Here is a 246089-nt window from a genome sequence, read left to right as displayed (position 1 = left end):
TTCAGGCCCAGAAACGTAAAGATTATGACAGTAAATCTGTGTTTTGATTTGTTGTAGTTTTTTTTTTTTTTTTACTTTTTGATGGACTAAGGAAGCCATTTGAACACAAATGAGCAGTTTTAAAAATGTTTTAGCATTTTATAGACAAAATTATTCGTCAAGTAAATAATGAGCAGATACCTCAATGATTAAAATAATTCGTCTCAGCAGGCCTTTTTCAAAATTCAACAAATTTTTAGGATTTTTTTTCTTTTGGAAAAGAATACTAATTGATAATCGTAAACAAAAAAAACAGGCAAATGTACATTATGTTCTCTGTGGCATTTCAGAATATCGGTTAATGCTTCTATGTTTTTTTTTTATGTATACATGATGTCTGTATTTTCTCCCGTTGGCGTTATGATCTGTCTCTGCAACGTTCATGTCACTGATGAGCGAAGAGGACAGAAGTGAGCTGACAATTTACTTTATCAAGGGCTTAAAATACAGGTGGCTCTTCAATAGACTTTTAGTTTTTTAGAGTTATGTTCAAGTCAAGTTCACTGCAGTGTAGTACGTTTTGTCAGATGTAGTGAGAATAATCTCCACAAGGTGGCACAAGAGCTGTAATTTCACAAACTGATCGTTCATTTTCCGTTACTTTTCATTCAGAAGCAACACATCAGACCTTTACAGAGTGCAATAGAAAATACATTTGGAAGAAGTTAGAACAAGAGCTCTCTCTACCAGGGCAGTGTTTTGATGAAATGTAACCTAAAATGTAGGCGCAACAGCTGGATGTCGGTCAAAGGTGATCACAGTTGGACATCTGGAGCACTTTGATCAGGATGTCAGGTACGTCCTACGTCATGTTCATGCCTCAATATACTCCCCCTGCCCCCCCCCCCCCCCAAAAAAAAAACCTACAAAAGTGGCAGCTTGCTGGGATTCAGGGTTTTGAAGGCTGGAAGTAGACCTGCATAGATGATACTTGAAAATTGATCATTTCAACTGTATAGGATGTAGAATATGTAATGTTTAATTTAAGCCTAAAGAACATTGTATGTCATACAAGCACCAAAAAAAACAAAACAAAAAAAAACTGGTTCTGGTTCGCTAAAGTTTTTACAGTTACAGGAGGACCTGGAAGGAACTGAATCTAAATTAATTAATATTTCAATGTTATTTATGAAGGGATTTATACTCTAAAACATCCTTGCAGGGTCTGTTATGACAGGACGTAACTTGTAAAGGTTATATTTATATAGCCTGCAGATTTCAGCTGCCAACTTGAAGAACATAAGTTTTAGTTTCAATTCTCATGTCCTCCATTCATGTATTTGGCTTGGCATGCATATAAATAAGTAGATTTAAAATAAATATGTATGATGTATAAATAAACTCGAGGAACGCGAAAGCTGCATAGTAACACCATGATAAAGCAATACGAGAGAATTCGAGAGATCCTGGTCGAAGTGTAATGAATGGACTGACCAGATCATGACAAATCTTACATGTCTTCAAAATAGGAACAAATGAGCCTATGAATGTTGAAAACCTCGTTCTGGGCTGCAAAGTCACAATTACAGGGATACAAATTAAAAGCTTCTCTCATCTCAGCGTACCACCATTGCATCATAATTACTGTCAGCATTTTTTTACAAAGACGTACAGCCAAAGAACATGACATTCCTTGGCTCAGTGTATTGTGCCTGATGTCCAAAAACACTTTGTGGTTTTGATAGTAAGAATTTACTGCAAATGTCTTGAAAATGCAGTGCACAAATGCAACGGGTATGTATTTATTGCTTTGTAAAGTGTTCTTGGGTTTCTTGAAAAGCGCTATATAACACCGAGCTATTACTATTATTATGATCAAAGACAACGGACATAAGAAAACTGTCACATGCAGCACAGACGTGTAATTATACTACAGTAATTCCGATGTGTCTTATCACTCAGACGAGCTATGAGCGTCTCTATGACACCATGAACAACTGCTGAGGTCATTAGGAAGCTGCAGATGTTTTTTCTTTTCCATTTACATGAGGCATGAAGCAAAATCTATTTTCATAATTTTATTGAAAAAGTTTGTTTTTTTTAATCCCCCCGTCAAAGCAATGTCAAAATTAAACCACGTCTGACACACAGAACATTTATATTCCCAGTTTTTTTGTCAGATTCTTCCAGGCCTCGCTGACATGACACAAACTTTGATGCCATGTGTTTACTGACATTTCTAAGTGTGCTGATTTTTGATGTGATTGCGTAAAGTCCAAAATTCCCGTTTTGTTGGTTGTTGTCAGTTGCTATTGGAGATTCTTTTACAACATTCAACTGCGCCGGATATATGCCCACGATATTTTTCTCAGGTCTTAGGTTACAGCTATAATTTTATTCCGATGGACACAAAAAAAATCAATATTCAGTTTTACAATGTAAACTAAAGAAGGGGGTCCATAAAGAATCCCCATTTCTAGTACTGTGTGAAATTTAGAATTTTCTGGGGAAGACTGACTGCAGCAAGAGACAGAAATATCACTGATTTATTTTTTTTAAAAGGATATCAGAAGTTACCAAATACAGACAAACATCAATTTAAGTGTCACTGGTTTCCAAAGCAAACCAATTATGACAAGAATAAACAGACACCTGCGATTACAGGTAAACCTGATCAGTGAAAGACATTTTGGGGATGGTGATTTTTTCCCAAGTGTTCAAAAAAGGTCCACTGATTTCACATCTGCTCTGTTTTTAACAGGTTATTATGAAAACAAGTCTTTCAGTTCAAGTTATCTGTCCTGTTATGTAATCTGGAAAAGGCCAGTCAGTCCTTCATTTACATGTCCTGACTCAATTTTATAAAGTTGAGATGTGTTGAAATAGTGGAATAGAAGCAAATAACTTGCAGACATTATTGGGAAATTGACTGGTTTAATTTACATAAACATATATATATATAGTTGCAACAATGTTGGTGCTCCTTCTCAAGCAACTACATGTCTTCTCGGCTACATACAGGTTGGTGCTGCTGATGTTTCCAGAGTCATACATCCTATTGTCATTGTAGAGCTCACATTCACAAAATGAGAAAAATGGGATTTGTACTTTTTTGTTGTTGTTTTTTTTTGTGGTTGTGCTTCCATTCTCTGCTTTATTGCTGCCTCACTATGATCAGGACGTGAGGTGGAGCTACTTGTGCATTAGTAGTTGATGAGGGAGTGGAAGGGAGGTTATTACAGACCGTTCATACAACTTGGAACAAGAAAGACCGAGAAAAGACCTGCTTTTTTTTTTTGCTGTTGTCTACTATTACAGTACAAGGTCAACAGTTTCATGTTGTCTTGTTCAAAAAAAGGGCGATAATCAAAAATAAACCTATTATACGGACTCATTGGTAAATATCATTTCTTTTTCTTCTTTTCTCAACAAAAACTCCTGATGAAGTTAATGATAAATGGCATCAGCTGACCTTTGGCATCTTCAGAATAAGAAGTCCTTAACTGTGTATCATCTTCACTGGAGGTCTGTTTATGGGAGTCTCCTCTATGAGAAAGTGGAGTAGTTTTTTTTAGATTTTTTTTTCCAGGTTTGTGCATTTTTTGTTTGTAAAAACGTCTCCATATGCTCAGCAAGCTGCTCCCGCTCTTTAATGGTAGCCCCCAAGCACAACTTTTCCCACCCTCGCTCTCTCCCTTCCTCACTCCCTCCCTTCCCACTTTGAATTGACTCTCCTCCCCTACTCTGCGCCTCAAAAGCGCGATCCATGGTGCGAGTGCTTCCCTTTCTAGGCTTTCCTTTAGGATGGCATTTCTCAAATATCTCCGCTCTGTAAGGAGCGAGCTCATCCTCTTCTCAACTCCGTTCCTTCTTCTTCCACTACCGTTGGTGATCGGGACACCGGTATGTAACGGATTTGGATGAAACTAAAGATAACTGCGGATTAGTCTAGTTTTGGTGACTCTGGCATGTGTAATTGATTTTTTTGTTTTGTTTTGTTTTGTTTTTTGTAGCACGATATCCCAGAATTACTGTAATTGTAATTAAACTGACTTAAATACGAATTGGTAACGACATTGACAGACTCTGGTAGATACGTTTTGCCCGAAAATGCTGCTTCTTAATGATTCTCTGAGTTTTTCTCTTGCACCTGTTGATGCGGATCACAAGTGCACTGCGCACTTTGGGGCAAAATGCATGAGAACTGTCCAGTGTTGCCTGAGGCCGGTGCGTTTCTGTTGTTTTAACTCCTTGCTGTTAGCATGAAGGGTCGTGTCCAGCGTGGGAACACGGAGAGAACGTTGCTACAACTACATGTGACATAGAGACGTGTTATTATAGCCTGCACATGGAAAAAACTACATGGCATGCCCCAGTCTACTATGAACAAAGGTGCTCCCTGAGGAGATGGAGACTCAGAACGATAGCAGATTAAATTCAGGATTATTTGCTCACCTGCAGACAAAAGATTTAAAATCAACAAAGGGACTCAATATGATCTTGGAGAAGTCTTTACACAGGCAATAAATCATGCAAATGTCAGTTTGACAGTGTTTTTGAGAGGTTGGATTAAGAGGTCTTGCAAATGTACAACCAGGTGACCACAGACAATACAACAAGAACCCTTATCTTTACCCTTTGAACCATCATGACATCCTATTAAAATTATGTAAGAGTTATTGATCACAGAAGCTGTTGCATTGTTTTGACCATCACGCGGCACCTTTCCAGAGGAAATGCTGAGCACTAAACTTATTATATGTGTGAAAATGTCCAATGTTTTTACATGTTTTCATGCAGGAGGCAGAATGCGCCTACGTGATAATCCTGATGGCAGTGTACTGGTGCACAGAGGTCCTACCACTGGCTGTAACCGCTCTGCTACCAGCCCTTCTTTTCCCCTTGTTTGGCATCATGGAGTCCAAAGACGTGAGTACAATTTCTGCACTGATGTTTTAAATCCTCTCGGCAGGGAGTCTCACTGATCTCGCTGTCTTTCTCAGGTGTGTATGCAGTACCTGAAGGACACAAACCTTTTGTTTGTGGGGGGACTGATGGTGGCAGTCGCTGTGGAGCACTGGAATCTGCACAAGCGCATCGCCTTGAGGGTGCTGTTGTTTGTTGGTGTGCGTCCCGCTCTGTGAGTGTTGCATGTCACCACAGCTGATAATCTGTTTGGCACATCATCTGTTCTTAGATCTCCTCTTCTGAATGATATCTTATCAGCAGCGACATCAATATAGATAAGGAAATGTTCACTGCTGTCAGACATGTAGCCAGCATTTTGTTGTGGATGGCTGTAAAACATTCATGTTCACGTTTCCCTTCTGAAGGTCACTAATCGGTTCATGTTTATTTGTAATCGCTCTGGCAGTTTGATGCTTGGTTTCATGGGTGTGACGGCCTTCCTGTCCATGTGGATCAGTAACACGGCGACCACAGCCATGATGGTGCCTATCGTCCAAGCAGTGCTGGAACAGCTCAACAACAGCGAGGTGGAGATACCTCAGATCCTCAGTTCTGAGGAGCAGGTCCAGACATCAGAGACGGACAGCAAACAGCCTCCACAGACAGAGAAACAGAGCGACGGACAAGGTTAGCTGACGTGAAAAATCTGTTTGGCTGAATTTTAGGGTGTTGCTCCTCTGATTTCTTGGTTTCTGTTTGAAGGCCCAGTGGTGGTGACTTTCTTAGATGCCGCCGTAGAGGCTGCCAGGCACAAGGAAACAGCTGAGAGACTGAGAATGTGTAAAGGGATGACCTTGTGTGTCTGCTACGCTGCCAGCATCGGCGGCACCGCCACATTGACTGGGACCGGTCCCAATCTGGTACTGAAGGGCCAAATGAGCCAGTGAGTGTTATTTTCTGTAGCACCATTTCATCGTTTTAAACCTTTTTGATTGGAATGTTTTACTCCCTTTTTGTTCTTTTCCTCAGACTCTTTCCTCAAAACGATGATGTGATTAACTTTGCCTCCTGGTTTGGATTTGCCTTCCCCAACATGATCCTCATGCTCACACTGGCCTGGCTTTGGCTGCAGTTCGTCTTCATGGGATTCAAGTGAGTTTTTGGGGGGATGGTTAAAGCCTAATTGTACTGACAAATACTTGAATCAACATCCAGAGAATTTAAACCGCATCAGGAGTGTGATTGAATGTAGAGGTGACACGGCAATTCTTTTCTCATGTGATGTCTCTAGCTTTAAGAAGACATGGGGTTGTGGGGCTGTGAAGACAGAGAAGGAGATTGCTGCCTATAACGTGATCCGGGAACAGCATCGCCTGCTGGGGCCCATGTCCTTTGGAGAGATCAACGTCTTGGGTCTCTTCATTTTGCTGGTGGTGTTGTGGTTCTCAAGAGACCCAGGTTTTGTATACGGCTGGGCAACCAATATCTTCAACTCCAAAGCAGAGTACGTATTTCCTGTTGTTGTTGTTTTTTTCCACCCTAGATCTATTAATTTACTGCGAAGAATGTTTCATAGCTCATTTCTTCTTCAGGTACGTGACAGACGCCACTGTGGCTCTCTTCATCGCCATCCTTCTCTTTGTTCTGCCATCCAAACCCCCACGTTTGTGCTCTTGGAGGACTCAGAGTTTTGACACAGGTTTGCCAGCATCCTTGAAGAGCATACAGTAGATTCAAGTAATACTTCATTCAAAAAGTGTTTTCTGCCTAAGTACTCAAAAAATAGGTGTCTTGAGCTCCTACCTGCATGCGACTTGACGCAGAAAGAGCAAGCCAGGTAGATTTAGCTAGAAACTAATGGCAACGTACATCTAACGAGAGGCACAGCACCAAAACAACAGCAAAAATGCCCACAAATATCAATTTAGAAACCCTAAACCACATCATGCAGTATAATCCAAGTACTTCTTTATCCAGCTGTATGCTCAGTAATCCACAAACACTTTGATTTGAGCTAAAAACAAACTGACACTTCCAGTTAGCTCTACCATGAACATGCACCGACGAGAGCGAACGAGTTGGCTCAACTGTATGCACCAGCTGGTCAAGCTTGGTGCTACCATGAACGATTGCTGAACCACAAGGGCTATAATTTGTTTGGTTTTAGCTCAAATCAAAGTGTTTGTGGGTTACTGAGCATACGGCTGGATAGAGAAAACTTGGATTACACTGGACGATACTTCAGAGTTTTAAAAGTCACATTTTTGGGCGTTTTTTTCTGTTGTTGAGTTGCCGTAGCTGTTGTTAGCGACCGGTTGCAATTAGCTTCAAATGAAATATACGTTGCTGACTCTTTCTGCATTCTGAAGTCACAAAGAATTGATGGGGGTTGGGTGGTTTGGGTGTCTGTGAATTCAAAAAGCATCTTTGTGACTTCTTGAAGATCAAAATACGCATGTAGATTGAAGTATCGCTCTAAAGGTCACACAGTGGTTCTGCAGAGCCAGTGTTTTAACTACTTTGTCAAATTCATTGGCTCTGTAGCACCCCATCAAACTGCTGGCTCAACGCCACCTCTACTCACCTGGAAAGTCGTCCAAAAGAAGTTACCATGGGGCATCGTCCTACTTCTTGGAGGAGGTTTTGCCCTGGCGAAGGGCAGTGAAGTAAGTGGCAATGACAGTCATGATGTTAATAGGACATTACATCTGGGCTAAGAGCTTAGAATGATAATGTCTCAGGAGATGGGGAGGGTTGGTTTGGCTGGCTGTTGCCTAAAGTTAGTATCTTTTCTTTTTCAAACCCTGTTTTTTATGTTACTTATGGTCAACATTTTTTCAGCCATTCTATGTATTTAGGTTCCGTAATTACCTCCCATATGTAGTAGTTTGTATTGTTAGTTGCAGTTTCCTACACTGGATGTCTTCGTAGGAGGGATTCCCAGGGATAGATCCAGTGGTAGTACACAGCCTACATAGCATCTGTGTAATCCAGAGTGAATTTTATTTAAATAATATATTCAGGTTTCTGCTTTGCCTGCTAATGCTATCATGTGGCTGTATAAAATAAATGTTATAATGGATTTTTTTGAACTTGAACATCCCTACTAAGTGATACTTCCACCATGTTACAATGTTTATATTGTGTTATATCTCCTTAGGTATCAGGACTCTCCAAGTGGATGGGAGATCAAATGACTCCCCTGCAAAGCATCCCTCCATGGGCCATTGCTATCATCTTATGCTTACTTATTGCTACATTCACAGAGTGTACTAGTAATGTAGCCACAGCAACACTCTTCCTACCTGTCTTAGCTTCAATGGTAAGAGTTCATTTATAGTATTTGAGACATGTATCATGAAAAAAATAATAGAGGCAGCATTGTTCAGGGAGATCAAGTTTTTCTTAGTGCAGTTTCTTTTGAACTGAGTTATCCAATTGGAGCCTTCTGTTGAAACCACTCCCAATGGGAGTTGCCCTATTTTCCCTTGTTTGGTCACACATCTAGTTGGTCATCCAGGCTGAATATGTTTGGGCCCCTTCCCTGGGCCCCTCCCCCCCATTAGCAACTTGCCAAACATGCAAATTCAACCCCAGTGCCTTGTCATTCGGTCCACGCCACTGCAGCTGAATAATGGCTGCACTGTGGGCTTTAGTCTTGCACTCGGGTTTGTGAAAGTCAGTGTCAAGCAGGGGTATTCAAACAGATTTTTATTTAGAGTGAAGCCAAGATGGCACCCATCTCTTGTGTGAAAAGAGGTTGAAGAGAAGAGGGAGACGAGAGAGAGTTTTCAATCAGTTCCATGCAACTGAAAGGGAGAAGATCACACTTTTGGGGGAGTTGTGGCTTGTAGCATTTCACTACATTTTAGCTTTGATTAAAAAAGTGCATCACCCTGTTTCACTCTTAAAACCCACCGTAACCTGATATGCTGCTTACAGTTTCGGTACGACTAACTATACAGTTCCCGTCTTTTTTGCTGGTTGTTTATTTTGAGATCCAGAAATTACTGTGCACTTGTAAGCTACTGTGCAGCGGGATGTGTAATTCAGAAGCAAATTCCACGGAGTAATGTTTTCAGGATCTCAGTAGTCTGCCATTATCATTACATATCTAGTGCTTTTCTATTTTAAATACCATGACTCAGTCCCCAGCCTGCAGGAATGACATCTTAATTACACCCACCTAATGAGTCGTCCATCTCCTGCCAGACTTGTACACGTTTTACCCTGAGTCAGTGATAATGCTTGCAGACGTAGAACTTCATCCACATCTCAGACTGTTGATTCTCTCTGTGTGATTCCTCAGTCCCAGTCTATTGGAATCAATCCGCTGTTCGTCATGGTGCCTTGTACTCTTAGTGCCTCATTTGCCTTCATGCTGCCTGTTGCTACGCCCCCAAATGCCATAGTCTTCTCTTATGGATACCTCAGGGTTGCTGACATGGTGAGTATAGTACTGGCTTACTGTGTTTATATAGTAAATTATATGCTGAGTATGCAAAGTGTCACTTAAGGGCCCCTATTACACAAGTGTGGGACTGCTGAATTTATGTCTTCATAGGAGCAGAGTCAGGCCAAATGTCTTCTTTCCAGATGACACGCTGAAAGATAACCAGCTGGTGGTTGTATCTTGAATAACTGAAAACTCTTCTTGTCCATCAGGCCAAGACGGGAATAGTCATGAACATTATTGGAATCCTTTGCATCACAGTGGCTATCAACAGTTGGGGTAGGGCCATGTTTCACCTGGACTCCTTCCCCACCTGGGCTAACGTTACCGGGATATGATCCTGGTGCTGCCCTGAAAGATGATCTACACACATCCTGCCCTCCTTAACCACAGGTACCAGAAAAAGACCTCTGGTAGAGGTGACAGCACAGAATGACTCGTTGGGCCGTCTGGATGCCGTTAGGACTCAAGTCTGCCAGGAGATGCATGAGTTTGTTTCATGAGTGAAAGTGGTGAGTAATATCACTAGGAAAGGAGGAAGTTATTTTTTTTCTATTTACAATGTACCATAATAAAGTTGCACTTTGAAAATTCTCTTCTTTCGGTAAAGCAGTATGACGGTTGGTGTTAATGTAATTGGATAAAATGAGACTGGAATGCACCTGAGCAGCTAAATCACATTTTTTTATCACAGGAAAGACAGCTGATAAGGTCAAATGTGTTGGAATTGTTTTCTGCAGACACATGGAGCCACATTTGATAGCAATAAGCCATACTGGAAGATAACGCACTCCCTCCGAAGAACATTTTTAGGTACCTCTGCTTGGCTTTAGTAATTTAACTTTTTAAAACTTGTACTCAATTACATCTCAGAGGATAATGTACTTTTTACCTCACTAGATTTATTTGGCAACAATAGATTTATCTGAAGAGTAAGATTTTACATATATGATGAGTTGTAGAGTATGATACACTGTTATAGGATCAAACTACCCCCCCATCTCACCCAGACCCAAGTTCAAATGTTTCTTAAATGTTTATACTGATACTGACCTGTGCACACCTGCTGCCTGAACTGTGCTTTTGATAAGTTTTATGTCAGTACTTCTATCATTGAATAAATGCAATGGAATATTTGTGGTTTTACTACAACTACTACAATAAAGGGTAATGCTTTATAAAAAACAAAAAAACAAAGGTATATTAATATATTAGTTAATACAGTTCGTTAAATGTTTTATTTTTTTTTTATCATTACGTACGGCTTTTTTCAGCAAAGTTTCCATGACAGACATTTGTTAACAATTTGTGCCTCTCATTTAATTAATTGTATAATATCTACGAGTGTATTCCCTGAAGTTAATAGTGTCTTCATTAACCGTTAGGTAATGTGTTACTAACAGGAACACCATCAGCAAATGTTTACTGGACACTGCATTTATCTGTTTATTAACCGTTAGGTAATGCTTATTAACACCTGAACTCACGATGGCTATTGTACCCTTATTGTAAAGTGTTACCAAATACGGATATAGATATTTGATTCTTTATTGTTTGTAAATACTGGAGATTTAATGTGCAAAATCATAACTACAAATAAGCACGTATCCCTGCTGACCCCTGTTATGGCCTATTTATGAGGAAATATGCTGTTCCAGCATCAGTTGAACTTTGAAATTTATCACCACAACAAAAAAAAACCCTGCACAACCACGCTGGTTTATTGAACTGTAAACACACTGTTAAATGTCTAAATCAACACAACATACACTGTGTTTCAATGCAATAAATAAGTACCTCCGGCAAGGAGGTTGTGTTTTCACCCATGTCTGTCTATCGGTCCAGATATTAGCAGGAGTACCATAAAAACACTATCATGGTTTCAATGAAGCACGGAGGGAGGGTTGAACATGAGCCAAGGGAGGAAACTTTAATTCTCTTCTGAATCAAGGGGACAACCATTTTTTGTGTTTATGCTGATATTGTAAGATAGGTTTTTCAACTGAATTGTTGAGAAGCAATTAGTGGAGGGAGACATTTTCCAAAGCCAAGTTAACTTGTTCTCACTCTGCAAATACCATCTTATTGCGTTGTTTTTCTCTCACACATTTCAACTTTATGAGCATCTCACACATGACAATCCATGTGAGACGGGTAGCCTAATGGCCCAAAATTAAACAATACCAGGATTTTCAGGAGGGAAGCTAAAAAATGGGACAGAGTTAAGATTTTTGGAGTAATAATCTAGAGTTTAAGGAGTGAAGTTTTGTCTTACTCAGTAGAGACTTAGTGCTTATCACTGCCTCAGCTGACTCAGATCAGCTGATTAGGCTGCTTCTCGAACATCTGTGGAGTTTACCAAACACTTGACCAGCATTTGTATCAAGCTAACCTCTATGTGAACTTAACTAACTTCTGGGAAAACATTGTTTCATCATGTACTCCATTACAGTGTCATGAAGTGTTACTTCCCATGAAACAATGAACTGTCATGACTCTGGCTTCTGGACATCTGTAGAGATTTTACCATGTAAGTTTAGGTTATGATGTAAAAAGATAATGGTATGTCTTGTATGTTTTAAAAGTTTGAATCATGCACATAATATTTCAACTTTGGCAAAACACTTGGATTAAAATCTAGACTCCTGATTCCTTAGTCAGATTTCAACTGTCGGCCTCCAGGTTTTAAAAGGCTTTAATGAGGTTGATCAATCCGTGAAAACAGCATCGTCATACCCTTCCATCATCCAAAATAAAATGATCCCACTTTAATCACCAGTTAGCTCTTTCTCAACTTCATATGATTATTGCCTGCATTTGAACGTGTTGCCTCTCTGCTTCCAGTGACCTCTTGTCTTCTTCTTAGAGCTGGTATAATCCGGTAAACACAGCATGGAAAGCCACACTAATCCTCCACTGAAAGCCACACCTAATACATGTAGGAAAGACCCGTGTGTCACTGTCCACTTGTCGAGACGTTGTCTCGCGTCATGGTTAGCTAAAATGTGACCTCTTACATGAATGTCCCCATGATTATCAACTTCACTTTTCTGCAGGCAGCATATGGGTTTCCAAGATACTTCAAAAAGTTCATTGCGGGACACAAAAGGCAGTAAAGGGCACCGAAGTAAGCCGGTGGCACCATGCAACAGAGGAAAATGTTAACACGGCAGCGAAGGTAGAGAAATGACATGAGAGGACTGCATCAAAGGTCTGACCACAGTTTTGCTGGACAATTAAAATGTTAGACTGTTTAAAAGTGTTTAACAAGCGGTTAGGTGCAGAGAGCAGTTGGAATCACCATGATCTCTGCTCCCACAGGGGAAAAAAACCTCATGTAATTACAGTGCCTTTCTCTCCCTTTGGTGCCTGTCAGCCACCCACTCATTATCCAATTGGAACACATCTTCATGTATCATAGCCTCCATCATTGGCTATATATATATAATATATATATATGAAACTTAACCTGCAAACTACTCTGTCTTTACAAACACACGAAATCCCCAAAACACATCAATATTAACTTATTATAAACCTGGCCTTTTTCCTTGCTAAGTCAGCAACTAGCAAGCTTAATGAGTGACTTTGGAATGACATTTGTTGTTGTTTGTGATTCTAGAGAACCCAGGGGGGGAGACCAGGAGGTCAGAAAGCACATTATGTGTCTTATCCACCTGTTGCGGGAGATAGTGAACGTGAAGGCCTTTCAGCCCTCTAATGACCTTCCGCCTCTTCTGTATCACTTACACATGAGGACAAGATGGGGCTTGTCTGATACAATCAATCCCTCCTTTCACAAAAAAGACTTCTGTGTTTCAGTTGGCAACTTGAGTATCAATTAAGCTGTGGACAAGAGTTAGGCCAACGTCTTAGAGACTCAGAAGAGGAGAGAGGACCTTTCTTAGTATCCATAAGGTCAAGTAACATTTACACTGACCAGTGCAAGCTAACTTTAGCTTTATAAGTGACTTCTTTGATGCAATCACACTTAGGCCAGCGCTTTCATTAACTAAAAGTCACTACTAAAACTGGCTTCAGTTTCGCAAATCAAAAATGTCCTGCGCTTTGTAGGATGGGAACCCAGCAGTAGTTGGAGAAAGTGACACGTGCAAGTTGAAAGCCTGAACCTTGACCAAGCCATGTCAGATTCTGATAATCTGCTAATAAAGTGGATTTGTATATCAATCCAGTGTTACAAAGTGCATTACACAAAAAAAAAAAATGTAACACAGAAATAATTAAACATTGATACGTAATTAAAGAGGAATAGCAACTTTAGCAATTAATTTTCAAACCATAATTAAACACCAAAAACTTAGACAAATAGACAGCCGGTGTAATTTAATTAAAATGTGTTTCATTCAGAGGCTTTTGTTTTATACCTTCTAAGAAGTGCAACAACAGTGTAGTCTTAAGGAAATAAAAGAGATCAGGCTTCAGGTGTAGATCACGTGACTGCGAGGTAGAAGCTCAAAAACCTCTTTGTGTGTCATGAGAGGAGAGTGAAAACATGCAAGTCTGTCCATGTTGTTGAGGTCTTACACGTCACGGGCTTTCAAGTCATGAACAGCAAGTCCAAGTTAAGTGGAGTCTTGCCCTCACCTCTGAAGTCCAGCCATCTGTGTCTGATACTGGGACTGTGTCATCACCTCCCACAGTGACTACCAGACGGTTCCATCCCAGGATAGATGCTCAATAACAGAATCATTTGCAGCCGCCTCATGTTTTTTGTCGTTGGCGTGTCCTGCATACACCGTTTCTTGTCATGAAATGTACCCAGATTCCTTCACCTTAAGGGACGTTTCCCTCTCAGACACTTGTGTTGCGTGTACCACACACGTATTCAAAAACAGGGAAGAGGATGACGCATCCACCCGGATGACCACAGTTCATGTGTCTGTTGTACCACTTTGCCTGCAAAAAGGGCATTTTTTTCAGTGTAATAAGAGGCTGAGGCACTGCAACCCTACCATTGTGTCCCTGCCTCTGAAGTTCCCACTACACTGTTTTGATGAACCCGCCTGGTCAATAGAGTCGTGACATTTACCGTCAGCTGATTGTCTGTTTTTATCCTGCATGCCAAAACCAAGCACGTATATTTTGGTGGTCATGCACCTTCATCCCAAACTGCACGTGATGATGCTCAGGTTGTTCTACGGAATACACATACTGGACAGTTTCTGCTCTGCACGGCCGCTGCGAAAAGAGAACTTTGATTGTTTTTATGAAGCTGGTCGCCAGAGTAAATGACAGCTGAGTCTAGACAGCACATGAGCTTGTGGTGAAGTCACAGCGCTCTATGGAGGGACCAAACCAGTACAAAACCATCTAAAGTGTTTGTTCAAGTCTAAGCTGATCTTACCTGGACTTCAAATCCCACATTCACCTTTAAGACCTTTCAAAATCTGTTCAGGGATTGATTATCAGAATAATTACATCTAAATTACACCGAAAAAATTACAAGCCGCCTTTGACAATAAAGCCAAAAAGAAAGTACTTGATTATCTGACACTTTGCAAATGTAACTTGAGTGCAGCTGTGAATTTAAGAATCAAGTGATTACTGGTCTTTTATAACATTCACACAATAGTCATGCCAATGATGAAGAACATGCATTCAATCACTTCATCACTGGAGCCTCATAATCCATTCAGCAATCCCCTAAAATCATAGCACAAACAAAGGTTTTTAAGACAACATCATATTCTATTGGGGGGGGGGGGGGATTATATGATTAATTGTGATTAAATCGTAAAATAAAGGTCATCTAATTTCTCACTGCTAAGATTCACGATTTTAATTTGTGATGAGCTGCAGAAACTAGCTCAGGATATGTGAACAACGCAATAGCTCCCTCTATTGGTGGCATGCAGCATGAAAACTTTGTTAAATGGACTGTTCACACTCCTTGACTCATTTTTCTCTATTGAATTTCATTTGTGAACGAAATAAAAACAATCCAACAGGTAACACTGTCCGATCAAATACTAAATCTATGCAATAAATCGTTCAAGGCGTCTGTTTAGTGATTGTTTCTCCCGATTTCGTCATCATTTATGTTCCCTCTCAAGAGCAGGTGTGGCCTCACCTGCTCAAGAACTCATTTTAATGGTGACCGGGCTCGATTTACACGTGTGAGCTTTGATCAATAAAACACTTTTCAATTTGCCTTTGGCCACTCGCCGCTGCAACTTGACGTCACCACCGGCTGACACATACTGTAACTCACTGACGTCACATGTTCTACAGGCATTACAACAGCTTTCGTCAACTCGATATACTTCAAGTGATCTTGGTCTTAATTTCAACATACGGCGGAGGACAGAGCAACTTTCTGATCATGGAGAGCTGGACAGAGAGCTCACCTTCGTCTTCTTCTTCATGGACGGAACGTTTTGTGCCCGAGCGGGTCCGCAGGTTGATCCCCGTTGGCTTCAAGACAGAAATCAGAGAGCAGTGTAAACTGGCCATACCAGTGGTGAGTAGCCTCAACCAGTGAAATGATCAATGATGGACCCTTCCATTTAAGATAAACAGTCTTTGATTTCAGGGGAAAGCACTGAGTTAACACCCTTCATTATCATTATTATTATTATTATTATTATTATTATTATTATTATTATTATTATTATTATTGAATTGGTCATCCATCCTGATTCTTTCATTTCATTCGTTGATTGTGGCAGATCATGTCTCAGCTCATGATCTTCGCTGTGAGTTTTGTCAGCACCGTCTTCTGCGGCCATCTGGGAAAGACAGAGCTGGCAGGCGTGACTCTGGCGGTGGCGGTGAGTAAACTTGTCCTTTTACCAGAATAGAGTGGAATTCATCAGATTGAACAAGCACCCATGTTTGTGCCATCCGCAGGTGATCAATGTCACAGGTGTATCTATTGGCTCCGGTTTGTCATCAGCGTGTGATACCCTCATTTCTCAGGTAGAGCACCTTCTCTTGAGGTATTTGAGGACATTGGGTCAAGTTATTGAGAATATCTGTCGATCTTTTCTTTGAGACCTTTGGAGGCCGCAATCTCTTGAGAGTCGGGGTCATTGTGCAACGAGGGATCCTCATTTTGTTTCTGGCGTGTTTCCCCTGCTGGGCGATCCTAATCAACACAGAGCCCATTCTCTTAGCTGTTGGACAGAATCCAGAGGTTGCCAGGTCAGCTGTCTCCAAATCTATTTGTTCTCTCCTGGTCTGGTTTATTCTGTGTCCTTCATCTTTTCCTTGTGTGTTTAATTATTGCTGACTGGTAGTGAATGTGCCTCTAGGTTGTCTCAGATGTACGTGAAGATCTTCATGCCGGCGCTTCCTGTGAGTAGAAACTCATCCCCTCTGTCCGTGTGAAGTTCCCATGATTTCTCTGCAGCTAACACACACACACACACACACACACACACACACACACACACACACACACACACACACACACACACAGATCACATCAAATGAGTCTAAACTGTCCCTATAACCCATCTCAATTCACAATGGTCCCGTGTTTCCACCCCCTTTTTTTCCCCTCCTCTGTCTTACAGGCTACATTCATGTACTCATTAGAAACAAGATATCTGCAAAACCAGGTAAAGTCCCAAATGGAACTCTCTTGTTCAGGACGGATTCGCATGACTGAGAAATGTATCTGATTTAATCCCCTTTTTTGACAGCAAACATCGAACAGGGGTTCCAGCCTGTTTCTTTCATATTTTTTTAAGTAATTTCTTTGCAGGTGGCATTGAAATCAAATCTCTTCAGTTTTTTGATTCTTGCTCTGTTGATGTTGCATAGAACAGTAAAACTACCTGAAACATCCCTTCCAGGGCATCATATGGCCACAGGTGTTCACAGGTTTTGTGGTCAATCTCCTGAACGGCCTCATCAACTACATCGTTCTCTTCGCATTCAATTTAGGAGTAGCGTGAGTGTAGAAAACTGCAAATGGCTCCTTCAGCATTGTTATGACTGTGACAATAGATAATAAATGACTTTTTGCAGTGGTTCAGCTGTGGCCAACACCATTTCCCAGTTCTCCTTGGCTGGAATTCTCTTTGCTTATATCTTGTGGAGAGGTCTGCACAAGGCCACCTGGGGAGGTGAGAACTAATTTCTCAAGAGAGAGAAAAATATAAACAGATGTCATTAATGAGGAAAGTTTGAAACATTCAGGTATCCCGCAGTAGCTAGCTGGCTACAGAGGAGACGGATCAGCTTTGACATCTCAGAGAAAAGCATTAGTAATATTTCTACCTCCGAGTAAAGATACTTGAGGAATATCAACATATTTAAATAAACTCCTGAAGCTGAGGATTATTTTGTTTATTTTATTTGGTAAAATGTTGATTCACTGATTACAGGCTGGTCTAAAGATTGCCTGCATGACTGGGGCTCATTTATCCACCTGGCATTTCCCAGCATGGTCATGCTGTGTGTTGAGTGGTGGACGTATGAGATTGGAGGTTTTCTGGCAGGTAAGACTGGGGTTTTTTGGCATTTTTGTCTGCCTATAATTGGTCAGAAAAATAAATATCTGTTTTTCATTGACAGGTCTAATAAGTGAGGTGGAACTCGGAGCTCAAGCAATTGTATATGAACTTTCAAACGTTGCATTTATGGTGATTCCATTCCTCTAAAGCAGCCTTTCTTTACCAAATACTGAGAATTATTTCTTATTATGTGAAATATATCACATATTAATGCAGCAGGTTAACACTGTGTTTTTGTTTTCCAGTTTCCTTTAGGTTTCAGTGTGGCCGGCAGTGTCAGAGTGGGAAATGCCTTGGGAGCTGGAGACACAGAGCAGGCCAAGCTGTCTGCTAAACTAGCCATGTTCTGTGCAGGTTAGCTAGCTCCTAAGCCCCATTTGTTTACTTTATTTTTAAAATCTTATCATGTAGTTTTAGTAGTAGGGGATTGCGGTTGTCCTTGGTGTGAATTTTAGTCAGGCGCTCGGAAATCAGTTCAAATCAGTTGACTCAACTGTGCTGTGTTTCACCGCAGGCTCAGTGTCGATGTGTCTGGCAGTTCTCATCGGAAGCCTGAAGGACCACATTTCTTATGTTTTTACATATGACAAGTGAGTGCATCATAAAGATCCAGAGTTTGCATTTGTTAGGATAACATTTGTAAATGCAGCGCCTTCTGTATGTTGGATTTTATGAGGGAGTGTGATGAGTCATCGTTGGGTCTCTTAAATGACCTTTCACCATTTCCTGAGTTAATGCTCACCCTGAAAACAGTAACCTTTGCTTGGATATCCTTTTACATATTAACCTAAGGGGAGCGTTCTTGACAGCTCTGCTCGCTTATGTAGTTCCCTCACTGAGATTAATTTACAATTTACAAAAAAATACTACATATTTCAGTCATAAACACAGAATTTAGGTACTTCTGTTTCAGAGTAATAGAGAAACTGCTGACTTTGACTACTTCTCTTTTTATCAACAGACAAATTCGAGAGAAGGTTGCTGATGTCATGGATTTTTACGCACCATTCCTCCTCCTCGATGCCGTATCAGTGAGCATGTCTGCAATCATGCATCCACAAAACACACCAAATACACCATTCTGCAGTCTAACCACATCTTCAATCTGTTTGCATGACCAGGTTGCTACTGGGGGTATTATTAGAGGAGCAGGTAAACAGAAAGTTGGAGCTGTTTGCAACATTTTGGGTTACTATGGAATCGGTTTTCCCATTGGAGTGTCACTGATGTTTGCAGCCAAATTAGGAATCAAGGGTAAGATTCACTGCTGAGATGTTTCCAACCCTCAGTTCAGCTGTTGTTGTTGTTGCCTGGATGGTTATTTATGTCCTTTAAATATCCTTTTTATTTCCATCCACATCAGCCGTGTTTACATGTGTGAGGCTTTTGTTTCAGGTCTGTGGGTAGGCTTGGTTACCTGTGTGGCCCTGCAGTGCTCATTCCTGAATGTCTATTTGGTAAGAATGAACTGGAACAAAGCTACTGCTGAGGTAAGAATTCTGAGGTTAAGCTTCCCACTGCTGCTCGAGGTTTTAGGAATTAAATGCTCGCATATTGTTTTTGTTTTTTTTTTCCAGGCCCAGAATAGAGCTGGAGTGTGTGGGAGCTCTACACACACAGGTAAGGGAGATTATCTTGTCTGCTCAAACATTCATTTTAACGTTCAGTTTGAATTTCAATGAAGGTAAAAGAACACCGATGTTAAGGCGCTATATTTTGACCGATCTTAGTTCCTAATGCTGTAAATGCTGACAAACATCATGAGAAAAAGATGTTAACAAGCAAGCCAGTGTTTTTTTAATGGTTTACGCAGCTTTTCACTCATGTCCAAACAAGAATTGTCCAAAAACATTTCAGATTTTGGACTGTCAATCACGTAGGAGCTTGAAAAAGTCTGGCCTTGATCGGTCCACTGCACCTTATGTGACATTCATTATAACCAAATTGATGTATAAGCAAATTAAAAAAAAAAAAAAAAAGTATTGAAACGTGACACATTTCTAACAAAACTGTCTGTTCCCCAGCAGACGATCACACCTCACAGGTCCAAATGGACACTGTTGGCATTGTTGTCGCTGAGGAGGAACCAGCAGTGGGAGCAGCGATGCTTCCTCATCGGACCGTGGTTCTGCGCAGAGGTCTGGCTCTGGCTGTCATGCTGTTCATTCTGGCTGCTGGAATCATTATTAACTTACTAATCACAAACCTGGTCACATGAACGCTCGCCAAGTCGATAACATTCAGTGGAAATGCTGGAGACACCTGTTCAGGGCTCGATGCAGAGCTTTGCATCGCCGGATGTCAAAGCAGGGACACACACAGCCGACAGGCACGAGTGCACATGAGCAGAGGAATAGAGAGAGGGGAATGATCAACAAATGAGTATCGTGAAGAAGAAAAATATCACTATTAAACATTAATCGGTAAGCTTTTCAAGTGTAGTTGACACTGTTAAATCAGTACACAACCACATTATCTCATGATTAAATCAAGTGAAGTGGGTTTTTACTTTAGGCCGGTGTCGTGGTTATCCTAGAATTTCAAAGATTTAGAACAAGAGCAATAGAGATGTGGTGAGGTTGGCCTGTGGCAAGGGCACAAACAAAAACACACAAGTTCTTACGGCCATAAGAGCAACAATGTAACAACAGTCTATGAAAAGAAATATTGATCCTTGAGACAAAGTGAAGGCCACTTAGGCGTCCATCAGTTGCCATCGGGTTCGCTGTGTTGTTCCCTGCAGCATCTGACAAGGCATCTTTGCTCAAAGGAAAAATTATATTTGTTTAACGTATAAAAAGGATAGCGAGAACAAGAACACTAGTGACAGAAACAAACACTTTTCTTGTGCAGTCAAGATTTATCTGCAACTTTGTGCTGTTAATTACCTGACAACTTCAGTCCTTGCCCAGGTAGAGAGGGATGACCTAAAGCTCAGACCCCAGTGGAATGACGCTACCTGGCTGTAGAAACATTTTACCTAGACGGCCACTCTACCTCTGAGTCATGCTGCCCCGGACACAAATATATTACACGCTAGTCCAAGACTGTATCCTGCTGCTGCTGCCAAGGTGATGTTATGGCCTGAAATGACACAACTGAATGAGTGCTGAGTGCAGTTGAGGACTCTCGACAGTACACGTAAGAGTAAAGGTTATATAGAACAGGTAGGATTATACAGCAATCTGATGTGTCATTTCTCATTGGAATTATGTCTCCACTTCCATTTCCTCTATTTAGCCTCCACAACCTTGACCACTCTGAGCTAATGCAGAGCCAGCAATCACTTCAATTCCCAAACACCCACTGAAAATTGTAAGTGGCTGGAGGCAGCTGAGGACTTGAGAGAACTAGAAGGAAATATATACTTGTTTTTGACATCGATAAAGTTATCCCATGACAGGCAGTTGATATTAAATGCAGTTTTGCAGTTTATTATCACTCATGACCCTCAGCCTCTTGCTGTGATGAGACAGTGCTGACCACTGCACCACCGTGCCGCCCCTGCACACTCTTTTGTCAATGAATCTTCTCACTCTGACAGGCTACAGCCACTGTTATGTCACTCTTTCATGAAAATCGTAACCTTTTCTTTGGCAGATACACACTGATCAATCTTGTGTAGAACTCATCTTTTCAGCAAGAACCACCTTTATCCATACCGTTAATTACTTAGAGTAAAGGGCATACAAAGAGTATCAGTCTTGACCACCGTCCTGGTGGTACGGTTTTTCCTCTGTGGATCAAGGGAATCTTGTAGTTTAACCAAAAAAGCTTGTCAGTGGAATCCTGTGTCTCTGAGATTGCAACGCAGGTCTTTCTGTAAAGGTTTGTTGTTTTTTTTTGTTTTTTTTTCATGTACTTGTCAAAGCAGCAGTCCATTATGTTGGAAAGAAGTGAAATCATACTGCAATCATACCCGCCCTGGGAATGAGCCAGGATTAGGTGAAACAACTCACACTGCGAGAGAAAAGTACACAACAGTCATAGCAAAGACTGTAGAGGACCTCAGAAGACTTTTTTCATCTTGAGCACCTTAACATTTCAACTTCCTGTCTATAGCCTTTAGTTCTGGTCAGATGAGAGAAAAATGATAAGAACAGTTTTTCATCAATAACAATAACATGACAATAAACAAAAAATCAGTACGAAATTGCTTTAAAAAAAAGGATGTACGTTGTTTCATTGTCCCATCCTCTTTGAAGCTTGCTGCATTCAGCCCTACTTTGCATGCGATCTCTTCACATCTTGAAAGTGAGCTGTATCTCAGGTAATCGTGCATGCCAGTGAAGAACAGACATTCAACCAAAGAGTGCAACAGCAGAGCAGTGGTCGGCCCACAGACCCACATTCAATTTACTTTTTTTATTCAATACAATGGAAAATATATTCACATTCATACAAACAATGCTATGTATTTTAGCAAAAGACTGACGATCACTTTTCAATAGATCAGGATTTGTTGCTACCAAAGTTATACCTCTGAAGTTAAAGTGCTAACAAATAACAAACACAGCTGCATTTCAGGTCACCGCAGTGCTGGCATGACACCGTGATTTACTGACTGAACGTTAAGTTGGTGATGATACAAAGAATTCATCTCTAACAGGAAAATCTTCAAACCAGTCATTTGTTGTTTTTCTTTTTTGGCAAATTAACACTGAGCTTCCATAGATAATTGACATAAAAGGGTTCATGAGAGTGTTGCATTTTAGTGTTTTCACGTTATTGTACACACATAGTGATGAGTGATCAAGAGTCAGAAGGTCAGCCTGTCTTCAGGAGTCCAGTTCAGTGGGGAGGATTTGATGGGGACTATATGTAGTATTGACCCAGTTCATCGTTAAGTTGAACCCTGATGGGAGGTTCTCTGGCAAAGGCACTAGGAAGTGCACACACACTCCCACAGCCAAAAGAGCAACTGCTGCAAACACGGTGAGGCCTCGCCGGAGGATGAGCTGGGTGATGGTGAGATGACCAGCCTTTAGCTGATGGGCCGCATGTCCATGTTGAGTCTCCGTCTTCCCATCGTGGCGCTCAGTCCTCACAGACACGTAGCCATCCACTGACTTTGAGAAGAAGTGTTTGATACCATTTTACTTTATCTTTTTAAATCATGAGAGAGAGCAAGCGCTAGCAGGGGTCAACTGATAAAAATGCTGAACACGCAATGAAAAGCTATTAAGTTGCAGATCACTTACATTCCCATTACTTGCTGCCTGGTCAACATCGTTATCACCCGTGGCGTCTAAAGAGGCAGCCGTGCCTAGTAACATCACATTTGTCTTCTTCTGAGCTCGTCTCACAGCCTGCAAACAAACAGACGAGCAGCCAATGCCTCCTTTTTCTTTGCACGAAACACGAAACATATTAAAAGTTTAGGGCGGTAAATGGTGCCGTAAAACATAAAGCCGTAACCAAACCTCCTCTGTTATTCTTTTCCAGTTCAGTCTAAAGATGACGATGATGTAGAAGGCGGATTGTAAAATGACACAAATAAGAAGTCCCAGCCAAAAACCTGGGAGGAAAAAGAGTGATTATACTGTCAGGAGCTCAGTAGAATTCACTTGCAATAAAACTGCTCTCTCTATGAAGCTATAATTCATTCTGAAAAGCCAGGAGAAGACGTAATTTCACTAATTACCTAAAACTCTCAGTTTTGCCACAAACATTAAAGTAACACTGAGAGAAAGTCCTATGCAGTAGTATCCGATGAAATTAGCCACAGCTGGTATCTTCTGTTTTCCTGTTCCCAAGAAGATACCGGTGCAAACACACTATAAATATAAATAACAAATTAATAGATGTTCCCGTTTAATTTTGTGTTTAATCCACAATTTGATATTTGTATATTTTAATCACTACATATGAACAACACTCACCACAAGTCCATCAAAAAACTGCAGGAAAATGTAAGCGTCCATCAAGTGTGACACACGACTTATGATCTTCCTGAAAAAGAGTTTTGGAATTTCGATTTTCCACGTTTCAGCAGCACCAATGACACGATCAGATGTGTGTGCAGCAGTAGGGACTCACTCATCAGATGTGAAGATGTAGCCAATCACTGTTTTAGAAGAGCCCAGCACAATACCTTCAATAACTGCAAAGGCACCTGGAAAAGAGGAAAACAAGATACTAAATTCCCTGCAAATGTCTCAAGCACTTGAGTGGCCAGAGAGGAGAAAAAAATGTGACAACAGACAGAAAAAATAACTTGTTCCAACAATTTAAATTCATTTGTGGCCACAAAATGTAACATTGAAAAATCAATAAGGGCTTTGTAATAACTGATGACCTGTGGATGCAATTCTCTCTCTCTCTCCTGCTCTCCATCATATAAGTACATATACAGTATACAGTACATATATTCTTACTGACCTGCAAGACTAAAGGACATTTTGCAGGTAAGGATCGCCCTGGCGGTGTCTCCTGCACCGAGAGCGTTACCCACTCGGGCACAAGCAGCAGCTTGAATACCAAGAGGAAACTATGGATTCATCATTTTGGAGTAAAAAAGGGTAAAATACAAACAGGAATTATGTAGTTGTCCACACACAGCCTGAATCTTTTGAAAGGAGACTGGGATGTGGTAGTGCAGAGCTCTGACCTCACTTAATAATTATACAATACCATGTAGACGATGAATGCCACCATAATCACTGCATGTTGGGCTGCCAGCTCATCTTCACTCAACATTCCTAATCATCAGAGGCAAAACAGGTATCACAGACATGGCATACACGTTATGGATTTAATTTCGATGAAATGAGCTCAATATAATTATTGATTACCTGCAAAAAATCCCCCAAACTCATAAACCCACCACTCAAAACATGTCATCAGTGTACTAGGAATTGCCAGTTTCATGTAGGAGCCCCACTCCTGCAACGATTCTACCGACCAACCTGTAGGGGGAGAGAGAAACACATTTATATATTGGAAAAAGATGGAGGATGAAAAGAATGCAGCTGCCTTACCTCCCCATGTTGTTGCATGGAGCTTTTTCCACCGGATGAAGGCAAACAGAAAAACACAGATGTATATCTGAGACAGGGTGTTGGCTGCCGCTGATCCACTGTGAGGCAGACATTTACTTCCGTGTCATTGTGAGCAATAAATTGTCAATTTTTCAACATGCACATGTGTGTGTTTTCTTACCTAACCCCCAGATCCAACCAGTACAGAAAGATGTAGTTGGTCACTACGTTCGCTATATTTGCCACGGCTGCAGTGTACATTTGTGGCAGTATTATACCCTAAATTCATAAACCACAGAAGAGGCAGTGAGGCCCACTTATGCCCATCCCCTCGGAAATGCAATTACGTTAATTAGGACAACATTCTCGTCGAGCAGCAACTGTGTGGAGCTGTAATCACACCTGGTTCTGCAGATACGACACCTGCAGCTGATGAAGAAACATTGCCTGAAAGACAAAAAAATAGACTCAAACTCTGAAGAGTTGCAGTTTCTCTACAGGTAGAGCAGCTGATGCTGTTACATTTGCACATCCAGTGAAAGTAAAGTTTTAACTTACTGGCACTGCTGGAAGGAAGGCTGTAATATACAGCTGAGCTATCCTGAAAGCAAGTAAGTGAATTCAGTTCATGTTCAACAAAAAGATGCTGTTGATTGAGGGTAGTTTTTTACAAATGTGAACAGTTATATACATTATATCATCAACAACTACCGGGCAAACTCACGCTTCCACCAAGACAACCCAAACCAGAGAGACCAAAATGCCCAAACTGTCAAAACAAGCAGTGATGAGCACACAGACCTCACAGTCCTGCTCGCATCGCAGTTTGCTGCCGTTCGGTACAGCAAGAAGATCGTGAAACCTGACATTTCGATTTTGCATGAAGGAGCAGCTTCATGCGTGTACTGTGGCATAAGTCAACAAACCAACCAATGGGCGGCGCTAGACATCACATGAAAACAGCACAGAGGTTTGATTTAAATCAGATGGTTTGTTGCTTCTTGTTTACTTCCTATAACCACTATGTGACTGTATGACTGTTATTAATTTCAGCTTGAAGATCTTTTCAGGCCCGGGCTCAAAACCTGTGAAATTTGCAAAATATCCTTCCATTTGGAGTCCAGGCACAACCATATTATTTTGTTCTATGGCAAAATATTAAAATTGACCACGTCACCATGGTAACACATTTTAACCCATCACCAAGTTCCTTGAGTTTTCCTGACAAAAAAATGAAATGGATCTGGTTGTCCGAGTATATAAAAGGTAACTGATACCAAAGTAAACCAAAGCACAACAAGAGCAAAAAAACCAACAAAAAAAACAACCCAAAAACCATGTAATTTCCTTTCGCCATCAGGTGGCGCTATGATTAATCTTCCTTGAACCATGCTTGCTTGGCCAATTAAACACACCATGTTTGGTGAAAATCATAGTTTTTGCATAATCCCGGAGACTAATAAACACCATTGATCACATAACACCATCAACAGCAGTAATGATGAAATATTAGTAGTAGTAGTAAGAGTGTGCCTTGGGATACAGATGTTACACAAAAGTAATACTTGTCATTAAGTCATAATTTAATTCTATTTCAACTAATAAGGAGTCAGTCATTTCGCATTATCCTGACTGAAAGGCAAATTACAGAGGTTACAGACTGAGCTTCAGTCACCTGGTCACGTCGGGGTCCTGGGACAGACATAAGAGGATGGCCTCCGCGTTAATGAGCAGACCCCAGCAGGGCAGACAGAACAAGAGCAGGATGACGATGCCTCGCTGAAGGATCACACCCACCCGCCGCAGGTTCTTACCACCAAAGGTCTGCACAACAGCACACAGACAACAGTAAGGATTTTAGAGAAGGGAGGAGGGGGGTGAAGAGGTGGGTTTCATTGTCATGTATGATCAGACCAGACCTGAGACACCAGCGTATCGCATGCTAGCCCCAAACCACATCCGGTCGCTGCAGTGGTGACATTAATAGTCTGAAAGGAAAATGAAAAAGAATTTTCTGAGCCTGATGTACACTTGAGGACACTGACGTAAGTAATATTTGCATGAGTCATAACAGTGAATGCACCATATTGATTAAATCATCTTTGTGAGAGAAGCTTTAACTAGGAGAGTTGTAATATTTCCTATTTCAGTCCAATGACGACTATGAAATGATGTGTGCAGCGCCACAACTCTGCGCAGCATACAGATGACCACTCACAGCGGAAGCTAATCCGTAGCCAGCCATCACTTCATTTCCCAGGCGCCCACAGAACATTGTAACCACAAACGGTAGCAGGTAATTGAGGATTCTGGAGAGCAGCTAAAAAGACAAACATCATCAGTGGTCTGTAGGATTCAGGTTTCAGCTTACAGTTGATACACTGGCAGTTACGTTAAACACAGTCTGCTCTCAGTTTCCATTCACGGCCTTCTTGGCGAACGCGCCTCCCTACTTCCGTGGCTTTGGCAGGGTGCCACTGGGTGACACCTGTTCAGCTCAAAACTCATAAAAATCCTATTTTCTTGTTGACATTAAAAAAAAAAAAGTCTCTTAGAAAAATCAACTCATTAGCAATGTAATGCTGATTTATCCAATTACTGACACACATAAAAAGAAGATGTAAACGTGTCAGTGCTTACCAGAGGCCCTGTCATTCTCAGGATGTGGTACAGCTCATTTCTGTGGGTCAGCGGGAGCCTGCGGCGCACCCAGCTGCAGCAGAACAACCTGTCACTGGGCTCCTCCATGTCGGCAGGTCTTTCCTCTGAAGTGTCTGTCATGTATCTCGACTGATCTCCTGGGTCAAATTCTCCGCTGTGGTGTTAAGTATTCTTACACCTGAAAGGTTACTAATTAATCCCCTAAAGTTACTTACCACTGGAGGAAAGCTTGTGGATTTCATCTGAATGTAAACCTACGTATTACTTGTAAAAGGATGGATTCATCTCATAAGATACTACTGCTAAGATGCTACCAAAGCCCACGTTGGTGACAAGCCGATTTCAATGAATAATTCCATAACCAATTGCCACTGTGGAGAGCTTACAAAATAACCTAAACATTCCCTTAGTCAACCTCTGTCTTGTCACCTATGATATGTGAGGAGACAGAGGCTTTGAAGCCATGATTATTCATGAACATCCATTGCATGTTAATGACTGCACAGGTTTCCTTTGAATAAGTGAAATCAGTCTCCATCACTTCAGGCAGATGTGTTCATTTTAAGTGTTTGGGAGTATAAAACATTAACATGTCGTATGCTTCAGAGTCCGACTGGAGAGCAGTAAAGGTTAACCAGCCAGCACCCTGGGAGCATTGAAAATGAGATGCAGCCCTCTGCTGCTATCAGGCAGAGGATTCATTCAGCTCGCCATCTGCAGCAGAGTGATAGCATATATCAGTGCGGATAAACTTGCTGTTTCGTAGATAGAAAACATATTTCTACAAAAGACCTGCGGTGCCTCGAAGGCTCTAATCATTTTCCTCATGAGTAAATGCACACAGTGGGGGTTCCCGCTGATTTTTTTTTGGTCGGGCTTTCAAGAAGACAGCTGCCTGAAACATGATCTCAGCTCTGAGCTTTAAGTGAATACTGTTGTGTCATGATTTTCCCTGGTAGGGAACAACAGTGAGGTAAAGAAATTTATGAATTACTTCCATCCATCCATCATCATCTTCCGCTTATTCCTTACTAGTAAGGGTCGCGGGGGGGGGGGGGGTGGAGCCTATCCCAGCATCAACGGGCGAGAGGCGGGTTTCACCCTGGACAGGTCACCAGTCCATCGCAGGGCCAACATACAGAGACGAACAACCATTCACACTCACAGTCACACCTACGGTCAATTTAGAGTATCAATCAGCCTCGTCCCCTCTTGATGTCTTTGGACTGTGGGAGGAAGCTGGAGTACCAGAGAGAACCCACACAGGAACAGGGAGAACATGGAGACTCCACACAGAAAGATCCCGCGCCCGAGCCAGGACTCAAACCCGGAGCCTTCTTGCTGTGAGGCCACAGTGCTGACCACTGCACCACCGTGCAGCCCTGAATTACTTCCATGAAATCAAATGTCTCCCCAGCTGAGTCGGTCTCTTATTAAAAGCTGGCCCCAACTGAAAAAAAAAAAAAAAAATCCAATTTACAACAGTTTTACTCTGCGAGATGGAAAGAACAAACAATTCCCACAATCAGCTTTAGAGTCTTTGAAAAGTGATGAGTGAGGTAACATTTAGGTGAGACTACAGTCCATCACATTTGAACAAAATGGTGTTGAGGTTTCATAGAATAGGATGAAGTAGAACGCACACACTCCACCACGGAAGCATGTAGATACAGAAACTAGTACATCATCAGCGTTTCTTGATTAATTTCTTCCAAACAACCAAAAATAGGTTTTTCCAGATCATTATCCATACCAACCCCAGGAGCACACTTATCCCATCCATCCATTTTCCACTTATCCTGTAAAGGGTCGCGGGGGGTGGAGCCTATCCCAGCAGCCTTCAGGTGAGAGGCGGGGTTCACCCTGGACAGGTCACCAGTCCATCACAGGGCCAACACATAGAGAGACAACCATTCACACTCACAGTCACACCTACAGTCAATTTAGAGTATCAATCAGCCTCGTCCCCTCTTGATGTCTTTGGACTGTGGGAGGAAGCTGGAGTACCAGAGAGAACCCACGCAGGAGCAGGGAGAACATGCAGACTCCACACAGAAAGACCCGTGCTGGAGCCGGGGCTCGAACCAGGAACCTTCTTGTTGTGAGGCGACAGTGCTAACCACTGCACCACCGTGCTGCCAGAATCAAATCAAATCAAACTGAAATAATAATAATAATAAATGTATAGATGCAAAATAAGATCAATAGGATTCCTGGAAATGTTCCTCTTTCAACATTTCACATGGGTTCAAGGAATTTGGTCTCATGACGTGTTCAGATTAAATACCACCAATGGCTTACAACAGTCTTCAGGATCCAGGATTTACTGTTGATCCAGATCACTTTCAGGGGTTAATCACTTGTTCATTTCAACCATATTTCATCAGTTTGAGATATCCTGCTCATCATCCGCCAGACACGCACCGTGGACTACGTTAGCTCCTTCTTCTCTTGGTGATAACAAGAGAGGGGAAATGTCACCTTTTTTTGTTGTTTATTCTGTTCGTGCCCATCTGTGGACTTTGACTTGCTATTTGAGAGGCAAAGAGATGTCGTGAGTGTGACACCACAAAGGCCTCTAGGCTTTTGATCAATCAGCTTGTTGAGGTAAATGTCACAGATAGCATGTGCCGAAGTCTCAGAGATTTGTATCACTCACTTGATATTTTCTCTTACGCTGCTCCGTTTTTTTTTTGTGTGTGTGTGAAGTCAATCAGATGGCACTTCCTGGAGATGCTGTCTTTATTTCCCTATCTGGTCTGGATCTTCCTCCCATCCAGTGCCTCTCTCTCTCTCTCCCTCTCTCTCTATCTCTCTCTCTCTGTCTGCGTGATAAAAGCACGCTCACTTTATCTGGATCAGATGTACATTGTCGTGGGTGGACTTTGGCAGAGGCTCTGCCCCCTAAGAGTCCACTTCTAGGTTACAGATGTAATGGCATCCTCTGTGGCTCATTCTGACAGCACTGCAACTTTTCTCTGTTGTTAATTTATTTCAGTAATTTTTCCCACGATGGAATCAGCCTCACGGTTGTAAGGATACAGTGTGCTGTGCCTTTCACGGGTTGAGATGTCCCCCGAGACAAACTCTGACGTGATTTGGAGCTATGTGAATGAAATTTGACTTCACTTAATCGTCACCAAGGTGTGGGTGTTGTTCAGAGTTTCATTTTTGTTATTTTTTAAATAAAGATACCACACATTAGTAGAGAGTTTTTGCTGCCCAGAAAAGCAGTGGTTGGGTTTCTCTGCCCCCCCCCCCCCCCACAAAAAAAGCAGTTTAACTCAAGAACAAAATAATAGAATAACAAAAATCTGTGTTTTGTGCAGGAAGAAAGTGTCCTTCTTGTCTTTCGGTGGATGATATTATTAATAATAATTTCAGTTAATTGTTTATGTATTACTTTGTGTTTACACCCCCCACATTGTGAATCCTTCTTTTTAGCTACCAGGAAAGAGGACAGCTAAATAAGTCCAAATCCTGTTTTTGATTGACATCTTTTTTGACTTTAGTGTTTTCCATTTCGTTACGGTGAGAAGGAAACAAATGTTGGTGGAGTTGCACTTGCTGACCTGAATGGAACTTTCTAAACTCTGCTACTATTTTCATTATATCGCAAGTATTTATCTCTGTAACAGCAAAGGCGGCTCCTTATCACACACAGTTACAGTCCAAAACAAAAGCCGCTTTGAAAACTCAACCAGCCCATTTCAAAGTTCCCATCACGGCTCCGATGAACTATGTGAGCAACAGCATCTGATCTTCTTCCTTGAGCCAAAAAAAATAATAAAAAATTACACTGCCTGTGGTGCCGGATAAAAAATGTATACTTTTTTTTTTTTTTTTTCAATTTATGCCCTTATACATATTGAACATTGTAGATGTTTATTATGCAGGAGGCTCCTTCTGTTCATTCATTTCACACTCCTGTAATTATTCACAGGCACTTCTCCATTTCATCATAGCTAAAAAGATCTTGTTAATGGCCGACCAAGTTGGCTGCTCTGGGAAAGAAAAGACGAAGAAAAGAATAAATAAATTCAGCCTGAGCAAATAATAATGTCTTTTGTATTTCTGAGGGTTCTGCTGACGTCTCCTGTTCTCTGAAACAGATGGAAGTTCTAATTAAAGTTATATAAAAGGTCCTGCACACAAGGAGGCTCTAAACAGCCGTTTCCCAGAGCAGTTACACTATTACGGTCAGTTAAATATTGATGACCTAAGTTCGTGACAGCAGTCAGAGATGGGAGCTCTGCTACGAAGGGACACAGACCGTCACATCTGATAGGCAGCTCAGGCGTCTGACCTTATATTAGAAATATTGGAAAAGTCCATTTTCGCAAAATTACACTCTAAAATATAATCAGCAGATTTTTCTTAGTCCCGCAAAGTGGCCAAGGACAGTTGATTTTTAATGTTCTTTGTGATTTTCTTTTGTGAGCCAGGACTGAATGAAAAGTATGGGTGGAAGTTCTAATCAAAGATTTTTTTTATTTTTTAAAAAAAATTTTTTTACACACCCAAGCAATCATGACATCCACTCGAGGAGAATAATTTCAAGACCTCTTAATCTAGCTGGAGTGCATTCTTGAGGTAATTTCCTTGAAATTAAGCAGGCAGCTAAATGATACCTCCAGTAATTCTGGTTTTTAATGTTCTGGATGCTTGAGCCTGGTTTATTAAGAAATCGTGCCAAAATACAGCCTCATTAAAGAGTCTAAAAGTAGAATGACTCGAAAGCAACATGCTAACTCTTAATTATGCAGCACCAGACAGTCCGATTCACTCTTTCCTCCTTTCTCTTTATGCATTATGGAGCTCCAGACTGCTGACTGCTAGTTAGCTCCACTGCAATGAATGCTAAATGTGAGCAAACTGTCTCAAAAATCAAATTGTAACCCTCCAGAATGTTCTATATCAGCATTAAAAGAACAACTGTAGGCTTTAGATTAACATTTGCTGTGAGAAAAAAAAACCTGTAATTGCACTAAAAATGATACACAATTGAGTGCATTTCCTAAAAAGTTGGTGTGTTCCTTTAAGATATCATTCATCTGAAATGAGGAGGAAAAATGCAGCACTTGAAGAAAAAAGAAAAGTGTCTTTTTAACATTGGACTCTCCCGCACAATTTACTGTAACAACAGCAAGAATAGACATGCTAATTCAAGGGACTTTGAACCAGAACGGTTTGCGGTTCGGGTGAAGTCATGAATCTCGCAGAGGGCAGAGAAGAAGCCAGCAGTCTTTCCGTTCATAATTTCTCACCTGTTGTCCCAGACCATAGATCACTAAAGATGTTTGACCATGGCTTAAAGAACGACAGCTCCAGCTCATTATACCGGGTGCCTGAGGTAGATTAAAACACTTCATAAAGATCCGAGACGGAGGTCATTTTCTTCGTCACCTTTGCAGCCATCAAAAGCGATTCATCATTTTGATAAAATGCATTTTACTTTCCGCTCTAGTTTCAAGACTTTTCCAGGAACCAGGAGGGGAACCACACCTGTGGTGGGTTTCCACTTTTCTGAAGTACTGCTGTATTTTGTGTATTTTGTTTGCCTTGTACAACAATCCTAAATAAGTATTTTTCCGCCCACGGATTGGGATTATAAAATGTCAGGCTCTTTTCATGAATTAAATTACATTGAATTCTCGACTGTCATTCGTGGTTTCCAGAGAATGACTGACATTGACTTTTATTGATTCCCTGACTTTGAGATGACATTTTGAATGGAAATTTCTCAACTGGCAGATGGAGGATTCAATCACAGGATGAATTCTATTAACTATGGTGATGCATTAAATTGGTATTTCACGGTAAGAAATATAGTCTTTCATAAAACTGGGGATTTATCTCAAGTAGAAAACTGTGAATGTTCTTGAAGTCAGTTCTTAATGACCAGAGCGAAATGGTGTTTACTTTTGGAGGAGAAAACCTACATTTACCAGGGTGCAGTGGGATTGTTGCCTTCCAGGGTCATTCCCAGGCTGCTGCTGGAAGAAAGATTCTGTCCAAAGATTTGGATGCTGAAAGGAAACTAGGAAATTCTTTGGCCAAACCTCCAAGAGCAGAATGCCATCTTCTACTGGTCGTCACGGGAACTTGGGCAGCAGGGATGATTACTGACCACACTGATAAGATCAGAAGTTTTTCAAGTCAGTAATTTTGATGATGACCACATATTTCAGCTGGACATTGAATCTAGTGAATAGTATTTAGCATGCTGGTGCATTTTAACAGTATGCCAACCCTAACAGCCAGCAGTACGGCTGTAGACTCCCTCTCCAAATCCATGCCTGCTTGCTGAATCTGTATTTTGTGGTTTTCGTGGCTGGTTAGCAATCAGTCGATCGAGTTCCTGGCTCCAGAAATGCAGGTGAAAGTTTTGGACATCAGCTAAATTGTTGGAAATGTTGGAACCAGACAAATCTGTGTGCGCCTACGTCATTTGTTCTGGCAGATGTGATTTGGTGATGTTAGGTGAAACTGTTGACTGACTCACGAGTGAATTATAATATTAGAAGTAGTAAACCAGATGGTGTACTTACAGAAATATTTCTAAATATCTTCAAAATAATTCCCAATCATAATAATTTGAGTAGTTAATTTGTTATTTCCAATCCCGCTGAGAATTTTACGAACTTTTTGTCCAACGCAATTTGACAATTCCCTCTTCAGTTCGTAAACAGCAGCTGACAAAACAATCTCGCCATAATGAAATTAACTTTACAGTGCGATGAGATTATTTTGCCCAACAGGGAATTTCAAACTCTGTTTTACAGCAACCTGGACCTGCGGATGCCTGAAAAGGAAGCTTCTCCTTGGGATTCCTTCAGTGCCACAGTGGCGCGCTGTAGCTCCGAGCAGTGAATCGATGAAGAGCTGTTGTGATGTTTGTCAGAGGAAGAATAAGGTCAGAACAGCTGCGGCTGCTGCTGGAACAGCCAGTCTGCTGTCTGCGATCGGTGTGAAGTAAAAAACAGCTGATTTACAGGTCAGCGGGTTTGAGGCCTCCAAAACTAAATGAAAAGATATTGCAGTCTTGGGGCCCACAGTAAAACTCCTGACCTTGAAGTTAAAAAAAAAGGAGAAAAGAAGCATGTGCAGAATCACAAGAAGCCTTAAGAGCAAAACCACATCCTTCAGTTGAGAAATATCTTTACTTATGCAAGAATGAAACATGGACTGAGTCCAGTCAACACAATTACATGTTGGTAATCACACACATCTGTACAAAATCTTTTTCTTTTCTCAGTTGGTCAAGAGGCCAGTGTCAAATACTCATAAGGTAAAAAAACAAAAAAAACAAAAAAGGACTCAACAAAAAGGAAAAAAAACATAATTTCAAAACAAAAGTTGCTGTCACTCCATAAGTAACTTACATATTTAACATTACTAGTCATAAAATGTGTTGATAAATGGCAAATTAATCATACCTAATGGTTAAGTCAAGATTTGGTTAATTAACCAAATCCAAATAAATGCGTACTTAGTGAGTGTGGTTAATCATATTTATTTAAAGACAATCACTGCGTAACATATTAATCTTTCATTAAATACAGCATTAAACACTATATCCACCAGACTGCTCTGTATTTATTGATTTTTTTAAATTTTGCATCTAAATTACAGCACTGACTCTACTCAACATGCAGTCATTGACTTTACGTCAAATAATTATTCACCACTTATTTACACATAATTATTGACAACTGAATATCAAATAACACGCCTCATCACCATTTAACCAATCCTTATCATTTGCCATTTACCAACTCTGTAAACCTGAAAATCTTCTCCGTGTAAATAGTTCCGCTTTCAATTGGCATACAAAGAGCACAAAGTGTTACACAGACATCGTCTGATTATTGGGTGTACCTTGGATAACATCAACAGGTCACGCTAAGTATTTTTCAACATTATTATACAATAAATGAGTAATACTAACCGGCGCACTGCAATTAGAGGGGCAGCACCACAGGGAGTTCTCTGTAATCAAACAGCTAATTATTAGAACATTTATGATGTACAGGAAGTGAAGGTAAAAATAAATAAAAGGATAGCTCCCTGCTGGCTTGCTTCAAGTTTTCAGTAAAACCAAGACACCCTAAAATCCCATGAGCCCCTTTTTCTTTCAGAGCAGTTATAAAAACCTCGACGAAGTAATCCCTCAACTTTCTACTTCAATCTGAACCTATAAAAATACACATTCAGTTCTGAAACGCCGGCAGTCGTGAGAACGTGCAGGTATGTTAACACTGGCCTCACTTATCATAGCTGTCTTCATGTCCACAGAAAATACAACTTCACCACAAGTAACTGGACACACACAGACGCACACACACACACACGCACGCACGCACGCACGCACGCACGCACACACGCACACTCACGCACACTAAAACCAAGCAAAAATACCAACTATAAAATGCACTTTGTTATGAAGGAACAGTAAAACGCTTTGGTCAAACAACTCAAATCAATTTGTACCTCTCCACACAACATCGAATACAATTTAAGGCAAAAAAATCAACCATTCAGTGAGTTGGAACAACAAAAGGTTCAAAAACATACATTGAAAATATTTCTATTTACAGTATTTCCTCATAGAAAAATATGTTTGGCCACAGTAAGACTCAAGTGCACAAGACAGGATCAGAATTTCTTCATAAATCTATTGGTTCGATTGTAGCCAGATTTAAAGGCTGCAGGTGGATCCTGCAAGCTACTGACACTACCAAGCTACTAAGCTACCACTGGCAAGAATACGGAAACTGATTACGTAGCACAACTCCGTCCGTCAGTCTGTAAACATTCAGCAGGAAAAACAATACCTACAACAGAAGGCCAACACACCTCTTTGCGTCTGAGTAGCACAGCTGAATCGAGAACCACTGCACTGTACTTGAATAGTGCAAATGTGACCTCAGGGGCCGCAAACCCAATCTGAGGCGGCTGTCGACAAGCATGTTCCGCCTAAAAAGCTGCGGGAAGAGTGTGTGCGTGTGTGTGTGAGCCACAATGCACTGGAGACAGCGAGCAATGGAGGCTGGCGATGGGGATGGCTGGGCAGGTTGGACGCCAATAACTGAACCGAAATGTCACAGTGCTTCTGCGTCCAGGAGTTCACACTGGGACTACGTGTGATGAGTATTTACATCGGCGCTCAGGAAGTCAGTCATGCTGACAGCCTGTCAACGCAGCAGTCGTAATGGAACCAGAGCATGAACGCTGCATCTGGCAACCTGTCATGAACGAATTGGGATAAAGTCTCCAGAGGATCTGTTTGAAGCTTTTGAGTGTGTGTGTGTGTGTGTGTATGTAATTACTATCTCAAATACATTCTCCTGATTTTACAATTAAACACAATTTTGCAATTGACAGAGACATTTGCAAATAATCATCACTGCACGCAGCAACTGCTTAAGATTTCAGGCACAAAGACTAAGGGACAGAATCCTCCGGGCGGGGTCATGAGAAAAGGCCCAACATGTGGCAAAGTGTCGAGGGCCAAGCAGGAGGTAAAGTCGAGCTGTGAGTGGCTCCAGCTGAGGCTCCGATATACATGTACAGTAGATAGGGGTGACACTGCAGAGAGGAGACAGGAAAGATAATGAGGTCTGTCACATTCACGGCACCACAACGATTAAGAGTTTTGTGAGTTCAGCATATTTATTCCTACAGGCTCACAGAATGACACAGCTCTTCTTCATAATTGCACGGAAAACATCTCCAGATCTGGAAATGAGTGGATTTGAAGCATCACTTATTTAATGATGAGCAAATTTACCATCGGCTCATCCTGGTGAACTCCCGCTAATGTCCTCGCTTCCACACAGGGGTATTTACTTACTACATTCATTATTCCTTTCTGTTTTTATTTCATCTTCAATTTGTGCTCTGAGACATACGCTTATTTATAATAAAAAAATAATAACGCCTCTGTGACTGAAAGTGCTGAGACGATCATGCATCAGCTGCAGAACAGCGGTGGACTTTGCAGGAACTCGACAGCAGAAAGCAGAAATCAATCAATGTTTGTGTCAACGCTCTGTGGCGCCTCGAGCTCTTAAAGGCTTAACAGCGCAGCGTACAGAAAGGTGAAAGGCTGCATTACTTAAGAGGGATGTTTGCTGCTGCACCGGTGATTGGAAACAATATGCTAGCAGCAAACTACAGGGGTGACAAACACTTTAATTCTTCGCTCAAATATGTCACATATCAGTTGATATTTGCTCCTTTCATCACTACTTGGGTGGATATCTTTCCTGTTATGGAGTTTTCCAAAAAAAAAAAAAAAGCAAATTTGCCTGCAGGTGCATGTGTTGATGTTCTGTGTGTACATAATGAACACCATCTGGCAAACCACCCATCAGAGTTACACAAAACAGAATAATTTGCTTGACTGGGTATTTGAAACAGCATATTTGATTAGTTTCGTGCTGGTATCTCATATCAAAAGGATCAAGTCCGACAGTTCCTTAAATTACAACCATGACATCAAGTAGGATACACAGATTTAGATGAATAAAGCTAAAAGATTGATTGTATTACAAACTGAATATTATATTTGTAGTTTTCTCTCAGCTATAATAACACTGGACTCGCCAAAGTCATGATTGAGATCTGGGAACAAGATGGCACAGATTCAGCTAAAGTCTCCTCAGACAATCAGACCAAATGCCGGCATGCAAATTCTTCATGCCAGATTAAGCAGCAGGATTTGGAGGTAAAATCAACTGTAATAATGACTCAACCTCCTTGTTGCTGCTGCTCCTCTATTCATTCTTTCTTCCCGTGGCTCCTGCCATTTTCCACCTGTCCGTCAGATAACCTCAGATGGTCTCACCAGTCCAAGTCTCCCGACTCCGACCGTAAATGCACCTGTTCAGCTGCCCTCATTCCCAAATCATCCATACCTTCCTCTTATCTTATCAGACATTTCCCTTGTGCCGTGTCATGTCTAGTGCCTGAAACCTGATCCGGATCCTGTATCTGTTCCAGATGATCAGTTTTCTGCATGTTCTGACCGGCTGCCAGTTTCTTAGCCTTGCTCCCATGTGGTGATTTGGATTGCCTTCCTGTTGCCAGAGTACGAGCATCATTTTATCCCCGGTGAATTCAGTAATACTATTTAATGTTCTGCATAAAGCTTCAGTTGAGATCTCCCACAAGTAGCCTCGACACATCCGGGAGACCAATTATCGAACACCACCGAGGAAACTGTTGCCCACAACCATAACAACAACGGTATGTTACAGTTAAACCAATTATGTATAATTTGGGTAGCAAATTCACCACTTACCCCAATCTGGGGAATTTATGGTCTCAAGTATTTCCATTTCTGTTTTCTAATTTTCGTGGCAATGTTGCTGCATTCCCATGTCTCGGCAATTAAAACTGGTGAGTACAAATATATCAAGGCTGCTAACAATGACCTCACTTGCTTGACTACCTCCCATATTTTAAAAAAGGAACTTCCATAATCATTTAAAGTCCTCATGAAACAGCTAGCGTGCTGTATACCTACACTATAAACAGTGGCTGAAACCCCTCTGAGGGTTGGATTTATGTAGCAGAAATAGTTTTATCACCTCACAGAACATTTTCCTAATGGTTTCAATCACTAGTTTAAGTCTTCCTGATGCAGCATAATGTTCATTTTGTAAATGACAGTGGCATTTAGAGTAAAGTAGATCCTAATGCAGGTTATGCTTGGATGCATGGCTTCCTCGTGGGATGAATCAGTATGTTTGCCTCCTCCTCGTCCACATAAATTCTTCTCTGTTTGCAAAATGCAATAAAAGGTTGCCGAAATTTCAAACTTGAGGCTTCAGAAAAAGAGTCAACAAACCAATGGGTGATGCCAATGTCGACAGCACTTAAGAAAAGAAGCTTGAGTCACTTTTAATTTTCAATACTACACAGAAAGCATAGAGTTTTTGTCATTCACCTCGAAATGCTGGCAGGCAGTTCACATTCAAATTACTATTTCATTAGTCACGCCACAACGACCTCGAGACATTTTATTTCTTCTTATCCAAGAGTTGGAACAGAAGGAGTGAAGATTGTTGGTGTGAGCACGAGCTTCCTAGCATCAGTGCACTGCCATCAGTGAGACCCAGGAGGAAAAAAACAAACAAACATCTATTATGATTTCACAACTGGTCTCAGGGAGGAAGAACTGACCTTGGCCCTGGACACTACGATGATTTCATCATCCTCTTCTTTCCTCCTGTAATCCATCCGTCTCTGTGCTGAACGTCAGGGAGTGGTGTCTCCACGATGTATGGAGGCCCGTCCCCAAACGCCTTGTCCACTGCCGCTACCCCCGCTGCCTCCTCCTCCTCCCCCTCCCCCTCCGTGATCCTTGTCTGACTCTGGCTGGCTCTGGGCTCGCTCAGGCTTGGGATTGGGTGTGCAAGGCGGGTCAGGTTGTTGGACCGACATGGTCCTCCGCAGGTGGGTACGCTTACACAGGAAGTCAGGCTTTGCTGAGAGGCCAAACGAACCTTTCCGTAGGACCATACGAACAGATGGGGATTTCTTGGGTCTGGCTCTGTGCCCGAACTGAAGGGTGGAGAGGTGTGTTGCGTAGCCCTCGCACAGGAACTGCACATGCCAAGCAGAACAGGTAGAGGAATGCGGTAAATAAGAACAACCAAGAGGAACAGTAAAGCCCTTCAACTGGACAGAGGCAGACGGACACATCGTGAACATCTAAAAGTAGAAAAAACTCATATGAACTACCTGGCATTGGTTCTGGTATTTCTTCGAAGGTCTACCAACGATATAAATCTGAGTGGGGCTGAGACCAAGCATGTTGTAAACAGAGATATCCTTCATGGAGCCATAAGCAGAGTTGATCTTAATGTGGCACTGTTGAGGGAAAACGATCGATCAGAGAGGTGGCATGAATTTCAGTGCAAGGACACATTGTGAACTTGAAGATGAAACAAAGTGTTTCACATGTTTTGTAAAACAGATTATCTGCCTAGTTAAAATCAGAACGGACGCTTTATCTGGGCCCACAGGTCTACCTCCTGCACGAGGTTCCTGAGGAAGATGGTCTTCTGTCGTAGGGGATCGTGGACGAGACCCTCAGAAAAGAAGATCATCCCATGAGGAAAATTATGCTGCGACAACCAGGACACCACACGTTGTTTTTGCATATCGGGACGACCTGTGATGTAGATTATCAGATATCCCAGGTCCTGCCAGTGCCTGCATGGAAGCACACGTACAAAAATTATTCACAGAAAAGATGTTTAAAACTCTCTCTGCCCAGGACAATAATTCAGAGGCTGACCTGACGACATCCACAGCTCCGGGGCGAACCTTCGGGTCGCTACCCATGATTGACACACTGGCGGCAAAAGAGCCATCGATGCTGAAAACTACACACTCCATGCCCCGTGGCAGCACAGTCAGGTAGGCCTCAGCACTTGTTTGATCCCCCCTTGGGATAAATGGAGTGAGGGAAGAAAGAGAGAGTTGGTATGAGATCATGCTGTTGCCTCACATGGTTGTTATTCTGTTCAAGGTCGATCTTTTTGCTGCAGCAGAAGCAATGAATGGACGTAGGATTTAATGCAGTAATTCTCTTCCTTTTCGATGCATTGCTACATTTTATTTGATTATGCAGCACTCTATACAGGTCATGCTACATGGATGCGTACTTGACCACCATTTTAATTGGATACACTCCCAGGCTGAGCTTCTTGCTCTTGGGTATGGTGTATGTGACTCTGCCGCTGCTGTTGGTCACCTCCGTGTCAAAGTGCACCCAGCGCCCAGACGGCGGTTGTGTCATTAGCAGGATGTCCACCTAAGAGGGTCAACAGAGAGAGATAAATTACTTGGAAGTCTCTGAAGCACAAATGTAAGATAAAAAGCTATCATGCTGTTACCTTTTCTCCAGTTAGAGTGACCATGTCCAAGGGGCCGTACATGAAGCGACCCACCAGCATCTGTGGTCCATCCTCGGTAGCAATGACATCATTCACCCTGTGGTTGGCAGTGACGTTCTACGAGATGCAGGAAGCTTACGTCAGGCCACTGTGAGGTTTTATCCTTGTGACTGAAATTCTGAGCACAGCCGTAAAGCTACAAAAGATTGTATCCCATCGTCATCACCTCTGAAACCTGGGTTTAACGATGATGCCAGTCTAACTCCCAGAATCACTTTACCTCGATCACAGAGACAGTTTTTGTTTCACTTAAGAAAAAAATATTCAGGAGGCTTCCGCCCTGGTCATTTCCTGCATATTACATGAGTGTGATGCTTTGTTTGCAGGATTTATAGGACCATTTATAGGATTCAACTCATACAATATGCAGCCTGAGTGCTAACACAAAAGAGAACAGACAGAGAATCAACAACATTTCCCCTTGTCGAAACACTTCACTGACAGATGCTTAAAGCAGCAGGATTTGTTGAAAAGGACGTTTGTATGCAACGCTGGGATTGGCGATACAAAATCAGATGATGTCATGAGTTGACTTGCTTGGTTATCAAGGAAAATACACACAAATAAGTGATTATTATGAATGTGTATTTCCTAACTTTCATATACACACTTAGAATTGTTTTCCACGTTTTTTTTTTTTGTGGCTATTTAATTGTCCATTTTTGTAATGCTGCTAACAGTCCAAAATTGATTCCTGACCTAAAATAAAGTGCCTCCTCAATATTTTTTCTGAATTGTTCACTGGCTGCAGTCCAAACAATTCCCTCAGATCATCATACATGAGGCAGGAGTCTCCTAAATCCCCAGAATTAAATCTAAATCCAGTGAAGAGGCATTTAGTCATGACTGTTCTTCTCTGTACCAAACTGCCCGATAACTTAAAAAATCGGCCGCTTTTAATACATTGCTTTTCTCACGGTATCTTGGCAGTTGGTGAGCACTTTTGTGTGAGAGAGGGAGCAGGGGGAAAATGGGGTTATAAAAACAGTATAAAACTCCCCCCAAAAATGAATCCAATGTAAGTGTGTCAGCACGTCACTGTTAGCTACAAGTCTTTCCTTTGGTTTTCGGTTTTCCTTGTTTTTCTGTAACACACATCAGGCTATAACTGCATAAAATGTGCAACACAAATGTAGTTAATTTGCATTTTGCTGTTGCTCATCCAGCACCCTGCGGCTCAGTACCAATTGATGAAGACCACTGAACATGTTAGAAAGCCGGATCCATGTTTGGACCTCAGTATGTTGAAAAAGAAAATCCACACAGCTTGCACAAGCGATGTAACACACACACACACACACACACACACACACACACACACACACACACACACACACACACACACTGAAATAGGCCTTCATCAACATTAATAATGGATTTAATGAATGCAAAACTACAGCTGATTGTTGCACTTCTGCTGTTCCAACGGGCTGTTCTTTGTTATAATGGAAAAACTCCACATCACACCTGCGTATGCCTCTTCACCTTCAGTATAATACAAGCTACCCCGCCCTCTAAATGCAGGATTCATGGAGATGCATTGTTGGCGACATTTGTACATTTTAGACAAACAAATACTAAAATCATACCACTGACGCCATTTCCAAAGCAAACAATTTCAAGCTGAGCAACAACAAACGTAGCTGTTCCATGTGTTCATAACCGACTACATCAGGAGTGCGAGGCTGCGGAGACATTTGGTTGCTCTGCTGTTTATTTATAGCGCTCACTAAAAATAAAAGAGTGTCAGCACTTGACACACATTGCTAACAGGAGAAACGAGAAACGCTTATGATGACTGATGTAGAGGATGTGACAGATAACATTTCCAGCTGTTGGCCTGCATTAGCTTTGTAAGGAATTAATTGTGCGTCGACATGCAGGCTTAAAAAAACCCTTATTGATCTGGTGACGGTAAACAAGCAGATGAAGAGTGAGAAAACACACAAACATAGAAATACCCAAGTCGGTTTGAGAAGGCCTGAGAGATTTCACTTAGAATTCCCTGTGCAGTCATGTGAAACCAGGAAGCAGCATGTCCCCCCCCCCCCCCCCCACACACACACAATAAAAATGGGTGGAAGAAGAGGTAAGACGGAGACAAAAACTGGCTGTAAAGGAGTGGTATGTACAAGAAACAATAACCACTCTAGTGGGCCCTCTCCAGCTGAGACAAGCACCTCTTGCTAAGCAGAGAAAGCTCAGACCTAGACGCTGAGACTCTCTCAATAGTATCACAAGTGCTGGCAGTGGCAAAATTGAGTCAGCGGCAGCTCCACATTGAATGGTTTTCAGTGAGTAACTTTTCAGAGCCGTTTTCCTTTCAGCACTCACATCAGAAATGCATCACATTGTCAACAAGGTGAGGCCTGAACAAGATGGTCATGAAACAGTAAATATAGCTCTACGTCCGTGTCACTCTGGTTACACAGTTCTATTTATAGAGGACGGAGGAAAACGAATCAGTCGCTACAGTCGTGTCTTTAGAAACTGGACAATATATGGAAGCCTTCAACGCAACCTTGAATGTTCTGCCCAGGTAAACATGTCGGAGTATGTTAAGGGGTTGAGGCCACAGTCTGTTCAGACAGGCTGCAACCACAGCAGTTAATAATGGATGTATTTTTAGTCTGAATGAATGGCATGAAGGCTGTTTCTACAGAAGTGTTCTAAAAACCTACTTTTGTGTGTTGGCGAGTTTGTGTGTGTGGTTCAGAGAATGAGAAGCAGTTTAGGGACAACATTGAGTTTTCTGTGACCAGTTTGGGTGTTTGCTGGAAGGTTTGAATATGAGCATCTATGAATTAATCTGAGCACATTTGTGCTGCACATTTACCCTGCCGAAGACAAAAGCAGCAGGATTTATTACCCTTAGTTTCACGTGTGTCCTCCTTCTGAGCCACTTTTCTCGTGGGCTGGAAGGAGAGAAGGGAGCAGAGTCCAAATTATCTGCTTCCTGGGTCTTCACGTAGTCACATCGCATGAGCTGCAAACAAATACAAATGGAGGAAAATGCATTTATGCCAGCAAAAACGCAGCTAAGAAAGTTGGTCCATCAGTAATGACTCATCTTCTGCACATCAACAGCAAAAACAAGGACGGTTTTATTATGCGGAGTCTTTCGAATTACAGCTGCTTCATGGCTGGGGATCATGAATCACATTTCTAATAGAAAGCTTTTGTGACAAGAGCAGCTCTGCAACAGATTAAGGGCCACCACGAGAGCTGAATATACAGAAGGAGAACTGGTGAATGACTACTTGAAAGAAGCCACGCCTCCCTCGACGTCCATCCATGAGGACATCCTAACCCAAGCCCTAATCCTAATCTTAATCCTAACTTGACCTCAACTCACACTTCAACTCAAACCTTAACAAGGAACTCAGAAACAATGTTATACCTCATTAGCTCGAGTCTTCGGTCCTCAGGAGGACCAGGGGCGCTGATAAGGTTAGAGTTTAAATTTGTGATTTTTACAGGGCCGCTGTCTTTTACAAAAAAAAATCCTTTTCTGTATCTCAGTGTGTTGTTTTTGAACTAAACTGAACTGTTTTAAAATTATTTCGGTTGAGGCTTCGAATCAGCCACCTGGACTCTCTGCCTCTTCCTGTATAGCATATCATCCATCTCTGTTGCTTGTGTTTGACACTGAGTAAATATACCTCAAGAAGCTGAATCGGTGCCTGCTCGACTCAAGTGTCTGCGGATGTGTACTTCTGCCGCCTCTGGATGGTGTTTGGAGCTCAAAGCTTAATTCATGCTTAGTGTCACGAAAAATTTAAGCTCACATGATCGACAGTGTTTTCTTCTTCTGGCTTAAAAACCAGAGGTGTGAAAAAAGGAAATGACCGCAGACACGAGTTGAGGGCAACTGCACTTACCCGAACGTTATAATCCAAGCCTATTTACTTTTCCAGCGTAAGAGTCGTGTTTTTTTTTTACATTTACTCACAAACTGGATAAAACTAGAGAGTCCTGGCTCCACCGGGAGAAGTAAGATGAAACGAAAACATCTCACACAGGAAGACATCTGCCCACAGCTGACAATCACCTTGACAAGCGCAAACCGCCACACAATGATGATGAAAATCTGGTCATTCTGGGTTCCTCAGCTGTATATTCACATGTGATGAATCAGCACTAAAGGTCTCAAGTATATCTATATATTAATATCTATACATTCACTCCAGTGTTTTGCTGTTGGCAGTGACTCCGCACAGTTAGAAGCCATCACGGAGTCATGATGACGCCACTGGCTCGCTGCCCGACTCCTGGTTATTACATATTGAGGATGTCAGATATGCAGAGAGAGCTGTGCGTCTGCCAAGATGCATCTATCTTCTTCGCTGAGATGTTTGTAAAGCAAGAAGACATCATTAAATGGTAACAGCTGTTCTACAACTAATAGCATTAGGCGATGAAATGCCAAAAGTATAACTAGAATATGACAAGTCACTTCCTCAAATGACAGGATGAGTCCCAAATGAAAATCAGCCACCATCAAAACATGTCATATGAACGCTTTCAACTTTTCCTCCATGTGACAAGAGAATTTGCAGGAAATTCACAGTAAAATCGGTGAAATCTGCATCTTTCACACATGACTTGTACTCATTTGCAATTATGTCTCAAAATGGACTAAATTATAAACCGCACTCAAGAGTTTTCATCGTCCGTCACGGTGAACTTCGGTTCTGCTGCCCTAAGAAATTTCGTGTTTGAGCCATAAGCACAAGGCGCAAGCAGCATTGTGCTTCCTGTGTCCACTAGGTGGTGCCTGACAGCCCATATAATATTTCTGAATGCAACCTGAACTCAGTGAATTTGTATAGTAAATCATAGCATGTTTTACTACACCAGGCTTGCTTCTTGTAACCCCTGTATGACGCGATGAACATGTTTTCAGTTTTGCTACAGAATCTCACCAGAAAGATGTGACATTCAGCTCGTCAGATAGTTCCTTAATGATGTGCCAAATAACGGACAGTCCCATGTGTGCACGACCAAGACACGAGTCGTCATCTCTGCCATACGCTGATGGTGGAGGCTACCAGGGGAGGTGACAGCCAGCGCATCAGGAGCAAATCAGAGCTCAGTATGTTGCTCAAAGACGCTTCGACGGAGTCTTTAAGAAACCAGAGGACTGACACTGAAATTCTGAATGGCAGCTCTTCCTCCTGAGTCATGCTAAACAAGTTAAACACTTGAGTAAGTTAGCTGATGATAAAACGATATAGATTTTCTTTACTTTAACCCAAATAAAAACCTAACCGTATGCCAAGAAGAATTTAGATCAATGATGTACAATTGGACTGTGATTCTGACAACACTGACAGCGAAACGTCTGAGGCAGCACCCCGGATGCACTGTTTCCTCTCTCCCAACTTCTTACTCCTTCTTATTGGTATTCCTCTTTTGCAGTTTCATAGTAAAATATGCAAGATAAAAATCTCATAACGAGAAAATAGATGCATTACAAACACTTGACTTCCCGCTGCTCTGTTTTGGTTACAACAACCGGTCAAAGATGCAAATCCTTTGACATTTTGCATCATGTATTCAAAGGGCATCTTGCTTACAGAGCCACTCTAACTTTGATTTGTTTAGTCTTTTTAGATGTGAGCCGGCGGCATCATCATACTAATTCATTTTGGTCTAACATTTCTCTGCAAACAGTTTGTTCTGTTGCTGTCAGATGAGTCTCTCTGCCTGCGGTTGCTCAGATTGAACTAATCATACAAATGCAACAATCCATGAACTCATATACAGTATCTACTTCAGCAAAGAAATCCTTTCAAAATGTTAATTTGGAAAAGCTGTACATTCATTATTTAGATAGTGAGTGTGTGTGGAGGTGGAAGGCTGTCAACGAGGCTGGCCTACCTGCCGGAGAACAAAAGCTGCTACATCAGTGGACTCCCAGTATGAGGCATGAAAAAGATGCGGCAGAGCCACCGTTGGGAATGCAGTCAGCACATCAGGGCAGTACAAAGCATAATCCAGCCTCTTGGAGCCCCACCAGCTACTGGAAACTGTAACACACACACACACACACACACACACACACACACACACACACACACACACACATACACGTTACAAGATCATCTTTGAGTGGTGAGACCTCAAGAAACAGACTCAATCTTCAGAAGATAATTGAATAAAGAGACAGGAGAGTGCACTGACTGTTGGTGATGGTGTTACCCAGCTGACCGATGGAGCAAATGGACATTTCACTCTCTACACTGGTCACGCTGGCCCTGCGACCTCCCTCTTGACCTCCTTCGGTCTTAGCGTCAGTGGAAGGGTGCAAAGCTTGACCCCCAGGAGTTTGCTCACCCTCCAAAAAAACCTTTGCATGCCCTTGAATACTCTCAGCTAGGGAAAGGAGATGAGGACAAACAAAAGAGAGGGGAAGGGAAACACTTTGATGACACAGAAAAATGAATAATTTGGCAGCGATCTTTAGATCGATGCCGTGATGCTGCCAAAACACTTGCTCTTGCTGTGTATTGACTTATATGAATTCAAAGACAAGCGGCCTTACTGCTTCTCCTCCTGGTGTTTTATCATATTGTACTGTCATTGAAAGAACCCAAAAACACATTACTGCTGCTGGCAAGAAGAATAATTTATCTCATTGGGTTCCTCTCTGCCTCCCTTTCATATTTGCTTTGCGATAGTACTGAAAGAAAATGAGAATTTTTACCTGGATGAGACTTCATGTATTTATAGTGGCAGTATCAGCTCAAAAGTGTATTCAGTGCTTCAATACATCCCCAGAACAAAAGGACACGAACGATAAAAAAAGGTGTATTTCACTGGGACGGAGCTCATGTATTGACACCTGAGTTAGCTGAGAGGCTGCTTCTTCTTTCTAGTCCCTGGACTAAAGTTACAAAATCACCCTAACAGAGAAATCTATCAAACACAAGTGGTATTTGCTGTTTAATTAAATAATTTCAGCACCGCCAACGATGCGCTACCGATGAAACTCAGCAGCGACCTATAAACCAGCGACTACACATGAATCTATCATCTTTATATTCGTATGCGTGTCACAAAACGAGCCATGCACCGATCTGTGGATGTCATCGCTTCTTTATCATGACATTTACTCTAATATGTGTCAGCCCAGTGGGATTCCTTTCAATATGATGTGGAGTAGAGTGGATCTAAGGTACTGGGAGCTGGAACAGAAAGCAACTGATAGAACATTAATATTCCTTTTTGCCCGCAATGTTACCAGAACACATAGTGTCTGGGTTGAGGAGAGCGTCATGCTGCACCTCCAGATACTCTGAGCCGACTTACCCTCAGACTGAACAAACACATTTGGATTACAGGTGTTCATGGACGGTGTATATGCCTGTCTGCATTCAATAATGGATAATTAGGGATTCGTTTGTGTGCGCATGTGTCAAATTAAAAAGAGAATAGTTTGCTTTGCCTCATGGAGCAACTGGTTATTGGCACATCCAAATTTCTGCCTGCTGGAACGGTTATAAATAACCATGTCAGATGCAGCAACATGTTGCGTGCTCGCGCTGTTAAGGATCGGCATGCACAGCAGAATACAGATTTCTCAGACGTGAGGGAGAATCAGGTGTGCTTCATAAATCCCCACAGTCAAGGCCAATCCCAATTACCTGTAATAATGAAGACAGGTATTAGGCAGATTAGCTGTCAATGCACAATCCTTGCTGCTGCTCCGATTCCTTGAGAGCTCCTTTAAAAAGCCTTTGACAAATCTATACCTGACAGAAGGTGTGCGCACACACAAATATACATGTCTACTGATACACTGCCTTATTATTAATGAGCCACGCCACACTCCTCTCACAGGAGCCTTCTTCCCCTTCGCAACATTAGCATTTCTTTCACAGCACAGCGAACTGAGAGAGATTATTCTGTGCGCGAGTGGTGAGAAGAAGGCCACTGACTCTGACACATTCGCTGACAGTAAACAAAGATGCAGAACAATGAGCATAAAATAGAAAACAGGCTTGCAGGAAAAGTGGGGCTACACTGTAAAAGTTAAAAAGGGGAGAGGAGGTGCTTGTATTTGGGAGAGAAAAGGGACTGAAACATTTAACAACCATTAAAGTAACAAGGCAATTTCTTTTTGGGGGCAAGCCACAAAGACTGCTATTTAGCTTAGCACAACGAACGGTGGTGGATGGAAAGGTTAGCCTGCCTCTTAAAAAAGTCAAATACACTTTTCTTCAAAACAATTTGTGTGAATGAATATGAAATACTTCTTTGTTGTGCATAACATTCATTATAAATTATTATGAGACACTGCAGATTTTGAATCTGAGGCATGTCGTGGGGGACTGCTTTTCTTGGCTGGGTGCAGTGACAGCCCTCCTTCGTAACTTCGACTAACAAAACAACTTGATAAGCCAACGCTCTGACTAAACACAGCTGACTTTGTTAGACAGAACGAGGATGATTACTCATAGACAAACCAAGATCCTGAGCTTGATGTATTAGATGACACTGGACAGAGATATGCTAACAACCCCCTACCGTTCATGGCGCTAAGCTAACTAGCATTAAGCTGGTCTGTGTGATGACAGCTCGCTACTGCACACACACAGAAGTGTCCATCTTATTTGGCTCTCAGAAAGCTGAAAATTGACCAAACTTCCTAAAAAGTTATTTCCTTTAAATGACGTGTGAGAACAGAAATACAGGCAGAAGTCTGAGGGGGAATGGTAGCATCGTGGCCTTGAAGCATCCTTCCAGCAAGAAGAGACTTAACTCAGCAGCCTCCCCCTCAGTCCTCACCATGCTCGCCACTTCCACACACAGACAAAGAGAAAATAACTGCAAAGCAAAAAAAAAAACAAACAAAAAAAGATCTTTACATTACAGCACCATTAGCTATTTGATCAATATGTATAAAAAACGATTGGATGTGCTCTCCTGGATGATCATATTTCCCATCGGACCATAGCTGAAATCAATAGGGAGAGGGCTTGTTTTCTCTATATTAGCAGCATTCATCATAATAAAAGCTCCACTGTTGATGACTCTTGATGTCAAAATCATACCCACCGGAGCCTGATTTGACTGGCTCTCAATGCCTTCATAACATCTAATTATTATATTACAAACTCAGAAATGGGTGGTGGCTGTTCTTGTTTCCTGTGTGTGAAAGTGTGTGTTTGTACAACTGTCCTGTGTGCTAATGTTTTTTTTTTTTTTTTATTTAAATGATAATTTGACAGCACCAAGCTGGAACAGGGACATAGCCTTATAATTAAAAGCCAGTAAAGCTGCAAGTCCTGTGCTGCGTGTCTGCTTTTTACCCTCCATCCTCTTCATCAGCGCGACTGGCTCTAAGAGGCGGCCTGCACCCTGCTCTGTACCTGCAGAACGTGATTAAGTTCATAAATCGCAGCGTCGGTATACAGTACACAAGAGCAGAGACAATGCTTGTTCATATCACGCATCATATGAGTTTGTATACAGCCAACATACGAGCAGAGGGATGATTCACTCTTCAGGCGTGTTCACACCAAACACACCTTTAGAATATCAAGCAATGAGATGATGAAAGCTCCTTTACACAACAACCAGTGTTTCCTTCATGTATGTCAATCATCAACTAGAAAAACGGAACCCGCTTCTCTTTCCATCTTCCAATCTTCCCCAATGCATCCGGATGACATTCTAATATTGCCAATATTACTTGGAAAGGATTTACAATGAGTCATTAGAATGTTTCAAAATCAGTTTCTACTCCTATCATACTGTGTGCATCTGTGGTAAAAAAGAAAAAGGCTCATTTTCTCATCAGTGAGATTGCACAGCTGATGAAGCTGCTGAGTGTTATAAGTAGCTCTAATAATTGAACGATGGATGTATTCATATTTTTTAAAGCCAGCATCAAACCACAAAGCTTTATCTTCTCATCTATGTTTGCAGGCTGTTAGCACAAGTGAGCCGTCCTACTTTCTCTCGTGGTTGTGGGTGGAGAGAGAACCAGGGGAAACGGGCGTTGCGTCATAACGGCTGTTTAGAGTGAGTCCCAAAAGTGAGCTAAACCGTGCCTCAAATAAATGAGAGGCTCATGAAGGACTCAGTTTCATCCACCAAACCCTGCAGGGGGATTGCAGTGCCATGTTCTATGTCTGGCAGACTTAAATCTCACATACTGTTCTGGATCCTCAGAGAGTAGCAGCAGGTCAAAGGTACAACACAAGAAAAAAATTCAGGCTTCAGGGTGATTGACTCTGCCCCTGCAGGACAAGCTCAGACAGACAGAGTTGAGGCTTTATGCGTGTTTCTGACTGTGTACATGTGCACCACCACTAAAACTAAATTACTGAGTCAATCCCTCTGCCACAGTAATCTAGTGGTTATAAAACTAACCATGAAAACCAGTAATGAGCTGAAATATTACTCCCTGAAGGGCACTTAACATTTTAGGTAAGAAATAAATGTCTGTATAATGAGGTAGAATACAGTGCTGCACCAAAAATGTCTGCTTTATTCAAAAATAACCTGAAAAAGCTGGAGTGTAAATTAATATTGAGAATACATCAGTAAATTTGGTCAAAAATCACTTTTTTTTGTCATTACTCAATAACAATAAATCTGCACTGTCCTTGACGAATTCAACTTTGATCTTTAATGAAACAAAACGACAGCAGCTGGAGGTAAAATCTACTTTACTCTCGTAGCGCCACCGAGCTCCTCAAGAGGCAACACTGGAGCGTTTACGACAACGCGGATCTCTCTGGAGCTGGTCGGCGCTGCAGTGATGATATACGAGCAGTGCTGTGTTCCATAATGTTGAGATAGTAGAACGCAGTGCAGGGAGGCAGAGGTCCAGACCAGATGACTTATAGAAGGAACTCAGCAATCTTATTCTTTAAGCTTGAGACGAACGGAGAGTGTTAGAATGTAAGATTGACTGTTAAACCGGGAGCTTCGCCCTCAGACTCCTTGGTCCTAGTCATCTTAATAGGGGAATACATTTTTCCCAGAAAACAGATTAACCAATGAAATAGTTCACAGCTACTCTTGCATGTCATCTTCTCTTACCTATTAGCATGGAGCGCCCATCACCCAGAGGGTAACGCTGGTAACGCGGCACAGCAAATGGTGGAAGCTTATGGAAGAGGGGCTGCAGCAGCGGCTCCAGCCTGGAGGCTGAGGGGTCCGACGGGTAGAACAGGTTGAAAATCTGAGAGCAGGCTGGATGAAGCATGCTCACTGAGGGTCAGAATACAGTGGACAGGAAAATTGGACCATAAGATGATGGATTTTAATGTGCAGAGTAGCAGTAATACAGAGAGAGTGATTTCTACTGGAGTGGGATTTAAAAATAACAGAGTAAGGCTTTTGAATGAATGAAAGAAAAATACCTGCAAATCCAAGAAGAAATATGATTTTAGAATATCATTTGTTCACCAAACTCATTTGTTTAACAATTGTTTCCCTCTGAGGGTCTCCTGCAGCCAACATGAGCTGCTGGTTCATTTCAGATTTCGCCTCATTCGATTAGTAGAAGGATTTTTGTTTGTAATGAACTATCCGTCTGAACTGTCAAGCTTGAAGAAAAACATTCTCTCTCTTTTTTTTTTTTTATAAAAGATTAGCTAAGAGCCGTTCAAACCAATGCTTTTAAAACCAGATGGGGAGAATTTGCACAGAAATAAACAGTTAAAATGATTCATGCATCAACGACATATTTCACTGCGATTTCAATCCATCAAACCTTTTGCACTTATGACTGATGAGCTGGTATTAGAACACACACACACACACACACACACACACACACACACACACACACACACACACAGATCTCTGGAGTCTTACCCTGGACGGCGGGCAGCACAGTGCGCCTCATGGCCAGCACCAACCCCAGCGGACAGCCCAGGAGGAAGCAATCTGACACCTCAAAGTCAAATCGACCAGGATTCAACAGCAGACTGGTGCTGCTGCCGCCGCGCACCTCAACCTCTTTCATCAAACTGAGGAGAGGCCAACAAATCTGGGATTAATCCTAACTGCGATATCATGTTTGAGCTCTAATTGTGGGTCTTCTGCTCTGACACACACCAGCTGGTCAATAAACTGAGAACATATCGAAGTGGATGAAATGAAACGTGCGAGTCCACAACACTGGACAGTTTTCATTCAAAAAGAAATCTGACACTAATTTTCACTAATGAGCATGCTGAATCTGAATGTGTGCATCTTGACACAGATGAGTCAGAGATGCTCTGTCCTGCCTCAACCGTACACCGACTTGTTTGAACACTCTGGGGGGGGGGGTTTTGTCGGCGCTGAGCCTTTATGACTCAGCCAAAGCAGGTCTTCGCTCAGCCTCAACGGCCTGCTTCATGCTCCAAGCTGTTTGAACAGCTGAGCTGGTCTCAGCCATGACCTGCTGCTGACAGGACAGCGCCTCGTTCTAGAGAGCTACCATTTCCCCATTAGCTCCCTTATGGGGAAGAGGGATTAGCCAACAGTCTGCAGCCATCTTTACAAGCCAAATCAATAGAGCTTTGTTTGCCTTCCCCTTCCATTTGGGTTGTTTTTTTTTCTTCTCATACTGTCATTACAAATTCAGTTCTTTATTCTATATCACTGCAGGAAAACCTCATAATTAAAACAACACTTTGAAGAAAATTTGGGCAGATTATCTACTTTAGTCGTGTAAATGATAATCAACATGAAAACAGGAAGACAGGCATGAAAGTGGCTCATGAATGCAGTAAATTACCAGCTGCTTCTCCAAAAGTGTTATTTAATGTATATTCACTACTTTAATGAGCTTTTGTATATTTCCGTTAATTTCTCCAATGTGGGGAAATGAAAACTCGTGATATGATCCTGGTCATTCATTTTCTTAATTAACACATACTGTAGGAGGACTCGTGTTTGCTTTGGCTGGTCTGCTTTGCTCAGATACTCAGAGTTAAAACACTGAGGTGGTGGGTAACATTACACATGGCGGATTTGATTAGCACTTGAGTGTGAAACATTGATATGCATTTGCAAAGATGCAAATGAAGGGGAATGTCAAGTTGATGAAGGTGTTTGAGATGCTTTTATTGTTCCTCTATGTTATAAGCAGCTCCATTACAATCTACTTAAACACCAGTGAGTTTATCCAAAAGCGGAGAAAACAAGTATTAAAACAGGAGCCCCCGCTGCTAGTGAGCGTGCACTCTCCTGGGATTCACGAGAGCAATGTGATGACTGTGGTCTCCCAGGTCCATCTGGAGACATCCAAAAGAACCACATGTAGACAGCTACCTAACTCAAGAGGGAAAGAGTAGGAAGTGGAGATGTAATGACCCTCTTGCTGACTGGGAAGGTCCACTGGGATGGTCAGGGGTCACCCAGTAGCAGAGATGACACCATCACATCAATCAGATACACAATGTGGCCTGGCTGTGAACTGACGGGATTCTATTTCCAGTCTTACTTGCATATGCATGTGTATGTGTGTGTGTGTGTGTGTGTGTGTGTGTGTGTGTGTGTGTGTGTGTGTGTGTGTGTGTGTGTGTGTGTCTGTGATGGTGTGAGACGAATGGGGCATTTGATTTTGAATGGCAACCCTGGCTGCTTGAAGTCAGTCAACATTGCAGCCCTCCAGAGAGCCCGACTAAATTCACCTGCAGTGTTCAGTCTCTCACATAAACTGGCTGACATTGGCAAAAACAGGCTATTTATAGCCCAGCAGAGGAAGGCGGGCAGGCAGGGAAGCCGAGCTACGGATATTGATAAAGAGCGGGAGCGAGACAGGGTGACAGATTGCAGGAGATGGCAGCTGGTGTGTAACACCTGGGTCATCCTATGAACACATTCATCAATTGATACATTTGGGGTGATAGAGAAGCCTTCTATGATCCACTGTTGCAATGTCACATGATAAAAATCAAGATGGATCTTCTGTTTCTGTGAATAGTCGACCGACGGAAATAAAAACCCAAATTGAAAACATTTAGTGAAAAGGTGAAACACAAACTGAAACTTCAAGAATAGGGAAAGAAAAAGCTGATTTATTCTAAAAAGTGTGACGTTTCGAGCACTAATGCGCCTCAGACTGACTAATTTATGGCCATGCATTTTTAAAGAAATGAAAAATCATTCAAATGTAGTTCTTTTTTTTTTTTTTTACTATTTATAGCCAGCAGAACTCTGCGAAGATTTGCAATAACAAAGTGATATTGGCATCATTTTGACAGATATTCAGTTTGCATTTATATTTGTGATTTTAATGGCAATGTTTTTGTATTTGTTTTTTCTTCATTTGATAAAAAAAGCTTTTAAAAAATATATGCCTGTTTCTTGGGTCCGCGCTAAAAAAGACAAGGCTCCTGATGCCTGAAGAATATAAACTGATATAAGGCTGGGGCATTTCTGTTGCACTGCACAGTCTCACGCAATATCCAGTAGAAGACAGTTTGAAATTCTGCAGATTTTCCTTTGCTGTGCACTCAGTGTCATCTAATACAAGATTATGCTTTTGCTCTGATGGAATTCCATGTTATATGCTGTAAATATACAATATTGACAGATGAGGAACAATCACTCACTTGCAGCATTGGACGTGATCTCAGGAGTCAAAAAGTTAAAATCTCAAATCCAAAACAAGTGTATTGTTGTACTGTATGATGTACGGTACAACATGTTATTGGCCAGCAAGATGTGTGTGTGTGTGTGTGTGTGTGGTGCACGCTACTTCACCTGGAAAAGAAACTGTGCTGGCCCGTGGATGAGGTGTCTCCGTCATAGGAGTCACTCTGCTTCCGGCTGAGCGGGGGCCCATCCTGGCTGTGCCCCTCGTTTGGGGCAGAGATATCGATGTTGCTCTTACTCAACCTTTTACTCGAACTCAGACCCGGACTGGACTCTTGGAGGAGGCCAGAGTTATCCTGAGAAGGAGGAGGAGAAGAAACGTTACAGAATTAAACACAATCAGATGGGAGTTGATAGATTTTCCCAAGTGAGAAGTGAAATGTAGAAGGGACAGCCGGTGCAATTATACGGGAATTTGAATAACAAAGTGGTGAGGTGAGGAGGAATTACACACACACCAATATGAGCATCCTGTTTTCGACTTAAAACACAGATGTTGAACAAATCTATCTCAGGCACACCACAGTAGCTCTGGATAATCCGATCCCAATGAAATATTTCTCATTCATGGACTGTGCGCTCCATTATTTACAGTATTTCTATGCAGCTTTTAGAACAGGGGTCTCAAACCCTCCACTTCCCACACAACCCTCCATGTGATGGCAACATATAGTTAAATTTCTCTTATTATTACTGTTAGTATTCAGAGTTATTCAGGGTTGTAGGCAGTTTCCACATACAAATACAGAAAAACTTCATGAACAAATATCCCTTCAGAAGGCATATCCTCCTGGTTACATTTCCCTTGTGGATAAGCATGAGTAGAACACAACAGTGGAAAGAAAACTAGAAAATATCGAGGGCTCAGCAACACACCAATATGTCTTTGACTTCAAGTGGCCCACTTGCTACAAACAGCAGCCCCCCAGGTATTTTGAGATGGAGACCTCTGCTTTAGAAAGACATATTTCCACTAGTGAAGCCTCAGCAGAGTTGAAAAATGAACAAGATTTTTTATTTTACTTTTTGCTGGTGTTGGAGAGGGGATGAGGAATTTAGCCGGGGACAAGTGCTTGCTTTAACTAATTAACTCCACTAATGAAGACACAGTATCACACACAGGTATCCAATCTTGATCTTTTGCAGTAATCTCTTAATAAAGCACCATTTTCTTTCACCAGTCATTAATAGTGTCTCTCTCCGTACAGTCAGCCAGCTCCCACCTTCAGACTCTCCGTGCTATTGTTCCTGCTGCTGTAGTTGGGGCTGCCGGGCCTTTGGTGGTTGCTGAAGCACAGAGCATCAAAGCAGAGAACACCTCCCACGCAGTCGCCCATCAGGCATACCTGCTCAAAAAAATATACATATCACTTCAGAACCCTCCACATCGATGAGAAACACTGGAGATGCATGAATGAACAGCAAAAGAAATACAAATAATACCAGTTTTTGCATTCACTTGGTTATGACGCAACGTGACAAAAATAGCTCTTCGTGTCAAGTGTGTGTAACTAGCACTTCTTCCAGATCTGCTGACACTGTGGGAACTTTCTTGTCACCAGCTTTGTTGAGCACGCTTGAGTTTGTTTTTTTCAAGCAGTGCCCGCACGCTACATCCTCAAAACTGGCTATGAAACAGATAGTACTCCTGGGAGGTGACAGGAAAGTAATGAAAAAGAAAAAGGAAAAAAAGAAGAGCAGTCTGCAGATCAAATATTGAAGAGTACACGACAGATTTCATTCCATCATCTTCGTAACCAAACACATGTATAAATAAAGCAAGAGGACGAAACACATGTCTGATTACACACAAGTCTCTAAAGTCCTCGTCAGGGGACGGAAATGATCAAAGTAGCACAACCTTCACTGTCTCTCCGCAAAGGCAGAACTAATCAGAAATGATGGACATCAGTGTGGTTGCAATTACCTTTACTGTAATCACTTGTGGGACCTGTACCTCTTTTTGTTTTAGCTGTTTCTGATTGAGTAATCAAGATGGTATTGACCCGTGTTTCATCATCGCACGCCATCAAGGCCTGACAAGCTGAAGGTTTACAAATCAACCGCAGCTTAACTTAAATAAACCCAAAGTCAATTATGCATGCATATATATATATATATATATATATATATATATATATATATATATATATATATATATATATATGTATGTATGTATGTATTTTTTTGCTACACTGGCTTTTTAATTCCTCCTGTCACATAGAGTTTATGATTTAAGAGAAGTTATCTCAGACCTTGAACTGAACATATTTTAAACAACAAACATGGACCATTTCTTGGTTGGAAAAAGTGGTTGTTAAAATCTTAGTTCTTGTAATCTAGAGCCCTCCAAGAGTTTACCAAGCCCACTCAAAAGTAGTCTTTACTTCCTTTGACGACCGTTGACTTCTGCTAAACTGCCTCATTACTCAGCGAGAGGGAGTTTGGAGTGTAGGGAGTCTCCAATCACCACAAGGCGACACAGACCTGACCCGTGAATCCCTGGCCATCCTCTGATTGCAGGAAGCTGTGGTAGACCTGGTTGGCCCGCGCGATGACGGTGGCAACGGCGTCCTGGTAGCGCGGGGAGACAATAGCAAGGAGGGGGAGGGCAGCGAGGGGCAGGTGGTCCACACTACTGGATACACAACTCTCATCGTAGCTGTACGGGTTCAAGCTGAAGCAGGAGGAAGGGGGGAAGAAAGACAAAAGTATCAGAAGCAATTGACTGCATAATCGCTTTGTTGGTGACTCAGATTTTCATAAACTTCCAAGTCATTTTTCTAATGCTCAGTGACGTTAAAAGGAGGTCAGAGAAAGTTGATGATGTCTTAAAGTTTCTCTTGCGATAACCTTCCCCTGAACTATCGCATTCTTACTCTTCTCCGATATGGGGATGACTCACTTTATCTGATTTGAGACTTTTCTGCAACAGCATGATCTGTGTGTGTGTGTGTGTGTGTGTGTGTGTGTGTGTGTGTGTGTGTGTGTATGAATACACAATCACATAAACCTGCACCAGTAACACTTTGTGTCTTCTCCGGTGTGTAGACTTTATTGAATGTGTCTGTTGAAATGACAGTGAACATGCAGAACAAGCGAAAGCCTTCATGTGACAGCATGAGGAAACAGTAAAAGATGGCATTGCCCAGCACTCTCTCCTTGAGCAGCAATTCCAACCCTGTCACCATCCATCACACACTGGGATGACACGGAGAAGCACACCAAGGCTGAAATACATCAGAAACCACAGAGGAACACGGCCTCTCCGTGAGCACGTTCCATTGTAACATTACTACAAAGCTGTGAACACTCCATGTGATGTGACCACGTTCTCTGTTTCTTCTTCTTCATCTATGACCTTCACGTGAAGCACAGTTAGATTTTCTGCACTGCTTTTTATCAGCGTTACGGACGAATATTCATCTTTCAGCGGGTGACAAGACACAATAATTATCTCTAACAACTTTATCTAGGAGAGAGGAACCTTCTCCAAATTCAGCAGGACATCACGCCTGGTCGGATAACACATGACCTTTTGGGCATGGGTAACTAAACAATGATGGTAGTGCGTCATCTCTACAAGAGTTTAACGGGTATCCACTCGCACACGGCGGTATTGCACCATCTGAGCACTCAGGAGGGCGCAGGTTCAAATGTATGAAGATGTTGTCACTGGTCTCCTTTCTAACAACGGGTGGTGATGTTAGTTTCTATTAAAATATCAAATACGTACTAACTCTTGACTCTAAAACCTTTCGTTAATTTCCCAGTAGAGTACCAGTCGAGGTGTGTGCTCGCTGCGTGTATCTGCGAGAAAATCTTAACAAGGATTCCAGTGCTTTTACAGTAACTGCTCTGCATTACAAGCTTGTTTTACTGCGTTTTCTTTTATAGAGACGATACTTTATGGAGTTTCATCCGTACAAGAAGCTTTACTCGGAGGAATCTTCCTGTGGATTCGTCACAAGTATCGCACAGCAATGAGGCGAGACACACCCCAGGATGTGGCTCTGATAGGTAGCTCTGCAGTACCACCTCTGTTTTACGTAGTACTGGAGCTGTTCTCTCAAGCGTGGCGCTTTTGAGACAGATTGTACACTTTGAGCAACTTCTGTGCAGATTTGTAAGAAAACAGGAAAGGAAGAAAACCTTTGTAATGTATTCTGTGCCCCTGGAAAGAACTGCACAGCTATTTGCATAACAGCAGTGTGACTCATTTTATAGAAACTACTGTGCAGAAGATTAAGCTCAGGCAATTCAAGTGCAGAAAACACTGTGCATCATATGTCAGTAGGAAAAATGCCTAAAACTAAATTCCATCTAATAATTTCATATCCAAATCATGATTATTTGTTTATCAGGTGGCTGCTTATTAAGTTTACTGTGAGAGGGAAATCCCAACATCCCAGCTAAGTGCCAGTGAGGGTTTGGTTTAAACTTTGTAGTCGAATCTCCTTGATCTTATTAGAGTCTAGTTAATACTGCTGCTCTTGTGCTCTTCAGAAAACATACACACACTCCCAGTGAGAACACAAGGAAGCTCCAATTAATATTCCAAACACACGACTCCGCTTCTGGCGGGTTCACAAGCCACAGGACAGAAACAGAGGTTCAACACCTGCTGCACAGATCAACAACCGTCAGGTGAGACACTCATTATTTGCATTGGATAATTAGTTGATCATACAAGTGCGTGTTAGTATTAGTGCCACGCAGAAGCCACTGTTTTGCATTCAAAAGACATAAATGATCGGTTTGTTTGTGCAGCTACACGAGACAAGCTGTTTATTTGTTGAGACAGTTTGAATAAAGGATGGCTAGCTGGTTATTCTCTGTTTAGAATCAATGGTCCTAATTAATTTGAGGCGATCATTAAGACCTTTGTCCGTACAAACAAAGCTGCTCTTCCAAACAATCCCAATTCCCTTTGGATTTAATTGATCTATTAGATTGTAGGGATCCTAATTAAAGGGGCGGCATGGCTCCCAAGTAGTTTAGCTACCAAGGAGTTGCAGGTTTGTTTCTCACATTCCGTGATGATGGTGTCAAAGTGTCCTTGAGCAAGCGACTGTGTGAGGGTATGAGGCCAGGCTTTGAAGCGCATTGTCTACAGCCACAGGAATTTAATCATCAAATAAATATGAAAATAAGCCCGTTTAACTGTGATTCCCCACAAAATGCTGGTTATGATGGTTAGCCATGATGGTGGCTAAGCTAAACAAAAGCAGTGAAATTGATGGCCACAAACAGATGCAGCTCTGCCCGTCGCCAACATCCTTACATCGGCAACTGGTAATTTAAACACACGACACGGCTACATCTGCTCCCTGAAAGAAGAACATCAACAGAGCTCTGAATGGCAGGGGAGCGCGCTCCATGTCTGCCTTTGTCATTGAAAAAATAGGAGTCATTCACTGACAGCATTTTGCCTATTTACATCTGTCTGATTCAGGAGTAAATGCAAGCGATATGAAAAGAGAATACGCTGATTGAGAAGTTGCTACAGTGCAACTCTTTCAACATGCATTTTAGAGAAAAAGCTGCTGTGTCGCAGGCTGAAGCTGAACGCAGATCAGTTGAAGTTTGATCTGGGGAACAAGTGAGCTTCACAGTTTAGCACTGTACCATTGATGATGAAGCTATAATGCATCATATCATATTTATACTTAAGTAAACAATTACATTTGTTTTTTCTGACCTTTTGCATTTTTTTCCTCCACCGTTTTACAGCTGAAACTGTACCAACGGCGTAAACTGGCAGGGAGCATAAGCGCATCCCCACAGCTCTTACTGACAGAAAATGGAGACAAAAGTGACAAATTTGTTTTGATTATTCAAAAAAAGAGTTAAGAACTCAGTCAACAACGCCAATGAGATGACAGGACAACGTCTCTACTCATGTACAAAGAGAAAAGTTCAGGTGTTTCTCACTGTGCCATGATTACATAATGATGGGGGGATCTATTAACAACAGTGAGGAAGAAGATAAGGCTGAGTGAGTTAATTAAACGTGAAATCAGCTTCATCTTATGCAGCATAACCTTGAGATAGATTCTGCTAGGCTTCCTTGCCACCCTCTTGCCTTCTCCACATAATGTCAAACAGAAAACCCTGAAGTCTGTCAGATTCCAGCTTAATTGCTCTCTGCTCTGGCTTAGCACTGTGCAATAACAGCGATGGCCCTCTGCAGTCTCTTAATTAGAGAGAGGGCCAGGAAATAGTCGCGGCTGCAGCTGATGATTGCCAGAATAATGAGTTGCTCTCTCTCTGCCTACCTCACTGAACGGCTCACTGGCTGTGCATCCGGACGAGTGGACTTCCTTCTCTTCTTCCTCATACGATAAAGTATTAATCCATGTCTAACCCTAAATCTACTGACTTAGGAATCAATGGTATTTTTCTCACCAGGTACCCAGGTGAGGTTTTTAGTCGTTGAAATGTTTCTATTCCTTCGAACTGTGACAGACGCGCTGTGTTGGCTGCCAGAAGAAATCGATTTGGAAACCTTTTTCACTGTTGCTGTTAATTGGACACACTATGTTAGGGATTCAGACTTTTTCCAGCGAGTTTTGAGTGGGATGCGTTCATGCGTGGGTGTTTGAGGATTGCGTGTTTGTGTTGTCGTGACATCCAGTTCGTAGCCAGGTACCTTCATTAGCAGACACAGCTAATGATGAGCTCTAAGAGACTCTCGTGGAACAACCGAATGTCTGCGCGCACGCATGCATGCGCACACACACGCACACACACACGCGCACACACACGCACGCACACACACACACACACACACACACACACAGCAATACCAGCTGAGATGTGAATTCTCTAGGGACACATCCTACAGTACATAATAATAATAATAATAATAATAATAATAATAATACTCAATCAAGCTGTCTGAAGTGTTTGTTTATGTGAAAGTTTGCCTCTGAGGTGCTAAGAGCTTTTGCCACCTCCATGTGTCGTGTGATTTTCAGCCAAGCTGTTTCCCTGAATGAGAGGAAATTAGCCACACAGCGGCAATTCCTTCATGCATGGCTGCCTGTTCCTTGAATGTTTATGTTGTCACACAAATAAACGAGGCCATACACACCCACGCATCCAACACTCTCATTAGCGTAAACACGGACAAGAAATGTAGTGGAATAAGTATTCGTCCGTGTGTGTGTTTGTGTGTGTGTGTTTGTGTGTGTGTGTGTGAATGCTTCGTGGTTGTACATATTGTGAAAGTATGTATTGTAGAGTGCAACATGGTCACTGCCCATTGCAGTCAGGAGACATGACCACAACAGGCAGTCAACGACATGCTGCTAACAGGAGGAATAAAAACACAGCACAGCACAGTTGGGCTACCAGCTGTGTAGAAGCCTCAATTCAAGATTAGATGCACAAATTTGATGAGAAAATGCAAAAAACAACCGACAAAAAAAAAAAAAACTTGGTGCAAAATAAATGTAAGAGCATGAACGATGTGTCAAATGCAACGTTTTTAGTATTGCGCTTTCTATTTTGGGCTGGTTTTGCACTGGGTATCTCAAGAGAATTGTAGCATTGTTTCGACTCAATATACTCAACACAAATTGGAACGCAACACTTAGATTTTGTGAAAGTATGGGTAAAACAAGAATAGCCCGATAATTTAGGTACATTCAGTCAAATATATGCAACGGACACATTCACCAAAAAAAATGTACCCTGGGAGGCCAGCAGCAGTCAGAGAACAGAATTGTTTTCATCTTCCTTAAACTGTGTACACAACCTAGCGGCACAACAATGAGATTTAGCACCTGACCCTGCGAGCAGACATGTTCCCTTGGATGATCTGAAGCTCTGTCTAACATCCATGACTTACATCATCCCAGGCCATACCTCGTAAGGACCTCACGAACTGTACACACAACTGTTTGCTGACAGTGAGTCCATCAAATATGTGGGTTTCACCACTGATTGTTTCTGTTCCTCAGCTGTAAGTATAACTGCTCAAATACCCTGAACCCCAAACAATGTTGTGACAAATCATTCTATCAATATGCATGAAAACCTGCACCCTGCAACGAGAATACGCTGACTGCAGGATGTCAAAACACCACATCTAAAGGGGACTGTCCTTTGATCAGCCAGCTAATTCTATTTGCATGTAGAAATAAATGACAGAAACAAATACATTTTTCTCTGTGCCCCATTTTATTCTTGGTGCCCTGTTTAAGGGATCTATGGTGTCAGGCGACGGGCAGATGGCGCTGTGTGTGTGTGTGTGTGTGTGTGTGTGTGTGCGTGCGTGCGTCAGGGGTGTGTTCAGCTTCATTTTGTTTTTAGAGGGCACATAATCAGAGAGTAAACCATGGCACACAGAGGGAGTCGCTAGACAACTATTTATTTATAGGTGTGTTTAGGGAGTGACATCACTCAAACCAATCAAGAGAGCCTTGTGTCTTTGCCTTTGAAGCCCAGGTTGCTCCAGGACTTGGCGTGTTGCTGTTACTGATGCACACATTTCAACTTGGGAGACGCACCTGAAGAAGCGAACCTCTGTGTCCACCAGGTGAAGGTGCACAAGCACATCCTATGTTTATACATGGAGCAGCAGGAATCCACTTAAACCATCGGAGGTTATGCAGGCCTGGGAGGAGGTGGCGGCAAGCGTTTCCCCATTTTTGGGTGCCAGCAGAACCACGGCATTTTGTTTGGAAACTCAAAGTGTGACTAATAGCTGTAAGTACCTCCATGACTTCACTGTCAGTACCTGAAACTAAATGCTATTGACATTCCTACATTTGCATTACTTTTGTAACAAAATAAGAATTTGCAAAAAAGAATAAATGCATTTGCTTCACAGAATAAAAAACACAGTAAGCCTCTGTGTGCAACCGTATGATGGCAGTGAGTCATGTATTTGAACCTTTGTCCTCGCAAGCTGCCTGCAGGACATAACGAAAGAATTTGCAATTAAAAGAACCAAAGCAATTACAAAGGTTACTAGTTTAATATTCCACATATGCCACATGCTTGCAGAGGCTGAGAAATGTCATCAACATACAAAACAACGCTGCACTTTCTGGGTCTTCGGTCAATCTCAATTAACCTTTACTACCTTAGCTAAGCAGGCATTTGTGTCTCGATGCTAATTTCCGCATGCATTCAAAGTGCGCACATTCTTCACGTTCTGCCTTAAACAGTACAACGCTAATTAATTTAAAAAAGGACTGTCAATCAAACGAGTGAGCATGCTGGTTAAATACACCCGAGACACTTCAGCAAATTGTTTGAGATGCATGTGCTGCTAATAACCACTGACTGTATATTGAGTGGACATATCTTCCTCGTCAGATAATTCCTCAGTGTTCTTTCTCATGGCCAGCAGGGGGCGACAGCTGTGGTAGCAAAAAGCAGCCAGATTATAGAGAAGTCCATCAGAAAATAACCCAATTTGTCACTTCATTTATGAACCCAGTAAATGTTTTCTGGCATGTATGGTATCACCAGATGTTGTCATTGTGTTTTCCAAATATCTTGGGGAAAAGAGAAATTTACTTTTTAAAATTCACAATGTTTACACGTGTTTTTCTGTGTGTATGAAATGTGAATACTGGCAAATATCAGATATTAATCATAACCGGCCCAAACGCTCTGCATCTCATTGGTCCCTCCCACACACAAGTGCACAGGCAGAAATTTCTTTATTATGATTATGTTCCCATGTGCTTTTCTGTGTACTAAAATGTCATCTGTGGAAAACAAAAGGGGTCCATGCAGCATTAGTTCAGGAATAGCACCGAGGTTGAGAGAGGCATCAGCTGTTGCACAATCACAGTCGCACTCACTCGGCTGTGTTTCTATCAGCTGAAAATCAACACCCAATCATATGTTGGTGTACATCAAACCAAACCTCTCTCACTCTTTATCTTCACTCATGCACATCACCATTTCCATCCACCACCTTGCCCTATAGAACAAACATGTTCTCGCTGACAGGACGGTCATTTACTGTCAACATGATATAAGACTTCAGCAAACTCTTCAATGCCTCTGTGACTTTAGGAACCAGAGGCTTTTTCCCCACATTAAATCTACCTTATCAGATAATGTAGCCTATGAATGATCAAATAATTGACTTTACTTGATAGATGTTTAAAAAAAGTCGTGACTTCTTCCATCTCTCCAAGCTATAAACACCATTTTCCTCCACCCAAGTGTAACTAGGTCAGTAGGAAGCCTGTGAAAATAGGCAGTTACAGAGCATAATAGCAGCTGAAGTGACACCGAAATTAAACTGACATCCGCCGTCATTCCCCCCGTCCCATTAGAGCAACAGGCCAACATTTGTGAGGCTAAGTTCAACATATGCTGCCTTTTAAAAGCACTGAGAGAGTCAAAAATGTAGCAAGATAAATGGCTTAAACCCGGGTTATTACACTGGCTCCCCTACCCCCCCCCCTCCCCTTTTTGCAGACAGCTTTAAAGGCAGAAGCATGACTAACTGTAAGGGCCAAGCAAGATGTGTGTGTGTGTGTGTGTGTGTGTGTGTGTGTGTGTGTGTGTGTGTGTGTGTGTGTGTGTGTGTGTGCGTGTGTGTGTAAAAGATCCAGACAATGACATACGTGATCAGGCTGCATGGGTGACAGATTAAAGGATGACACAACATTAAGTGTTTAATAAGAAGCTACAGAACTAGAACAGATAAGCACCTGAACTGCTTCATTGCTCCTCCACATAAAGTCTCTGAAACTCTACAGGACAAATTGCATTTTCAAAAAAAAAAAAAAGGCTCCATTTGGAGATGGGATGATGATGGACATGGCTAACACACCACCACATAGTTTCTCATGGGTGTTAAGATTGGTTTATTTTCATTCCAAACAAATTATGTGATTAGTGTTTACTATTTTTCTCTGCTCAGGTTTCCTCTTTAAAGGTAAAATCTTAACATGCTCGCTATGTTCTTCTTATTTCCCAACATAGGGGGCAGCACATGACTACACCTGGAAAGAAACAGGGAAATGCTAACTCATGTAGCATGAGCTGAAGATGACACTCTCAATATACGTGGTCATTTAGACTCAACACTTTGGTTAGTGACAGAGAGAGGGAGACAGGTTCAGCCCAAATAAGGTCATACTGTAACCAAGGTTCCTATTCATGTGACATCCTACACATTTGATACGCTAAGTTTTGGTGTCTCCTGTGTTTCCTTGCAATACCAAATCATGGACCACACTGCAGCTCAGGTAATACCCCACATTTTGCTGGGTGAAGAGCTTTGGAGAGTGGCCTAATGAGTCGTAGCATCAGTTAATTCTTCAGTGTCCCTACTTGAGGAACAAATTGGGTTTGCAAGACAAGTAGTAGGAGTCACAAGCTCGGTGTTGATAAATCCCAGTTCCCAGTTCCCCTCTAACTTCCACCTCTCCGTAAGTGGCAAAATATGAACAACATCTCATCTGAGAATCATCCAGATATGACACACTTGAAATGACGGGTGCAAATTCGGCTAATGAAATGCTCTGTCCTGGCACTCACTTGGACACCAGAGAGAAGGCTTCAGCGCACACGGCTGGACACGGCACCAGTTTGATCATCACATGTTCTGCAGCTGCCTGGAAATGCGCCCGTGTGACCTTGTCCAGCACTGATGCCAGGGTAGCTACATCTCCAGCCTTTGTGCTGGGGTCCCCACCTGCTGTGTCCAGGATGTTTCCACCGTGCACCACCAGCAGCAGCACATGGGTCCTACATTTGCTCTGCAAAAAAGATTTCAGGTAGAGTTGAAAAATAAAAGGAGAGGCTCAAAGAATAGAGGGGACATTTTGTGAAAGCAGTGGGGCTGCATGGAGAATCAAATAACTGGTAATAGCGCAATACTACCTCTGTGTCCTCCAGGCCTTCGATGCTGCTCTGAGGGGCACAGCGTGGACCGCCCAGCTGGTACAGACCCTCTCCATTGGGTGAATAAGATAAGGAAAGAAAGGATAATATAGAAAGAAAAGGGAAAGAAAGAGTGACCATGGGAGCCAGATATAAGCTGCATAAAATGGCTGATTGTTGAATAAGTTCAATAACATTAATGCCTTTACTTTAACCTGGGTTGAACGCAAAGTTCTCATGTCTTCAGATTCAGGAGTCAATGCTGATGACATACAATTCATAGCCACATCATGCATCTGGACTTTATGCTTGAGAAAACACCTTTTTTCTTGAAAGATGAAGGCACAAAGATGATTTTCATCCCAATGTAGACGACTGGAAGTGCTTTTCTAGCTCTCTCTCTTTCTCTCTGGCGCCACATATCATGGGAACCTGGCCAAACTCATTACCCTCTCCGGAAGCCTGTGCACACGGTGTCATCTTATTCCTGAGTTTGTCTCCTTTTTCTATTTTCTCTCTCCTAGCTCACGGCACAGCACTGTGCTTTGCTCACTAGTTGTTTATTTGGCCTCCTCATCTGGGACCGACTGTCATGGGAGGCTCTCACAGACTCACGCACTGTCAACTCCCTTCTACTCCATTCCCAACCCCACAGCCCTCTGCCTGCTTGTCTCCAACAAACCAGCGCCCACAGGAGACTTAGCACACTGCTATTTTGGTCACAAAGTAACAGGAAATCAATGGAGGGAGGTTCTTCTTCTACTATCCCCCCCAGAACAAGGAAGGTAAACAGAAAGCCCCTTTAAAAACCTTGTGAAGTATTTCAGTGCAAAAACTGTGGGACCTCGCAGCCGGCTGAAAGACTCTCGGTGAGAAGGTGGTTTTACTTCCGTAAGGTTGGATTTAAGCAGAACATACATTTGTTGTTTTTGGAAGAGGTAGGTTGTCACTGTCAAAGTAGAAAGTGGATTTGCTGCAGACACAAAAGATCTATTACACTTAGTTGAATATGAACCACTCTATGTCTGATCATGCTACTTATCATTTATTAAGGAAAAGGGCAGAAGTGTTGCAGCTGGAACGGGCCAGGTATCACTCTATTATTAGGGGGCCGGACTAGGCAGAGGTTTCCTCTACATAGCCAGGGTCTGTGCTCACTTTTATTCCTGCATTAAAGGATCAGCCAGCAAGTTTCCAGCTTTTTGTTGTTTTTTTTTCCGCAGAGGGTTATCCCTGTCTTCTGTTTCTACGCTTGTATTTTGGGTTTGTTTTGTAGTTGTCTTTGCTGTCGACTGCTGTTACTCTTATCCTCACATTTCGTTTGATATCTTAACACTTCTTTTAGACAGACAAATAATACAACAAAACAAATGAGTCAGTAAGCTATGTTGTTTTAGCATTACCTCTATTCAACTGAACAAAAGTAATTACTGTTATCTAGTTTCACCTGTCAAGCCGTTTAAATGTCATATTGTTATGTAACTACATTGTTTTTCTCCATCTAATGCAAGTGCCAAAATATTCTCTTTTTTTAAATTTTGCATATGCGAACGACAAACTGGGATCCAAATAAATAGAACCAGAGATGCTTTAATTACCGGAGAAACTCCGATGAGTAAAATCAATTAAAGTCTATTATTTTAGTAATCCACTGAGTATAAAACAGCATTCAAACATGCAAATCAATCACACATGTCCTTCATACAGTAGTGTAGTAATACTGGCTGCCAATCTGCAGCACACACAGCTTCTCCTTCCTCATTGCTGGTGACAGCAGCACACACGCTGGGCTCCTCTTGAATTTACCTCTAAGTAATACATTTGTATGATATTGGAGCAAACTGACGAAATCCTTTCTCTGCTGGTGAAGCTCAGCAGCATCAAGCAGCTTCCTGTGGTGACAAGGACAAGCCTCCCACCCCCACCCCCCACCCCACCCCCACACACACACACAAACAAACAGACACACGCACGGCAGATTTGCACTTCTGCAACGGGGATTCAAACAATCCCTCTGCTTCTCTGTTTTTATATCTTGTAGCTTACTCTCAGAGGTCTGACCGGTCACTCAGTACGCTTTATGAAGCGTAGACTAGGATGTTTCTGGACTTATAAGAGGGAGAGGAAACTGACCGGAGAGGGGTGGTGAAGATGAAAAGGCCCTAGAGAGAAAGTCTGTGAGGAAGTATGATATATTCATAGACCAATGCCTTTTTGGATGCCACTTGTATGTCAGTCGGTCCGTGTAGGTACGATTTCACATACCATTTTCCTCCAAAACTCTCTTTTCTAGAGTGCAGGATTGTCTCTAGTTTGTTTGCCTCCATCATTTTTGCTCTTTGGTTCTCTCTCTTCTTCCTCCCAGGTCTCGACCACTCACAGACCTTATCCCCATCTCACATTTATCATCCTCAATTGAGCAGATGGGCAAAAGACAAGTGCTGGAGGATGAGAGTGAGAGGTAAAAGACTGCATTCATCAACAGGAAGATTGGCTTCTACACTACAGATTTATATCTTCCTAGGGAGCATGAAGATGGCAAAACACCCTGAGAGTTTCCTGCCTGCAAGAGTATGAGTCACGTCCTGGGAGAGCTACAGTATCTCCGTGAACTATCCGTGTTCCTGGCGGCACATAAAATGCCAGCGTTGGCTTCTTTTGTAAATGATCTCACTTGATTAATGTGAGAGCAGCAGGTTTCGTTTAAATCCACAAAGAATCAGTAATTTACAATGTAGGAGAAAGTTCCAGATAATAATTGTGAGAACTGGAAAACAGAGGGTGGGAGGATAATCAACACAATTTCATTGTTAGAAATGAACGCTAATGACAATTGTGCTGCAACTGAATGATTACAAGAAGAGGAAAAGCAACATCGTGAGATGTAGCACCTTGTGGCCTCCTGCCACTCACTCTGTTAACATGACGACAATGTCAAATCAAAGATTGCACAGTTGCACCTCGTAGCATTTTCTGTATCCACTTTTCACCACTTTGAAGCAAGGCCACAAGGGTCGGAAACTAAATGTCGAAGCAGCAAGCTCAATAACCAGAGTCGCAGAATAAGAATCGGTACATCTCAAAAGGAACTCAACCCAGGTCCTGATGTTCCGATGGCAGGGAGGGCAACTGCTTTTTCTTTAAGCTGTTTTTCAAAATGATATTTAGCAAGCGAGTCTAGTAGAACCATGGACAGTTAACTAGCCAGGCACAGAGCGGGTAAATATACTATTAGGGTTTGTGAAATTTCAGTTTACGCTGAAAAAAACAGGTTATTTCATCTAAACATTACTATCATCAGCACTTTGTTTTACCATTTTAGAATCAAAATGAGGAATCGATAACAGTCAGAAGTGAAGAGCACAATCAGGATGGAATATTGACGTCTGACAAGCAATAAGTCACGTTACAATTTCGAATGATGTCTCAGCAAACACTTTGTGTATCCCAGACCAACTGGAAGCAGCAGTCGAGTTTCTGTCCACAAGATGAACAACATCAGTGGTTACAAGTCCTCCGACCTGCGTCCAGGTAGACGCAGGTCGGAGGACTTGGAAGCTGTTTAGCCTGAGCTTGCTCACCAGGTAGTCGAGTGGGAATCCCACTGAAGTGTGATCGCTGTGGCTAAAACAAAACGCTCCAAGGTCTGGTTCAACCAAAATAAAGAAGGAAAGTATGAAAGCACTCTGAGTCAAATAACCAACCTAACTTTTAACTTGTGTAAGATTAAAAAAACAAACAAACGACAACAACAAACAGAGACATGCGTATCAAAACTTTGCATTGTGTGCTGTTACGAAGCAACAGGTTGGGGTGCTCATTCAGTGGAATGCTATGTGCTGACATGGTCGAACAGCCCACTCTGACCCCTGGCATAGCACAGGCACGCTAACAAGCTCAGCCATCTGCTCATTGCTAATGGCATCAGGGATCTGTTGTGTTTCCCTCTTGTGAAAACCCCCCCAGGAGACGCCCCCGGCTCCGCATGCAGCACGCCGGCTGACTCAAAGAAACATAAAGGTTCTGACAAAGGTATAAAGTCTGGGCTTTACAAGCCGAGGTGATGATATTCTATACGCAACGACAGCAGCGCCGCAGCAGTGAGGTACTAACGCACGGGTATGATTCAATCCAATATGACGGATAAACAAACATACCATGAAAATATCATAAAAATACTTGAAAATAACTGAATACAAACTGGGGAATATTTGTGGCTGTATAACCAGAAACAATGCTTGAAGCTTCAGCAGTTTATTAAACTACAAAAAAAAAAAAAAAGACACAACTGGAGCCGAGCGTATCACATCAACAATCCTACAAGCAATAAAGAAGTTGCAAAACTCCCTCGGGAAAAAAAAGGAGTTAATGTGATAATGACTTGTGAAATTGTGCCGGAGAACCGAACCCAGGTTCTCCTGCAGCTCCAGATCTCATTACAGCTCTGAGCTGCTTCGTACTCTCCCAGTGACACACAGTTTGGGCGATCCAATTAAATCTCAAGGATTTCATTTAAATTTCAGACATGATTATTCACCACCCACCTTTTCCGTTTTACCCAGAAATACATCACGTTACACAAGCTGCAGAGGCACTTTAGCAGTAACTTCGACAAATTTCTCCTACAGGGTTTTCCAATTTGTAAACAACCATCCTTTACAACTTATTTAAAACTGGAAATAAGAATGAAAACAAGTCATAATTACACTGTAAAATCAAAGTTTTCACAAGCACTAATTTGTTATCCAAAAATCTTACTACACTTAAAGGGATAATTGCCAGCGATGATGGCGACTGGGAGAGTTCTTGCACACAGCTTCGACCTGCAGGTGCACGACCCCGTTGACCTGCCATACAAACTTTCCAGAACTATTAAGAGGAACAGGACCATGCAGGGAAAGAACGCCACACATCTAAATAATCCCCGGTAACACGCAAACAGGCTAGGCTTCTGAAAAATCTGAACAACCCATTTAATTTGACAGATTCACATCAATATAAAGAGGCTTGTTTGTATAATTAATTAACATGAAGGTTTCTTGAAATTAGCTTATTCTATCTTAAGAAGCCCCTTTGTATCGCAGGGATGCTACTTTATTCTGACTTATATTAAGTGTCATAAAAAAGAATTTGAAATTAGACAAGTTTTGCATTTGCCCAAAATAAAGAGTTCTAGAATGAAATAGATAAATAGATGGCAATAATTGAGCATACTGTTCATCCCGCAGATTAAATAAACTGTGATCAGGGAAAGAGCTTAAGTGGTACTGACACGTCTGTACCGTCCTGTGCCACCTCATGCTGTTTCTGCAGCACATCAACGCTCCCGGCGCTCCACCATCTTTTCTAATGGGTCAGAAAAGTGTTGACCGGGAGAAATCTATGTGGAGCTGAGAGGCGTGGCACGTAGCGTTCCTTTTATTTCATAAAGTCGCAAACACAGAGACACAAACACACACCTCCTCCCTCTGGAGCTCCAGGCGGAGACAGTGTTGTTTGGGTGTGATTAGCCGTTCCCAAAGTGAGATCACACAGCATTTCATACCTCATTTTCTGCTAAGACAGAAACGTGCACATTTATACACGCATGTAGACACATGCGATAAACACACACAAAATCACAAGGCCGTCTCAACAATTACGGCCGAATGAATGTAAAAATGACAAATGAAGCAAAACAATGGCCCTGACAGGCAGAGCTGAGTCTTTAAGGTTAGTCACTCGTTACTGTTATCTCATCTCGCCCTCTTTTTATGATTATTATTCAGAGAAATGGCTTTTGTCTTTGCAGCTTTCAAGCTTCTCAAAGCAGATTTGTTTTCAAGACAAAAAAGGCAGGAAAAACGACATTAATTTAATGGCAATTAAAGAGTGAGGGATATTGTGCCTATGCAAGCATCGTGTTCTAAAAATGACTTGGCCGGGGGGGAGGCGGTGAGCAGAATACAGATGAGTCTCAGACCTGAAATTTATGTTTTCTGTGTCTCTCGCTGCTTGTGTTTCTGAACAGAGCTACAGGGTGCATTCAGCAGAATGAGCTGTGGAAAATCCTTCCACCCTTCTATATTCTCTCTGTGTCCCTTTGTGAGCCACTTTATTCTCACTACATATCCTGTTACCCAAAAATTGGGCTTTGTTTGGCGCGACGTATCAAGTGGCCATCTCCGCTAAAGTGTTTGCTTCCACTGCCATTTTAGGTCATGTTATCCTGAGCTGGCATCCCACACGAAGAAAGCAGCCAAGTCAGGAGCGTTTCTTTATCCCCCAGTTCATAATTTTTGAAAAAGGATCTGTTATGTAACAAAGCTATTTTAGCTTCAGCTACATTATGCAGCACATTTGTTTAATCACCAAAAAAGTACAGTGACGAAAAGGCGAGGTAATAAAAATATGATTATATTTTTGCATAGCGGAGTCGCGGTAGAATGTGGGAGCTAAAAGTGTGAGATGATGAGGCTCGGGATGTGAGGGGCAGTTGGGTCGTAGCCTCCAGGCATTTCTGTCTGTCACTGAGGTTTCCATCACTGTAAATCCCTTCTCCTGAGAGCAAAAGCATTTACACTTGCCAGTGGCTTATAGAGTAATAAATATATAGGAGGATATTGAGGAGGGCATTATAAGAGCACGATATGGTTAGGAGAGGTGAGCCAAGGAGGGCGGGGATGGGAATAAATGGGGACAAAAGGGAACAAAACAAGAAGTGAAGGAATAATCAAGAACGGACCAAAAACCCACAAAGGCTTTTGAGGAACCGACAAATAGATGGAGATCAAAGAGCGGTGAACGCCACTCCTCAGCTGCACCGGCCGCATCTTCAAAGTTTCTGGATGGCCACAGATTTGAATTGCAGATCGCTTTTCACAGTTCTAACCAGCAGAAACACCAAAATCGGATTCATGTGCTTTCGAGACCCCTGGAGGGAAACAACAAGGAGGTCGAAGGTTCTCCAGTTCCAGAGCAGCTTTCAACCCTTCTTACACCTGGCTTTTGTCTGCAGTAAGTCAGCATTCACTCCTGGTTACAGCGACCCTGCGGTAGGGCTGGGAGGTGTGGAAAAAAATCAAATATTACAACCTCAGTGTCGATATTGTTACAATGTTGTTTCACTAATTATGACCGCAATGATATTTGTAGTAATCATCAGTCAGTAATGTCAATATGATATGAAGCTATAACAGTCTGCAAAGTCTAGAAAATGTATTTCTTTTACAGTGGCGCACCCTTTAAAACCATGAAAAGACGATAAGCTGTATCAGAAGACAACGATATCCAAAATCAATAACATCACGAGCCTGCAGCTAATAATAGAGCTGAGATTAGGTACTTTTGTTGCAGCAGCTGTTGATCTTAAATTTTAATTTTTGTTCTGTTCCCACTGTTTTCAATATTCCACACTAGACCCTCACTAGTGAGCGATTTAAACCATTAAAGCATTCATTAATGTGTCCTCGGCACCATGTTGATCGTTTTTATTGCTGGTAATTATGACTTTGTCGTCAGCAGCTATAATCAATATTTTCACAATTACGATGTCTTACATACTAATGTGCGATGTCAGAGCGGGAATTATCAGACTTATCACACGCTCCCTCTGGCTTTACTACACTTCATCTGTTTACTGTCCGACCGGTTCATTCTCCTCGCTGTTATGCAGTAACAGGCGTTTGTTTTCAAGAGAAAAGAACTCTCGAAGAAGCAGCGGTACACTCCTTACCTGCTCAGCACCACATCTCAGACACACTTAGCCAAAGGCTGATGAACACAGTGAAGCATTAAGGAGCTAAAGCCAGAGCCAGATATTTCCCTCAGGAGTTGGGAGGGAAAACAGTTCTAAAAAGAAGCGGAATATTGGATTTAGATTCAACATGGCGGATAGAAACGTAATTTTAAATGAATGATAATGTCGAATGATGTGCCTCCTGCTTGCCAACTTTTAAAGGGAATTAATTACATGGCAATTTTCCACTTCCCTGAAGTTGCAGATGAAAATGAAATCAAAAAAATTTAAATACGCAAATCAGTTAACGCAGCGGTAGCGGAGCAGTTTTTTCTCAAGAGGGACTGGGTGGCTGATAACAAATTAAGATTTATAAAAATCAACTGGGAGGAGGTCAAGGGGCAGACCGAGGACACACATTCACATTCCCACGCTGGCCTGGGACTGCCTCAGGCTATCCCAGTGAGACCTGGTCAAAGCGGCCAGTGATAGGGGTTCCCTGCTGGAACTGCTAAGCCCCACAACATGATGTCGGATGAGCAGTTGAGGATGGAGGGATTCAAAAACCTTTCAAGTAATAATGCCGGTGCATGAAATCAACAACGAACGACAGAATGCGTGCACCTCCATTAAAATATGGTCAATAGGGGGTGGAGTTCAAGTGTCTTGCAGCGAAAGTGCACTGTTGCCCCATGGAGACCCTGGCAAAGAAGGAACACTTGCCAACGGAGACAGAGGATAGTTCTCAAACAAGCCTTATGTTTATACTCAATGTTCTGTTCTATGTCGGTACTGTGATGTGAATGAAATGGGAAAACAAAGCTTGATTATATAGCAGTGGGAACACGGAATGCGCACTTCTCTCGCTGTTTCATGAGGAAGATTGGCTGGGGCTCTCGTGACGATTTCAAACAATAGAGGCTAAATGAGAAACGGTCTTATGAGCCACAGGGGGCACACAGTTTTCCAGAACAGCATGTCCAACACAATAAAGGGTCCATTCAGTGTCGGATCTTTACATACACGTGATGTACATAACACACTCTTAGGGCATCAGATCCCCAGTTATCCATTGCAGGGCTATCTTTTTCAGGGCGCGGTGAGGATACTTGACTTCTCAAGCACCACGAATGTGCGCGCCAGCTCACCATACACACCCTGATGTGAAAAGAGACACACTGAGAGGGCTCTTACATTTTGTGATATGACGTCTGTTATCTGACAGCAGAGGAGGCTGCAGCAAACCATGTATGTGGTCGGGTTAAAAAAGGAACGGCTCCATGTGATAACCAGTTACTTTTTGTTCTATTTTCTCCTCTATATCTCGCAGCAAAAGAACAAACTCAACAAAAGCGGAGTTTTCATCCGTGTTTTTTTCCACACGTTGTAAAATGATGATGAAAATGTGAGAAAAAAAAAAGAATAAATGTTGCAGAATGTTACTTAATTGTGGAGGGGTCTATCTTTTTCTTTAACAGAGTTAATTTGACTTTTTTCAACGAGTTCAGGCATAAAACATGAAGAGATATCGTATAAGATATTCTCACAAATTGGACGTGAAGAGATTTTAATCTGAGTGGAGCGTAATAAGAGAGAATGTTGTATTTGAAATGGAGTGTAAGAAACAGTTCAAATAAATGAACATACAATTTGTAACTTCAGTGAGGAAATGAAAACAGAACTCTTGTCAGTGGATAAAACCCTCCTTTTTTTGCTGATTTTCTAAAAATACCCTTAAAATTTCAGACGCATTCGTGAAACTCAGCAGTCTCCTGACTGTCTGACGTCCCCGTCGTGGAGCTGTGTCGGGAGGTTTGGCTGCGCTGTCAGTTCCTCTCTTGTTGCCGCTTTCACTCCTCCTCTGAGCTTCACGTGTCTTTTTCGAGCGCAATGTAACTTGAGAGGACCGTGCACGAGTGTCCCACTAGCTGTTAGTCCAGCTTCCAGGTGCAGGATTTTTATGAAGGAGGTGGAGCTTTATGAATCTCCTAAGCGGCTAACATTCCATCGACGCATGGCTAACCTTCAGCATCTCCATTTTAAACAAGACAAAAACTTTACGTCATGTGAAAAATAAGTCTCCTTGTTTCCCAGCCATCAGACTCAGTTGAATGACTTTAAATCATGGAACAGTACTTTGGTACTCTGCAATTTTTCAGATTTGAATGAACCAGCATCCTTTAGTTGATCACGTGGCTTCTGGTCAAAAAATACTGCTTTAACATTACAACATCACTACGCTACTGCTGCAGCGGAGCACCTCAAAGCTCATAACTGGGTTAGCAAGTGGTCTGTTAGGATCTGGAGAGGTTAAGGAACACTCACAGTGTACCCACCCACCCACCCACCCATCCATCCATTTTCTACCACACACCCTGTTGGGGGAGGGGGGGTGGTGGAGCCTATCCCAGCAGCCTTCACTCGAGAGGTGGGGTTCACCCTGGATGAGTCACCAGTCCATGGCAGGGCCAACACATATAGACAGACAACCATTCACACTCACAGCCACACCTATGGTCAATTTAGAGTCTGGATTAACCTGGTCCCCTCTTGATGTCTTTGGACTGTGGGAGGAAGCTGGAGTACCAGAGAGAACCCACGCAGGCACAGGGAGAACATGCTGAGGGGCTCGAACCCCGAAGTTTCACCATGTGCAGCACACCCACCTCAGGAATTATTATCACTACATGACTTTGTGAATCATCTCTGCAGAAGCAACGTCTTTCATTTCTGCAGGTCCAGGCTACCTTCCTACCAGAGGGCAGTGATTAAAAGCATCCACCTCAGTTTGTCAAACCTCAGAAGTGACCTTTACAACAGGAGCCGGTCCATTTACCAGCAAACAAAGCCCATAAAAACTGCCATGCTATCAGACCAGGGCTGCAAGAGGAGCTGAAAAGTACAGTCGCTTATTTCCATCGATTCTGTCCTGAATGGTTCCACTGACTCTAATTTGTCCTTTGCTGCCAAAAGTTCCTGTTCTCAAATACCCAAGAACGTTTCTATCCTTGCCTGATAAAACGATATATGAGGATTTCTTTTCTCGTATGTATTGATAGCACTGATTAACCTTTACAGGCTTTTGTTAGACACAAATGGGGATTTATTCCTGACAGTTTTAATATAATTTCCTTTTACATGAACAACCTGCTGTGGAAGTTTGACTCTTCCATTAAAACCACTGATCTGGATAAATCCTAGATCCTTGTGATCTCTGAAGGTAAAAATTATTGTGTCTGAAAGATGTGCAGCTGCTAAATCTGATGGCAAAACGTAATCCAGCTGCTTAATGAATAAATCACTTTCTCACAGGAAGAATTCGTCAGTAGAAGAACTTTATACCAAGCTGGATTTTTTTTTATTCCCACTGTAGCTGCTGTGAAGGCACAGAATCTTCTGTCTTTAATGGTTGAAATGATTCTACAGACGGCGCCTAAAAGCAGTGGATGTAGATGTTTACTGGATTGTATAAGAAGCTTACGTTTCCAGAAGGGATCAAGAAAAGTCTGTCAATCTGGGGCTCAGGCGAAAATAAAGAAAAAAAGCACGTTAATCCTCAGGAACTTGAAAAGCCAGCAAAGAGGAAGGGTAGACCAGAGGAGAGGGAATATATCTCAAATCAAATGAAAATTCAGATCATCAAGCATCAAAGAAAATATTCCCTTATCTACTTAGTCAGTGCCTAATTGATTCATTCCATTTGAGGAATGATTAAACAAGAATAAAGAGCAAGAGGAGGCTAAGCATTCACGTGTATCTGTTCGCAATCCTTTATTTGAAATATGTTTAACCCTGAAAAATGTGGTCTCACTGACGCTTTGGCGTCACGTAAATTAATGCACACAAATAGAAGATGGGAACAACTCTCAAGCTCATTGTTATCTCTGATTCTAACAAAAGAGCTGAAAAAATAAAACTGAATGTGAAACAGGCGCGCAAAAGCTCCACCGGTTGCTGGCTGGAGCAGGTGATTCTCTTCAGACAGATGTCTGCCAGTAACATTTGAACGTGTTAAAAATACATTGCTACACTCCATTTTCTTGAAGGAGCTGATCGATGAATGGAGCTGACAGTGTAATGTGGATGAAATAGGAGAATATTTGGACTTTCTTGCAATAAAGAACCCGTCTGTGTGCTGCCGTCGTTGTTGTAGCATGGGGTATTTAGCCTCCGTAACAGATGTGCTGCTCGGTTGGAAATCAACGGCAATCGTCATGTGAGCGTTAAATACACAGCATTCTTGGAATTTAAACCCATACTGGGCAGAAAGATGTCTCAGCATATTGCTGATCTTTCCACTTCTAATTACCTCTTCACAGACATCAGAACTGGCACTGCTCTTCATGGAAAAAAAAGACCACGCTTTGGAGTTCACTTTGCCACTTTTCACCGTGGCTCTTTGTTGGGGACCACAGCACAAATAAATGCATTTGTTGCCATGGATTTGCTACGCACAAGAACAAATATTTCAGCATTGATAAACGAACTGATGCACTCGCAGACACTCAATTATGATAAATCTGACGATTAGTGGTTCTTCATTCCCTTCACTGAGGAATCATTTATGAATCAAAAGCATCAGTTACTGCAAGAACAAGGCTCTGTGTTTAGGGGTTCCAGTGTAGCCAGTAGATATCCCGTCCTACACGTCCTTGTTCCGTCCACAGCTCATTGTTTATAGTCTGTATAGCAACTTGAGACGCTTGCGTGGAGTTGAAAGACAATGAATACAGGCAAATTTTTTAAAAAAAAGAAAAAAAAAGTAGGCAGTTTACACTCGGCTTAACGGTTTAAAGCTTCTTCACCAGCTTTGTTAAATCAACAGACTACAGACAGTTTTCCAGCCTTGCATTTTCAGCCAACACGTTGTCTCTTTTGTGCTTCTATGGACTGCTTACGGAGCTCTGCTCAAATGTGATTGGTCAAAGCTCCTTGAATGGAAACCTGAAGAATCCCTGACCTTCCAACCAACAGATTCTGTATCGATACACACTCCCTGTGATTGACTTTGAAGAAGAAATGTGTAAAAGTCTTTTTTATAAAGTTCTTCACCTTTGCCAAGAAAATCCCTTCACCTGACACGTGTGGCCTACTAGCCTCACCCTGATTAAACAGTGGGACTATTGCACAGGTGAGCCTTGGACAGGTAACAATGAAAGGACACTCTAAAATGTTTAATGGAACCCCAACACACACACACACACACACACACACACACACACACACACACACACACACACACACACACACACACACACCCCCGCTAATGAAAAACATCTTGATGCAGCTTTTGGAAAAAAGGTTAAAAAATTTTAAATTCTGTCTACAGTCTAGACACCATTTTGTAACCAGTAAAACACACACCTGTTATGTTTCTTTCTGTGTGTGTTAGAGACACAGAGACAGAGAGAGAGAGAGAGAGAGAGAGAGAGAGAGAGAGAGAGAGAGAGAGAAGAGAGAGAGAGAGAGAGAGAGAGAAAGCGAACATACAACATACCATGGGACTGGTCCTCCATATGTCCAAGTGTTTCGATCTGCTCCACCAGGTCATTTGAATTCCACTGACTCATACCCAGCAGAATGGCGCTTTTCCCCTCCATAACATCTGCTGAGCCACACACACACACACACACACACACACACACACACACACACACACACACACACACACACACACACACACACACACACACACACACAACACACAAATACAAAGGAGTAAGACAGAGTGGCGAAGGAGAAATCAAATACTTTTCTCTTTGCACATCAAAAACATGGAAATTCACATAACTTGGAGCCTCCACGAACTTCTGGAAGCAAAAAAAAAAAAGCCCATTTCGCAGCTCAACCAGACTGGTGTTTTGACACATTTCACTTTCCGAGCGCTTGACTGGCATCTTTTTAACGGTCATATTCGTCTCTTGTAGCACCTGTCAGGATGGGAAAATGTGCACTTGCTTTCACACCTTAAAAAGCAGGGTGAACTTCATTTTGTATTTCAAGTGGTTTTCACTTCATCAGTGTAGGGGAGAGAAAATGGCAGTAAACAAATTCAGGTGTGAAACCCAGCAGTGTAGCAGCCAGCAAAGCCTGGTAAACGCAACTTTGTCAATGCTCGGTACACCTGGAACCAAAATGGAACTTTTGTGAGATTGAATAAAAATGCATTGTTGTAAAATGTATCATCATGACCTGACTACAAGCCAGTAAAATACACCAAAAGTATGATGACAGCATTAGATTAGTGACTGATGTGTTGTATTACACACTGCATCAAGTGCAGTCTTATTTCCAGTGAATACAATCCAGCCAATGGGTGACGTGGTTGCCCCCCGACGCCACTTTGCAAAGACACTGCATCGTAGGCTTAGTGCTGCCTTCTATCATGATGACTTCCTGGCTTACAGAAATCCAAAAAAGCCAAAACGCACCTTTCCACAGCAGCAGAATGTTAACAGATTGAACCTGACATCTACTCAAGTTCCCTCAATTTAAAGGAGCATTGCTGTAAACAAATACTGATATTTATAGGTACTATTTTGCACCACCATGCATTCTGTGCCCACTTGAAGCCTGAAAACGGTGCAGAGAGCATTTTATTCCTCATAAATATTCTGAAAAGCTCCTTCTAATACTTTAAGACCTGCTTTATTTGTAGCATGGCTCCGGAGATGCCAACATCATGAGTCTGCAAGTTTTAGTGGATATTTTTTTTAAATATCACACACGGAAGACATTTCAGTAGACGACCACTCTGTCCTTTATATCTGTTTAAAATCTATTTTCCTTCTTTCACAGTGTATATCTGCCACCCAAAATCCATAAGTCCATTCATACCATGAAATGCACACATCTAAATAAATAGGAGTTCCTCATCATGATCTAGAACGCCACTACTGATAAAAGCGCTGTGTCTGCTGTGCAGCCTGGCAGAATGCAGCCATCTTTCTTTTTAAGTGGAGTTTAGTGATCCAATGTAATCCCCAGCACCGCTCCATCCAAAACGCACAACCCTGTGATGTGGGGCCTTTACTACCGTAACACCAGACTGTCACGGTTAATCACAAGCTTTGTTGTATGAGTAAAACAAAAAGACAGGCAAGGTACACTGCGTGGTTCAGCATGACCAAAACAATTGTCTGCTCGTCGCAGAATGTCATCCAAGACACTCTGAGGCAGGATGAGTCATGCAGAGAGAAAACCTGACAGACTTCTCTCCTCTCTCACTCCTTCCTGTTGGCCAGCTCTGAGAGACTCTGACGCGGGACTCTACAGCCTGTCCGCTTGGATCACACAGCAGAGGGCCAAGAGGTTGCAAGCTTGTCAATCTCCCGGGAACCCCCCCCCCCCCTCCAGTTTTTTTTTATACGCTCGGAGGTTACAAATACAAGAGTGGTAAATAACACTCACTTGCAGATTCGCACAGACAAACACAAAAGGAGGGAGGATGAAAGAGGAGAAGCACAAGCAGTCATATGCATTCAGGATTTGAGCAAAGTGGTGCAGCATGTAAGGAAACAAGTGTTTGGACAGCAGGAGAATGCAAAGTAGGATTTATACCAGACCCTGAAGGTTCCATTTACAGACTCATCATCTCAAGGGCGAGCTGATTTGAGGAAGAGTTGCTTGCAGCCGCGACTGAGGCCGCAAACATGTGCGGATGAAAACAAGGCTCAGCACTTGCAAATAAAACGCATAAATAATCAAGGGAATGAAGCCATCTGACCAGAGCGGACTGGTCAGAGCGCCGAGATGCGATTTGAACATCAGATGAGAAGAGGAGTGGATGTGCGAGACCTGGCTGCAGCTGACAGCCTCCAGGGAGAGAGCAGAGATTTAGAAACATCCTTCAACCTGTCAGCTCACAGTAAGCAAGTGTCAGAGAGGAAGAGAGGGAATAGACACCGTGATTGTTAAACCATGAGGAAACCTTCCCTGATGACCTCCAATCCAATCCAGTTCTCCAAGCATTTCTACCTTCCTTGATCTCATGCATTACTTGCAGCACTGAAATTACCGAACTTCTATTTTATGGCTTTAATATTCTACGATGACACACGACCAGAATGAGATTGCTTAAAGGATTACCTTCTGAAATTGCATAAATACAATGAGCCTGTCAGGTAAGAAGGTTACAGAAGGATGGCATTGAAACTTCAGCAGCTCACAAGTATAATTGGATCCCTCAAAGTATCAAAGAACATATTTCATGATTCCATTCTTCAACTGTATTTTTTTTAATGCCTGGTGCAGCTATACGATACAAAAACCTATTAACTATGGAAAACAAATGTAGTCCCAAGTGTGAAGCTGGTTAAAATTGTGCATTGCGATCTGAAGAATAACATTTTGTCATCTAAATATTTACATTATATATATCTATATTACATATTTTCACATTCTGCTTTTTATTTCACTTTCAATTTATAATTTTTACCGATAATTATATCCACATCTAGTTATTATTGTAGTATTCCTGCCTCTTCCTATTGGCTATAGTAGCTTCTCTGTCTGTTCTTCATAACCAGATGAAATCTGTAACAACCAGATGAGTACAATTTCATTACGAAGAGTGTGTGTGTGTGTGTGTGTGTGTGTTTGTCTTTCTCATGTTGTAGGGACATACAGGAAATCTGAAGGTCTCACCATCTTTTAGGGGCAGATTGAAAGACACCACAGAATAAAAATGTAAAGATGAAGATGTGTTCAAAGGTCCAGTGAAGGCTGGGCGAGTAGTAGTGAGGTTTGTGTCTGATCACAATCACTGTAATGTCCTCTAATGCAATGGGAAAAAGTAAAATGAAGGCAGGATGCCTGAAACAGGACCCGTGATTTCATCCCAAACTTGAAGTGCATTCAGAGAGCGCAGACAGACACCAATGCACATGTAATACATCCTGGGAAATAATAGCACTGTCGCCTCACGGCAAGAAGGTTCCAGGTTTGAGTCTGGCACTGCATGTTCTCCCTGTGCCTGTGTGGGTTCTCTCTGGTACTCCGGCTTCCCCCCACAGTCCAAAGACTTCAAGAGGGGACCAGGTTAATCCAGACTCTAAATTGACTGTAGGCGTGGCTGGGAGAGCCAATGGTTGTCCGTCTATATGTGTTGGCCCTGCCATGGACGGGCAACCTGTCCAGGGGGAACACCGCCTCTCGCCAAAGGCTGCTGGTCCAGCCCCCGGCCCCCCGCGACCCTTAACAGGATAAGCGGTAGAAAATGGATGGATGGATGTTTTCAATTATGAAAGTTAGTGTATCATAATGGACTGTCTGTTTGGCAGATCTACGTTTGAGTAGACGCTCTCAGACCGCTGGCAACTGGTCGCATCATTGACTCCAGCTCTTTTCAAAGTGACAAAGTGTTGAAAAGAAGTTAGACTGGCAGCAATGGCAGTAAAGCGTTTGGTAAACGCCACAGAGGTGGCCTAATCAGTTAGAGGTTTCCATGACGATACCAACTGCTGAGATGAATTGCTGTGGAGAATCACTTGGCTGTTGGTGTAGATGTCAACAGCAGAGCTAAAACGAGCGCTGTAGATGATTTGGAGTGATTTTTTTTTTTCCTCTACAACTCAAACACAAAGAAAAGTTTTTCAGTTGCAGGACAGCTGTCTCAAAAGAAATCCCACATCCCTGCCAAAATGTCATCTTCTCTTCTTACATCAAAGATGAGTCAGACACATTCCCACGTAGCTTTTAAGATAATGTGTCAAAAGTTTACAGCACACAAGCGTGAAAACCTTCAAGCTTCAGAGGCTGAGAGAAGAAAAAGGCGTATCAAGGTTCAGCAAAAACACCCTCAACCAAACGATGCTGCTGAATCTATTCATGAAACATGCAAGAGAAGATATCTGAAACCTCGGTAGAATTCATCTTTCATGTGCTTCTCCCCAGACCTTTAAACACCAAAGAGACATTAACGTAAGTGAGGAGAGACAAGAGGTTGTGGTGGATTATTTTGCAGCACAGACAGGGATGATCACACACAGATGTGAGCCTCAGAAAAGAAAAAGTCAAGTACAAAGAGACTGTGTGAGGGTCTCTGTATGCTCTTGTATTGTTTGTGGGGACAAGGAGAGATGACGTTCGGTTTTTGAGCGTTAATACTTGGCAATATCACCGCCTGCATTCAACGCACACTTCTACATGTTAACTTCATGCACGTCACCTGAAGACAACACAGTGGGATTTAAAACAAATGCTAAATCAGGTTCTGTCTCCATCAGCGCTGGGGGAACTTTGACTTTCATTCAAGTATTATTAAAACCAGAAATCTCGTCAGACATTACACAACAGTTTTAGGTGAATCTGACCTTTTTCATTCACCGGACCAGTTCGGATTTATTCAAAATCATAAAAACAGAAAGGGGGGGGGGGGGCATTATTTGCTAATCCAGAGGCCAGATTTGGTTCTCCTGCATTCCAGGACTAACTTAACATGTCATGTGGACTTCAGTAATTGGGATACTGGGTTGAATGAAATGCCATGTGTTGGGTCATGCTGCGAACATACAGTAGAGGTGCGTCGTTGTAAACAAGGAAATAGCAGCCTTCTATTAAATCTCCCTCCTCCTTGATTACAAACGCGCTCTTCCTCCAGTGGTGATCCATTAAAGCATTAAACCGTAGAAACTTGCAACACCATTTAATTACTTTCCTGCTCAACACCTCATTTGCCCTCATTGGTTAAATTCCTGTCGCTCAGTTCAGACCAACAGTCTGTCATCAATAAAAAAAAAAAAAAACACACGCACATGGCAATTTAATTTTGTGTGTGTGTGTGAGTGTGGGTAGGAGGGCTGGGTGCAGCTGGAGTAAAGAGTGAAAGTGAAAGCAATTGAGTTTTCTCTGTAGGCAGGAGCAGCTAAGAGGTGGCCGACTTCCCTGAGAGATGTCGGTCTCAGACGTAGCGACACAGAACACTCTGTACCCTCGGCTCGTGGGAGCCCGAGTTACCACAGCAGAAACAATTTCTCACCTAAATTGATTCTATCATCAGGGTTCAATCAGCTGAAAGAGGCTTTCCTGTACCGTCAGTTCAAATGGAAACAAGCAGGACATCAGAATTTAATCAATATTGTCTTTTGATCTCATAAAAAAAAAAAAAAATAGACTCCTCGGATGCTCGCTGAGTTCATCTTAGATTTTCCTGGGTGAATAAATACAGTGTTTCATCACGTTAAACAAAAATTGAAACCGCAGTCAACCCAAAGAGCCACAGTCCTCTGAGCAAGCTGGAGATGAGATAAAGCTGCATGAAGTCAAAATAATGAGGCAGCCACATTTATTTACATTTGTATGTGTACGTTCAAAAAGTCTCTGACAACACTGACATTACAGTATGAGTCCCAACGCAATTTTATCACTGCATTGCTACACAATATGAAACATATTGCAATACTTGACATAAACCTCACAAAGCTCAGCACAAGAATAAAACGTAATACATCATGAAAACATACAAGCAGCAGGGCAGAAGAAACAGAAATGTGCTGGTAGTGCGATGAAGGCAATAAAAACAATGAAGCTGAGCCACAATAAGACTTAAAAGAAAGTAAAATGGGAAAACTAAGGGCACGTTTACTGAAAATTTCACAATAATACTCGCTGTTTGAGCCACTGTGACGTCATCATGAAACATAAAGAGCATGGAAGTTCTTGCATCACTCACTGAGCAGTAAGACAGACGTCATATTACTGCACAGCCCTACTCCATGTGACAATATGGCCTTGTGATATTTATTTCTATCTAAAAAGAAGAATTGCCAAAAGGTATATAAATGGAATCGCTAGTACTTTTCAAAGTATTGTATTGTTCTTGTTGGAGACCAAAGCTTCTAAAAATTCACCAGTTAAAGAAAATAACCACACCAGATGATTTCCTTTTTCCTGAGGTTCTGCTTTTCTACATTTAATTCGAGATTCAATTTTCTTCTCAGCTCACATCTGTAGCTCTTCTCTTGTCTGGTGGAATATGAACATTGAATACCGGTGCCTGGAGACTCGGGAGACGGACGAGTCACGACACAGTTCAACATCATCATCTCTTCAGTCTCCCAGCGTGTCTGCAGGTCAGGTAGAGAATTTCTCTTTGCTTTGACACAAGTCTGTGTTGCACTTGTGTTTTCATCAACACTGCAGGTCAGCTCAGGGGAGGTGTGATGATGTGACAAGCTGACGGCGTGAGTTTCAGAGAGTGTGTTTGTGCACGCGTGCGTGTGTGTGTGTTCTTGTACTTGCTACATATTGAGGACTAGAACACGTATTTAACCGACAGAATGAGGACATTTTTGGTAAGTGAGGAACTTTCAGCCAGTCTTCACATCTTCAAAGGGTCGTTTAAAGGTCAAGACTTGGTTTTTCGGGTCAAGTTAGAATTAGGTTGCGGTTCGGTTTAGGGTCAAGGTTAGGGTCAGGCAGTCAGTTGAGATGATTAGGTTTAGGGTCAGGGGCTAGAGAATGTATTGCGTCAATGAGTTCTCACAAAGATATAAGTACACGGATGTGTGTGTGTGTGTGTGTGTGTGCGTGCGCGCGTGTGTGTATACTCTGCTCTGGACGACTGCAGGAATGTCAGAAGAGCTGATCAGCAGCATCAAAACATCCACAAACACTGGTTGACATCAAGTGATAGAAAATGAAGACAAGTTTGCGTGATTCATATGTGATCTTACTTCTAAAAGCACTGATATTTTACGTCTCTAACTGAGGGGGGAAAAAACCAGCATATTTACCACATTTTTCGCCATGTTAGAGGCACAATGCTCCGAGGATGGCTACCTATTGCTCTGTCCTCACTCTGGTTTGAGAGAGAAATAGATGGATTTCCATGAAATTGGGTCAGACAGTTCTTGTCCCCAGAGGATGAGCCAAATTACTTCAATTGCAAATTTTAAGTGAAATGTCTCAACATAGATAGCCATAAAATATTCATGACTCATTCTTGTTATAATAACCTTGGTGATCACTTTACTTTGCTCTTGATTGCATTCAACCTAGAAATACAAACTCCGGTGAAACGGATTCCCATCAGCCTCGACTGGGCTTTGTGAAGAGAACCCATTAGCAAGTGTAAGCATGCTAAAACTATATTGATAATCAATAAACATTCATATTAAGGGGCAGATGTAAACGTGTTGGAGAGAGCAGAAACCAACACACTGTTTTGTGGCCTCCATGTTACCATGGCTGCCCACAACTCAGGGATTTTTATTCAGTCACGGATGCAATTGAAACCGCAAAACTACTTCAGTCTACCAACATGAAGGACTGATCCCACGCCGATCAAGAAACAATCATTTGTACAACTAAAACAAACAAAGTGCAGGAAACTAAGAAGAATCTGTCTGTGCTGTCATAGATCGACCATCGAACACGTCCAGACAAAACGCAGTAAATTATGTTTGGTTTGGGGTTGGGTCAGACAAAAAAAATCTGTCCCCGTCTAGCCTGTAATCCACAAACAGTGAGAAGAATGAAGTGAAAATGAGATAAAAAGGCAGAAAAAAGTTGTCGATGAAAGAAAACTGGTGCTCAGAATGCTGCTTCCATACTTTCCTGCTCCTGTGTCAGAAGTACATTTACACAGAGGCAGAGGATTTGCTCTTTTATACAACACAACACACAAATGCATATGAACGCACCCTCCCATTCTGTCACATCTCTTTATTACTTGTATGTACAATTCTACAATTTCATTTAGAAAACGATTCTGTCCAAAGCAACGTAGCAAGAATTTAGACCGGAGGGAAAAACCCTAGTAAGTACGACAAAGTGCTTGAAGTTGCAGGTGCTGCCATTTAGTGGCAGAAGAAGTGTCAGGGTGGGTTTTTTTTTAAATATAATTTAACCGCAACTGACCACAACCAATAATTCAACATAAAAAATATCTTTCAACATTCAACACATTCAATATACAACATTGTCTGTGCTAAGTATTCACTAAGAGACGGGTCTTCAACCCTCTGACTCATTCTACCCCTCAGGACAGAGAGAAGGGTCAGATTTAAGCATCTAGGTGTTTCCTGAACAGCTCCAAATGTCTCTTAAAAGTAGAAAGGGACTCTGCGGATCGTGTAGAGTCCTGTAGTTCATTCCATCATTTGGGAACAACAGAGGAGAAGAGTCTAGCTAGAGATTTAGAGCCGAGCTAGGTTGGGAGCACCAGCGGTCTCTCACAGGCAGAACGTAGCAGGCGAGAAGGAATGTAGACCTGGATGAGGGATTCCAGGTAGGCAGGAGCTGTTCTTGTCACTGTTTTGCAAGCCAGAAGAAGAGTTTTGAATTTGATCTGAGCTGCCACTGGAAGCCAGTGCAGAGACATTAACAGCGCGGTGAAATGTGCAGTTTTGGGTGAGTTAAAGACCAGACGTGCTGATGCATTCTGGATCATCTGCAGAGGTTTAAATGTACACGCAGGGAGGCCTGCTAGCAGAGAGTTGCCGTCGTCGATGCAATGGAATTATTATTCTAATAAGCTTGCTTTTCTTAAGGCAAGAAGAATCTTTACACCTTATTAAAAGGTCTGTAACAATCCACCAATTAATTTCAGGCCATAACACACTGCTGCTCAATGAAAAGTCAACTGTATAAATGCATGAGCTCTTTCTCTTGAAGGAACTTCCTCAGCCAGAGGACACACAGCTTTGTTCTTCCGCGGCGTACGGTACGCTTCGTTCGCTTTGCTTCTGCCTTAGATCCGTTTGCAGGAGCTGCTCCTTTGCCATCGGCTAAGAACACTGAAGTATCTGAAAAAGTGATGCGTGCTTAAATGCTGCCATCTTTAAGCATTCAATCCAATCCCAAATGTATTGTCAGCTGGATTAGCGCCATCACAGGCATCATTTCCTTTTTTGTAGACAACCCTGAAAAGATATTATGATTCAATTAATGATTAGATTTACAAAGGGACACTGCCATCCATCCATCCATCCATCCATCCATTTTCTACTCCTTATCCTGTTAAGGGTCACGGGGGATGGAGCCTATCCCAGCAGCCTATAGGCGAGAGGTGGGGTTCACCCTGGACGGGTTGCCAGTCCATCGCAGGGCCAGACAGATATAGACAGACAACCATTCACACTCACACAATTTAGGGTATCAATTAGCCTCGTCCCCTCTTGAGAAAGCCGGAAAACTGGGAGAGAACCCACACAGGCATAGGGAGAACATGCAGACTCCACACAGAAAGACCCCGTGCTGGAGCCGGGGCTCGAACCCAGAAGCTTCTTGCTGTGAGGCGACAGTGCTGACCACTGCACCACCGTGCCACCCCTCAGCACACCCACTTCCCTAATTATTAGCACCACATGACTTAGTGAATCAACTCTGCAGAAGCAACGTCTTTCATTTGTGCAGGTTTTGTTTCACTTTTCTATACCAGGCTGAAAAACTTGGAGTGAAACACAATTCCAGCCTGTCTGGGATCTAAAATCCAGACTGGTTGTGTGCAGCTGACTGACTGCAAGCTACTGAAGTGGTCCAGAATTTTAACATCCTTTTATGACCTCGTTCCTGTTCCCTGGTCAGGGAGGCATCCATCATAGCGAGCACATGTTTATGTTGGGAATAACTTGGCCTCTGTTGCCTCTTCTGCAGCTCTACTTTCCCTCTGAGCTCAAACACAAAAGCAGCAACAAAGGAAACTCAAATATTTCATCTCTTTGCTGGATAGTTTATTTACAGCATTGCTTTGTGGTATTTCTTTTCTTCCAGTGTTGCAAGTTTTTTTTTTTTAAGAAGAAGCCTCTGTACCAATTGAAACTGTTGCTTCTTCATGCAATTTAAAAAGGATAATTCAGAACAACGAGGAAGCCGTTTTTATGATGTGAGGAATTCATTTGAACAGACACATTTTGTTGTTTCTTTTATGTAAAATTGAAAAAAAATGAATGCTAAACATATTTTTTGGATCTTATTTTAATGTTTCATTGTTTTATAAGCAGTTTTTTTTTTAATCCATTAAAAAAAGTGTTTATTTCACCATGTATTCTCACTCATTTACCAAAAAAGACGCACAAAGATTCATAGTCAAAATTAACCTTCTTACGCCACGATGATTTGATTTGATTGCAAAACTCAAGCACAACAAAAATATAACACGTGTTTTCCCACTACAGGACATTAACTTTGGCTGGTTGGGGGGTAAAAACCTGTCAGGGAGCTCTTTGATCGGAGGTCTCTGTACATTTGCAGAAAGCTTTGCCAATGCAGGAAAACAAAACTACAATCAGGAGTGACATTAAAACTAATGAATCACGTTGCACCTCTGAGACTGTGGGTTTATTTATCTAGTAAGCAGTGACAAGCTCCCGCCAGCAGGAAGGCGGATGTTTCCAGCAGCTGTTCTATGGAGGAAAGTGGGGATATTTATTGTTGCCAACCTGCCGATAACGCTGTCTACTTGACCAGACATGAATTAAAACTGCTGAAGAATAGAAGGAAAAGCTTTGGATAATAATAGATTTAGCTGGCCGGTGACATTTTGGAGAAATATGATCAGATCATGTCAGTTTTCAATGGCTTTTAAGTAAAATACTTCAGGGGGAGACACTTAGATTTTGGAAGCAGCTGCTTAATGTCCTTCTTAATCCTTGGTGTTCAAGGGTTTGTTTCACCACTGGGCAAAGGTTTAATGATCGCTGCTGTGTTAGTGATTTACAGATAGATGAGAGGTGGAGGTGGGATGGAACGGCAGGTCCAGCAGCTCAGAGCAGAGCAGGTGGAAAGAGAGAAAAAGATTAAAATATCTAATCCTAAAGCCAATACTGGTCTTCAGTAGCTACTCTGACTAGCTTATGATACTGAACAGGGGCCAGTGGTGGTTGTGAGTTGATTCATGTCAAATGGAAGTTGTGTGTTATAAATGTACATGTAGATTTGAGGAGTGTGTAGCTGCATGGTTTCAGTGGGGAGGCAACTCACTATTTGCCACATGGTTTTGCGACTAAATAGCACACAAACACAAGCCTGTGATATCGTCCATCCAACATTTTGCATTACAATGAGAGATGACAAAACGAAATGAGATGTGTTTAGTCCCTGAGGAACAATCCAAAAGATAATGGGCCATTTTGAAGAGAATAAAAACAGCCTCAAATGAAAGGTGGGAGCAACCTTCACCACTCACATCTGGACTGAATTTGAGGCCCCCAGAAATCATTATTTCATCACCATGGATGAATTGATGTATTAATCCAACTCAGAATACTGCTAAATTCACGACTGGAATACAAAAATAACACACTCAACATTTTGTTCCCGAAACCTCTCATGTGTACCCATGATAATAAAACGAGCCCTTGAAAAATGAAAGGTACATCTGGAGTGGTTTGTTCTTCATTTTTAGCCACTCAGACTGTTACGCTCTGTGCTAATGTGCTGTTCCCTCGGTTGGTCAGCCACTTTGGTTCAGATTCAAATATCTCAACAAAAATCAGAGAGCAACGTTGTTTAAAATATTACTGTTCCTCTGGTATGAAGCCACCCTGACTTTCCCTTTAGCTCCTGCTTTAAATTTATGGTGCAGCCTCTTCAAATTTCCCGCATGGATCTTCGTGACTTTTGGCAATTCATTTGCTTTTTTTTCCCTGAGAAAAATAAGCTGATGCTTGTAAAAAAGACAGAAACAGATATCAAGTCCCATTAGTTATTAAACTCACATAAAGCCGGCTGAGGACTTTTTAATCTAATCGAGGACCAACAATTAAATTTGCATTCCCCTCGGTTCATGACTAAATTGCTGCATATTAACAACAACAACCCAATCAGCCTCAGCTGTGGTGCCTTCTTATCAAATGGAGCATCGTGTTAGTTCAGGGAGGTTGTTCCTGTCCTACCAGCTGACCATCAGCTGTTCCACTTCAGCTGGGGACCCTCTTATCTACTTCCACTGATTCAGTTGGTTCCACTGACCCCCTTCCATGGACCTGATTTGCGGCTCCATTAGCATAATGAGTTGTAGTTGCCTGTATCTCCCATAATCATTGTCACTTCTGTTGTCGTCGGTTACTAACTCCAGTAAGAGTGTGTGTGTGTGTGTGTGTGGGGGGGGGGGGTGCCTTTAATTTTTTCTTTTGTGACAAAAGCAGTCCTGACATCTTTACAGGCTAAACATCAGCAAGGTAGCATTAGCATCTAGCTCAGAGCATCACTGTGCAGGTACAATGTGTGTGGAAAAATTGTGTTTCGCTACAACACAGACGCAGGAAGAGCAGTTGGCTCAAAATGCCATGCTGGTAAATAAAAGGAAAAAAATTATTTTTACGAGAGCCATTTGTTGAGCGGATCTCTTGCTCTCTGGCAACTCTCTTGTCCGACACACACCACAAGTTTCATAATGTGCACGCGTCTATTTGACACACACCTCCCTGTTGTGCAATCCTTCAACCGCTTCTTTCAGTGGAGGAGTTATAGCGGGAATATTTCTCAGTGAGTTAAGACATTTCATAGCCAAGCGTGGAATCTAACTTTGTGGTTAGAATGAAGCTGAGGATGTAGATCTATACACACCACACACGCGCGCACGTATATACACACACACACACACACACACACACACACACACACACACACACACACACACACACACACACACCTGTGATTCCTTGCTGCTGCTGATAGGCACCATGACACCAGCTAGAAACATCTACTGAGCAAAGCCCGACTTGGCTGTGTGACAGCTGTGATATAGATAAATATTTCATGTTTTCTGGGACGATGTGCAGTAAATGTAAGGAATGAGCAAGAGAAGAGAGTGGGGGGGGGTAAAAAACAACAAAAGCAGCAATGAGTGACATATTGAGGTACGAAGAGTGAAGGGAAAATGACTAAAACAATATTCAGAGTGAATGACAAAGGACTGTGCAAACAGAGTCGACACATTTCATACCTCAAGAAAAAAAAAAGACTTCAGAGAACAGAATTCCCTCTAATAGCAAAAATGGAAATGGAGTAGAGAAAGTTCCAGACACTTAAAAAACAGTTCAAGAGGATGAAAGCCAGCACATGATCTAGTTCTAAATCTGGGCATGCACTGTAGGATTTGTAGATGCAAGAGTCAAGTCATCGGGGCGTTGTTTGCTGTCACAACAAGATCGGGTGCTGTCTGACATCCAAATCAATTCCTGACATGTCCGGAATTCAGTTGGACCGTTGGACCGGCCTCTTTCCCTTACACGGTGGAAGCAGAGCTGCGAGTTTTGCCTTTAGAACACAAACAAGCAATAGAAACCACATTTCACCCAGCTCAGTGATTACGATCAAACATACACATTAAAAACAGACACACTCAGGTATGTGCAGAATCTTGTGGTGGATTCATAAGCTTTCCTGCAATTTCTAGGCATTAATATTTGATTTTCAGTTTAATATTGGTAATTGGTGTGGTAAAGGAGCACAGACGCCTCCCTGGGCTGAGTGAGATGCAGTAGCTCATGGTATTGCTCTTTTCCCCTCAGAAATCCTTTCAAACTGGAAATACTGCGGATCAACATAGCAATAGTCTTTTTCCCCAAAGAAAGTCTTCAGAATCAAAGCCAAGCTACTTTAAGCTTTGGCTGCTGAAGCAGGGGCACGGCAAACTTATGCACGATCCTGTTCTTTCATACAGTTTATACTGTTCTCAAGAGGAGGCACATCTTCTAAAATCAGTGTGCGTAGATGATGGAAAGGAACCTTTATTATCAAGCAGCCACAGGAGGACAGTGAAGTCTCCAAGATGATTAATCCTGAAGATGCAGGACAAATGGAAGAGTAAAAAAGTGCAATTGATGCAATACTAACCTCTGGCATCAAAAAACTCCTCATCAGAGCTGTCAACAGACTCCTGAGCGATATTCTGCAGACGCCAATGAGAGGCGCTGTGCTTTCGTGATGAACCTGCAGGTCATACAAAGAAAAGGGGGGGGGGAACAAATCAAAAAACATTTTAGACTTCAAGACTGACAGGAAGGGATGGAACATTAATCACTCGCATAGATAAATTCAGTGCATTTACATACATTCTGAGGTTTTTGTGACAGTCTGTTACTAAAAATGTAGAAACTCAGAAGGAAAAACGAAGCATGGCTGCCCCAGGCGGGAGAAGATGGCCTTTCAGGTGCCAAAGCACAAAAGTGTTTCAGAACAGATAGAAAAACGATTTAGAGGACTTATCACATGGTGGCAACATACAATCTCAAATATTGGCTATGAAACCACTTTAAGCAACAAAGTTCAAATGGTTACTTCGAGGATCAAAGTTGAAGAACATGTTTCATCACAACTAGGGGTGGAAAAAACTACAGATATGGCAAAATATTGCAATACTTTTTTCCCCGGATACAATAACGATATCCCAGCTCTTTCTTGTTTTTCTTTTTCCAAGTAATAGTTCATGTTTTAGTCAGAGCGTCAAATCAGTTTGGACTTCTGCACCTCTGCTTCAGCTGTTCTCGCAGGACAGCTGCTGCTCAGCGCGGCATCTCAGTTTATGACTTTGGTGAGTACTGCTGTCTCTGACTCCTTAGCGTTATTCCAACCATTATGCAAAAACACAGCACGGCCAGGACTGATCAATCAGGTGTAGCATTTGAAGAAGGAAATATCTAAAAAGTGATATTACAGCTACAACTGTGAAAATCATAAACATTCGGTGTTGTTTCATTAAATAGCTGCAGTAAAAACATACATACATAGCTACATTAAATAGCTACAATTCACACATACATACATACATACATAGCTACATTAAATAGCCACAGTACACACATACATACATAGCTACATTAAATAGCCACAGTACACACATACATACATAGCTACATTAAATAGCTACAATACATACATACATAGCTACATTAAATAGCTACAATTCATACATACATACATAGCTACATTATATAGCTACAATTCACACATACATACATAGCTACATTACACACATACATAGCTACATTAAATAGCTACAATACACACATACATACATAGCTACATTAAATAGCTACAATTCACACATACATACATAGCTACATTAAATAGCTACAATTCACACATACATACATAGCTACATTAAATAGCTACAATACACACATACATACATAGCTACATTAAATAGCTACAGTACACACATACATAGCTACATTAAATAGCTACAATACACACATACATACATAGCTACATTAAATAGCTACAATACACACATACATACATAGCTACATTAAATAGCTACAATTCACACTTACATACATAGCTACATTAAATAGCTACAATACACACATACATACATACATAGCTACATTAAATAGCTACAATACACACATACATACATAGCTACATTAAATAGCTACAATACATACATAAATACATACATAGCTACTTTACATAGCTACAATACACACATACATACATAGCTACATTAAATAGCTACAGTACACACATACATACATACATAGCTACATTAAATAGCTACAGTACACACATACATACATACATAGCTACATTAAATATCCACAGTACACACATACATAGCTGCATTAAATAGCTACAGTACACACATACATACATAGCTACTTTAAATAGCTACAATACACACATACATACATAGCTACATTAAATAGCTACAATACACACATAAATAGCTACATTAAATAGCTACAATACACACATACATAGCTACATTAAATAGCTACAGTACACACATACATAGCTACATTAAGTAGCTACAGTATACACATACATAGCTACATTAAATAGCCACAGTACACACATACATACATAGCTACATTAAATAGCTACAGTACACACATACATACATAGCTACATTAAATAGCTACAGTACACACATACATACATAGCTACATTAAATAGCTACAGTACACACATACATAGCTACATTAAATACCTACAATACACACATACATAGCTACATTAAATAGCTACAGTACACATATACATAGCTACATTAAATAGCTACAATACACATACATAACTACATTAAATAGCTACAGTACACACATACATAGCTACATTAAATAGCTACAGTACACACATACATAGCTACATTAAATAGCTACAGTACACACATACATACATAGCTACATTAAATAGCTACAGTACACACATACATTAAACAGCAAATGCTACAAAATGCACCTGCATGTGAGGAGATAAAAAATAAAGAAGTTCTGAATCCAGCATGCTTGTTATCAGCTGCGAACTGGAGTTTTAAACACATTCTATCAACTGCTTTTGTGATTCACACCAATTACAGCACAAGCTGCAATGTGTGGTTGGAAATGGCACGGCTGGGAAACCTTTTCATACTTAAATATTTGCATGTGTGCAGCCATTTCTGCCAAAACAAGACTGATATCACTACATCTGATTAAATACTGTATAAATAATATCACTGTTACTTCTGTGCGCGTACTCACCATTAGCATTCAGAGAGCGCAGTCACACCCTATAAAAGCATCCCAACTATTTGCATTTACCATCTGGGAAACCAGGAAGCATGGAAAAGGGACATGGTAATATATTGCTTAGAAAAAAAACATGTTAGACAACATTTTTGACACTGCAAATACACAGCTGTCAGTAGTCATTACTCCCCATTTTCACACCGAGCTAGACTGGCCACTTTACAAAATAATGACGCTAAATTCAAGCAGCAATCAGAGCTGCACCATGAGAACCTTCTCAATATTTGCCGTCTGTATGACGGAGCGGACTTCTGCATCCGGTAAATGAACCTCTTCACATGTGCCTCACTGATCACATGCGGTGGGTGAGAGCAGGAATCTTGATGGCAAAGGCTGAGCAGTAAAAGCACTGCTTAGTTTTTCCCACCTCTTACTGGTATTTAAAATTCTGATACATCAAATTGACAATTTAGAATAGAGAGGTAAATGTGTGATGGTTTACATGACCTATTTAAAAGTAGGTGGCACTAAGCCTAAACATTTAATCACATTTTTAATCAAAACACGCGGCCTTGTGTAATATTCATGCATCAGGTGCAATATTTGCTAAATGTAAAAAGTGTGTTAAAATACCATTCTGGTGCTGTTGAAAACCCTGTAGCCTGCAGCTGGTTTTCTACAGACTGAAGACAACTGAAGAGATCTTTGGTGCAGATCCCTGCAAAAATCACTTTTATTTATTCAAATGGGAATATTTCACAAGACTGATAATTCCAACTAATGGTGTGATTAATATTGCAGTTGTACTATCAATGGAAATAATCACAATTTGATCCCACCCCCCACCCCCCAAAAAAATCTGATGTCTTAACCCCTGGGGCACAACGGACATCAGGTCTCAGTCCAGATGTGTGGAGGGAAATTGTGGCAAGACCCTCAACAAATGAGTCTTGTCACACACACAAAAAAAAAAGTAACATGAGGCCATTTGAAGGAATGTAAACTCATTAAAGACTGAAAACAAATAGCAAACATGCCTTCCGAGTCGAAAAATTGAAGGTCACTCTTTTCTTTTGATGGCAGCAAGTTCTACTCCAGGGAGCCAGCACTGGAAGATGAGGAGGCTCAGATGAGGATTAGTTCAACCCTTTTGAGAGATTTTATTGTGGCCAAGCAGCATTCATCCTGTACCTTCTGAAGCTATTCAGCCTCTTTAAGTACTGTGATGGAAATCTTTGTTCATCCCATCCATCCATTTTCTATACCACTTATTTGTTCAAGGCCATGGGGGGGGGCTGGAGCCTATCCCAGCTGACACTAGGCAGGAGGGAGGAAAACCTTGATGGGTCACCAGTCCGTTGCAGGGCCATCAGGAGCAGGGGTGAATCGACGGGTGACACCAATTCAATTTAAGCCTTCAAAGGCGAGTCTGTTTGTGTGTCATGGTCTTCAAGAATAATACAGGAAGTAATCCTTGTCATGTAAGAGCCAGGGATGTCGTCTGTAGTGATGCCATTTGTTTGGACTAAGGATTGCAAACTTATTGTCATCACTGTTTGTTCCTCTCAGAGATGCCTCGGGTGCTGGGCCGACAATTCCGAGCCAAGCGCATGGATGGTTGCTATAAAAATGCCTTGGATCCACAGCATCCTCCTTCCTCTGCGATCCCAGAACCAGAATGAAGGTGACAGCTACAGTAAAATCCCCTGATTCCTCTGGTGTGTTACCAGTGTGTGACAGCGGCATTTAGAGTGTAACAAAGCTGTCGAGACTGCTTGAGTTCTGGACCGACTGCTCATTTATGTTTCATGCTTTGTGCCGGACTTACTTCCAGGCACAAGACCAGACACACTACAAACGCAGCGTGGAAGACATGATGAAATGGGGGATATCTGGCATCACAAAACAAGGTTGGGGGTCCCAAATAAACGTCTTGGTCTCAAAACCAGCTCTTAAAGTGAGAGGGATCATATAGGATTTTAAACAAAACGTGTGTCGGTGGATTTGAGGCAATGCTGAATTTACAAAAACTTTAAAAGTAAAGTAATAGAATTTATAGAAATAAAATGCAAACTCATGCATGTTACCAGGTTAAAGGTATCTGACACTTTCTGCCATCATTATTTCCTATGGTTGGCTGAGTTTTACTAATGTGTGTTATGACCATTAATATTGATATTGTTTTTTTCTAAAACAGTACATAAGGAACAACACAATAAAAGATAAACATCAACAACTCATTTTGCCAAGTATATTTTCCCCCCAAAAAAAACTGTAATCACAAAGAATCTTAGAATTATATACTTTTACTAATAATGAGTTATCAGGAACAGGTAGTACATTACAATAGTTCTAAACCCTTCAGCATACAAAACTATAGCCTTATAGTCTCACAGGTCATAGAATGAGAACTCTTTTATTGATAATTTAGCAGCCACACAATAAAATCCATGGTCAAATGAATCATATCAGCATTTCAGGTGACAGAGTGTAAAAAAAAATAGCTTCCTGTCTGAAAATGTGTTTTTTTTTTCCCCCCCAAAAGACCATTTGGCAACCCCAAGAAATGATCCTGTGACCCCTCTGGGGATTCCATCCCACAGGTTGGAGAACCACTGGTGCACGTAATGAGCATCGGAAATAATCTACTTTGAAAAAATAACAGCACTTCCGATCTAAACTGCCAGGGAGGTTCTCGGCGTCATGGCGTTTCATCTGATGTGTGGAGTCACCTCTTCGAGCCTCAGAAGTGGAACTGCTGCTAACAAAGATGCATTTTCTGTGGAGGTAAATTCACTCCGTTTACTTGCAGGGCTTGAATAGTTTATAAGGTTCAGAAAATCTACCCGGTGGCTCAGACATGGGTGCACCTTATCTTTCAAATATGCCTTCGCCCCACTAGCTATTCAAAACGATTGCTGTGGTTCCCTGCAGGGCATTTACTGTACAATACATCCACAGAAATATGCATGTATGCTTGATTGAGCTAAAGGTTATGACACAACCGGCAGGAGTTAAAAAAAAAAAAAAGAAGCAGCCAGATTTCAAATTGTACCTGGAGGCCAGGAAAGATGTGGTGACACTTAGACCACATGTTGGTCACAGGGAAGAGATTTGGTCCCCTCTTTATATCCACCAGCCACTCTCCTCAGGCAGGCTTGTTCGTGAGGCTCGGGGGGCGGGAAAATATCCAGGCTTATGGTTGTAACTTCCATTTCACTACGCGTTATGTCGGAAATCAATATTGGTCTACTCAAATTTTACTGCCAAACAAATTAGCACCGTAAATGGTGCTCAATAATTAACTAGAGGGGCACTTGAGAGTGCATGTCTAAATCAAGGCCCCGCAGTCCTGCACCTTTAATCAAACTCTACACAAAACTTTCCACAACTGTCTGGCCATGAGCAAATTCTATTCATGGATCTGTAAAACTGTGCAGACGAAGGTAACCAAAGAGAATTCCTCCTAATCTGCTTCAGTTATCAGGTTAGGTTTAGACAGTGGTTTTAGGGGCACAGTAGACACACACAACACAACTTTGGTTTCCCTTCAGAACCAAAAAGTTATGTTTCAAACACAAACGGGCTGTGGATTGAACATTTTATTGTTCCAAAGGTCAGAGTTGCATCCCTGTTACTCATAGGAATGAACAAAGGTCCCTGTGCACTCCAGATACCTCGCTTGAGTCAATGGTGATTCATCAGACAAGAGGACAAAAAGCTACGGTCTGGTCAAAGAAAAAACTGCGTGCCAGGAGAGAATCTACAAAGTTTTACTTCAGAGCAAGAGAGCAGAAAACTGTACATGATTCACCTCCTCTCCCTGTCTTTCATCCGTCTTTCCGTTATCCACTTCCAGCAGCGTTTACTCAGGAGTCTGCAGTCGGCGGAGACGCTGGGCAGACAGCCTCCATCAATACAGCAGCTTCACGCAATCACGGCTTAGGCCTCCTCTGTCTGTCTGTCACTTACATTTGTGTTGGATTCTAAACAACAGTACTTTCCATGAGTACAAGGTTGGTGGTACAGGTCCTGGTTCTGGCGTAGGGATACAGGAAAGAGCAGGTATGATTCTTTGACACCGATACTCACAGGTTTGCAGTGTCTGTGTAGCTGTGTAATCCACTCATCCATTTATTTATTCCGAATTGTATTTGACTTACTTCTGGGGACATGGACACAGCTCTCCTGCTAGTACTACAGGCTGTGTAGTGATGGACTTGGTACCCCATACAGTTCTACAGCATCCCCCATTGGACACGCTGTGACATGAACATGCCAGGTCCATATTACCTCTTTGAGGTCACCCAAAAGCCTGGCCCCTGTTCCTCTCCTCTCTATATGAGGCTATTAATACGAGACTCAGAGCTGAAAACACTCTGGATGCTTTATGTTTGTTTGACAAATACTGCAAACTTGTTGAAACATGCACGTAATGGAAACACCAAAGCATTTTGAGAACTTACATTCGTCCAACAGATAAGATGAGGAAAGGGTAGGGAGTCAACGAGGACAGGGATAGAAATGGATAAAATCTACTCAATATGCAAATGTACCCGAAGTGATCATTTGGGTTTTTTTTTTTTCATCATCAAGCCCCTGCCTGGCCGGATCTGTATTTACAGATGAAAAAGGTTGACTATCTTTTAGAACATCTTTCATCCTGCATGAATTATAAGTTATATGATATTCACAGTGGGGCTGGTCTCTCTTAAAACAACATTGGGTCATTTAAAATAGTATTTTCCAGTTATTACAAGTGTCATTTGAAAGCTAGATACATCAAGATTAGGATTAGATTCAATACAGATGTGTTAACCTGTAGGGCTTTCACATTATCTTTGGATGGAGGCTGCGAAGACACCTGAAATAATGGAAGCGCAGAATGGTAACTCTGGGACAGAAATAGGTCACTGCACAAGTGCACCTCCTGGAAGATTCATAATTGAACACATTCATCTTTTTATCTACTATGAATATATATATATATATCTATCTGGAGTAGTTCAAAGGTTTAAGATTATTTAATCTCTTCTTCTCTTCCTACTGTGTGGGTCTGATTATCCTGGGATTCATCATGTTATTGCGGCTGAATTTATTTGGCAGAAATAAAGAAAAGCCTGGTAATTCTATATGACTCTAAATCCAAGGAAATACACAGCAGTGTTTCTATGCATCAGTTTAAGTAACCTGATAGTCACTCGCTATGAATACACACCAACCGTGGAACATCGACTGCAGGATCGCAGCCAAGGGTGGCCGGTATCCACCTACTGTACTGGATTCTGGGTCTACCAGAGCCTCTCAGTGAATAAAATCTGCCTCGACATTTATTGGTTGGGTAAAAAGAAAAGAAAATTTGCGACAAATTTGCAGTAGGAGAGTGACAGAGTGGGTCATTGTAGTCAAAGTTATAAAACTTACTTAAGTAAACACAACTTGTCTTCCATTTAAATGTTTTAAGCATCAAAGGTAACAGTGCGACAGGGTAAGGAAAACCTTCTACATTAATGGAGTGGAACTCAGTGACTTGAAGATCTCTTTCTGGCTACAGAACAAAACCGTCCATAGTTACAGCTCTCCTGCTGTAGGGGCAGTATCTGTTTTGCTTGTACGCACGTGGGATGAAAGTATGAAAATGTTCAAGGTTCAGTGGCTTGGGTGCAAGCTTTGGTGCCCGAGGTTTACTAGAATAATGAGCAAGCTCTCAGCATCAAGGTTGGCCTCTGCAACAGAAATCTATCTGCTTCTGATCAGTCGCCATCCTAGTGGATTTCTTTTCTCCTTGAAACTTTATCTCTCACTGCCCTCAAGTCTTTGCCAATCCAGATGGCCGCTAAGCTAAGTGAGTGCTATCTTCTCATTCTGCAATTAGCAGCATTTAATAACCCAGACGCAAGCAGCACCCAAAGGCGCTAAGGGGTCATACATGATGGCACAGCTGCAGAGACAAAGTGCAGGAGGGATCTGTATGATGATGATGATGATGATGTGCACCACTTCAAAGACATGCCACAGCATCTGAGGCTGATATCGCCCGAATCCAGAGGAAATCCAATAATGGCATTTCTGTGCATGGAGAAAGAGGAGGAAATGAGAAATGAGCCTCTGCCCCTTGTTTTCGACATGTGAGATGCCGTGGCATTGATGACAATCTCCTGCATCACATGGCAGACATTCACAAGACTGTGATGCCTTGAGAGTGTGTGTGTGTGTGTGTGTGTGTGTGTGTGTGTGTGTGTGTGTGTGTGTGTGTGTGTGTCTGCGCCTCCGTGAAAATCCCAAGGTTCACAAAAGGTTAACAATCAAGACAAGTCTGCTTAATCCTCTGAGATGGAAAATATCTATTAATAGCAAGTCCTCTAATTTAATTAAACCTCATTTCAGCACACAGTTAAAACTGATTGCTAAAATCAATGGCAGACAAAGAGGAGATCCATTGGTACTCAAAAAAATGGGAAATCAGTTTCATCTTGCAGTCCAGACGTCATCAGCGGTAGTTACTTTTTATGATGTTGCCAGGAAGAGCAGCAACGTTGAGGAAGGTGTGTCAGAGTGACACAAGGTTTTCCATCGGAGCGTTTCTCAGGCATCACACTCCCTCCACTGACATATCCTCTTCCCATAAATCATTCTGGTAGACGAAATTAGACCAGGACACTTTCTTCCATCTTTCCTTTGGTCCACTGCTATGCTTTCATACCCATTTTCGCCACTTTTAGAGGTGGGAAGGGGTCAGCAGCATGAACACTCTCACCGGCTACTCAGCCTCAACAAGTGACACTTTTCTATCACAGCCTCTTTCAGAAATTGCTGCCCCAGTAACTCATAAGACCAAAGACTGGCCCACTGGAATCAAAACACATGACTTTTCGATCGACTGACACTCCAAATTTGACCCGAACGCTTGCTGATTTTTCCTGCTTCAATAAGCGGCTGCTCTCCTACTCAGCAGTGGCGACAAAGGAAACAATGATTTTCTTTTTGGGAGGCTGAAAAATAACTTTTTAGCTTAAAGGCTAGCCTTATATTTCTTTTAGCTTCCCGCGAGGTGCTAAAATCTGCACCAAAAAGCAACAACATCATATTGATACAAAGAGAATTCACTTTTTTAAAAAAAAGGTACGGAAATAATTTGTTGGCCACTTAACATGTAAAAACAACCTTTAAATGATGTGGCAAACTTGTGCACATCCATCAAACACAATGTTAACGTTTGAGATTTCTTGGTACCTAAATCACATTGAAACCCATCTCGTGTATCAAATCATCTTTCAAAATCGCTTTCTACTCAGTCTAAAATTGATTATCTCATCGCTTTCCACTAACAAATAAGAGGAAAAGAACTCCCTAAAATGCTGATGTGACATAATTTGAGCTTGTCTAAGGACAATGGCTTTGACAGCCAGCGTCGTTTCGAGACTGACGTCTCAGCTGTGTTCTGCTGACAGGTGACTCCCATCACTCAGCACTGGAAACGAGAAGTCAGCCAAACTGGCAAGCACCCACTTGAGATATCTCATCCCCCTGGCAAGAGTAACCCCAGTCTTCAGAGCCTTCTTAATAGCCAGAAATTTAAAGTAACCTTAAAATGTCATGTCCGCCTTTTGCCTCGTGATCAAAGACGTTCGGCAAGCAGACAGGTGAGCAGGCTCCAGGTGAGCCTTCCCCGTCCTCACTGTCTTGTCTCTGACCTCAAATAGCAGCAGGCAAGCTGCTGTGTGCTCTGTGAATCGCTGCTCCCTGACACAGACCCAGTGTGCTTCCCCATGACAAACAGCGATTAATTTAAATTAACACTGTTTTGTATGATCAAATACAATAACAAAGGTCACAGGCTGAATACATTAGCACACGCCTCTGTAGGATTCAGAGAACATTGTGGTGCTGCTTGTCACGCAGGCTGTCTTGGGACCATTTGCCAGTACAATTACACTACACAAAGCCATCAGTAGCAGTTCAACACATGAAACAAATTATTTACCATTCCCATGAAATGAGTGAGAAATACTGGATTTGGAGACGGCATCAAACAAAACCTTGCAGGCAGAAAATGTGCCAGCAACCTTCATTCTATCAGGGAACAATACGGAAAACGCCGGACGAGCAAAGGGTTCGCTTTCACTTCAGGAAGGGAGAAAAAGAGAAAAAGGAAGAGGCTGTTCTTCTGATCTATTTTTAGCTCAGCAGAAAAAAGGAAAAAAATCCCGTAAAACTACTAATTTATTTCATTGATGAGCAAATATAAGAAGAAGAAAAAAAAGCTTTCAGACTGATCCAGTTTTATCGATCAGGAGGAAAATAAAAGGCTCAGAGGAGCTATAATTCTCACTGAGCCCTTGAATGGTCAGAAACGCCTCAGCAAGGACGAGTACAGATCAGACGGGAGACAGGAGGGTGAGCGATCGGGAAAAAAAAGAATAAAATTCAGCTCGTGAGCATGTATGTTGGAGGATAAAGAAGCAGGAGCACAACTGGAGAGAGATACTGGTGTGGATTCCCATCTGCTGGTTAAATTATGGGCCCCATTAAATGGTGATTACCATCTACTGTTCTGAGGAGCCGCTAGCGGCCAGTTAAAGACGCGAGGTGCTTGCAGGTGAGCGAGTCTCAATGAAAAGCAGAGAAAATCAGTCACATTGGAACATTCTGCAAAAAACAAAACAAAAAAAGGCTGGGAGCTGAACTGCTTCAATTCCTTTTTTGTTTTAGCAACAAAAGAGTCTGAAATTAATTGAACAACTCTTTAAGGCAGAGACTGGATAAAAAGATGGATACAGGTGCTACCATCTGCTGATTTGCAACCTGAGCATCGGTGATCGTGGTATTGAGCTTTGGTGTCACCGTCCCGCCCGACTCAATTATTAGCGATGGGCTTTACAGTTAGAAACAGAGTCACAGTAATGGACCGTTAAATGGTAAATTGACTATTTATTCAGCGCTTTTCCACCTAAACTGCACTCAAAGTGATTTACTGTGTTGGTTCATTCACCCCATTCTCTCAAACACACACACACACGCACACACACACACACCCCTGCCATGCAAGGTGCCAGCCCAAGGAACACTTGAACGTGGACTCTATAGGAAGCAGGGGATCGATCGGATCAGGAGCGCTGATGACTAGACTGCCTGAGCGATGCCCGCCTATGTTTATCATACACAACTTGATCAACTCCATTAGAGATGATGAAGTGCATCGATTGATCGCTAATAAAGAGCGTTCCTGGAGGACGGGCGTGCTTCCCGCCCAGACGTGAGTTGGGGATTTTGTGCGTTTCAGCAGCTCTGCGTGGTAGCACAAGTAAAGAGTCTTAGCATGAGCTAAAGAGTGCTGGCGCACATGTGGTGTCAAGGAGTCAAGACGCATTCAGGGGCTGTTTCATTCTCCCCCAGCAGGAACAGACAAATATGTGGCTGAGAGATGATTTATTGTATATTTCACTGATTATGTAGAGCAACATTATAAGTGTGAGCACAGACAGCAGGAGAGAAGAAATGTCAGCTTTATATTGCTATATAAGTTGCTGTCTTGTTGCGCTGTTTTAATTTCCTTTAAGACACGTTTCATCTCTCTTTGACCTCATGAAACACAATAACTTTCTCGTAAACGCGCACACACACGGCGGCTGGGCGTAGCCATCTTGCCCCTCCTGCTCCTAAAAAGTCTCATTCACTTGCAAAACACATCAATGTTTGGATTTTCTTTTGATAAGCTGAACTCCTGACTCATCCCTACAAAACTTCTTCTTTTTACTTCCGTGACTTTCTCTTCTGAATCATAGGAGTTCCAGCTCCCAGTTTGCCCCTCGAGTGACTTGAAAGGGGATAATGTGATTCACATGACGGACGTCATACTTGTAATTTCACGCTTTAGCCACTTTGTAACAGCGGCTTTAGCTCTGCCATTAATAAATTACTGATGAATCAATTCATATTCCTTTACATTTGAGTCACACCTTCTTAATTTGAGAACCAAAGCCTTACGAAGCAGGTCGCCCCATAAATTCTAAATCCGTTTAAACCACTCAAATCACCATTCAATATTTAGATGATTAAAACCAGGCCCCTCTTGTGTGTTGATAGGCAGTCAGAGGATCTGGGCACGCCGCCATGTTTCTGCAGAGGTTCAAAAATCCACTGTTAATTTTAAATACACTTTAATGATGAAATTTACAGCGTGTCTATACGATCCTTGGCTTTCACTTCACACTGCCCCCACAGACCAAAAAAAAAAAAATTAAAAATGCAGTTTTGTTTCATGGATGATTGAGAGAGCGGACTTTTAAATTAGGATTAAAGGGTACAGAATCCCCCGCAGCCCTCCGATAACAGAAAATGACAAAGACAAGATCTACGCATGTACGTCCAAGTCATAAAATTAAAACGTCTGTCCAGGCCGTGATGGTGAGACTTTGAAGATCAACGATCCCGAAAGAGCTGCTCGACTTTACAGCAAGGTAAGACTGGGTTGTATTCAATGGAAACACACACAGCAGCTTGAAATACGGATGAACGAACAGTAACTCTACACGTGTTGCTCATCGCCATCAATGAGCGTTGCAGGGTTTACATGATTTTCTCGAGCATAGCTGAAATAATGTGGGTTTCCATTAGCGAGTGGATTTCTCACTGATGCTCAATATAATTAAGATAAACTGGGGAAGAAATGCGGTTGCAGCTGCTGGGAATAAAATAACTGCTTTTCAGAGCAAAGAATCTAAATGAACTTCACTCACCTAAAAATAGAGCAAAAAGCTTGATTATTGGAGTTTAAGAAACTCTTGGTAACCGTAGAAACTGCTGGCTTTTTTGGGTGGGGGGGGGGGGCAATTTATATTTCAATGAAAATTACAGCCTCAATTATCTGAATAATAAACCAGCACAGAAACTTATTAAAAACGTCAATGTGTTTTATTTTATTTTTTAGAATGAAAGGGATTTTCAACATGAATTTATTCCCCACTTGTAAGGAAATCATGAAGCTCTCCTGACCTTTTCACAAACTTGCAGGTCATGTCACACTGTCACACTCAGGAATCTTCATGCTTGGAGTTCTACAGCCACACTTCTCCGTTGAAATTTTAATTCTCGTGGCCAATATTTTGTCAAATTTTAATGAGTCAGCTTGAATTTGGAGAAAATACGTAAAGCACTGCACAAGAAACCAAGAATCTTACAACCTGACATGAACGACGTTTTCAGTACAGACATGAAATGCGGGATTGAGCAGAAACAGAAAATGACATACCACAGATACTGCTGAAAAACAGATGGTCAACTCTGCCAGCAGAGGGCACTCAAAGCACAGAAGTCGACTTCCTGATCTGATCGACGCCAAATTTACGCTCATTGGTGGGGCCCCACAGAAGTGTTGAGGGTCTACAGTCTGATACTTCAGAGCCATTGAGATGAGAGAATGAGGTGAAAGAGCAGATTCTGGATAGCTTTGATGCTATCTGCTCAAAGTCTGCGATCAAAGCCTGAGATCAGAGTTGGACATCTGAGTTTGAGATCAAAGCCAGACATTTTTAGGGAGGTTTTGAGAGGTCACCCAACCCATGGCCCAGCACCGACAGAGTAGAGAGGTAAACACCACCCGATCACGCCACACCGTTGGTCAATAGGCATTATTTAGCAGCAGGAAGATATATTCTTCTCAAATAATGAATCCTTTGATATATTCTAGGCGTTCTTTTTTTTTTTTTTTAAATCCCACAGCATGCATACTCCAAACATCTAGTTTAGAATTCCTCAATGTTGCATGATCCGCCTCGTGAGCTACGTAGCTTCATCCATTCCTGAATTCATGATCCCACTCTTGGGAGCGAGGGGGCGTTAATAATCTGATCATTCCACGGAGGAGTTTTCTCAACACTTGAGGGATTTATGTTGATATTAAAAAAGGGGGGGACAATCTGTAGTTTAAGGGGTAAATGCATCTGAGACTCTAAATTTCAAGTTATTTTTGAGACATTCTATTTGTCATAACTAGTCAGGGTTTCAGTTTAAATCCCTGGCAGCAACATTCAAAGCCCGAACCAAACAGAATCAGAGCCTTTCTGTATTTTGACACTTTTTGTCACGATGCCTGGAAGTAATCTCATATTCTACTGATCCCTGAAGGGAACTTCTCCTGCCACCCTCGCCATGTGGAAAAGGTCACGAGAGCCAAGCACAAAACAGCAAACCGGGGGAGATTGAGTGGTTTGCTCAAGGGTTCTTCAGCACGGCAGATGCACATTAATGCAAGAAAAAAATAAGTCCTGTACTCAAAGCAGCAATTGGGGAGGGTTTTTACAGCCACGTGATATTTTAACATAAAGAGTGATCTAAACAGGCCACAAACACCAAAAATGGGATTAAAATGCCTTCATAAGATCATGAATATGAATTAAAGTAACTGACAAGAAACAGGCCTAGAACACAACCTCACAAGGCACTGCTTTTTTTTCCCCAAAATCACATGCAAGCAGGTGGTTGAGCAGCAGAATCCGAAGAAATGCAACTTCGGTCCTGTGTTGCACATTTTAACCATCAGAAAAGCAACATGGGAAAAACTGCCAGCAGTGTCTGGATTATTATTTCTCCTTATGCAACCTTGTTCAGTGTCCTTTTCAGTTAGATCGTCTCTGAAGATGAAGGGGAGAGACGAGACGAGTAGCGCATGAACAGCCTGCTGGGATTTGACATCTCAGCTAAATTAATCCCGCAAAACTTTATATGGTCAGTTGATAGTTGGAGCAAAAACTCCAACAATGAAGCCAAAACACGTCCCGCAGACGATGACACCGGTGACCACAGGCCTGCTTGCAGGACACTGAACACCACATGTGTCAATATTTGGGCAAATTTGACCCTGCAGTGGGACACAAACAGACGGGACACACGTTTCGCCGTAGCACCCAAAGGAGGAGACATATCCAACAGACTGCGGTCATTTTTAAGGACGCGCAACGGGACAGACGGTCTACCAGACCGGACTGTTTGGCATGCAGAGGACGGCTTTGACCGTCGCACATTCCTGCGGATTGGCTCCATCCGTGCAGCAGCAGCACGGGGCTGTGCGTGCGCGCGCGCGCGCGTGCCAACATCCAAGCACGACATGCGGGTTTCTTCTACCTGTTAGCACGAGACCACCCGTGCGTGAGTCCCCTTACCTTTTCCTCTCGTCTCCTTTGACATAGTGTCCTCTGGCGCGGGAGGCTGTCCGCTCACTCAGCTCAGCGTTGCGATGCGCCGCAGTGATTCGTCGGGGGTAGTTGATGAAACGGCGTCCCCTCTCCTGCACCTTGACGCCCGCCAGCCAGCCACACCGGAGCAGGGCGAAGGAGCTACAGCTGCCGCCTACCTCCTCTCAACGGAGGGAATAAAGCTCAACTACACAGGAGAATGTGCTGCCGCTAGTGCCGCTGCCGCGTTCACCTGTGTCAAGCCCCTGCGAGTGTCGACCCGCCCCCGCAGCCGCAGACATAGTTTGGGTATTTGTTGTCTCTGTGCAGACTTGGCTCACATGTCATTCCCACCCAGCTCTCGCCCTTCTCTCCTCTCCGCCGGAGTTCCTCCAAACAAGCAGGCGTACGTCGGTCTGCAACTCGACTGCCTCCAGCGGTGCGCACGTCCACGGCTGCTGCTGCTGCTGCTGCTGAAGGGCGTCCGTCGCCTCCGCCGTTTCCCGAAAAAGGCTCTCGAACAAGACTGTGGAAACATTTTATAGTGAATTATGGATTTCAAAAGTGTATAAGGCATATATTAAAGGAAGAGTTTGCAAAAGTAATGAGACTCCCATGTACTTAAAGGTCACGTGATGTCCTGCCGAGCTTCCCCTGGTTTGACATCCTGCCCAAGGGTTCCAAAAGTGAGGGGCAGGGTCGCTATGGATTAGCGAGACGATTTCCAGAAATTAAAAGATATATATAAATATATAGTAAAAGCCTTCCCTCTCTCTTGGTCTCTGCCTATCTGTCTGGAAATCTCACTGTGTCTGTTTTTCTCTCTTTGTCTCCGTCCTTCACCATCTTTGTCTTTCTTCCTGTGTCTGTCCCTCTCTGCCCTCTTTCACCCCAACCAGTCAAAGCAGATGGGCGCCCACTAAGAGCCTGGGTCTGCTCAGCCTCTCTGATGAATAGAAGGATGGTTATTTGTTGTCACAGATGTGCTCGCTCTTGGGGAATTGTTGGGTCGCTTTAAATTAATTCCCAGCATGCGTGAGAGAACATTTGTTGTGATTTGGCACTTTATCTTAATCTTGATTTTAAAGCACTACTTTACCAAAGAGAATATCTGGCTTGTCAGAGTAGGTGTCTATTGAGCTCCTGAGGACATTGTTTCTTAATGTCTAATGCCATATGAAGAAATTCCTAAATGAGTTTGTGGATTTCTTAGCATTTAGCTGGATGAAGCCAATATGGATTGTACCAGAAGATACACGTAAGAGTTTGTAAATGGACAGTTTTGCTATTGTCAGCCATCAGGCACCACTATTTTTAGCATCAATTTTGAATTTTTCCATCCATCCATTCATTTTCCGTCCATCCATCCATCCATCCATTGTCTTCTGCTTATTCCTGTTAAGGGTCGTGGGGGGGCTGGAGTCTATCCCAGCGTCTACGGGCGAAAGGCGGGGTTCACCCTGGACAGGTCACCAGTCCATCACAGGGCCAGCATAGAGAGACAGACAACCATTCACACTCACAGTCATACCTACAGTCAATTTAGAGTATCAATCAGCCTCGTCCCCAATTGCATGTCTTTGGACTGTGGGAAGAAGCCGGAGTACCAGAGAGAACCCACACAGGAACAGGGAGAACATGGAGACTCCACACAGAAAGATCCCGTGCCCGAGCCGGGACTTGAACCTAGAACCTTCTTGCTGTGAGGCGACAGTGCTGACCACTGCACGGCCCCATCCATTCATTTTCTCCCGCTTATCCTGTTAAGGGGGGGGGGGGGGTTGCGCTGGAGCCTATCCTGGCTGCCTTCGGGCGAGAGGCGGGTTCACCCTGGACAGGTCACTGGTCCATCACAGGGCCAACACATAGAGACAGACAACCATTTGTACTCAGTCATATCTACGGTCAGTTAAGAGTATCCAATTAGAAAGACCCTGTGCTCCAGCCGGGGCTCGAACCCAGAACCTTCTTGCTGTGAGGCAACATTGTTGACCACTGCACCACCATGCCGCCCCTGGATGAAGTGTCACGTATCACAATTGTTTCTAAAGATTATAATATTATTATTACTATTTTGATGAAAGCAGATGAATTTTAAAGCTAATTTCAGTAGACTGTGTTTGGACCTTTGACTAGACTACAAGTGCACACATGAGTGCAGTGTATAAGGTTTTAGAAGAAACGTGGATGGAACCTTTTGTCCACCTCAGCTCTCCGTCACTCAGGCTACAGGTGACGTCGGGTCGGTCATTCAGGCTGAAGAAATACCTCCAAAGAAGCATGAAGTCTATTATTCCCCTCCTCTGCTTTCTAGTGACAGACAGGACCTTCAATCCAGATGTGAGCTGGTCTCATCTGACAGATGCTTTCCTTGTTGCTTGCTCTGATTCATTACCGGATCATCCTGACCTGCTGCACTGGACACACATTAAAGGGGTTTTTCCCACTCCATGGTTCTCGATAGCATGTGAAGTGATGTAAAGCCTCCTCCTCCTCCTCACCACCACCCGCATGATCGCTCAGTCCCAGAGGGGTGGTCCGGCAACATCTCAGCCACATAAATGATTATTGACCATCAGTCTGGAATCAAAGAGTCTAACTCTACTAGGAATACACACAGCTAATTTGTATTAATCATGATAGCGATGACAACACTCCTCTGACCAAGAGATCACACGAGGGGGAACTAATAGATGAAAGCCTTCAGGGCAGGAAGCTGGTAAGACAGATAGCAGCGATTACGTTAAACTGCCTTACCGACTCGATCGCAGTGAAAAAAGTAAAGGCTAATTGAATTAAACGAAGGTCTTTATGTGTAGCATTGTCTCTGCACAACTGAGGATGGAGCTCTCATACTATACAGCCCTCATATACCCAGGATGATGTCTGGTATTCAATATTAAATCATATGGGGGGGGAGGGGGCACAACAATATTAGTGCAGACAAATACAGGCAGATAAAATTCTATGTGCACAGATGTAATGAAGGCAAGGCCTGGTTCAGTGACAGCCGGCAAACACAAGTCAGCAAACCCAGTTTTAGCAGCTTCGTTTGTTGTTTGATGTCTGATTTTTTTTTTTTTATTTAAAGCACCAACGGCTACTTACTTGAGGAAAAGGTTCCAAACAAAAGGACTTGAGAAATATGCTGATTTATTCAAATAGTCCTCAGCTTTTGTGTCAGCGTGACATTTAGCAGGTGTAATAATACCAACGATGGGCACTCCCTCTCCTGCATATATTGTTGTTACAAAAACAAACTGTACACCCTGCAGTATTTGAATGGGTTATTTTTTTGCTCTGACCCTTTTCTGCTTTCATGTGGATAATGAAAACAATCAGTGAATACAAAAGCTGTCATTACATTTTAAATACGGAAATGTTTGGTTGTTGTCGCTTGAAGGCGTCATGTTAAGTCCTCTAAAGGCTCAGCTTGACTCTGTATACTACTTTAGCATCCATCCATTTTCTACCGCTTATCTTGTTAAGGGTCGGGGGGGTGGAGCCTATCCCAGCAGCCTTCGGGGGAGAGGCGGGGTTCATCCTGGATGGGTCGCCAGTCCATCACAGGGCCAACACATAGAGACAGACAACCATTCACACTCACAGTCACACCTACAGTCAATTTAGAGAATCAATCAGCCTCGTCCCCTCTTGATGTCTTTGGACTGTGGGAGAAAGCTGGAGTACCAGAGAGAACCCACGCAGGGAGGACATGCAAACTCCACCTTCTTGCTGTGAGGCCACAGTGCTAACCACTGACCCACCGTGCTGCCCGACTGTATCTCAACACTAATCATAGTTTTGTGGATAATTTTTTGATTGTCTTTACTCAAAAAACACAATAACTTCCTCTTAAAAAAAACAAAACCAAAGATGTAGCTAATTTATTTTTTTACTTAATCAACAAGGCCAAACACTTCAACCGTTTTTAGATCCATCCATCCATCCATCCATCCATCCATCATTGTCTTCCGCTTATTCCTTTCTATCAAGGGTCGCGGGGGGGCTGGAGCCTATCCCAGCATCAACGGGCGAGAGGCGGGGTTCACCCTGGACAGGTCGCCAGTCCATCACAGGGCCAACATACAGAGACGAACAACCATTCACACTCACATTCATACCTACGGTCAATTGAGGCCACAGTGCTAACCACTGCACCACCGTGCAGCCCCCGTTTCTAGATGAGATGTGAAAATCAATCCCAAAATAATCACAACGTGCCTCAGAGGGTCACTTGCAGCGTAAAATCCCCACAATGCCAGTATTTGCACGAGAGACTGCTGAGTGATGACCAGCGATTCATCTGTAATCATCCGTCTGACACTTCAGCTCCAAAAGCAGGTGTGAGTGAGAACCTCTTACAAAGCCATAAGATTTCATATCCATCTGTTGTAAGTACCAATATCCAGCTGAAATTGTTTCGAAAGCAACCCAAATGTCACAAACCAGCCTGGAACTGACTTTACCTGCATGACAAAGTGCCCCTGCCATGCATTGTGAATATATTAGTGTTCCGAGACCTCACGATCCTGAAAATAGCTGTGATTATGAGTCAGTGCAGGCTGGCGGCAAGGTCGAACCTCTCTATTATAAATTATAATTCTGCACAAAATACTACAAGTAATTCAGTTAGTGCATGTTGAGAGTTTACAAAAAAAAAAAAAACAATAGGAAAGCGGTGAGCTCTAGAATTTCAGTGATTACAGAATGTAACACGGGATGTGAATTCACCGTTCACTGGGCGGCTGCTGAAATGGAAAATATATTCATTTTGTAAACATCTCTCAGGAAAAACACGTTAATGTTCTCAATTATGACAATAATTAAACATTTTCTCTTGAATATTAACAGGATCAATTCACGTGTTTCCTGCCTCCCCAGTTTCCCCAAATTCATGAACAGTTCAGTCAATGCAGACACACCGATCCCATGCCTTCTATTTGTCCTAGATTGAAAAAAGAAACGTGCAGTGTTCTGGATCCCATGAAAGCCCGCACGTATTTAGACGCCCACGCAGAACCGTGCCTGAGAGAAAAACAGGGGCAGCTGATTCAGCGTGAGCTAATTCATTCAGTCAGTGTATGTCCCCTGTCAACAGCCGATCCCTTCAGGCCGACACAACATCTGCAAGTGTCCCCTTGGCGCTGTCTGCACCACTTTCATGTGGCTCTGAGAGGGCCCAGGCATTTTCTTAGTTCAAAAGTACAGGCTGTTTATTTTGCAGGAACAACTGACGCGTTTAAACCTGCAGAGTTCGTTTGGTCAAGAAGAGGAAACAGAAACTTCTGTCTCTCGTAACAGATCTCCTCAGTGGTCACAACTTACTGGGTCAACACGTGAGCCACTGAGTGGAAATAAAGATCCAACAACAGCTTGTTCAGAGCAAAAAGAAAAGGGATTTATAGCATGAAACATGTGATACCTTCAGCAGCTGACATCATTTATGTGGTGACCGAATGCAATCAATTTATTTTCCTCATGAAATAGAAAGTGTGAGTAATCCTGTGGGAGATTTTAACTAGGTGCAACATGGGGAGTGCAGTAATCTTATAATCCTCCGTAATGTTGTAATGGTCTCTAAAAGCTTATCTAAACTAATTTTCCCATTGGAATACAATCACACAAGGAACAGAAAAAGTAATGCACTCGGCAACTCAATCGCATTTGCTGGCGCTTCATTAAAAAAAAAAAAAAACCAAAAAACACGAACATTCCAATTAAATGAAATGTTGATAGAGAGGTGATCTATAAACACTTAAACAGATCTTTGTACATAAACAAAATAAATACATAAAAGAAAATGCTGAATTCCAAATGAAAGCATCTGCTTGTGACTCTAGGAGGGCTTTGAGTCCTTGATCGTTTATATAATTTATCTGAAAAATATGCTCATATAACACACAGATGAAAGGGATTTATACAAAACTACCCTCCACTCAAACCGCCTACTGGCTGAGCGAAGCTGAAGCAGGAGGCGACTGGATGGGCCGGAGGAACTCTGAGGTGAAGACGGCCTCGGCGTACTCCTCCACAACGTCCTGAAACTCTGCTGCCACGTCAGCCAGAGCCTCCGACAGGAACTCCTCCGCCAGGCTGAGGAGAGAAGAGAGCATGTTCACTCGCATACGCACGCAAACTCAAAATTGATTTAAAACTGCGACCTTGTGACAAAAACATGTTTGGCATCCCGACAAATTAAACAAAGAGAATGTGACACAATCCAATTTATGTCCCAGGCATTAGATCTATTAGTGTAGATGTGAGGCTGCATTGTTGTACAACTGGTTGATAAAGAAGAAGCAGTGGAAGTGTGCAGGGACTCGGGGCACAAAGTGAGGGAAAGTAACTCTGTTAATGAAGACTGGTGAGCTGGCTGCTGCTGCACCAAGCTACATTCCAGTGTTTTCATCATTATCTAGGTCAACACACACACGCACACACACACACACACACACACACACACACACATTTCATATAAATGTCAAATCATTAGGTTGCCGGTGCAACAGAACATTTAGAGTAATTGCATGTTGTTGAACTACTTGTACCTTTGAAGAAGCAATACAAGTACATGATATGCAAATCCTGAATAAAGAGATTAATTCCAGATTGGGAGCAGCTATTTCAAAATATGTAGAATAGGGTCGAGACAGAATATTGATATTTGAGAGCCACTGATCCACATTCTCTCACTTCCGATCTGATTCTGGTTCACATCTACCAACACCCATTTTGATACCAGAGCCTATTTTCTTGAATATTCCCACTATTACAGCTGGAGTTGCCGTTATGTTTATGATTCCATTTCAAGGCTGAAGAACACCACACAGTGCTTCTTATCAAAAGAGCAAAGATTACACGTAAATGCATTCAATTTAATTGGGATTCGGTTTATTGCACTTTATTTGAAGTGCATGTTTGGATTGGTAACGGGTTTGATGGTCGTGGTGGGTATGCGATCCAGCACAGGCTCAGTACGTGGAACAGCACCAGCATTCTGATATCTGATCTGCAAATCAAGACAGCCCATCTGTGAATAATGATAATCATTTCAGCACCCAATTCTAATATTTCCAATCTGATATTCCATCTCTAATTGATAACACAATATATTGTGATAACCAGGCACCAAATATCAGTATTTTCAGTAAAACAGCAAGTGTTAAGAACAGATCTCCTGTCACCATTTGGCTTACCAAGTTCTATCAATGATTGATATCAGTTTATGTGATCTGTGTTATCTTATTAGCCAGATGATGCAAAATGTATGAGGCCCATTTGCTCCTGACTTGGTGGAGTGTTGTAGGATGATGCTACTTTACGGAGCAGATCCGTCTAAGAAAAAAAACAAAGAGAGAAGTGTCTTCTTTCGTTAATTAGGTCTGGCTGGGGTCATCTGTCTGCAAGTGCCTGCCTGTCAGCTAGATTAAACTGAATTGCTCATGAAATATATCACAGGACGAGCATCTCAAATAAAGCCTGTGCTTTGAAGCGCCCTCTAGTTGTACCTGTGTGACGGTGCACTTTGGTGTTCATTTCAGTAGTCAAATTCTGTCAAACTGACACGACAACGCAGGTAGCATGTTCTCCTTCCATGAAACGGACGCAGTGATGCATTGTAGATGATAATGATTACAGCATAGTGTCTATACCCTGATAGTAACTAGAGAGTTACATATGCAAACAGAGTATAATTACTCAAACTTACTCAGTCCAAATGTTTCAATCACAGTGCATAGAAGAATCAAAGAAATTCAAATTGAGCTTAAAATAGCTTCAAGTGTTTGTTTTCTGTTTTGACGCCTCACTAAGGGTTTCCTTTTTTTCCTCTTTTTTGCAAACAGCCAGATTGAATGAAATCTCCAGGCGCTGTGGCTCTCCAGCACCACATTACCATCTTATCACACTGGCAGGTTTCTGCTCTGTGTTTCCTCTGCAAACATCCCCCCCACCCCCCATTAAAAAAATGAATTCAGAATGTTCACAAAGATCAGAGGGAGCCTTCTGCATTGCAGCAACTTAAGAATTCTGTCAAGTATGCAAATTTGAGGGAGAGAAGCCCAGAGACACATATGTGAAGTAAAAAAAACAAAACAACCTGCAGAATCTTCTAAGACAGCCATGACTCTTTGCCATAGTGAGGACAAGTAGTAGGACAAATCAGTTTAATTGAGGACAAATCAGTTTAATTGAGGACAAATCAGTTTAATTGAGGCTCAAAAGCTGAGAACATAATTGTTGATGTCATGAAACTGTTTTCAACTTCAGAAATCGAATGTGTGAGATTCATGAGCACTATTTAACGTCAAAGCTTCAACCAGAGGAGAAAGAAGCTACTAAGTATCCTCCACATGTTTACCTCCATGTTGGAGTCATACCTGTCCGCGACAGCCCAGGGGTCGAAGCTGCCGACGGCCTTACGAGCCCCTACTCGCACGAAGGCCTCGTAATCCTCTCGGTACTGACGGATACCTCTCAGCATCCTGTCTGGCACGCTGATAACAGTGCCGGTGTTTGTTTCCACTGGACCTGGAAACATGGTGCCGTTTCTGGGCTGCTGGTCTTCTTGGGACGCCTCCTCTGTCAGACTGTTCTCAGAGAAGATGATGTGTCTGTGGGTAGAGACGAAGATGCTCAAGTCATGAGGCGAACAGGCTTCTAAAACACCTCTTCATTACCTCCACTGTTCATGCTGTATGAACTGGGTGAAGGGCCTCTGAGGGCTGCGGATGTGGAGAAGAGGCCAACTAATTTATTGACGAGGGAGACATAATGGAGAGCAGCGCAGCCATTGAGCTGAAATACTTGCTGCGCTGAATGAGAGGCTCGGGTGAACTTGGGCGGGGTACCAGATCTCTCACCTGCCTCTCGCTCGGACTGAGGCAGGCTCAGCTGGGCATTGTCATGGTCTGCCTTTATAATCCTCTCCGCTCGGCCAAATCAGCCTGGTTCTTGTGACGCTGCTCTCTGAGCTATATTTAGTGTTGCAGCAGTTCCCACAGCAAAGCGCCTCTCTGTTGTGCACTCTAGCCTCTGCTGAACTTGTTTCTGTTTGGATTGAGGGCTGCATGGGGTGGCCATAAAAATGAAATCGCCACCACATCTGTCTGGGCTTCCAGTCTGAGACGGATCAATTTACTGTCTTATCGGCATCTTGGGACAAATGTATTTCAAGACAAACACAGCAACCTGGAAGTTAAGCTCCTATTCATAAAAACTGAATGACACCCACACATTTTATGCCACATTCAGAGAACAGCAAGGGGCAGCCTGACTTTCCTGTAAAAATTCAGACTCCAAAAGAATATATCTTTTCTGCCTTTGGATGGATAAAGCCACAATCTGCCTACAGTACTTACATGGCTACCAAGGGCTGCGTGCCATTCCAATTGAACCAACTTTATTTTCTCTCTCATAACAAAAAGTATTATTTCAGTATGTTGCAAAAAAAAAGAAAGTCAGTAATTCTTCATTACTAGCCATGTGCTTCTGTTAGCATACGAAATATGCTTTACTATTCAGCCTTTGTATATATTCAAACAGGCATGTGTTTGATACGTTGGCATGGCCAAGTGTGACCAGCTGTTCGCCATTTCGCTGTCTTGGACTTGAACACATTGCAGGGACGACGTCATACGATTTCTGTCTTCCTCCAAGAGGTTTTTAAAGTATGAAGAAGGACAGTCTCAGGGGAGGCTTAGTCAATCCGGATGAAAAAATATCCCATTAGTGAGCCAAAGGACATCACACAGAGCTTACATGTGAAGATACTTTTTGGGGAAACGTGCTACTTTTCAGAGCCAGAAACTTACAAATGCATGAAGAAAGACGTTCCGAAAATGACTTTAATGTAGTCTGAATTTGAACACAACAAATGTTTGGCTACCTACTGTGATACAAACCATTCAGCTGGTACCCTTAAATGTACAGTTTATGATCTTTACGAATTATAAAAATGACACCAGGATAAATAAGGTACAAGCTACAAGCCTGCAAAGGGAATAATTTATGACATCTGTAGTACAGTAAAATGAAACAAAGCATCTTGCCAAAGTACTGCAGATAAAATTAGCCAGCTGGCAAACTCCTGTTAAGAATTGTAGATAACTGTGTCTTATAAATAATGAAGTAAAATCTCAAAGTTAAACCCATTATAATCACCCACTTACAGCTAGGCCAGCTCAGGACACGGACAAAAACAGCTGAACAGAGGGAACTCATACTTCACTTTCAAGTTCATTTCTATACAGAAGTTCAAATTATTTATTGCCCAGGAAAGAGAAGACTTGGTTAAGTGAGTGGCAAGAGCAACGTATCAAAAAGAAGATGCAGGCTGCACTGAAGCTGAGGTGAGAAAGGCCAAATAAAGTTTAAGGACAGAAAGTAATGATTCAAAGATTCACTGACAGGAAAGATACTGAGTGAATGCACAGACGGCTGCACTATTGCTTACTGAGTATTGCACTACCCAGCAGTCTCTGACACTGAAAAACAATTTAATGTGCTTGAATCAATGGATGTCAGGTCATGACTGGATGCAGAAGCTGGAAGCCATCGCAGCTGATAATCAAGCGAGCAGCCGCGTACGGCATGACAGGATTCAACTCGTTTGAAATATCTGGCCTGAAAGGACGACCGTAGCCCCAAACAACAGGCGCAGTGGAGTGAAAGAGCAGATGAAAAAAAAAAAAACACATGAAAGGTTTACAGGACTGCTGAGTGGGTCTTTCATCTTTCCATCGATTTGTTTGACCTGCTGATGGAGCGCTGCTTGGGGTGGGGTGGAGGGGGCAATCAGGGTCTGTGTCTGGCCTCCTCACCATGGATACATAAATCTTATCTGCTGCTCTGCTTATATTTCCAAAGAAAAAATCTCACTCTGTTGTCTCAGTGGTCATTTTCTAGCTTGCACACAAAGGCAGGTGAGATTAAAATTTTTAAAAAGAACAATAGATGATGTTTTGGAAATCAAGAGGACAGGGCCCATGTTGTGTCTGATGATAGATAATGGTAGGGGATAAAATTATGTACACAACTGCCAGCCTGGAAATAGTGAGCTGAAACACTCACTATACAAACAGATACATCCTGCTTTTCAAACTAAATGAGCCTGGAGGCAGAGACATAGCCTGAGAACCCTTAAACCATAAAAAAAAGGAATCTACAGAAAGCAAGCTGCCATTCCATTGTCATTCTTTTGAGAATGCAAGTGCTTGTTTGGTTGTCCCCTCCCTTCTTTCTGTCCATCAGTTATAACATCTGAGTGAAAATTCAAAAAAACATCAGGAAAGCCATAACCAGTAACTGCCAGTGTCCCCCATGAAACAATACCATCAAAGAGAGCTGAAGTGACACTGACAAACGTCTGCTTTTGTAAGTTATGTCACTGTCAAACACTATCCTACTGTGTGTGTGCGTGTGTGTGTGTGTGTGTGTGTGTGTGTGTGTGTATTCGCGTGCATGACTGTTTTCCTGCTGATGGCAGCATCTGATGTGTCTGTTTGGGCTGAGAAATGACAGTTATGAACAAACAACTAAGACTTTCCTTAATCTCTTCACACTTTTTTGTGCCTCCAAACCCCCCAAAATAAACCACCGTCATTCTGCTACACTGACCACAAGCGACACTGAGGGAGGATTAACACAATCCCCAAACAAATACAAAAACAAACTGAAATTTGGGCCTTTGTCACTGGAACTGATGCCAGCTCTTTAATCAGCTCCACAGTCTGATGCATCAACAATGTGAGAGAAGCAGATCATCAATGACTTACTCATGAACGATTACTGCACATTATTATGATATGCACTGTAACAGTTCCAGATTAATACACTCCCAATCCCAGACTAAAACCCAAAATGAGTGCAGTTTCCACATTTTCTGGAAAATGATGTGCATCTGGCATCAAAGCAGGAAATAATCAATAAATCTGGACCGTTTTACTTAACAACATAAATTATTTTACCACAGCCTTCTGCATCACTGGAGCTTCATTCCTTCGGCTGCTGATGTCAAATGTCATTTCGCAATTTTCTGACTACTGTGAAAGTCCGATCTTATCACTTTGTGTTGCAGACCTACACATTCTAACATGTCCCGAGTGACTGTTCAATGCTGACATTTCATCAGCGAGAGCATTTTAGACAAGACAGTATGCAACATGGTCTCTGTCTGTCTCTCACTCTGTGTATTGTGTCGTTATTTCCCTGTAGCGCTGATTTAACGGCCTGCAGGTTCAATGCTTTTCACTCCATCTCCACCCGCACTGTTGGAATCATGTGTCATCTGGGTCATTTTTAGCCCACAACATTTCAACACAAGCAGCCCACTCTTCTCTTCACTAACTCAGGACAGTTTCCTAAGCAAATTCTCAGCCCCAGAAGACAGCTCTGTGAAACAATATGCCTATTAAACACAACAGCGGCCCCAGTGACCTCCTACTTTGATCTTTACTGCTTGCACCGCTGTCTGTCTTTAACAAGTTTCTCCATGAAGTTTACAGTTCGTCTTCAGAGACCCTCTGGTAGTGTTATCTTTACTGCCATCATCTTTCTAAGCCCGACTGCGCTCACTCACGGGACACATAAAGATGTGAAAACTCAATCAACCACTCGGCTGTAAAAAAATTTGAATCAAGAAAAAAGTGCTTATTTGTATCCCCAGAAACGTATTGCAGGGATGAAATGTTCTGATGCTGCCGCTTGTGTCTGCACATAACACGAACAACCCAATGAAATTTTACAGATATTTTCAAAATGTAAGCTGCGGCATTCCTGTGGCTTTTATTTGCCTATGTTAAATGCCTGTAGAAGCCATATTGGTTTATTGTTTTCTAAAAAATGTTTAATATTTCTCACATGCCTGGATTGATTTTGTGCACTGTGACATTTATTGTTTCCCTGGTAAGCAAGGAGGGTTGGTGGGAAAAAAATTGTGAGGATGTGGCAGTCAGCGCAACCACAGGGAGTTGTGAGCATCTATCATGTCTGAAATGTTTTTACGTGGATATATAGAATTACTGCATGACAAGCAAATTTTCCAACCCTTCGCATACACATGAAATAATCCAAAAAAGTAAGGTTTCCACAGAACAGGAACAGTCAAGGAGAATGCAATAGAAAATGGATCTCTGCTCCTGAATTTCTCTGCCTCAATGAATACCAAGCGACCATTCAATCAGCAAACAATTACCGGTAACACAAAAAGTTATTGCAATTGTTCTGTCACGCGTCTAAAACAATTCACGTAGAAAATGTGTAAGAGCTGCAACATTTCACTTGTCAGTGAAGCCAGCAATTTAAATTTTAACCACCATATTACATACAAGGTACTGCAGTACATTTAAGAGCACATCTTCACCTTCACACCTCACCGTAATCCATTAATTTCTATTGCAATCTAAGAATTTGGTTTTTAAGTGTCTTCAATTAGCAGGGATTTTCAGAACCGATGAGCTGACAGTCCTCATGAGTCTGTCCCTATTAAGGAGTGGCAGGACTGGAGACCTTCGAAAAATATACTCATTGCCAATTTATAAAATATGCAGTTTTATAGAAAAACCTTCACGATGATTATAGGGTTCCATTTGAGAAAGGTGGAGGTCTTAATAGTGACTTTGGAGGCTGTAATTTGTGGTGTCACCCAAATGTGCTGAATTGTACTACGAGCTGTGCGCCATGTTTTGTCAACCCTTAATCACATGAATGGGACAGACAATATATAGAGACACCCTTCAGTATTCCACAGTGAACTGACCACTGGGCATTTGACAATGGACGTTAATTTGCTATTTACTGATAGTGCTACTGCTTCCTGACTATCTTATAGCCGTCATCCTACTGGCTTGTCTGTGCAAACAACTTCTAGTCCTCCCACTGTCTTCCTTCCAAGTTTCTCATTCTGCAGTAGAGCAGCTGCAGCCCAAGCCCTGGGCAGTGAAGGGTCTCTCTGTGGAGTCTGCTGCCAGAGTCAGGAATAGATGCTGCCCTGGGTACTGAAGCCACAAAGTGCGTTTCGTGGGATGAGTAAGGCCTCCTGGTGGGAGCGCAATTATGGACTAACAACACTTCATGTGAAAAAAGACACAAACTGCATCACTGGAAAAACATCATCCCCTTTACATGCAGTCTCTCGGCCTGATTAAGTTGATAGTGAATGACTTCCTGCGGATATCATTTTTTATCTGTGATTCTATTTGTCATAAAAAAGTGGCATTGACTTTTCAGGAAATCTAACTATTGTTTAAAAATACATTTCAAAAAAGAAGATGTTATCTTTAATTCATGAACTACCCATATTGTACTTATCAAACTCGAATATGCAAAGCTGTCAGCTCAAGACTGACGTTATATAGGTCAAACCTGTTAATGTGGGAACACTCCAAACATCCCCAGAATTCCTCCTTCATTGAGATTAATAAACCAGCGAAGAAGGGAAACCATCAGTAAAATATGAAAGAAACCCACCCGGTCTCCACAGGTTTCTCCAGAACGATCTCAGCTGTAGTGCTGTGTTTCAGCACCGGCATTGTGAGCCTAATTGGCTGAGGAGAGGTTGGCTTGGAGCCTGGAACAAGGCACTGAGGACCTGGAAAGAACAGAGAGGAAGCGCAGGAGGTGGCAGTGGACATGTATGCAGAGTGGGATGGGTAGAGCAGGGGACAGACAGACAAACAGAGGAGCTCACTGTCAGAATGGCAAGTTTTCAGCTGTCACTTGTAGTTCTAGCTCCACCTACAGGAGCCATCTGGACTTTGACTGCAGATACAGACAACCATTCAGTGTTTGTACCTGCTGGCCCTGGGCGGTCCCACCCAAGAGGGTCTGAGTAGGTGATAGAAGCAAACCGTCTCCTCACTTCTTCCTGGTCCCTCTGCTCAGGCGCACAGGGAGCAACATGTAAAAACATACTTGGAGCTGTGTTAAACAGACTGAACAGTCTAGACACTGTGTCAGGAAGCAACACCAGACCAGAGCTGTCACTATAAATAACAAAACTGATGATTGGTGACCTTTCTGGTTCCTCAGTGACCTTTCTGTGGTGAGCCTTTGTGTAGGGCAGCTCTCACCTGCATTTCCTCCATGCGAAGCAGCATACTCTCCAGGGTGGGGGCTTGTAGCCTACGCTGGGCCACGCCATCCAACTGTCTGTCTGTCTCAGCCGCCCACGCAACCCGCACACTGTCCTCCAACAGATCTTCCAGAAGGGCCTCACTCAGCTGGTCAGCACTCTCTGCTGCCTGTGGAGAACAAGATTCAGCAGAACAATCAAGGTTAAGACAAAGTCTCCTCTCTCCTGAGAATTAAAGTCAAGAGTAGCCTGGCTCACCCTCACCGTAGCCTGCTCAGACAACCCCCGTGAGGAGCTGATCCTGTTCCTGGACTCACCAATATGCTGAAGTAAACAAAAAAATACACCCCCAGTCCAATCAATCCCAAATCCGTCAGTATCACCACATAAAACACTAACCTAGTGCTCAAATGGAGACCTTTCAGTAAAGAACTACTCTTTGTTTTATCTGAATGACAACTGGGATTTATTAATTTTCTCTCCCTGGGTTTTCACGTGGCATGTAAAAGAAAGAAATCCTTCTGAAATCCATCAGAGTTGAGATGAGAGACATCTCTTCCTACCTGCGCCGCATCAAGCAGAGGCTGAATTTTCTCTCTGGCCTTCTGTTCAGCTCTCTCAGCCCACTGAGTCGGTGAGAGAACTTCAGACCTGTAAACCCAAACACACCCACAACACAAACTATCACCAAACAAGTCTGGAAGAGTCAAAGTAGATTTTGATTCCCCAACACACACAACAAATACTCGTTTGTACCTGAACCTATTATCCAAAAAAATAAACCCTTGCCATACATGGAAATACTGGAACCTCTACTGCCCTTCATTCCTGAATCTTTTACATGTCTCTTTGAAAACTAAAGACGGATAAACTAAAAACAGCAAATGTCATCAACCCTGTAGAGAGTCTGGCCCTCTTTTAAGTTGGAGGTCAATGACACCTGAAATGCTACTTTCTGCTCCTCCAGCAATGAACAGATCACAACAACCCATTCAAGATGCATTTCATAAGTGTGAACAGGAGCGATACAGAAAATAAATCATCTCTTGATTGTGAAGAGATTTCTGTTATCTGTATGGTGTTAACTTTGGGAAGCAGGTGACTAAAATCGGATTAGATGACTTGATAAGGTTGAGAAAGGTTTCTTTGCAATTTATTTTGGATGGGTTTTGGTAAAGTTTGAAATGGGGAGTAAATTTTTGTTTTTTATTGTCTCCAAATATTGCCAAGCATCTACTAAAAAGAGAACTGTTTATGCAGACGCTTGACGGACATGTCTCATCTACACCGACTCAATCACAATGTTGTTCATGAATGTACGATATATTTTTGGGTGAGTACAGGAGTTGCAACTCCTGTCTATCTAAAACCCATAGAGAAGAAGGGAGTGTGTAAAATGATCCACTTATTCTTTGAAAAATATTTCCTTTATCGTTTGTTGCTTTCAGTTTATGGATTAACTACAGCTCTGGCCCAACAGATGCTTTAGAAAGAGAGAAATCTTTTGAGTAATAATCCACATGTTTCCCAAAAAGTACATGAGTACTTCATACATTTATTGGATGAAATGTTGAGTGCGAAATTTCTTTATAGATGTAATGTCCAACAGGGCTAATCGGAAATGCGCTGCGGCTTTCATGAACACATGTTCTCCCCGGTGCTGAAGGGATGCTACTGCAATCATCACTCACACTATCATTTGAGGGTAATTGCGCCCCCGTTGTAAAGGCTTACGTACTTAAATATCAAGGCCTGGGGTAGAAGATTACTGTATGGAGTACTGCCAAGTTGGTTTAGTAGCATTGTTCATTGTCCTATTCTCTATTTAGAGGCACTCTGGTGACACATTCAGGACATCCAATGTAACCCTCTAGATCCATCATCAATCCAGACTCTTGTCCTTACTCAGCTGAATTTGTCTGAGTTTAAAGATTTGTCTTATTTAATTACATACAGCAAAGTTGCAATATGAAGAAAAATGTTTTAACAGGATCTAGAGCCAATATGTAATACTCTGCAGATTCATTAGTCTAAAACTGTATCTCTACTCTACCTTAATCTTCGAATGCGTTCAGCCTCTTTCTGACTCAGCTGGTTGAGCTCTTTCAGTCTCTGTGTTGTCATCTTATCCAACCAGGCTTTTCTGCACCAAACCAGCAATCATCAAATGATGTCAAATTGCAGGTTTAATATTTCACATTAATACCTTAAACTCCTCATCTCTGCTTACTCATGATTAACTGGAAAGCAAAATTGTAGTGATTATGATTTAAAAACAGAGATGTATATGGAACACTCAATCTAACAGGCCAACTATTAATCACACGCAAAGAAAAATGGCCTCGATTTAGATTTAGCAACCACCTAGATTCATTTATTGGGGAAAAAAAAAAACTTTCAATTATAATCAGAGCATTGCCTCTGGCTTTTATTAAGTAGGCTCTGACACTGCAGTTAGAAAGAACTTAACTGAATACCAGGGAGGACTCATTAGCATCCACTTTTCTTGAAATTTCACCCTTTTAGTTCAGTTTTCTTCTGCATAGACAATCGAGTGAAAAAACCCCAAAAATGACTCATCAGTGGAACAATAATGTTTTGGATTGAAATACCCAATAAGCAGAAAAGACTGAAATCAGATGGTTATGAGGTGGTCCTCACCGTAATGCTTCATTCTGAGCTTGTTTCCTCTTTTCTGAGCTCAGGTTTGGCTCTTCAGCTAACCCCCAAGTCACCTTCTGCTTGGGAGGGCTTGGCGACAGCTTTACAGGAGAGAAGAGACACCGAGGCTCTGGTCTCCTTCTTTGAGGCGATCTGTTTGGATTCAGAACGACAATAGTGTCAAAAAAGCAATCTGACATAAAGCACAAATAATTTCACTCCACTCTACAAACGACACATCCATTAAAACGACTGGCAGTTGGTGTGCCTCTCACAGCACTCTCCATCAGATGATATGAGGCAGGCAAAGCACACGATTTTTGCTTTCACAGAACCTAATTCACCATATTCATCATGCGCTTTCACGGCAGTGAAATTAATTACGTTGCAAACATTCTAATCAATAGTCTTACTTATTACTGAAGTGTGCTGTTTATAGTTTTGTTGCACCTACGTTCACACACGCATCACTCCTGAGATACCAATCTTGCAACCAAAACGAGAGAACGGAGATTCTGATGTTTTGCTGTTTTTTTAATTTATCCTTCTCCATAACAGTTGACACAGATTCCTTTCAAAAACTTGAGAATGATAATGTAGTGAACTCTTCACTCATAAAGTACATGTAAACTATGGGACAAGAGGCCAATATTCTGAATTGCAATAACACATTTGCTTAACAGGTCTCTCTCGCTCTCTCTCTTTCCATTGAATCTTTTACTACAGCCAGAATCTATGCACAAAAAACTGCATTAATGTGCAGATGAAAAATGCAGATTCATTATTATTGCACACAGGAGACTTATGATTAGAGTGGAATTTATTCTAACAGTATGACCTCAATTATGTAAAAAACATTAATCATCTAATATGAGAGTTACTGAGAGAAAAACCACTGGTAAAGTGCAATAGGTTATGATGACATCTAATGTGTCATCGGGTTGGACGGGCAGATAAAAGCTCACGGCTGCGGAGGAGGAGAGTGGGGTGAGGTAGGTATCCAGGGCACAGAGTGCTCTTTTTGAGGGAGCTGGTTCACTCGGAGCCGAGAGGACACTGTAGGCTGCTGGAAACCTGCATTTTGCATCAGATTGCCCTATGGAGAAAAATATATCATTTATACAATTAAAACCTCAGATATCGCAAGGTGAAATATTAGTCTTGCAATACCTGGCACACTTGCCTTTTTTTCCTCCACTCCTTTCAATAAAATAGCGAGCAGCTGTCATGTGTGACAGTATATTCGTTTCTAGTAAATACCTTTGATATTAAGTCAGCCTTGCGCCTCTCACTGTGTGTCGCCCTCCCTTTTCTACAGATGGCGTTTGCCTGAGAACGTCCTTGAGGCTCTCTCAGCTCCCTCTGCTGGGCGAGGTGCTCTATGGCGGCCCTGAGCACCTCCCCTCTCATGCGCTGGAGGGAAACTGTTTTGGGCTTCTGTGGTGGAGGTCTCCTACCTGCCAATAAAAACGTAGTGAAATCACTGGTTTGATCTTAACTGATTCAAATCTACATACAGTAAATGGAAAGCAGCAGTGACGTGAATAAATTCATAAATAAACAAGACTAACGAGAGGGTAAATTCATCTTTGGAGTGGGTGGGTGAGGCTCTTCATTCTTCATAATCAGCAATGCCCCCTGCAGATTTCTGGATAAGTGGTATAGGGACTAATGTACACCACATGGGTGTTTGTTTCCCAGGACATCTCCATCGCATCTACAGATAATTGCAAGTGTTTGTGTCATCTCTTCCACTGGAGGCCTCTAAGGGCCAGAGCTCTGCACTGCAGCTCCTGCTTTTTTAATGACTGCTTATCAATTTTCAGTCATCGTGCCACCATTTAAGCACAGTAAGGTTTCCAAACACAACTGCACACAAGCCCTTGGGTGACTTCGACACACACAGGAGACCAAACAGTTTTGTTTTTGATGTTTTCGAAGAAATTAAACCACTTTCCCTTTGAAGCTGTAGAAAAAAAACACTGCTCTTATACAATATTTGCATGTTGTATTAAGGTTAAAAAATGTTTGCAAGTATTAATGGTTGCTGTTGCTAGGGATGAGACATAACATATTAAGAAGGCAATTATTTCTAGGTTCATGTACGCAAACAGTTAAAATGATCAAAATAATCTTAAAAAACAAAAAAGATGCTTACCATGGATACCTCTTTTGGGATTTGTGGGTTTGCGAGCTGGCTGAACTGTCGAGGTGGTGGGATCCTTGGGTGCCGTAATAGGTGACGTGCTGAAATGCGGAGACTTCCTGGGTGGAGGACATGCTTGGGCTTGCATCTTTTGCAGCATCTCTTGTTTACCGAGGGTAGAATCCAAAGTCTACGAGGAATAGAGTAACAAGGAACACAAAATTTGGATTACACTTTTCCTTGGGGGTGGCATGGCTCAGGGGTATAGTGGCCGTCTAGCAACCAAAGGGTTGCTGGTTCGATTCCCGACCCCGGTGACCATGTCAAAGTGTCCTTGAGCAAGATTCTGAACCCATAATTGCTCCTGATGAGTAGGTTGGCGCCTTGCATGGCAGCCTCCACCATCAGTGTGTGAGTGTGTGAATGAGATGACACTGTAAAGCGCTTTGAGTGCCGCTAAGGTAGAAAAGCGCTATATAAAATTGAGTCCATTTACTTTTCAAAATCCTTCAAATCACAAATCAACTCAAGCTTGACGAAAGTGATTGTTTTCTTTCAGTCTGATAAAAAAATCCATCAGACACAAAAAGACAGCAGACTTTATATCTTCCCTTGTGATGCTCTTTTAAGACCTGTGCAGCAACAATCTCTACTTAATGCACGACTTGTGGACTTCTTTCTTCAGTCTTCAAGCAACATTATGCAGCATGTTTGGCTTCAGTTAACTGTTTCTTCATTATTTTGATACTAGGCTGACTTGTGACAGTTGTGTCCTTTTCATTTCTTCTCTGAGCTTGAAACTTCTATTTCAGCAGTGTGTTTCTGAAGGAAACTCAAAAGGAAAAAAGAAAGACAAGACCTTTCACCCCTAATGTAGTGAGTCAGCCACTGGCAACTGCCATTGGTCGAGACTTATGGACACAGTATTGAGCAGCCTTTTCATCTAACGTTAAAAAATGTTTCCCATCAAAATCACTTGCCTCTTCTTGTGTATCAATCATACTCCTCCAGTTCTCAAATAAACAGATAAGAATCATAACTCTCTTGTATTTTGATATCAGCAGAGGTTGCTTCCACTCAGCAAAAGTGCTCCATGCTACTTTAAGTGAAACACTCACTCAGAGACCGATGCCTGATGACTTACTTGGCCGATAAAAATCATTCAACCATTTGGCCACAAAAATCAATTTTAGCCGTCTACTCTGGTTTAATGGTCCCTCAACTAAATTGTTGTTAAAGTACTCTCTATTTTGACAGTTTGCTCCTCACCTCTAGTTTCTGCAGGATGCTGAGCACTGTCTGAGGCACAGATGAACCTTGGTCAACTTCTATCTTGGCCGAGCACAATGAAAGCTGGCGGATCAGAGGACCCAGCTCTTTGTAATGAAGCGGAAACGTGCCGTGGGACAGATCTGAAAGCTGGTGGAGAGCAACCTGCAAGGCCCTGAGTGTCCCACGGTGAGCAGCTGCCAGCCTGTTTATTACTGTGGACTGAAAGACGAACAAAAGTAAACCAGTTTAATCTGGAGTAATGTTGCTATGAGCAACGGCTTTTGCTTAGCAATGAAGCCAGGAAAAAAAAAAATCTGAGACACCTAATTTTAGCCAAATGATTAAATAACATAAAAGAGAGTTTACGCATGTACAATAAGCAGAGGGATTTATGTCAAAATTATTAGCATGCCTTTCAATAAAGTCAATGACAAAATGCTTGATTTGAGACAGCATTAAAATGCATTTAAGTAAATCAATATGAACCAAGACAACCAGTTTTAATTTATCCACAAATATTCAGGGATTTGTGTTTCTCAATTCCAATCAATTTTCCAAGTTTTGATGACTGTATGAACTCTGCTTATTGGTGTGTTTGGATATTATTGCTCTACAGAATCCATAATATATTTCATTATGTCACTAAAATGACCTAGTTCTAGATGACACTGTTGAAATACCTTTTTGGTGTCCCACATTTTCTGGCCGTGGATCTTCTCTATGTCTTCCTGTATTTCTTTTACCTACAACAGTTTAATCAAACGGTGTTTGTGGATGTGGAGAATATCAAAAGTTCATCAAGGGAATTTTCAATTTGCCCTAAACTTGAATACCTGCTGTTGGAGAGCATAGATGCTACGTGCTGAACGGGCCGCCTGCTTCTGCCTGCGTATCTCTAATTTCTTCTGCTCATCGGGCTCCAGTGGCTCCTCTGCTTTTTCTGTTGGTGCTGAATTTCCAGTTCAAATATGATATATGATGTAAAACTGCATGAGGAGCCCACTCCGTGAAGTGGGTGCCAGTTTAGTGACTTCAAACTATGTTTTATTCATAAACCAAAATCAACAGTAACACACAAGTCTGCTGTAAGAAACTGTTTAGGTGGATTACCTCGCTTTGCCAGTTGTTCAACTGTCTGGATATAGTTTTCCAGCTCATTTTGCAGCTTGTGGATCTCCTGGCTTAACAGATTCTGTTGGTCTGTTGCTTTCCTCGGTTTACGGCCGAGATCTCTGATTGGGGGGGACTGGCCACTGCGAGGCTTGGAGCAAATAGGATGCTTCTGGGATGTTCTGTGTAACTGTTTGGCTCCAGGTCGGTCCTTTAGAATAGAAGCTTTGATTTTGCGGTGGTTATTTTCTAGATCCTATAAAGAATCAAGTCACTTGGTCACTGATTTAAGATTTGACAGCCCTTACAATTTTAGGTCAGTGTGAATTAACCAGCAATCTATGAAACACTCTATATTATATTTATCTACAACATTTACCTGGAGCACCTCCACATCATTTGTTTCAAAGGAGACATCTTGGGAAGGTTTAGGAGGGGATTTAGTTGATAAAAAGTGCCGTCGTCTCACATCTCTCTTGGCCAGCTGAATGGCAGCTCGTAGCCTCTCCTCAGAGAGATAGCTGAAGTTGAATGAGCTTCTGGTGTCGTCCACATTCTCCACATTCTCCCGCTCCCCTGACAGCGGTAGCAGCTTCTCGATCACAATGGCAGATGGTGGACCAACACAGGTGGCCCGGTTCCAGGTGTTTGCAGGAACGGCTTCATTGAACAATAGCTGGGGCATGTAAGATATCAAGTTATAGTTAGTCTCCTATCTGCTAAAATGGACCACTGTGACTATCAGTTCCTTATATATGTATATTTGTGTCATTTGAACTCCAAATGTAATTGACACAGCTACCCATCAATAAATCCAATGAAACATAATTCAGTTCTTGTTCAAAGTGGTTGTCTATGTTTTGTTGAACTCTACAGTGCTGAATCGACAGAAGTTTCACATATATAATCAATGCTCAATGACTTTTACTATAACAGCACAATATAAACGCAGCAATCCTTACAGGACCGTTTAGTGTGAAGAATATGTATGTAGCGAGCTATCTGTTCAAATAAAAATTCCATCTAGCAGTAAATGAATGTAACCATTAGATGCTTTACATAACAAGTAATGGGGATGCAGACACAGCTGAGTAAGAATTAATTGTTTACCTTTGTTTGGGACATATCCGTGCTACCGCCGGGAAAGTTCCGATGTTAACCTAAATCCATCCAATCTTTTCCTTAACTTAACTATCCTACTGGCACCATGGGGCCACTCTGCAGTCATGGCAAGGAAAACATCCGCCGAATTCGGTCAAATCCGCACATAATCCTCGGTACCACGGTAAATGAACGCTAGTAAATGTTAGCACAAGCGTTAGCATTAGCAAGTTAACAACGTCATTCTTCACACATATGCTTCTGTCAAAATAGTCCAAATCCAAATAAATAAGCGTTTAAATATAGGAACGGTCAATAGTGACCCATTCCTTAAATGTTGTAAAAAATTAAAATATAACTCATGCTTGACATTTTTTTCCAAGCCAGACAACAGTTTGAATCGCCGCCACCATGACAACATTAACACGCCCCTCGGAGGAAGTTGGTGTTCTTTCCTTTTTTTTTTAACCAAGTACAGATCGCGATAGCAATCAAACATAGCCGAAATTGCCTTTCAGTAAATGCTTTTAAAACTACTTGGATATCGCTTTCTAAAAATATAAGAGATGATTAAAACATAATATGATTTATATATTACAAATAATCTTCTCTGCCATCAATGTAACGTGATTGACATACTCGATCCAGCACGCGGTCACTTTAAGAATATTTGGGCACCCCGGAAGTGCTGATGCCAAGTTTTTCCTCAGAGGAAAAGCAACAGCATTGATTCTGTCAACGCTTGCTGCTGCTTCACATTCTAAGCCTTTGTCTTTTCCTACTTACTCGGTGGTCTAAAGTGAACGATGGTCAAGTACGAAGAAGTAAACGTGCGTGGCTACGATGAATTCAACGACGCTGTGACCAAAAGGAAAGGAAAGGACATTTTTGTGTATTTCTCCGGTGATAAAGACGCCCAGGGAAAAAGCTGGTGTCCAGACTGTGTGAAAGGTAATTCTTTTTTTTTTCTTTTTCTTTTTTTGAACAGGTTATGTGACATATCTGGTCATGTACTGTGACCGAAAGAGAATAAAAACGTTTTAATTAATTTTGTTTTGCTTTAAAAGCAATTAATACTGAACTAATCGATTTGTTTTTTTTAAATCAAGCCATTTTTTTTTAACTGTCACTTCTTCGTCCTCAGCTGAGCCAGTCGTAAGAGGAGAAATGCCCCACCTTCCTGAGGGTTCTGTCTTCATCTACTGTCAAGTTGGAGAGAGAGCCTAGTTCGTACTTTTCTCTTCTCTGTTTAATCATTTTCTGGTAAATGGAAATGGGTTAGGAAAATGTTGCTCAAGTCACTCTTGGCAAGGAACCCATTTATTGTGTTCTCTATCCTGTCGGAAAGATCTGGCAGCTCAGCTCAGTCGCTATTGATGTTATTGTTTATTGTAAATGATTTATATTTATTCAGGTTCAACTTAGCAAATTCATCAGTCAGATAAATTCCAACTGCACAATCTTTTGGACTTTTCACAAGTTGATGCTGCAACAAAACTTGTGTAATATGTGCTCTCAAACATAGACGAACATACAAAATTATGATTTGAGTTTACTTTCTGATTACCAGTCACTTTTACAAGATGTTTAAATTGAAATGAAGCATATTTTATCTTAATTTTTTGTAATCTTTCATTCAAAACATTTTAACTTTCCATTGATTTTTGTCTTGACCAGCCAATCAGCTCTAACTGCGTTGTATGGTGCACATATGCATCAACATCATTTATCTTTTTGCACGCTACAGTTGGAAGGACCCCAATAATGACTTCAAGAAGACACTGAAGCTGAGTGGAGTCCCCACTCTACTGAGATACGGCACTGTAAGAATAACCCAGTACACATTAAAACCTAATTTTAGTGCTGAATTGCATGATTTAGGGAGGAAGGATTCAGAACTGAAGTGTGTGTGTGTCATTGCTGCAAATAGAAATTCCTTCTTTCTCCGTGTATTTTTTTTAAAGCTCCTCTGCGGTCCTTTTCCAATCATACAGCCTCGATTCAAAAGTCATTTCCATGTCATGTTTCAGCCCCAGAAGTTGGTGGAGGAGGAATGCTTCAAGGCGGAGCTGGTGAGGATGATGTTCACCGAGGACTGAAGGATCCTGTACCTCTCACTTCCATCATTTTAATGAGTTATTCACTCTTGGTGTAAAATTTTATTTAGCCCAATTCAAATACTTACCTAATATAATACTGAATATTATTAAAGATGCAAATAGAAAAGATTGTTTCCGCTGTGATTCAAAGCAAATCAGCAGCTGTTTACTATCCCTCATCAGCAACAGCTGGAATATTTACATGATGGATGTAATTCATAGATTGTGCTGCTTTACATACACCAACTTCTGAATACATTTCATGAATCATGAAGAAACACCCTGATCGAAGGAATATCTTTTGGATTTTTTTTTTGTTTTTTTGTTATTGTGACCATTTTTATGCGGTTGTTGATGCCTTAAACCTTGATTAAAGTGAAACTTGCTGTTGAAGCTGTGTCACTTTTCCTGCTGTGAAAACCAAGTGGAGATCAAGACGAAGATGCCCTCGAATGGTTGGGAAAGGTGTCAGGGAAGGAAAATAACGTCAAGACATTATTCAAACAAAACAAATTGCAGAAGTAAATGATCAAATACTTAATATGAAAGTCTATACACTGACTAAATCCCAACCCTGCGGCATTATTTATTATTTATCTGTTTAGTACCATAATTAAAATGTAAATCTTGTATACACATACACAAACTGATGCCCGCACCAATAAGTCAATTCCGAATATGCACTTATTTTTATTTAAACACAAATGCACTGGTCAATTTTTTTTTATCCTGTAGGAAAAAATATAGAATGCTTTACCAAATATCTATAGCTAATACTTTTAAGTCATTTAGTTAGTCAGTTACATTTATCTAACCTATACAAGACAAATTTGTACAAATTAGAATACGTATACACCCACATAGCTGAAGACACACTCGTCTATGGAAGTACACACTGATACATTATCTACAAAAAGGGAAGTTAATAATCAGCTATGTAAATGTGGTTATTGTAGAGAGCCCTTCTCTATTCTTGTGAAAGTCAGTCTACCAATAACCAATAATGTACTAACTAAGTATAAATTATTAGAAGAATGTGTACTTTGTGACCAAAGCTAAAGCAGGAGGAAGCTGGATCATATGTAGGTGGGGGCATAGTGGCAGGGGGCTCGAGTCAGGGAAGACTGCAGAAATTTTGGAGGACATGAATCGATAGAGGAAGAGGGACCAAGGACATAGACACCAAAAAAAAGGCATAAAATGTTGGAAATAACAATGTAAATGACAAGGCAGGTGAGCTGGCAGCAGCACCAAGCTACATATTCAGTTTCAATAGTATCTGGGTCAACACACACACACACACACACACACACACACACACACACACACACACACACACACACACGGCACGGCAGGGACACAGCGTTATCTTTCGCATAAAGGCCAAATCATTAGGTTGCCGGCGCAACAAAACAATCACAGTAATTGTGTTTTGAACAGCGTTGAAGAGGCTATTCAGAAATACCTTTTTGTCATCGCTGAATCCAGGGAAATTAATTATGGAATGAGAACAGCCAGTTCAAGTCATTATCTCCCCATGTGTATGCCTGCTCTTCTGAGAGGACCTTTTCTTTTCTTTTTCTTTTTTATTTTGCAGGTTAAATATTCAAAATATGAAGGAAAGAAAACACACAAACAAAAGCATTGACTTGATATTGGTATACTGTATAGCACGAGTTAACCAAATGAGGAAACTAAATATAGAGAGACTGAGTAACTCACAACAGAACATGATTCTCTGCCTTTGCTGGTCTCATAATATAGCGTTTCATGCACAGTGTGCATTACGTCAGAATAAAAGAGGGAAAAAAACAGAACTGATAAAGTATTCTTTTAACTCTGGTGTCAGTTTCATGGAGAGCTGAAAACAATAAGAAATATAAATGTATGTAAGCCACTTCTGCCCCCCAAAAAAGGGAGAAAAAGCATGACAACAGGCTATAAATCATCCCAAAGTAGGCAATAATTTTGACATTGTAAGAGAATGAGGGTTGGGTGGCTATGACCAGAAGTGGGATTCAGGTCATTCTGATCTGTATTGATATTAAACTGATATTAAACATGTCAACCCACCACCCCACCAAAACAGGAGACATCTGGAGACATTGGGAATGGAGCCAAGTACACTACACACACACTCAGTGTGGAAACGCCACTCACATTTGGTCGTGGACAAATCAGAACTGAAACTGAGAAATGTCCTCTTCTTCTCTGGTATCTAATCTTACCTAGAAGTGTGGTAAACAGGAGGAAGCCGTCACATCACACAACACACACACACACACACACACACACACACACACACACACACACACACACACACACACACACACACACACACACACAGCCTGACTACAGTATAAAAAGGTACATCATGATTCTGTATCGTCTGAAGATATCTCTGACTGCATTGCTAGTCGGGCTCGTCTCTATGAATAAAGAGATTCCCCATCTGACACCTGAGACTCAGTCCTCTTATTCCTCTCATCCACCTTTTTCCACCACAACAACATCAAAATTGAAAACTAGGAGATCAGGAAATTGGGATCAATTCATTTAATTTAACAGATACTGTAGAAAGTCAATCATCATGAAAAAATATTCTACAATCGTTATGTGATATTATAAATCCTATAAATATTACTTCATATCTCTAAACTATGACACTTTATCCCATAATTGTGACTCAAGGGCTCATTATTATTATGATGAATATTATGATTATTTTCATCCTCTTTTTCTGGCAGAAAGAGTCTCACCACTGGCAGTATAACTTGTCAACTTGAGGAGAAACAAGGAGGTCAGTCCCCTCTCCATGTTTGCTTCACTGTTCCACTCGTCTGCAGCAGCCCAGGGGTCGAGGCTGCCGACCTCCAGGAGATGCTGAAGTCGTGAGGCTTCCAGGACTCCTCTTCATTACCTTGACCGTCCATATTGTATGACCTGGGTAAAGTTAAAAGGCCTCTGAGGATCTTTGCTCTACCGCCGCGGCAGCTGTGGAGAAGAGGCCGACTAATTTATTGACGAGGGAGCCATAATGGAGAGCGGCGCGGTAATAAGAGGTTCAGGATGACAAAGCTGTTGGGAAGGGCGCCAAAGAGCAGGCCATCTTCCTCATCCTTTGCCGGGCACGCTGCTGCTCTTGGCTTCAAAATACAAGAACGCCAACTATAAAACATGGCCTTGACTTACCGGGAAATCCACTAAATTCTTAACTATATTTTTTCAAAAAGATTTTATTTTACTTTAATAAAAATCAATTGCATTATGCAAAGAAATATATAATAGCTCAAGAGACTGAGAGATTATATAGGTCGAACCTGAACCTGCGCACGGGTTAATGTTCTGTGAACACGCCATTACAGTGAATAAAACTGTGAGGGACGGACTCTGTCAGTAGAACATAAGAACGGATTTGAGTTTTCAAATAAAGAATTAAGGACATGGTGACCCACCAGGACTCCACAGGTTTCACTGGGACACTATCAGCTGCAGCGTGCTGACTCAGCACTGGGCTTGAGAGGGCTGAGGAGAGGTTGGCCTGGAGCCTGGAACAAGGCACTGAGGACCAGGCAAGTATGCACAGAGGGATGGGTAGAGCAGCGGACAGACGGACAGACAGATAGACAGAGAAAATTCACGTCACGTTGAACTCTAGCTCCACCCACAGGAGACGCCAAGAAAAGTCAAACTGCAGTTACAGACGATGATCGTTCAGTGTTTGTACCTGCTGGCAGTCCCAGTCAAGAGGACCTGAGTCGTAAAAAGCCAAACGTCTCTTCACTTCCTGGTGTTCCCTCTGTCATACACAGAGAAATAAACATATAAACACACTTGGAGCCATGTTGGACGGACTGAAGAAGCCAGACACTGCATCAGGAAGCAGCACCAGACCAGAGCTGTCACTAGAATTAACAAAAGTGATGATTGGTGACCTTGCAGGTTCCTCAGCGTCCTTCCTGCTCTCACCTGCATTTCCTCCATGCGAAGCAGCATACTCTCCAGGGTGGGGAGCTGCCAACTCTGGGCCATGCCATCCAACTGTTTGTCTGACTCAGCAGCCCACGCTACCTCTGCATTGTCCTCCGGCACATCTTCCAGAAGGGCCTCACTCAGCTGGTCAGCCCTCTCTGCTGCCTGTGGAGAACAAGATTCAGCAGAACAATCCAGATAAGGACATAAAGTCTCTTCTCTCCCGTGAGTCAGCAGTACCAGTGAAATACAGACATCTCTTCCAACCTGCGCCTCATCCAGCAGGAGCTGATTTTTCTCTCTGAACTTCTGCTCAGCTCTCTCAGCCCACCGAGTTGTTGTGAAAACCTCAGACCTGTAAACGCAAACACACCCACATTGCAAGCTGTCACCCACCAAGTGATGTGGCTGAAACAGTCTAACTGTATTTCTACGGTACCTTAATCTTTGAATTTGTTGGGCCTCTTCTTGACTTAGCTGGTTGAGCTCCTCCAGTCTCTTTATTGTCATCTTTTCCACGCAGGCTTTTCTGTAACAAATGAGCAAAAACTGAAAGATGCAAAATTACAAGCTTCATGATCGTTCACATAATTTAAAATCTCATATTTTAAATGAGACAGACTAGATGGAAAATGTCATTGCAGTCATTTTCAGTTGATGTCAGAAACAGTCCATCAAGCAGAACAGTTACGAATCACACACAAAGAAACACATTGACTTTCTGACATACCGGATAAGCAGAAATTTGGTGTAAAGGTTTGTGTGGTGTCCTCACCTTAATGCTTCCTTCTGAGCGGGTTTACCCACAGAAATCAAGTCTGGCTCCTCAGCAAACCCACCAACCACTGTCTGCTTCATAGGACTTGGCGACAGTTGGAGAAATGGAAGCTCCGCTCTCGTTCTTTGAGGGGGTCTGTTTCGGTTAGGCTGCTTGAAACCTGCATCTTGCTCCTGATGGCCCTGATGAAAACAGGATAAACAACAAACCTTCAGATCTGGTCGGGTTTTTTTGCATTCGAGGTTGAATATTAGTATGGTAACATGCCACGCACTTGCCTTTTTATGCCCAGTTTTAAAAAAAGTCATAATTCAAACATAGAGCTTACAGTTCAGGTACGTACCTCTGATATTAGGTCAGCCTTACACTTCTGACAGTAGGTTGCTCTCTCCTTTCTGTAGGAGGCACCCGTCTGAGAACATCCCTGGAGATCTGGCAGCTTCTTCTGCTGGATGAGGTGCTCTAGAGCAGTCCTGAGCACCTCCTCTCTCCTCCTGGGTTGGGGAGAAGTTGTTCTGGGCTTCCGTATTGCTGTGTCACAGATAATGCTTTTGAGATCTGTTGGTTTGCACGGTGGTTGAACTGTTGAGGTGCTGGAACCCTCCTGTGCAGGACCCAATCTCTGAGAGGAATAAAGTCACAAAGAACTCCTAATAAATAATAAATTAAGACGCAAATGCACAGATATTTCATAGAACTACCGAAGGGCCTTACGTTTGAGGGGCCACTGGCTGCTTGTCATGAAAAAAACCTCTGTAAGCAAAGTAATTACTGATTTTGCTCCTCACCTCTAGTTTCTGCAGAATGCTGAGCACTGTCTGAGGCACAGATGAACCTTGGTCAACTTCTATCTTGGCCGAGCACAATGAGAGCTGGCGGATCAGAGGACCCTGCTCTTTGTAATGAAGCGGAAACGTGCCGTGGGACAGATCTGAAAGCTGGTGGAGAGCAACCTGCAAGGCCCTGAGTGTCCCACGGTGAGCAGCTGCCAGCCTGTTTATTACTGTGGACTGAAAGACGAACAAAAGTAAACCAGTTCCAGCGTTACGTTGCTATGATCAATATTATTGCCTATCTATCGATAAAGTACAGAGGATTAGGGGTCATACGTCATTTAAAAAACAAATTGAAATCTAAAGTTTATTCTTCAGGATTTATTACATTTATATATAAAACCCGTGATTAGGCTGACGTACCTTCTTGGTGTCCCGCATATTCTGGCTGTGTAGCTTGTCCATGTCTTGTTGTATTTCTTTTACCTACAACAGTTTAATCAAGCAGGGTTTTTTTTCCCGATAGATAGAGTTTTGGTTGTTTTGTTTTGTTTTTTAAAAGATCAATAAAGGTGATTTTCCATGAGCCCCAAACTTAAATACCTGTTGTTGGAGAGCATAGATGCTACGTGCCAAAGGGGCCGCCTGCTTCTGCCTGTGTATCTCTAACTTCTTGTGCTTGTCAAGCAGCAGTGGCTCCTCTGCTTTCCGTTGTGCTGCTGCATTTCCATTTCAAAAGATAGATTGTAAAATTGCATGAAGAGATCCCTGAATATGGCATTTGGTGCCAGTTGTGCTAACTTTTCAAGCTATGCTGTGGTTATAAAAACAAAATCCACAGTGACACACAAGTCTGCTGTAAGAAACTGTTTAGGTAGATTACCTCGCTTGGCTCGTTGTTCAACTCTCTGGCTATAGCTTTCCAGCTCATGTTGCAGTTCGTGCAATTCCTGGTTAAACGGAATCTGTTGGTCTGAGGTTTTCTTTGGTCGTGGAGGAGAGTCTCGGGTTGGGGGTGACTGGCCAGCAGAAGGTGCGGGACAAATCGGGTGATTCTGGTTCATGTGGTGTAACTGTTTGGCTTCAGGTTGTGTTGTATGCTCCTTCGAGCTGGAGACTGTTTTCCAACCCTGATTGTTTGCTTTTTTCTATAAAGGAATCAATAACTCATAGATTAGACTGAGTCAGATGGACTTATTCAGATTTGATTCAGCCATAAACTTTAAAAAAAATAATCTGTGAGGTATTCTTCTACACCAATTACCTCCATATTTGTATCAAGGAGGTAGAGTCCTGGGGGAGGTACAGCGAAGTGCCCCTGTCTCGCATCTCTCCTGGCCAGTTCCACTGCAGCTCCAAGCTTCTCCTCTGAGAGACAGTTGAATCTGAATGAGCCTCTGCTCTCCTCCGCATCCTCCCGTTCCTTTGACAGCTTCTCAATCACAACGGGAGCAGGTGGACCTCCACAGGTGGCACGGCCACGGATGACTTTGTTGAACAATACCTAAGATTATCATGAGTGTAGGATTTGATTTTGGACTGGACTGAATTCACCCACTGTACCTAATAGATAGGCAAATAAATGTGGATACTTGGTAGCACGGACAGCACTGGATGTTAGCTCATCATTTACCTTTCTTTGGGTCATAACTGCTCCATCGCTGTGACCTTTACCGGTTGAACATGAGGTCATTCATCCTCTTTAACTTTCCATGGGGCCAATCTGAAATGGCTGCAGTCATAACAGCAGGTTTGATATTGAGAATATTGAAAAGTAATTTGAAGTAATTCAAATCCAAATCACAATTGGGAATATATTGAGTTTGATCAGTAACGTCTGACTTCGCGACCGATCTTCCTGCACCACGACACAAAAAGGATATTTCAACCAAATGGCCTTGTTGGCACATCAGAAATAAAATATGCCACGAAAATACGTCCACTGTTTAGGAAAGCGGAACATTTCATGTGGCTTATTTTACCATTTCTGCAACTCAAGTACAAAGTATGACAACACTGAAGGCCACAGCACCTGATTTGATTCACCGGGGTTGAGATGTCTATGTGTTGCTAGAGGGAAAGGATCGAGGTTGTCTTTACGGCTCTCCACACAACGATGCACCAAAACGGCTGACATTGTGTGCTCATAAATTATGAGATCCAAGTCACCATTCTGACATCAAAGTCAGGTGTTTGATCGGTCAATTCTCTTGGATCTCAACAATTCCAAAGCCCCTTGACGATGATATAGAGTTCTTTGGCCTGCATGCTGTTCGCTGTTGGAGAGAAGGCAGAGCGACTGGCGGCTTTTGAGGTTTGAGGGGTTTGTGACGCCTAAAATCCTCAGACTATTATCCGACGACTCCTCCAGCTATCATCTGACTGTGATTTGGAGGTTTCCTCGCTTTAATTGGTTTAATTCTGACAGAGAAACCATCTCCCTCATCACCATCAGTGACATAAGAAGTCCTGGAAGTCTCTGGAAGAATCCAGTGGTCATCTCACGATGCTGTCCAGTCCTGTGTGTGTCTTATTTATCTTTCTTTTTTTTTTTTTCAATCATGTCTGGTTTTGATTTGGCATTTCCGGGTCACATGACATGCAAGCTCTTTGGGACTGTTGATTAAAAAGGAATAAGCCAACAGACTTTTTGTTAATATGGTCACCAAGCAGCAATTGGGGGCAGGGAGTGAGGTAACAACAACAACAACAACAACAACAACAACAACAACAACACATTTCGTGAAATATGAAGTAAAAGGAATACCTTTTTTTTTTCTTTATGGATTGTGGAACATTAATTACCCTTCATGTGGGGACTTAATACATTTCCTCCTCTGAACACTAGATGGCGATGTATCATCGTGAATAGATATCTGGAACCTCAACCTGATCTTTTGACATTTGAAGATTTATTTTAGAGTTCTTTAATGAAGCTTATTAAATGAATGCATCCCGAAAAATGTACCATCATGTAATTTCGAGGTCAAAACCAGAATCTAGCTGCTTTTGAATATGAAAAAATAAAAAAAGATGTTTGTGGGGGAAAAAAAGGCCATAAAAAACCCGAACAATAAATGATAATAATTCAGCTTTTCCTCATCAAAATCATAGGTGGTGTAGCGCTAGAATAACCAGATGTCATGATTAAAGTCATTTGCTTTGGAGGAAAAGGGCGCAACCGCTGTTGCAGTCGAGGCAATTTAAGCGGAGCGCATTCCTGCACAGCGCTCACACCGGAGGACGAGCAGCGGTGAAGCACACGCCGCAACGCCTCGCAGGGGCCAGGAGCTCACCTAAAAGGCCGGATTAGAGGTGCAGGAAGTGCTGGGTGTCGTCCGAACATAGCGGTTACATGCGCAGCAGCTTCGGCTGAGGCTCGTATCGTGTGTTCGAGGACTGTACGCCGCGATGTCCGAGTTTCTGGTGTCCCTGCTCGGGGAGCGGCTCGTCAACAGCGAGAAAGCCGAGGTGGACGTGCAGTCGCTGGGCGCCAAGCTGTCCCTGGTCGGGCTCTTCTTCGGATGCAGCCTGAACGCCCCGTGTAAGCAGTTCAACGCCAGCCTGTGCGAGTTTTACAGCAGGTTTAAAAAAAGCTCTGAACATAAAGACAAATTGGAAATCGTCTTCATCTCGTCTGATCAGGACCAGAAACACTGGCAAGACTTTTTGCAGGAGATGCCATGGCCCGCGTTACCTTTCAAAGACAGACACAAAAAGGTAAGATGATGGATGAATGACATGCAAAATGTTTGCTTATTCTCTGAAGACGTTTTTTTCTCCTTTGCTTTGAGGGCTGGAAACCTGAAAGAACCCCCAGCACAGGTGTGCACGGTCGGACTAGATTTCCTACTGCGTCTTTTAACTCAGATTTGCTCTTAATATGACTGTCTCCATTTTTAATTACCGTTGGGTTTTTTTTGTTGTTGTTTTTTTTTTTTTAAAGAAATGACGTTAAACACGCTCACGCAACGACATACGTGTGCATGTAAATAGAGAGCAGTAAGAATTGAGTAAAGCTATGATTAAGAAAAATCATCTGGGCTCTAACTTAACTGAGCTCTTGAATATTTTAGATGTTTTTAGAAGGAATTTCCATTATTAGATTTAAATGTTTTACCCTGTTATTGTCTTAACAGCCAGTTGATGAACCAACTAACCTCTAGTTTATCAGTATAGACAATTCCACACACACACACACACATATATATGTATATATATATATATATATATATATATATATATATATATTAATATATATATATATATATATATATTATATCTGTTAATTTCTTTACCAGTAATAGATTTGCTCATATTTCATCATATGAGGGACAACTGGATCCGTTCCACATTGCTGGGGTTGCTCCATGTCTCTGCACAGGCCTGCAATTCAGCCAAAATCTCTCCAGATCTGTGATTTCTACACAGTGTCAACATTAGGATGCTTATCCGGCTATTGTTGGCAGCATTACTAGCTCCTAGTGCTTTTTAGATAAATTTTTTTTGTTCCCTATATTTATGGGGAAGAATTTCTTCATTTTTTTTAGGTGTATTTTATGTAAATATTTTCCTTTTTCAGCTCAGTTATTTTTTTAGCTGTTAAACTTGGGCGTTTGTCTCTTTGCGATTGTTATGATGAATAATTAGGTAATAATAAAAGAATTTTTGCAGACTATTTAAATCCATTGCTGCCGTTTCTTTTGTTGTCGACTGACATGCTAAAAGCACTTGGCAAACATCCTGTAGCCTTTTCAGTTTTTTGACAGTAGAATTTTGACTCTCGGTTGCAGATTCATGCACTGGGATACCAGTGGGCCATCACTGTGCCCTACTTTGTTTCTCAACCTAAACGTGATTGCAGCTGAGACATAACAAAGTCATTGGGCCTAAACAAAAGCGACTGTGCACTGCTAGATTAGATAGGTACACTTTGAAGAAAGAGAGAGGGGGGAAAAAAAGGATTTGGTCCAGTTGGTTTTGAAGATGTGATCTGATTTCATTTTTAAAAATGAAAATAATACACAAGAGCACAGTGGATGACCGATTTTATCTGTGTAACTGAACCATTTTCACCTCACGATGTATAAAATCTCGATGGCTGAACAGTCCTAGAAGCCTAGCGTCTGCATTTAATCAACCCTCCTTCTGTCTCTTGTTTAGCCTTTTCTGCAGCCCCAACTGTTCTTTGTGTAGGTGAAGCAATTGTAAATTCTTTCAGTTTGCCAATCACGATTTCCGTTCCGCTTCATAATGAAGTCCAGGCGTGAATAAGGCAAAGAGATAACAGGGGGGAGTCAGGGTTGTCTTGTTGTTGTCTGGGGCGGAGCACATCCACCATCACCACCACCACCACAGTGCAGCGTTATTGTGGAAAAAATATTTGTGGCATCAACACAACCATTGTTTGTGCTGTTGTTGGTGGGCTGCTAGCTCTCTCAGGCTTGTGTGTGTGTGTGTGTGTGTCCATTTTTGCAGAGGCCTGTTGTTTCCGGTTTGGTTTTATCTAACAACCTTCGGCCTGTGTGTGTTGTTGTTTTTTTGATTTTTTTTTTTATTGCAGCTGTGAATTCATGTTTCAGTCAGTAGCAGGATTTTATAAATGTGACATCTTCCTCTCGCCATCCACCAGTTAATCCATGATTTATGCACATTGACATTTAAAATGACATCATAATATTGCAGTTACTTTGTGTGCCCACTTATTTCTACTGCAGCCTCTTTCCTGTCCACACAAGTGTTTATTGTAAGAGGACCTGATATCCAACACCATCTCCTAGAAAATGTTTTTCATAATTTGAAGTGGTTGATGTGTTATTTTCCTCAATATTTGGTTGGCTTTCGTGTGAGGATTTTTTTTAATCTTGTTGAAACATGACTCTGGACTAAAATGCATAAATGTTCTGGTTTTTTGTTGTTTTTTTCTTTTGTCAGTCAGAGAAGTCCAGTTAAAAGTGTGATAGTAGAGTCAGCCCGTGATTACCGTGGGGGAAGTAACTCAGAGAGACTACTCGTGATATTCCCGGATTTATACAGTGATTCTAAGGGTCTGTGTGTCATATTGTATGATTTTTTTTTTTTTTGACCTAGTGCTGTTAAAGCTGTGGCTTTGCAGAGTTAAGTGGCCACCTCGCCCCTCCTCTCAGAAGTAGAACTCATCCCCTGGCGAAAGGATGCAATTTTTCTTCAATCGTGTCTTTCAGAGGCTCACCACCCCCTTAGGAATCTCCGACTGTACCTCCTCCCCTCGTCGGCCCTGTGCACTGACTCGGCCAGCTATCTCTGTAACTAGGAGCTGTCTTTTTTTTTTCCTCCCCCCCTCGGGTCATCCAGGCCTCCTTCCTGTTGCAGGAAATGTTTGGCGATTAATCAAGAAGGGATGATAATGTGGATTAAACACAGAGAGTAAGAAAAGTCTGATGTTGTTGTTAAAATCTGAGCTGAGCTCTATTTAAACTGTCCTTGAAGGTGACGCATGAAGTAAAATGACTGTAAAATCGGTCTCAGTATTTTCACGGATGTACTATCCTGGTCTCTTAAAAAAGTTATAGCCTGTTATGTTATGCTTCGTAAAATGTCTTTTTCTTTTGTATTTTACATTTGGTGCACACTCGGGCAGGCTAAAGGCTCAGAGCAACACGCTGTGTATCCTCCAGTGTGTGTCTTGCGTGAAAAGGCTGTTCTGAGTGAGTGGACGTCTGCCTGTTGTTCAGCGATGGCCAGCTGTCTTGGCTTCCTGGCACTTGCTGCCTTACATGGACTTGTGCAGCAGAAGTCAGAGTGTTGCGTGTAAATCGATTAAAGCTCTGGCCAACGATATGTGAAAGCTTGACCAAAGGAAGGAGAGCAAGCTGAAATGTTGCTGCTCCTGCTGTCAAACAGCAGAAGATCACATCACACTCCTGGTTGATGCTTCTGCTCTGTAGTCCCCCCCCCCCAGAGGCAGGATCGCACATTTGCTCGGCTCCCAGCCAGAGGCTAAGGGTGCATGGGGGCATCCGAGAGGGGCTAAGGACACCTTTCATCAATATGTCACTGATCTGCTCCAAAACTGCAGAGGGGCCCGGCCATCATGCATCTCCGCTCTGCTTGCCCCGTGTCAGAGGAAGTGGCTTGAAAGAGCCCTGAACTGTTTTATCTGCAGGTGGTAATTCTCTGTTCTTGATCTTTCTGTTGCATTTGGTTTCTGCGGGTCTGTGCCGTTGGATGTCTCCCTCTTTGTTGTGTTCACATGCACAGCGGGGGCTAATAACGCCGAGAGTGTGACATTTCTGAGGCTGCTGTGATGTAGAATATCTGTAATGCCGAGCTTTGGAGGCGACTGCAGGATTCAGATGGGATCGGATTCTCGCAGGTTCTGATCAGCCTTCTTTCCCGGCCGCGCATGGGGAATATCTTAAATGAACATTAAACATATATAACTGCTCTTAAATATAAACTGCAGAATGTCAACAGCTATGATAAGTCAGAAAAATTAACTTTGCATCCAGTGTGCTTTAGTTCTTGAAGAAAGTATTTTGTCCTAAGGAAAGTTGGAAGATTATGAAAACAGTGGCACTCTGTTGTTGGTTCTGATGAAAATAAAGAGGCTTAGTAAGTAGCTTAATGGGACGTTGGCTCAATAGAAAATTATAGCTAATCCTCACTTCAAGGCATTTGACCTTGATGAACGGGGCAGTGGAACCCAGGATTTAGAGAGCGACCATTTACGGCCCCACCGCTCTGTACCCGTATCTCTTTAATTCTCCATTCAAATGCAAACGCGTGAAGAGCCGTAAGTGCATGAAATTAAAAGTTTCTAAAGGTCAAACTAAAGTATCATGCTATTTTGCTCTGGTTCTCTGACTCAGGTTGGAACATGCAAGAATAGTTATTGCTAACATTGATTGATATGTCGGAAGATTCACCATCTTAATCCCCAGAAGGAAACTGCTTATGTGGTCAAATTCCGGAGGCAAGTTTCTGAGTGGCACAGCAGCTGTAAGCAGACTAGCTGACTCTGAATGTCTTTCTTTTCTAGACATAAAGGACAGGCCAAGTGCCTAAAGTCTTCAATAAGAGTCCAGTAATAGTTTTGTTAAAAGTTGGGATGTGGTTATTTTGAAACTATTTTATAACGTCTCATTTCTGCATATGTATGCCTGGTGCCTAATTTCATATAATACACAGAGGATGTAATTTTGTCTGTTTTTTTTGATGCACCCCAGTCACGTTAGCTCACTTCAGCTGAGCTTGTTGCTGCCTGCGTGCCGTCCAGCCTCTTTGCAAACTCTACTGCCATTCTTTCAACTCACTAAAGGATAATACTGGACCTGAAATATAAGGAAGGAGGAGCTTTGCAAATGCAGTCGGAGATCATGGATGTTCCATTAGGAAATGAATGGATTTCTAGTTTATTCAAGGGAGTTATGGACTCCGGGTGAGTTTTCCGTTTGTGGAACCCATAAAACAAAAGCTGTTAAAAGTTCTTTATCATCTTGGGTTGGTTGGGATGCCTTTCCCTCCTCCCTTTCTGCGTAAAACACATTACCTTGCATGGAAGCATTTGCGAGATCTTACAAAAATGTTGGCTGGATGTGCTTTCCCAGCGGTCGGTTGCACCATTAGCCTGATCTAAACACAGCCCAGAAGCAGCAGATCGTTGTCACACAGAATAGCGACCCCACTCTCTGTGAAGGGGTATTTTACTGTATAATTCAGTTTCTTAAAGGCAACTCTACTGCCTCAAACACATTGCACTTGTGTTTCTTTTTGTCATTTCTATAAGTTCGCTCAATGTGCACGTCTGACCGCCGAGCTACAGTTTAATCTGACTCCTTTGTCCTGCAGCTGTGAGACCTTGTTGCTGTGCGTCATGTTTGACGAGAGCTTATGTAAAAAATGTGTGCAGACACCTGCTCCATTGAAGGCTTTCAGGGCTAGAGGGCATGAAAACAGTGTGTGTTTGTGAGGGCTCAAGATACTTGGCAGTGCCAACTGTTACATCTCCCACCACCAAGCTTGTGTTACCCTTTTGCTGCCCGTGGTGTCCTCTTCACTGGGGGAAGTGTAATATTGTGAGAGGCCTCAATAGAGATCTCATCAGAGGTGAAGTGTAAAGGCTTAAATTACCCAAGTGAGAGTTGACAGAACAGTCGCGCAGTGTGTCTTGTACAAACTCATTCCCTCTTGCAACTCAGTCTGTTTTTACTTCCGTTATCTACCTATCAAACGCCAACACAGACAAGCTGTAAACCCGTGACCCTTGTCTGCAGTCTGAAAGGATGCTTTGAGCTCTTTTTTTGTTCCCATGTCCTCCAGCCGGACCACTCCTTATTCTTGTGTGGGTTTTCAGGCAGGACTTTCCAAAGCTGAGTGACGTTAAAGATAATAGACATGGCTATGTGTTCACCGCAGTGTCTGCAGTAGCTCCAACGAGAACAGTAGATGATTCATTCGCTTGTGTGCACCATCTTACCAGTCCAAACCAATGCAGCGTAAAGTTCAGCACAATTGCCTCATATTGATTTTTGGGAAATAAATAGATGGTTGCTGTAATTCATAAATCCGCCATTATCTGCTGTGTCATTTCCTCTTTTTTTTTTTTTTCATGCTGTTGTATCCAGGGGGTTCGTTCTTGCTTTTCTCACAGCTGAGCGCATTTCACGGACTGGTTGTTGTGCCTGGACCCTCCCCCAGTCAATCCTCCGGTCTCTAATTGCCCCACGCCGCAGCTCCGCAGCCCTCTCCACACAATAATAGCAGAGCTGCCCCAGGGGCATCCTGCCATCCAGAGCTGTCTTTCCTTTTCCTTTTGTTAGCTCTCCAAGATTGAATGTTGACTCTCTGTGATTGCCCGGTTTCCTCATCGTCATCACCGCTGATCACCTCGCTTAAGTAAAGAGATGCAATGATGGAAATGTGCAGAGACTGTCTACAACACTGAAAATCTTCATCTGGGTAAATCATCTTCAGCAGATCTGATATCAGTGAGTGGCAGCGTTGATTTGATGTAAATTTATTCATAGTATGAAATTTTCTGGCGTGACAAGTTTCCCCTTGGACGATAACCCCTTTCGCTTCCATGTGACCACCCTGCTTTCAGGACGGAGGCCCTGTTGTGTATATGCGAGCAGTAACCCACTCCCCCCCTTCACTGTGGCGTTTTTCATCCAAGTGCAAGTGCTCCTGCAGCTCCTGCTCCTGTCTGAAAAGAAGCAGGCCATACAAAGAGACCCACTGTCTCAGCGTGTAGCATGGCACACTAGCACCGAGCCTGCTGTCTTTCTTACACTTTAGCTGTTGCATGTGGTGAAGTGGTTTTGATCCAGCAACTGACAAGCATGCGGTGCTGTAAAGTCAGGAAAAGGGAGCACTTGATATCAGATAAGGCTGTGTTGATTTTTTTTTTTTTTTTTTTTATACATATGAATTTGCCTGGATAAGCTGACATGATGAGTTTTGGGGTTTTTTTTGTTTTTTTTTTGCGTGCTACCGCTGTGCTGTGCTGGTACGACCTGTAGGTCGGCAAAGAAATCATTGCCCAACATTTGCAACAATGAGCAGAATGAGAGTTTTGCCATCCAGTTCACACAACAGAGTTTGGCTCTTACAGTACAACTTCACACCTCTATCGTCTTGTGATACTCTACTTCCATCCAACAGGGTGCAGACGATAAGAGGCACTGGCTTGTTTTGAGTTCTAAAAATTGTACTCGGGTCAGTGACATCCGGTAATAACCTGTCCTCTTGTGTTTGTTTGTGTCAGTCACTCAATCACATGTTCAGGACTCTGGTGTCACCATGAGCTCCAGTGGGAGCTGAAAAATACTAAAATCCTAAAATAGCATTGAGGCACACGGTTTTGTGTTTGTTTTTTTTCTGACAGCTGAAAGAAGCTTGAGCTCTGTCTCACCCTCCACTGGGAGATTGTACCAAGCCTTTTTTTTTTTTTGTTAAATTTTTACTCTACACATGTACAAAATTAATATTCCTTGCCGCCATGACTAACGTCACATAATTCAGATTAGTTGCTTCTTAGTGACAACTTTGCTCGTACGCAGATGTCACATTAACGGTGAGCTGTCGATCCGCCACGAGATAATGAGGCAGCTGAGGATCGGTGCATAATAAGGTCAGGTGGCACTGCTGCTTCCAGTGGAATCTCTTTCCATAATATTGGATCATCTCTTTCAGTCACTTTTCATGGTCTACCACAGTAGCAAGAGGGAGTTTTTAAACATTTGAAGAAGGAACTATTTAAGTCTCTACAAACGTGCGTTTTGTTGGAGCTCAGCATTTCTACGGAATTCAAGAATTTTGCTGCTAATTTATGTGCAGTGCAGCCTTGCAAAGTTGTATGAAAGTGTGTGTGTGGGGGGGGGGGGGGATGGACTGGAGTCTGGCTAAAGTAGATTTGTAGTTTGCTCATTATTTTTGCCAGAGTTACTTGGAATCATTTGTAGGCGTCTCCAGCTCCATATCCTCCAGGAGATCGCACACAAACACGCATATTTGAATGTGGATCATTTAATGTGTTTCTGTTTGGGTTATTAGTGCAAAATTTCCAGAGCTGTCTGCAGCCAGGTTCACTGAGTTTACTCGTGTGTGTGTGTGTGTGTGTGTGTGTTATTTCACACTACTGCAACAACAGCACACATAATGGGACATTAAATCTGTTGATTTCCCTTGTTGGTATCTGTCATGGCGTTAGTGTGCACACCCGTGTCACATGACTCGTAGAATAAATTTGCGAGCTATTACTCAGGGTCACTGGTGGGCAAGCTAATCTGAAGCACAAATAGTGTTGCTGCGGTGGTGCCAATGTTTGATTCATGATGTTGTTGTCGGTTGTGTTTCAATAGCAACAAGAGTTTGGGCTTATTTTCCAGCTTGCTAGGTCATATCTACTGTAATTGAAAGACCATGCACGATGAAAGATAAGATCACGATCTGTTTTTGGTTTTGTTTTGTTTTTTTGTCTTCAAAAGATCTTTTTACTCTTTTAATGTGATTTGATTTTTAAAGCCGCTGTGGATTTTTATAGCCTTATAGGATTTTTTCAAACAGTGCAGATGGCAGTTTTTTTTTTCCCTGAGGAAAATAAGTAGTCTGTGTCGCTTTCAGCCCATTCATCTGCTGCTCACCACACGTGGTTGCAGTTAAGAATAATTCATATGTAAACTGGTGACAAATATTGATATTTTATTAAAGGAGCTGGTGTTATGCACTGGTTCTCCTGCTCCTGGGGCATCAATTCTTTTTCAAATGCTCAACACACATGTCTGTTTTGGGGAAGAATAATGTAACATGGAATGAATTTGCCCAAGTTTAAGAGTTGAGGATGTGTGAAATCCCTGGTAAACAAAACCTGCCTTTTTCTAGCGGGGAAGCAGGATGTTGTTCATGGTGTGAGGTTGTTAGTTCACTTGAGCTGCAAGTAAAGCAAACAGGTTCACAACTTCACCTGACCTTGCTGCTGAGACGCCGCATGGATTCTTTATAATGTACAACAGCAGCAGGCAAGAGGTTGCACTGATGGTGTCTCATGATGGAGGTTTAGTATGTTGCTTCCTGTAAACACCAGAGCGAGTGTCCGTGTGTGTGAACATTCACCATGACCGCAGAAATCCCGGGAGGTGCTGATAATCTGACTGAGAGGGATTTACATTGAATTCCCTCTGAATGAGGAAGTAGCCCTGGATTCCGGCTGGCTTGGAGCCTGCAGTGTTTGTGCATTTCTTTAGCTGTCGCATTCCATTTTAAAATAAAACACTATGTATTTGTTCACTAAAAAAAAAAAACCAACCCAGGTTCATTCCAAAAGTATTCCATCATGTGAGGCTGCACAAAGGAGCGTGATAACATCAAGAAAGGCTCATCAGCGGTTCAGAGAGTGGACCCCTGCTGAGGCTGTGTCGTGGCTCTGCTCTGTCTCTGTGTCGGGGGGCTAATCGCTGTTTTGATGGGTCTTTTTTTGCCCAATCTGTTTGCACGGAGCGTTGATCCTGCAGCCATGTTGAATGAAAGGGTTTATCAGCTTAAGCCTGTTGTAAGGAGCACAAGAGGTCTCATCTTTTCTCTGAGGAATGAGAGTAGCCCTCGCACACAAGTGTCCGGGCAATTAGAGACGCCGGGGCCTCAAAGAGAGATTACTGGCACACACAGAGTTGTGGTCGGCGTCTTTGCTGCCCTGTACATTGTTCACTCGCTGTAGAGATGCATGATGATTGGTGAATTTTTCTCAAAATCACAGGGCTCTAATGTGGGGGAGATTTATGGATTCATCCCACTGCAGCCATGTCCAGGCTGGCAGGTTTTAATGCCCTGCGCTCCTCTCTGTTCTTCTGGACTCTGAGTCCCTACATAAATGTACCATAGCTGCATTTAAGTGAGGAATTGAATGGCAAGGACAAAATTTTAGAGATTGGAGTCTTCTGGTTTTGGACAGGCGTGTTGGAGCGGGTCTTGGCCTCCAGCATGTAAACAGTCCATGTATGGATGCAAAAGAACATATTGGCTAAAATGCACTCTCGCTACCATCTGTATCAAACTCTGTTCTTGGATATCTGCTTGTTGCAGCAAAAGCCCTGAAATACAGGGCCGTCGCCAGAGACGCTCAACATGCCAGCTTTCCTACTGAGAAATTAAAAAAATCCAAAAACTAATTGTCCAAAGAAAGAGAATGATCTAATCTCCCACACTGAAGCAACCCCACATTTGAATGACGGATTTATTAATGGTGGCTCCTCAATGGGATGGTGCTGTCTGTAAGTTTTGGTTTTAGTTCTTTTGATGGTATTAGAACTTCTCACCATGTATTTGTAGAATTTGATTTGTAATTTGCTCTGGTTACAATTACTATGGCCAGTAGAGGGCACGCATCACTTATACCTGTGTACAGGTCATTTTTCCTGTTTGCATTCACGACCAAACCAGACATTTGTCTAGGTAGAAATATCTCGGCCATTCCTGCTAATGTGATTTGTAGCCTGTGAGGTGTTAAAGTAATTCAGGGGCCCTTTAAGAGTTTAGTAAAAGGGTAAATGCGTAATACCGTCCCTCTGCTCCGCAGCTCACCAGTATGTCACTCGCCACCTGCTCATTTGACAGCGCTGCTGGTTTTGGAAGCAGCAGGTGTGCAACGCTAAGGTGGTAGTTTCCACTTTGACAACCTCGGGCCGCCGCACGGCCAGTGAGCCTGCTTTTGCATGAGGAGAAATATAGAATACATTCAAGGTAGTTGAGCATCTTTGGTGTGGGCGCGTCAAAATCCAACTGTGCGCACAATCTCCTGCAGAAACTGGAATTGAAATTAACTGAAGCAGAAAAATCCCACTGTGGAAATGAAGGTTTCGTGTGAGGAATGTATGTGTTTCTGCCAAGTTCTGTACCTATTCCCCTTCTCTCTTTTCATCTATCATACAATTATGGTGCGCAACACGAGCCAGAGGTATGTAGTGTGTTTTTAGAAGACTGAAAGGTGGGAATATGACCAATGTGACTGAAGGTTTTTGTTTTTTTCTTCTCGGTTTGAACCAGAATAAAGGTCAGATGGCTGAACCAAACAACAAAAAAGCCCAGTTTTGTTCTCTCTCAGTGCAAAGAGCTGCTCATTGAAAGCTACCACATGTTGAATTATTTCTCTCCTGACTGCAGAGTTTTGCTGTGTGGCCGAACCCCTGGAGAAAGAAAGGCCTCTTCATCTTTTTCCCTCAGTGCGTTGTTTCTCCAGGTGTTCACTGTCTAAGCATTTGACAGTAGATAGAAAGAAACTATTAGAAGGCTATAAACATTCTCAGTTGGAGTTTCTTTTGCCTGTGAGGCTCAGAGAAATACTCTTAACTCTGTGGTGAGAGAAAACTCTTGCTAAGGAGCTGCCAGAGGGGTGGAGATGCATTCATAATGTATTCTGTAATTACCCCATCTAATTACTGGCCTTGGAGCGTAATCAAAAAAATATCAAAGCCGCATTCGACTTCACTCCTGCTAATAGGCTTCTTAAGGAACAGAACCGAAGGATTTCACAGTTGCGTATCCTGCTTTTTGTGAATAAAGGTGGGACCCTTTTTTTAATCTTTTTTTTTTTTTCAATGGAAATGCAACGACCGCCGAGACTTTCCCTGGTACAAGTTCCTTCTTGACCCACTCTCCGAAACTGAAAGCAGAACCAAGTTAAATATCTTCTGTGGCCTGAAAGCTCTGACTATGTCTGAAAGCAGAGTGGTTTACATGGACAGAGATAACAGATCAAATGTCTCTGGCAGCCAGTTAGTTGCCAGTTTTGAGAAATCGGTGTACCACACACTCCCCTGGAAGATTGGGTAATAACACACTAGGGTTTCTGTGTCGAGCGTGACTGTATTGAACTGGGTCTTCTAGCTGCGGAAATTTTATAAAATGGAGCTGCACTGTTTTATGTCATGTGTTTTAAAATAGGAACTATCTCACATTTGCTCGGTGGATCTGTGGTTTGATTTTATAGTGGCTCGGTTGAATACGTCAGGCTCTCAACTTCCTTTTCTTTGCTTCCCAACTGTCCTCGCATTGCTGCCCCTTCCGTTCTGACTGGGACACTTGAGTTATTTCAGCCTTGAAAGCCAATCCTGCTGTCCTACAACCATCTTTTAATTAGGCTGCCTCTCTTTTTTTTTTTTTTCTTGATGATCTGAGCCTGCGATATCACACAGGACATCAAAACCAGCCAAAGGAGTCAGAGGAAATCCTTCACCCGCTTCTGGAAAATGGTGCATATTCACAGATCTGCTCCATCTTTGATCCTGAAATTGCAGCCATTGCATGACACGTTACTCCTGGTGAAATTTCTCAGATTACCATACTTGTGATGCGCATTCAGGCCCTGCTTTGATATTCTTGTTTTGCCATCACAGATATGATATCTGACTGAGTATATTACGCTGTACAACCACATATATGCAAATATGTAGTTTGGTTTTTTTCATGATTGAAATCTGCTCCAGTGATGGTTTACTTGCTGCAGAGGGAATTACTCCGGGGCTGTTCTGGGTAGTTTAGTGGTTCAGTCGACGATTATAACAGTTTGTGAACCTGGCACAAAGTTAATTGAGAGACAACATGGCCCGCTTTCGTGTTTGCCAGTGGTGAAGTGTGAGCAGCTGGAGGAGGATGCCGGCATGAGGACTGAAATAATGACTGCAAGCTTAGTTGGGACTGTTCAAGCTGCAGCTGTTTCCTTTTCGCCTTTGAAAGAATTTAAAAGGATGTTCTGTAACTTCGAGACTTATTTTCTTTCTCTTTTTTTTTTTTTTTTTTTTTTTTTTTGAGGTGCAACAACTTAGCAGGGATTTGCTTTGGAAAGTAAATACAGTTAAAATTTTAATGGTCAGTGGCTGTGACACCAAGTTGAGAACAGGCGCTGTAGTGTGGACACGACCCCTCGGAAGATTTATCATCAACTTGAGGGGTTTTGACACACACTTGTGCACTCACACCAGTGCGCTATATTGTTTTTATTGGCTCCACCCCCTCGGAGCACCGTCCTCTTCCCACCAGTACAAAAGAGAGCAGGACAAGCTGAGCGGGTCAGGTTTCTTTCTAATTGTTTCCTCCCTTAGAACACTACTCTGTCGCTCAGATTAAAAGTTTCAAATGTTTTCTTTGTCACGTTGTTTCTGTGTGACGGAAAGGTGAAAAAGCTCACAAGTTATTAGCATCTGTTTGTGTTCATTACATTAAATTCAGCCCATCTTCATCGTCGCTGAGGGAGTGGCAATGGTTTGCTTGATATAAGCTTGAGATGCTAAATCTCGACTTTGGCACATCACTTTTCTAATGGATCCTGGCCCTTTTCACACTTGCGATCACTCTTTCATGTCATCTCTTGATTCCAGATGTAGGAGTTCTCGGCTAAATAGTTGCATGAACAGATGCTAATAAAACCCACCTCCTCTTACATTTTGTCAGCGCTTCGCCTTAGTGGACAGGACGCTCACCCCCAGCGAGTGAAACCGAGTAAATCACACAGTGAGAGCTTTTTAAATGATAGGAAATGAGGTCCCGAGCAACAGCGATTGTTAGTTTTGCCACAGCCACGACTTTGAAGGACTTTTCCTCAGTGAGTCGTTGAGCCATCTTGCAGGGCCTGTCTTGCCAGTGTATACACATCATGGGTCCCAAAAGACTTTGGATTGCTTCTACCATGCAGGAATTTTTCAAACTCTTATTTCCACCCACTATTGGCAACTAAACTGTCTCAACAGGCGAAGCGTTAAGAGACTGACCCCTGAACATCTCTCATGCAACCGAAACCGTTTAGCAGAAAAAATATTGTTCATGAAGGACTCCCATCACCCACAATAAGAAGCTGAAATATACATCCAGGACCTTTTTAATGCATATTTAGAAGATAAATGGGTTTTTAGTGCTTTAACAGCAACTCGCATTAATCATTCATAGACCCAAACTAGGTCTCTTTTTGATAATTGCATTTACAGACGTGCAGGGTTTTGCCTCTCAGCAGCATCCTCTTGCCCAGCGTTTTCCCAGATGAGCATCGCTTTGTCATGTCGGTCTGCCAAACACAGCCACTAAAAGATGGAAACACTCCAATAGTCAATCACTCTGGTCAGAATTATGCTAAACGGGCAGTTCACTCAAATACTGCATTTATTTTTTTATGTTCAGTACATTTTGTGGAATCCTGGTTGTGATAAATTCTCAGTTCAGACGAAGCTTTCAAGTAGTCTCAAGAGTTTCCTGCTATTTATCGAGAAGAGTTTCTGGGTTTGGGTCCAGAGTCAGCGTCACTCTTCCTGCACTCTGTCCCAGGCTTTTAACAATAGCCCCCTCGTTGGCGGCCCCTCGTAATCCTCTTTACCACCCCTACCAACATCACCTCCACCCCTCCAACTTCTCTCCAACAAGCCAGATATCCCGCTGTGTCGTCAACCTCAAACAATCAACTTGACAGCTGCCGCTAATCTGAGTGTTTGCAAATATCGCAAAGCTGCTTATATGGAAGTTGCATGCTTTGCTTTAGCTATTTAAAAGAATTATACGTCGGAATATTCCGCCGTCGGTGCACCTGTTGACTTTTGATTCGAGCCCAGCAGATTGAGGACAGCTAAAGCTCCCCTCCCTCCTAGTGTTGTTGTTGTTGTTGTTGTTATTGTTCTGGTGCCTTAAGGCATCAGGAATGCCCGTCACTAAAGGCTCTGCTTCAGGATGCAGTGTGTTTATCATACATTGTTTATAGTCTGCTTTGATATCAGCCTCTGTTCAACATGGAATTTTGATGCGGAGACGGGAAGAGATGCCGAGAGGAAGTTAAGCAGCACCGAGAGAAAAAAGAAAAGAATTTGAGGCATACTACAAGTACATACTTTGTCACATTTCATTTGTTGACATTTTTGAGTCTTTTCCCCCCCAATAAAATCAATATCAGGTCATTTTTGTTAAGTAAGTATTCCATCGTTTACCTGACTCGTGAATACTAACTGACATAACATATCAAAGCCTCGTGTAGGGAGCTGTGGATCCCTCCCCTCCATTTTCACTCTCATCAGTGATTCTTTCTGCTTGATTTAAAAATGTAATTATTCACCCATTTATCCCTTTGAGCATTAAACTCCCTTTTTTCTTCAGCGGAATGGCAAGTGACGGGTGGTAATTGTAGATCAAGGCCGGGTGCTGGGGAGCCAGCTGGGGGCTGGAACTCGGTTTCAGGCTTTGGCGGCTGGCAGATCGCTGATGGGCTACTTGTGGTGGGAACTAAAAATTGTCCTGCTTATGAAACCAACCCCTGCTTGCAGAGGCTCTGGCATGTCAGCCCGTGCCAACTGTACAAGAGCTGCTCTTTTCATTTCATCTCTCGCTGAGTGATTTCTGACCTCTGACCTCTGGCTGCAACGAGTGTAGTTGTCAATCACGTTGAGTGAGGGCGAGCTCTGGAGGAGGGTCCTCTTCAAACAGTTAGAGCGTGCTGATACATGGGGTCGGCCGCGCTGCTGGGATGACACAAGGGGGTATTCCTCATCTAGACAACTGAGCTTGGTCCTCTCAAAATGGGTCAACAGAAAAGGGACTCTTCCTGGTCCACAACAATTCAGAATTGTCACACCTACAGTCAACAGGTGTGATGGTGGAGATGACATTAAGATGACCAGCGTTGCACAAAGTGGAGAAAGAAGGAAGACCATGCTACAACATGTTGTCCTTCACTTTCTTGTGCGTATCGTTTACCTGTATCGCTCATGATGTTGATGAGGAGCCACACTATGTCAAGCAGAGCCAATCTGGTGCTTCTCTACTCATGGGTGTCACGTGATCACTCACTGCTCCTTTCTATTCGGCACTGATGATTTTAAGCATTGTGAAATTCCGTGAAGCTGAAGTGGTTTTGTGCAGCGTTCAGTCTGAGATACCAGTGAAAGGAATCTTTGACCAGGATATCCGCTTCATGTTTCACTCTTCTGAAGCCTGCCGCTGTGCTTCTCTTCATGGCCTAATGGAACACAATGCTGCAGCAATTAAGCAGCTGTTAGGAATTAATCCCATAAACCTCCCAATTCCTTTTCAAGATCTTATCCTTGAGCATGTAGACAGTTTGGCTGTTGCAGGGGATGCTTCTTTTAAGTTTCTCAAATTAGAAAATAACAGACTGTTGTTTGAAGCACAGATGTCCCCATATTCATGGCTGACATAAAAATGATGAGGGACAGATTTGAAGGTTGATATGTGTGCAAAACTATGAACATTTTCAAGGGAAATTGTCCTGAAAACACCACTGCAAAAGCTCAATCATGTTTTGTTGGGTAGCTTGTGTTTTAACTCTTTCCCCACCAGAATATAGTAAATGCTATGACAATGAAAAAGTGGACATATCAGAAGAGAGAGCAAAGCATCGATTTTCAATTTAACAAACAAAAGAATAATTTCCATCTAAGGACAGCCATTTATTTTCAGACAAAAACTTGCCATTCATTTGACATTTGTCTTTATTCATTTCATTTATTCCCCCCTCATTCCCCAATGGTTACTTCAAGTGTGTGAGCTTCCTCAGAAAACCAGTGCAGCCATCCGCCTCCTCTGCCTGACCTCAGCGCTCCGAAGTCAGCCTGGTGCAGCACCACAGGCCCCCTAGAGAACCACAACGTCCATCCCTCTCCCATCCATCCAAGTGATATCTTGACATGCAAGCGTATCTTGCAGCATGGATTTTATGATGAGAATACTTTCTTTTTAAGCGCACATTTCATAGCGTTAATGACCATTGTACATCAACTTAAAAAAAAAAAAAAAATCCCACAGATTTCTATTGCTAGAGGACCAGACTGATGTGCTGTTAAAAGCTGAGTGGACCCGCAGTAAACTTTAGCTTCACTTAAGCATAAGGATCTAAGGGGGGGCGGGGGGGACTACACTATAAATTCATTAAAGGGTTGAAGCATTGAAGATGTGGTTTTATGGTATGAAGAAATTGGCAGTATGATTGTAGTGTATGTTCAGAGGAGCAATTAGGGATCATTAGATTCCTGTGGACCGTTAAGGAACGGTGGAGGAAAATCCTTTTGAAAAACTGCATTGCATCATGGCCTCTTTTTCTTCATATTCCATGTAGCCCAGATTTCAGTTGCAGTTTTGGTTTTTATTTTTTTGTCACACGAGGTATGAAAGTGGCTTGACTGCATCTCCTCATGGAAACAGTAAGGCAATTCAGGATGCTTGAGAGCTCATTAAAAATGGGGGGGGGGGGGGTGCCATTGTTAGCGCTGTCATTTCATCAGAGGGAAATGCGTTGGCGTGAAAAAGAAAGTGTCCCCACACAAAAGTCCAATCTGGGCTGAACTGGTCCAGTCTAGTACATTTTGCTTCTCACTTGGCCGAACCTCCCAGTCTGAACTGTGCAGCTACACAAATGAACATTGTTTTCCTCTGGGAACGAGAGCGTAGAGGAACTGCTTCCCAGGTTCATTTTCTTGCAGGAGACTAAAGGACAAATCATTAAAAAGATGAACAAGGTGTTAAGGTACCTGAACACTGCTTTCCCTCGGGTGCTACCCACTCGACTCGAGTATCTCTGCTCCATTCAGTTCGGTAAGATGGGCCATGGGACCCCTGCTCATCGATTTATTGATACCTTTACTGAATCCATGGGGCAAAAAAAAAAAGAGTAAGCCTTTTTATTTTGTCATTGTGTGAACACGATGTAGAAATACTACACATCAAAATAACTTGCGTTGCTCTTCATCTTATTCTTTTCAGTGTTGTGATTATATGAGGGGGCATCTGGAACCTGAATGTGCAGTATCCTTCCTCCTCATACCATTCATCTTGGTTCCGGCTCCTCCCTGAATATCTAGTGTGTGGACGTTTTGTTCTCTTTCTCCCCTTTGCTATGAAGAACTGTCTCAAAAAGGAGCTGGCGCCTGTAACTGGAATTTATAAGGTTAGATAGCGATTTGGAGATCATAATTCCGCTTCTCAAACAATTCCAGACAGGGACCTTCCATCGCTACTTGGTTACCAAACAGAAGATCCGAGGTTTTCTTGGTTGCCATGGAATTTAGTAGTCAAGTAGATTTGGCGTTCTAGATGGTAATTACAGTTCTTCCTGGTAAATCGCTGTTCTTGTCACTGTTCAAATCATCTTCTTTTAGTTGCAGCTCAGCTCACTTTGTAATCTTGATGGAGGCCATACCACAATAGTACCAGGTACTTCTCACCCAGTGGAAAGCTCTTGAGCCAAAGTGATACAAAAGTGGCTTCGTTTGACCTCATAATTCACATACTTTGGCAGTTATGGACAAGATGGCAACCTCGTTTTGTGGCTGGATCCATCGTCATTTGGTCCAACACTCGACACCATAGCTCAACAACTACTGGCAGATTTCCCAAACAAATAATAGCTTGATGTTTTGGTTCTCGCTTGTAATATCGCTGGCAATTTCATTTGGTTCATGAAAAGCTTTTCCAAAACCCTGTAATTCAGATAAAATGTGCCGGGGATCTTCATGGACCTCAGTCATGATGGGTGAAAAATTAAGAGGAAAGAACAACAGCAGCGTCTCGGCGTTAGGCAAAGACGAGCAGCCAGCACAGCTTCAAAGCTCCCTGGCATTGAGTTACTGGAGGGATGAAACGTTCTTCCAAAAGATGTTCCCTCGTTTGGTGTTTTGACGGTGGTTGAGAACGCTGTCTGACATTCAGAACTTTCCAATTTGCTGAAATCTATCCATCAGACCCGTCGACGCCCGTTTTACTGCATCTGCATTTTTATTGCTTCTCTTCTCAGCCTTCGCTATCAAGTGAAATACCATTAAACTTGATTAACAATTGTATAAACGTTTTACGATTTCTGTTTAAAAGGAAATTTAAACGCTCTTCTTGGGCCATCCTCAAGCCAAAATGTCAGTTATGTATGCAAACCGCATCAATCATATTTGCCATGACGTTTCTAATCCCAGATTAAAAGCAGAATTTTATCTCTTCTAGTGGCCTCCGCGGCTCTCCTCGTGCCCCCTTTAGACCCAGAAAGCAAAATCGTAAATGTTGTCATGCTTGTCAACCATTTCTGATTGTGTGATGTGCTGTGTGAAAATTTGTGGTGTCAAGGGGCCTCTAAAGGGAGACTGGACCAAATTCAAACATGTTTTTTGGTTCCTAACTTATTTCCTTTTTATTAGAGGCCAATTTTACACTCGGGTGTCCTCAGGCCTGCCTTATAGGTTACACGTTGCAGTTATTACACGGACGCAGTGAAAATGGAAACCATTTTCTTTATCTTGTTCTGATCACTCCCAAGAAAAATTCAAGTTGTTTGAAAGTGGGCTGTCATGCTGCAGGGGTACATGAAGGGAAACATTCAGGGCCAGAAGGAGTGATGTGCAGCAGCTGAGAGAGAGAGAGAGAGAGAGAGCTGTGTGGTCTCCTTGTGCTGCCTTATCTGTCAGTAATTATAAATATTACTTGAGCAATCTCATTTTAACTCCCAGCCATCGCAGTCAGTCATGTGAACCAGAGGCCGCCGAGATCTTGACCAGTTGTTCTTTTGTCTCAACAAATGTGAGTTGCAGTGCATAAACTGCGAGTAAAGAGAGCCAGTGGTGCAGCAGACTCCCAGAAGAGCTCCCTATTTGTAAGAACACTAGGCTGCTGTTTATATTTCAAAGCTCTCCTCTCAGATTTCATCATACTTTTTGTTTTGTCCATTTGGGCTGCTTAGTTCTGCAGCTGGATCCAAGAACAAGAGAGCTGTGCTACAGTCTGTTCTGCTTTAACAGAGCTGATTTTATATGCATGGATCTTGTTAATCAGGATTTGGCTCATTGTCTGATCTCATTAAATAAGAACCGAACTCAGCCCGGTGGAGGAAAACCACTGAGCTAAACACCCTGTCACATTGAGGGGAAAGAGACAATGGGTGGGGGTCCAGTGCACTCAGCTGAGTTTTACTTGCAAATAAGGGTGTAACAATACACAAAAATCTGTTTTTTTGTTTTTTTTCTCCCCCAAAGATGCGGCTCGGTATGTTTTTTTGGCACGAAACAAAGCATGACGTGGCTTCTTTTTTTTTTGTCTTTTGTTGATAGTTCGCATCTGTGGACTCTTGTCTCTCTGATTTGACCTCAGTTTCAGGACCACTTCACCCCTAACTAAGACAATGTGCATGCTAAAGATGCACCCAGTTCCTGTACATTAGCTAGGTTCCATCAATCCGGTTCATATTCACATCAGCCTGTACCAGTACTGATTCTGATTACAGAGCTTCTTTTTTTTCTTTAATATTGTGATTATCATTGGATTTGGTGTCATTTTGTCATGGTTGCATCATGAGGCTTTCGTCAACTGCACAGCACTTGAATGTGGATTAGCACAATCATTCCCACGTCTGTGTCTGAAGTCATCCCACGTATGAGTAACGTCGGTATTGGCGCCCAATCCCGTTATTCCTTATCCGTTATCCCGTATCTAGCATGTGATTCAAATCTGCTGTGTAATACTTTCATTCAGACTCCATATATTCACTGTTGCGCTATTTTAAAACTGAACAAATTCCTAAAGTTACATAAAAGTAAACCTTGCTGTGCAGATAAATCTTATTTTGGCACATTTTGAGACCTCCCTAAAGTTTCCCTTTGAGGGGGTTCCATTTGTCAATTAGGGACCCTCCCTTTTTGCACTAAAACACACATTCAGTACTCAGATTCAGCTGGTAGCTTATGAAGGGGAATGCAACCACTTACAGTGTGTTCTTAGGCCAACACACACAGTAGGATGTCTTTCACAGACCACATTTTCCAAGTTGGTATTTGGCATCATGCAGCAAAACAGCAACTTTAGTTTTGATCCAAAAATCCCTGAGGGCCAGAGAAAATGCCAAAATGACCAGAGGCAAAGATGGACTACATGAAAGTAAGGTACAGCTAAACACACAATTAGATCGAGATTAAAAGTGACATTGACATCTTTTTGAGATGTTACCTTGAGCTACTTCTAAACTGGAAGCTTTAAAAATCAGCTTCACTGTTGCGATCCCTCCTCTCACCCATTGTGTGTCTGTGACGGTGCCGCCATGTTCCACCACCCAAATGCACAAAGCGTACAGGTTGTCTGTGTGCACGGATGTCGGTTTCACTTGTGTCTAGCAGGATGTGTATATTCTAGGAAACATTTTGTCCGGTTCCTGCTTATGTGCATTACCCAGAGTGCCAGTCACAGGCCGCGGGGAGCAGACACAAATCTGTAGGTTCACTCAATCCTGTTAATGTGGAACAGCATTTAATTAGATCCGCTCCACATTCAGCAGCTGCATCAGTGTGTTCAAGGTAACAACACTCTGCATGTCACCAGACACCACACAACACGACGGATGCTTTGAAAAGACCTGTCAACATAGAAAGTAGATTACAGCACAGCAAAACGGATGGAAAGCAACATTAGAGGACAACTTTTGCACAGCACAATGGACTCTTCCGTCGGTGTGACGTCATCGTAATCTCCTGTACTGTGTAGGAACGGTGGTTACAGGTAGAGTTGCAGCGGTAAGAGATTTTTAAGGCTGGATGATCACAAAAAATGATCATTGTTATTGAAAAAAATGTCTTCATTTGAAAATAAGGTTTGAGGAGGAAAGAAGAATTTCAGTTTTGCTTTGCCGGTTTCTCTTTTTGCCAAACGGGAGAGCAAATGTATTCGGTGTGTTCATATCATGATATACTCTGATAGGAGTATGTCATGCTATTTACCGGACATGCAGTTAATTTGGTTATTCTGCTGTTTTCAGTCATTCAGCTAGTTTTGATTCCCAGAGTGCAAAATTTTGTCTTTTAAATTGTGAACCTTGGTTTTTTTTTGTTTTTTGTTTTCCTCCTAAACAAATCCCATAGAGAGTCAACTTTTGATCAGATAAAATGCAGGAAGACAACATCATCTACCAGAATAGTATCTTAAAAAGGGAGCTGCTCACTTCCATTTTCTTTATTTTAAAAAGAACCAGCACGGATGTGGTAAATACTGGTGGTAATGTATATGATCAGTGCTCAAGGTCTGGTTTCATCCCTCAAGGTCTGGTTTCATCAAGAGTTTCCCTGGTGTGTGTATGTGTGTTGCAACATTGTAAAGGGCTTTTGTCAAAGCTACACTTAAAACAAATGTATCGCATTACAAAATCTCCCTCATGCTTTGCTCACAATTCCTAAATGACAAGTAGCGAACATTCTGCACAGTGTCGACTGTATAAATGAAGTCATATTTTTCAGGTCTGATAAAGATCCTCTAAGCATAGAAATCTGACAAACTGTAAACATTCATGTGGCCTAGCTTTGATTCTTTTCACGCTATAGTATATTGAAGGAGAATAGAAAAAATTGGATTCAGTCGTTAAGAGAGATCGTTGATTTGAGGCAGACACATCTATTCAGTCTGTGATATTTTCCCTTCATATGTCATTGTTGATGCTCTTGTGTGAGCGCCCTAAAAGGAGAGAACCCTTCCTGGCCAGGGAAAGCCGAGCTGGTTCGGATGATGTGTTTTCTTTGTGGTGTTTTTGAGGAAAAAAAAAAAAACTGTGTGACTAAAAAATCTCATTTGGGAGCAGAATTGACATCATAATCCAATTTTCCACAGTGCAAAGAACAGGACATGACATAGGCCTGCATAAGTACAGCCCTCCTTGCTTTCCATTTATACAGGAAAGCATTTAAATGCAGTGTGGCTGGCCATTGTGCTGCCTATCACCTTTTCACCCCTCCTCCACCATTCTCCTCCTCCCTACCACGCACAATGCATGCCATTACAGTCCTTCATTTAATAAGGAATGGAGGAGAGAAGGAATGGAGAACCGGAAAGGTGGTGAGAGGGCTGAGTGATAAAAACCAGGCTGATTCCTATCTTAGTCGAGCTCCAGGCAGCAATAGGCTCCTTCTCCTCAGCAACCAAGAGAAAAAGGACGCAGGCTGTAATGTGGCAGCACAGATTGATTCTCCTCATAATCTCTTCCTATCAGCTCTGGTGCAGCAGTAGTCGTGCACAGAAGCACTCGCTGCCTTTCAGAAATACTGTCTACCGGTTGTCATGCTGGGACGCTGCATGCAACCACATCTTTACAGCAACATTGTCTCATTATTTCCAAAATCTATTTCTGTTTGCGTCTTGCAGTTTGGGCCAAGTCAGATGTGTCTTCGTCCCCCAGGGGGTACTCATTCAGTAGCCAGGGGCATGGAAAGATTGTGGAGTTGCTCCACAAATTAAAAAAAAAAACGGAAATGTAATAGCCTACTTAAACAAATGTCAAGAGAGCAAGCATGACAGGCTAAACCACATAAAGCTAACTGCAGCTGATGGACAAATGACTTAAGTAGAAGGCAGATATATGAAAAACAAACATGAGAATGCTTAAAAAGTTAGCAAAAAAGCATTGGAGTAAGTAGGTCTAATGCCCCTTTTTATAAATGGGTATAGCCTTGATAAATGTAATGACTGTTGGATAAACAGTTGAAATATGTAGGGATAAATTTTGAAATGGCTAAAAGTAACAGACAAATTGTGGCAAAAGTACGGTTAAAAAAAGTCCCGCGGGGGCTTGAAAGTATTGCATTAATTGACTCAGCCACCTTTCGAAGTGGGACTTAAACCAACATACCCCCCCCCCCCCCCCCCCTCCAATTGATGAGGAAGGAAGACAGTGAACCCACTGCACACAGACACTGATATACAGCTAACAGGTGGCTAGCAGAGTGGGTGGCTAAAACCTGTCAGCAGGAGGCTAAAACACAGCTAACAGAAGCTAATACACTGCTAACCGTAGGCTAATACAGCTAACAGATGTATTTGCACTGAAAAGATTTGGTCAGAATGATGCAGTTTTTGCCCAACACTAGTGACCGTAAGTCCAGCGTGGTTATGTAGGGTGTTACTGAGTAGACATGGAGCAAATGTGGCCCCACTGAGAGGCTTTTCACCCCAGTGAGAGTAAACTTTTGGAGAAAGCCTGATGTCACGCTGCTGCACTCCCATGGAGAAGATGGTGGTAGTGCAAACAAAAGCTGTTTGCCAGCAACTGAAGTCCCGAGCACAGAAGGAAGTCTTTTGCTCATACAGAGAAATGGAGGACAAGGATGAGGGACTGAACACTGCTGCTGTTGACTTGCTGGGGTTAGCTCATTTGCTAGCATCTGCCAGTCCCAAAGTTTTATGACCTGGACTACATGATAGTCATTTGGTCACCAGGCAAATGTGGGAAAAAGCAGTTCTAACTACATGCTTCTTATCTATCTTTGCTTTTTAAATTTGCACCCCTCCACGTACACTAGCACCTTGTTTGAGCTTAAAGGTTGCTTTGACTATTCTTTTCTGTCTTCAGACCACGCAGGGCTGCTGATGCTCGAGCTGCAGGGGTACACACACGCAGGCTGAGTGGGCTGGGCGCTGGTGCTAACTGCTCCGGTGAGACGCTGCTAGTAACTTTGAGGGCGGAGAGGGTGCTTTGTGAGTGAGGTCCAGCTTAGAACAGCAGCGCCTTTTGTGTCTGCCTGTTTCTGACGGTTATTTATAAACCTAGTAAACCCACTGCACATTCCAGAAGGCCACAGACGCAGGGAGAGCTGCACCTCATCCATGTGTGTCCTCTTTGTCTCCTCTCGCAGCTCGGTGTCATTCACATCTGGTCCAACAGGGGAAGGTTATTGACATAAAATGACTTGCGATTGTTGCTTTTTCCTCGTTGTAGGTGTATGGAAAACCATTTCAGAGATTTTTTGGCGTTTTAATTCAATCTCATCCACTGCATTTTTATGACCACTGTTTGTGGTCTTCCATGACTCATATTAATGGGAGGGCCTGCTTCCTGGGCACTGGGTTCCTTAGTTTAATGTTAGTTGGCTACTTTAAAAGTGCAACACACACTCTTTCTCTCTGTGTCCAGATCTCCTGGGACTTCCTCGTTTGAGTTTGTGGAAAACATTAAGCGCTTTTCCCTGGACAGCCTTTCAAAACCAGCGCGGTACAATAATGCATTCAGGGTTTTCTCATTAACTGGACGCCATATTTGCTTTATCTCTAGACAGAAAATGTGTGTATAAAGCATTTGTTGTGCTCGTGTTTCATAATGGAACATGCTTACTAAATCGCTTAAAAGCCACTGGCAAAAAAAAATGGAATATACACCTCCGGAGAGTCATTTCAGGTTTATCTTCCATTTTGTCCTGGCTGCAGTTCTGTGCAGGTTTCCTTTAGCTGAGTCCAGCAATCTGCTGGAGGAAGTCCAAGTAGGAAAGGACCCCCCCCCCCCCCCGCCCTTCCCTGCCCTTTGAACCATTTCTACTCCCTACAAAGGAGAGCCAGTGCAGAAGCAGCAGTGATTGACTTCAATTGTCTATTTGTTTGAGTGGTGGTGTGTTTTGCCCTTCAAAGGAGCCCGCTGGCTAGCAAATGTTCTTGATTATGACAATGGATGAAAATTCGAAAATTCTTCACTACACCTTTTTGGTCATCCTCTCATTCTCTCTGTAAACGATCTTTCTGAAACACAGAGCTGCACTGTTCCCCTTCCTCTTAAATGTTAAGCTCGATTACAAATCATTCAGAAGGACTCTGTTTAAGAGGTCTGCTCTTTTTAAAAGAGATGGTTGAACTGTGAAAGATTAAAGAAAGAGAGTCTCACCATTTCAACCGAGGTAATCCTGGGTCTGGCAGAGTTACTGGGTTTGGAAATATTTCCTCCCGTGCTGCTCAAATGTCTGCTGTCCTTGATTTCCCACAAATCACGCCTTAATATAAATCTCATGACAGTGTGTTTGCACAGATTCTATTCAGTCCGTACCATCAGCTGATTGTAAATTTAGAGTCAGCCAGTAATTCTCAAGTATCTGCAATCTGTTTAAAAGCTTTGTTTCACACTAATCCCCCCCTCTTTAGCTCGGTGCAATGTTTCTACTGGGGCTACGGGTTAACAAAGTTAAGAGTAACTAAGTGAAGTTTCATTCAGTGCAACATTCTAGGAAAATAGAGTAGCAAGCGATTGAGCTATTATTGCGTATTGGTGGACTATATTGTTGAACAAACTGGTTTTTCAGACTCAGGTAAACCAGCTAATAAAAGCCAGTTGATCCTGTTTCCTTTGCGTGGAGATTTTTTTTTTTTCCCCCTCTCCGGTGCATCTCGTTCAACATCAAGAACAGAGTAGCTGCACTTGAAAGAAGTGTGTGTCGTTGCCCCCTCCAATGTAGCATCTTGGACTTGAATATAATCTTTGGTAGCTGTGGTAAAAGCAGCACAGAAGACGGTGATGGTGTCTCAAAGTTGTTTCTGATTGGTGATTTTAGAACGTTGCTGCTTGAAGAGAATTTGTAGCTGATATGACGAGAAGTCGCGGAAATTAGCTGCGTTACATTGACCTTTTTAACCCCCAAAATCAGTGGTGGCGCTAACCGTTGGTACATCCCAGACTGATAATAACAATAAAAAAGTTTTTTTTTTTAAATGTCTGGAGCGCTTCATAATACGGCATAATGTCCACTAGTTGAGATCAGAATATTATCATGTGTGTTTGTGTCATTGCAAACAAGATAAAATGTCCAGACTGAAAGCATAAAGTGATGGTGGGATCAGACATGCAGATCTAATGGTTCTCAGTGGGACATTGCTGTTCGTTGCATCGTTGTAGTGTGAATAAATAAGGAGGGTGCAAATCTCAGTAAACTGCATCATGTTGGGTCAACAAAGGTGCCACAGGGCGGTTCTCTCTCAAACCACGAAATGCGATGTTCACCATTTTAAAATTCCAACCTCCGGGTGTGTTTACGTTTTAACAAAAGCTACATTGTTGCTACAATCCAAGTGTTAGGATTTAGATTTACCTTCAGGGTGCACATCGGAACTTATTTCTACCAAATTATCGCCATAATTCAGTGTTTTCTAGGCTCTAACAGTAAAAATGTAAATGAATGATGGATATGTGTCAGATTTTGTGATAGCATCCCATCTAAAAGGCTTTTGAATTCCTGAAATAAGACATCAGAGGAGTTGGTAGGAAGCGGAGGCTTAGTGAGGGCTGCTGACCTCTGGCTGTATCTGCAGGAGGCCTCAGATCTGTGCTGTCAGCCTTGTTCCTCTAATACAGCTCACATCATTGAAGCTTCAAGTGCAGATCCTGCTCAGCTTGCTTTACCACCATTAATGGAAATCACTCAGGGGAAGAAAAAAAAAGTGTGCTATGCTCCTTTGAGACTTAACAGGTGTGTACAAGACAAATTCCATGAAAAGAGGCCCTCAGGTCTACAAGATGAGGAGGTGATAAGAGGAGAGATTACTGAATGTTTATCTAAGTTTCAAGCGAGAGTTTCATAGATGCTGAGACTCAGAGAGGATCAGGGTTACATGGAGGTTAGGCGTGAACTGATGACACGAGGGTCGTGGTGTTTTTAGTCTGGATGTTTAAGGCTTGAACTTTGAACTTGTGCGCTCTGCTCTGTCAATCAGCCTTCCGCCGGCGCCATGACCCCCGCAAATTGACGCGTTTGACCCTCTCCTGCTTGTCTGTCTCTGCTTTTTCCACTCTGCCGTGGCCGCTGTTGGTTTCCAACTCCAAACCCGGCAGCAAAAACCAGCGCGCCCTTCCATGCTGTTATTACGTAATTTTCGGTGAAAGGTATCGGCGTACATATGTCAGAGCTCCTCTTCTGTTGTGTTAAAAACAGACATTAAGTGTGTAGTTTCATTTCATCAGACCACACCTGTTATGACAACAATGTAGTCTCATAAATCCTATCAGCTCTTCCAAGTGCAGTGACACCAGTTGTGTAGTGAAGTACTTTCAGACCCGTGTTTATTGACTTGGCTTGAATGGGGGAATGAAATATCCCTCTGCGCCTCAGGAAGTAAAAGACACACACTGCACTTCCGCGATGCTCTTCCTCTCTTCAGAGCAAGCAAGGTGTATTCCTATTTCACCTGATCCCTCAGACAAGTTTGTTTTGCTCTTAATACAATGCACATTCCTTCAGCCCGCTCGTCAAAGAGCAAAACCTCTGCTCTGTAAATTAACTCTCAGAGAAACAGAGATCAGCATTAACATTTCATCACCTGTGAGAGTTTCTCACGCAGATTGATTGATCTGCGATAGACTTCTTACCGCAACATTCTGGATTAAGCAAACAACTACAAACATCCATTTTTGCTTGCTAGCAGGCAAGAATTTATGCGTGGATTCTGATAAGAAAATAAATTTGGTGGAAAGGACCTAACTTGTTTCAGGTTGTCTGGATCAGACTGTAGATCATGAAGACTGGACGCGTGTTTCAGTCGATTTCCATTGTCTTCTTTTGAAATCATCCTCTAGAGCTGTGAATGTCTGTTTTCATCGTCACAAATCCCCCCCCCCCCCCTTGATGAGTATTTGTCATGTCATCGTTGTGTCTGTCTTGCCAGTAGTTCTAGTATTATTTGCAAAGTGAAATCTTTTCACGCCCATTTGTTTTCCCTGGTGTTAGACGATTAATCTTGCCAGTGCTGGTGTTCGTGTTTATACTGGGATTTCAATGTGTGAATCAAATTCTCATCCAGTGTGTTGTTTGTTTTTTAGCCGAACTTAAATGACATGCTGATGTTACCAGTGGCCAAAAAAGATGTTGTAGTATTTCCATACCACCATATACTGTGTATTATTACTGCAGAAAGAAAAAGATGTTGGTCATATTTTTTTCTGGAAAAAAATGATGCATGTAAACCTTCTTAATTATTTGTAAAACTAGAAGTGGGACATATTTGCACATTTTGGACAAACCAAAAATTGTATGAAATCCCCTTGGAGATCTGTTTTTGTTTTTTTTGTTTTTTCAACATTCTGAAAAATAAATGTTGCAGTCCTCAAATGTTATGATGCATGTTAAAGTAAAGTATGCATTGTTGGCAGTTAATGGTCCAAAACGTACACCGCTGTTTTAACGCCAAAATTGATAAACACCAGGTTTGTTGATGGGACCCTTGCTTCTAACCGCAAGCCCATGTGAAACACTGTGGTTATGACGGCACTCTGGTTATTTTGGCGGATTCGCGTTGATGTGGTAGAGACCTCAGGAACACAAATAAACGCCTTAGTCAAAAACACGGCATTATAACACTGAACAAAGAAAGTTCAACCTTTACCACCGCTCTGCTGTGGCAGCTGTCCGGGAAGCTCTCAGACACCCCCCCCCCCCCCCAGAAGCAGGAAATAAATGACGCTGCCATCACAGATGTTAAGTATCTAGAAAGTTGATGGATGTTTATTTTGAGGCTCAGTGGGGCTTTGGCTCCGAGCTGCACATCAGAGCTTTTTACAACGAGGGGAGACGTCGCCTGAGGTCTCCTGGCAGAGCACTTACAGGTCGCTTCAAGGACTTGTAACAAAAGGTTACTCGGTCTTTGCTGTCAGAACTCCTGAGCTCTGCTACACTTCGCCAGCTCGCCAGATCAGTAGCATCTTTTTAAATCGCTTTTCAAAGCACAGTTATGCAGGGAAGCATTTTTACAACGTGCTTTTATGTCCTGTTTTATCGCTGACTGTCTCCACGCAATTGAATTTTTTATTTCCATCGTCTTTGTTTCCTTTTATCTGCTTTTTCTGTCTTTTTTTTTTTTAATCAGGCCTGCTTTGTAGTTGATTTAAACACAAAGAAATAGTATCTCTGTCATGATTAAATTGTTAAAAGTAAAACATCTTCAAGACCACAATTAGGAATTTTAATAACTTGCTGTACAGAGTGAACTGAAACTGTGCTTGTGTGCAGGGCTCTATCCGCGGCATGTGGTGCAGCCATGATGGATTTGTGATCTGTTGTTGTTCTGTAAAATACTTAATCTGGATGAAATGAAAACTATTCCCTCTTCAACTGGCCGATATGGGCTGCCTCTGCTGCAGAGGGAGCTTATGGGAGTCTGAATCTGTCCTTGCTGCTTTGAAAGCATTGGAGGGGGGGGGGGGGGGATTAGCTCAGAATGAGGCATGCAGGAGTGGTGGGTGGGGTAGGGGCCTCATGAGAGATACGAGAGGGGTCCAGATGTACAGCTCGGCTATAAAATACGCAGGGCTGGTCTGCAGCGGCAGCCAAACAGATGTGACTTTTAATGAGCAAAGACGAGAGGAGGAAACAGGTTAATGGCTGGATATAAAATGTCACGGTGTAACCCAATGTCACTGTGGAACAACATCTCGCTCAGGTAATGAGCAAGAACATCCTTTCCCTCAGGAAATGGGAGCCATTGTTCATGTGGCGGCCCATCATTGTATGTCACAGCCCACAGCAGCAGAAACTAGATATTTACTGATGGTCGCAAGGCAATGTTGGATGTTGGGCTCATGTTGGGCTATAAATAGTGTGTTTGTCTGCTCGCGGGCGGGGGCCTTGGTGTGCTACCATTGTCACAAGTCTGTGTTTTATTAGAAAGAACCGACTCAAGGTGTCATTGTGATTGATGGGGCTCCTCGCTGGCTACGGAGGCTACAGATGAATCGGCCTTTCATGCTGCCCCCTCACGAGAGCTCAGTCTTGTTGTTGTTGAGGTATTGAAATGTCTCTCTGACGTCGTCCAAGCAGGGGTCACTTTTTCTCAGCATTTTCTGGCTTTGACTCGATTTGAAGAGTGCATGTTCTCGGTGAAACAAGGGGCTTTCAGGGTCAGGAAATCCTGAAAGGTGCGTTTTCATCAACTGGTTGTGAATAAACCAGCTTCTGACGAGCTACGTCAGAACATGGCGGTAACAGCAGAGGAAGACGAGGTCGTATTGGCGGTCGACCAGTGAAAGATGAAGAGAGGTCTTGGGAATTTCTCTCTCAGGTGAGGCTGTGATTGCTCTTTGTGCCAGCTGGTGTCGGTCATGTTGGCTGTTGCCTGGAGACAAAGACAAAGTTTGGGACTATCTGGGAAGACACAGCTGATTTGCCACATCAGAGTTTATTAGAGCTAATTCGAAAAATGTGTTTCCATCTCCCATTTTGTACATTTCCACATTTTCAAAAAACACCTCAAGCGAGTGTTCCAAAAAAAAAAACCCAAAAAACATTTGTGTCAAGTTGACTTTTTTTTCAGAATTTTCTTTTTCCATTCACCTTTTCCAAGACGATGCTTCAAAATGTGCATCAAATTATCTTGATGGATCGTCTGATCACTTCCCGGAGAGGAATGATCACCGACTTCAAAACACTGGCTGAAGGTAGCGCCGCTAATTTCAGTCTCCAGTGTTGCAGCGGAGTGTGTGTTCAGCCCGCAGAGCAACATTAAAATAGCCATGAGAGGCGGTACGTTCGAACTAAGGGTGCAAAACGTAATGACAATCACTTTGTTCAGCGTGATTTCAGCATAAAAACCCACAGCATGATTGGTGTTTTTGCTCATGTCTTCTATCCGTACCTGCAGAAATCTGTGCGCTGTGAATTTTGTATATTCAACGAAAACGAAATGCTGGCAAAATGTTCAGTGTCTTCTCGTCATCAAAAATCCTTACGCTTACATCGGATGATACATGTTTTTAATGCAAAGGAAAATGTTTAGTCTAGAATGATTTGTTTCCTTGCTATAAATTGGTTTAAAGTCTAGAAATGCACTGAATACATCGGAGCACATACTGCAGCATCCAGAGCTGTCCTGATCATATGCAAAACACTGATAATGTATCTAAAATGTTTCCCCTCAATTTTCCATAAATATTAATGTGTTGTGCTACATGCAGGCCTCCCAAGTTCCCAGAGCAGAGGAGGAGTGTGGGGAGTTAAAAATGGGGTCAAACAGAGGTTACAAGAAGGAAGCTGTCTAAAGCCGGCACCCCCCCCCCACCCCCCGCCCCCTCTCTGTCGGCGCTCCAGGAAACTGGGGTACCACAGACACAGTAATGTGTAGACTCGCTCGGCTGCTGTGGGTGTGTTTGCTGAGTGTAGCTAATTGAGCAGTAATGCGTGAAAATCAAGTTGTGCTGAAAGGCTTATTCAAATGCGTTTTGTCTGATTATTAATATGTAATGGCTCCTAAAGGCATCGTAATGCCACAAACATAATGAGGCAACACAAAGTGCTTTTCTGACATCTTAGGTTTGTTTGTGTTATCTGGCTTCATTTGACGCCAGCAGCCATTCCATACTGTATTGAATTACATTTTGTGTGTGTGTGTGTGTGTGTTTTGTAACCTCTGGCAAACACTGTGCAAAAAAACTCCAAAAATGCACCTTTCCTTCCAAGTCATGAGTTGGCCAATCGCTGCAAGCACATAATGCCCGTTTCAAAGGGCCATGCTAAGGTAACTGATAGAGCGGGTCCAGCTGGTCCAGAGCCAGACCAGTTTTATATCATCCCAGTCTGGCTGGCTGGCTGGCTGGCTGGCTGGTGAACCCGGCAAGTTCCAACCTGATGAAATGCAGGCTGAAGGTAGAAGGTGTGAGGAGGGACGACATTTAGACACAATTATCACACAAACCTCCGTCATCCTGTGAGGAGCGTTGAGGTAAATCATTACCAGCTGCTACTTTTAATTATTGACCTCATTCCTTGACTTCTCACCAGTAACGTCGTCTTTTTCTACTGTCCGTTTGATCAATATCGAAGCAGGTCAGAGCAGTGAACAGGGGTCGGGAACGTCACCGTGACAGAAAGGTTCGGGAATTTCTTGGCAGTAAACCAGGATGTGAGCGCATCGCATTTTCTCCTGCAAAACTGAAAATGTTTGTTTGTACTTTATCGCATTTGTACAGGTTAAACAAACAGAAGTATATCGTGTTCATCAGTAATGTTCAGAGCTGCTGGTGGTAGTTTTGATTTTTTTGGGGGGGGGGTGTCTTTTCACTTGTTTGTTTGAGCTGAAGGATGAGGCCGGTTAGCTTGGCAGTAAGACCAGTGGAAAGTATTACTGCTAAGCGAACTAGCTGCACATTTTACTGTATAGAGATGAGTTGTATTGATCTTTTTGTGTCTGTTTGATCACAAGCAGCTTTTCCTTTAACTCTTATTCTTTTCCATCTTCAATTGAGACTTCCTAGAAGGAGCTACCCGTCGCTCGTGTTGAGCCCCTTTCACACAGGCTGTTCATGTTGGGAATATTGCAGGACTCTTATGCCTTTGCCATCCGTATAAAAGCACGGAATGGGGTGACAAAATGTTTCACAGCAGAAGTGGTCGGAGATCCAAATTGGTGCAAATGGGATAGCTAATTCAAAACACAGATGCTGTTGATTTTACACATCACACCTCAGTTGTGGCACTAAAAATAGTTTGCATGCTGGGGAGGCATTTCACTGCCATTATTTGGCTCTGCGTAAACGAGCAAAGCACCGTAACCTCGGGGACGTTTACTTCGAAATAAAGTAACATTCAGAGGTGGAAGAGGTTCAAAGTGTAGATGTACAGTATGTTGCAAGTTCTCTTAATGCATTCTAGAAAGTGTGCTCCTGTTTCTTTCCTAAGTAGCTGCTAATCATAACAGATAAGTGGCGATTGAATCACAAGTGTCATGTCCTCTACCATTTCTGCTAGGCTGCTTTCTTCTCTCATCCAAGGATATATTGATTTCTCTTTAATGGCTGAAATGATAAAATGGATGCCAGAGAACAGATGACAATCGCACGCTGGCGTCCACACGACAACACGTGACTGATAATTTTATCCGTTTTGAACGAAGTGTTTTCAGACGGGTGCATTTTTGGGGTTGAAAAGAACAGTCATGCGTGGATGGAAGGCCAAAGCGTAGGAAAACGATCCAATTAAAATTTTTTCCACATTAGTGTTGACTTGGCCCGTGAGTGTGTGTGTGTGTGTGTGTGTGTGTGCGCGTGTGTATGTAATAGGTTTACACTTTGTTCTTTGTGATTTCATGTAAAGAATGAGGGATAGATGAGAGAGAAATGAAGTACATGGGGGCAGGGAGGTGGGTAGACTGGTCTAAAGACCCCTGGGAGGGAAGAATGCGCCCCCTGCCATCCTGACCTTTGACCTCACAGAAAGTAGGCCTCAGGGGCAGCCCACGCCTGTAGAGACACAATGCTGCAGAATGCAGATACCTATTGAGCCCCGGCTTTTTACGCCTTTACAATCCCTCCCTGCTTTTTTTTAACGCCACGTTCTTTGACGCATAAAAACTTCTCGCCATACAGAGTCCAAGTTTGGATTTAGAGCCTGTATTTAGGGGGGTCGCTTTTGTGCCTCCTCTCAAACCCTCCTGCCAAACACACACACACACACAGACATGTCACCCTTTCTCTCCACTCCCCTAATTCTCCTCTTTTTTTTTCCTCTTCCTGACGGGTTATTTCCCCTAAGCGCTCTGACATTCTGGCACCTGTTTTCCTCTCAAAACCATTAATTTATCACTGAATTATTAACTAGGAGCTCACAATGTGTCTGGCACTCTGTGACATGTCCTGACTTTGTGGAGATAGAGGGGTGGGGAGGGTTGCCATGGTAACCAATGGAGGGTTGGGGGGCTTCATCGAAAAAGCAATTTACCAAGCGTCTCTCTGCAGGATGGACTGCACTACCAAAATGGCTCAGCCAAAGATTTTTTTTTTTTTCCGGACTGATAAAACACAGCAGCAGCATTTTGCATCGATGAGACGTGATGGGAAACCTGCCGTGCGCTCTCATCTCAACGATTTTAGTGAAGTCACAATGGCTGTGTGGCGCCGGATTAGCTTCGGGCCTGCGGAGTAGGTTGGCGTAAGTGGCCTCTTCTCCTGCTGACGGTAGAAAACTGTAAATCAGTTGGTGCAGAAATGAGAATAAAGTATGAATTTGCTCTTCTTGTGGCGATGTAGTCGCAGCAGAATGAGATGAGGTGAATTACGAGGCAGGTCACCAGGCAGAGATGGCAGCTGTCGGTGTGCTGGAGATGTTTCAGCACGTGGGGAGTGAAAACTCTTGTAAAGAGTAAAGCGATAGTTGGGTCAGAGTAGCGCGTGGAAGCGCAAGGTAGCACACACTCGTTGGCGTATAGTGTGGGCTGAAGTACGGCTAAGAGGTGGGAGGCGAGGCTTCCCTTTGTTGCCATGAAGAGCAGTGACAGGGTTTTGAAGTGGATACAGGCAGTTACTGAGCCTTGGGAGCGGATTGAGCAGAGGCGGGGTGCTGCATGGAGGAATGCAAGTCAAAGCTGGCTGCAGGGGCCCAGCCGAGAGGGAGTTACAGTACAGCGGTGTAGTGTGGAAGGAGCAGGTCGTGAGCGAGCAGGTTATTTCTCATCTGTCTTCAATCTAAGAGCAGAAAAGAAAAAGGCAGCTGTAGATTTTAACCTGAAGATTGCCTGACACATGACGAATGAGCCCTCGATGTTGTTGCGCACGTGTCGGTTTGACTACATTTGGAGATGAAGTTATCCATGATGTCAGAGGGCACAGGTGACGGGACGGTTCGATATTCAAAATTGCCAAAAGAGAAAGAGCCCAGCTTGCTCTCGTGTGACGTACAGTCAGAGATCCCAACACCTGCAGTGTCTCAATGAAATCCCAGGAAAAAAACAGATGCAGCATGTCTGTGGGGGATGCAGATGCTAACTAGCATCGATGGCGCTGTTATATCATCAGTGCAGCTTTTAAACAGTTTATATTACTCATCTTTTCTGAACATTCAGATCAAATGGAGACATGATTTCCTCTCTGAATAATGTGTAACGTGATGTCTGCGCTGTCAAATGAGCCAAGAAATTCCCCTTTAAGAATGAAATGTCTATATGTGGGATTTTTCTCCCCCTCGATGATGAATTCCTTCTTCTTTTTTTTGAATAGGTTAAATTAAATTATACAATTCTACTTTGAACTGTTACAGAAAGTATTTCACCACTGGAAAGTCGGTCTTTTCATAAAATATTTTTGAAATTGGTACAACATGACCAGAGAGAACGGGAGCCGGGGTATTTCCTTTTCCTCAAAGGGGAGAAAACTTGAAACAATTTGAATGGCTTGTTGCTTTTCAAGGGCAAACCCTGGCCACTTGGAGCTGAAAGGAACTTCAATCTAGTGTGGGCTTCTTCAGTCCAATCCCCCCCCCGGAGTAAAAAGGCCAATAAAGCTGTTGCTATAGTGTTCTGCTTGAATGTAGTTCCGACAACAGCCCTGGATCCTGCCAAAGCTGCTTGAGAATCTGTAATAATCCCTCATACTTTATGTTGTTTATGCGGATTAAATGTTGGAAGATTTCAGCTGATTGCCTTTTACCTTCCTGTGTAATCTCCAGGGCAGCGCTGCTATCAGCATCCCAGCAGGGTGCTGCTCATGTCCTCTGTTGTAAAGGTCTTTGTAGTGACAGTGCTGTAATAAAGCAGGAATGGAAGCGTCTGGCAGATGCCTCAGGCCTGAGCGGCCCAGTGAAAGCAGATCTGGGATGAGATAGGGCTCGCATAATGATAGGTGAATTGGGCACGGTGAGTGAGGACATTTCTTCCACTCCAGTTCTCTCAACAGGGTGACACTGAACCAAGCAGCCACTGCTGAGACCCACTTGCTACTGACAGGGGCCAAATTTCACTGCTGGACAAGGCTTCGATGACAAAGCTACAGCAGATGGATTTTAAAGTTTTAGACCACAGCCGCTGAGGGCTCTACACCTACGCTGACTTCCCTTTAAACTGCAGAATGTTTCCATAAAGTGCAACAGTGCAAAAAGGCATGAAAGTGAACACCGCGCATGACATTTAAGGCACATCACGGGAAAGATTTCTCTACCAAAACAGAAAAAGGGCACAGATACGTGAATGAATGTATCTTCCTTTAACTCCACTTTGATGAGTGGAGGGATTTTTCAACCCCGGCAGCCTGGATGTGTCTTTGCATGCTGAGCAACTGGTCCCACAGTGGGCCAATTTACTCCTCTTCTGGGTATGGATCTGCAACCATATGTGATCTAATTGGCATGAGGAGCTCTTGGTACAGAGGGAGGTGAAAGCTCGTGTGTTCAGGAGTGTAAAATAGATTGCTAGTATGGATCCGTCTCTCCTGAGAGTTTCAGCACTTGGTGGGTCTCTACAGAGATTATCGGCATACTTAAAACAGTGCGTAATTATATAGCGAAGCTGGGCTATATAGTTACATACTCTGCTGATATTTATAATGAACAGAGAAGCGAGTAGCAACATGCAATCATTGTAGAGATCTACAAGCAGGTTGAATATGAAATGGCAGCAGCTCTGTTGGACTGATAATATCTGCATTGCCACAGGGGGAAAAAAAAAGATCTGGTCGGGTCAGTTATTCATTAATTTAGTCTCATTCCCAGAATGAATAGATTTGTTTCAGCTGCTGCTTCGTTTAGCTGTGTGTAATCGAGTAACTTATTCTGGACAAAGGTAACAAATTCAGAGGCCCACGAATTGATCTTGCCTGCTTACCAAAGAGTCTTTACAGGCTCTGGTAGTGAGAAGATTAAAGGACTTGACGGTGCACCATTGAGAAGTAGACTTGTTTCCAGTCTTCTTCCTAAAGGGTAGAGAAGTTGAACTGTTGCATTGCCTCACGTCTCTCGGTGTCTGGGCCACAACGCACTGCAAAGAAGAGGAAAATGAAGGAGGAAAAGATTCTCCATATTATCTCCACTGCTCATTTTTGTTATCGACTCGGCGAAGCTGACCAGCCCCCCTGTGATTCAACACGCTCACTCAGGTGGAAACTCGACAAACGTTGGACCGACTAGCATTGGCGCGCAGGGAAAAACCGTAGGATGAATACCACAGATGCTGCCTGACAGCTTAACATGATGAGTTCTACAGCTACTTCTTCTATTTTCCCCTGAATCTTTTTGATTGCTTTGGAAGGAAGTATTGTGGAAGAGATGCAGGTATGTGGATGGCAGTTCGTGCAGGGATAAAGCTTTATTTATTTATTTTTTTCACCTTCAGACTAATTTCTCATGAAATACTAGACGGACCTTAATGAAATAATTCATCTGTCTGTCTATTATTGTAAGAAGTATTTCCACGTGTGACGGTGCCAGTGGCAGCTTTGCATATCAGCTTTGGCGGGAGGCGTCTCCTCCTCAAGTTCCATTCTACGAAGCTGAGAAGATGACACATATATCCTCATGGCACTGCTGCAGGAGGAGGAAACTGCTTTTCAAGCCACGGAACAGGCATATATGACAGAATGATTAATGTGTGTTTTTCAGGATTAGATATCATGTCCCATGCTGTATTTATTGTCTCTGCTATAATTAGACACCCCCGCAGCTCTCTACAATGAGACAGTATTTGGGGGATGGTGGTGGGGGTGAATCACTGTGGCATGTGATTCTCATGTTCTCTGTTCACAAGGAGGGCAGAGGTGAGAAGAAAGTACGCAGTTACTGCAAGGGCTTTTGTTTTTGTTGTGTTCACCAGACGACTGCACACCCCTTTTTGCAAATTCCTTGCAGTTTTTAAAAAAAAAAAAAGGTTTTTCAGTTTAAAAGCGGCTGTTGGCTCACTCCTGGATGGTGAATTCTTGTCTTTCAAGGTGCTAAAAAAAAATCTATTTGACTCTTGTTTGCCTCGGACCGACTCCGTCTGTGTGGCAGTTACAAGGTCATCTAGCTATGAATCATAGCAGCGCTTTGATCAGAGAGGCAGATCTAAACCCTGGATGACCGAAGGCGCTTGCAGCCAAATCAGCCGGCAGATGTTATTCAGAGAAGCAGTAAATTAGCGCGAGACAAAGGGGAGGAATTGAGTGAGATTACCACAAAACTGCCGGGTAATATTCTTTCCTAGTCTTTACCGAAGATGTTTTTACAGAAACGCGGTGTAATTCCTGAGAAGACTCACGGCCATTTTACCGGCTTTTCTGCATCACTTCACATCAGCTTCAATAGATAAGAGGCATCTCCAAAAGTTAAATGTACATCATTTCCTTTTTCCTGTGACACTTGTTGACACTATTCCTAACTCTCATCTGTAAAACTGACAGAAATGAACTGTTTAGATTACTCAAGCAGCAGTCGTCTTTTTTTTTGTAAGTGCAACAGTAATACAGAACTACCTCACTTACAGACACAAATATATATAATATACCACTGTTACATACATGCATTTGCATAAATCAAATGCATATAAATAGGTCTATAACAGAAAACTGAGTAAGCTGTAATATGTACACTACATACTTAATTTCCTCATCTGTAAAACTATAAGCTTGTGCACATTTTAAATAATTAGATATGTATTATTACTCAAGCATCCCCACAGGCTCCCTTGTGTGGCTCCATCATGCATTAAAGACTGAAACTTTATTGATGACCTAAATAAAAGCTCCTGTGGGTGTTGACCCAGTCTTTGGGAACGAGGGCACTGACAGGACACCCGGCCATCTTCCTCTTCTCTCCCAATTAGTAAAAGTCCTCCGCTTCAGTCGTTATTTCTTCCAAGGTAATTTCTGTTTTCATGGTTTTGTTTGTTCACCTGTAAGCAAGCTTATGAGAATGCTGGGTTGATTTTTCTCTGAACATGGAGGAGGAGGAGCGGTCGCAGCGGTCAAAGACATTGCTTGGCAGATCTGCTGAACAAACGGAAAACAGTGTTATTATTTTAAATATCAGTAATGGTGGCTTTCTTTGAGCAGAATTCTGCACAATCTACCTTTTTAAAATTTTCATAAACCTTGGTGGATGTGAGGAGCATTTACAAAAGGACACAAGATCCATTCAACATAGTGAAACACGCCTTTTAAACATAAAGATGCCCTTTGACCTTTAGTGTCATGTAGGTTTTTTGGTGATTGTTTTATACATATAAACATACTTCATGCTTGTGGTGTGAATGGAACTTGTCTGTGGTTCAGAGAACCGTGATCCTAAGAAGTTAAATCCTACTGGTTGATGTAACCCAACTACCTGCAACACTCAGTGTTAGTTTTCAAATGTAAACATGCTAACACGACCATGCTGAGACAGTTTACATTGTAAGGAGTGTGCATGCTGAAATGCGAATGTTGCCATTGTCATGATATTTGCATTTCAGCAGCTCAAGGCCCATGTAGAATTGCAAGCGTGGCTGTGGAAATTCCCCCCCCAAACCCACTACAACAAACCCGTGACATTGCTTCAGATGGTGTCTTTAAATATTAATCTAATAAAAGAGCAGATGCACATTTTTGAAGCCATGTGAACATCTGTTTTCACAGTCATAGAAGCTCACTGCTGCATATTTCTGCGTCGATTCATCTGGGTGTCGACATGAGATCGATTTCTTGACATTTCAGTGCCAGGGCGCAACCGATCACCTCTGTCACTCGGCTTTATTTCTCATGTGTTCCTCTCACACTCCTTTGGCTAAATCTGGCTCTCTGTCTCAAATAGTTAGCTTGGATGTCAGCTGGCGGTCGGGTGAAATGGCTGCAAAGTTACGCAGACGCAGTTCTGGCACTTTTGGGGGGGGGGGGGGGCAATCACAGTTAATGCCTCTAACCCCATCAATTTTTGAGTGGAGATTGAGTTTCCAGAGCAGCAGCGCGGAGCATGTGGTAAAACTGTTGACTGTGGCAGACGACTGAAGTTTGCTTTTGAGGGGAGTCCAGACCAACATAGTCAGGAGGCTCCGGGTCGTCTTGTCCAGCGCACAGACTGTCTGACCTCTGCTGTCAAAGAGGGCCTGCGGTTGACCTCCGCACGTGTTACACATGACGGCGACACACATATGAGGAAACATACTCGACTTCTGCTGTCACAAACGGAGCAATCTGGAGCTCGACGCAAATCAAATTCGAAGCTTATTTCATTGAGCAACACTCAATTGACTTGGCTCTCAACTTAAAATCAATCAAATCATTACATTACACATGTAATTATGTGTTTGGTTTGCTCTGATATGTAATAAATTAGACGTAAAATGTATTTATTTTTGATATCATTTTAAAAGAGTGTCTTCTACACCAGCCTGAGCAAAATAGATTTATGGTGTTTTTAATCTAATAAGAAGGTGAACCAGGAGGGTACACTGTAATTCAGATAAAAGAAGACGAAGGACTGCGGAGACTCAACACATCAAGTCACTTTATGCATCAGTTTCTGGTCGTAAAGTGGATTTTTCTGACTTTACGAGGCTATATCCATATCAGCGCTTGTAGAGGAGGCATTGCAACGGAATTTAAGGCCATCGGGTGCTCATAAAAGAATAAATCATTCGTCCACAAAGCTCCAGTAATTCACAATGCTCAACACTTCGATAAGATGTGGGAAATTCTCCATAGCACCACAGACCTTTTTAGAATGAGTGTGATTTAATTTAACCTCTTTCAAAGTCAGACGTCCCCCCGGCAGCAGCGCGATTCTCACCTCAGGACTGTACTACCTCCTCAACCTGCTGCTCTCCAGAGTCTCTTTTACGCAAGTGAAAAGGTGTTTGTCCTCATAAAAGTCAGAGGACGTTAGTTATGTTTGTACTGTAGTATTTCAGGTACACTAAAGAGATCACTTTATACTCCTCTGAGACAGTTTTGCCAGCTGTTTCAACTGACTTTTCTTCCGTCTCGTCTTCTTCTCCGTACAGATGAAGCTGTGGAACAAGTACAAGGTAACCAGCATCCCGTCTCTGGTGTTTGTGGATGCAGCCACAGGAAAGGTGGTGTGTCGAAATGGGCTCCTGGTGGTTCGAGATGACCCCAAAGGTAAGGCTGGCAGCGTCCTCAGCCACACACACACACACACACACACACACAATAATACATCTGAGTGATTTCATTCTATTCCCTGAACTCAAGCTCTGACCTTCGTCTATAGTAAATGTTAACCCCAACCATCAGTCACGAAAACCTAAAAATGGTAATGGGAGGATGTTTAGGGTCACTGGGACAGAACAGCAATCACTCTATCACATAATGACTGTTTCTCCTGAATAAGCCTGAGCTACTGGTGCACCCAAGTGGGTGGCTTTTGATGAAATTTGGTGGAAAGCTGATATTAAAAGGATTAATTTTATTTCGATGTTACATCCCGAAAACTGTTCTGGGGCATTTGCAGGATAATAGCAGTCAGCGGTTTATTTCGGGACACGTCAAAGATGAATTTCAATCAAATTCTTTGTGTCGACGTGAAAGGGTTGAAAGAATCATCTTCGTCATGTCGTGGCTCTCTAATCCTGAGGACCTGTTTTCGACGTGATCCCTGAAATATTTCGGTATATTTGGATGAAATTAGTTGAGTTGATGATGAGCACTTTTACCACAGTGCTCGTTCCTGGAGATTATACGGATCATGTTGTAGATTGGAGATCTAGAGATCCTATTTTTAGTGGTCGGGAAGAAACTTTATGAATAAGGTTTGATGGTCCTATGCTCTTTTCTGTAACCTCCTGAGGTATGCCCCCTTGATGACTGATTAATCAGCTGGCTGCTGTTTTCACCATTTTGAATTATTCATCCTAATTAATAATCTCTTTCTTCAGTGCTAACCACAGAGCCTCACATCCAACCACGCTTTCTCAGAATACAGATCAGCTACAGCCCCTACCTTCTGAACTGTTCCCCGTGTGACGACAGCAGAGCTGAAGTTCATCTGAGGCAGAAAAACACGATAAAAACAACTTAACTCAATGTCTAGAATTGACTTTAGAGCTTACTAACCCAATATAAGAGCGTAAGAAAAACACATGGTGATTCTGTGTAAAGATATTTGCCAGATGCCTGGTCAGAGTCCCTGCAGAGATCTCACAGCGCCTCATAATTCAATGTTTCGTCAAAATATTTTGCAAGAACTCCTCCTTGTTTGTGTTGATGCTGCTGTAATTACAGCTCTGCTTGCATATCATAGCATGTCCATGTCTCCCGGTCTCATCTGCAAACCTATAATTTCTCCACTTTGAAGCGTCGATGGAGAATTAACAAGAGTGGTCTTGCATTCCTTCCCTGTGCAGAGGACGTCGTTCTCCTCTCAACAGTTTAGGATGCTGCTCCTCTCCTTTTTTTCTTTTTTCCCCTTGTTTGGTTCCAATGTGGTAAAAAGAGTTATTAGTCATGTGACAAGAGAGAATAGTGGCACAAAGGTGGCACTGCGGTGCAGCAGAATGGATTTGGCTCAGGGACTGTGAAAGATTTTACTGCGTGGTTAATGAAAGCCAGTCCAAGCCTGCAGTCTTATTTCCATGATTCATTAACTGCTTCCAAACTAGTTGTGGGTCTAGTGGAGATTAATCTCTGGCCTTAGCGGCGAGGGTGGGCACAAGCACTGGATGATGTCAGTGTTCCAACAATACTGTCTGAGTCATTCTCAAAGGACTATAGATTAGTTGGCTTGTTTACCAGTAAACAGGATTACACCTGATTTTCAGAGGAGGGGCGGAGCTTGGACAAAGCATGTCACGTTTTGGCACGATTACAGGATTGTTGTTTGTTTGTTTTTTTTTCTATTTTTTTAAATGAGTTAATTTCTCAGGAAACGTTACGTGAACCTTCAAGACCAAAAAAAAATTTTTTTTTTAAGTTTTGGAAATATTTCTGGAGATATGAGTCAAGCTTGTTCTTTTCCGACTGTTGGTGGTGGTGTGCACTCTTCTAGATTGACTATATTTGAAAAACTTTTTTTTTAACAGGATTCATGAATATTTTATGTTTATATCCATTTAAGACATCGGGAGCAGCTCCTGATGTAACAGGATAATTTAGTGACCGCACTTTCGGTTAAGGGACGAAAAAGGCATTAAAAACTTGCAGTACACGGATGCTACGAGGGCCAGGGTGAGTTGGGGGGGGTAGGGTGGTGGTTTCAGGACCCTCTGCTTTTCAGTGTCTGTGAAAAGCCTGACTTGAGTGGTGGCAGACTCGCCTGCAGCAAAAAGATGGAGTGCACTTTTACAATCAGGACAACAATAAAAGGCTGTGCCAGTGCAGGGCAGACGTGTCATTCTTGCCTAACGAAGCCCAAGACAACCACACTCTCACAAAGAGGCCATTATGGACCAGCCATACAAGGTTTTTTTTATGATTACCCCCCCTTTTAACTCTGCTGCACCAAATGCATCTCTAGAGCTTGAGGGGTAACAATGCAGACACCTTGAAAAGGAAATGAAAGTGTGAAAGAGAGCAGGAGCGAAGTATTTATGGCGACCTTCATTTGCTTGAGAGGCACGGCTTTCAGCCGTCATTAAACCCATATTTTGAATCTGATGTGTGTTTCCAATAGCAGACTTTGATTTTCAACAGCAAAGAATCTCTGCAAAAATGCGACATGTATTTTGCTCTCTGCCTGTCGGTTCACTTTGATGGCAGAGGAAGAATTCTAAAGATTTTGATGAATTCGTTCATGAAGAATTTTTACAGACACTGACTGTAATTACCCATCAGGATTATTTCATGAATATATTTTAATTATCAGGAAACTTTGCCTATTTTCACCTATAGTAGGTTTGTATTGCTCATGAGCAATCTTCTGTGATGGCCGCACCCAGAGCTCCTGGTTCATTCCCATCTGTTGCTGAACCATAGCGAGCTTGTTCCAACTACAGGTCGGACTTTAGTCGGCTCAACGGCTGTGTTGAAGGAGAACGGCATCTAAATCGAAACCAAAGACAGCTGAGTTGAACACGCATCTTAGCGTGTTTTGTTAAGATGCATGTGTTGTGGCCATAGAGGAGCCCAGTGTATTCTGGTGGTTGTCGGGTTTTGTAACTCGTGACAACCTCAGCCTCCTCTCTCTTTTTCTCTGGTCATGCAGCAGCAGTTTCCAAAGATATCTGTGCCTTTTTTCAGCAGAAACAACCCAGTTTTACGTAAAGACTCTTTGTCCAGCTGTGAAATACTACTTTAATATTATGATTGCATGCTAACGTTGAGCTCACATCACTGCCCCGCAGTGGGGCTTGCTCAGCTGGAGATAGCTTAGCCTTGTTTTCTAATCCTTTCCTGATATTGTCTCTCCCTTTCCTCCCCTCTCCCAGGCCTGGAGTTCCCCTGGGGGCCGAAGCCATTTGCAGAGGTGGTGGCAGGGCCTCTGCTCAGAAACAACAGGCAGACAACAGACAGCAGTGCTCTGGAGGGACACTACGTGGGAGTGTACTTCTCTGCACACTGGGTGAGTGTGGAGAACAGAGAAAGAGAACAAAGAAACCAGGTTAAAGATCTGTATTTTTACTTCTCTGCCCCCCCCCCCCCCCAACTCTGTCAAAACACCGAGGCCTCGGTGAGAAGAAAGGGCAGCAGAGCGGTGCAGGAAGAGGTAGAGCAGCCGTCCGGACAGATAAGAATGAAAAAAGACTCCATTGTGTTCGTGTGTGTACATTCACAGCAATTACCTATCTGGCTCAGTTCTTCCACTGCGAGCTCTGAGCCTTTTTAGTCGCCACAACCCAGCGACATCAAGCTGTTGTCTCTCCACATTCGAGACCTAGTGATACCCAGTGAAGGTCACAACTCACTGATGCATGAAAGGTGCTCGTGATGAGATGCAGCGCGGGCTACTGAGGCCAGTCGGTGCAGCCGCAGCCTTGGCTCTGGAGATTTGCAATGTCTGGAGGTTGGCTCAAACCCCAAACCCATACAAAATTCAAAAGGACAAGTCAGAAAAGGAGGTTATTTGCAGTGGGTTTACACCACATTCCCCCCCCAGTCACTCATGGAAATCTATCTGCTATTTAAGCAATTTTATGAACATTAAATGCCAGTATCTGGATTTGGGGTTCATTTTTGTTGTTGTTGTTGTTAAGTTTTTCCTCTCATGTTCGAGGAGCCATACTGACTAACTGCTGGGAAATATGACTTAAAGCATATTTCACAGTACATTTGCTTTTTCGCTGGCTGTCTTGGAGGTATCTTTGAAGTTGCACTTGCAGTGCAGCTCAAGTTTCAGTTCAAGTGGCATCAGAAACCTTTTAAAAAGAAAAGCTCTTGATGAGACATTGACATTTGTGTACATGGTATAAAATATACTGAGCACAAAGCTTGTGTGTTTACCTTTGAAGAGCAAGGAGGTACTTGATGAGCAGCAGATGACCGAGCCGTAGTCATGAAGACTGTCTGCGTCACACTTTTTCCCATCATCCCTCTGGAGTGCTATAATAAATGGATCAATGATAGCCTTCATCCAGTACAGTTGGTACAAATACTGCATAGTCAAAACATTTAATGTGCTTTACTAATATTTGTATATGTGACAAAACTGAAATAATGCAGCGCCTAAAACCTGTATATTGTCAAAGAACTTGGCTTTCTAGCGTCTTCCACCTCATTATTTCATTTCAAATTATTTTATTTTGTAAGTTTAGCTTTACACTATCGGTTTGCTACATTTCAATACATTTTCTAGAACAAATCATAAATAAGACTGGGGGGGGGGGGACAGCTGTTCTTCTTCACTACCAACTTTCCTGTCTTGCAAAATTAGAAAGCAGCCGGGGAACCGTGGACAACTTAGCATTAGGTTACTGAATGCTAATTTGCTAGCACACCTGTATTTCTCCCAACAAATGGTCAAAAATTACAGTTGTGGAAAGATTAAATCATCAGAAAACATCGGCACATTTTTGCGAATGGCTTCATAAACTCATATGGAGATAAATATCATCCTGTCATTTTTTAAAATGGATGACAACTGGTGATTCTTCTGCTTCACGTTTGAATATATTGGCCCAACAGGTTCTGGCGCTTCTTGTCGATTTGACTTTGCTAAATCAGTATGAAAAAGAATTGTGTTCAACGCCAGCAATCAAGATCCAAAACTGAAGGAAAAATAAACTCTACTCTGATTACTGTGAGACATCAAGGACATAATGTTTTTACGACCTGACTCACACCAGCTAAGAGTTGCTAAAGGCAAACTTTAAGCAGGTGGTCCAAAATGTCGCTTTGTTTGTGTTTTACTATCTTATTCACCTCTAGATAAGTGCATGAGAGAGTTTGGAAATGCTGACGGAGAGAATAACATGAGCATGAGAAAGAGGTTGGAAGTTAAACTGGTCTGTTTTCCTTCTCGCTGCCATGGCACGGTGATGTCATCGTAATGCCAGTCATACCAGCTCTCCCCTCTCCTGACACATACACTTACACATTACCCACAGAAAAACAAGTACTCTCTCATAATAGCATGATTTCCAGCCACTGAACATGAACTGTATTCAAAAGAAGTTTAATCTGGAACAGGAAAGAGTTACCTATCTATCGCTCAAGTCGGTTTTCCCTCTGTGTTTCTGTGTTAGTGCCCACCGTGCCGCAGTTTGACCCGTGTCTTGGTGGAGTCGTACCGGACTGTCAAAGAGTCGGGTCAGAAGTTTGAGATCGTGTTCGTCAGCGCTGACAGGTGAGATTCATCGTCCCAGATCATATTTATTGACTCACATGCTTCTGTCTGTCCTGGGTGTCAATCATCTCCGTTAAGCCTGTAATAGATGCAGCCCAATCGACATCTGCTGTTGCTTCCCAACCCCTCTAGGTCGGAGGAGTCTTTTAAGCAGTACTTCAGCGAGATGCCGTGGTTGGCAGTGCCATATTCAGATGAGGCTCGACGATCACGACTTAACAGACTTTATGGAATTCAAGGTATTTTGCAGCTGCATCCTCCTCGTAAATGTTCTTTCACACGTTTCCTCTATTAAGTAATGTGCTGAAACAATGGCCAACAGCTCACTATGCTGGGCATACAAGAAAACACTGGAGTCTGGCCTGCAGCCAGAGGAATGGTGGCTAGTTATTAAGTTTACTGTCTGGTTTACTGCGGAAGTGTTGCACCTCTACCTCTGTGCCCTCCCATTTCTCCTGACTCTCTCCACTGTGGATGAAGTTAGCTGGCTCATAGCCTCTCCTGCAAGGAATGTGTGGAATTCTCAGAGATGTCAACACTGCCCTCCCTCCCAGCGTTTCTGCAGCTCATAATGCTGCTGCCCCCCCCATCTGCTGTTGCCTTCAGTCCACATGCGCAGACAAGAACTGACTCATACACACGCTCCGCTCCTGGATCAAACCTGTTTCTGATAAGGCTGATTGCAATAATATGGCTTGCAAAAGACAATGAGAAGGGTCAAAGGAATCCCTCCTGGATGGTGGACACTCACACATAACATCCACTCAGCAAAGAAGAATCTCAGCAGGAGAGGGAACAGTTGACATCATGAGGCAACAACTATCGGAAATGACCAAACTGCCTCCCACGTTCTCGCCCATTCCCTCCCCTCCTCTCTTTTTCTTGCACTCACATCATCCTCCCCTCTTCTCTATCTCCTCCCCAGGTATTCCCACCCTCATTCTGTTGGACACAGAGGGTCACATGATTACCCGGCAGGGCCGCGTGGAGGTGCTAAACGACCCAGAATGCCGACTCTTTCCCTGGCACCCTCGACCTGTGCTGGAGCTCAGCGAGTCCAATGCCGTGCAGCTCCACGAGGGGCCCTGCCTTGTACTGTTTGTGGGTGAGTAAATGGGCATTAAAGATGCAGCACAGCTCCACATGGGGCTCCGTCTGGAGCTCCTTCTACGTGAATGTAGTGGCATTTATGTGGGGCATATTGAATGTCAGACTTTATGGAAAATTCTTCCAGTGTCAGGAGGTCTAAAGGTCTGTGGAAAATGTTTCCAGTAGTTATCTATTTATATGCTAATACAGGAGGTGCAAAAAAGCACAGTTTGTGAACGGCATCGCCAAAACCACTCACACATGAATGAATTTGCTGCTGACCCTCAATATTTGACTCCACCCTGATGTCTCTTGAGGTCAGACTGGATTTCAAAGGACTGAGACCATCTGCACATTTCTTCACTCATCTGTTCTCCTCTTATCTCTCCCTCCATGTTTCCTGTTTCTCTCATCTACATTTTTTTCCACTCCTCCTTTTTTCTTTCTCTTTTATTATTCTTTTAAAATCTGTGTGTGTGTGTGTGTCCTCCCTGGTTTGTTCAGATGCTGAGGAGGAAGGAGAGTTGGAGCCGGCCAAGGAGTTAATTCAGCCAATAGCAGAGAAGCTAATGGCCAAGTACAAAGCAAAGGAGGAGGAGACGCCGCTGCTCTTCTTTGTGGCTGGAGAGGTAAGATAAGCTAATCTAGAGTGTCAAATGCTGTGTGCTGTAATAACCACATAGTTGTATATTTAAAAAAACAAAAACAACTTGCATACATGAAGGCTGATGACACGCGTGTCTTTTGAAAATGATGTGTATATTTCTAATAATTAGATTGAGTTGACTTGACTTTTCCATCAGTGTGACCTTTTTTGACCACGTCAGAGACCCACATCTGTTCACAGCCTTCAGATTATCCTGCCACCTTGTCATTTACCTGCTATGCTTGCTGAAGACAGCGAGGAGTTTTCATAACTCCAGCTATCTTTTGTTGTTCTATATCGACCTTTCTAGAGCCGGCGGAGTTAGCAACAGCAGCACACATAATTACCAGATTAGCTACATCTCCTGGGTCCCCCTCTTCTCTGCCCTCCAGCTCCCCATCCTCCAAGCTCTCTGTCCAGCAGTCTGGGAGCACCACACTGGTGTCACACACTGAGAGCAGGCTCAGGTTTCGGGTGTGGGGCTTGCACATGTGCTAAGTGTGTGATCCCGCGTGTGTTTGTTCAAGGCCACTCCACCCTAATGTCAGTCTTAAAATGTCATTGACATACACGCTATGAACAAGCAAGTTTCAGAAAGAGGAACTGACTTGATACTGTCCATCAACTGCTTGCCAGGGATTGTTTGACCCAACACAAAGCAGCATTGTAGCACTGGAGCTCAGAATGTGTTTTAGCTACAGACGAGGTTTACTTTGCTTCCTTTGTGGCACACATGCTAACCTAGATGTTTTTACTGGTTAAATTTCCTGGCTTTAACTCAGCCGCTTATGAAATTACCATGTTTTATTTCTACATCGGGTTCATGGTCAGATCTCACCTCCTGTCGAGGGCGTTGTATGCTGTGGCTTAGAAACGGAAGCTTCCAGGCTCACAATCCTGCTGCTTGGCTGGGGTTGGCCCTGGTAGTTTCTCACTCGTTGCCAGGCCAGCTGCTGGCTTTTGTGTCCATGAGACAGCAGTATGTTGCCTCTCGGAGGGAGCACAATGACACAGGATTGTCTTACCAAGTTATAAAAAAAAAACAAGCCAGAACAGTTTATAGACTCATATAAATGAACTGTACAGATTTTTTGTTCTGTTTTTCTGCTGTGTTCTGATTGCGTACAAAATGTTACATTGTTGTTATCCAGTCCCATGAAAATGGAACTTTTTTTTTTTTATTTTTGGTAATGTGCAGAAATGACAGTCTGCAATTATGTTCCTAAAACCTGTGTTTTCTCTCTTTTTTGTTTTTTTTGTGCCTACCCTAAACAGAATAATCTGAAAACAATTGTGGTTCCCTAATGTTTTCATGCCATCAACTTGTAAACAGACACAAATGACACCAAAGACGACCATGTGAAAAGATTTTTTTTTTTTTGCTGAACTTGGATGATCAGTTCAGAAAGTGTGTGAAACCCGCAACCTAACTGGTCAGTATTCTAGTCAGCCTTTTATTTGGGGATGGAATTGTAGTGAAACGATGTCTGGTCCCTGGATACTACTTTCAGAACCACCGGCAGATATGAACTGTCCATGGCTGCCTCCTGGGCAACTATTGGACTGGTGTGTGCTCACTGAGTGATACCTGACTTTTCCTCTAGCGCCACCGTGAGGTTGAGTGAAATGACAGGATGCTCTCCTGAGAGCTTGTTGGCGTGCTGGTATTTGCATTCAGCTGTTTTCTTCTCTTCTGTTTGACGGCATTCATGTAGAAAAATATACTACTAAGTTAAATCATGAGTTCTGCAGTAATTTTGCTTGCCCTTGTCTCCATCTGCATCCTGGCCAGTCGTTTTTGTACCTCAAAAAAATATTCTATTGTTGTTTTAAAATCAGCAAGTTGTCCTACAAATACGGATGTGTTTGATGAAAATATCCTAAATCTTGTGTTCCCTGAAAATGAATAACCACCTCTCTGCTTCTAGTCCGGCCTCTTGGCTCTTGGCTCTGTTCTCTTATATCCTGTCACTTTTGGATGTATTTATACAGCAGAGTTTCTCTAAGATGTTTCCTGGAGACATCAAAGCTGGCCGGTGTGATCTATGCAGCTCTGTGTCAGCGGTCGGTGGGGAGATTTGTTATCGGTTCAATCCTTATCAGTTGGTCATTGTCTGTAAAATGTCACAATGCTTCCGTTTTCAGAATAAGCTCGGCATGGCCCAGCAGGTTCCACATGGTAAACACACGCTAAGCCTTATCACAGCTGTGAGTGAAGAGAGGCCCTTTGTCTTTTTTGTTCTGAGTTGAGCTGTAGAGGGCGGCGGCGGCGGCGGCGGCAGCGGCGGCAGCGACTGGGGGGCCTCTGGAATGGCGGCACCTCTCAAGAAGCAGTTTACACAAGCCGAAAATCCGCACATAAGAAGATGCATGAGTTCCTACTGAGGCGAAGGCCATTGCAGAGATGATATCTGCCCATATCACAGTGACAGATTGTGGAGTTTTTCCTTGTGGTTTCCTCACACTGTGTGCCCACATGGTCTATAATCTGAGCGTTGAGCAGCTGCGAGGGAAAGACTTAATCATAGAGGGAAAATCAAGCACTCGTAACAACGTTGTCCTTAGTAACAGTTTACATCTGTGAGTATAAGTGTTTAATGTATGCCATTCAGAGGAAGATAGCCGCCTACTACGAAATACCACAATGCAACTCATCTGTTCCATCTGTTAGCAGTTTTGCAAAGCAGAGGTCACTGACTTCTTCTTGGAAGACTTTTAAACAGCAAAAGCTATAGCCACATTATTCAAGTCTGATTGTGATGTTTGATCCAGTCAGCAAAAGTAGGTGCAGATTTTCTGATATTTGGGAAGTCACAACAGCGAGTCGTGGAAGGAGAGGAAGCTCAAGTGTATGAATGTGTAACAGTAAATCCAGCAGCCGTCGCTCCATCTTTGGCTTTGTTTTGACAGTAACTAACAGTAACAACATCACTCCTGCCAGGAGAGGCCTAACTCTTTGTTTTAGTGCCACCCTCTGGCCCTTTTCTAGTTTGGTTCTGCATTTCCATCATAATCTTCAGCATATGAAAGTAATCTTTAATCTTTACAACTCTCAATCAGAGCCAGTGAGCTTAGCCGAGGGGAAATCAGGTCAATGCTGTCATGAGAACAGGAGAGAGTTTCAAATAGTAGCTCTGATCTCGCGTTTAATAAGTGAACTGTGTGACCTTACAAAACACACCATATGAAATCCATTTGACTTCAAGTGGATACGACCAGCATAGTGGATGTCTGTTGAGGTAGGAATGCCAACGGCTGAAGCACACCCATCTGAATTGCCAAACAGTGCAATTTCTTATTCAGGCTCAATAATTAATGGCCCTTTGGAGCTTAAGAGTTGCTGCCTGCCTGCCTGATGATTCATGTCTGTTACCCATGGCTACAGGGGTTGTAATCCTGACATGTTAAAGGGTGAAAGGTGACATCAAGCCTCGGGCAAACCACTTGCAAAGCCCTTTCAAAGCTACGATGGGAGCACCCACCAGCACCACTCTATTTTTGACATGTTCCTTCACAAGTTCTCTCTTCTGCCCACCAATGTTTGCTCCAAATGTCTGCGATCCATCTGCTTGAATGAGCCTTTACAAGTGTTGGCCTCCACCTGGTTCCTTCCTGTCTTCCACACCGCAGGAAGTGAGCCTGAGCGCTGACCTTCTGCTGACTCTGGGCAGGAAGACAGACTTTCGTATTCTCTTTCAAGAAGTGTGCATTAATAAAGACTGTGCCAGGCATTAATGGGATTATTTTAACAAGGCGTAGTGGAAGTAAAGGGTGCTGTCCTAGTTTTACTCTCTAAATCTGAACTGATGAGCAGCAGAGAAATGCATCATTTATTGCATCAAGGAATGTTTGCGGTGTTTGACGAAGGTAATTCTAAGGGACAAGACTTGAATACGGTCAGGCACTGGTCTGATCTGAACCCGTATCGATGTCATTGCTGTAACCTGGTGCCAACTCTCTCTACTCTATCTGGTTATTACTCTCCGTAATAACCAGATATTGCAACATCACACTACTTAAGATATAGGCGTGCAATTACCTCCACCGAGGAGTTACGGTAACCTGATCACCAGTATTGGTTTGTCAGCCCGTCAGCAGAATATCTCAGAAAGTTGTATTATATTACAATTGAATGTATTTTGATTAAATTTGTTAGGATAATAACTGAAGTTGAAGAATTATGGATTAGATTATGCAGTCGGATCTGATGATGTTCTTTATCCTTGGCAGAGGAATAGTCTCCCAGAGTGCTCGGAGTTGATATTCTGCGTTTTGATAGCAGCCTCGGTTCGTGTCTTCCACTGTGTTCTGAACATCTCCTGTAATGTCACTGCTTAGACTGTGTTGGATTGGATTATACTGCAGGGCTGACATCATGTGCTCTTGCTCGAACGTGTACTTTAAACTCTCACGTTGGTGCCAAAAGAAATCACACCATCAAGAGCAACAGAGAAACGGTTATATTTGCGCTGGAGCCCAGTCACACTTTCAGGCATTCCAGCACAACACCTCTATAAATGTGGACTGTTTATACTGAAATTCTCTTCATATGAACTCCTCTTGGGCAAGAATTTCTTTTGTGGTGCAACATTTTGATTTTTCCTCTTTCTTCCACAGGATGACATGAGCGACTCCCTGCGGGACTACACAAACCTTCCTGAAGCAGCTCCTCTGCTCACTATCCTGGACATGTCCGCCCGTGCCAAGTACGTGCGCGACGTGGAGGAGATCACGCCGGCTGTCGTGGAGCAATTTGTCAGCGACTTCCTGGCTGAAAAGCTCAAACCAGAGCCCATCTAAAGAGGACGTCCAAATATAAATTGGACATGCTATATGGGACTCACTCCATCATCAAACCCTCACCCACCCCCAGCCTCCTGTCTCTCCCTCTCCCCCCCTGACTCTGTTAGAGACTTTTTGCTGACATTTTAATGTTTTTTTTAGACCTGTCCCTCTTTTCATGGAGTCCTCTCTTTCTCCTGTGGTGCCTTGCATTGACTATAGTCCCTATAGTAATATATATGGAGATTGGTTTTTTTTGGGCCTCAAGAAAAGATTTTTTTTTTTTTCATTTTATTAGTATTTCTGCATTCTAGAGAAAACCAGAGAATTTGCCCAATGGACCTACTTCTTCATCTATTCCTTGTTGCGTTTGGTTTCTGAATGATGAGAAAGAATAAAATGATTTTTACAGTTGTAATTCATGTGTACACTTAGTGCAAATGTGCTTAACCTCAGTTGGATGTAGCTGTAAGCCTTTATGGCCCTTTTAAGAAAACAAACGCAAAAAAAAAACCCCGACAAAAAAACAGTACAATGGGTGCACATAGTTAAAAACAATGACTGGTGTTCTGAATCCTGTGTTTTGTGTGTTACCATGTGAGTGAAAGTCATCTCTAACCAGTTGTTTATGATGGATCTCATCTCAAAGCCATTAGGAGGATTTTCCGTGAAGGTCCCTTAATGACACAGCCGGGTAATTTCTGAAGGCACAAACGTGACATTTGGAAAGTGTTGAATGTATGAATCCCTATATTCTGTTGCTCCCAGGTTGTATCTTCAGTCATGACTTTCACACCCATTAAAAATTCACTGGCAAGCACACTTCTGTTCTCCCTAGGTTCTATTAATAAAGTTAGCTCTTGAATATGTAAAATGCCCTTAACAACTCACCAGTGCCTTGGTTTTTAAATACTTTATAGGCTCAAAGACTAATGTTGCATTTAATATGGGTGAAAATATGCAGATTTGGCTCAAATGCAAACTCAAGGTGAGGTGGACACATTTAAACGTACTTGCTTATCTGCATGTAGCTGCTATTATAGAGGATAACACTGTCACAGATGCAGGATTTAGTGGATTTATTACAATGAACCTCATTCATGAAGTCTTCTTACATAATACGCACTGACTATTTGAACCCCCAATTTAATCTTACAGGCAGTAAACAAAGCCTGATGCTCCTGACATCTATTGTGTGCCGCTTGTAACATTCAATCACCCAGCAGGCTTGCAGAGACCTAAATTTTATACCAAAGACACGTCAGAAGTTACAAATAGCAATCAGACTTAGCTCACTGTCTTAAAGTGTGAAAAAAAATTGATGGGTAAAAGAGTGGATGAACAAAATCTCTAAGACCATTTCATTGGTGAGGCCCAGCAGGGGGAGATTGAACAGGGATCATTGGTCTATGCAGCATCCCTTCATGGGGCTTTCAGTTTCAGCTGTTTGTTTGGTCCTCATATGTTTTGCTGTCACTCCTGGTGTGAGGTTTTCTGAGGAAACACTTAAAATTCCATCAAACGGATGTAGTTGCCAACTAGCTGTTAACACAATGGAACATTTTGTGGTTAAAGTTCCAGCCCTTTCCCTCTGGAGTTGATAGACCAAAAGGAAAAAGCAGTAAATGAAACGGACACAAAAACGAAACGCTGGATGTGTAAATAAACTCTCTGCTAACTGATTGGCCACATCGACTCATTTGATTCATCTGCCACCAAGTGGCTGAAAAAACACAACTCAGGTTCAAGTGTGCCTCATTCGATTATGGAGGGCCCTCTCTTTCCATACTGGACTCAAGAACGTTCCTGAAGCCTAAACAACTCCACCACAGCTTCAATTATGTCATTTTCAAGCTAAAATCCCAAACTTTTACTGGTTCCAGCTTTTAAAATAAGGATTTTTTTCTGTGTGATCCATGACAGTGCAATAAACATTTTGTTTTCTGCTTGATAAAACAAAGAACTTGAAGACACTCCTTGATGCTCAGGGAAAGTCTGATGTTCATTTCTTAGAATTGGCTGACATTTGATAACCACAACTATCAAGACGGGAAATAAACGGTAATGTGTTCTGAAAATATCATGGTTAGCTTCAGTTCAAGAAAATATGGAAGACAAATCACCTGATACAACATCTGATGAACACTTCGCAATTTCTTACTTTGTTAAATACGACAAGGTAGAATACAAATGTGTGTTTATTACAGTAATGAGGACAAACATACCCCAAAATCACAGTTCTGATATTTAGAGGGAAAATCAAGAGAAGATATTGTCCCCTTAAGAATTTCACTTCCTTCCTGAAGTTTGCGCAACTTTTAACAGTTGCTTCCTGCCTTCAAACAGCAGGATGCTGGCAGCCATGGCTGAGTTCAAGCTGTCTACATCAGGAACAATTGGGATAAAAAGTCTCTGGCCAGCAGTTTTAGCAGCCAGCTGGACTGCTTCTACACTCAAACCATGAGTCTCACCACCTAAAACAAGAGCTGTGGGACTCTGAGCCCAGTTTTCATGGTACGGCTGTGCCTCCAGCCCTGGGCAAGGGAGTCCCTCATCTTCCCAGTCGAAGTCGGTGTTGGATTCCTCGTAGCGCACAGTCTCATGACTTGGCTTTCCGCTGACCCAGCCGTAGTCTCCTGGTTTGGAGTGTTTGTGCGATGTATTAACTTGTGCATCTTCACTTCTGTCAAGGTAAAAGCTGCTGTCCGCCACATGGACAGTCACACTTTTGGGAAGGTGTTTTTCAATATCATCCCAGTCCATACTGGGATAAATGGGAAGGTGAAAATGGGCACCCATTCCCGCTCGCAGTACTTTAGGCTCCCAAACATCAACGCAACCTGTGGGGAAAAATGACTATCAAAGAAGCCATTCATGGAGGTGAAGTTCACACCTGTAAATGATACACACGTTTACCTTTGGTGAGCAGGACCTTGTGACACCCAGCAGCAGCAGCAGATCGCAGCATCGTCCCGAGGTTCCCGGGGTCTCGTATGTTGTCACATATCAGGAACAAGGGCACAGAATGACTTGTACTTATGAAGTTTAACCGTGATGGGTCTGGGCGAGAAAATATGGCTGCAGAAGCAAAGAGAACAACATCAGCAACCAGCATCTAAGTTTCCTAATATCCCACAAACAAAAATATGCACTTATTACCTATAACTCCTTGTGGAGCAACGACATCAGACCAGCTCTTGATATCTTCAAATTTGACTTTAATAAGATTGGCCCTCCTCAGCCTGTCTAAAGGGAGCTCTCTCAGACGTTCAATTGTGCTGAAAAACACCGTCTGTGGGTTGGCACCTGCATTCAGAGCATCACAGATCAATCGCCTGCCTTCCAGCAGGATCTTACCCTGGTGCTCCCGAAACGTTCTGGAACGAGCAACACTCACAAGCTTCCTGCAGTACAAAAGGGGAAGGACAAACACTGAATTATAAGGAGTTTATCTGCCTCGTCATAGCAAAACAAAGCAACAGAGGTTGCCAACTAAGTTAACATTATCACTGTCAAATGTGCAGTATTAGAGACTAGTAAATTGCAAATAGTTGAAATACAGTCTCGTACAACAGCTGTACAACAGATGTTTTTGTGAAACGAACTTGAAAATGTTCCTTCATATTTGGGTACCAGTGGGGTGCTGCTGAGGTCAAACGTCACATCCGAAGGTCAAATAAACCACGTGAGTTTGTGTGTGTGTGTGAGAGAGAGAGAGACTGTACTGTATTATTATACTCTGATACTCACGCCAGTCTTTTATCACCAGGGAGTGCCCTCTCGAAGCGGATTTCATCAGCCTGATTTTTAGCTGCACCATAGGCGTATTTCTTGGCTGACTGCAGGCTGTTTCTCGTCGTCACCGAGTCCCTTTCTCCAGGATTCTGTGTTCTATTTGTGACTTTTAGCTCCCTCTGCTTCTGCACTTCTGCTGGGGGCTTCTTTACGGGTTTATCCACCTCGTCCTCTGGAAACAGCACTTTGACAGGTCTCCTTCTCAGTCCACGAACATACCTCTTTGATTCCAAGGTGAAGCCGTTTCCCCAAGAGAGGAAACTGGCTCGCCCCATGCAACGAAAGCCCATCATGCTCCTCATGTAGGATGCCATATTTTCCCCCCACTTTCTTCTTCACTCGGAACAAAACCTTTCGGTCTAACAAGCTAGCTACATACCGCCTCTATCGGTTGATATGTTAATAACAGCTACAACATACAAAACTATGACAACCTACACGGCTTTTTTGTACCATGTATTAAGCCATTTTCAAAAATAATAATATATAAATATAGTATTAACTGTTAATGTTTTAAAAATTGGTCTAGAAGAACAAGAACTAGGACGTGAATACTGTCTCGCGAGAAAATGCGAGATCATAGATGATACCACTTACGAACCTATCTAGGGGTGGCGATAGTTTATAACAGTGTTTTTTTTATTACACTTTGAAATCTCTTCATTTTTATTTTACACTTGATATTGTAGCAATGCTTTTTTTGCACGAACAAAAGTTGAAAGGATAAATAATTAACTGTATTGTCCGTATAGTTATGCAATCGACAACAGAAACATCGATCGATCAGGACACTTAATCGTGCCTTGCACACAGATTGAAACAACAGCCTTCGTCATCTGTGCTAGATAGAACATGAGACGAGCTCTGCATTTTGTTTTCAAAGTTGGTGACAGGACCAAAACTGCGACGTTTTACCGAGATGTTCTGGGCATGAAGGTACATTTTAATAAGATGAGACGGAATCCAGTGGTCTACTCAAACTGATGCTGTCAGACTCGCTCTCGTCCACAGTTGCAAAACCTTAGAAAAATCGCTGCCCTGTTATATGTACGAAACTGAAATACTTTGATGAACGACTTTTTACTGAGATCATTTTCTAATTCCCCGTTGTTGATTACAGGTTTTGCGCCATGAGGAGTTTGATGAAGGCTGCAAAGCAACTTGTAATGGGTAAATACAAGACATCTCCACCTCGTTGAACTTTGGATTTACTGATATGAATAGTAGGCAGATGTTGATTTTGCTCTCACTGTTAATCCATACAGGCCCTATGATGGGAAATGGAGCAAGACAATGGTTGGCTTTGGTCCAGAAGATAATCATTTTGTAGCTGAGCTGACATACAATTATGGGGTGGGAGAATATCAGCTTGGAAACGACTTCTTGGTAGGTGAGAGTTCATTCGGAAACTGCATAGAGAACAATATCCTGTGTGTCCATTCTATGTTGTGACGCTCTGGAGCTTCAGAGATACCATGACTGAGAATTTTCAGCAACTTGAAGCTCTGGAGCCTTTGGTAATTTTACTGCGATACTTCTGTTGACTTTAGGGGCTCACTCTGCAGTCTAGCCAAGCTGTCAGCAACGCTAAACGTCTAGGATGGCCCCTCACTCAGGTTGAAGAAGCTCTGTACTTGACGCAGGCTCCAGGTGGATATCACTTCTACCTGGTCGACAAAGAACAACCTCCTAAAGGTGAGTTCTGTTCTGTCCTGCTTGGGAAGGAAGTAATCTCATCGATTACACCATGCAGGGGTAAGGCTGTTAGGTTTGATGGCATCTATTAAATTGAAAACACTGAATATGAGTTAAATCTAGCTTTACAAATTCAGAGTTGCTTGGATTGATTTTCTATTTCATCCCCATTTTGTTCTCATTTGACTTATCAATAATCATTTAGTTCATAAAGTGTCAGATAATTATGACAAATATGGCAATTCCATTGAACTCAGAGTGGTCAAATAGCTCACGACATGTCACTCACTCACTCACTCAAACCACAAATAGCTTCTGTTAAAAATTATATATAAAAGGAGGGAAAGGATCAAATGTGTTTCCTGGATCCAGATTTTTTTCCCCTAAATTTTGAATGCTTCTGATACTTAATTTGAAGATCAACTATGAAATTAATTTATTTGTTGGCTACAGTATTAACAGTCATTTTGTGAAGATAGTGTTAAGGACTCTCTGGGTTCTAATAACTGATGGACTTTTTAAAATTTTTGTAAAAATATAAAGTTGATTTGGGGAAAAAAATGTAATGGTTTGTAATAACGACAGACTAAAATTAGTAAGAACTCAGCTTAAGCTTTCCTTTGGGCCCTTGCAAGTATTTTATACTGTCCTTATATTTTTTTTAATGATCACATGGTCTGTCACCTCTGCCAGATCCTGTGCAGAAGGTTTGTCTTGGAGTGTCAGACCTGCAGAGATCAACCCACTACTGGAGTACACTCTTAGGAATGAAAGTGATGGAAAAGAATGAGGACAAGAAAACGGTGCTGATGGGATTTGAAGACACTCAAGTAGGTCAAATAAATAATACTGCCCTTTTTCCAATGAGTTGGAACAAATAGTACAAAACAATTTATGAATGGCTGCACTGTTAATTTGTCTTGCATTTTATATTCTGTGTTAATGCATCAAAAAAGTATTTAAGTGTTCACATTGTTGACAACGTTGATTTTTGAAGTGTAAACTGGAGCTTCAGGAAATCAATGGGACCGTAGATCATGGAACAGCTTTTGGAAGGATAGCGTTTTCATGCCCACGGGATCAAGTAAATTATTATTATCATTATTATTATTATTATTATTATTTTATGGAGGCCTTGAGAAATATAATTCACTAATATCATTTTTAGAATTTTCCTCATCAGGTTTTTTGGGTTTTTTTTTGCATTCCTCAGCTGCCTGACCTTGAAGCCTTGATGAAAAAGGATAATCAGAAAATTCTCACACCTTTAGTCAGCTTGGACACTCCTGGGAAAGCTACCGTGGAAGTGGTGATCTTGGCTGACCCAGTAAGTGCTTTACCAAACTATGTCATAAATAACTGATTCTCTGTATAAATTTTTTTTTTTTTTTTAAGTTGAGCCTTGTTTGTTGTAGGACAGCCATGAGATTTGCTTTGTGGGAGATGAAGCCTTCCGACAGCTCTCCATGGTGGATCCCAAAGGAAACGAGTTGCTTGATAAGGTTGGAGACGCTCCAGCATTTTTTCTTTCTTCGTTAAATATGCAACATGTGTTTGATACTCACTGTGCCTGTTCTTTATATGCTTTTATCCTTGTTTTTAGGCTATGGCTGATGATAAAAGCAATGAGTGGTTTGCCAAACACAACAGACAGAAAGCGGCTGCGTGAGACGAAGGGGCCTACCTGGAAAACATTTCACCATAAATTTCAGCTCATAACAGATTCTACACATGGCACCTGTAGTTTAACTCATCTTGCAATGTCACATTTTCTTTACCTGGAGGCAGTGGAGGCACAGTTGTATTGACAGCACTTAGTACAAGGACAACTTCATTTCTTCATTTGAATGCATTTTTATTCTTCTCGATTAAAATATTTCCAACAATGAAACAGAGAGGTGTTTTTTTTTGTGTATATCATTTGATGTTACTTCATGTATGAAAATTGCTGCCAAGTAAACCTTTTCGAGGCTCCCACTAAGCAGCCTCAATGTATTGTGTGAATACAAACAACTATACAAGGCTAAATTACTCACCATGCAAAGCATAGATAATTGGGCGAAACAGCAGGGGGTTCTTTGTACCCGAGGTCCCCAGAGCAGATTAGACCAGGCTCCAACAATGGAGTTACATCAGTCAGCCCCAAGATTCTTGTACAGTTTGTGGTCGTTAGGAGCACAACATGAGACAAGGCTCGTCTTTGTTTATGTTGTGCTTCGGTGATGCCCTGGGCACCAATGGCTGTCATACTTTGGAACTGTGTGCCGCCAAATCAAAGCAAACAGTGTCATATTGTGAAAAGAGTGCAATGTCTATAGACAACATTAAACCTTGAAGTACATAGAAGTTTGGGAGTGGATGCCAACAATGAGGATGAAGAGGATTCCCATGCTGATATTAGCTGATAAATGGATATTTTTATTTCTTTTTTGCAGTAATCCATCAAATGTGGTTATCAAACATTAGTGGGGGGGGGGGGAATGTATATTGGTTTGCCATTTTAATGAAATCATCAATTTTATTCACCTGTCAGTGGTCATCATGTTATGGTTGAACAGGATATGCCAATATCGATATATCTGTGATAGTCCAATATTATTGCCCAAATATTTGTCAGTATGAGGATTCTATATCAACAAGTCTGTTCGTGGTTGAATTGTCATAATTAATTTTTTGTAAAGATACTTTTTTTTTAAAATGTCACGTCTATAAAAGTTTTTTTTTCCACTCAGTTTTGAAGGAGTTTTACTGGAGCCTTTTTGTTTTTTAAGAAACGGAATATCTGACTGCAAAGTTAAAAATTAACTTTAATAATTGTGTTTTTGGTGGGTTGGCGGAGCTCCAGCCTCCTCCCAGTGCCACAACGCTGAGTCGTGCTGCCAGCTGAGCAGCGGCAGCAGCAGCAGGGCGGACCGCTGGAGAGTGTTTACTCTCTCCGGACAGACTTAGAACTGTCAGACAAGAATGTTCTTTGCAGAAGAACGCTATGCCGCGAAAACCCAATGCTAAAAAGATGTCGGGGTAAGTGAGTTTAAAAGTAAATGGAGCAAACGAAAGTTAAAACACTAAGTTACTTACCTGAATGCTAAGTTGTCTACTCGACTGTCAGCTGCTTCGCTATCTGGGTTAGCGTTAGCATGCTACATGGCTAGCACAGATTTGCCACTGATTTTTGGATAACGCGGCGGCAAATGTCTTTAACTTTTTCATGTAAGGACAGTTTGGGCTAACGCTGCAACCCGTTGACGAGTTTGTGAACAAAAAGTGGTTGGAAGTAACATTTATTCTTAGCTAATGTTGTACACCGAATCTACGCGCTATTTCCTATTCTAGCAGTAACTACACTGTGGTTGATTAGCACTGTTAGCAACGCTGGCTAGCTGATACCGTTAGCAGGAAAACACATCAAGCGTCTGTGAATTTGCATTGTAAATACCGTCTTTGCCAGCTACATAGGTGGATAACCGTGGTGTGTCCTCTGGGTAACCTGTCTCTTGACTTGAGTTGATCTAGAAACAACTGAGTGTTGACGCTGGAGTAATGTTGCACATTTCTTACTGTTTGGCAGGAGATAGAAGATCTGCCACCTTCATGTCCATGATTTGGGTGTGAACAACTTGGGACACAATGTCTCTCTTGCTGATATCATTTCTTCTAATTCTGCTGCTTGGGATTGGTTTGTTATTTATCATTTTCAGGTAAGATGTGTATATAAGTTACTGACATAATTAGAGCAAGTTTAGCCAAATCAAACTTAATTTGCTTTCTTTTTTTGTTGATTTTTCTTGATCTTTTTTTTTTTTTTTAGGAACATTCAAGTGTAAGATCTAAGATTTCTGCTTGTTTCTTTTGCTGTTAGATGGCTTGTGTGCACTCTGGCTGTGCGACTTTTCCAGAATTCACTAAACGCAGATCTAAAGATCAAATCAGTGGGTCTGTTTTCTGTCCATGGAGTCAGTATCCAGTTTCACCCCCAGCACACTCTGGTAAGACACACTGTTGATATTTATGTCGTCAGCTCAAACAGGCAAGACACTCCCATGTCAGGGACCACGCCAGTAGCATCATGTTTCATGCTGTTTGTCCAACATATCAGGGATACTTCTAATAACGTGATCTTAACGGCGACCCTCTTTATCTTTATTGCAGGAAATTGATAGAATATGGATTTCAACTAAGCTTCTAAATCCGGACTTGCCGTAAGTTGTCATATTATGAGAAGTTGGTCTGTTTTACACAAAATTAATTTAAGCTTTGCATATAGAAATACACAGTTCTATGTCTGAGGCAGTCAAACTGTTTTTGTATTTTTGTTTTAGGAGATATCTGGCATTGTGTGTTGGGGAAACAAGAATTAGGTTTGACTTGCAAGCACCACTGCAACCACTTCTGACGAAGAGACATGGGAAAAAGGCAGGGAAGTTTTCCCTCAGCCCCACTGTGCTTCGCTTTCTGTCACAAGTATGGAAGCCCATCATACTGTAGGTCATACCTTCCTGCTGGGGTGATTTGTTGAAAATATCTCACTTCCTTTCCTGTGTTCTTAGTTGCTGTCACTCCGCATCACCTCGATCAATGTGATGGTCCTTAACCTCGCGCTGTCAGAATCTCTGTGGCACATGACCGTCACAGGCATCACTTTGTTATTTGACCATCAGAGCAAGCGGTAACTAGACCTTTCTGTTCACAGTTGATCTCATTGAACCAATAATTTAAATACATTATGAAGATCTGTCAGATCAGGAAACATGCTTTTGTTTTTGTAGGTTGTCATGGAAATTCTCTGTTGGGCAGCTGAGCAGTAAAGTGCTTAAAAGCAGCCAGTTGGTGAGTTTGTTTTCAAAAAAATGGGGAGTTAAGATAGAATATGCGCCTAACTTGCCCTCTATTTTAGGACATATGTTTGGCTGAAGTGGCTTTGAACCTGTTGCTCTCTGGGGATGTGAGCCTTCCAGACATGAGGCCCGGCTGTCTGTCCTTGTGCGTGAGGACACTTACAGCAGAGCTGCATGAGGGTTTGTTCCTCAGCCAAATCTTGCTGCCAGCGTCTGCCGCTAGGAAAATTGAAGACATAACTGGTGAACAAACACAAGGTAAAGTGTATGAAATGCTAGAGTTTTTACTTGAATAAATTAGCAAGCAGGTGAAGGTGATTATCAGTCATTCTCAGAGTGGTATTCTTAATGAGTGACCAAAAGAGTGCTTGGGTAGTGTCTCAGTCTATGCTTGCACAGAATGAAATTTTCCAGTACAAACCTGATTAAGACTGAGCTCTTAGTATCCCATGTCCTTAACATCAACATAATTGGAAGGAAACAATAAGCAAATTAAAGATGTGGATTATTCAGATTTTAGTTGTATTATTAAAGAGAAAACATGTATTAACATTAATTGCACTTTGTTGTCGACTAGAGTGGAGATTATTCAGCATTTCTAACACCTTCAAGTCAAGTGTATTGTTTGCACTTGACTAGTTTACAAAAGACAGGATGTGTGTCACTGCTGAAAATTCATTTTTCTTAGGGGAAACCATTCTAGAGGGAAGCTCAAGATATAGGACAGAGGGACTCTACATTCATTATCCTGTGTAGGATGAAAATGGGAATATGAATATAAAAACCTTAATTGAAACATTGTTTTATTGTGAATAAGGCAAAAGTTGGAATATTATATCCCATATAAATGTCATTGATTAAAGTTGCTAAATTCTGAACAGTCTCTTTACCTAAAAGCATCTTACTATTATAGGCAACTATTTTCTATCCTGACACATCGTTGAATGATTCCCTTTTTTTTTATAGTATTTGTATTTTCTGTGCTGCTCACAGGGAATCTATGCTGACTTTTGTGTACTCTGAAAATATCTGTATTGTTAAGAGTTTTAAAGCTAAGTGCAACCAGCCAAGAAAAAAGAAGAAGATTAAAATCAGACCATTTTAGTTCAAATAACATTAGACTTAAATTATAAATTTGATCTGCTGCGTATCTGAGAATGAAACAATAAAGAAATTAGTTTGTGGAAGTAGAATCCTAGCAGCTCAGAGCTTGTTGAGGCCGGTTGTTTTGCATGAGGAAATTGGGAAGTATAATTTTGCACACACATCTTTTCCCATTCAAACCATATTTTTAGATTACCAGAAACTCAGAACATGAAGCACCGTTGCAAGACATTTCAAATGAGATCCCTCCTCTCATTTCATCCTTGCAGTGAAAATCATTTCATAGGTTAAATCAAATCTCACTTGGTTTGAGTTCAAAACATGTTGTATGTTTAAAAGATAGATTTGAATGGCTCTTTTTACAACAATTAAAATTTACTTATTTTTTGATGGCTTTTTCTTTCAGAGTGTGAGAGCGTGGAATTCATCCAAACTGAAACTGTAGAACAGCTTCTTCAGCTCGTTCCTCACAAGGTCAATGTAGAATTTGACAACACAAATGTAACCCTGTCTTTGCACAGCCAGAAAAGGTGAGTTAACACTTTATAATCAGCAGCCTAAATTTTTGTGCCGCAATTATCTAATGTTTAAACTTTTTTCACAGACATTTAATGACCCCTTTCATTGTCTCCACAGGCACCTTAACTGGACTCTGAAATCTTTAAAGCTCTTCTATGGACGTGACAGTTCTCAGCTTCCTCTTAAAAGCTTCACTCCCGAGTTCAGCTTTCCCCAGAGCAGCCTGGAGCTCCTTTTAGAGGGTCAGTTGGTGCAATGGAGAGAGAGAGTTGGAAAAAAAAATCTATAAATAACATGATATTGTTTTGTTTTGGGTTTTTCTTGCAGATGGACTTCTCCTTTCTCAAAGTCGACAAAGAATCCTCTGTGTAAATAACCTCAAAACAACTCTGCAGGTAAGGAAGCTGCTTTATTGTTACATTACCTGAACCGAGCTTTCAAAATCTATAACCTTTATTTTTATTTCTATATTTAGGTTTCATCAATTGATATTTCAGGATCATTCACAGTCAACACATGCATCCTCCACTACCGTCACCAGGAGTTCTCTCATTGGCTAAAGCTACTTCCATGGGGACAACTATTCCACAGGAAAGCAGCACATAGAAAAAGGCAAGTTGCAGTAGAGAACAAACATAAGGTTCTACTGTGTAACTCATTATTATGCTGGAATTCTTGGGCGGTGTCAACATAATTGGTGCAACAAATTCACTGCAACAATAATAATCTACTATTCTCTGTCATATCCATGTCTCTGTGCATAATTCATTCTGTTTTTCCCTTCCATTACTGTGTGTAGTCCATTAGATTATTTGCCTACCCTCCTTTCCCTCAGGCGCTTCCCTCACCTGGATGCCCCCGTGATGATCACTTCCTCTGTGTCCAATGTTAATGTGTCTGTTCAGCTTGGAGACACAACGCCTTTTGCTCTCGGCTTCCTCTCTGCCAGTGCAGGTACTACCAATCTCTCTCATTTTGCATACGTCACTGAAAGAAAGGCAGGTGTTGTTGTTACTAGATTGCAAAATTGGGGCAGCGTTCTCTTTGGTTTTCACCTCTGTGCACTGCAGCAAGCAATGTTGGACCACTTTGTTTTATGTGGAAGTCCTCGGCTGCAGTAACAGCAAATTCTCCTCCAGGAATTCTTTATGTTTTTACTCCATTGCAAGGTAGATTAGATAAGATCTTTCCTTCCAAGGCCATTTCCGTGTTACATATTAACTTGTGTTCCTTTTGTCCATGTTAATGTTAAATGTCTTTTTTATTGATACTACATTGCATCATCATAATTTCTTCAAAAAATACTTTTTTGCTGACTTTTTTTCCCCTCTTGTATCCTTAGAACTGCAGCACCTTCTTGACATAAAAGCAGACAAAGAGCACATAGAGTGCCAAAATTTGCACCAGCGCGCTTCGCTGAGCCTGGACAACTTCTGGTGGAGAGTGGGTCAAGGGTCTCATATCCAACAAGCACCTCACCCTCCTGGTAAACATGTGTGGGGCGAAGCACTAATTCTAGACTCCCTCACTCTTCAGGTAAGACCACAAATCATTTGGCATGTATGATAATGCCCGATAACAAGTTCTACTTCTAGCCACATGTACAGTTCACAACTACTTCGTCAAACATTCATCTTCATTATTCTCACCCTTCCAGGGGAGTTTGAACAGATCCCAGGAGGAGCTGAGTAGTCAGTCTCCAAGTCTGACTGTTGAGTCCAGGCTGAAAGGACTCCAGGTGGAGCTTTCAGAGACCTGTGCGCTGTGTCTCTCTCGTTTGCTGTCCCTCATTCATGTTCCTCGTGACACTGGGTCACAGCTGTCCAACGTGGCCTCGGTGTCTCCACCCAGTGATGATACTGCACACTCCCCCACAAACTCACAGCTTCACCTGCTCTTCAAACTAGACTGTTGTCTGGAGGATGTCAACGTGTTCACAGTCTCTAATCTAGCAGGTGGGTTGGACCCAAGTAAATAACTCGTCTGTCATCTTACGAAAACCACATTTCAGCTATGTTTGATTTGCTTGTGAATTCTTGTAGGAGCTGTGTCTCTGCGGATGGATACTGTTCAAATCTTTGGCTCTGCAGAGAGCTCAGTGGTGTCGTTACATGGTGTTAGCTTGTCTGTGGTCAAGACACTCACAGAGAATATGGAAACATGTTGCCCCGCCTGGCAAACGCCCAATCCTGTGCTCAAACTCACCACAATAACCATCTGTTACCATATCACCACCCACACATTGCAGGTAATCACATCTTGCTAAGGTTTTAATACTGTGTTATTATACAGTATTTCAGGGTTAACATATACTTTGATTTCTCCATCAGGTTCAGTCTGAAGAGGAGTTTGCTGTTGAATGGACACCGTCAGACCACATGGTCATGTATCATCACCTGACTGAAGCTCAAGCTTGTTGGCATATCCTTAGTGGAGAGCAGGAAGAGAACTGCCCTGTCAAACCTACAGAGAACACAACAAGTTCTGCCCAGACCAGAGGGCTGTGTGTGCGTGTGGAGATGGGTTGCACTCGTTTAACAGCCCATGTTAGTGAACAGAACTTTATTCTTCTTCACACAGAATCACTTTCATTGTCCAAGCATACTGGTTCTGTGCACGTTCGCTCCCCCTCCTTGATTTTCAACTTTGATGGTAACAACATCATCTCCTTTAAAGACTTGGATGTGGAGACACACACAGAACTGACCGAAATGCAGCTACATAGAGACACCTTCCCCTTCCTCACCACTCTTCAGAACCGCGTCTGGGTTCTCACTTGCCCGTTCGTAGCTGTAGAGTTCCCCTACCAGTACAATTTCTCTAACACCTTTGATATGGCCATCAGTGTGCAGAAGTGGTTGAAGACTCTGCATCTCTCCTCAAGCCAGGCCACTGTAGCCCAGTGTCTGCCTCCTGATCTTGTTTTCAAAATCAGTCAGTTCTCATTTGTCTTCCTGGACGACATCTTTGAAATCAAGCTGCGAGACAACTATGAGCTGATGAAGGATGAGAGCAAGGAAAGTGCAAAACGTCTGCAGCTTCTAGATAAGAAAGTGGCAGACCTACGTAAGCAGCATGGAGAACTTCTGCCTGCCAGAAAGATAGAAGAGCTGTACAGTTCCCTGGAGAAAAAGCACATTGAGATCTACATCCAGCGTTCACGCCGCCTCTATGCCAACACACCCATGAGGAAGTCACTGCTGACATGGACTGTGTCAGACATAGAACTTGTTGTCCTTGCTGACCAATCACTACATGGGCCAGAAAGAGTGAGAGAGCAACTCAGGGACATAGACGGAATCAGTCCCTTCCCCAGAGATGGACTCTCTCTGGTCGTTCAGTGGTGCCGTGCAGTCAAGTTCAAACTGGCCTCGTTTTTAGGTGAGTTGAAAAACAATAACTTGTTTAAGACCAGATTCAGATTATATTCAACTGAAATAAAATGAAAAGAAAGGCCTCAAAATATCCCATCGCACAACTAATTCTACTTGCTCTGCTGTGGCAGTGAGAATCCGGGACTACCCTCGCTACCTGTTTGAGATCAGAGACTGGGAGCTGTCAGGGCGTCTGATTGGGACAGAGCAGGATGGACAGGCCCGGGCTCATCGCAGAGAGATTGTTCCTCTTGGTCCACCGTGGGGAGATGTTACGGTCCACAGGAATATGCCGCCACTAAAGTTCTACTATGACTTTAAATGTGAGTTGTAGGAGTGATTCCTCATTATTACTTGAAAGCAATGTTCAGTTGTGGATGGCCTCTCATATGGGATAGGAGAATAAAAAGTTTGTATGATGTTGCAGCTGCCATAGGTTTTATGTACTTTCAAAATAATGTGATATTTGATATCTGTCACTATTTTTTTTTTTTCTATTTATGCAGCCAATATTTGTCTCTACACTATCGTTTGGGGGCCATGTTGGGATCCTGCCTGGACTTTAATTGGCCAGTCAGTTGACCTTTTAACCAAACCCACAGTTGATCCCTCACCTCTCCTGACCTGGTGGGACAAAAGTCGTCTCCTGCTACATGGGCGATGGGTTATGGACATAGAGCAGGCTAATCTTCATCAACTAGCTACAGAGGTGAAAAACAAATCATGCATTCTTTTTTTTTTATCAAGAAAAAAATCTCAAACAGCAGTTTGTGTCAGTATAAATCTGCTGGTTTTAAAGTGAAGGTACTTTCCTCACCTGTAGTTTTTTTTATTGTGATGGCTGAACCGTTGCCTCATCTAACATGTAAAAAAAAAAAATTTGCAGGACCCATACAACACAACAGAAAACTTGCATTGGGAGTGGAATAAGCTGAACTTTGACTGGAACCCAGGGCAATTTGTTTTCAAAGGAGACTTGAATGTAAATGCCAGGACAGCATCAAAGTGAGTGAGGGCATTCTACTTCAGATTACTCTCTGATCAGACAAGCTGTTAACATGCATCTTGGGTGATCCAATCACAATTAATTCAAGGTTCTTTTCTCCATATTAGGTATGATGATATCTGTTTTCTTCACCTGCCCAACCTATGTATGACCCTTGACCTCCAGTGGCTTTGCCATGGCAACCCCCATGACCACCATGCTGTGATGCTCTCCTGTGCTGAGAACATTGCAGACATGACTTCAGGACAGCCTCATGACTCCTACAGAGCTTTTCGCTCTGAGAATCTCAACCTCGCCATCACCATGGACCTTAACCAGCATGGTGGCACAGGTTTGTACTTGGTATTGGTACACTGCAGTAGTTAAGAACCAGCAATAAGCGGTAGAAAATGGTTGGAACTAGCATTTCTTTTAACAAAATTACTTTGCAAAAAATGGATTAGATATGAATTCAAAGATATCCATGTGCAATTTAATAATAATGTTTAAATTAAGCTTTGTTTGATCCTTATCTGTCCATCCTAAGAATAGCTCGTGTCTGTTTTTGGAAAGAACACCTCATTTGTATTTTGCTGTGTAAAAAAACAAAAAAAATTGTCCCCCCTTTTTAGAATCGTCGCAGCCCAGGATTTTGCTGTACAGCAGCACTCTGCGCTGGATGCAGAATTTTTGGGCCACCTGGACAAGTGTATCAAGACCAATCTGCAGAGGCAAGCTCTTCCATAGCCTCAGGCCTGTCCGCAAGAAGCTTGGTCAACATTACAAACAGATGTCTTACACAGCTGCCTTCCCACAACTACAAGTATGTGTGTTTTTCACATTTATCCTCGAAATCTGCGTTTGCAGGTATTTTCACAATGCAGTAATTGATTTAATTCTCTTTTTTATTCAAGTTTGGGCCTAAAAGTTATTATTGTCTTTTTTAGGTGCATTATTGGGCTTCCTTTGCCCAGCAAAGAGGTATCCAAGTGGAGTGCAACAAAGGCCATGTCTTCACTCGAGGGGCACAGAGACTTATTCCACAAGGTAAAGAACTTAACAAGATCCTGCAAAAGCAAATGCATGAGTCTTGTAAAATGCCAGTACTTGTATTTTTAATGTTGTTATATTCGTGTTTACATTCTCACAGCTGGCACTGTGATGAGGAGGCTGATCTCTGAATGGAACGTGACTCAGATGGTTAGTGAGCTGTCACAAGTGACAGTTCACCTGATGGCTTCCACCTGGGATGAGACGGCTGACCACCAGATTAACGCTCAGGTGAAGAAGACTCACCTCCTCAGCTTGTCTTCACTCAGTTACCAGCGACAGAGCAACCGCATGGAAGAGGTAAACACCAGATGCTGCTAGAGAACAAGCCTGTTTTTCCTCGGTGGAGTTGTGTAAGATTGATTTTAATGTTTTTGACAGGAGGTGAACTCCAAGGATGAGACTAACGCCTCTTATACACACAAACTGCGTCTGGTGGATCTGCGTGCTTCCTGGACAACCACTAACCGGAACATAGCCTTTGGGCTGTATGATGGTTACAAAAAGGCTTCGGTACTGAAGAGAAATCTCTCCACTGAAGCCTTAAAGGGTCTGAGGATTGACACACAGATGCATACTAAAAAACTCAAGCGTTCCCCTTCCAACTACTCGCCTACCACAGCCCCAGCTACACCAGTTATGCCGACTGTCAGTCGAGCAGAAAAAAGTCAGCATGAAGGTGAGGAATCTATTTTACAGAGGAGTCTTGCAGGACACATGCCCTTGAATTTTCACAAAAACTTCACATATCTTTTTTCCTTCCTTTTTCTAGGAACATCAATGCTCCAGAAGCTGATCGAGGAAACTGATAAATTTGTGGTATTTTCTGAGGAGGACTCTGGTGTCAGTGACCAGCTTTGTGGCATTGCAGCCTGTCAGACTGATGATGTTTACAACCGCAACTGGTTCATAGAGTTGGTAAACTGCCAGGTAAGTGATTTTCACATTGTATTTTTAAGGAGTTGTTATCTCGGTGGCTCAGTGTTTGATTCCTTCTCTCTTTTGCTTCACCTAGATGATGTTGCGTGGCACAGAGACAGCAGGCTGTGTTCTGGTGTCTGCAGCCAAGGCCCAGCTTCTGCAGTGTGAGCACCACCCAGCCTGGTACAACGACACACTGAAGCAGAAGACCACCTGGACTTGTCTCCTGGATGGGATGCAGTACTTTGCCACCATGGAGCCAAACCCATCTGAGCAGGAGGACAGACAGCTGTGGCTTGAGGTAGACATGGCTCTCACTGTGTAGTTACGGCAGGGTGTCGATGAGGTATGCAGGGTTCATATGGTCATAAAAACCTGGAATAGTCATAGAATCTGAAAATAGCCATTTCCAGGCCTGGGGTATATGTGCTTCAGTTAAGATTGACTTAGAAAACTCTCTTTCAGTTGATATCAAATCCTTTAATATATATTTATGTTCTATCAAACCAAATGAACAGTTCTTTTTGTTTTAATGTGTAAACATATGTTTAAGAGAATGAAGGGTTATGAACATTTTCCTCAAATGCATAAAGGGGAATGTGGTAATCTATTGGTTAAAAATGGCGAAGAACTCTCAGAATAACCAACTCAGACATAAGGCTCTATACGCACTTCACTTGTGCAATTAATCATTAACATGCGCCAAACAGAGTTATCAAGAAAAATGGATATGAAATTTACTGGAAACAAGATTGTTTAGGAGTATTACTTTTTTCCAGGTCGTTATCTGTTTCTTAATATTTAACATTAATATGATTTGCATCATACATTAAATGTCTTCATTGTACTCTGAAAACAGTTCCAGTTGTGTTTTCATTGTGTTGTGTAAAGGTGAAAAACATTGAGGAGCACAGGCAGCGGAACCTGGACTCAGTGCTGGAGCTGATGGAGAGTGGCCAGGCTGTGGGAGGAATGGTTTGCACCACTACGGGTATGGTACCGCTCACACTCTGTTGTGCTTTCATTACACACATATACACCACGCTCTTGACATGCCCACATGATTTTAGTTGAATACATGTGTTCTATTGGCATGCAGTAGCCCTACTGGAAATGGCACGTATTTGCTCCATAGGCCAAATAACGTATAATAGTAATAAATACAAATTTCAAGGAAAAAGCCCAGAATGACTCTTAAGAAATGATACAGTTCATGTTTCTATGCTCTGATGGCTATTGGATGTAGACTTTTTATTGGAAATGAGGCTTAAATTCCAAAACTTCCATTTCAATGACACCATCTTGACAAATGTTATGCCATGATCACTGACACAACTAGAATGATCAAAAATGTATGTTTCTTTTCCCAGCAGCTTTTGCTCGTTCATACACAGTTGTATAAAGTTTCTGTAATTATCTCTGCCCGGAGTGCTGTATCGTCATGTCTTTCACCACCTGCTGGTACCCTTTGTATCTCGTCTGTTCTGCTTCATTTCAAGATCAATGGCTTTCTGTGTCTTTATAGACTGGAACCAGCCGGCACAGGTAAATGAGGCTCAGCAGGTTCAGCGCATCATCTCCCGCTGTAGCTGCCGAATGCATTACATCAGTTACAGTCACGATATCAACCCGGAGCTGGCCACACAGATTAAACCACCAGAGCTGAGGAACAGCCACGAGAAAGAAGACCTGCTGAAAAAACAGGCTGGTACGTACGATTGTCTAGAGATTCTGCAAACCTGCATTGATTGCAAAGGAAGTTAGTTCTTGTAAAAGGAAAAGCTGCCTACATATTGCACAAAATGTCCCAGAAAGTAGATCAGCTGACTTAGGATATTGTCAAATTGATAAATGTAATTCATATTAACTTGAAATGAATGAACCCTCAAGTGTAATGTTCAATTCCTAGGGGCTGTGGACACCTTCACCCTCATTCACCATGACCTTGAGATATCCACCAACCCTGTTCAGTATGCTATGATCCTGGACATAGTCAACAACCTTTTATTACATGTGGAGCCAAGGCGTAAGGTAAGCCTGAGTATCAGCTGGATATTGGTTCCATCTGCCAGTGCACTCCACAGAAGATTTCAATTTCCTTACTGTCATCCCTTTCACGGTGGTTCCAGGAGCACAGTGAGAAAAAGCAGCGTGTGCGTTTCCAGCTGGAAATCTCAAGTAACCCAGAGGAGCAGCGCAGCAGCATCTTGCATCTCCAGGAGGCAGTAAGGCAGCACCTAGCCCAGATCAGACGGCTAGAAAAACAGATTTACTCCAACATCAGGGTGAGTCGTTGTCCTGGACCATTCCAATCTCTGTGATTAACACCATACATACTCCATGACACTTTTGTCCATTCACAGTTAAGCGTCACTTTAAACTATGGGTTGGATAATCTCAAACAAACGTGCAAAATCCCAAATATCTGCCAGTTGTCATCATATATTGCATCTTTCACATATAAATCCCGTTGTAGTTAACTTGAGCCACTATATTTTGCCAGATGTCCTTGAAAGTGTGTTGTTTTCATCATCTCACAGGCCCAACCTGAGGAACTGAGCAGTGACGAGCTGAATGAGATCAACACAAGACTGCAGAATCAGCTGAACCAGGAGAAGAATGACATGCAGATGAAGAGTGAAGAGCTCAACATTCTGATCAGGTCTCTCATCAGCTGCAATTCACATTCAGCACTAAACAATACGGCATTTGGTTTAAAAGACTTTGGTTTCTTTCTTTCAGGTGTTTTAAGGATTTCCAGCTGCAGCGGGCAAACAAGCTGGAGCTGCGGAAGCCTCCGGAGGACGTGAGTGTGGTGAGGAGAACAGAGATCTACTTTGCTCAGGCCCGCTGGTGTTTGACCGAAGAAGACGGCCAGCTTGGAATTGCCGAGCTGGAGTTGCAGAGATTTATGTACAGCAAGGTGAGCACAGCAAGCAACTACGAGTGTGAATATAGTAGTATAAAATATCCTGTAGTTAAGAGGAAATACCTTGAGCAAACAGACAATTAGCTCTTAAGCCAGTAATTACCCTTCATCCCTGCTGACTTCTGAATGTTGATCCCTCTCTTAATACATTTATTCCTCAGTTAAACAAGTCTGACGACACAGCAGAGCACCTTTTGGAGTTGGGGTGGTTCACGATGAACAACCTATTACCCAATGCAGCGTACAAGGTAAATATTGTAGATGTTTTGTTTTACTGATTTGTCAAAATAAAAATCCACATTCATAGAATTTGAATGTAGTTTGTTTTCTTTGGTGGTGGTGGGGGGGGGGGGTATGTGATATTACTCAACAAAGTGCAATGATGTACGTTAAAAACTGTTTTTGGGGAAGTTGACCCGAAATGATAAACTACCAAAAGCCACAGTGTCGTGTTTCTGAATATTCATGGCTGTCTACTTGGTTTCCTCCGTGCAGCGTGTGAGGGTATGTACAGTTTTGGTACACTTTTGGTACAATGAAGACTGATGTCCGTGTTGACTCCATCTTCTTTGTCCAGATGGGATTAGTTGCTCTTGAGTCTCGTCTTCACTGTTGCATGCACCATCATGGTTCAGTGACGCATGCGTAACACTTGAGTCATTTTTTTTATGTTGGTCAATGTCAAAGTATCATTCAGAATAGCTTAAAACCAGGATTTTCACCAGGACTCACACTTGAGTTTTATCTCTGATGATTAAAAAAAGATTTCCCTTTTAATAGGTGGTGCTGCGTCCTCAGAGTCCCTGCCAATCAGGACGCCAGTTTGCTTTGCGTATCTTCAGTAAAGTGCGCCCCCCTGTGGGAGGGATCTCTGTCAAAGAGCACTTTGAGGTGAAGAACATTATTCAGTATGTGAACTACTTTTTCTGAGCCTGGTTTTGTGCATTCGGAGATTATAACTTTAATGCGTTTCCAGGTGAACGTGGTTCCTCTCACCATCCAGCTGATGTACCAGTTCTTCAAGAGAATGATGGGATTTTTCTTCCCAGGAAGAAATGTTGAGGAGGAGGAGGTTACCGATGAAGAAGACAAGTTCAGATTGGTTACGACTGGTATGTTCTTGTGAACAATACGACTACAGCCTGAACGATTCATCGGCCATCTAATTGTATTGGCTGATTTTAACTTAATGTTAGCCAATGTGACACTATTTTTCTATGATTATAATGCAGAAAAGATTCTGTAGTACGTTGTAAAAGGTGTTGATAGTGCATTGTTCTTTTTGTGCTTCATTTGTGTTATGTACACTTGTGTCAGTGCTGCGCAGATGAAAAGCAGAGTGGAGTGGTGTTTTTACTTCAAGGTTGCAAATAATGTTACAAATAGACTTGGTGTTGGAGTGTGTGACTCAGGTGTAATAAACGCCAGAGGGTGTAGGGTCACCTGCAGGCCACAGCGGTGATGCTGTTGTCCTCCCTGTGTCACAGGTATCCCTGTCAAGCCGCGGCAGTCAGAGGACACCATGGGTGCGATGGGCCCCAGCAAAGGTGTCGCCCAGGGACTGAACCGCACTGCTGGAGTCAGGAGGTCATTCAGAAAACCCCCAGAGGTATCAGTGCTTTTGGTCCAGTTTTTGTTCTGGTGTTGAGAACAACAATAGACAGAAATGTAATGGCTCGGTTTCACTTTTCCCACCAGCATCCTGTTGACGACATCGATAAAATGAAGGAGAGAGCTGCTATGAACAACTCTTTCATCTACATCAAGATTCCCCAAGTGCCCCTCTGTGTCAGCTACAAGGTGGATTTCTCTCATTTAATGAAATGTGGTGGTCTTTATGAATAATGGGCCTTATTTCCAGCCATAACTAGTAAAAAAAATAGCAGTTGGAATTTAAATTTGTGTAAATTTGGTGTGTAGGTAGGCTTATTTTTATGCGTTTGTACACTTCAGCTACCTCCAGGAATAGATGAGCTCCAGATTCACCGGTGCTTTTATTTTGGGGCTCCTCTTGTTAAATTCTTATTCTTTGAACTTGCACCACAACACCAACTTTGTTCATACAACACTATTCCAGTCTTAAAATACTCCTTAAAATGCACCTCCCCTTGGTTTATTTTCATATTTTCTCCGTCCTAAGGGGGAAAAGAGCAGCGTGGACTGGAAGGACCTGAACCTTGTTCTACCATGTTTAGAATATCACAACAACACCTGGACGTGGCTCGACTTTGCCATGGCTGTGAAAAGAGACAGTCGCAAAGCACTTGTCGCCCAGGTACATTAAAGTTTTACTGGTGTTTATCCTGATGTGTACTGTGTGACACTGTCCAGATCTACGGTCGGTTTATCCTTCTGTGCAGACTGTTTTCAATCGTTTTTATTGAATTACTTGAAAACCAAAATGCATTTACACAGATATTGAAAACTTACTGCAGACTTGTCCCTTTCTCTCTTTTTTTTGTTGCTCAGATGATAAAGGAGAAGCTGCGTCTGAAACCCGCTGCAGGCTCAGACCTGCGAGGGAAGGTGTCCGAAGGGAAGTCGGACAACAGCCTGCAGCAGCAGGAGGAGGATGAGAAGGCGCGGCTCCTCATCGGCCTCAGCACTGCAGACAAAAGCTCCAGCAAGAAGAGCATCTTCAGTCGACGCAAGTGAAACACATTCACACAAAGACACAACTTCACTGGATGAGCCACTGCAACCGCTGCTGCTTTCCCGCAGAGGAGGGAATTAAAGCAGCCGGGCTTCATATTCCCGATGAGGAAGGGTAAACGGTGGAGCTTTCCTCACTGGTTTGGGGATGGCTGAAATATATCACATGATCCTGCTGAACTTGTAGCAATAGGTGACTTTAATGCTTCAGTTTATCATCATGAGGTAAATGTTGATTGCACAGTGCTTTAATGGCTTTCAAATAAAGACCTTATCAGCGTAGTTCCCGTTGCTACACAGCTCTGTCTACCTCAATCCGGTGGCAGGACGATTTCGTAATCCTGAATGCAACACTAGCCAACAACACACAAGCGTCACGTTAGAAAGGAGAGGAAAGATGCATGTTCACCCAAGAGGAAGTTCAATTTTCGTATGCATAAGGAGTAATAACATGGATTGATTTTTTTTTTTCTTCCTGTAACTACAGCAGGCGGAGGGGCAAAGGCTTTACCCATTAATTTAGTCTATAATGGCGACATGAAAATATTCAAATTATTTGGTACAACAAACAACATGAGTGTAGTTTTGAGTACTTGTTCACATGAAAACCAACAGACAATAGATGTCATCTCCCAAATTTTTCACTTCAGCCTCCCCACTGATTATGTGTCTTTTCTCTTTCTATTGGGAGATGTGGACTAAGAGGCCCTTTTCCATTTCAGTAATTATCAGTGGTATGGAAAACCACATTCGATAATCCAGTTGATGGTCATCTCACTGGTGCTGCGTGGTGAGGACCTGATACAATCAGTTGAAAGTGTAATGGTCGCCTGATATTTTGGACATTCATTTGGGAGTAATCTGTTTGCTTCTTAGTACTCATGGAACTTGTGCATCACAGTTCTCAATGTTGACAAAAAGGTGGTTACTCTAGTGTTGCGTTCAAGAGCGTGCTGTAAGAGCCTTCTGTGGCAGAAAGAAAAGCATGGGGAAGGTGAGGTGTAATTATTGCGAACCAGTCCAAACACTGATGTGCCATTATGACATTTTGCTCTCAACATGTAATGAAAAAGAAAAATTGTGTCTTATGCCACCTATTTTTTTTGTTTGTTCGTTTTTGAAATGTCCTCCTGGTGTGTCTGAGAATTGACATATGGCCAAAAATGCTGGTTAAATTCTGCCTGCAGGGAACTCGGTCACCTCCAGGATTAATACCAGAGTGCCATTTTGACCAAATGTGTTGTAATGTTGTTAATTTGTGTGCCATTGAATGTCCGCTCTGTATTTCATACACTGTGCAACTTCAAAATCATGACCACTCAGTTGCGCTGCATGTAGCGAGGAACATTTCTGTAGCGGGCACCTCACTGTTACTGTTTCCTCTGCTTCTTAGATGCAAGACCTCTTCCTGCTGGCTCAGGAACACTGTATGTCAAATTTAAAAGTGTGCTAGATTTAATGGAACTCATTTGAAGGCACCTTGAGAACCTCTTCGATTTCAGGTGCAAAGATTGATTTCTGAAGGCCATAAATATCTATATCGGTATGCGTTTTATCATAAAATGAAGTGGTACAAGGCTGTATGGCTGTCGCACAGACACGAAGGCCTTTTCCTACCAGTGATGCTTTTTTTATGTTCTTATTTTTATATGTTATGACTGTGTGCGTCCCTCAGCTAGCTGGCTGTGCCTCACCCCAGTGCAATACATCAAGAACAGAACAGCAAAAACATTTATAGTGAATCATGTGGCATTTGGTTGAATGGTATTGTGGCAAACAGTATGTTGCAGCTAATCGCTGAGTGTATATTTTGTAATTTTAACACTAAAGCACTTTTTATGCAAAGTATTTTGATATTTTTGTAACCACAATTGTTTTCTGTTGAATTGTTGAATTTGTATAACTGTGCTGCTTTCTCTATCAGGTCAGTTACGGTTCTGTTAAAAAAGGAGGGAAAAAAAAGAATCATTTCAGTTGAGTGGATCTTCCCTGAAATTCATTATTTCTATCAGCTTTGTGGCTTATTGTTTCAATAAAAGTGTTATAGTCTGCCTTCAGTCTGTTCTTGTTAAGATGGTTGTGCACTATTTAAGAATAAAGGGACGACTGTGTGTGTTGCAGTAAGTTCTGGAACAGATGATAATTGATCTGATGGCTTTAAATGGAGCAGAATCAAGCGCTTCCTGCCCCGGATGAATCTGCAGCCAGGCTGCAAGAATTCCTCAGATGTGTTCCCCTCTGAAACAAAAACTGGACCGAGTATGAGCCGAATTAGCTGAGATTTATTTGTGCTGTGAGGATGTGATGGGCAGTGACATCTGCCAGACCAATTTCTATATTGAAGAATCCAATAGGTTTCCTCAGTAATCACCATCCAACAATCGTGTGTACGAGAGATGATATTGTACAACCCGCTAACACATTCATGGTAGCACTGAACCAGATGTGTCATGGTTTGTTTGTAGATCTAATCAAAAGTGTTTGTAGATTACTGAGCATTTGCAACAAAGTGATGTTTTAGGACAGTTTTGCTATTATTAGCCATCAGTTGCGATTAGCTTCAAGCTTAATATATGTGGCTGGCTCTCGCAGCATTCTAGAGTCAAAGAAGTGATGGACGAGTGACAAAATATCTTCGTAAGCACAATACATCCATTTGCGAGTGATTGAAAGGTAAAATATATATATTTTAATGTGGAGCATCATGTTAAATGTCGAGATTGAATCACTAAAATCTAAAATCATTCCTGTTTGTCCCAGAGGGATAAATCTGCAATCTCATCAGGTGTTCCTCGCATACAAGTTTAGAATTGTCTTGAACTGAACTGGAAATATTCCGTGTATCAGCTTGCATGACAACTCTGAGGAGCCATTTCTTTAAGTTTGGAGGATCATTCTGCCCTAAATTACTTTTGTCACCGCAGTAACTCAGGCATTATGAAATTTGCAGATCATCTACTGAGAACATTGACCTCCACAGATGAAATGTATCCCATTCTTAAATCCTTCAGTATCAAAGATAAAACTAGCTGACAATATTAACCTCCCTCTTGTAGAGAGGGTTGCACCTGGATACACGATGACCAACTTTCAGCCTGGAGTCGACCTATTTAGGGAGCACTCACAATCCCACCGAGGACAACCTTAATAGGACAGAAAATGAAGGACCAGATAAGGAATCATCATTAAGTGCTTTTAATTAGGTAACAGAGGGGGGAAAAAAACAGCTTCCCAGCGGACGCTGCCATGTGTAATTGCTGTTCCTCTTCAAGTGGTGTCTATTTAAAACTCTATCTCCTGAATGGGAGTACACCAGCTCCTCCTCCCCCTGCCTCCTGACATTGAATTCCCTCTCAGGCCCTTGTCTTAGACAGGTCCACCATGTCTCTGTTGTGGCTGTAAGTGGCAGCAGACCAGTGACCCACATCCTGTTTCAGAGGCACACTGACCCACAATAGTGAAGAGAGGAGTCCCCTGAAATGCTGGCGACATCGCTGCCGGTCTATCAAAACAGAAACATTTGATAGGAGAAAACTCACATCCTCATGGACATATTTTTTACTGTAGTCATGGGATTAATATCATTCAGCAACAGATTAGAACGAAATCCATCACTCAGAGACCAGCAGTTTCATTAGATTTCTCTGTTTCTGCTACACAAATATTCACTTTGATATGCATGTCAATGGAACATGCATGACACAAAGAGGGGGAAAGAAAATCCCTTTGTTTTCCAAAATGGAAATGATTGCTCTGTCCTCATTTTGGTCTAATTTGGGACAAATTGCTGTGTTCATTTGCATGAACATGAACCCGGAAATTATTTCTATTTCTGAAACGTTCCATCATAGTCTTCACACTTCGGAGCTTGCAAACGAAGCCACCAAGTGCATGAATTGCTCGGAGACTAAAACACCCTGGTGAATTCAAGGGTGAAGACCAAATTATCAGGAGAGTTAAAACTGTCCTCCGGGGACGTTTTTACTAATTAGAGTAAAAATAGCACGCCATGGGGTATAGCTAAACACTTAAATTAGGTTGCTATAGGGCAGAAGGTTCCGGAAAATACATCATTTATAATTTCATTAGTAGCCTGAGTATGGAGTGAGCGCCAATATAATTAACTTTTAAAAGTGAAATTCAGTATAAAAACTAAGACTTCCTATTGCACGAAACCGCAAAGTTGTTTGGGTTTTTTTTTGTCACTTAATAAATGGAAAAATGAAAAATTGGTAATATTAGAATTAAAAGACAGAAATTGCTCGGCAGAAAATATAGATTTAAAGAGAACAGTGATTCATCAGAAAATGTTCTCGTGTATATGGGGCAGGATGGGTGTAGAAGCCCCGCCCAGGGGTGTCGGCTCACGAGGTGTGACACACTTGAGCTGGATACAAACTAGGACTGACAGAGACTCCGTCAGTCTCCATCACATCAGAGGACCGGACACATTTCACCTGGCACGTAAGAACTTCTCTTTTATAATCAAATTGTAAAAACGGACTTTACCCGGTATCAGGTACAACATTTTAGCTCATATCTGTGCATGAATTAAGACAGAAATGCTTTGAGTTGTAAGATGGACAGATTTGATTTAATTCTCAGTGGAAACAGTTTTCAGTGTCTGGCAAACACGTTCAGTTTGTACAGCATGGAAACATTTTTCTTGGATTCAAACCCCAGGCTGGGAATTGGTGTTCCGCTGTTGTTTGATCATTAATTAAAGTTAACCTGATTTCATGTTTAAAATTATGGCTGGCTTATTTTCTAATCATCTACATATCTCTAGCTATATTAATGATTCCCTTTGCTCAGGGCTTTCAGGTCGGATGGCAAATCGAAACACTTGTTGGAAACTACATTTGTAGAACTTCAGGCCTTTGTTTTCATCACCGGATCTTCTCTCTCAGCATTACACCCTGAGTTTACCGTACTCACTCTGGGAAATTTACAAAAAGAGAGAAAAAAAAGAAAGTCAGCACCTTAAACTTCATGGATGGATGTGTTTTTTTGACGAGTGCCAAATGCAACCGTGTTTGATGTCTTTCAGCAGGCTGTTGGATCGTCAGCTTCACCATGACGCACCAGTTCCCAACCCTGACTGAGGCTCAGAAGAAGGAACTACATGAGACTGCCCTGCGCATCGTTGCTCCAGGGAAGGGCATCCTGGCTGCAGACGAGTCTGTGGGTCTGTACAGGGCGCTTTTAATTTTAGGAGCTCTCATGTCATCATTTCCAATATTAACTGCAGGCTGATATTAAAAGAAACAAAGTTCAACTACTTTGTTATTGCTACGCTGGTTACCATTTTGCCAAAACGTATAAAGGAAGGAGAACAAAGAATACATTTCAACATTTCAGAACCTAACCTTGTTCACTTTCACAAGAGTCAATAGGCTGAATCAGTATTTCTACTTTTTCCACAAGTGTCTGTACCTCCTCCAAACTGATACATGTGTACCACCTCCGCCTGCAGGCAGCATGGCAAAGCGTCTGGCACAGGTTGGAGTGGAGAATACAGAGGAGAACCGCAGACAGTATAGGCAGATCCTCTTCAGTGCAGATGATCGCATCAACAGCTGCATTGGAGGAGTCATCTTCTTCCACGAGACGCTGTACCAGCACTCTGATAACGGCGTTCTCTTTGTCAAGATGATCAGAGACAGGGGCATCCTGGTCGGCATCAAGGTGTGGTAGCAAACAAAAGAAATGTCCAACCTTTGAACTTATGTGTTAATTATTAGTCTCCGCTTCGTCTTGTGTGTCTCAGGTTGACAAAGGTGTTGTCCCCCTGGCAGGAACTTCTGGAGAAACCACCACACAGGGTGCGACACCATTTGTCCAAATAATTAATGTGCCACACAATTTGCAAGAATTTGATGCATTATTTTTGTAAAAATTAAAAAAAAAAACTCCACCACAGGTCTAGATGGCTTGTCAGAGCGCTGTGCTCAATACAGAAAGGACGGCGCAGCCTTTGCAAAGTGGCGCTGCGTGTTGAAGCTCAGTGACACCAACCCGTCCAAACTGGCTATCACAGAAAATGCAAATGTTATGGCGCGTTACTCCAGCATCTGCCAGCAGGTCAGGACTCAACAATCTAATCAGGTAATAACTTTTTGAGTCGGGTGAGGAATCAGCTTCCTCTCTCTTGCGTGCAGCATGGCATTGTGCCCATCATTGAGCCGGAGATTCTGCCTGATGGAGATCATGATCTGAGACGCTGTCAGTATGTCACTGAGAAGGTAGGTTTGTCTATGTGACACTTAGCATTAATTAAAGATTCACCCAAAAACTGTACTTTTCATTTCTAGTACTCACTATTGGGTATCTTGAGCTCACAAAGATGTCCCCCCCCCCCCCCCGTTAATTCTTTGTGAATCCAGAATGCAAAAAGGGACAACTACGTATATTGAGCTTGAAGCTGATGGCAATTGATGGCTCACAACAAAACAACAAAACTACCCAAAAAATGTCTGCTTATTATCTCTCCAGTGCATCTCCTGGTAAAATCCCCATCTCCTATGTGCAACCGTATGCTCAGTAATCAACAAACACTTTGATAAGCACTGAAAAATGAACAAACTATCATATTTCCAGTGTAGCACGACCTTGATCAATGGTTGAACAGCTGTAGTCCAAGTGTTTGCGGATTGCTGAGCATACGGCTTGAAAAAGAAGATGGATGATGGGATTTAGAGTTTGCAAACAGACATTTTCAGGCAGTTTTGCTGTTGTTGTCAAGCACCATTAGCTTCAAGCTAAACATGCATAGCTGGCTCTTTCTGCTTTGATAAATCACAAAGAAGTGATACAGGAAGGGAATCAAATTTGTGAGCTCAAGACCACAATTTGTGAGTACTCGAAAGGCAAAATACACTTTTTGGGTGCAGTATGTTTTGAGTAACAGGTGAGACACAAACAACGTTATGATGTCAGGTCCTGGCGGCGGTGTACAAGGCCATGTCGGACCACCACGTGTACCTGGAAGGAACTCTCCTCAAACCTAACATGGTGACTCCAGGTCACAGCTGCCCCATCAAATACAGCCCCGAGGATGTTGCTATGGCAACTGTCACAGCCTTGCGCCGCACCGTTCCACCAGCTGTTGCGGGCAAGTCAAATGCCATCACACCCGGAAAACGTGTGACATTCACACTAACGGCGTGAAGGTGATATGATATCTTTGCCCCCCCCTACAGGAGTGGCTTTTCTCTCAGGTGGTCAGAGCGAAGAAGAGGCTTCTGTCCATCTCAACGCCATTAACAACTGCCCTCTGGCCAAACCCTGGATCTTAACCTTCTCCTTCGGCAGGGCCCTGCAGGCCTCTGCACTCAGGGCCTGGAGAGGACATAAAGAGAATGAGAAAGCTGCCACTGAGCAGTTCGTCAAGAGGGCAGAGGTACGTTCCCCAGACGTTCCCTCATGTGATGTGAAATTTTACTGAACTACTGATTAATATGTTGTGTGTGTTTGCTTGTTCAATTTACCACAGATCAACAGCCTGGCATGTCGGGGGAAGTACACCAGTAGTGATAACTACGCTGATTCTGTCCAGGGCGTCTACGGTTCTTGTCACGCGTACTGAAGAGTATCAGAACACACGAACCACCAACCATCCCTCCATTCTTGTAGTAGGACAGGAGTTTTAGAGTGGATAGTTAGATTATATCATATATTCTCCCACATGAAGAGCAAGTCACTCTGTATTTTCTTGCCTTGGCAGATGAGGACAATCAGAACATGGCCTTTGGTATCTCTAATGCATGAATTGAATTAACATTATTTGCTTTAGTTTTGGACCAGTGCTCTTGTAACGGTACCATTACTGACGCTTTCAAATTACGCATTTAATATTTAGAAATGCAAAAATGTGCTGTCAGTGAATGAAACATTTGCTGCAGACTATTAAATACCAATAGTGGAAGATGATGTATCCTCTAGTACTTTGTGGTGTTTCTTTGAGTGTTCAGATTTTTGTAGTTAAGTTTTATTTATCTAGCAATGACCATTCAGTTGGAAATGCAGCATCACAAGAAGCTTCAAGAATATTTGCATCTGCGTCCCATCGCCAGAAAGTAATGTCCCAATATGATGTAACATTGTGTGTTTATATGTTAAACATAGTTCACGTGTGATCACACAAAATAAAAGTGTTCAGATGAAGTCTTGTGTGTAAATATTTTATTTTTATGGTGAAACAGGGTTTCTATTCACATTTTCAAAAGCTCTTTTATGTATTTACATTTATATTTGGATAACGCTCTTATTCTAAACTACGACATGAGACATTAGTATTTTTCATATGACACTGAATCATAACGCTAGACATTATAATGTTCCAGGCCTCTTGTAGAGGAACTTTTCTTTGACTGGACCTCTTTGTATAGGGGTATAGGGGTATACCCCCCCCCCCAACACACACACACACACACACACACACACACACACACACACACACACACTTTCCCATATGTTTACATATTTTTTCTTTGAATGTTTTCAATGAATACGTTGAATTTTTTAGATTAAAATTTTCGGCTACATTTTCAATAATTTATTGGATTTGCTCATGTCAATTTTTGGAATACATAAGAAATGTCTCCTTTTATCGTCATCATTTTTCGACAATATTTACTAAAGCACTCTGTTTTTGTTCTTAAACTGATCAAATTTGATATTACAACTTCAGTTACGCTTACACACGAGGGGACTTGTATTTCTACACTTGGTGAAGTGGCGGACTACTTTGTTGGGCGAACGTGTCACGCGTAGACGCGTTGCATTCATGAATGCTACGGTAAAGGAGCGCGGGTCCTGTGAAGATATAGCAGGGACAGGGAACGCCGCGTCTAGGGAACCGTCTGCGTAAAAAACAACAACAACAAAACAACCCGCATATTGGAACAATTTCATGAATACCTGCTCCTCTTTTTCTTTGAACGTATTCGAGGTTTTTTTTTTTCCTTCAGCGAGTGATAGTTCAGAACCCTGCGAACAACGAGCTATTAGCTATCTAGCGAACTAACAGTTAGCCGTGATGTCCGGTGTTGTGCGAGGCCCAGCGGGGAACAACGACTGTCGAATTTATGTCGGAAATCTTCCTCCTGATATTCGCACAAAAGACGTGGAGGACGTCTTCTACAAATACGGGACAATTCGAGACATCGACCTGAAAAATCGGAGAGGAGGACCGCCTTTCGCCTTTATAGAATTCGAAGACCCGAGGTGAGGTGTTCCTGCTAATTTACGCTAGCTAGCTTGTTAGGCCAAAGGCAACGCTATTGTGTGGCTAAATGTCCCCTGTGCTAACACACCTCTCTTCAGCTCAAACTGTTCCCTGGACCAACGAAGCGTGGTGTTTATTCTGTCTGTTTCGCTTGCTTTTATACCACGTCTTAAGTGTCGCACCATTGTATTGTGGTACTTCAGTGTATGAAACGTGTGGATACCGTTGACCCATCAAGCTACCGTTTCACTTCAGGAGCTACCTTGTTTTGTGGTGGGCATGGACACCAACCCCGCGTACTGGTTTCATTATCGCGATTGTGTGGGTAAATTGTGAGCATTCCTTCCCACACTCCCACAGCAGAAAACAACCACAGTTGCTTATGTTTGTGGTGTAGAAGTAGAGGTTAAAAAAATACTGCTCTCGAATGCGAAGCGGATTAGTTAGCAAACACCACCAGATAGCTGCTAACATGGCTGGCCGTGTCCACAAACGTGCCCTTACTTTCCCTGTGTGAATGAGTTTGAGCCACGCTTTGTACTTTGTTTTGTTCTTAAAGTTTCAACTGAGTCTTCAGCCACGTGTAACGCATTCCCTCCTTGTCGCCAGGGACGCCGATGATGCAGTGTACGGTCGTGATGGGTATGATTACGACGGCTACAGGCTGCGTGTGGAGTTTCCTCGGAGCGGCAGGGGCTCAAGGGGGGGCGGTTTCGGCGGGATTGGCGGTGCTCCCAGAGGAAGATACGGACCTCCGTCCAGACGCTCCGAGTATAGGGTGGTTGTTTCGGGTAAGCACTCAGACTTATCCGGGTAGTTCCATGGTTGTTCCTCGACCTATATCATTTGGGTTACATTGAGGCAACATTAACGTGAAATGCAGGTCATATAACATAGACAATTAAATCCATGGACAGTTTTATCTCCCAAACCCTCAACCTTTTTATAACTGGGTGATCTTTGATCCATGAACTCAGCTCAGACAAATGTCAAGAGTGCAGTTTTAAAAACATATCGATGCATTAACTGTTGGAACAGTTTATCCTGGATTTAGAAGAAAGACATTAATCGTCCTGTTATATTATTGGAAATGTTTCATACAAGGAAAGTTCAATTGTTTTTCAGACTGTTGGATCTTAACCGCATGCTTCAGTGTGTATAATTGAATAGATTTATGCGTGAATGAGTCTTATATTCCTGGTGTAAGTTTGCATCACTAAACATCTGTTAGTTTGTTTGTGTGTTTTCAGTGATTTGGCCCAGCTTAGTGCATGTTCACATTTATATGACAAAATATCATGAATTAGGTTGCTGAAAAGCAGCAATTACTTAAAAAAAAAAAGTGGCCAGAAGCGACAAAGGATGTATGACAAAAGAAGCTCAGCGCTAGGTCTGTTTTTTTATTTACCACACTGATAAAAATTAGCACTCCTGTATTATGGGTCAACTTAGAGCTGCCACTTCAGGACTACATCTAAGTCCTACACTGCGAAATGTCAAAGCTTGAAATGTTTCATTGTAGTGTTAAAAATCTTTTTCTTATGGTTTCCAGGGCTCCCTCAGAGTGGCAGCTGGCAGGATCTGAAGGACCACATGCGTGAAGCAGGCGACGTGTGCTACGCAGACGTATACAGAGATGGAACTGGAGTTGTAGAGTTTGTGCGCAAGGAAGATATGACCTATGCTGTTCGAAAGCTGGACAACACCAAATTCCGCTCGCATGAGGTATGTGTACTGATTTGGTTGCTTGTCATGGACTGTGTTTCTTTGCTGTGTCGAGGTGAGTACTTTCAGGAATTGCTACTTGTTTGAAGCACACCAGGTCCTCATGTCCATCTTTGGAATTTCCTCCATGGGAAGGAGTGTTGTCTTCAATATCAAGTTCTCTTGTGTCTGCCAGGGAGAGACCGCTTACATTCGTGTGAAATTAGACGGTCCCCGCAGCCCGAGTTACGGAAGATCACGTTCCCGAAGCCGTGGCAGTCGGAGCAGGAGCCGGAGTCGCAGCGCCAGCCGCAGCCGCAGCAATTCCCGTGGCCGTGGCAGAGCATCGCCCCGCTACTCGCCTCGTCACAGCCGCTCTCGCTCTCGTTCCTAAACATTTCTACCACAGATGTTTTGCCCTTTTGATGTACACCCTACTGTTTTTACCTCCTTGAGTTTCTCCAGATGTCAGCTGTTTTTTTAATTTTTGCATTTCATGTCCCTGTGTCCTTGTGGATGATCTTGGTATGTAGATGTAACCCCCCCAACCGCCCCCTACCCTCTGCTTCTCTCTCTCTCTCTCTTTCCAGCTGCTTTGTCCTTTTCGTTTTCTCCCCCCCTCCTTTCTTTTGTCTTCTCAACTTTTGCGATTCTTGAAATTGTGCTAAACTTCAAAAACGTTGAGTTGTGAGCTACACTCAATGTTTTTGCAAGCATTGAATTGGGTTGTTGTTTTTTTTAAATAGCCTCTCAATGGATATCTGGGGTGGGCTGTTTGCTTGGCGCCCAATTGCTTAACTGTATTTTACCCTTGTGTCTTCCTTTAGACATCTGAAGAGAAGGATTAAAGTGATTTGGAATAAAACCATTGTGGAGCACATTTCATTTGTATGGTCAGGATAGGACATCTAATTGAGGAGCAATCAGGTCGAGGCAATGGTACGCTTCATATTCCATAAATTGAACATTTTGATAGGTTGCTATATCATGCATGTCACACTTAAACAAAGCCATATGTGCTGTTCTTTGTTATAGACTAGACTTTTAACATGCTACTCTGACATGTGACAGAAAAAGCTGTCCTAGATCTAGTGTTGTGCTGTAAGTGTAAATCTTTGCTGTCAAATGTTTAAAAAAGAAAAAAATCTGAACCACTACTTAGTTGCAAAACTCTCCCACTTATCTATAATACCCTTTTTAAAATGTTTAAGGGAGTTTTTGTGCTCAGTGGCATTTTTTTCCTTGATCTGACATGAGTGCTCAACATGGAAAATTTGGCCCAAAATCTTGATATTTATTCTAACGGTCTGCCTCTGATTTTCTTCCTGGTATTTCAAGGTTTTGATTGGAGGAGTGACTCAGTGGATCCCAATCCTTGGAGCTGGATGAGTGGATCGATTAGGGAAGGGATAGGCAAGGATGGATGCTCGGAACGGGATCAGTTTTCCAGGATTCAAATGAGTTGATTTTCAGAACTAATTAACGGAAGTCCCAGAGCAACTTTTTTTATTAGCCCCACCTGCCTATCTTTTAAAGTTTTTCAGTGATAAAGGCTTTATTTGACAAGAAAAGGAAAACAGAGGACCAGGAAGTTGGATCAAAGGATGGAATCGTAGATGCCTGGTATGAAGGAATTAAAATTTGGGGAGGTTGGGAGTGGGTTCATCTGGGGGATTAGTTTGTATCTTTATTTTGCTTAATCTTTTTTCTTTTCTCGTAGCATTTTCAATAAAACACTTTCAACAAGCACACTTTAGTTTGTTTTTTGTCCATACAAAAATGAATCCATGACTTGTATAATTTATTTTTTAGTCTGCATGAATGAAAAATTATGACCTGAAGACCGCATGAGGAGCTATGAATGCTAAACCAGAGCTAAAAGTGGAGGGGAGGCCGTGGTGTAAATGCAGTAATGATAAAAACCAATGAAGCTGCTCACGGCTACCTAACAATAACTACAGCCAAGGTCTCCTTTTGCTTTTACTCCACAACCACTGGCGTATACTGTGAATGATGCATTGTGGGATGAAATAAGATGCCGGCAGACAGGAGCTGGAGAAAAACGCCTGCACCACGCGGGGAGGCTGCGACCCAGCCAATGAGAGGGCGCAGCTTGCAGCAGATGGGCGGGGCTACGGAGCGCAGCAGCGAGCCAACCTACCTTCATGCTTATTGTGAAAATCTTTAAAAAGCAATTAGCTGCAGCATCATCTCAAGCTGCCCCTCGGCTGCCTGAAATATATCTCCGGAGAGAAGAGTTCCCAGGCCGCTGAAGGGAAGGTGAGCCGCAGGAATAAGAACGGTTGACTTGACTATGAGTTTGTCTTGTGATGAGCTTTTTCGTGTGTGTGTGTGTGTGTGTGTGTGTGTGAGAGAGAGAGAGAGAGAGAGTGTGTGTCTTACTAAATATTCATTGAAGGCGGTAGGTTAACACCGGGTACATTTTCCTCTAAGTAACGGGACCAAATAATGTATTTAGTTGCTTACAGTCTGCAGAAGCTGCTTGTATCATAAAGTGATTTTTGCCAAGTAATTTAACTCCACCTGTATCAAGTTTCGTTGCCAATCTAAGCAAAGCTCAGGTTAGCGGAGGATGAGGGCAGAAATAACACATTCACAAGTTACCAGCGGGAACCGCGACGTGCATCCAAAGGAGAGACAACTGGCTTAGAAATGCTAATTTTTCTGCGTATGACTGATGTTTGCCGTGAAGCGCGCCCCCCCCCCCCCCATCACGTGCGGTGCTAATTTTCAGTGCGGTACGTCAGTGTGAACGTGCACCCTCTTCCTCAGCAGGATCCATCCATCCATCCTCCTCCTCCTCCTCGTCGTCCTCCTCAACATGACTGACAGGAAAGCAGTGATCAAAAACGCAGACATGTCCGAGGACATGCAGCAGGACGCCGTGGACTGTGCTACGCAGGCCATGGAGAAGTACAACATAGAGAAGGACATTGCAGCCTACATCAAGAAGGTGAGGCCGGACAGGTGCACAGATGGGTCCGGGTCTGATCCGGGTGGGCAGATCTAGTTGAGATCTAAGAGGGGAGGCTCTCCTGCAACAAACGGCTGTGTTCAGGGCTGTAGAGAGAATTACTGTGCTCCAAGTACCCCCCCCCCCCCCTCCCCACTACCACTACCAACACCACCACCTCTCCCCAAACAATTTGACCCATAGACTGCATATTATACATGGACTCAGTTTCCCCAGTTGCTTAAAAATAAAGCAGAATTATGTCAGACATGGACACTGAGGTCCCGCCCAACCCATGACTTGCTGCCAGTTCACTGCAGTGTAACTCATTGTTCTGGTTTAAAACAGTTTGGAAACATCTCTCAAAATCCTTCTGTACAAATCCCTAAAAAAAAAAAAGTGAGTGAATGCGAGAAAAATATCACAATTTATTTTTAGGCACGCCATATATATACGCACACATATCTCCAACTTAAACCAAACATAGTAAAATGAAAAGTAAACGAGTTAGTAAGGTAATAATGTAGTAAAATGAAGTGTGGAACATTGACCAACATAGTTGGAAAAACATAAAACGACCCATTAATCTTTGAATGTTTATTGTCAAGGCGCGATACTGCAAGGAGCCACTAGGTTGTGTTTGGTGTGACGAGCTGTCTCTCCTGTCTTCCTCTGGAAGTCTTCTGATGTGAGCCTGATGCAAAGCTGCTTTCACACTGCAGTAGCGGCGCTAGCCTGCTTCAAACTGCAAAAAGATCAAGTAGCCAGTGGAGTTGGGAGTTATTTAAGACAGTGGCGGCCTGTTGGTGACCTCTGGTGCCACGAGTTCCGTATCTGCACTTGTTTTGGTTGACATCCTGTTAGTTTTCTCACGACCTTTCTGGAAGACCTTGCTCCGGTTGTTTGGTGCGACTGATATGTTTCACACATGTAATTTGGATCTATCTGGAAATCTGAATTGAACGGGGCAGGTGTGAAAGAGCTCGGAAATAGGTGGAACCTATTAACTTCCTTTTTTTTAAAAACTTTTTTAATGTCAGTTTCTATACGTATTTATTTCCCAGTCAAACTTTATTTTTACAGGCTCTTGTCATACACATTCCAGCAGTTCAAAATGGCTTACTGACACAACGACACTGATAAGAGAACGAATATCACAGTCAAATAATTAAAGAATGAACTTGCATCAGAAGCAAACTGCCTATGGCCCATTGATTCATTGCTTTTGAGTTCTGGTGGACATCCAATGTTGTGGTCGATGTCCCAGGTTCTTCCCAAGTGACTTAATTCACCCAAAAACATCAACCATACACTGATGAATTCTTCATCGCGTGGAATTTATTGACTTGCCCAAAACTACTTTGGGGTACAGAATTTCACTTGAAGGCGAACAAATTAAATGGTTCCTTTTCACGTCATTGACGTTCTGTTTGGTAGCCAGAACTGAGAACAGAACAAGCAGATGAAATGATAATTAAAACAACTGTGAGCTGCAGGCAGAACCTCAGCGTTTGCCTCAGGCTGGGTTCTGCTATGCAGATGTGCATCTATACATTTAGCTTTGTCTAATCTTCTTTCAGGAATTCGACAAGAAGTATAACCCCACCTGGCACTGCATCGTCGGGAGGAACTTTGGCAGCTACGTCACCCACGAGACGAAGCATTTCATCTACTTCTACTTGGGCCAAGTGGCCATTTTGCTTTTTAAGTCTGGCTGAGACGTTTTGCTGGAGGTGTTGGGGAGTTTTTCTCCTTGAACCTTGATTGGAAATGCAGTGGTGGCTGATGTCTCCCATACACTAATAATGACATACCATAATGATGCAAAACTGGCCGTGCGCAGTTGCATGGACTACACAATATTAAATATGTATGTTCCAGTAAGTTTACTTTTCAGTAGTTGCCGTTTGAATGCAACTAAAGTAGTTTTTGTTAAAGCTGTTAAATCTGGAGTTGTTAAAGAGGTTCAACGTGGCCCTTGATTGTAAAATAAAGGAAAGCTGTAGAATGTAGTGGTGCACTTGCTTTCCTTCACAGGTGACATCGCTAGACCCTCGGATTAGTCGGCCAATTAACACCGCATGCACCAGTTTTATTTGTTCATTCCCTAGAAAACACACCGTCTCTGTGGATCCCAGTGGGTTCACCAGCTACTTCACAGCCCCTTTTCTCTGTTTCCCAGAGATTACAGCTGCAGCATCAGGCTCGCTAGTTCAAAACACACTTAGACACACCGCATGTGTTCGTTTTATTCTTTCTTACTGATTTAAATCAGCGGTAAGATGCATTTGCAAAAATTGCAATGTTTTCAACAAGGAAAAGACAAACTTAAACATTCTGGACCCGACACAGGTCAGTGGGACTGTTTTCCAGGGAAGTTAAGTAGTTCAGCTCTTGAAGTGTTCACTGTGAAAGACAATGGAGGAGGGAAAGCTGATGTACACAGACCTTAATAACACTTAAGACCACTGACTCATCTACCTATATTTCACTCTTACAATTCTGTGTTTCTGCATGTTTGGAAGATAATAATGTTTCTTTCATCAGTCAAAAAAAAAAAAAATTAAAAATCACTTGCGTGTGTAGATACTGGATGGAGCCCATGTGTGTCTTGTAGCCAGTCTTGCTAAATGCAGCATTCAGAGGGTAATTAAGATCAAATCGGCGGTCTACCAAGGCTGCTAGCAACACCCCCCCTCAATCGGATGGTCCTGTAATTTTATGTGGCTTGTGATACCTTCGAGATGCGGCACGGCCAGTCTTATGTTTTTGCATCGCCAGTGTACTGCCAGACTTGCAGGAAAGGCAAAGCATTCGGAGGTGTATCTCCTGTCTAGCACACTTATTTTGGATTTTCATTCAGTCATGTCAATATTAATATAATTACTTTGAAACGGAGATGTACAATGTGTGGATGCTGATGAAATGTGTCGGGTAACACTTTTCCCGCTGCGCGTCAGGACTGAACGTTCTCACGCCAGCTAAGAGTGAAGCGTGTTCTGGAAGTGTTGGCTTCAATTGATGTTATTTTTGGGGGGGGGGGGGGGGGCTTCCTGTTAACTATTGTCAATGTAAAACTGATTTAGTATTGTTTTTTTCCTCTGGCACGTATTTTTGCTGTGTATGTGTAGGAGCTGTTCCAATGCTGTTAAATTTGCACAAAACGTGTGCCTGTCATAGCTCTCAACTGTAACTGGCTTGAGTACAATTGCACTTCATTAGAATTATCCAGTAGGTTGCTACAGAACCAAAATGGAATAAACTCAAAATAAAATTAATTGTTGACATAGAACACTGTGGACTTTTACTTCGTGCTGCTTTTGAGGTTTAACACTTCTAACACTTAAGAAGTAGGCTGGAATATTTGTGCTAAGGAATCTTTGCTTAGCTTAGCATAAGGCTTAGCGTAAAGGCTGGACATTGGTGAACAGCTAGCAGCAGCTGCAAAAGTGAAAACTGCTGGAAGTGCAACTTTTCTCAATTAGAATAAACATGTTTAATATCTTTTAGGCACTAATTTACATCAGAAACTTGTTTGCACATGTTTCAGAGGGTACTTCGAAAAGCATTCAGAAGAGGTCAAAGGTCACCTTCAAACGTGGCTTGTAATCATCACTTAAATGTATCCAATTATGTATTATTATCTACCATATGTTCCCTACTGATTTATGAATGCTAAATAGCAATGTTTTGTTTGGGGTTGGTGAAGCTTTCTTTCTTTCTTTTTGATTTTCTGATGAAAAATATCACCTTCTGGATCAATTTTACAATAAATTGGCAACAGAAAAAAAATTGAGGATAGAAATCCTTCCAGCCAAGCTGAGGATGTATAACTAAAGTGCTACTTCACCCAAAAAGAGTTTTGTTTTTTGTTTTTTCAGTTTTCTTTAGTACTTTAAATATATATGTAAAAATGCAGGGAAAGCCGGCCACGTTTATTTAGCAGTAGTTGTCTGTAGCTATGTGGCGCCGTTAGCATCAAGCTAAATACACCTGGCTGGATCTGCATTCTGGAGTCATTGAGAGGTGAAGCTCAAACTAACCCAAAGGAAAAATCCATTTCTTTTTTTCAAGTGTTGTTTTTAAGGCAGCAGACTACAAAGGCTGCGGTGTTAGTAGACGTGGTTGTATTTGTGATTCTGACTGACTGACACTGAAACGGCGCAGTGTGAAAGCAGTTTATAGCAACCAGTGCCAGACCTTCATCAGGAGGTGAGCACCCTGCAACAGACGTGACTGCGTGAGCTGTCCCGCTGACCCATATGGCCTGGCGAAGCCGCGCGGTTCTTAATCACCCATCCAACTGATGATGCACTCAAGACATGTCAGATTAATTCTTCTGCAAGACTTCCAGTAATTACAAACTGGATCTACTTCTGGAATTCTTAGAATGCTTCCCCCTCCCTTTATATATATGTATGTATTATGCAGATTATTACACAGTCTATGAATAATGTATTCTGTAGCTTTCTAAAACAAGATAATAAGTGGATGACACATTTTTATAGAAAGTCAGAGTTGCATGGGGGTATAGATGTTTACAGGTCTAATGAGGAGATGCTATCAGAGTTATATCATAGCAAATGTTCAGCATCCAGCTGTTTTGCAGATGAATACTCTGAAATAAATTGTGCGTTAAGGCAGCTGGGAATTAGGAAAGTTCCCATTTGGGAATGTCCCACTTTCTATTCAAGAATGCTCACATAACAAAAACAAACAGGCAACATGGTCGCTTCAGGGAAATTAGTTCTATTCCTACAGTCAAGCTTTTTTCCCCCCTGTGTTAACAAAACAGCGAGAAAATGAAGCTCAGGAGGTTCAAATTTCAACAGATTTATGTCATGCTGGCTGTCGGAAAGCAAGACAACGAAGTCCAAAGCAGGAAAGACAACTTAACGGCTTAATCTGACGTCACAATAACCTGCGCTGATGAGAACAACATCCATCATCAAAGAGTCCACAGACACTCTCAGAGTCTTGAAACTTCTTAACTTTTTTCTGTTTCTTGTATTCAGGCAAAATCCATTGGCATTACCTTGACGAGGTGCGGTGACCTAATAGTGCAAAGAGTAAGTGCGTTTATCACGCTGGCACAGATGACATCTTCTCACTTCTCTGAGGTCTAAAAACTGCAGCATGGCAGATAGCACGATGGATCTGGCACGTCCGCGTGGCCCAGTATACTCCTAGATCCAGAGTCCAAGTCTGGCTCACATATGGCATGTTTGGGCCCAGTATGACAAGTGTTGGCCTGGAACGCAGGAAGGGCCAGCCAAGCTCTTATTTTGTACACTCATCACATACTGGCAATGACTAACGATGGGTTTTTTTTGTAAATATGACATCGTCTCACATTTCTACCAACTGCCACCAGACACAATCCTGCAATGCCGAGTTTCTTGCACTTGTAGCCACATCCATGATTATGCAAATTTTACTCTGCCATCGCCATCACCCACTGCCCAATCACCACTCGCCCCGCCCCTGGCTTCTTCTACGTCCGCTGCTCGTCAGCCTCACCGGGCCGGCTGAGCCCTTCTACCGGCGTGTTTTACAGCCTCACTCATGGAGTAATTTGTTGTGTACCACTACATTCAAGTTACTGTATAATTTGTGTTTTATTGTAGTACATGCAGTTTGATTTTAGTGGACACATTTTTTTTTGTTTTTGTTTTTAGTAAACCTCTTATTTTTGTCCTGGTTAGCTCAACTAGCTACCGCTTTACTGATTCGCTAGTTAGCTAGTTAGTTGGTATGTAAACAAACCCAAGTTTATACAATAAAACTTCCGCGACTGGACTGTGTTGTTGGACTGCTGACTGTCTGCTGTGACCCGGAAGACCAGAGCATTTTGTTGGGGCTGCCAGCTCACCCTCCACCCCGGCAACAGTACACCGGGAGGGGTGAGTGCTGGTGGGTGTCACGGGTCAGTGGTAGACCGTCCATGCTCCTAAATATGTGTCCCAGTAAAAATACATCAGGATTGTTATTTATATGCATCATTAATTTTATGGTGTTGTTTCCATTTTATAGGTTTATAATGTGATGCAAGCTGTCATAAAACCATACCACACAAAAACAAGTAAAAGTAAAGTGCTGTAAGAGTCAGGTTACAATATTGTGCTGGTGTTGTCTTTCACAGATAAGTTGAATTGAAATGAAAAGAACTAATAACCTTAATTATCACGATTAATGCAGGAGTGGTGGTATAGCAGTGGATTAATTATTTAGCATTAAGAATTCGGAATGATCACCGTGATAAGACTGATGTATTTGTATATGAATGTATTTATTTTGTATATGTATTCTTCAGTTACTTAACTTTTTGCAAAGTATATTTCAATATTTAGTGTGAAAACGTCATCTGCTCATTGGAACATTTGAGCATTGATTTACTAAAAAAAAAACGACCACCAGCAACACAAATTCATGTCAATATAAATAAAACATACTGAATAAAACCTGCTGTTCTGTTCTCAGGTAGAACACAAGCTAAGGCCATAACTCATCAGTACAATACACGCTGACGGTAAAAAATATTCACATTGATTCATCCAACAAAAGTGGAGCTACAGCTGTGAATTTAGTTATTTTGAGGCCACAAGATGGAACTCATTCCCTCAAATAAATCAATTTGTGGCCACAAGATATGTAGAAATGTAACTCGTCCCCTCAAGTCAGATGTTTTGAGTCTCATTGTTCACATTTTGGATCAAAGTTACATCTTGTGGCCTCAAAATGATTAAAATGAGGGAACAAGTTGTATTTTGTGGCCTCAAAATATGAAATATTTTTCCTGCTATACCCTCCCCCTCATGAGCATTTACCTCCTCAGTGAGATTACCTGTACTCCTCTCATGGTTTTAACAGAAACACGTTTTCATCTTGAATGATGTTCCATGTTCATGTTTTTTTTTCCCCATCGGCGTCTCCTCCCCCCACGCCTGCCTTTAGCCTCCGGCTGCTTTCAACCATCTTCCCACACTGAGCTGCAGTCCATGGTGCTCCATGCAGACACGTAGAGGTGAGCGGCTCGACCATGAGATTCACATCCAGTGTATGTGTCTTAACCGTGACCCCCATAGACACACGACAGCTGACACAATCGAGGTTCTTGTCAAACCTTTTCCAGCAGCTTCTTATTATTTTGGGTTTGTTATTAAAGAATCTGCATCCATCTGAGCAGTTTGCATAATCAGCTTCAAATCCACATTGTGCATTTCCCTTTAACATTTAGTATTCAATTCCATGTCTCTGAATGAGCCTAAAACATCCTTTCACTGCGATATATTTTGGTCCGCGTGCTCTTTGAAAAGACTCTCTTCAGCTCCTTTGGTCTGAAAAACATTTGAATAACCAGAATTGCGCTGCTGTTTTGGCTGAGGTTGAAAATACCCTCGTGCCTTGTTCAGCGCTCATTGATGTGGTGTGTGTGTGTGTGTGTGTGTGTGTCAGAGCTCTGCAGATGCCTCATAGACTGCGATGACCAGTGGGCGTATTTACCACAGGCATCACAAGGAGGCAAATGACTCAGACTCTAACATCAAGGATGCTGAGAAAGAGGAAAATGTCACATTAATATGTTAATAGCAGCAACTGGACATGGCCGGAATCTCATGTTGTGTAGGTTGAGATGTGCGGTGCGTCATTGCTTCAAGAGGTGTTTCGAGGAAGGAAAAGGATGGAGGAAGGGCTTTCTTTTCCAAAAATATGACCAAGGATATACTGACAGTACCCTGGGGAACGTGGAGGGTACGCTGACCAAGAATGAGCCTGAACATGACCTTTAACCTTATCTGCATGTAGGCTGTTAAATACTGGTTTTCTTTGCAACACATTTAAACAATTTTACTGCTACGGGCGCAGAACCAAACACATTTCCTTAAAACTGAGACTCATACGGAGAATTGTGTCGTATTAGAGGACATCCTATTTATTCAGGTTCTCACTGTTTAATGTAGAAAACTATTGACTTCACACAGGTGACGATAAAAGTTTCCCTTGTTTGTGAAAAGTATATTTTCCCTTTCTGTTGTACAACTACCGAGTAGAATTCACTCTAGACGAGGATGCTTCCACCTGAATATTACTAGTCATTAAGCAATTTATCTCTTTATTGATCTGGTTTATTTCTTATTTCCGCCATGTAGAAGCCATTGTTGTTAGTTTGGTTTAGTTTAGTTTTGTTTTCAATTGTAAAAAGCAGTTGGATCCATCAACCTTTAATTCAGAACGTTTTACTACTAAGCTGGTCTTAAAACTCAAATCTGTCAAGGTTCATTCATCATTTAACCATCATTTAACTGCTTTGATGCATAAAAATCCCCATGAATAAAATTGTCGGTTGATTCCCGTTGCTTTTACATTCAGACAAACATCTCAGTGATTTTTTTCATATACATATAAATAGATGTATAGATATATTTATTTATTAGTGCTATATTTTACATTATATATGCTCCTTTGTGGGTCAAATTCTTGAGCCCATATGTTGTCATCAGGTAATCAGAACTATCGCTGGATTAAGTCTTGATGAGTTTCTCTTTTGCACTGTAGTATTGTGGCCACTAGAGGGAGACCTTTCCCAGCAAGACAAGTCTTGTTTTCTCTTCGAGAGGAAATTTAAGATATTTTCCTCTCTAGTTATCATCATGAAAAACAAACAAACAAACAAACAAACGCAATACTCTACAGCTAAACTGAACAAAAAATTGGAGAATGTTTTTATTCGTCTCTTGAAGTCTCTAATACTGTGTGTTTTTTATGGCAGCATTTAATAGTCCTGTTATATATAATAGCACTGTATTCTTACCCATTAAACATCTCGTTTGACATATTTTATCTGTTTAAAAAGACACAGCTGTCAGAATCAAGCGTGGTTATCAAGCCGGTTTGCCTTTGCCAACATTATAATGTCATGCACATGAAATATGAATGATGATTTAACGAGGAGACAAACACGA

At 42.3% G+C, this 246089-nt stretch overlaps 14 protein-coding genes and 1 long non-coding RNA gene across 31 annotated transcripts; 9 read left to right on the top strand and 6 right to left on the bottom strand.

Moving 5' to 3' along the window:
- The first annotated feature begins 3577 nt into the window (after positions 1-3577).
- Positions 3578-11832, top strand: slc13a5b (solute carrier family 13 member 5b). Its single transcript, XM_086216634.1, has 12 exons — positions 3578-3882; positions 4780-4908; positions 4983-5119; positions 5354-5574; positions 5650-5830; positions 5917-6039; positions 6179-6391; positions 6480-6586; positions 7432-7553; positions 8048-8209; positions 9197-9334; positions 9553-11832. Exons 1-12 carry the CDS (start codon positions 3784-3786, stop codon positions 9676-9678), a joined length of 1758 nt encoding a protein of 585 aa, XP_086072760.1. The 5' UTR covers positions 3578-3783; the 3' UTR covers positions 9679-11832.
- Positions 11833-15465: 3633 nt separating this feature from the next.
- Positions 15466-22010, top strand: slc47a3 (solute carrier family 47 member 3). Of its 8 annotated transcripts, XR_015118210.1 has the most exons (19): positions 15466-15821; positions 16030-16131; positions 16211-16279; positions 16356-16504; positions 16615-16657; positions 16879-16923; positions 17161-17258; positions 17336-17433; positions 17695-17808; positions 17885-17952; positions 18069-18177; positions 18338-18413; positions 18785-18854; positions 18945-19077; positions 19219-19313; positions 19401-19443; positions 19848-20964; positions 21064-21138; positions 21698-22010. XR_015118210.1 is itself a non-coding variant. In XM_086216632.1 (17 exons), exons 1-17 carry the CDS (start codon positions 15582-15584, stop codon positions 20039-20041), a joined length of 1743 nt encoding a protein of 580 aa, XP_086072758.1. In that variant the 5' UTR covers positions 15466-15581; the 3' UTR covers positions 20042-22010. The 8 variants fall into 8 exon arrangements, 2 of the variants coding, with proteins under 2 accessions (XP_086072758.1, XP_086072759.1); XR_015118209.1 differs by having other exon boundaries at positions 19848-20246; positions 20736-22010; XR_015118207.1 differs by having other exon boundaries at positions 19848-20246; positions 20725-22010.
- A 287-nt stretch (positions 22011-22297) lies between these two features.
- On the bottom strand, positions 22298-27551 carry LOC147255020 (multidrug and toxin extrusion protein 1-like). The gene is made up of 17 exons (XM_086215273.1): positions 27444-27551; positions 27022-27123; positions 26723-26791; positions 26479-26627; positions 25362-25404; positions 25206-25250; positions 24985-25082; positions 24804-24901; positions 24618-24731; positions 24457-24524; positions 24205-24313; positions 23863-23938; positions 23706-23775; positions 23468-23600; positions 23247-23341; positions 23025-23132; positions 22298-22892 (listed from the first exon to the last, which is right to left on the bottom strand). The coding sequence occupies exons 1-17, from the start codon at positions 27549-27551 to the stop codon at positions 22602-22604; spliced, it is 1776 nt and encodes a 591-aa protein (XP_086071399.1). The 3' UTR covers positions 22298-22601.
- Positions 27552-34532: 6981 nt separating this feature from the next.
- On the bottom strand, positions 34533-111686 carry pitpnm3 (PITPNM family member 3). Of its 2 annotated transcripts, none has more exons than XM_086216630.1 (20): positions 111193-111686; positions 95415-95510; positions 81130-81240; positions 67916-67986; positions 67571-67791; positions 58538-58727; positions 57274-57396; positions 56159-56346; positions 53276-53430; positions 52496-52666; positions 47624-47815; positions 47321-47469; positions 44307-44423; positions 41378-41494; positions 41147-41295; positions 40777-40926; positions 40508-40691; positions 40218-40346; positions 39657-40079; positions 34533-37055 (listed from the first exon to the last, which is right to left on the bottom strand). In XM_086216630.1, exons 1-19 carry the CDS (start codon positions 111215-111217, stop codon positions 39732-39734), a joined length of 2886 nt encoding a protein of 961 aa, XP_086072756.1. In that variant the 5' UTR covers positions 111218-111686; the 3' UTR covers positions 34533-37055; positions 39657-39731. The 2 variants fall into 2 exon arrangements, with proteins under 2 accessions (XP_086072756.1, XP_086072757.1); XM_086216631.1 differs by having other exon boundaries at positions 34534-37055; positions 81130-81237; positions 111193-111685.
- Positions 111687-115857: 4171 nt separating this feature from the next.
- Positions 115858-135013, bottom strand: kiaa0753 (KIAA0753 ortholog). Of its 5 annotated transcripts, none has more exons than XM_086216625.1 (18): positions 134577-135013; positions 133846-134142; positions 133467-133722; positions 133190-133305; positions 133037-133099; positions 132354-132575; positions 131097-131274; positions 130199-130395; positions 129904-130034; positions 128939-129091; positions 128331-128420; positions 126841-126928; positions 126542-126601; positions 126276-126446; positions 125998-126079; positions 125674-125794; positions 119586-119819; positions 115858-117300 (listed from the first exon to the last, which is right to left on the bottom strand). In XM_086216625.1, the coding sequence occupies exons 1-18, from the start codon at positions 134589-134591 to the stop codon at positions 117153-117155; spliced, it is 2622 nt and encodes an 873-aa protein (XP_086072751.1). In that variant the 5' UTR covers positions 134592-135013; the 3' UTR covers positions 115858-117152. The 5 variants fall into 5 exon arrangements, with proteins under 5 accessions (XP_086072751.1, XP_086072750.1, XP_086072752.1 ...); XM_086216624.1 differs by having other exon boundaries at positions 115859-117300; positions 126536-126601; positions 134577-135012; XM_086216626.1 differs by lacking the exon at positions 126542-126601 and having other exon boundaries at positions 115859-117300; positions 134577-135012.
- A 238-nt stretch (positions 135014-135251) lies between these two features.
- txndc17 (thioredoxin domain containing 17) lies at positions 135252-137059 on the top strand. Its single transcript, XM_086216629.1, has 4 exons — positions 135252-135518; positions 135712-135793; positions 136315-136390; positions 136598-137059. The coding sequence occupies exons 1-4, from the start codon at positions 135374-135376 to the stop codon at positions 136664-136666; spliced, it is 372 nt and encodes a 123-aa protein (XP_086072755.1). The 5' UTR covers positions 135252-135373; the 3' UTR covers positions 136667-137059.
- Positions 137060-139265: 2206 nt separating this feature from the next.
- Positions 139266-144307, bottom strand: LOC147255016 (uncharacterized). Of its 2 annotated transcripts, XM_086215271.1 has the most exons (15): positions 144222-144299; positions 143823-143921; positions 143454-143693; positions 143073-143337; positions 142793-142908; positions 142613-142675; positions 142205-142426; positions 141760-142038; positions 141414-141598; positions 141078-141167; positions 140906-140993; positions 140636-140803; positions 140394-140465; positions 140122-140227; positions 139266-139609 (listed from the first exon to the last, which is right to left on the bottom strand). In XM_086215271.1, the coding sequence occupies exons 2-14, from the start codon at positions 143880-143882 to the stop codon at positions 140171-140173; spliced, it is 1905 nt and encodes a 634-aa protein (XP_086071397.1). In that variant the 5' UTR covers positions 143883-143921; positions 144222-144299; the 3' UTR covers positions 139266-139609; positions 140122-140170. The 2 variants fall into 2 exon arrangements, with proteins under 2 accessions (XP_086071397.1, XP_086071398.1); XM_086215272.1 differs by lacking the exon at positions 143823-143921 and having other exon boundaries at positions 143454-143557; positions 144222-144307.
- A 1110-nt stretch (positions 144308-145417) lies between these two features.
- nxn (nucleoredoxin) lies at positions 145418-200561 on the top strand. The gene is made up of 8 exons (XM_086216622.1): positions 145418-145909; positions 187109-187226; positions 190490-190623; positions 192743-192843; positions 192976-193082; positions 193769-193948; positions 194437-194561; positions 199196-200561. Exons 1-8 carry the CDS (start codon positions 145601-145603, stop codon positions 199376-199378), a joined length of 1257 nt encoding a protein of 418 aa, XP_086072748.1. The 5' UTR covers positions 145418-145600; the 3' UTR covers positions 199379-200561.
- LOC147255015 (uncharacterized) lies at positions 191357-194998 on the bottom strand. Its single transcript, XR_015118205.1, has 3 exons — positions 194926-194998; positions 191502-191600; positions 191357-191416 (listed from the first exon to the last, which is right to left on the bottom strand). It is a non-coding gene; the product is annotated as an uncharacterized LOC147255015 (long non-coding RNA).
- On the bottom strand, positions 200458-203649 carry mrm3a (mitochondrial rRNA methyltransferase 3a). The gene is made up of 4 exons (XM_086216621.1): positions 203111-203649; positions 202520-202764; positions 202277-202438; positions 200458-202200 (listed from the first exon to the last, which is right to left on the bottom strand). Exons 1-4 carry the CDS (start codon positions 203467-203469, stop codon positions 201650-201652), a joined length of 1317 nt encoding a protein of 438 aa, XP_086072747.1. The 5' UTR covers positions 203470-203649; the 3' UTR covers positions 200458-201649.
- A 281-nt stretch (positions 203650-203930) lies between these two features.
- Positions 203931-206741, top strand: glod4 (glyoxalase domain containing 4). The gene is made up of 9 exons (XM_086216623.1): positions 203931-204091; positions 204276-204325; positions 204421-204541; positions 204706-204850; positions 205544-205680; positions 205848-205934; positions 206064-206177; positions 206266-206352; positions 206454-206741. The coding sequence occupies exons 1-9, from the start codon at positions 204008-204010 to the stop codon at positions 206517-206519; spliced, it is 891 nt and encodes a 296-aa protein (XP_086072749.1). The 5' UTR covers positions 203931-204007; the 3' UTR covers positions 206520-206741.
- Positions 206742-207735: 994 nt separating this feature from the next.
- Positions 207736-225265, top strand: LOC147255011 (bridge-like lipid transfer protein family member 2). Of its 3 annotated transcripts, none has more exons than XM_086216618.1 (40): positions 207736-207871; positions 208419-208548; positions 208710-208836; positions 209000-209049; positions 209170-209311; positions 209398-209516; positions 209617-209677; positions 209745-209943; positions 211196-211319; positions 211426-211550; positions 211636-211703; positions 211784-211920; positions 212144-212262; positions 212651-212844; positions 212966-213263; positions 213351-213556; positions 213639-214689; positions 214814-215005; positions 215189-215391; positions 215569-215687; positions 215796-216019; positions 216300-216490; positions 216615-216714; positions 216818-217017; positions 217099-217396; positions 217490-217647; positions 217733-217939; positions 218530-218629; positions 219164-219346; positions 219548-219669; positions 219768-219923; positions 220179-220300; positions 220381-220561; positions 220729-220815; positions 221348-221458; positions 221544-221679; positions 222055-222176; positions 222266-222367; positions 222708-222842; positions 223037-225265. In XM_086216618.1, exons 2-40 carry the CDS (start codon positions 208478-208480, stop codon positions 223220-223222), a joined length of 6726 nt encoding a protein of 2241 aa, XP_086072744.1. In that variant the 5' UTR covers positions 207736-207871; positions 208419-208477; the 3' UTR covers positions 223223-225265. The 3 variants fall into 3 exon arrangements, with proteins under 3 accessions (XP_086072744.1, XP_086072743.1, XP_086072745.1); XM_086216617.1 differs by having other exon boundaries at positions 212108-212262; XM_086216619.1 differs by lacking the exons at positions 207736-207871; positions 208419-208548; positions 208710-208836; ... (8 more) ...; positions 211784-211920; positions 212144-212262 and adding an exon at positions 212347-212477.
- Positions 225266-227660: 2395 nt separating this feature from the next.
- On the top strand, positions 227661-231307 carry aldoca (aldolase C, fructose-bisphosphate, a). The gene is made up of 9 exons (XM_086216620.1): positions 227661-227683; positions 228273-228407; positions 228696-228907; positions 228990-229044; positions 229143-229303; positions 229381-229464; positions 230159-230333; positions 230422-230621; positions 230715-231307. Exons 2-9 carry the CDS (start codon positions 228296-228298, stop codon positions 230805-230807), a joined length of 1092 nt encoding a protein of 363 aa, XP_086072746.1. The 5' UTR covers positions 227661-227683; positions 228273-228295; the 3' UTR covers positions 230808-231307.
- A 683-nt stretch (positions 231308-231990) lies between these two features.
- On the top strand, positions 231991-235017 carry srsf1a (serine and arginine rich splicing factor 1a). Its single transcript, XM_086216614.1, has 4 exons — positions 231991-232447; positions 233058-233239; positions 234001-234173; positions 234349-235017. Exons 1-4 carry the CDS (start codon positions 232260-232262, stop codon positions 234544-234546), a joined length of 741 nt encoding a protein of 246 aa, XP_086072740.1. The 5' UTR covers positions 231991-232259; the 3' UTR covers positions 234547-235017.
- Positions 235018-236276: 1259 nt separating this feature from the next.
- Positions 236277-240412, top strand: dynll2a (dynein, light chain, LC8-type 2a). 2 transcript variants are annotated; one of them, XM_086216616.1, is made up of 3 exons: positions 236277-236432; positions 236949-237126; positions 238707-240412. In XM_086216616.1, the coding sequence occupies exons 2-3, from the start codon at positions 236995-236997 to the stop codon at positions 238842-238844; spliced, it is 270 nt and encodes an 89-aa protein (XP_086072742.1). In that variant the 5' UTR covers positions 236277-236432; positions 236949-236994; the 3' UTR covers positions 238845-240412. The 2 variants fall into 2 exon arrangements, with proteins under 2 accessions (XP_086072742.1, XP_086072741.1); XM_086216615.1 differs by having other exon boundaries at positions 236278-236432; positions 236946-237126; positions 238707-240411.
- Positions 240413-246089: the final 5677 nt, after the last annotated feature.

The sequence above is a fragment of the Aulostomus chinensis genome, chromosome 10, assembly GCF_037954235.1.
Source record: "Aulostomus chinensis isolate RoL2024-O1b breed Wild chromosome 10, RoL_Achi_v1.0, whole genome shotgun sequence".
Classification (NCBI taxonomy): Eukaryota; Metazoa; Chordata; class Actinopteri; order Syngnathiformes; family Aulostomidae; genus Aulostomus; species Aulostomus chinensis.
Note: the sequence above shows the minus strand (reverse complement) of the source record. Positions and strands in the feature narration are given on the sequence as shown.

Coding starts and splice junctions, on each gene's coding strand:
- slc47a3 (XM_086216632.1), top strand. CDS start 15,582: ATGTTCTACAGGCATTACAACAGCTTTCGTCAACTCGATATACTTCAA. Junction 16,658..16,878: donor TCTTCATGCCGGCGCTTCCT/GTGAGTAGAAAC, acceptor TCTGTCTTACAG/GCTACATTCATGTACTCATT. Junction 19,078..19,218: donor AGCCAAATTAGGAATCAAGG/GTAAGATTCACT, acceptor CTTTTGTTTCAG/GTCTGTGGGTAGGCTTGGTT.
- slc13a5b (XM_086216634.1), top strand. CDS start 3,784: ATGGCATTTCTCAAATATCTCCGCTCTGTAAGGAGCGAGCTCATCCTC. Junction 5,575..5,649: donor GAAACAGAGCGACGGACAAG/GTTAGCTGACGT, acceptor TTCTGTTTGAAG/GCCCAGTGGTGGTGACTTTC. Junction 6,040..6,178: donor TTCGTCTTCATGGGATTCAA/GTGAGTTTTTGG, acceptor TGATGTCTCTAG/CTTTAAGAAGACATGGGGTT.
- aldoca (XM_086216620.1), top strand. CDS start 228,296: ATGACGCACCAGTTCCCAACCCTGACTGAGGCTCAGAAGAAGGAACTA. Junction 229,304..229,380: donor ACTCCAGCATCTGCCAGCAG/GTCAGGACTCAA, acceptor TCTTGCGTGCAG/CATGGCATTGTGCCCATCAT. Junction 230,334..230,421: donor CGTTCCACCAGCTGTTGCGG/GCAAGTCAAATG, acceptor CCCCCCCTACAG/GAGTGGCTTTTCTCTCAGGT.
- srsf1a (XM_086216614.1), top strand. CDS start 232,260: ATGTCCGGTGTTGTGCGAGGCCCAGCGGGGAACAACGACTGTCGAATT. Junction 232,448..233,057: donor ATAGAATTCGAAGACCCGAG/GTGAGGTGTTCC, acceptor CCTTGTCGCCAG/GGACGCCGATGATGCAGTGT. Junction 234,174..234,348: donor CCAAATTCCGCTCGCATGAG/GTATGTGTACTG, acceptor TGTGTCTGCCAG/GGAGAGACCGCTTACATTCG.
- kiaa0753 (XM_086216624.1), bottom strand. Junction 133,723..133,845: donor ATGATGTGGAGGTGCTCCAG/GTAAATGTTGTA, acceptor GATTCTTTATAG/GATCTAGAAAATAACCACCG. Junction 126,602..126,840: donor CTCTGCTTGATGCGGCGCAG/GTAGGAAGAGAT, acceptor TGTTTACTTCAG/CATATTGGTGAGTCCAGGAA.
- dynll2a (XM_086216616.1), top strand. CDS start 236,995: ATGACTGACAGGAAAGCAGTGATCAAAAACGCAGACATGTCCGAGGAC. Junction 237,127..238,706: donor TTGCAGCCTACATCAAGAAG/GTGAGGCCGGAC, acceptor ATCTTCTTTCAG/GAATTCGACAAGAAGTATAA.
- nxn (XM_086216622.1), top strand. CDS start 145,601: ATGTCCGAGTTTCTGGTGTCCCTGCTCGGGGAGCGGCTCGTCAACAGC. Junction 190,624..192,742: donor TGTACTTCTCTGCACACTGG/GTGAGTGTGGAG, acceptor TTTCTGTGTTAG/TGCCCACCGTGCCGCAGTTT. Junction 193,949..194,436: donor CTGCCTTGTACTGTTTGTGG/GTGAGTAAATGG, acceptor TGGTTTGTTCAG/ATGCTGAGGAGGAAGGAGAG.
- LOC147255011 (XM_086216617.1), top strand. CDS start 208,478: ATGTCTCTCTTGCTGATATCATTTCTTCTAATTCTGCTGCTTGGGATT. Junction 220,562..220,728: donor AGAGATTTATGTACAGCAAG/GTGAGCACAGCA, acceptor TTTATTCCTCAG/TTAAACAAGTCTGACGACAC. Junction 222,368..222,707: donor CCCTCTGTGTCAGCTACAAG/GTGGATTTCTCT, acceptor CTCCGTCCTAAG/GGGGAAAAGAGCAGCGTGGA.
- glod4 (XM_086216623.1), top strand. CDS start 204,008: ATGAGACGAGCTCTGCATTTTGTTTTCAAAGTTGGTGACAGGACCAAA. Junction 205,681..205,847: donor TGGGATTTGAAGACACTCAA/GTAGGTCAAATA, acceptor TGATTTTTGAAG/TGTAAACTGGAGCTTCAGGA. Junction 206,353..206,453: donor GAAACGAGTTGCTTGATAAG/GTTGGAGACGCT, acceptor CCTTGTTTTTAG/GCTATGGCTGATGATAAAAG.
- LOC147255020 (XM_086215273.1), bottom strand. CDS start 27,551: ATGGAGGAGCCCAGTGACAGGTTGTTCTGCTGCAGCTGGGTGCGCCGC. Junction 27,124..27,443: donor TGAGAATGACAGGGCCTCTG/GTAAGCACTGAC, acceptor TTGTCTTTTTAG/CTGCTCTCCAGAATCCTCAA. Junction 26,792..27,021: donor GCTACGGATTAGCTTCCGCT/GTGAGTGGTCAT, acceptor TTTTCCTTTCAG/ACTATTAATGTCACCACTGC.
- pitpnm3 (XM_086216630.1), bottom strand. CDS start 111,217: ATGTCAAAGGAGACGAGAGGAAAAG. Junction 95,511..111,192: donor AAAGGAGACGAGAGGAAAAG/GTAAGGGGACTC, acceptor TATGACCTGCAG/GTTCATCACGAAAGCACAGC. Junction 44,424..47,320: donor CAGCTTTTGTTCTCCGGCAG/GTAGGCCAGCCT, acceptor ATTTGTTTGCAG/CTCATGCGATGTGACTACGT.
- LOC147255016 (XM_086215271.1), bottom strand. CDS start 143,882: ATGACCTCATGTTCAACCGGTAAAGGTCACAGCGATGGAGCAGTTATG. Junction 143,338..143,453: donor TCCTTGATACAAATATGGAG/GTAATTGGTGTA, acceptor ATTCCTTTATAG/AAAAAAGCAAACAATCAGGG. Junction 142,427..142,612: donor ATATGCGGGACACCAAGAAG/GTACGTCAGCCT, acceptor TTCGTCTTTCAG/TCCACAGTAATAAACAGGCT.
- mrm3a (XM_086216621.1), bottom strand. CDS start 203,469: ATGGCATCCTACATGAGGAGCATGATGGGCTTTCGTTGCATGGGGCGA. Junction 202,765..203,110: donor CCTGGTGATAAAAGACTGGC/GTGAGTATCAGA, acceptor TTTGTACTGCAG/GAAGCTTGTGAGTGTTGCTC. Junction 202,439..202,519: donor TGCTCCACAAGGAGTTATAG/GTAATAAGTGCA, acceptor TTGCTTCTGCAG/CCATATTTTCTCGCCCAGAC.
- txndc17 (XM_086216629.1), top strand. CDS start 135,374: ATGGTCAAGTACGAAGAAGTAAACGTGCGTGGCTACGATGAATTCAAC. Junction 135,794..136,314: donor CAAGTTGGAGAGAGAGCCTA/GTTCGTACTTTT, acceptor TGCACGCTACAG/TTGGAAGGACCCCAATAATG. Junction 136,391..136,597: donor CTCTACTGAGATACGGCACT/GTAAGAATAACC, acceptor GTCATGTTTCAG/CCCCAGAAGTTGGTGGAGGA.